This window comes from Anas platyrhynchos, chromosome 23 (assembly GCF_047663525.1).
Source record: "Anas platyrhynchos isolate ZD024472 breed Pekin duck chromosome 23, IASCAAS_PekinDuck_T2T, whole genome shotgun sequence".
Taxonomy (NCBI): Eukaryota; Metazoa; Chordata; class Aves; order Anseriformes; family Anatidae; genus Anas; species Anas platyrhynchos.
In genome coordinates, this window is record NC_092609.1 from 2981253 (window position 1) to 3266457 (window position 285205).

At 44.7% G+C, this 285205-nt stretch overlaps 4 protein-coding genes and 2 long non-coding RNA genes across 20 annotated transcripts; 5 read left to right on the plus strand and 1 right to left on the minus strand.

The window, feature by feature from the left end:
- The first annotated feature begins 4868 nt into the window (after positions 1–4868).
- PPP2R2A (protein phosphatase 2 regulatory subunit Balpha) lies at positions 4869–47647 on the plus strand. 9 transcript variants are annotated; one of them, XM_072027108.1, is made up of 12 exons: positions 4869–4933; positions 5525–5594; positions 8746–8809; positions 12031–12105; positions 37582–37679; positions 42043–42208; positions 42804–42916; positions 43269–43446; positions 44319–44483; positions 45128–45297; positions 46103–46194; positions 46571–47647. In XM_072027108.1, the coding sequence occupies exons 1-12, from the start codon at positions 4920–4922 to the stop codon at positions 46848–46850; spliced, it is 1485 nt and encodes a 494-aa protein (XP_071883209.1). In that variant the 5' UTR covers positions 4869–4919; the 3' UTR covers positions 46851–47647. The 9 variants fall into 9 exon arrangements, with proteins under 9 accessions (XP_071883209.1, XP_071883210.1, XP_038022854.1 ...); XM_072027109.1 differs by having other exon boundaries at positions 4895–4935; positions 5528–5594; XM_038166926.2 differs by lacking the exon at positions 4869–4933 and adding an exon at positions 5193–5305 and having other exon boundaries at positions 5528–5594.
- Positions 47648–54317: 6670 nt separating this feature from the next.
- Positions 54318–69897, plus strand: BNIP3L (BCL2 interacting protein 3 like). The gene is made up of 6 exons (XM_038166830.2): positions 54318–54525; positions 61379–61565; positions 63243–63315; positions 65155–65258; positions 66037–66186; positions 67117–69897. Exons 1-6 carry the CDS (start codon positions 54450–54452, stop codon positions 67163–67165), a joined length of 639 nt encoding a protein of 212 aa, XP_038022758.1. The 5' UTR covers positions 54318–54449; the 3' UTR covers positions 67166–69897.
- A 25433-nt stretch (positions 69898–95330) lies between these two features.
- On the plus strand, positions 95331–148002 carry DPYSL2 (dihydropyrimidinase like 2). 2 transcript variants are annotated; one of them, XM_038166828.2, is made up of 15 exons: positions 95331–95458; positions 96119–96489; positions 109076–109164; positions 110486–110670; positions 127645–127809; positions 128847–128908; positions 130033–130113; positions 130988–131056; positions 135506–135626; positions 138612–138768; positions 138932–139073; positions 139748–139918; positions 142809–142988; positions 144433–144598; positions 145181–148002. In XM_038166828.2, the coding sequence occupies exons 2-15, from the start codon at positions 96139–96141 to the stop codon at positions 145270–145272; spliced, it is 2031 nt and encodes a 676-aa protein (XP_038022756.1). In that variant the 5' UTR covers positions 95331–95458; positions 96119–96138; the 3' UTR covers positions 145273–148002. The 2 variants fall into 2 exon arrangements, with proteins under 2 accessions (XP_038022756.1, XP_038022757.1); XM_038166829.2 differs by lacking the exons at positions 95331–95458; positions 96119–96489 and adding an exon at positions 105898–106307.
- A 17692-nt stretch (positions 148003–165694) lies between these two features.
- On the plus strand, positions 165695–210056 carry LOC139999303 (uncharacterized). 5 transcript variants are annotated; one of them, XR_011804701.1, is made up of 11 exons: positions 165695–165820; positions 171504–171622; positions 180406–180447; positions 181197–181288; positions 182015–182131; positions 182660–182749; positions 185592–185779; positions 185872–185930; positions 187768–188281; positions 203288–203437; positions 205891–210056. It is a non-coding gene; the product is annotated as an uncharacterized lncRNA (long non-coding RNA). The 5 variants fall into 5 exon arrangements; XR_011804702.1 differs by having other exon boundaries at positions 209140–210056; XR_011804704.1 differs by having other exon boundaries at positions 187768–187878.
- ADRA1A (adrenoceptor alpha 1A) lies at positions 169326–193840 on the minus strand. Of its 2 annotated transcripts, XR_011804700.1 has the most exons (4): positions 193353–193840; positions 190388–192016; positions 174922–175499; positions 169326–174372 (listed from the first exon to the last, which is right to left on the minus strand). XR_011804700.1 is itself a non-coding variant. In XM_038167045.2 (3 exons), exons 2-3 carry the CDS (start codon positions 191295–191297, stop codon positions 174979–174981), a joined length of 1431 nt encoding a protein of 476 aa, XP_038022973.2. In that variant the 5' UTR covers positions 191298–192016; positions 193353–193839; the 3' UTR covers positions 169326–174978. The 2 variants fall into 2 exon arrangements, 1 of the variants encoding a protein (XP_038022973.2); XM_038167045.2 differs by having other exon boundaries at positions 169326–175499; positions 193353–193839.
- A 121-nt stretch (positions 210057–210177) lies between the features above and the next one.
- LOC139999304 (uncharacterized) lies at positions 210178–214056 on the plus strand. Its single transcript, XR_011804706.1, has 3 exons — positions 210178–210624; positions 210746–210953; positions 211082–214056. It is a non-coding gene; the product is annotated as an uncharacterized lncRNA (long non-coding RNA).
- The last annotated feature ends 71149 nt before the right edge of the window (positions 214057–285205 follow it).

Here is a 285205-nt window from a genome sequence, read left to right on the forward strand (position 1 = left end):
GATCATCAAGTCCAACTCTTGACACCGCACAGGTCTACCCAAGTTCAGACCATGTGACTAAGTGCACAGTCCAATCTCTTCTTAAATTCAGTCAGGCTCGGTGCAGTGACCACTTCCCTGGGGAGCCTGTTCCAGTGTGCAACCACTCTCTCTGTGAAGAACCCCTTCCTGATGTCCAGCCTAAACTTCCCCTGCCTCAGCTTAACTCCATTCCCGCGGGTCCTGTCGCTGGTGTTAATGGAGAAAAGGTCTCCTGCCTCTCGACACCCCCTTACGAGGAAGTTGTAGACTGCGATGAGGTCTCCCCTCAGCCTCCTCTTCTCCAGGCTGAACAGGCCCAGTGCCCTCAGCCGTTCCTCGTACGTCTTCCCCTCCAGGCCTTTCACCATCTTCGTAGCCCTCCTCTGGACACTCTCCAACAGTTTCATGTCCTTTTTATACTGTGGTGCCCAGAACTGCACACAGTACTCGAGGTGAGGCCGCACCAGCGCAGAGTAGAGCGGGACAATCACCTCCCTCGACCTACTAGCGATGCCGTGCTTGATGCACCCCAGGACACGGTTGGCCCTCCTGGCTGCCAGGGCACACTGCCGGCTCATATTCAACTTGCTGTCTACCACGACCCCCAGATCCCTCTCTTCTAGGCTGCTCTCCAGCGTCTCATCGCCCAGTCTGTACGTGCAGCCAGGGTTTCCCCGTCCCAGGTGCAGGACCCGGCACTTGCTCTTATTGAACTTCATGCGGTTGGCGATCGCCCAGCTCTCCAACCTATCCAGATCCCTCTGCAAGGCCTTTCCACCCTCATTTGAGTCCACAACTCCTCCAAGTTTGGTGTCATCAGCAAACTTGCTCAAAATGCCTTCTATTCCTACATCCAGATCGTTTATTCTTCTGCATACTTGTGTTTGTCCAAAACCAAGATTCATGTAGCTTAAATTAATTGATACTCAAGTATCAGTAAAGGAGTTGTTTACTCTTCTTCTCCTTCATCCCTCATGGAATTTATCTCTTACGAGGTAAATTCTGATTGAAAGTAAATAAATATATATTTTTTTTCTTCTGGGATATAAATACAGAAATCTCTCTGTTTACAGGCAGAGAAAGCAAGAAAGAGGTTCATGTTAAAAACCACATACAAGGAACTTCAAAGGAAAAATTCGTCAATTCCAGATACTGAAAGAGGTGCAAAGAAGATAAAGGCACTGAAAGGGAAAGGGAGGAAGGTCAATAAGCAGATAAATTCAGGGCTTACTGTTGTCTAGGATTTTTAAATAGTCCCTAGAGTAGGCCAATTAAGTATCACTGTTTAAACAACTTGCCCTTTTCCTATATCTCAGGGGTTCTCTCTACTCAGCTACTTCAGGCTGTGTCTTCCACTGCAGACCTTGAATGCATTGCAGCCCTGGGGTCTTTGAAGAAAGCGATACGTTTTCCTGTTGGATGGCAGCAGTTGCCTGTGGCAGAAACTGAGATTTATTGGCAGGCTTAATTTCAAATTTCTGTCTCTTTCACTGGTATCTTGTAAACAGCTTCCCAATTGCCAAGCTGTGAATGACTAAATGTCTAAAGCACGAGACGGTAATTTAGTGATTTGAGTCCTGATATTGAAAGCCACAAAAGTTATTTGGCCATCTGCATGCCCTGGCACATGCACGTATAGGAACTTGCACAGCAGTGACAAAATGAAAAGAAAACAACTGGGCCTGCTGCACTTTCAATCTGCTTTTGCTTCACTGAGGATTAAAGAAGGGGGTTGGATTTTGAAGGGCAAGGGGAGAGATGAAGCAAGTAATGTAGGGCAATATGTGAGGGAAGACAGAATGGAGAAGCATGGAAAAAACAGACCCTGTGAACGATGGAAGATGTCTTGGACCAAGTAGGGAGATTCCCACCAGGCAGGTGAGTTCTTACAATGAAACATGATAAGAGAATTGAGTTCTACATGTGTAAAACTTCATGGCTAAATTCAGGATATCAAGCTTGGGGCAAAATTTATGCAAAGCATGACCCAGTTACTATAGGTTCTCAAAATCAGATGTCTTTCAAACTGAGCCTAGTTCACAAAGGTTTTCAGAGCAAGAATTAAATGAATTTTGAAATAAAAATATTTACAAATAAGAACACTGAGAAATTTCTTCTCTAAATTTCAGCAGTGTTTCTCAGCAGTTTTGACAACTGAAAATGTTTGCAGCTAAGTGAAAAGCTGAAGAAGTTTGGTAAGTAACAGTCAACTGTTTAATGAGCTTTCCTTCTCTAATTATGTGATAGAAGAAAATAGTCTCTCTGTTCTAGAAACATTTCCAGGGACTAGCATGAATTGTCCAGACTTGGTACCTCTGAAATTGTAGCTGTAAGCACAAGTTACAGAAAATCCAAGAAACCCGAGATGAAGGCGTACTTTTCAGGAGTCTGGGCTTTTGCCTTTCCATGCCCCCATTAATAGGCTGGGTAACCACAGGTTCTCCCCAATTAAACTAGGTTGATAAGGATGTGAGTCTGATTCATCACTTAAACAGTCATTTTCATCAACAAAAACAACAATAAAAAATCAGAACCATTACTCTGCCTTCACACAGGGCTGTCACCCACCAGTCTCTGTGCTCCTTCAGTATTCCCAGCCCAGTATCGCCACCTCCCGCTCCTGGACCCTTCACGTCAGACACAGTTGGATAACTTCCCAGACAGCTGCATCTGCTACACAGGGTCTCAGGGCACAAAAGGCTGCCACACAGCTCAACAACCAGGGCGTGTGGCTTCTAATGAGGGCCTGACACAGAAGAGTCCTCCTAAAAATACACTCTCCCCAGCCATCGCTCCTTCTCACACATCTTCACTCGCAGGCGTGCTCCCTGCAACCCAAAGGCAAAAGGTTAAGATTTTTTTTTTACAGCAGGGCCAAATGCAGCCACAGTGGGTACTAAGGATGGCAGAGCAGTGCCTGGCTGCATGTCATAAATAGACAATGGCTGTTGGTGGGGCTACATTTTCTGGTATCCCTGGTAAAGCATCTGCTTTGCATTGTTACAAGTGAGAAAAACAAAGCCTATGATGACTTGGGCCCCCAAAGGTCCCTGGTCCTGAGAGCAATATAAGGAAATAACTTCAAGCAAGTAGCCAAGTTGATTTGAAGCCCACGTACCATGAGCTGTTTTTAAAGTATGTTATAAATGTTTTAACTGAAAGACTGCTCCTATGAGCGAGTTAAGTGCCATCATCCCTAGTTCATTTCCAATGAAAAAATAGGAACAGAAAGCATTTGCTCAAGGTCTCCAAGGGAATCAACAACACAGCAAGGATTAGAACTAAGGATTTCCTGTCCAATCTGCAAACCACACCTCTCTCCTGTTTACAGTGTTAACTTATTCCCTAGCAGAAAAGCCATGTGAATGGAACAATTCAGTCTGCTATTTTGGCCTCCCTTCCTTCCCTTCTCAGTTCATTCCTGGCATTACCTTCAGACTCTTACAAACCTGTTACCAGAAGAACTGTGGGACAAAGTGAAGCAAGCAGAAACTGTTTCAGAACAGCTTCAGCTCAAATAATATTTGCTAAATTTAAGAAAATGTTAAAACTTAAAAAACTGCCCTGGAAATATTGCGCGATTGTGCTGTTATTAATGAAAAAGAAAACAAAACTAAAAGGTAAATTAACTCATACATCAATGGATAAGTTAATGAATGACTAAAACCAATCACGCTAGTTACCTGCACACGTTATTTTTTGCACACATGACCCATAAATACTAAAGCAATAGTGTCACTGCTCAGAGTCGTAGTTAGTGTATGGCTTAAGAACCAAAAGAGTTTTAAAGATATATATTGAGGCTCTTTGCATTTGGTTCCGCCCCTCCTTTCTTTTTTTATGTCACATTTTCACATTTCCCTCTAGAATCACAGAAGCTAGAATCTCCTTGAAAGATACCAAAATATCAGCTGAATTTCTGATGTGCAAATCTTCTTCTTTCTATGATACCAGGGCTTAGGACATCAGTCTGTTCACACCCCCTAAATACCATGCAGTGTTAGCAACATCAAGCTGATTGAAAGTACAAGACTTGACTAGAGGCTAGGATCAGGAGTAAGAATGCTTGACTTCAAAGACTGCAAGGGCATTTTATTCCAAATTATACATTTAATCAGCCCTTCCCATAGTCCATGCTTTTTAAGGAACATTTCTCCTGGCAAAGTCAGATCACTGATGTGGGAAGTTCATACACCCTGCTAGCACCACACAGAGCTAGCAATTAACTTCCTTACTGCAATATCCTCCTAAAGTCACACGCTTCTTCAAAGCACAAAAACATGATTCCAAAGAGCCAATTGAGCTCTTTTTAGATCCGCTGGCTTTTACATATGTTTTATTAACAATGGCTTCAGTGATACATACAAGATAACTATAGCACTTGAGCTGAGACTTATATTTACTTATGCCTTTTGAAATAAACCTGTGCAGGCGTAATTCTTCCAGCTCGTGGTGAAGGATAATAGCTTGTTAATTAATGCATAAAAGTACATTGCTTTAGTAAGAATTGAAAATAGAAGATACTAAACCCCACTATTAAACAGGGAAATCCTATAGACAGCAATGTTTTTAGCACACTTGCTTTCAGCTTCCTGCTTTTGTTAAGCCAACTCATTTCATAGAGGTCGCTGAAGCCATTCTTTTACCTATTTAGGTTTATTAGTAAGGAACGAGCAATTCTGCTCCCTCAGTACCGCTGCAGCCCTTCCTCAAAAAGAACCATTTCTGTGTATACGCCATGAGGTTTAGAAGTTAAAAACAAACAACTAAATAACAAGAACTGTTCAAGACCCTTTGCAGTTCTTTATCTTAGCTCCTCCCCTTCCTGCAAAGTGCCTCATAAAGGTGGTGGTGAGCAAGGCTCTTTTCACCTGTGAGTTACTCCCTGCTTCTTAGAGATGCAGCGTGTTATCAGTTAAGTCTGTGCATGAAGTGTTTTTGTTGTTTTTGTTTTTTTTTTTCTCTCCTAAGATAACTTTTTGTAAAAATTGTTGATGTTACTGTTGCGTTCATTCCATCAATCTCAGTGTATTCCAAGAGACTGAAGAATGTGAATTATTCCTGTCCTAGAGACCAACAGCACAAAGAGATATAATACTTTTTAAAGTATTCTCTCTGAATGCATTTATCACTTTTGGATTATTTTGATTTTGTAATTGGTACAAAGTAAACTTTCAAGATGAAGAATGTGGATTCTCTGCATCAGTAGTGAAAACTGGGACTGGGAAGGGCGAAGGCATCTCCTGCCCTTAGGCAGGGAGCAGCTCTACTTAGCCTATTCCCAGTAGGTGGTTATCTAATCTGCTCTTAAAAGTGCCTAGCAGTGGATGTGCTGCAGATTTGTTGGCAATGTGGTCTAGTCTTTAATCACTCTTATTAGAATATAAGCACTTTCTGAGCACCTTGCCTTGTGTTTCTGGTGCTTAGTTTAAAATCCCTGTTCTTTTTGTTTGGTTTTTGGTTGTTTTATTTTTCTCTCTTTTGTTTGTTTTTCTCCTGCTAACAGGTTTCAGAGCTCTGAGTTATGTCCAATTTATCCGGAGGTGGAAGATTCAAAGATGAAGAGATACCAGGTTATCCCATGTGCTCTGTTAATCTCAGCTGGTATATAATGGGAAGGAATAAACCTAGGTTTTGTGAATCTCCTATTTTGTCCTGTAGCTGCAGTTTTAGTTTCAATAGGATTAAATTAGTTTGCTATGACAGGTCTCTTATTTTGTGGTTTGATTTATCCTCCCATAGAGCTAACTATAACTCATCAAAACGTAGTGAGACCCTTAAAGGCAGTAATAATGTAACTTTTGTATGTGTCTCAAGTTATCTTTTTTTTTTTTTTCTTTTTAATCATAAAATAGTGGGATATCTCTTACCCTTCCAAATGAGCCCTCCTAGTTTAAAAAAAAAAAAAAAAAACATATAAATATATACATATACTTGTTTTCCTACCCCCAGACAGGTGCTTCCTGTCTACATCTAAGACCTTTTTCTTCTTTACCAGAAGCCTTGTTTTCCCTGTGTTCTTGCCTATAATTTTGTACTCGCTTTAAAATGAATCTTCTGCCAAAATACAGGTGGATGAAACCTGTACAAATTGTGTTTAAATAATCCATTAAACTAATATTTTGCAAATTGTGGTTTCAATCATTATAACTTAGACCTGCTCTAAACAGATCATCTTCAGAGCTGGTTTTAAACCAGTTTTGCAAACTCCTGCATTAATGAATACATAAAATTCTTTCCAAGCCTAATTAGTTTTTCTGTTTGCTTGCACCAGGCTGAAGTTAAGAAAAAGTCTTTGTAACTTCTAAAAGAAAATGCTGAGGCTACCCCTCGTAATAGCAGAGCTTTAATCCAATGAACTTTACACTTCTGAGGTGACACAAGCTGCTTGTTTACTGAAGTTAGGAAGTTCTATTGCATGGGTTTGTTCAATGATGAATAGTTTAGGGAGCTCAGTTGCATGGTTTCCTTTGGGAGATGGCACTCTAGTGGCACTTGCCATTGGTCTGAAAGTTATTTTCTAATCTACCATCCTCTTCTGCTTTTAATCAGTGCTAATACTTAAACTAAACTGTCTACTGAGTGGTCAGGTGAGATCGATGGTTTATGCCCCTTTTGAATATTTTCTCCACAGTGTAGATGCTCAGATCTGCTAGAAACTTTATTTTTTTCCCCTTTTCAAATATAAAAATCAGTGACTTCACTGGAACTGTTCTAGAGAATAGGGTCTGATATGTGGTTATGTCGTGCTCAAGCTTAGGACTGTAAGGAAAGCTTAGGACTGGAAATCCTTAAACCTTTGTTTAAACCTTGGTTATGGTTGAAAATCTCTGGCCACTGGCAATGGAGATTTTCAGGGCGTTACAAGTGGGACCTGCTGAAAGCAAACTCAGGTCAGGTAAAGCTTGACTGTCAGAAAAAGCGAATGTGTGCCCAGAGAAGACTTCCCTGCATGGCACTTGGCACAGCACAAATAACACTAAGGGCCTGCCTGCTTGAGGTTGGTGTTGATGTAACCTCAAAGAAGTTAGATGGGTTGGGACTTGCACCAAGTGCAGTTTACCCTGCAAGTCTGCCTGCAACTCATTACAAAACCAGGGTCTGCCTGACCTTTTCTTAAGCATGAACCTGGCAGTATTAAGACATGACTTAGCACTGTTTCGATAATGGTTGTTAATTAAGTGGCTACATGCATAGAGACAATTATGTGAAATTAAGAGTGGGGAAACACACGGTGAATATTAGCAAACGTTTTCTAGGAGCAAATCCTGTTAGGCTGTGAAATGCTCTCCCAAAAAGCAATGGAAACCTCTTTTGCTGAGATACTTCAAGCTAGACAGTACGAAGTACAGAAGAGTATGCTGTAGGGAATTAAATCGCCCTGATGTTAACTGTCGTGTGACCTTGGATGGCTCAGCTATTACTAAACTCCAGTGATAATTTTGGTGATAATTACTCCCTTTATTTCTAAACTGAATTATTGTAATTCATTATAGTCTTGTCTAATGGGTCAAATTACTAGGAAACTAAAGCAGATACAAAATGAGTTGGTGATAATTCTTTGGGCCTTAGTTGTTTGATCAGTGATTTGACATTAATTTATTATTTAAACTGGTTACCAGTCAGATTTCACATCTTGATTTTAAGTTGTAACTTCTGCAGCTCCTGATTTATGCTGCTGTGAACTGACCACTCCGTATGTAGATCACTGTCCTTAACAAATACAACCAGACTTCATTTCCTGGAGATGGTCTTTTACTCTGAGTTGAAGGGGTTGGTTTGCAAGCAAGAACGAGTGAGTAAAGCATAATTGGAATAAACATTCAGCAAAGCTTTGTGCTGTTGGTGGTTGTGTAGAAATTTAACATATTACAGTTACTATTTCCCCAGAGCACCTGAACAAACGCTTCTGACCCTTTGATTTCAGTGGAGTTTAAGCATGTGCTTACAAACTTTCAGTCAGAGCTGCAAAATACTCTTGCTAATTTGCACTAACCATTAATAGTAGAATGAATACTTGCGTTGTCTGAATTAGCAAGTGAACACCCAAGCAAAGACTGTGATTCCCAAGTTGTCTTGCTAATTACCATGGCTGTGATTTAATGTTAATTATTTATTATGCTTCATTATGTTCTATAGCTCAGTTAGTTCAAAACAAAAACCTGAAATGTTGGAATTATGATCTTTCATTCTGGCACCATGATATTAAATCTTTTCTAAGAAGGACTTTGTTCTAATTATAAGGTATGTACTAAAGCTTCATTAATTTATATTACAGGGCTAATTGCAAGTCTTTGCTTTTTTTTTTTTTTTTTTTTTTTTTTTTTAGCAGCATAAGTTCTTGAAACAATGCTTATGCTATTGTGAGGGCCAAATTCTGTATTAATAGTACAGAAAGCAATGGATAAATTGGACTTTATTTGCGATCTTTCCTGCTAAGTGGTTGCAGAGTACTTCTGTTTAGTTCCGTTTAGGGTTGAGAAGGCTGGCTTTAAGGAATCCCAAAACAAGAGGGATGCCAGCTTCTGTTCCAGATCTGGAATTGCCTGAATATGGCCACAAATGTGTAGAACTGAGTGAATTTGTTCCTGAGCTCTGAGAATTGTGTACCTGGGTGATAAGAGAAGGCCCTTAACACTGTAGTGATCAAAAAAAAAAAAAAAAAAAAAAAAAAGCCTGTCTTGATTGTGAATGCTTTCAAACTTATGGTGTGTTTGTCTTTAGATTTTTGGATGGCTGTCAAGATGGACCAAGCAACATACATGTTTCCAGATTCTCCCAAACTTAAGTAAGTTGCAGTTCTTCAGAATGCCCTGTATGTGTTGAGTATTTTCCAAACATCGCTTTATCATTGCTTGCAATAATTATTTGATTTGCATGTGTGGTTTTTGAGGAACGTTGAGATAAAGCTGCATTTGTCCAAAGTAGCCTACAACGTGAGCTAGTTCAGGGTTTGTGGCGTTTACTCAAGCACTGGGAACCCAACTGCGTTGGTGTGTTTGTTTAGACGTGTTCAGTTCCCACAGTTCTCTTTTGCACTGTGCTTGACTAGGAATTGTATGGTCTTTCATGTAAGAAAAGCAGCTTCTTAGTGTTTTTTTGAGCTGGAAATGCAAAATTAGTGTACGTGATGACTTGAGAAACTTGTCTGAAGGCACACTGTGCTCGTGGCGCTGCTGGGCGTGCAGGATGAGCTCATGAATCTCAAAGTGAAATCTGGATTAGCAAGCCCTACCCTGCCTGAGAAGGGGCAAAAAAAAAAAAGCCTGCACAAACACCTGTGAAGGGAAACCAATGACTTTGACAAGATCTTAAAATGGGTTGTAGTGAACGAGTTGACTGTGAGGTAACTACAGCGGAGACCTTAATGGGGATGGAAGGGGCAGGCTTCTGAGCCAGCAGGGCTTAGCAGAGAATCATATATCATGTAGAATCATGTAGTGCTGGGGGGCATAAAGGTGTTTGGGGAGGCTGAAGGGTGAAGGAGGCTAAAAGGTGATGGTGGGCTGAGGGCTGGTGGAGGCTAAAACAGGCTGGGGCTACATGGGGATGAGCCATGAGGGCGGCGGGGCCGCGCTGGGACCTTGAATTGAAACGAGAGCCCCCAGCCCGCCGGGGACGAGCCCCACAGAAAGGTCCCGGCTCCGAGCCCCCCGTGAGAAAGCCGAGTCCGGGCGGCGAGGCCCAGCCCGGCGGCGAGGCCGCTCCGCCTTCCCCCCCGTCCCCTTCCCTCCTCCGGGTGACGTCACCCGGAGCTCGCCCGGCGCCATTTTGAAAGTGGAGCCGCTCGGCGGGGGGGGCCGGAGCGAGGCGCGGAGCGGGGGCAGCCCCGGGAGCCGAACCGGAGCCGAACCGGAGCCGGAGAAACCGGAGCCGGCCGCAGCCCCTCCGCCATCCGCCTCCATCCTTCCCTCGGCCCGCTCCCGGCCGCCAACAGCCCGGCCCGCCCGCCTCGCCGCCCCAACATGGCAGGTAAGGGGCGGCCGCCCCCCTGCTCGGCCCGGGGGCGGCTCGCGGCCCCCTCAGCGCCACAGAAGGGGAACGAGGGGGGAGCTCTGAGGGGACGAGGCTCCGTGGTTGCCCCCCTGGGGTCAGGGCCCGGCCTTGGGGACAGGATCGGGCCCCCGGGGGGGCTGGGGAGCAGGCGTGCTCCGTGCTAGGGGCAAAGCCGGCCGGGTGCGGGATGCGGTGAGGTGTGTGTGTGTGGGCGGGTGGGGGCTTTCTGTGCTTTATTCCTCGTCCCTTCCTGGGCCTCAGCCCCATTTTGCATCCTGAGGTGCTCGTGGTGCTGGAGGTGTGTGTGTGTGTGCAGGGGGTGGCTCTTCCTCCTCACTTCTCCCTGCGGTTTTTCCCTTTGGGAACCAATTTACCCCCCCTCCCCCCATTCCACAACCTGAAGCCCCTTTCCAGTGCTCTGCCTTCCGAGGAGCAAGGCAGGGAGGCAGCGCTTGGGTTGTGCTTTGCCTTTTCCCCCCCCTTCCATGCTCCACCCTCCTCTTTTAGCCAGGGGAGGAAAAAAAAAAGTGCCCACTTGGTTGAAGCGAACTGTACGAAAAGCAGAATTGTGGCATTATGCGAAGGGAGCGGTGATTTTTCCCTTAACGCTGTCCCCTTTAAGTGCCTCCATGGTGCCAGCTGCTAAATGACAAATGAAGAGGGTGGCGAGAGGAAAGCAAATGGGTTGGACGGGTTTGGGGGGAATGAGAGAGGCGAGCACGGCGGATCCTTCCAGGGTATCTGCAGAAAAGCCTTCTGACATCTCTCGTGGAGCTGGGAGCTCCTGCTTGCCTTCACAGTGCTGGGTTATGTAGTTTGCTTGCCTGGAGCCCTTCAGAAAAGACATTAAGGCAAGCGAAAAATGCATGCTGGAGTCTGGTCGTGGTGTAGCACTTCGGTTAACATTGAGCCATTTGGTTGTCTTTGGAAAGACTGTTTTGGGGTTCCTGATTTCCCCATCTTGGACTTGTTTTTATCCCCTCAAATTAATGTAGGAGAGGGAAGAAGTCCCTCCTGCATTCTTTGTTATGCCCGAAGTGATAGCAGACCTCTGGATTAATGTGTAAATGCCATCTGTTGCTCAGCCTGTTTGAATTGTGTGGAGGAAAAGTTCCATTTTGACAGTGGCTTTAAAAAAAAAAAAAAAGGCAGGCCCATTTCAGTCCCTTCCTGTATGTACTCAGCTCAGCAGTGATTTGCTCAGAATGCAATGCAAAAGAAATGGGTGGTGATTTTTTTGTGTGTTTTGGTGGCAGGGTTCAAATGAATCACTGCCTTCCGCCGAGGCAGTAATGTTCCTGAAGTTTTCTCTTCGATCCGTTTTCTATGGTAGTAGAACTTGTTAACATCAGCTTGCTTGTTTGCTTTTCTGCTCGGATTTGTTGGTGGTTTCTCTTTTTTTTTTTTTTTTTTTTTTTTTAAGCTGATAACTGCTTTCGTTACTTCTGCGAAGAGACTCTAAATTTGTGGTAAAATTCTTTTCTTTAGCCTTCAGTGTGTAGGTTCGGTTCTTTGTTTTTGTGGGAGGAGGAAATGAATGACGTGCGTGGCTTTATGTTGATTGAAAGACTGAAATGTTCCAAAAATGCCGAGCTTTTCTGACAGTTGCTGATGAAGTTGTGTGCGTGTGCTAGGGGGGGTTCTGCCATATAAAGTAGGAAGAAGCTTTATGTGAAGTGGGATGTTCGTGCGCTCTCATTTTAAGTGTGTTTTAAGTTAGTGCCAGCCGTGTTACTGAGCCATGCGAGCTTTCGGTGAGAGGCTTTTATCGCTGTTGCTGCTTTATGCTGTTTTTGACAAACATTGCTTGGGACGCTGGCGAGCCCCTAATGACAAAAACAATATCTGCAAAGGAAAAAGGTGGGGAGGGGCGACTCGCAATTGTGCCGACATCATTGCTGAGGAAGTAGGCGGGTGTAATGCTGTCTGAAATTTTCGGTTAGTAACTGTTACGGGCTCTTTGTGTTGCTCTTGGGGGGGTCTGGGTCTCATTTTTTGCATTGTGTTTTTCAGGAGCTGGAGGAGGAAATGACATTCAGTGGTGTTTTTCTCAGGTGAAAGGCGCTGTGGATGATGATGTAGCAGAAGGTAAGAGCAGTCTTTTTTTACTGTGACTTTTTTCTGACTTTCTAGGTATATTTTAGGAAGACATGAATGCAATCTGTATTGTATGCAACTTGAGCAAAGCAGATGGATAGTTCATGTGCATTCAGATACTTAGGCTCAAACTGTGCTATGAGTCTTGCTCACATGTGTAAGAAAGGCTGAATTTAGGCTTCTGGACTATTTTGTGGGAGTTGTTTCCCAAAATTTAGATGTTTTCCTGTCATTCAGCTTTTGCTTTGTGTTTTTTCCTAATCTGCAAAATGGGGAATGTGATCATTGTGTTCCCGGGGAGGTGTTGTGACAATTAATTAATGTTTGTATTCTTTGAAGACCTGAGTATTGGATAAAAATCAAGTGTGTTTTTCCCAATTTTTCCAGCTTTATTAACCAGAAAAGGAAGAAATCAGGATATCTGTGTGTGCCTCCCTACTAAGTAGAGATGGGTTTTGTGTTTGAAATGATACTGGGAATGGCCTCAAACTTTTCTGAGCTAGGGCTCCTAGTGCTGGCAGTGACAAATGTCATCTTTTACTAAGATGGCTGCCTGCGATTGTGACTGCAAAAAGTGCTTGTTTTCCTCAGTTTTAGTTGGGGGTTGTTAGCGGAGTCGTGCTTACTGCATGCTGCTCAGCAGTGCCAGCGAGCAAAATTTCTTTTCTGATCTGCACTGGCCTCTGTATTTCTTTGGCCATAAGTTCCTGGTTGCGTAACACAACCTGTAAGATCAGGAGTTAATTCTTCTTTTGCTAGCAGTTGGCCTTGTCAATTATGGAATTTGTAACATTTCTTTTTTTTAAACATATCCCAAATGCTCTGACTTACAGACAAGTGAGATTAATGTTGTATTTAGAAAAGCGGTAACTACGGTTCCCATTACTTTCCCATTTGATGCGTGGTTCAGATTAACTTCCAAAGGCTGAAAAATGAGCATAAACATGAGACTTACTTTTTATTTATTAGCTACAGCTTGTGGCAAACAAGGCACTTTCAAAGACTTGTGTGATTTTTACAAGCTGAAAGATGGCTTTTGGAAGCAAGAAGGCTGTAATATTTTTTAAAGCCGGGTTTTGAATTTTTCAGGGAGTATATTTTAAAGCTCGAACTCCAAATTCTGTTTAATGTAATATAATCTTTTTTCCTCTGACAGACGTAAATTCTGTGACCTTTTTGTTTTAATTTCCTATCAAACTAAATACTCAAATCTTGCAAGAATTCTGGTTGTGTGGCTGCTGCTTGCAAATAATTCTTCATGACAACAGCCCCGTTGACACCACACAACAGTAACGAGCTTTCTGTACACACTAAAGTGGCTCTTGCAGGGAACTGGAAATGCAGAAGTCAGGAAATAGTCTGTCCTTTGCTTCCTTAGCTGCTCAGAGGTGCCGTACTTTGCTCTCCGCCAGATGACTTGCTGGCCTCCTGCTTCCTTCCGGGCAGGTGAGCAGCTGCGGGAGCGAGGAGCAGGGGGTGGAGTGCAGGGGAGCTGTCACCGTAGGAGAATTAACCAGCTTCAGTTCAGCCAGCCGCTCAGCACGCTCTCCAGAAAACTGTACGAGTGTTTCGGACCGTATGGGACGTGCAGGTTTCTGATTTTGTGACCCAAAGAACTATTTCGTGTCGTTGCCAGCTGTAATTGACTTCCGATGAGTAAGTGCAGACCCCTCAACGTGCTGCAAGACGGCCTGAAATTAAATGCCGGGATCCTGGAACGAGGCCCCAGCATTGGTGTTATACTTGATTGTTGTGAACTTGTTGAACTGAAATTCTAAGCTCTTCCTGGGTATTTGGCTCCCACGATACATGCTGGAAATTGTTAAAAGCCAGCTGTCTAATCGTAAGGCAGCTTTACCTTCCCTGCAGTCCTTGGAGCTCCTATTGTGCCTTATAACGCCTGTCTGTAATCCTGTTGGGTTGGTGATGTGACTGAAATTTATTTTTTTCTGTACTTCTGCCTTTAAGGTTTATCTTAATAAAATGAAGCCTTGTGTAGTTCTTGCAAAATCGGAGCAGCAATTCTGCATGCTTCTGGTCCCCCTTCAGAATACTGAGGGACAAGTCGGCAGTGGCTCTGAGTCTGCTCTGACCTTTCTTCCCTCCCTGCCTTTGTCTGCCTTTTTGTGGCAGCTCCATGGTGAAAGCTAAAGGGAATTTTGCTGTCTGAAACTTCAGTGCTTCTTTCACCGCCGTGGTCTGCAGCCTAACAAGCATGGGCTCCAGCCATGGCTTGGACTGAGGACAGTGCCAATTTGGCTGGGGCAGTACCTAGGGCGTGGGGTTTTGAAGTGGCTTTAGAGCTGGGATTTTAAGAACTGACTCTTGTGGAATATTGAAACTTCCCTAGAAATAGCAAAGTGAAGAAAACAAACCTAGAAGAAATGGAAGGAGTGTGTTTTAAGTTTTTCTTCCCGTTCTTAATAGAATATTGTGATATTTAGGTTGAGAAGTTAACAGTAACTTTGTGTCAGCCGAGGAACCTGCATCCATTCATTACATGAAGCAGCAGAACATGAACCAGCAGTCTCCCTAAAACGCTGCCCATAAAACAGGCCAGTGGAGAGTAACGCTTCTAATCAATGCAGTAATGATGGCAGCAACTTCAAAAAGTTTGCAAAGAGCTGGTGCAGAGCTTCCAGTAGGTTTGGGGTCAGGTCTGACCCCCCTCACTGTCATGTAATAGGAACAGCCTCCAGTTCTGTGGGTGCTGAGGCTAGAATGGCTGGCTGCTATAAAGTCAATATTTGAGGGTTTGTTGGCTGAAACATGAGCTCTCAAGTGACAGTTCTTAATTCTCTGGCTTCCTAAGCACCCTGTGGTAGGTGGATGTGACATTTCCTTTGGAGATGGTGAGGATGGAAGGAAAAGGGGGGAAGCTGTTATGAAAGCTAGGAAGTGAAGATGGCAGTGGCCAAGGCAGAGCTCTGGTAACTGCAGGAGCGTGGCTGTGTGAGGAGCAGCCAGCTACCCTCCAACCTCAGCACAAATGGAGCTTCTCTTTGGTTGTCAGCTTGATGGGGGCCCTTGCTTGCATTGAGTTAGGTACAGAACTTGGATTTGAAGTTGAAATTTGAGTGTCAGCATCATTATAGTTGGTGTCCTTAAAATTAACCGATGGCAGAAGGTTGCCCTTCTGTTCTGTGGCTTCTGCTGTATCTGCTTTTGAAACAGCCAATTCTTTGCTCAAAGTCTTGCTCCCTTCTCAACTTCCTATTTGTCTTCCTGGAGCCCAGTCCCACAACGTGTCAGTGCCTAACTTGTTATTCTGATTACTCTGGAGAATCTGGACCCAGAACAGTAGATAAGGCAAGACTTCCAGGGGTGAAAGCAGAGTTACTGTCCTTGATAAGTTCAGTTGTTCAGGGTATCAAAAGCATCTGTAACACATGGATTTTTTTTCTTTGTGGCATCGCTGTTTCAGTGCAGGAAAGACTTAACTGTCCAGAACTGCTCAAGAGCAGACACGACCACATCTTAGTAGAAGCTGAAGGAGTAAAGGGATTTTCTGCAGTTTCCTTGATTTTTGTTCTGCTCTCCAAGAGGTAGCATAGTGGCAACTCCACTTGGAAACAACTTGAGAACCGTGAGTTTAAACCATCCTTGAAAACCAGACGTTAGCTTAATGGAATGAGTTTGTACTTCAGAACAAATTAAGTCAAATTTGTTTAATTACTTGGCAGAAGGAAAAGAGTCAAGCTGCTGTATCTAAATGTTCTTTCAAGTGTAATCCAAAGATACGTAAAAGTCCGATGGTCTGCTTCCAAGGCTGGGAGCCAGGAACTGAAGTCCTAAGCTTTAGCCCTGAGTGATCAGCCCTCATCGTGGACGAGTTGTTTAACTGCTTGGGGCCTGAACGCCTCTGGAGGAGGCACTGGGGTATCTGCTGTGGGTGCGAAGTCTGCTACAGGACCATTCTCTGCTTTGTTAGTAACCTATGGCTTGATTTGTGTTTCCTCTTTGTAGCCGAAACACTGCTGTAGTCTGCTGCAGCTTGTGCAGATGATGAAGGGATGAAGTCACATTTCTGTCCCTAGCCAAACTGAGTGTGGTCAGAGATGTAAACAAGATCTGACTTTTCTCCTGTTCAGGAATGTCTTTCTCCATTTGATTCTAGGTATGTTTTATCTTAGAAGTGTAGTTTTCGTGCTCACTTTTGGCAGGCTTCAAAATTGCAGAGCAGCTGTGGGAACTGTTACTGCTTCAGTAGTAGTACTTCATCTTCAGTACCCCAAAAAAATCCCTCATTAACAGTGAGGAAACTGAGGCCAGCAAGGACCAGCTTAGCAGCATCTGCAGCTCACTGGCTTCTCTTGCCTTATCAGAAGACTTTCTCTTGGTTAAGTAACATCTGTGTGGAGTAAGGGTAAGAGCTGCTGAGCCTCCTGCCCCAAAGCTGGGTGGCTGTGCCTCACAGACTGCTCCTGGTGGCACCTCCTGTGCTTTTGGCTGAGCAGCTGAGTGGCTTCCACATGGGGTGGCGTTGGGGGGACCTCTTGGGGGAGCAGGGCTCCCACCCAGCTGCATCTGTGGGCAGGAGTCGCAGAGGAGGAACAATGGTGTCATTATGGAAGCGGTGGATGGGCTTCTTTAAATGCAAACTGATGCAGTAGGAGGGGAAGAAAAATCCTCGGAAGTAGCAAAGGCGTGAGGAGGGTTTGGGATACTAATGCTGATGAAAGATTGGGGTTACAGTTAAGGCAGGGAGCTGAACTTCTGTTTGAGAGCTGTGCTTAAGCTCTCTGCTCATGAAGCAATGTCAGTTAAGAGGAGCAAGGACTAGCAATAAGCTTTTTTAAAGGGGTAATGTGAAATACGCTGGTAAAAATTTAAAAAACAACAAGAAAAAAAACAACACAGGTTATAGCCCTTTCCTCCCTGTATTCTTAAGTCCACTTCTGCTCATGCCTTTGGCTGTTTATAGAATGGCTCACTCTATCTAGAGAGAAATGGGCTGCTGTGCTCTAGGAAGCGCTGGCCTGAATTGGCTGGAGTGTGTGCTCGTGAGGTCCCCCCAAACAAAGAGCGTTTAGCAGACAGCTCAACAGTGAGAGGCTGTTCAGTTCCCTGAAGCTGTTCTCCTCTCTTGGTGAGAGTTGGTAGCTCGGGCACTTCAGCCTGTCAGTCACGCTGACCAGTGGTTGCTCTGCTCTTCTGGGAAGCTTTTGCACTTAGATCAAAAATCAGATGGGAGAAGGAGTTGTTTGTGATTTCTGTATTGTAAATACAGCAGCTACAGTGCTAAAGCCATCAGACATCCACCCTACAAAGGAGCGTGGAAATCCTGGTGGGTGGCAGCTCTGTACAAATTCTTAATCCTTAATTTTAAAGGTGCTGCCTTTTTTGGGGTGCTTCCACCCTAAGAACAGGCTTCTGTAGCTTCACAGAACGTGCATGGGAGAGAGCTGAAATGAAGAAGGAAACGTCTGGTGGGTGCAGTGCTGAAGTAAGAGTTAAGGGCTGGGTGTTCCTAGCTGCACTGTTTGCCTTTTTTTTCCCCCTGCTGTCTTCTGACTTGCCTATTTAGGCCATGGCTACATGTTTGGCAGCATTTCTGCTTAAAGAGGCACTCCTTCCCACTCTGCTGGCACCAGCGTGCGTGGAACTGCACAATGATCTTGTCTGGGAAGCTGATCCAGCTGAAAAATACTTAAAATTGTGGTTTTGACCGGATTATTTCTCAGCTGAATTGAACCCTGATCTGGTTCTCAGTGCTGTGTGCGCTTGTGCCAGCACAGTGTGACGAGCGAGCGAGCTGCTGAAAGGAAGAGGAGGAACTGTGGAAGGGAGGCAGTCTCTTTATAGGATTTTATGTACGGCCAATGCGAGACCCTGATCTTTAAGTGCTGTGCTACTCCAAATGCTAGAATAGCTTAACAAAAAGGACTTTAGAGCTTTGCTGTTCGAGATTGGAGCACGTGCAGTCTGAAGGCCAGCAATAAATACATCTAACACCAGTTCTGTATGGTAATCGTAGGAGGCTGCACTAAAGCACTGCCCTAATAAAATGGGTCAAACTTCATGTGGTGCACCGCTGCTCAACTGAGATCCTGCATAGTTGGTGGTCGCCTTTGGAGATGTTTTGTAGACTGAAGCTGGTCCAAGTCTGCAACTGCTATAGGGGAAAAAAAGCTTATTTATACTGGGTTACTTTGCAGTCAAATCAGGTCCCTGAACTCAGGGCTGTGGGGATGTGCAAATCCTCACGGTATGAAGGGTGGTGGGAACGTGCCTGAGGGTAGGAAGAGAGCACAGAACCCCCCTGCGTGGTGGCAGCGGGGATTCAGGCAGGTAGGAGCCAACTGGCAAAATGCTTTGCTGTGTGTCAGGTTGGGATTCTCCCAAATTAGATCACACACACATCTGGTACACATGGACCATGTTGCTATTACCAGGCTGTGAATAATTCTGATGTTTTTCTGCAGCAGAACGAGTACAGGTGGAACAGGCTTTCATCCTCCAGTGTTCACACAAGCAGTCAGAAAGGAGAAATGAACCCTGCTCGTTCAGCATTTATTAATTGGTGTTGTCTTTCTTAAAAGCTGTGTTGCTGTTCATATGGCTTAGTTTCTTGGAAGTTCTTGCAGAAAAGCATCTCAGTTAATTGGGAGGTGGATTACGGGCTGATTGCTTTACAGTAAAGCGCTTTAGATCATGTAACAAACGATAATCTATTCTTACCATGTCTTACCACTCTTAATATGATTTGAAAAATTGATCCCTTGTTTGGGGATTTCACTTAAACTAATGTCTTGTCTCACATTTTAGGTGCTAGAGAACGAGGCCTGCCGTGCCTTAGGTGCTCCTGAAGTGTGTGCAGTGCGCCTGCTGTGTCCTGTGCCTCCTGTAGTAAAATGCCCCTTGCTGGTGGCACCAAAGTGAGGCTGCCCGTGCTCTCCTTTTAGGAAACGCTGTGCTCTTGAAGCTCTTTTATTCGTGTAACATGCTTTTCTTACTGCCTTAAGGGTATTTTCCAGACCTTTTTTCCTATTATTCATACCATGCGGTACCATAACCGTCTACGGTATTTTTAGTAGGGAGTGTGAAGTTTTGTGGAATAATTCAGCCTTCGGTAATTATGTGAAACTGTGAGCGTTACTGCTCTAAAAAAAGAGGAGTGAAAAGCTCTGACACAGGCAGCCGCGTTGTGAGTCGTGACAGCAGCTGCTGTGTTTCTATGACAATCGGGAGGAGAAGTGCAGGAAGTGTGTTCCTTCAACCAGCCTCGGCTGGGAATCATCCTTCACGAAGCTCTGGTAGGATTTAAGTCAGAACCTGGACAGTTTTCTCGATTTTGAGTGGAATATGTGTAATATAACTGTTTTAATATTTTATGGCTCAGTTAAAGCATGCATTAGCGAGGTGCTACCTGTATAGGGTTTGCAGGTAAGCTGGAAATAGGATATTGTTGTACGGTGTGAGGGTCCTAGGGGAAAAGGGGGAAAATGGGCACGCTGCAAGGTGAGGGGTTGATGCTCTGATGGTGTTGCAGATTGACCCAGCAGGGTTTCCTTTCAACAATGCAAGTCCTTTGCTTTCTGGCTACCTAGCAGGCCTGCTTTAGGGCATTGTTTGGGGCTGTTTGTGGTGTTACCTAGCAGTGGGTTTGCCTTCTGGTTTTCTGTTGCTGGCACTCTGGGGTTGTTACCCTTGGCTTCAAAATGCGGGTGCTGTCTACCAGCGCCAGGTAGGGTGTTTGCATCGAGTTGATGTTACTGCAGATCATCCTGTGAGGTTTCTGTGCATGACTGTAATTCTGTTACAGAAATAGAAGGGGCTGCAAGCTTCTCTCTTCTAACTTGCCATGCTTTTGTTAAGCACTGGAGGAGAAATTATTTACTTGGTCAGCCATTCTTTACAAGAATGTGTTTTCCTCCCAGCCATCCCCAAGTGGTAGCACCATTAAGAAACCCAGCCTATTTGGGCCACGTGGCAAACCCTCGGGCAGATAGACTTGCATCTAACTTGGGTTAAAAAAATATAATTAGGGTCAGGAGGAGAGGATTTAAGAGTTGTATTGTTGGAAAGATTGATTTCCCAGGTGTGCAGAATGTTTTGGATGGAAATGTTTTTCTTTGCATTTTCAATTGTAGTTTTTGTATTAATGCTCAGGGAGTAACAAGACTTCCAAATGTGCACAGATAATGCTTGATGGTTTTGATTACTTGAGGAAAATATAACTGCATGTATTCAGGAACCTTCAAGGTGTTTGAGAGTTCAGACTGTAGTTGCTCATTTAAACTTAGGAAGCATTTGTACTACGTCCCTGTCTATGTAATGCTCTTGACTATATTTTGCTTTTTCCCTAAGGAGCATAAAAAGTATTCAGGGGCTGTTCTTTGACTCTTCAAAGCGGTGGCTGCAGCTGGCCTTTCTTCTGTCAGGAGGCCAGAAGTTGATGCGCAGAGACTGTGACCTACATGTGCTTGGGTATAGTGCTCATAAAGAGTGTGAAGAGCTCTCTCTTTTGAGTAATTTGATACAGCAGGCAAAAGTTGTGCATCAAAATGTTTTTTTTATCTTGAACTCTCTAAATGATAATTCTGAAAGACGCTTTTGAGAGTTCCTGGACTTTTTTCTGATGTAGCTGCATAACGAAACTTCATTTCCCAGTGTTTGCAGCGCATCGTTTCTGTAAATGGGGTCATTTGTAGGGGTACTGACAGAGCTGAAAGGAAGTCCTGCCTCAGCTCTTAATTGCTGTTAAGTTTTGCTTTGGGGAACTGGCCTGAGTGGAAATTACATGTCTTGGGTTATTGGTTATCAGAGGAATTCTTTATCTTGAATTAGCTTCCCCAGACAGTTGTCAGTGTGACAGGTCTCTGTGGTGTAGGAGCAGTGAGGGGTGGCTGGCTGCATGTCCTGCACCCAGGGGAAGCAAATGATTAGAAGGAGCCATGGGAGCAACTGAGGCAATTCTCAGCCTTCTGATGCTTGTTCGTGGTCTCCTTCCATATGGAGAGCTCTAATATCAGTGAATTTAGGACGTGTTGGAGAACCTCTTCTGAAAGATCAATATGAACAAACCGCAATTGAAACTGCAGCACGCAGACCTTGTCGTGGTCTAGGCCAGCAGTGAGCAGATGGCTCTGCGATGCAGAGGCAGTACCGAGGCATTCATAAGCTGCGTTTAGGGATGCTGGAACTGGCAGCAGGGGCTTTTTGACCAAGCTTTCTGTAGAAGCGGCCTGCTTTTCTCTGTTCTCACAGCTTTGCGTTTGGGATTTTGTGGTTTAACCTTATTGATTTTGTATTTCTGTTCAAGAAACATGCAGGGTCTTCATTTTGTGTTCCCTTTTGGACCAGTAGCTTACTCTCGGTGAGCAGTGGAGGCCGGTAACATGACAATCCTGTTACTGGAGCCGGACGCCTGCTGTGCTTAACCCAGCAGTTCTCTCTCTGACACGATTTGGATGCCTCAGAGGAAAGTGCAGTGAGAAGACAGAATTTAAAAACAAACCAAACATCTAGGACTGTGCACGCCAGGTTGCTGGCTCCCTGGAGCTTGTGGATTCTCTTCCTTGATCTGACCTGAGGAAGCTCAGACCACACTTGGTTATAAGTCATCCACTGGCTTATGTAGCATTCTCACCCTTCTGCTGTTTCTGCAGATCTGTTGTGATCTAAATTGTCATCTACAGCTGTGCTGTGAGGTCACCTCTGTCCTGATCCTCATGTTCCTGTGCAAGGGCTGTGACGTGTGTACGTTGGGAGGAGAGATGACACGACGGAGTGATTGCATCCTGTGTAGGAGCACTTCTGGCTTAATCTTTCCTCCTTGCTGGCTGCTGTCATTTTGAAGAAGTCAGCAGGAGAAGATGTACACAGCCCTCTTTGGTCTTTGTAAGCTTGTTTGTGTGTGTGTTGAAACTCGTTTTCCAGAAGTTCTGCTCTTACGTAATGCTCAAGTGGAAGTTTGGCACCTTCCAGTTCATGTTCTTTTTAACTAGTATATTTTCAGTGAGGCTTACCTTTATTAAATAGCTGTGTTGTTTTTTAACTTTTTACCAAGTTTAAAATTTAGGTTTAAAGTTAATTATCCTGAGGAGATAAGGAAGAATAAAAATTAAGATAATTGAAAGTAATTGTGCTGAGTCGAGATTCATGATTTTGACCCCTACAGACTTTTTTTCCTTGTCTGTAAGAGTAGCGTGCGTGTTGCCCAAAATGGGGTTCCAGAACTTCTAAAAGCTATTGCAGGGAGCTTTGAGGCCTTTGCAGGATAGTAATATAACTAAATATTCTAGATCTTGTTTTAAAGCTGTTACATAACTTTTCCAAGATCAAAGAAAGGCCCCTAATTTATAGATAGAGAAGATGAGATGTAAAGTAACTCCTTTAAGAATAAAGGTCAGTCTTTTGCTCAGACTTGTAGACTGTAAGTTTTTAAGATGTGGTATAAGCATGAGGGTCAGCCTTATCGAGGTGTCAATGTGTAGATTCTGTTCTGCATCATTTAGAGGAGTGTGAAGAATCTCTGGAAGTCCAGGCTTCAAACTAGTATTGGTCTCTTTAACTACAACAAAAACGTAAGACACTGAGGCACGTATGTTTGGGCTGGAGGAAAAACTACAGGAAAATACTTGTTAAGTGTGTGTATGTGGGGAAAGGCAGTTGGTAAAGGGATGATTATTTTCCAAGTTCCACAGCAAAAAGTGCACTAAGTGTTAAAAATGAACTAATAAAGGAGTGGATGGCCATAGTGAGTGAAATAATTTGAAGGTTTTATTCCTTGGTCCCATAATAGTCGGAGCCGTGTATTCGTCTCTGCTGGAAACTTCAGTTGCACTTGTGACCTTCACAGGCGCTGTGCTGTCCAGCAGGCTGCCTGAAATTCATCTAGTGAGCGTGCCTCCCTCCCTCCTTCCCTTCTTTCCTTCTCCATTATGGTAGGTAAGAGTGATTGTTTTTTTTTTTTACTTTCATTTTCCTTCCTTAGAAGGAGGCACTTGACATGTGTCTGAGGTGCAGTGCTAGAGTCTGACACTTGGAGATTAAAAAGTTTTAGAAATTTTTGGCTTTAGCAATAAAAGCTTTGGTCGAAGAATGTATGAGAAGAGTCTGAAACAGCGTGATAGCTTCCAGGAATTGTTTTTTATATTGACAACAGAAGGGCGACCCAGACTACAGAATTCTAGTAGCTGATTTTGAAAGGCGTTGCCAAATCATGATGTTTTTCTGAAGTACTACTCCTAATTTTTAACTTGCGATGTACGTTTTGTAGTGGCTTCAGCAAAAAGAGCAAATCAAGATACTCCAAGTGCTCTGACGCTGTGGCATTCCCAGTGACAAATGAAGAAAGGCATCGCCTTCAGGCTTCTGTTCTGTACATGCAAAACAATAGCACAGTATGTTAGTTCCAAATATATTGTTATTTGCAAACAGAAAACTAACCACTGGCTTTTCTGTGCTGTGCAGCCTATTGAAATTCTGGCTGTGATTCCAACAGAGGCTTTGCCATAAATAGCTCTGCACCGCTTGGGAACACAAACAAGCCTCCTGAAAAGCTCTGAAGTAAGGTCTTCTGAGGGGACTAGTTAGTGGAGATACTTTGGTGGAGGTGAGGAATGTTTCTGTGGGTTGAAGTGGGGAGCTGTCAGCAGGAGTTGAGGAGTAAGCAGTTACTGATTCAAATTACGTTCAAGGATTCCTGAATCACCTGAGTCAAGTGAAGGAAAAAAAGGATGATAAAAATGCACGAGTACAAGCAGAAACAGGTATGTCTTCCTTGTTAGTACTGAAGAGCTTTAAAACAACAACAACAAAAACAAATGCCACGTGGTAAGTAAATACAACTTGAAATAGAAACTATTTGTTCTTTTAACGTGCAGTCATCCAAATGAAAGCAGCCTTTTAAAATATGTACTGAAGGGCTGTTTGGTTATGTGAATTAATACATAGCTAATTCTGTAGTGCTTATTTTTTCAGTGCTATCTGGGCGAATGTACCCTTGAATAAGTAATGCAGGGGTAGCTTTTGTGTAGACGTGTTCAGCTATATTTGGTGTAAGCTGTCTCGAGTAAGATACTTTCTTGTCTTGAGGAGAAGCTTGTAAACCTTCTGTGCATTAGGAGAGGTGAGTAAATTCTCCAGTGATTCACCTAGTTCACAGCGCTGATTCTTTCCCCTAGACCTGTTGCTACTAAATATTTTAACAAGCAGAATTTGGGAGTCAAAGAGCACGAACGTAACTTTGGCACTTGTGAAATCCGTGCTTTGAGTGGTTGACTTGAGTGCTCTGCTCAGCCCCTGGTTATCAAACAAATGTGTTTATCATCTGTCACAAGAAAATGAGGATGGTGTCGCAGAACAGGGCTGAGGAGACGTTGGGAGTTTGTTATTACGTTCTCTACGTGCAAAGCCTTTAACTTCCCTTATTACTCCTGATGGATGTTTATTAAAAAGCCTTAATCTATGGACACCTTGCAGCCTCAAGCATATATTTAAAGCTTAACTACTCATATTTTTGAATGACTTTTTTTATTATGTTAAAAACCACATTTGGTAACAACATGTGAAATTTATATGTGGGAATTGCACACTCATCTTGAATGGAAATTAGCCCTAATACCCATAGAAGGCAGGGGCTCTGTGCTATTAACTGCATATAACTTAGTGGGATCAACAGCTTAACCACTGGTACTTTTTTCTTTTTTAAGATCTCGATGGTATTTCTGAGCTTGTTGGCGTTTTTCAAGAACATTCTTCTTCGTTCTTCCCATGCCTATTAAGAGCAGTTCCCTAAGAAAATGAAAGTATAAATAAAACAGCTTGGTAATACAGGAAAGCACTCCTTCTGCAAGGGGCAATTAGCCTGTTCTTTGAAAACAGATGCATTGCTAGCATGTTATCTTTAACACAGTGAGAAGAAATAAAGCTTAAATAAATCTTTGTCTAATTCTTCCTATGTATTTTGGAAAATCCTGATGATAAATATAAATTGAATTCAATAGTGCTTGTCATTTTAGAATTATGGAACACTTCTTGAAGTACCACACATCCTGAAGGAGCCCAGCGAGTGTGTAGTTCTGCAATGGAGCTCTAAGACTACAGGTTTTCCAGAGAGCAGTGGGTTGAGCTGGAGTCCTGGTCTCCCAAATCTTAGCCTGCATATGGCACTAGGATGTCCTTTATCTGCAGGTCAGCAGGGATGCTCTCAGGAGAGCCAGAATCAGCAATGCTGCTCTCCTCTGAATAGAGGCTATTTGATTTTTCTGGTCCATCATAAAGTTAGTTCTGGAAAATGAGTAATCCTGAATTTTTGTCCTTAACGTCAGAATTGAGATAGTTTGTTCCTGGAAGTTAGGTATGCAGCAGTAGTTCTGCTGTAGCTTTATTTATGATGCTTTGTAAAGTAAAGCTCTGCAGGCAGAAAATGTGTTGGAACAAGTTATGTACCAGAGCACCGAGGCTAGACAAATGCAGTAGTAGAGCAGAAATAATCAAATCTGTTATTTATAAGCCTTTTTGTCTGTTCTCCTGGTATTGCTCAGTAAATCCCTCAATGTTGTGAGCAATAGTGACAGAACGTTCAGGCACCCAAGGGGATCTTACTTGAAACAAATTTTGGGCATGAAGGTAGTCGCTGCTTGAGTTAATTTTGTTCCCCTATAACCAGATAATGTATGCAGTTGTATAAAGGACAAAAATGACAAGAAACTCCCTAAATTCTTCACAATACGAATATAATTTAACCCTTCTGTCATCTTTCTCCAGCAAAGTATCTCCTAAATCAGTGTTGGTTTTGTTAGCTGAGCAGGGTTTCTGCATTGAAATGTAACTAGTGTGGACTGCATATCAAATTGCTTAGTACAGTTACTTTTTAAAGTATGTTGAAAGGCATAATGCGTGGAACTAGGAAACTCAAGGTGGAGGAAACCCTTTCCTTTCCTGCATTATTTAGTCAGGTTATCACTACATCCGCAGGAATATTTAAAACACTTGCTCTGTATGCACTGGAGAGGCATAAAACGCCGTCAGGTTGTCTATTTAAGCAAACCATGAGCTTCATGTTCTTCGGGGCTTGTATTTTTGCTGAGATTTCATCTAGGGTTTTAAACAAAAAGTTGTTTTTGAAGCGTTGCTGCCACAGCACCAAGGAGCACGTGTTTATTTCAGTTATTTTTGGGGTATGTAAACCAGTCAAGGCTCGGTTATGTGAGTGTTCTGGGCTGCTGTAAACTGTTTTGTATGTGGGATATGCCGTTGCCATAATGACAGCCATTATCACTTATTCTATCAGTAATGGTTGCCAGAGTCGTGTGGCATTTGAAACCTAAGGTTTTGGATTTCTTTATCTACATCTAAACAGGGACACGTAATTTTTCTAGGTTAAGTGTGACTGCTGTATGCTCTGACAGCAGGGGAGCACATACATACTCAAGCCAGACATTTAAAATGTTAGATGTTTTTTATGTAGTAGATGCTTTCAAAAGGAATACATTGCAAACTGTAACGTGTTTAGATATTTTTTTAAAGTCTGTCTTCTATACTTAAAGCCTTTTGTTCTTTATATTTCACATCAAAGCCATCCTTTCTGATGGAGTATTAGATAGCAGCTTAATTTAGGGGTGCGTAGCCTCTTGAGGTGATGTTATTCAGAGGTTAACCACTGCTGCTCGCTGTCTTTCTGATGGTCCTGACCTTGACAGGAGAGGAGTTCTCAGCGTGATGGAAGAGAGATTGATGCAAAGCTGCGATGCACATCCTCCGTGGGGGGACAGGTGGCTTTCTGCATTTCCCTGCATTAAAGCAGATTCAAACTTCTCAGGCTGGATGCTCTCAGCAGCTGAATTTGGTGATGATTAGAAAACTGAAGCCTGCAATAGCTTCTGTATTGAAAAGTGTTGGGTTTGCTGTTGGCTACTTCTTTATTTAAAGTCAGAACCATTTACTGGTTGGAGATAGGAAGGGTTATGGGCAGACCTGAGCTGTTTTTTGGGATCGTGCACTCTTGCAGAGTCTGTAAAAGGGCAGGCTCAAGGAGAAGCTGTGACCTTTAACAGCTTGTCCCTAATTGTGACCAGACGTTGCAGCTCCACGACCTGTGAGGTTGCTCGCCCGCCTTTCTAAGGTTATTTAAGACGGGCACCAGGAGTGGGGCTGGATTTCTGCCACTTGTGCCTCTTATGTTTATGATATTAATAAACTGGTGTCAAATGTCCTGGGAACGGGTGATGTAGGCTGAAAGACCTTTGTTTCAGCCAACAATAGACCTGAATTAGTGTGAATAGGAAAAGCAAATAGGCGCTTCCTGTCATATTTTAAGGAATACTGGGGTTTGGGGAAGCGTGTGCATTACGGGACTTAACCTGAATGCTCATCATTTGCCAGTGCTTTTTCCCCAGTAAAGTTTTCCCTGCATGTGTGGGTATCTGTTAGTCTTTCTAAATATGTTTGCTGTGCTAATGAAGTAGAATCCCATTTGTTTGAATAGTTTTTTTAGGGTATTCTTCAGGGGAAAAACTGTAAGCTGAACTGCATGAAGACCTGATGAAGGGACACGTCGTAGTTATTTTCCTGACCTGCCTTGTTCCTTGAGTTTGGACCTGGAGGCCTCTTGCTAAGGCTCGAAAGTATGTGAACCGAAAACACTTGGGTGGTGCTTCAGACCACCTTGAGGTTCACTTGGCTCTCACAGAGTATTGTAAGAGTCCAGAACAATGGTATTTGTGGTTTCAGGACAGCGGATGCCTTTGGAGACCCGAGGGAATTCTTGTCAGGTATTAAACAATCCCTTTTTATTGAGTCTGTGGTATTCACAGGTTGACCTGGCGTGTGTTGTGCTGGAAAACAGCTCTGGTTTGACCTGGTAACTTCTCAGTTGTGCAGTAACTTGCAGACTGAATTATTTGGGTGGTGGTGATCTTTCAGAACTGCTTTCCTCTTCATGCAGCAGATGCAAGGAAGCTCTTTTCTCCCCCAGTTTCAGGGTGGGAAGATCGTAGGGTCGGTCAGCTTAGTTGTGTGCAGACAGCATACCCCCAGAGGTCCTAGTAGCAGGAAGGCAAAGGCAGCTCCCAGGTGATGTGGGAAGGGCACTAATTGTGCCACGATTAATTACATTTCGGTTTCTACATCCACTGATGCTGGAGCTAAGCTAACCCTGCTGGTTAAATACAGAGTGCCTAAGTCTAGGCAGCCAAGTCGGTGGCAATTTTTGTTGTTCTGCATCAGGCCTGGCTTGTTGTAAGTTCATATTCCTGTCTCCCTGCTTGCAGCTCAACTCCTGGCGTGTTCCCGTGCTTTCCTTGTAGCTGAGGGTGCAGGGAGCTGCCTTGGTTTCCAGCATCTTGTGAGCTACAGATACTGCTGCGGTCAATTTATTCTCTGTTTCACCTGGGGGAAGAAGGGGTTTGCCTATTGGCTTCCTATGCATGTGTTCCGAAAGGAACTGCAGTAATGTCCTTTCTCAAGGTTTAAAAATAGAAAGTAATTAATCAGGGTGATGAGGGTTAATGGTTTCTATCCAGAAACCAAACAGCTTTGCATTTGTTTATGTGGAGAGAACATTCTTCTATCTGCTCTTGTTAGTTGAAGAAAAGAAGAATTTTTTCACTGTAATTTTTGAGGCACTTTATTAATAAACTAATTTAGGGTTAAAAACAACCCCAAAACTCTATTTAATGCTTTCATCGGATGAAGTGCTTTCAAGGCACCAGTTCAAGATTCTTTTCAGCTAGCAGCCTACCAGCCCTTTATTTTTTCTTCTGTAAATTTTCAGTGAACTTTGTATGCATAAAAGGAATTCCAGAAGCACTTCCAGACTTGGTGAGCTGGAATAAAAACCTCTACAGTCAGAGCCCGGTGGTTACAGTAATTGTGGTACAGCTAATGCTTCACCAGTTCCACAGTGGATCAATCAAGGTTAAATCAATGTAACATTTAAAAGTTCTGTCCTCAAATTGACACTGATTTTAATGTAAATGCTTAAACTCCTTTCACAAAGATGAAACTGGAAAAAAAATAAAGTAATTTTAAGTGAGCAGTCAGCGTATGTTGCTGTGTATCACATCTGTTTTCAAGAGTGCTTTGGCTGCTGCTGTTTGCCACCTCTGTTTTCTCTGTGCCACCACAGGTGTCTTGGAGTCCTGGATACGGGAGGCTTTGAATTTCCTACTATAGATGGAGGCAGGAAGCCACTGGTCGGAGGTTTAAATCCATTTCCTTTCTCTTTGGACTATGCAATTCTTACCTTTAGGTATCTGTTGCAAGCGTGAGCTTGTGAAGACTGTACAAGTAGACAGAAATGCTTTTAATTGGTCATGAGCTTCATAGCCTGCTGCAAAGCCAGAAGGTTTGAGGTGCTGGGAACATCTGTCAGAGGTGGCATGTGTTGTGTTCCTCGGGATTTCTGCAACTTCTGAAAGTTGCTGCTGGTTTTGCACACTTGTTTGTTGGCCCCTTGCCTTTGACTGAAATGGGACGTGAGGAAACTGGTGATAACTTTGGGAAGTGGAGATGTTGAAGCCTACCAGTGTTTGCCCACAAACAACACTGTCCTGGTGAGGCACAGCAATTGTTTACCAAACACAAGCAGTAAAATGTTCATTGTGCCACTCCCTGCACAACTTAAATTGTACAAGCACTGAGTGTGCCTTCTGTGAACTGTTCTTAAATGGGGAAGTGGCTTTGATATCTCAGTTAACTTAAGATCATGCAAAGATTTCTGAAGGTGCAAGGAGCTGGCTTTCCAGGTGGGAGGCACTGTATTTTGGTGAAGTGGTTCTGCTCCCTGCTTGTTCCTTGGTAAAACACCTCAATTCACCTGGGTGTTTGCTGCTACTCCAGCTTTACAAGAAGTGCCTTTTTGTAAAGGGATTAGAGTTTTACTTCTGTTTCAGTTCTGTTTTCTGCATTTCTAACATCGTCATCTCACTATGGCTGTGCAGACAGGAGCAGCTGCTTTCATGTGGGGCAAAAGGACTCAGGTTGGTTTCTTCTGTGGGTGTTACCGGGAAAAATTACGTCTTACATGAAAACCAACACTAACGAGGTTAAGATTGGCATCACTTTATCATGTCAGTAGGAGGGAATCTGGAGGGGTCCAACACTTGATTTAGGGAGTTTAGGATGTTTCGGACTGTTCGACAAGGATTGTTTGGTTATTTTACTTAGGGCAAGCAGTACATGCAGTGAACTTGAGCTAGGAAGCACTTCGAGTATTCACTGGAGCTGGGTGTATGTGTGCACGGCACTTGCACGTATGTAGGACTGGGACAGTCTCGGTGCTCAAATACCTCTCTGCAAACAGGACTACAACACTTCCCAAATCACTGGGGAGATGACAAGCTTTCCCCTGATGTCTTTTTATTTTCAGTGTCACAGGGCTTGGAGGGCTGGAAATGAATGTGGGTGCTAGAGAATACGTGATGGGGTTCTGCAGGACGCCTCTTCCCTGCGTGGAGCTTTCCGAGCCTCACACAAACCAAGGAGAGCAGCTCAATTGTTGCTCGAGCTGCAGCTCTGGCTGCTGCCTGCTTGGGCTTTCACTCCAGCAGGGCCAGCTCCAGGGTGAAGCTGGTGTCCTACAAATTCCCCTCCCCTCTGCGTTAAGGGGCTTTTTGCATTCCTTGCATGCAGCAGCGTGGCAGACTGGTACTTGGGAGACAAGGAGCAACCAGCTGGCTCTTGCCAGCCTTCATGGCACAGGAGTGAAAAGTTCTGCCACAGACATCCCCTTTCTTCCCCTCTGCCTTGCATATATTTTACCCTGTCCTCATTATTTCCGAAGAAATAATATATTTTTAATTCCCTCTGCTAGCAAAGAGACCCTTTTAAAGGGCTTTGGAATGACTCTTGAGAAGTAAATTGAACTGCAGGAATGCCTGATCCTCGCTGCTCTGCCTTTGTTGCCTGGTCACTTCTGCGAGACGGAATGAATGCGGAGAATCACTCCTGAAAGTGAATGAAGAGAAGGGAAATGAAGTCAATAGCAAAACGGGTCACGGCGGCTTTATAGAATGGGGTTCCCTGCCCCCTCTCTGCACACATAAATTAGGGATGGGGCTGGAATGCAGAGGGCATTTCCTTTCATGCTGTCATTTTGCTCTGCTCTTTCCCTGGTGCCTGTAGCTGTAGTAGCCTGAATCGGGAGCCCTCTTCTCTGCAAACACACATGTATTGTTGCTCTTCCCTAATCTTATTTAAACAGCTTTCCTGTTCACTTTAACACTTCGCTATCTAGCTGCAGAGATTTAATGTACATTGTATTAGGATTCTGGATACGTGTGATACATTGAAATCATGCGAACAATGGGGTGGTGTTGGGATGACTCGGACGTGCAGAGTGCATGGCGCAGCTTCTTCAAATATTTGAAGCCTTGGAGGAGCTGACTCCAGACCTATTCTGCTGTTGTTTACATCCAGTAATGACTAGTTAGGAATTATGTACTTAATCAGTGCAAAAAAACACCAGAGAAAGTCCAATACTAAGTCACAAACTTCTGTCACTATCTGCAACGTAAGCGAGGGTGTTTAGAAGGCACTTTTACCTAGTGGGTCTGAATGAAGCAGGAGAGTTTTCCTTCACTCTGGGTTTTTCTAACCAAGCAATTTGTAAGTTATTTCATGCCTGAGGTCTGCAAGTTCTGGAGAAATACCCTTGCTCAGTTCTGAGTGTGCTGACTTTTGCCTTTAGAAATGATCCAGGAAGAAAAGCTCGTGGTGGTTTTCCATTTCTGTGCTGCTTCCTCAGTTTGAGATGTTTTGAGCTTGTTTGAGCTTCCTTGGATTTTAATGGTCCTAGCCATTAGTTTCTTGAAGTTTCCCATTCCAGATGGGTTCTGAAGTATCCTTGGGATGATCAGTTGATGTTCGATTCGATCAAAGCAGCTCCTCCTGTACACAAGGCTGGCAAACTGGGGTCACGGCCTCCACATTTGGTCAGTGAATTGTCTTTTTACTCCTCAGGACAGAATTACAACCTGTAAGTAATCTGCTCTGCATTGCAGCTGAGCTTTGTTTCAGTTGCTCCTTTGGAAATTTCCAGAAATGGTCTTTTTGAGCCACCGGGAAGGTGAATAAACAATGAAGGAGCAGCAAAATGCTTTTTAATACTACAATTCTTTGTTCAGTCCTTGGAAACATCAGGAGATCGCTCCACTTGTGTAAACATACTGATTTACTTGCTCTCTGCTTAGGCAGCAGATCAACGTGATTCCAAAAACTTGTACAGAAACCTTTTAGGTCTGGAGAAATAAAGACACTCTTTGTTCGCTGCCGTGATTGACTTGCTGCTGGAGAGTAGGTGACATGTTTTGCCTACCAAGCATGTTTTATAAGCAGAGTTTAGAAAAAGTTCATGGTACATTAAAATAGATAGCCTCTTCTGTACTAATAAAATACCTTTTATTCTATTATTGGAAACAAATTTAATACAGAACTGCTTCTCAGGCTCACAATGGGCCTTCTGGAACCTAAGTCATTGGATTAAAGTATTTTTTGCTTGTTTGGATTGATTAAGTTGTTTTTTTGCCTTATTCTGTAGACTTGTCAGCAGTAGGAAGACTTCAGGGAAAAAACCAACAACCTTCTGATGGTTCAGAAAGCTTGCTGGTCATTTGGTGTGATTTTTGTTCAGAATTCCTGTCGATCCTCACTGAAAACCATGGGAAGCCCCCAAAGTACATGACTGGTTTTCGGGATCTGTCATTGAGTTTCTGCTTTCAAACACTGCTTTTCTTAAAGTGGGGGGTGCAAAAAGCATTTCAGATGTCAGATGGGTTTATTCAACAATCTTTGAGCATTGTAATTTACCTATCTTCACTTAAACTGGTCATTTTTCATAAGCCCTTTGGTCTGGGGCCTCAGTGTTTCAAGTCATCTGAATCCCGCTGGACAGGCTACCTTCCTACACAGGGTCCTGCAGTCACATTAGTTCAGCATTCAAGTGCCTTTTACTTCTCAGGAAGCAGATGTTGTGTTATTAAGCCCAGACTGTGAGCAGTTTCTCTTTTGGGATTAAGACTTGGGTGCTTTAGAGGTGTTTCAGCTTTGCAAGGTGCACGTTAGGGGGCTGGAAGCAGAACAAAACGCAAGATTCACATGCTAGATTCAGGATTCAAGTGTCACATTATATACACGTAGCAGCAAAATGAAATACGTTAATAAAACAATTGTAAAAGAAAGCACTTCCTAAGCAAGAAATGGAGCTTTTTCTGCATTAGTGATGATAACCTTGGTCTTGGTCCCCTTTGAGAACATTTTCAAACAAACGGACTTTCTGGTTTGGTATGAAGGTGAGCTTGGGGTCCTGCCTCATGGCCATTGTGCAGGATTTTAGGTGTGCTACTGTTTGATGTTGTTATTGTTTCAGTCCATCTTATGTTTGGTATTTATTATGTATTTGGTATTTACCTACTGGAACTGTGAATTAGTGTGGTACAACACCAGGCTGTTCAGCCCTGTCATGTTGGAAGGTGAGTCACCCAAAATAATAAAATTTGATGCTATGAGTATTGACTAAAAATTCAAAACTCATGGTTGCCATCTTTAGAAGCCCCTAGGAAACAAATAGTGCTTGTGTTGGGGTGATTCTCCTGCTAGGGTATTACTGGAAGGAACGTCTGCCACCAGTCGGAACCACTTAGGAGCTTGGCTCCCTTTTACATGAGCTGTGGGCATGTGGCTTTAGCCATCAGCAAGGCTTGGAGATGTCTTCCCTGCTCCCCAGCCACTGCCACCAAGCCAACCTGCTGCACGTTTTCCCTTTGTGGTGTGCAGGCACAACAGCAAATGGACTTTAGGTTGTGCATATTTCTCTCTGCTTTTAGGTCGATGAGAGCTGTTATTTAGGTCTCAGAAGTGTGGGGACGGTGGTAACAAAAGTGTCTATGAAGGGATATTTAGTGGAACGGAAGGACAGCTCTATTTAAATGTTCAAGGACAGATTAGGGTAACCCAGAGGTGTCTGCCCCAAGCTGATACACAAGTGATAGACATGATACAGGTACTGCAAGAACACCTTGGGACCACAGATGCCCATTTGCATTGGGTTTTGGTTTTGTCAGGACAATGTCTGTGTCGTGTGTGCCTGATGTTGCACTGTAGTGAACATCTGAAAGCTCAGCAGCCAAAGGGTCACTCTTTGTCTCGGTGTCCAAGATGTCCCAAGGTGCTGGGGGGAGAAGATCTGCGCATCTGACCTCTCGAGGCACGGCTGCTGTGTGTTGGCAACTCGGTTCAGGTCTCTTCACAGATGCTGCTGCTCTAACTGTATCCTGTGGGGGCATGGTTATCAGATGAGGTTCGGGTGGTTGCTTATCTCTGCTCGAAGAGGAAGGCACTGGAATGCTTGGGCGGTAAGCAATGGATGCGTCCCATTCTCAAAGCCATGGTGGTAGTGACAGCAGAGCACCGTACCGCTCTGCTGCCTGCCGTGTTCCTCCCCAGCGCTGTTTGCACACAGAAATGATCGTGTGCAGGCTCCTGGGCAGGGAGAGCAGCCCTCTGTGTTTGCAAGACTCCCACCTAGAGACCGGAGCAAAAAATAGCACGCCCAAAAGGGAGGAGGCAGAGAAGGCAGCACGATCTATACATGCTCTCGGGCTCGTTGCAGCACTGAAGGACTAAAATAACCCTACACGTAACTATCCTGGGAATTACAGTTAGCGTTTGAAAAGCAAAGGATAACATTGATTTTTATCTGGCAACAAGGGTGTTAATACAGATGAAAACACACGGGCGAATCAGTGCACTGCGGAAGATGAAATGCTTCCCCTGTCAATTCACAAACACTATTAAATCCGCCCAGTTCACCACCAGTGCCTTGATGTCTGTCTCTTTCTTTGACCAAGGTATGGGAATACAATATCCTGAACGGTGAGTTATTGGATTTAAAATGCATGATTGGTTGCTTTGTTCTCCTGTACTGATTTTGTGTAAAATATGCATCTCGGTGCTGTTGTGGGACTAGTTAAAAAGAAAGCATTTTTCTGGCTACTTTTCCAGCACGTTTGGTTTTGTCCTTGGAAGGAGAATAGTCTGAGCTCTCAGGGTAGAAGGCACATAAGATTCCATAGGTATAGCTTGAATTTAAAAAATAATTACTTATTTTTCTGTTGCGATTGCTGCTAAATAATGTTTTTTTCTAATTAAAAATTAAATTGGTCCAAGGACTTGAAAATATCTCTAGCATGGAGCTGGTCAGCAGTGAGTTCTGTCAGCACTGTTGGGGCTTGCTGGGTTTTTTGGGGGCGTGGGGGCGTTGGTACCAAAAGTTTGGTCGTGGATGGAGTTGAGCCTAACAGCAAAGCAGGAGTTTTATTAACTTCTGCACGTCAGTGATCTCCAAGTTCAGATGAACTTGAAAATTAAAATAAATGCAAAAGGTGAGGGTGTCTAGAACTGTTAGAGAGAAGCAGTTAGCTTTCTGTGATGTGTGAGAGTTGTATACCAGACAGTAACAAATCCTTAAAATTAGGATTTCTGGCTGCTGTTGCTACTGATTGTAAGGCTTCAATCTGAAGGCCTTTGACTTGCAAAACTTCTTAGAGGCTTTCATCAAAGCTTTCGTCAAAAAGTGCTGTGATGAATATAGATTTAGATATCTATATTAGATTTCTAAGGCAAACTTTTCCTCTCGTGCATACCCACACTTAGGTCTGCTGAGACAGTGCTGTGTTTTCTTCTGTTCTCACACTGGCTCAGCTTGCAGCGTTTCTGAATGCTTCACAAAATGTGTGTCCTTCTCACTGGTAAGAAGTGAGGTATTTTGTTTTTCCTCAGTTAATTCTTAACTTTCTTAAGGTCTTTTCCTATTAGAGGATTACGGCCGTGGGGCTTGCATTCTATGGAGTAATCAGAATCAGTTTGGTTTGCACTTCACCTTCTGCATGCTAGATGTGATGAATTTTATGTGAAGGTTATGTATGGTTATGTCCACCTGTGAAAGTCTTATGGATGGGAGAGGAATCACCTGATCTTGGTCAGGGTTATGTGAACGCATGGACCAAGTAGCAGCTAGCTTCCAGAAGAAAAGCATCCCTCTGTGCATGCAAATCCAGGTTTTTACCATCAGTGATCTGGATCCTGGTTTCTCTACGTAAAAGCTTGTATCATATTCATGTTCCTAACGCAGTGTTCTTGAGGAATTTCAGCCCGTGTCTTTCAGTACTGCCATATAACCGTGGTGAGTCTGTGCAGCGTGTCAGAAAACCTGCCTGAGCTCCGTGCCAGGATTCTGACTCTGCATCTTTCACATCTCAGGGTGTTGCAGCTGGGGTTGGCCTGCTTGGTGAGGCTGCCTTTGCATTGGGCAGTTTTCAGAGGGCTGTGCTGTGTGTGTGCTGCGTGCTCGGAGCTGCTGCGTAATGCAGTAACCAACAGCTTGCTCATGTCCTCAGAGGCCACCACCCCTGTGTTTAGGACAACCACGAATGATGTAAGTTTCATTTTGCTATTGGAACATGCAGGACTTGTATTCATTCTACTTCAAGATGCAATAAGACTGTTGTTATCTCTAAGATGCTGCTGTTGATAGGATGGCTAGCAGTGGCTTTCAGTTTGTACAGCGTGTACTGGGCTTTGCTAAGCTACAAAACACAAAATGAAAAGCCATCCAAGAGAGAAGTTGGACGTTGCTTGTCTACTTCAGGCTAACATGGAGGTGCAATAGCCTGAATTGTGGATGTACAAACCATAGGTACCTGCTTCTGCAGAAACCCAGATTTATGTAGCTCCAATACACTGCAACTTGACATTGGTGTTCCCAGCACAGTCTGCCTTCCAACACTTGAAAGTATTGTGGGGCGTGTTTCAAAACACATTTTGCTGGAGCTGCAATGTCCTTTATCCTTTTATCTATCTTTTTGCTTCGTAAACAGATCAATTCAGTATTATGTGGATTTTGCCTGTATATATTCACTATTTAATTTTAGCACCTCCTGTAGAAATACCTGGTAATGTAAAACTTGCTCATCCCAAAAAGTTACTCGGGTTTTTGAGTCAGCCTGCTGAACTTGGAGCCAGCTGCAGCTGTTTGTTCCACATCCTTGCGTTCCTTAGGTGCTGATGTCTGAACAGCTCCTCCCTTGGAGTTTTTCCTTTAAGTTCTCAAATGTGTGTAGTCCTTAAAAATAAAAACTCAGATGGGAAGTGCTTGTGTCCAGTTCTTTTACAGGAATGCAGAAAATGCAGTAATACCTGCACATAGACGTTCACTGACGTTACAGCTTGAACATCCCTTTCTATCCCTACCCTAGAGCAGTAGTCCTAACAAAAGTTGTAAGAAGTGACCAGGTAGGGCCTTTAAAATAACTTGGCAGATGACTGAACCTAGTAATGGGTTTTCAAGTATATAACTTTTACAAGCTGTGCCTTTATCTTTAAAGGAGCTCCTGCTTGTGTTCTATAACTTGAGTGTATGGGAAATGAAGTGTATGGTTTTGTCTATAATGGCAGCTTTCTTGACCATTGAGTATTTACAAGAATAATTGATTTCTGGGCTTTGTTTTTGTTCCTTTGCAGCGGATATAATTTCTACAGTAGAATTTAACCATTCTGGAGAGTTGTTAGCAACAGGAGACAAAGGAGGTAGAGTCGTCATCTTTCAACAGGAGCAGGAGGTGAGTGATAACTACTTCAAGTGCGTTTAATATTTTCTTTTGCCATTTATTTTGTTTTTAAAGGAAAGGTGTATGTTTTTATAACAAACTTCACAGAAAGCATATGCTTGCATAATAAGTGATTAAAATAATGAAATGTAAAAGTAAAAGAATTACTAATGACTTGGTGATGCTGTTAGAAATGACTTCAATTTTAATGCTGTGGTCCAGGCACTGCTTAAAGTGAGGTGGGGGAAGAAGGGGGAGGGGAGGGCAGGGAGCCTGAAGACCTTGGGGAAGCTAAAATTCATCTTACAGTGCTCGAATTGGCTGGGTTTGTTACTTCAGATCTCACTGTAAGTTGGGGAAATAAGAATCGCTCTTAAATGCAAACGTAGCTGTGACCTTTTCCATTCTGATATCAATCAGGTAAAATAGTTCAAGGTTCTGTCAACATCGATTCCTTACAAGGGTCTAGGATTTTCTGCTGGTTAAAATGCTTCACATGAAAGTCTTAGTGCTAGAGGGAATTCTTTTAAAACTGTAGGGCTACATCTCATGTTGCTTTTGAACTGAAGCTAGAGTTTTTCTTCATGTCCGCAGTAATTTTGCTCACATTTGAAGTTAGCTTTTAAACTGCCTAGCTGCTTTCTCTCTTATATGGAACAGTGTTTGTTGGTAGCACTTAGTGTCTAATTTAAAGTACAGCACTGGAAAACATGGAAGGAAAGTAAAAGGAACCAATCAAACCAGAACTTAGTGGAGTCAAAGCTTGTAGCCATCAGTACCTTGACAGATTGTTATCCCCACCGAAGGTATGTTTGTGGGTGGGTCTGCATTACTGTTTCTGAATATAAACCAAGTTTGAATGACTGCATTCAATGTACATACTTTTAATTTATGCTGTAAATATACTGATTACAGCTTTTTATTCCCCCGTGAGATCTGCTCTCTCTGATGCATCCCATCCCCGCATCAGATACAGAATTCCTCTCTCTCTTCCACAACGTAAACGTGTTTCTTACACGTGTACTTAGCGGGCTTTCAGATGTTTACCCTTACACCCGAGCAGTGAGGTTACCAAAGACCTGGGTTAGAAAAGAACATCCAGTACAATAGTCCTAGGTCCCTTTGCTGAGAAAGGGACCTAAAATCCATTGCTTTGTTTTCTTTTGGCCTTTAGAGGATAACAGGTCACCGTCAAGGCGTGTCTCTGGATGGTTTGAATACTGGAAGTTAGTGTATCCTATTATTAAAATCAGCAATCAGTGTTAGTGTTTGCATATGAGTAATAGCTGAGGCTTATTATTAACCCACCTGGCAACCAAAGCAGTCTGTTTTTATCAATAGAGATTACTGAATATTTTTCCGCTACTTTTATTTTCGTGTGAACTTTTATAGTGCAAGCTTGAAGCTAGATTTCCTAGCTCTAAGCCTTTTATGCAGCGAGTAGCCTAACTAATACTGAAATCAGAGATAAAAGGACTGCTGAAAACTTAATCCACTTCATCATCTCCTGGATGTGAAGATGAAATATTAAGAATCGAGGGTTTGATCTTGTTGAAGTCTCTATTAGTCTTAGAACATTACAAGATCCTGCAATGTACAAGTGATTTAGGAGCACAGTTTCCAGTTCTGAAAGTAATATAAATGAAGTCACCTAAAGGTTTTACTAAAACTAAACAAATCAAACCTCTCCCAGTACTGGGAGCTGTAACCTAGCTCCTTTAGGTTATAGCTGTATGGGTATTTTTTCACATTATGCTTGTTCTTTTGGTCTTTGTAGAGTTCTACAGACGGCTCTTCTGATGCTGAAAGGGTTTCTTCTCCCACGGTAAAAGTGGGAAAGCTGAGATGGAGTGTTTGGTTTTTAAACTTACAGGTCGACTTGATTAGAATTTATTTACTTTAGGGGGAGCATGAAAAGGCACTTCTGCCATCTCACTGCCTGGAGAAGTCGTGCTGTTACTTCTTCCCTTGGCGTTTGATGCAATTCCAGATGTACAAACGCCAAGCATTAGAATTCCACAGTTCCCCAGCACAAGTTGCTTTCTGCTGCTGATGTGCAGCAACCATGCACGCAGATCGCTTTGGTCAGCTGGTGCCACCTAGCGGGGTGTTCCTGGCTCTTAGCCTCGCTGAGCTTCTTTGGCCACAGCCTGTGATGAACACAGCATGTAGGGGGGTATCTGTACTGTAATCCCCTGTAGCTCGTAATCAGCCACAAACTGTTGGAGCGTTAGCTTGCTCGCATCCCTTATGGAGCCTTTAATGTAGCTGAAGGCTTAAAGAGCTTCCTGCATGTTCTCAAGTAAGGTTGTTTTTTTTTTGTTTCTTTTTTTCAATGTATAAGCTGTGGTTTGTGCCCTTCTGATCTCTGAGGCTGGGTGTAGTAAGAAGGTCACCACACTGAGCTGCACAGGATTTGGACAGTCTCATTCCTTGGTGTTTGGGCAGGGAGCAGCAGGGCCTGGTTTCCCTGCCGCAGCAGGTGGCTATGCCAAGGGCCTGACCGGCTAGGGCAAGTTCTATATAAAAGATGCTCCACGAGACCATTGTTTTTAAGTCTTCTGGGTTGGATTTATGTCCCACCTTCTGTCACGCTGCATTCCAGAGCCATTTGCAGACCAGAAAAACAGAAACACTTTGTGGAGATACACAGGGCTGTGCAGCACCCCCCACCAAAGTGCTGCCGCCTCTGGGCTGGAATGTGGCAGCCCTTCGAAGCAAGTGGCATGCTGTAGGTGTCAGGCAGGAAATGAATACTGCCTCTAATTGAAACTGAAGGCGGGATTTGCGTAGGCAGCCTGCAATTACCTAAATTGGAATTTAACATAAGGCACTTGGGCCAGCACGTCGTCTTGTTTGGAGTTTTAAGCGTGCCGTGTGATGAGCTGATGGCTGAAAGTTTGCTTTCCATCCCAAGGATGGGCTTCATGTATACTAATTATAAATATTCGAGGCCTGTAGAGCTTTAACAGAATACACAAGAAATGTGTTTAAGCCTGAATCATTATGGTAAGCATGGAACCGAAGGAAAGGTCACTGAATCATGACCAGCACTTCCTAAAGCTCAAGAGATTTTCTTTAGAAGCTGCCTATTGAATGCAGCAACCCTGCTGAACTTGTTAGGTCTAACAGAAACTTGGAACAAAGTTCCTTCCGTTCTCTGAGGTGGGAAAGCCAGCATAATTGGATAGGTGTGGTACGATATTCTAGTGCCAAATTATTTCTAAGGCGTTTTTTCCACTTTTCCCTTCCCCTGAAGCTTATTGTAAAATGTGAGGGTTCCTGCCAGCCATTAATGGCAGGGTATGAAGCAAGAGACAGTGATGCAGGGAATGTGACAAATGTGGGCTAGCAAGGATCGTATCGAGAAGCTCGTCCTAGTGAGGCATGAAAGGATGAAACGAATGGATGGACACGAGGCGCACCAGGGAAGGAGCGAAGTCCCTAGTCGAGAACATATCACAGGAAAGGAATCTCATGGTGCAACCTCCTGAAACGGGTAGAACGGGAGTCTAGCACAAAATAAAGCCTGAACTCATCTCAGGTACACCTGAAAAGTCCCTTTTGAAGCATTGCTTCAGAGGGGCTGCAGTATTGTCACCCTACCCATGGGAGGGAACGCAAGGTTCCACCCCTGCAGTGGTGTTAGTGCTCAGAAGCTGCTGCCTGAAACAGAACCTTTAGAAAGAAGAGGAATTGTGCAAGTTTGGAGGTTTTCAGTGTGTCAAACAGGCTAGCTGCTGTTGTGACTTCTCGTGTCAAAGATGTATTCATCAGATGTTAAGGTTTTTTTCCATCAGAGTGAGGGAGAAGCAGAAGTTTAAGAACTTCTTAAACAGTTCAGAAGAACAATTCAGGGAGTGTTCAGGAGAACAGTTCAGGGAGTGAGGAGGTTATCAAGCAGACTAGACTGGCAGAGCTGTTTGTAGAGGTGACAGGTAGGAATCTTGTGATGAGCTGAACTTACGACAGAGTAGACTTGTGTTACCTGTGACTGCTCCTTTTTTGGGTAATATCTTCCTTACAGGTGGAAAGCTTTACTTCTTTTAAGCACATAAACATTTAACAAACTTATCATTTGTGTTGAGGTAAACTTTAATTCTGAGCAGCTGACCTTATGAGCTAACATGAAAGGGGAAAGTGAACTTGTAATTCATGTGGTGAAGGGAGATTCTGAAAACTGTAATAATCAGGAGCTGCTGCAATAAGTAGCTTTACACTGATGTACAGTGTAGAAGTCTTAACCTACTCTTATGCTAGCTAGCAGTGTGCCTGCGTATCTCACTGTAAATATCTAGTTCTGGCTTCTGCCTGCAGCCTTGTAAAGTGTTCTGTACGTTGCATCCATATCTTGATCATTTAATTCTCTTTTTAGAACAAAACCCAGTCTCACAGTAGGGGAGAATACAATGTTTACAGTACCTTTCAAAGCCATGAACCAGAGTTTGACTACTTGAAAAGTTTAGAAATTGAAGAGAAGATCAACAAAATTAGGTGGTTACCCCAGAAAAATGCTGCTCAGTTTTTATTGTCTACAAATGGTAAGTTTTGACTTATTACTGTGTAAAATTCAGTTGTGTTGTTACATAGCTTGGCTGTTGGGATTTTGTCTAATCCGCCTCACTTTCAAAAGGCTGGAAGCAAGTTTGTTTTCAATGCGGGTATCTAGGGATATGGCTGCAGAAGAACTATGCTGCTTAACTGTCTGGCTGTTCCATCTTACCTGGGAACAGCAGCCCCATGACATGGAGGGGTGTATTAGAGATTTCCTCCTTGCTGTACAGCAGAGGAGCTTAGCTAATCTGTCATTCAGTACCTTTACGTGTATAACTGAGAGAGCTTGCATTAGTCATTCATAACAAGCCAAACTGAAACTTGCTCTAACTTTTTCTTAAAAGAACAAACTGTGGAGGAGGTCTTTTTAATGCTTTTCATGATGTCTTGTTTTCCTTTGTGTAATTTGGAGATGAAGCAAAATTTCTATCCAAATGAGGTCCCGATCTTCAAGCAGTATTTTTGTCTTTTTTGGTACACGTAGGTGGTCTGCTATTGTTAGTGTTCGTGTTAAAGTGCATCAGGTGAAGACTAGTGCCTTTGCTAGAGCTTTGATTTGCAGCTGTGGCTCCTTCTTTGCAGATAAAACAATAAAGCTATGGAAAATCAGTGAAAGGGACAAAAGACCAGAAGGCTATAATTTAAAGGAAGAAGATGGACGGTATAGGGATCCTACTACAGTTACAACACTACGGGTGAGTGAATGAGCCATCGCTGGTCTCACGGGAGGCCAGGTGAACGTGCATTTCAGTAAGCTGTGTGTATGCATCTGAGTGTTCCCTTCTTCTGAAGGTATGCAGGCTGGCATGTGGCTCAGTGGTTGCCCCATTGTGTGGTGAACTCCACTTTCTGTGGTTCCCCAGGTTTCGTCCAGTGAAACCCTAATTTTGTGCCTGCCCTTTTGCAGGCACGTTTACTTCTGAGATGGTTTTGAGATATTTTAATGGATGTGGTGTATTGAAGGACCATGAGCGCTGATGTTTGTGCACGGCCCTTGCATGCACTCAGTACACTTAACTCAAACTTATGTTGCTTTGTACCTTGCAGGTGCCAGTATTCAGGCCCATGGACCTCATGGTTGAAGCTAGTCCACGAAGAATATTTGCCAATGCTCACACGTATCACATCAATTCCATCTCCATTAATAGTGACTATGAAACGTACTTATCTGCAGATGACTTGCGTATTAATCTGTGGCACCTAGAAATTACAGACAGAAGTTTTAGTATCTTTTTGGCATTGATTCGTGTGATGGGAATGACTTGGTTACAGCAAAGCTATTGTGTGTTTTTTCCCTTTCATGAAAAGTTTCTGTACAGCGTGTTTCTCCACTTCCTGGTTTTGGAGCAGTATGAGCAGAATTTGTTACATGCATGGTGAAAAACAGGCACTCCTAAAGGAAGCAAAAATGCTTAAGGCTTCAAATTAAACAAGCAGTTTGGGAATTTTGGAAGGCAGCGGTATAATAAAATGTCCTGTGAAAATTTTTCCTGACTTGTAGTTTAAAATGAAGAGTCAGACAAGGATCATTCTCTATCTCAATTCTATTTATCCTGCATACCATCTGTTTCCACATGTGTACCTGTGAACATTGAAGGCAGTAGGATCGTAGAAATACGTATTCAGCCCCTTTACTGGGGTTACTGGGAGCAGAGGCTTGATCAGTAAGATCCTAAGCAGAAGCGGCACATGCCTGCTTTATAACGTAGCAGCGTAAGTGGAATTTAAGCAAAACTCTAGCTGACAAAACTTAAGTGACATCTGTACTATAAAATTACTGCTGGAGTGGAGCAAAACATTAAACAGACTTTTTTTGTTTTAAGAAAAAACTTCAAGCTATGTTACAGCCTTGGTTTCTAGACAAGTTGTGGGACTTGGTCTTATTTTTTATCCAGTTTGTGACTGGCTCCCGCAGCCTTTGGCGTCAAATTCCTGTCCTGCTTCCAGATTTCAAGTATTGTGTTCCTTTTTGTTTTTGTTGGCTTGTTTTAATTCTATTTGGCTATTTCAGATGTATTTTGATGAATTGTTGAATATCTTTTAAACTGAAAAATATGTTGTGAAAACTGGAGAAAATTCCTTAACAAAATGGTGTAGATATTGTAGATATTAAGCCTGCCAACATGGAAGAGCTGACAGAGGTGATAACGGCTGCAGAGTTCCACCCAAACAGCTGTAACACATTTGTATACAGCAGCAGTAAAGGAACGATTCGTCTCTGCGATATGAGAGCATCAGCACTCTGTGACAGACATTCAAAATGTAAGTTCTGTTGCTTGTTTTCTGTGGAGGACGATGTCTTGCTGCTAGGTGAAACTGGGCTCTCAGTATGGATACGTTAAAATGCTTAACAGTAAGTTGTGTTAAGTCATTGAACAGTGAGGTGTTTGTGTGCATGCATATATATAAATATACTACAGCAATCCTATGTAAATACATAAAGTAAATCCAAAACCTAAAATCTAAATGAGTCTTAAAATCAGATTCATATTTTTTCAGAATGAAAGTAGTGAATAAAACTACTAGTAACTTAAGCTGGAGTGTCTGCCTAGACAGCAGGACTGGGAATAGCTTTCTGCAGACTTTCTCAGCTCAAATACTGACTGAGAATGGTCTGTGCTTGAAACTGGAAATCTTAAATGTGTGAATGAAGTGTCCAAATGCTACCAAGCAGTTCACTTATTTAGAAGCCAACCTTGATTTGCAATGACAATAGGTGTCATGCCATTTTATGGCAGTCATAAAACAACTTTCAATGGGAGAGTTTTATAATACATAATTTAGGCAGACTAGCCCAACATGGTAAATGTGTTGTAAAAAATTAACCTAATTAACCTAGTTTTGGTGTCTTGTACTGGGACAGACGTAAACTTACCTGTTGAAATGCCTGTTTTATTTTTGTACAGTGTTCGAAGAACCAGAAGATCCTAGCAACAGATCATTTTTCTCTGAAATCATCTCTTCCATATCTGATGTCAAATTTAGCCATAGTGGTCGTTACATGATGACTAGAGACTATCTGTCAGTGAAGATCTGGGATTTAAATATGGAAAACAGACCTGTGGAAACATACCAGGTATTTGGTGAAAAAAATCATATGCTAGAAGTTAAAAGCTTGAAGGACACTTGAGTCCTATTCATAGTCTTGATACAGCAGTTAAAATTTTGTCTGTAAATCTCTACATCCAGACAAAGCATCTGTGAGATGGGCAGGTTTCACACACGTGCTAAAGGCTCTTGCTATTTGCAGGTTGATTGCAGAACCCAAAACTTTGTTTGGGTATTAAAGTCTCTCTTAGATAGCAGAAATGGGGGAAAGGTAATGTTCAGCTGTGAGACAGCACATCTGTTTTACAGCCTGCAGTTGACCTGTTCTTTCCTGGAAGAAAGTGGAGGTAAAACATTTCCTTTGCAGAAAAGGCTTCAAGCTGACACTGAGAACTGCTGCGGTGTTCAAGCTGGTTTTGTGAGAGTTTCTGAAGGGGGATCCTCTTCATCATCCATAGGAAGAAGATAGTCCCCAAACAGGGTTTTCAGAAAGAAGCAAAGTTCCACACACGCTTTCAGATTTCTGAAACAGTAGTAAGGGTATGGCAACTGCTCAGACAGGGAAAGTATTTTGAAGAGTTGTAGACCTCTTTTTCCCTGCCCTGAGTCCCTTGCTCCTATTTATGTGCATTTTTGAAACCTCTGTAGAGCAGACTACGTGAATTCACATGTTGCTTTGTTTTGCTCTTTGTACGGTCAAAGGAGGGAGCTGTGTATGCTCCTGTGAGTAGGGTGTAAGCACTATGTCAGATATAGGGTTGGTTTTGGAACATAGCAAGGCTATCTTACAGGTGTGTCGTGTTCAGAAATCATTCAGTTTATCTCTTTTCCAGGTGCATGAATACCTCAGAAGTAAACTTTGTTCACTGTATGAAAACGATTGCATTTTTGACAAATTTGAATGCTGCTGGAATGGATCAGACAGGTAAGTTTAATCCTCTCTATATGTCCTTAAGACATTTCCATGTTTTTCTCAAAGCAGGCATCTGAAGCATGGCCTCAAATACATTTTTGTTCATGAACTGGCTTGGATAGTATTTTTGTACTTCAGTAGATGTTAACACGTTAGCTTTAACCTCCCCATGTTGTAGCAAAAAGGGCAAATCAAAGAAAGACACCTATCTTTAAAACGTTTTAAACATTCAGAGGCTGCCTTACCTTCAGTTGATATTGTAGAAGGTATGCGGAAGGATGTTGGCTGCTGTTATGTATAATAAGGCAGGACTTTAGGTGGGACCCTGCAGTTTAACAGAAGTTCTCTTCAACTAAACTTTTGCTTTGTTCCTTCCCCTTCTCTGCAGCATTGTCATGACAGGATCTTACAACAACTTCTTCAGAATGTTTGACAGAAACACGAAGCGAGACATCACCTTAGAGGCATCACGGGAAAACAATAAGCCCCGTACGGTTTTGAAGCCCCGTAAAGTATGCGCGAGCGGTAAGCGAAAGAAGGATGAAATTAGCGTTGACAGCCTAGACTTCAACAAGAAGATTCTACACACAGCCTGGCATCCCAAGGAAAACATCATTGCTGTAGCTACTACAAACAACTTGTATATATTTCAAGACAAAATGAATTAGGGTTGGCATTCCTAACTGAAGAGTCCACTTCCTGCATAGTTGAAATAGTTGAATCTAGCATTTGTACCTGTAAACAAAGCGAATGAGGTCCATTATGGCACCCCTTTCCAGTGTTTAAAAATGTGCCATATGACAACACACTTTTATAGCTACATGGAGAAAGCTCTGTCGATCTGTCACCGAGTTCTCCATGTCTGCTAGCCATTTAGGTGAGGATAGGGCACTTTTTAATTTAAATGACTACTTGCACCATCTTGCCTAATGGACTAGATTGGACTGTATCAACATCGGTTTACTCCACTTTTTATGCCTTCCATTGTGATGACGTCAAACACAGGGAAAGCCTTCAATCATGCTATGGGATTTAATTGTGTAACCTCATTACTGTATCATTTGTGGCCCCCTTTTTTTATTAAATACAGCTCATTCTTGCTGTGGCTTGTAGCATTCCTCCTTCTGGCCTCCTGGACTCCCCCTTTCCCTTCCATCCCCCTCCACCTAGCCCTGGTGGTGGTGTATAGAGAAAAAACAAAATAAAGCACATGAAATGGGTCCGTTTGGGGTCAGTGGTAAAGGGGGTCTGTGTTGCAACAAATGTTTTAATAAACAGTTGACTGTAATCACTCCTTGCCATGTCTGGCACCAAAAAAGAGAAAATAAGGAAAAAAAACTACTGAATAAAAGTGACAAAGAATGGAGAATCTGTTTTCTTTTTTTAATCTACCTCTTTATACAAATACTCTGTGTTTTACCTTAGATGCATGAAAATAAAATGATGTTTTTTGTAATGATTTTAACCAGTATTAATTATTTTTCATGGGAACGAAGAGAGGGAGGGATTTCACGAGTATCCGCATTCATTTGTGAATGACAACGATACCAGCCTTAGCGTGTGTGACCACCTGCATTTTGCAATCATGAACTGCTGTCAGATTTTCTGTAATCTGAACAGGTCAGGTACTGCTCCGGTATCCTTAAAGGCTCGCTCTTAAAGCTATTGCTTAAGTTGGAACGGGAATAAAAGTTGCAGGTTTAAAACCTATGTTATGGGACTTGCTTTTTAATGCTCAGTTTCATCTGGTTTCTTTCATGCCTTTTTTTGGGATGCAATACCTTTAATGCCTTGTTTAGAGTACAAAGTCCCCTGTGGCTTTTTAACGAGTTGTTTGAATTCTTGTCTAGCAGTATGATGTTACGTAGTTCAAGATACCAAGTGATTACGTAGATTACTACGCTGCATTCTGAGATGCTCTATTTTCCTGTATTTTATTGTATCGGTAACTGAGTGGAAATGTAGTTTTACCATGCAAGTGTTTCTGGCTTTTGGCTTTGCTAAGTTACTGCACTTACAGAAATGTTAAGTGGTGCAACGATCAGAAAATACGTGGAGTACAGAAGCTGCATGAAATATATGTTCATAGCTTTTTGAGAGATTTAAACTCTTCAGCAAATAAGGCTTATCCAAAGATGAACTGATGCTTTATAAGGCTCATGAGTTTTTACCTCCAGATATTTTTGCTAATTGTGTTTTTAGGTTTACTCTTCCTTCAAGGAAATGTTCAGAATGAAGCTTAAACTCGTGGTGGACTTACCTTGACTGGGAGGACTTCACTTTTCAGTTCCCTAGATTTAAATGATTTCTGTGGCGTAGTTATAGATAGCTAGCATAATGCCTCTCTGATTTGATCAAATAAGATACTGTTACTGCTGTAAAATTATGGCTGGGTTAGACATTGTTAACAAGACTACTCTTGCAACCATGCTTTAATTTCTTTAAGTCCTTGTGCAGTGGTTTGAAACTGTAAAGATGATAATATTAGATCTGGTTCTCTTCAATACAGTATGTGTCTTGTAACATGCATGCCTGCCCATGAGCCTTTGGAAGGATTTTACCATTTTCACCTGTTAGCCTTGTGTATTTAAAAAAAAAAAAAAAAAAGAAAACCCCTCCCCCAGGGACAGCAGCTGTTATCCAATGGGTGAATAAACCCGCAGGCCCTACCCCCACTTACCCAGCATGTGACTAATTTTACTCAAATCCTTGCTAACAGGGAGGGAAACAACTTGTTGAGTAACATTTGCCATGCAGAGAGGTGTTTGACAGGGTCAGGGCCAAGGTTCATCCGTTACCTTATCACAAGGGCAAAGGGGTAACCAGACACTACTTCAGCATCAGAGCTGGTAAAAATTCATCTCCATTTCTGCCAAAACAGGCGTAGGTTTAATTGCTATTTTGGGAAGATTGAGGTTTGTGGTAGCAAGCCTGCTGCTCTGATATGTGTCTCTATCCTGAACGATGCACTGAACACACGACAAGCTGCTTAGCACAGACAGAAGGGAGGATACGAAGAAGATGCAGGAGTGAGCAGGCAGAGGTGGCTTAGATCAAAGTGCAGCCTTCTAGCAATACTACACTCAAGTACAACTGCCTCTTGGACCTCAGCTGTGCGTGTTGGGTTTCAGGATTTCTAAAGCTATCTTGGGAAAGATTTTTGTTTTTATCAGTAGCGGTGATCCCTGGCATGTCACCTGAGGCATAGTACTACCCTCAACAAAACCAGCTACTGACTCTGGTGTCATACTATCCAACTAGGTAATTCTTTAAACACTGTCCATTGACATATGCTGTAAATCTTATATTTTATTAATAAAAGTATGCATAGAACACATTTTGTCAGGTTGCTTTTTATCTTCCACTCCATCCCTTTTATTCCACCCCTTTCCTCTATTTACAGGCGGTTTTGAAATTACTCATCCCTTCCCTACTGCACCCTGACTAGTGCCCCATTTTGCTGGCTTCCCTCTGTTATTTCTGGGCCTGAGCCCAGAGCGCTCGCCAGACGGGGTGGGTGGGTGCTAAGGTAACTGCCCTCCTCCAGTGTGCGCTGCGACAGAAAGGCAGCTGCTCCCTTCTAGTGCTTTCTCCCCATTCCCAGTGAAAGCAGCGTACGTTTTTCAGCGCTCAGCACTTCAATGCTGGGCCAAATGCAGAAGAGGAGTCATGTTCCCATCCCCAGCATCCCTCCTGAAGCTAGTGGTGCTACCTAGGCGCAGACAGCTGCCAGTGAGGTGGTGAGCACCTGCAAAGTGACAGCCCTGCTTCAGCCCACAGCGATGCTGTCAAGGATTAACACGCAGCCAAAGCTGGCTGGTGTGGGTTAGCTGTGGCTGAAGTCCCTTTGTTTCCATACTGAGAAGTGGCCACTGCCTTTAAAACATGTTGAATGTGGTTTTCATTTCAATACATGTATTTATTCTGTTATTCTCAGCCTGACTTGGAATAGCAAAGGGTTAGTGCTGATGAGCAGACACTGGTACTTCCCTCTCAGAGAGGGGCTGCTGGAACACCAACGATTTTCTTCTTGTTGGCTGCTCTGGAAGTGAGTGGTCTGAGGTGTGACATAGCTAGGAAGAATTATTTCCTGCACACTGGATTTCATCTCCTCATTTCATCTCTGGCATTGCCACCATGCACCTCTGACCTTGAGCTCTGGATGTTTCCTTTTTGCCCTTGCCCACATAATGAGCTGCTGTAAGCTGGGGCACCAGTGGGTTGGATTGGGGTAGGGAGAGGTGTGCTGGAAATGAGGTTGGTGTCTAATGACTATCGGCGTGTCGAATAATTTGTATTGTTTGCTCATTGCAAATGCTTGTTTAACCTGGTACAGAAAGGTTTGGGCTTGTAGAGAAAGGAGTGGTAGAAGAAAGTTGCAGCAGCGTGGTTAGAACAGAAACAGCAAGCATTTCTTGTGGGGTAAGGCTCAGAACCAGGAAACTGTGAATTTTCTACACAAGCTACCTCTGAACTCTAAGACTCGACCTTTTGCAAACAATTCAGCTATTTCTCCATCGCAAGAGAAAGCACTTCTATCTTAATGCAGGTTTTTCTGTATTGGTGCCCTCCACTAGGAGGCAAAATGTTACCAGAGAGAGGTGGATGCTTGAAAAGTGCAAGGGAGCAAGGTTAGAAGATGGGACTATCTGTAGCAATCTTTTTTGGAGGCCATCTCCAAGGTCTGTACATTTGATTTTGCTAAATACAAAATATCAAGAAAGCATTTCCAGTACTTACTGCTACCTCCAGCGGAAAGAAAGCTGCCTTGGTTGTCCCACAGGACGAAGCCTCCCATTGTGTTTGCCTGCTGTCCGCCGGTGTGATGCCTGGCAGCTGGGTGCCCCCCTTGCTGTTACAAACTTGCTGCTTAACTCTAAGCCTTAGGATCAAAAACCAAAAGTAAAGAAGAATTTAGGTTTTCTATACCCAGGATATTCATACGGAGGGGTAGCATTCACTTTACCAACAAGTTAACATTTTTTCAGGCTTTGGGCACAGAAGGAACTAAAACCAGCTGCTGGTTAGATTTTAGATCATCCTTTCCTTAAATTGCTTCCAAGAGGTAGAACACTGAAGCCACAAGCATAAAATTGTGCAATTAGCTTAGCTCAGCTCATGGAGATAAATCAGGTGGCTTGTGACATGTTTGACTTGAACCAACTTTCTGTAAGAAAAAACTTTTTATTGCTCTTTGGTACGAGAGGCCTTTCGCAGGAATTTACAGCCATTGTTTCTCTTCCATTATCATGTGGCTTTCTGTCTCTCCAACCTAGCTATTGTCATAGCATTTTCCATCCAAGGATTCAAATTACTTTACAAACATTAATTACATCATTCAACTGCCTTAAGGAACCTGTGTAGTGGTTAGAGAACAGGGCTGAAAGTCAGGACTTCTGAATGCTATTTCTGGCTCCGCATTGACTCACGCTATAATCTTGATTAATTTATTTCTGACTCAGAAACTTTAATAGTCCCACTTTGCTGATAAATATTCATGCCACAGGTATTACGGCAGATGCTTCCTGAATGATGGAGACGACAAGTACGCGTGATGCTAGTCCGTGACCGGTAGGATTGCAAAGCAGGATGGGGCTCCCTCGACAGGTTTCCTATTCAGAATTGTGAGTAGCTCAGGGTTCTGTCTCAATCTAGAATGCCTCTGTGGCCTTCTACCTGTAAACAGAGGTTTTCTCAAGCTATCTGAATTATCGTCACCTTCTCACTACATAGAACTAATTCTGTTCCAATGATATCCAAGTAACATCCAGATTTTCCATGAGATCAGATGTTTGCTACAGTCAAGAAGTGTACACAGTCAATTTTGTGAGGAGGGTCAGCGTTACCTGAGGGGAATTTCAAATCTCCACATGTCAACGTTTGGATGCTTGTTAGCATAGTTCGTCTTCTGATGAACAAAAGATTAAAAAATAATCTAATAATCTAGTCTGACGTAACTGTGGCAATTGCAAATACGTGGTTGAAAAAGTTCAGACAAGTGATTTGTTTTTGCATGTGTAATAGGGAGATAAAAATACATGAACAGAAATGGGTTTGTGTGACTTAATTTCAGTCTGAAGGCAGTACTGATACCAAACTCCTAGCATGAGTAAAGTTACAAAAAACAAAAACAAACACAAAAACAGTGACACCTCCCCTTCCTTTTATTTTCATGCTGCCAGTGGGATGGGTTTGTGATGTTGGGAAGGGAAATGCTGGCGTGTTTTTGTGTGGGATGGGGCTGTTACTGAGCTCCACCAAGATTCTAGGCCTCAGAACATACCCTGAAGTGTAAACAATGTCCAATGGAATGAAGTTTGTAAAACTGATTTCTTGAGAAGAAAAGGCAAATTAAATCATCGTCCGTGCTGAAGTTAGTCTCTGGATCTTTTTGCAGGAGGATGACAATAAAAAAGATTAGAAACTGAAGAATCCTAGGAAAGGTTCTGTTACCTTCAGTACAGAATATCTATGGAAGCTCACTCTGCCTTGACGAATTGATGTGCCTGATTTTCAAGATAACATTGATTTATCTTGAAAACTAAGTGATGTACAACCTTTCTATGTCTGATCATTTCACAGAAGCTTAGAATACATAATCGGTACAGAAGCTACTCTTGTGTGACTGAAGAAACCTCAGCAGGGTGAGGTAGAGGTTTGCATCTGTATTTCATTGCATTTTCAAATCTTTTCCTTAGAAATTCACTTCTTCCCATTCTCAGTACAGCAGCAGGTGCATCAATAGCCTGAGGTTGTCTCTCATTTTCATACTGAAAGGAGGCTGTGGCACGCAAAGCAGTATTTTCACTTTTTATAGCTGTATTTCTGCGAGTCCTGGCTGAGAACAGCTCCAGTTTTGTTCTACAGGTGCCATCTCTGCCTTAACGCCTGCCAATATTTAAAAAAAATAAAAATGCTGTGCACTTTGCTGACTTGTGCTAGATCTCAGAAAAGTTTATTTGGCTGCTGAGCGCTGTCGCTTCAGAGAGGTTTTACTTTTAAAGACGGTTATTTCATTCAGGGAGCCTTGCCTGTATTTCCTGGACCTCCTGGTTTAGCTGGCTTTAACTGATTTGAGGCCAAAGGAAGCTGGACGGGAGGGGAAGGAAGTTTTTGGGGACTCACACACCTGCACCGTGCAGGTTTGACAGGTTACCTCACAGCTGGGTTACCTCACAACTGCCGCAGCCTCTCCTGAGGAGACTTTTTGGGAGCCTGGGTGGGCACCCAGCTGTGGAGCTGTGGAGGCTGCTGCTGCACTCTGCAAGCATAACTTGAGCCAGGGCAGCCCTCAGGGGGTCTCTGTGACCCCCTCAGGCAGATGGGGCTCCCTTGCAGCCTCCCCTTCACAGACCTCTTCTTCCTTCTCTCCCCTCACAGCCTCCTCTCACAGCCCTCCATCCACACGTTGCCCCCCTTCCCCTCACAGCTCTCCATTCCCTCACACCCTTCATTCCCCTTCCTTCCCCTCACAGTGCCTTTTCCCTTCACAGCCTCCTCTCCCCTCACAGCCCTCAACAGGCTCCCCTCCCCAGTCCTCCCTTCCCCTCACAGCCTTCCATCCTCTCCTCTTCCTTCACAGTTTTCCCTTCCCCTCACAGCCCTCCTTCCCTCCCCACAGCGTCCCTTCTCCTCACAACCTCTCCTCCCATCTGCCCTCCCCTCATGGCTTCTCCTCCCTTCACAGTCCTCCCCCTCCCCTCACAGTCCTCCATCTCCTCTTCTTCCCTCACAGTTCTCTCTTCCCTCACACTCCTCCTCTCCCCTCACAGTCCTCCCTTCCCCTCACAGCTCTCCATCCCTCCCCACAGCGCCCCTTCCCCTCACAACCTCCCCCCCCCCCCTCCCTCCCCTCATGGCTTCTCGTCCCCTCACAGCCCTCCCCCTCCTCACAGGGTCCCCTCCCCTCCCAGCCCTCCATCTCCTCCTCTTCCCTTACAGCTCTCTCTTCCCTCACACTCCTCCATCTCCTCCCTTTCCCTCACATCCCTCCTCTCCCCTCACACCCTCCCCCATCTTCCCTCCCCTCCCTCCCTCCCCTCCCCGCCCCCAGCCCCGCCCCCAGCCCCATGCCGCCCCGCACGCTCCCCTCCGCCAGCTGCGCATGCGCGGGGTGAGGCGGGAGGGGGGGAGCGGGACGCGGGGCGCGTCGGGCGCATGCGCAGCGGCTCTCAGGGGGCGGGCGGCGGGGCCGGGCCGGGCCGGGCCGTGCTCGCTGTGGTGTCGTCGCGCCAGCCCCAACGGCCCCGCGTCCCTCCGCCGCCGCCATGTCCTGCCCTCAGGAGCCGCGGCCCGGCAGCAACAACAACAACAACAGCCCAGGAAGCGAGCCGGGCCTCAACAGTGAGTGAGGGGTGTTGGGGGAGGGGGCGCTGAGGGGATGCGGGGCCTCAGGGAGCCCGGGTTCTGTGGGGTTGGGGGGTGTGGGGGGGGCTGAGGGGAGAGCTCGGGGTGCTGGGGGCTGAGGGGGGAGGGAGCTGAGGGGGAGCGGCCCCAGAGAGCTGAGGGGCTTTGGAGGAGATTTGGGGTGGGAGGGGGGGTTGGGGAAATAGGGGAAGGGTTTGGGGTCGGAGGAGGGGGTTTGGGGTGGTAGGAGGGGATTTGGGGTCGTATGGGGGGGGTTGGGGTGGCAGCAGGGGGGTTGGGGTCGGAGGACAGGGTTTGGGGTTGTAGGGGCGGGTTTGGGGGCACAGGAGGAGATTTGGGGTCGTAGGAGTCGGTTTGGGGTCGCATGGGGGGTTTTGGGGTCGCATGGAAGGTTTTGGAGACTCAGGAGGGGATTTGGGGTGTAGAGACAGGTTTGGGGGCGCAGGGGTGGGTTTGGGGGCACAGAATCCCAGAGTGGCCAAGGTGGGAAGGGACACTTGAGATCACCTAGTCCGACCCCCTGCCGAGCAGGATCACCTCGAGCAGGATGACACCCAGGTGGGTTTCAGATATCTCCAGAGGAGGAGACCCCACAGCCTCTCTGGGCAGCCTGTCCCAGTGCTCTGCCCCCCTCACAGTAAAGAAGCGATCGCAGGGAGCAGCTTTGGGGTGGCAGGGGCAGGTTTTGGGGCGGCAGGGGCAGCTCTGGGGTCGCACCGAGTTTACCCAGCGGCTGGCAGTGGAGCTGGGGCTGCAGCAGGGCAGGGGGAGGAGCGTGCCTGTGGGAATGAGTTTATTCAGGGGCTGAGTCAATAGCACTGACGTGAGCTCCTTTCCTCTATATCCGGCATCGCTGTCAGCTGCTCTGCTGCATCCTTTTGTTCCCAGGGTGACACCGGCAGGGCACATCTATGGGGTTTCTGTGGGCTCTGGTGCTTCGGGCAGCTCCCTTTCACGCATGTGAAACAGCCTCTTCAGTGGGGCTGTTCGTTTGCTCCCAGTTATTAAGGATGCCTCGGTTGGAGGGGTGGATAGATGGCGTGAATGGTTAGCTGTTGGCTTCATGGTTTACAGTGAAGTCAAACCGACAACAAAATGCCTTGATTAATCTCCTGTGACTTGATGGGAATTGGGCTAGAGAAGAATAAACCCTGCCTGTGTGTTAAGGCTGTTATTGTGCCACGGTAACGTTGCACCTTGTGATAACGAGCACACTTCACAACAAAACACTCACCTGAGTAAAACAGGAATTAACAGCGAGTTATTCAGGCCGATTGGCACACTGAAACATCAATTTTCTGTCCTAAATTTACATCATGCCTAGTGCCTAGCTCCGTGCTTTATTCTCAGTTCATAAATTGCCGTCTTTGATCCTGTATTTTGATCTTTCCATCTTGTTTTCTGTCGGTGCGGGAGCTCGCTGTGTGGGACACGTAACCTGCGGGAAGGTAGGAGCAGCGAGCGGAGCTGCGCGCCTGGGCTGGGTCTGCCCACGGGGATCTTGCTGCTGGGTCAGCGCGTACGGGCTTAGCTAAATCAATGTGATTACTGGAGGTGGTGAGCACAAGGTATGAGAGGAAATATTTGGTCGGCTGCGCTCGGCGAACAAAACAAACGCCACCCATGGGCTCCGTGGGGGCTTAGCGCTGCTTTCAGGCGGGCAGCAGCTCCACAATGCGCGGCGTTCCAGGGGCTTTTTCTGCCATTATATAAGCGCTGCAGTGACCCTGCTCAGGCTAATGAGTTCGGACACTTATTCATTTTGTTCTGCGTGCCGTCCGTGCGTGTTTGAGGCCTTCCATTCAGAGATCTCCCAGCGCTTGAACTGAAGGGCAGGAGACCTTCGGGTTCACGAGAAAATAAAAATAAAAACCCCAAACCCAACCTCGCGTGCTTTGGGTGCTTCCTACGTTTTAATTATTATAAGGCTCTGTTACATATTGACAAAAAAGCAATCCCACCTTAGCCAGGAACTCATCCACCTCTGTCATGGAGAACTTGTTAATAATTACGGTTTTGGGAATCTGAGCAGCTTTCTTTTTCTGTTAAAGGCACACTTTGTTGTAGAAGTGCTAGTTCTGAGTTTATTCAGACTGATCGTGGCTCAGGCTTCTTGTGAGCTACTAGTTTGGAATATCTTTATTTCTACAATTTTATATGCAGAAAGGATTTTTAAACCATGTTTTTATAAATAAATGCATAAAACTATATAAATATATGCAACATTTATCTATTTTGTATCATATCTTTATTTAAAAAGTCTTTCTACCCCCAAGTAAAATCTCAGACTGCATGGACAATCTGACAGCCCCTCCCCTGCACTTTCAGCTACTTTTGCTTAGAATTTCCACCACTTAGGTAGAAGTGAACGTTGTAAGGTCACACTTCTGATTTATTTTCTTCCCAAAGCAGTTGGATTTCTCTGTTTAGGAGAAACCTGTGTGTGCAGGATGGCTGCATGCCAGATGACAGCCTATTGATGCTGCAGTTTTGCAACAGGATTTAGGAGGACTTGCCTATTAACTGACTTAATGCTGCTGCATAAGACCTACTTAAATCCTGCTCCAGGACTTGTTTGTACGTGAGGAGTCCTGCGCCCGCATGGAGACCCGCTGACTTCATTAGGGTCTTGCCCAATTGCCTACACAAATGGGACTTTTTTTTTTTTTTTTTTTTTTTTTTTTTAAGACAAATGTGTAGCTGATACCCGACTTTATTTATGTTTTAGTAAGAAAATCTGCCTGAATATCTCAGAAAAGCAATTGTGGAAGTGGCGTTAGTGTTCAAAAATCTAAATTTTTGTTAATGTTTTTCTTACTTAGACAACAAAAAAATTTCATTGTTTTTAGAGATGTCTGCCAGGAAAAAAAGAGGAGACATTTGGGGTGTGAATGGCAACTCCTTATGGAATTGCATACTTTTTGTTAACTAAAGACTTTGTGTTAAAAGGCTAATGGAAATATATATTTTTAAGAATTTTCTAGCAAAAACTAGTATTTAGTTGTTTTTTCTATTATATAGATGATCTGAATGCTGTCTCACTAAATTTAGGAGAAATATTTCACCTTTTCACAGGTACCTTTTAAGCTTCTTCAAAATCCTTAAAATAAGAAAAACAGTAAGCATGTAAAAAGGTTAATTTCTTTAATTTATAGCTAACTACAAAAAAATCAGTCAGTATACATCCATTCCTGATGGAATAGTGAGCATTAGACATTGGGCAAATAATTTTGGAGTGAAATACTGTTCCTGTAACCAGGTTTGGGATTTTTTTTTCTTTCCCAGAGTGTGCGGTACGTGATTTGGGAAGGGAGGAAAAAGCAAACTGGGGAAGTTGAGTTAAACACCCACCTGAGAACGCCCCGTGCTGCCGTATTTCCAGCTCGGCAGTAAAATGGGAGAGGTGGTGGAGCTGAGCGTTCTCCTGTGGGTGATTACCATAACGAACTTGGAGCCAGAGAAGAGCTGGGGCAGCTTCTCTCTTCTCTCCCTGCTTTGCTGCAGGTGCTGATCCCTCCAACCGGGGGCTGCCAACCCCTGGGGCTCGCCGGCTCCCGCTCACAAACCGGTTGTGATTCCCCTGGGAGGACGTAGCGTGTTTTCGCTCGGTGCCAGATGAGGCTTCCCCGTGTGTGTTAGGACTCATTAAAAGTGAGGTCAGATGGGGAACGTGCTGCTCGTCATGTAAACTACTGCCTGCCTCGTTGGGGCTCTTTGCTCACGGATAATTCGCCTGTTCTTCCTAGCGTGGCCGTCACATGTGTTAGATAAAGGGCAGATTCTCTCAGTCCAGGGTAATCTTCGTGCACAAATAAAATCCCCACTGATGTTAAGGACCGTGGAGGGTTGGTAGCTGCAGCCAGTTCTGATCGCCTTCCCCTGGGCTTTCATCTGCCTGTGACTGCTGTTACAAGAAGTGCTCTCCTCACACGTTTGCCCTGTGTTCTTCTCACGTTTTATCACTCTGCTCTGTTTCAATATCAGGCATCTTTGCAGTTCCTGAGCGTTAGGATTCCCAACAGATGCTCCCTGCTCCGGCGTGGCTCTAGGAGAGCCTTCACCTTTCTGGCCTGCCTTCGACCAGCAGCTGCCAGCTGCCTTTCTGCAGGTGCTGCCCCTCGCTGCACAGCTACAAGACAAACCTACTTTCCTCGCCAGGTTCTTGAAATGGTTGGAATTTGAAATGTAGACAGCAGCAATCAGCAGAAATCTGCAATAATACAGTTTCGTGCTGATTAGTCAAAGCAAAGGCTGCCTTTCCCAGCTGACGAGGATCTGGAAAGCCCAGTATGTGGTGCGGAGCTGGTGTGCTTGGTGTGATTGTAGGCAGGCTCTGTGCACGCCCTAAATTCCTTGTTTGTGAATGCAGCTTGGGGAAACCAGGCTCTAAACCACCGGGACTCCGAAGGGGATGATGCTTCCATGGCCATCAGCATAATGGCTTTGTTAGCAATCGATACTAAGGAGGAGCTCTGGTTGGGCTTCACAAAATCAAGCTGGAAATAGGTGAACACATCAGGGTGCACGCTCCTTCCCCTGTCACTGGGACAGTTCCCAGAGCCAAAATGTTGCTGTACGAACAAGTGGAGGCACAATACCAGATTCCACAGTCAGGAACTTGGTATTGAAATTCAGAACCTTTGCAAGTATTTAAAAAAAAATAGTTTCACCTCTTGTTTTTATATCTCTAGGCTTTCTTGTTCTTAAATATTGTTACTTCTTTAGGAAAGGCATCAAAACTAAAAGGAGCTGGAAGCGTTCACTGTCAGACAGCCTCAGTTGAAGTCCCCAGGAGTCGTGACACGTGTGAGGCCATTATCTGACCGATGATGAGAATTGTTGCGCTGAAAACAGTGTGCTTTTGAGAAATGGGAGATCTTTCCCCTCCCTAATGATGGTTGTCCACCGTGAAGGCATTATTTCTGCTCCACATGCTGTGCCGTGTGGAACAGAACCGGCGTTTGTGCTGGGGAAGATGCTGTGACCTCCCTGAGAGGGTACAGGAACTTCTGAGATGGTGGAATTACGAGGCCATGTTTCGTAACGTGCTGATGGTGTTTCAAGTCATTTGTTGTGTTCGTGGCTCTTTTCTGATGATATATTTGAGGTGGTGGGGGCATCAAATGCAGAGTTACGTAGAAGGGTTATTAACACTCTGATTGATGAGCAGAAACAGCATTTAAAGCCCTCCTAGCTTCCCTAACGATATTGCATGGCAAAATGAAATGTCCGAAGGTCCTAACTGCAAATATTTTCCAACACAGAACCTTAAAATGTTGCTAAATGTCAGAATTTTGTAACACGGGTAAAGGCAGTGTGCAAGTCAGTAAGTGAAGCAGTAACTGCAGAAAGAAGTCTGTCGGCTGTTTGAGGCGCTCGGCGTGCTCCGATAAATGAAGGTTGGACGGTCAAATGGTGCTTGTTGTGCTCCTTAGAGAGAAGGCTGGAATTGCAGTCGGGTAGGGAACACATCTAAATATTTGGAGCAGAGAGAAGGGTGGGGATCTCTTTTATCTTTAGCCCTCAGGGCATTGAATAATAAGAATATTTCCAAAACATGTGAATTAAAACATGTCCCTTCCCAACGTGCTGGCAAATACCGTTTCTCCTGTAGTTTATCAGCACGTTAAATGGCAAACTGGAGCATGAGAGGCTTCGTCTAAATGCCAGGGAGCAATCTGGGGCTGCCTGGGGAGGCCGTGGGGTCTCCGTGGGGGTCTGCAGAGGCCGCCTGGGCAAGGCACCTCGCTCTGGGTGGCCCTGCTGCAGCCAGGGGTGCCTCCAGCCTCAGCCAGCCCGTGAAATTAATGTGAGGTCATGGAAAAAAAGAAAAATAAAAATACTCAACCTTAAGTACAGAGAATGTGAATTGTGTTAGCATCTCCTAAGTGACCAAAACATCTGCTCTCTTTTGTCCGATCTCAGCGCACACCTGGGTATTCCATAGTTATTAAAAATAAATCCAAATCTCAGCTTGTTGAACAGGTAGGCTGCGTGGTCTTTGCTGGCTGAGAAAAGGAGGGGAAAAGAAGGGCCGAAAAGAGATGAACCGATGGCATGGAAATCAACTCAGTACCTGTGAAGGTTCTGGTTTTCCCACAGTTCTTCACTTTGTCTTATTTGTAGTGAAGTCTTTTCATCTAACAGCTGCAAGGTGGATGTTAGCGTGGTACTTGGGCTGTGCTGACCTTGAGCTTGTGCTGGTTGGAGTTGTGTGACCCAGCTCCGAAGGCTATAGCCGGGTAGGGTGGATGGCAGGTGGCACTGGAGAGGAGGCTGCTTTCCTATCAGATCAGGGCAAGAAAGTAGAACAGGGACTGATTTTCTTATTTTTAAAATATTTTTGTGTTACATGATTTTTATACAACTAAATCAGGGGCTGGTTTGGAGATGAGAGCTATTGGAAGTGCAGGAGAATATGAAACCGCAGGTGGGGGACTTGTATAGAAGGAGGGCTGGGGGGTGAAAACTTCATTGGAAAAGGAACGTAGAACAGGGAGGTGGAGTGATTGACGTAATGAAGTGATACTGGGAGGAGGGAAGCCTCAAACTAGGGAGAGAAAGAGAAATTTGGCCTGTCAAAGTATTAATGGTGGCACCAGGAGTAGCTGCAGTGCTAAGCAGCAGCCTCAGGTTTGGGGGCGTTCCTTCAGAGCCAGGAAGAAGCACGTCGCCTCGCCCTCGGCGTGTTTGTGAGCTCCTTCCCAGCACTCTATGTTATCTGAATTCGCCACGGTCCTGGGCCTTTTTGCTGCGTGTCATTGATAAACTTTAAGATGGGTTTTAGTTTCCCTGCTTTTAATGAAATGATGTTTGGCTGGCCTGACAGGTTCCTGGGTGGAGTTGCAGATGAACGGCAACGGCAATAGCAACGATAATGGCAACGGGAAGAACGGAGGCCTGGAACACGTCCCCTCGTCATCCTCCATCCACAATGGAGACATGGAAAAAATCCTTCTGGACGCCCAGCACGAATCAGGACAGAGCAGCTCCAGAGGTAGTTCCCACTGTGACAGGTAAAGAAACGCTTGCTATCCTGCACACAACTCATTGCAGGTTTTCTCCTGTAGCTGTTAAATGAGGGGTAAAGTTTGTTCTCAGGTCAGGAGTGTCATGCTTCAGCATGCTTGCTTTCTCTTGCCTATCAAACAAGTCATTTCCCTTGAAAAATAAGTTGTGTTTCAGAAAGGTAAGGGCTCTAGGAGCAGGGAGCTCACATCTGCACCGCAGTTAAATTTCTCGTTGTCATAAATCATACAGGGTATGAAATGCATTAATTTTTCTGGCACGTTAGTAATAATGTAATGTATGCATGCTTTATATTTAGCCAAGCGTAATAAAATGTATCACTGGACTTGGCAGAAGGATTTCTGGAATTTGTACGCCTTGCTTTCAATATCCTGCAGTTTTTTCATGTGTAGGCAAAATAATTTCGCCTAACAATATAACCCATGAGACTCATGTGAGCATTAAGATGCTCTTATTTGTTCATTATACCTTTCCCTCAAAGGTTTTGGGCCAGCTTTGGAGATCCGTGAGCGGTTTCTATATATAATTTTAGGTGTCCATCTGCTTATGCCTCCTTTGGATTTGCTAAATGACTGCTAACTGTCATGTCTACTGTGCAGCTTATATAAGTGGGTGATCAGAAATAAAAGCTATTTAAAATTTGTTAGGCCTGATTTAATTACTGACTGTAGTAGACAGTGCTTGAAAAGGATCCATACAAGTATTTCAAACAGAACTGTTTATTTTCTATTAAAATAACCATTTCTATGTTGATACGAAACTAACTGCCAGTAGTTTAGTAGTATTCAGTCCAACCAGGAGTGTTTGCTAGATATTTTTTTCTACTTTTTTTTCTCTTACTAGCATAGAGGCTTTTTCCCCATTTTAAGTGAGTAAAGATAGATTGTATTCCTTTACTTAATTTTCCAGTTGTTAACTTTTAGGTAATTCTTTTCCCCTTTTTGCTTTTTTTTTTTTTTTTTTTTTTCTCTAAACAAAAAGTTACATTTAAGTGTGGGGTTCTGGGTTCTTTTTGGTTACTTCTAACGTAGCTGCTTCTAATGAAAACTTAAATTACTTAAATTACAAAGATGCCCTTAGGAGTTGTAACGGGAGACCCATGTTGCTGCATCATACAGTATTTCACATTGATCCTGACTTAAATTCTGCACTGTTTCCTTGGTTGACATAATTAGGTAATTAATTTCTTTTGAATAGATGACCAAATTTTTAATATTCACAATGAGGCTAACAAGCAGAATGCCTTCTTGCCAAGCATTAAGAGGTATTTTGATACGTAATGTTGCAGCTTGTATAGATATAAAGCTAATTTGCAATACTAGTAGCATTACCTAAAGCAAGGAAGGGATCTGCATCTTTTGTGTAGCTGTTGAAGTTTTGGGCAATGCTTATTTTTGCTTCTGTGGGATGGCAGTCAACCCTGTTGAGACAGAGAGGATAATTAAAAAAAATAAATAATGGAGAAGATAAGGGCTTTAAGGGCTCTTGGAAAACTTTGTTATTCTGGTGATTGTGACATGCAGAGTTGTGTAGTCTGTTAGTCATCTGAGTAGTGTGCAGAAGTGCATGTGGAAATGATTCAACTGAGATGCTATTTATGCTAATTGTTCTTTAGCTGACTGTGGTGTGACAAAAGTGACATAATGAAATCAATTTTTCTTTAGCCCTTCACCTCAAGATGATGGACAGATAACGTTTGATGTGGAAATGCACACAAGTAAAGACAGTAGTTCTCAGGTATTTTCTTCATTAACTCTTAAAATAAATTAAATTATTCATATTAAAGTTGTAAGTATTGTGTATAGATCATGTTTGTATATAGGTCAATATTAGGAGTTCCTGAGGGGCAGAGCAACCTCTGTCACTTTAGCAGGTCTTAAATCTTTTGTGTTTTACATGGCAGAATAAAAAATATGTTAAACTGCTGCTCTCTAGTAATTATTTTTTTTTTCATTCTCACTCTAAACTTGGCTGTTATGTGCTGTACAGCAAAACAAATGAAATCTTATGTATTCAGAATTTGGAGGTGTTCTTTAGTCACTTGGGTAAGGCTGTTTACTAGTCTCGTGCTTTGTTCTTGCATATTTTTACCCCGTCTTTTCCTTAATAAGAACTTCATGGAGTACTTCCCTGTAAATATGTGTAGTAAACTGCTTTTGTACATTCAAGCTTAGGTCAGTTTAACTAAATTACATTTTCTTCTAAGAAATTGTTTTCAGAATAAAACTTTATAAATAAAAACACCTTCAGAATAAAACTTTATTAAATAAAAACACCTTCCAGAACAATTATTTTTAACTGATTTATGAATTATTTTTAACAACCAGGCAGAGATGGTAAACTGTAGGCTGTATTAATTGCAATTTTGACTTGTAGAGATGAATAGCTTTGGAGGGAGGGAAAAACGAGGCTCCATCTCTAAAGCTGGGAGATGCCCTGGTTAGTAGCACCAATGTTATTGTTTACCACTCTGCTCCTGCTCTGTGTGTCAAACCTGTTTTGGCTTTGGAATTGTTTATATTCCTGCACAAGATTTTAGGGTGTTTGGTGTATTGATGTATGGATCAATCAGCTCACATGACAGTGAGTAATCCTCATCGGGCAAACTGAGAGACTAATGCTGAACTCTTAGCTTGGCAATTTACTGGAATTTGCTGCCTTCAGCACTATAAATAAAAAGCAATCCTGGACGAGTGAAACCTTGCATTTAATTTTGTCTAAGAGCAGTGGGCCTGTTGCACTTGTGCCCTACAGAGGGCTAGCCACATGAAGGTGTTGGTTAGATCTGCCATCGCTGTTTTTTTGGATTGGATTGCTTCTGTTTTTGGTCTGATTCCCGCTTCAGTGTAAATGGTGCATCTTAATTTACTAAAGGTCACTCAGGAAATTGTTTTAACTCTGAAGAAGAGTTTGTACCAAAGTCATCTTGTGCTAGCCAAGGAAATGGCATTCTCTGGCCTTCTTAGCAGATTTTTTTTTTCTAATTCTGGTATCTAATGATGTAATGTTGACTCCTTGGGTCAAGAGAATTGCACTGAGTGCTTGGCTTTCCCTGCTGCTTCTGGGACGCACCCAGTAGAAGCCACTAGTTGCATGTAATCCAAATTTCAAATAACACCTTCAAAGAACTTTCTAATATTGTTTTGGAAACGTTTTTATTTGGCTTTGTGCTTTACCTACATGTTGTATGCTTTCGATTAAATGCCATCAAATCAAAGTTTTTCACGTTCCTAAAAACTTTATTTAATGCATCAAGCTGGTTTGCTACGATTAGGATTAATATCACCACCACCCCTCCCCACAAAAAAAGCCAACAACACAACCACAAACCAACTTCCTACTACGTTGAGGTCCTGGCTATAATAACCAAATTAGTGATATCCTGACCGCTGCAGATACTCCTTTTAGCATAAAATCTCTTCTAAATCATTGGTAGTCCAAGAATGCTTGCTTGTTTATCAGGTGCCGCCATTTGGTGCTTATCATTTTACTGCTGCTGTTGTTGTTGTTCTCAATTTAACACCATGAGGAGGAGCCAACTGACTGTTACAAGGCTTGTCCAATGTGTATTTTCAGTCTGAAGAAGAAGCAGTAGAAGGAGAGAAAGAGTTGGAAGTCTTGAAGAAAAGTGCTAACTGGGTGTCAGACTGGTCGAGTAGGCCTGAAAACATTCCTCCCAAGTGAGTTATTTTTTTAATGAATATTCCTTTATGTGAAAGAAGAATCACGAGTCTCACTTACATGCAATTACTCTGGCTGTCCAAATAATATCATCTAGGAAAAAAGACATAATTTCTTTGGGGAGTCTACAAAAAGTCAAAATGAAGTTTGAGAACCATAATAGCATCAAAATTACCTTTTACCTGAAAGTAATAGAAATCCACAGCAAGCTGATTACAAGGTTTCTTTACAAAATTGCAATTACTGGGAGAGTTGGGCACTTGGAGCTGGGATTCATGGGATTTAGTTTGGGCTTATGAATGGAATAGTGTTGAGCAAGTGTCATAAATTCTCTGTACCTTTTTTTCTTTCTATGTAAAATATGTAATGTTCATCCACGGAAGGGGAAACGTTGAGCTCCTTGAATGCAAAGCATTTTTGTTAAAATAGAGGATGCTGTCTATATCTGGCAGACTTCTGTATCTCTGTTTGGAACAAAAAATGAGGCTCTTGCTAACAAATCACATCCTGAAATTCCCTCTCTCGGACCTACCTCTCTCTTCAGCTACTGCTCCCTTTGTCTCTATACTGTCTGTGTAAGTGGTCTCTCCACAATACCTCCTATTATTCTCTTTGATCCCTTACTCTGTGTAAAGGATCTCTTGCTTTGATCTCTAGCTCTTTGTACTTTAAAAAAAAATAAAGTTCCTACAGAGATCATTTGTGTGCAAAAAAAAAAAAAGAAAAAACACCAAAAAAAATTGTGTTAATTTTTCTCTCCTCCCCCTCTTCTTTCAGGGAATTTCATTTCAGACATCCTAAACGTTCAGTGTCTTTAAGTATGAGAAAAAGTGGAGCAATGAAAAAAGGTGGCATTTTCTCTGCAGAATTTCTTAAGGTTTTCATTCCATCTCTGTTCATATCTCACGTTTTGGCTTTGGGACTAGGGTAAGTATTAACATAATTCTCACTTCAACTTTTGCATCTGGCTTTGCTTTTCTGCTTTACTTGAATGTCAGGTGCTTGCTGAAAAGGGCTTTGTCTAGAATAACTAGAGTATTGTTGCACCTTGCTCAAGAAACTATGGTGCTTTCTTTTCCTTGAAATGCAGGAAAACTTTGCAGCACTTTGAATACTTAAATATCTGAAATACTGGATGTATCTTGGGAGATCGGCTGCTGTTCTGCTCAGCAATGTTTTCAGTGCCTGTGTAATCTGATGTAATCTCTGAGCTTGCTTAAGTTCTAACTTTATGTTTATCTGTCATATTCTGCAAAGGGGGCAGAGGCGTGTACTCAAAATATGTTTTTACTTCGCTTCATGTTTGTTTCTGGGGTGGGATTCATGCGTCTCTAAGCTTCTGTAAACTATCGAGAGAATTAGGAGGATAGAATATATGAAAGTGTATTGTACAACATTTGTACTATTGCAAAATTGTACCTTTCTGCAGTGTGTTAGATGTTGCCTGGATGTATTTGGTAGAGGTCAGTGTTTGTGTAGATCCTCAGCAGCGTGTTAAAGCTCACCTCTTCCTTCTATTGGCAATACTTTGTTTTGCAATAATAATCTGAGTGTTGCTCAGCAGTTCAAGAGCCTCCTGTGTCAGGTACTCTATGGACAACACAGCTTTCAGGCTGGGGTTTTCAGATGAGCTTGGGACTGGAAGGAACCTGTTTTCACCGAGTGTAGGTAACATCAGTCCTTTTAGGCTTGTCTGAAAATCTCAGAATGAGCAATTTTACAAGACGAGAAGTGAAGTCTGTGGAAGAATCTGATCAAGCTTGAAAGACAGATCCCAGTAGCTAGGTGCATGAGGACTGTGTCAAAGCCAGGGAGTATTTCTGTGAAATACGCTATGCCTTATACTTTCTATTTCAGCATCTACATTGGGAAACGACTGACCACACCTTCAGCCAGCACTTATTGAAAGATGGAGTGCAAAACCTGGAAATCCACGTGACCTGTGAAGGTGTTTCTGTCTCATTTAGTACATTTGACTTGAGACCATTTTAAGCATGACCCTGACTTCACCCTTTCTTTACATATCCAGGTTTTTGCTAACTCTGGAATTGAGTATTGTGTTGGAACTCTGTTGAGGTGTTTCGCTATCCACATTCTTTTCCTCTCTCTTCCCATTCCCTTGCCTCTTGGCCTGCAAGACACGTCAGAGTTGCTGAACGGAGTTTACAACTGTCTATATGTTGCAAGGGCTTCTCTCAATGCAAAATGCCACCAGCAAGTTTTAATTTTCTCGGTGATGCTGTTGCCTCCTTAGTGCAACCTGACTTAAATTGCAGTTGTGCATGGTATGTTGACTGTATTCTAGTGATAAAACTAAGTATCTTTGAGGAAAATTACTGATTGGAGTGAAATTGACTTTTGTTTTGGAAAAACAAACTGGTTGTGAAACAAACTAAGAAATTACTGGCAATAAAAAATAGTTAAATGAGCTTCTGGGGGAATTTATTTGACCCCCCCTTACATTGGCTAACATGATTCAATTTGCAGGAGGCAAAGACTGCGTAAATTTTGAACTAGGATAACTTATTCCATCAGCGTATTTTAATATTAGATAATTGTTGTAATCTTGTCTTTTCTATGAAGTCAGCTCCTTATTCCTTGTAGGAAACCTGTCTGATGCCTAGAAGATATTAGAAAAAATTGCATTGTTTGCATGTGAAGAAGCTTTTCTTTTCCTTACCTGTTTTCTTAAGGGAAAATTTTAAATGTGAATTTTTCCTTTTAAACGTAGTTTAAAATTAAGGAAAAACCCAACAGCTGTAGGTGTATTTAGACTCTTGTATAAAAGGATATGATTCTGTTTGTTGTGGAACCATTTACAATTATGATCATAGGGCAGTTTCGGAAGGTAAAGCGTTTGACCTATCTCTAAGGGGGACAATCTTGCAGGTGTGTAAAGATTCAGAAGTTGTAAAGCTCTGAAATGTCTTCTGCAAATGAGTTTTCAATATTCCTCTCATTGTTTACTGTACAATCTCCTCTGGGGATACATGGAATCTGAAAGTCACTCGTGATGTCTCATGTTAGCTAGACTTCTCACTAACGTCGTTGAACTTTTATCTTAGGGAACATTAAGCCTTGTCCTCCTTCAGTGACACTTCTTTTCAAAATGTGAAGCTTTAGTACCAAATTGTTACAAAGCATTGGGACGTTCATGTCCTTAAATAGATTTTATTGGATTTCAGAACATGTAGCATGACTCTGAAGGATAGAATACTCCTTTTTTATATATATATGAATATATAAAAAAAACCTATGGTATAGACTTTAATACTAAGTATTTAGGGAACCAATGCTAATTTTAAGACTAGCAAAATCTCATTTAAATAAAAACTTTAGGAGGCTGACTTGTAGAAAACGTTAAGCAAATGCAGTCAGCTAGTTGGAAGAGAACAGCTACCTGTGATTGTTTGCTTGCAGCAGATTTTAGAAAGTTGAATATTTGATATAGCAGTGATCGCTTGAAACAGTTGATACGTAGAAGCTAAATCCCAACCGAGATTTGGTTTAAAAGAGCTTAGGTAGCTCCCAGGAAGTAAAAAAGCTAAGCATAAATCCACTGCTAAACCGTATTTATTTTGATTCTCTACTTCTGAATGCTGTTAGAGAACGCTTCCAGGGTAAAAGAGCAGTCTAACAATTCTGGTGAAGACATCTGCTTTTTTCTTGTAGCTGTCAATGCTCGTGGCACTCGAGTGGCCTACCACTGGGTATTCGTTTCAAGGGTGGATGCTGGGTTTCGCCCAAAGGTGGGGAAGAGAGGGGGGACGTGGTGAGGGTGTTTTAGATCAAGTACATCACTTTACAGTCCTGAAAAACTGAGCGGACAGGGGAAAGGCTGAAACACTTTCAGTTCTAATTACAGCACCTTGTTTTGTACGGAAATTGGAATAGTGGGAAAATAGATTTTTACCGAGTAGGGAGAACTTATTCATCAACAAAAAATACCCCTTTGTAAAATAAAAGAGGATAATTCTTCAGAATATCTAATAGCTAATCTTGCAAGCTTGTGGCTAGAGTATCAACATAGTTTGTAATATTTGAAGGAGCCATGAAGAAAAATTGTAAAGACTGCAGCCGAGGAACGGATACGTGATCACGGTAACTTGCTGTGATACGATGCAGTATTTATTGATACCTGCTATAAGCTTTGGAGGAAAGTCTACAACTTTGAGTTTTACAATGAACAGAAACAGATTGTATAATTTGAAAAGGGGTTTCAACTATTGATAGTTGAGGTTTTGTTAAGATAAATGTTGTTTAAAAAGCTTTATACCTGTTTACAGTTTTGGAAAAAAAATGCAGGCTTCATTTTTCTTACATACAGTGAAAACTGGCCTACGATATTTGTAAATAGGATCAAGAAAAAAATGCATAAACTCGCACATTAAAAATGCAGCAGGCTAACTTAACTGCAGTAAATACATATTTACTTACAGTTTTAAAAAGTGAAAGCTGAAGATTATTAGAAACTCAAATTTTTTAATTGACATTTATTGAAATATTGGAGTTAACTGAGCCAAAGTGATTATGCATTCTTCATAAATTAGTTAGCACTTTGTAACATTATATACAGTTTACAGTACATGTATAAGTTGTAGCTTATAAACATTTTGTGCCATTAAAGCTCTCACAAAACTGGTTGTCTCAAATTACTTCATCCTGCGCCTTTCTTTCTCTTCTTTTAACAGGACTGCTTTGTAAAATGCTTAATGAAACTTGTATTCTGGGTTACACAAACATTGAAGCTGCTGCTTATAGACTGGAATCATTTTTTTAATGATTGTTTTTTCTTTTTTGAACGACTCAAGGTTATCAGCTTCGTTTTCTAAAGCACTTAATAAAAACTGTTTTGTTGTCACACCATACACCTGCGCCCCTCCCTCCAGCACCTTGTCAAGGAAAACTTCTAAAGCAAAGTAAGGTGGTGGCATATGAAATGTGAAGTTGAGTTGATAAGATTTTCTATAATTAGTCATCTCTACTGTACTCCTTGCATTTCTCTTGTTTCCTAATTCTGTTAAATTTGCAGGTTAAAGAAAAGGGGACGTAAGCCCCAGTTGGTAATTTGCCTCCATGTTGTCAGTTCAAGCAGTGTTTGCTTTGAGGAGTATCAAGTTGGAGGAGTGAAAAAAAATGTGAAATGTCATCATTCTGATGCTCTTACTGCTGGTTTTATTTAGCTATTATTTTTTCCTTTGTTTTCAATGTAAAAATCGAGAATTCTTGTAAAATGAGCTTTTTTTTTTTTTTTTTGAGAGGAACGTGATTTATAAAGTTATAAATCCTACCTTAAGAAAACTTAGATTTTGTGAACTTGCGTTGAAATTTGGGCTTGAGGTTTTGAATTGCCAGTACTTTGTAACTGCTCTGTGGAGCAGGTTTGTGGTGTGTTTTTTTTTTTTTTAAGCAGATTGTTCCTCTGCAGCTGAATGAGATAAAGACTCATTTAGGAAGTATTGGAGGGAAAAAAAAAACTATCACACCCTTCAAAACTTGATTTGTTGTAACGGTGTTTTGCAAAAGATTAAATCCAGGATAATCCTGCATAAAGCAGCAGTCTCTGCATGAAGATTTTTTTCTGTTACAAATCACATTTAGATGAAGTTTCAGAGGACTCTCTTAGTTTTACTATTTCCTTCAAGTTTCTTTTCATTTTGGTGCAAGAATATTCAAGCAAGGACTGAAGAGAAGGGGCTTGTGTATTTAGTTATGAGTGGCATAGTGATATTATCTGTTGAACTAAAAGAAATACAGCTGGACAAGTTAGCCCTGTAGCCTCTTGGTTCTCTGTAATCAGCCCCAAGAAGCGTGTTTTATGTTACGTTCTGGGAAAGTTACCTTCTATGCTAACTTTCTACAAAGAGCCTAGGGATTTAGCCAAGTTAGCTACTCACATGAGAGCAACATGGGATGCTGAGTCCTACTTCCACTCCGTTTTCATGATTAGCTGTATGCATATAAAAGACTAGGAGTAACTTTGAATTCTGTGCTTTATGAAAAAGTTATATATTAAAATGTTCTTTATACATTTCCACGTGTGAATATACAGAGAAAACTTCTGTCTTGTAAGGAAATCCTGGCTCTGTGCAAGTGTTTGTAGGAGCTTTGCCTTGTATTTTAGTTGGGTATGAGTTCTCCTTTTTGGTTTGGATCTTGAAAAGTATATAAAATGCTAGGGCTCTTAACCCTATATTTCCTTCATCACTTTTAAAACAAAACTAATGCTTTAGATACTCCTGGATAAATCTCTCTGCATGCACCAAGTGTCCACATGAAAAAGAAAAAGCTAAATTAATTTCCGTTTATTAAATGACTCCATGTCCTGCGCTGCATGGCAGCGTGGCGAAGTGCAGCTGCCTCAGCCCGACGTGGTGCAGTGCTCACAGCGAGATTGGTCCTGACATTAGGGGGAGAGCGAGTGGTGCTTTTCCATTAAGGAAAGTAAACAGGACTTAACTTTTTGAGCTGCTGCCAGAGGACTGAGGAATATGGAAACACGTTTCTATTGTCCCTAACACTTTCAGATAAGATTGTAGGGTTTTACAGGGACTTTTTTTTTTTTTTTTTGCATTGATACCGTTTGTTTAACTCGCAGTTTGGTGTCTAGAGAGAAATTAATGAATCTTAAGGGCAGAAAATCCCAAGAGTGCTTATTCTGGTACATACAATGAAGGGAAAAGATGGTTTAAGTTCTGTTATAAGGAGGATATATAATTTAGGCTACAGAAGGATGCATATACTGCAAAATTGCAGTGTACGGAGTGCTGGACTTCCTAGTCGGTTCAGTTGTTACAGCCTTTGCCTTGAACCTTACTTTGGACTGAGGTTTCAGTTCCAGCCATCAAATCCTTGTCTACTTTTCCCTGGTAGGCTCCCAGGTGTGTACTCTGTATAGACTGTGTCTGATCTCCTGAGTAAGTTTTAATGCAAATCTCTGTGTTTCAAGACAACTTTTGTATGGGAAATTTCACAGGCATCTACTACTGAGGTGTAACATGCATCTAAATACATGGTGAGAGCCGGTCATTTATCTGTGACTGAGATAAAAGCGGTATGTAATATCCTCAGTAAAATTTGAGCTGAGTCCTACCAAGGTGCTAGCGTGACGACGTGCCCGAACAGTGCAGCGAGGATTCCTTCACGAAGATGTGATGGCATCAGCGCAGCGATTGTGGCAGACTGCTCCTGCTGAAGATGGATTTTCACAAAGCCTGCAAGAGGAATACAGAAACACCCCAGGTAACTTCATCTGGGAGTTGGCAGCTGTTCATCCTGTTCCCTTTTTGGAACTTGCATCCTTCGTTTAATGTCTTCCATCTTTCTGTGAAAACGTGCAGGATTTTAATGGTTAAATATTAACATTTGTAAGCTTGTAGAAATCTTGTTTCTTACCCCTCCTCGCTGAGAAGAGACCTTCCTTCTTTGCTGAAGTGCTTATTTCTCCCCCCCTCTTTACCAAAAAGTACCGTTTTTACTTCAAAAATGCTACGTGTGCTTCTGACCAAGCAAAATCTAAAAGCTGTGTTGTTCTTGCTTGCTTCTGTTCACAAAATATCTGCAATGTGATTGTTCTTCAGGCTGTGTGAAGTGTTTTTTTTGGGAACTGTTCTGTGTTCTGACACCAGCTAGCACAATATTTCTCCTCCTGCAGCTTACCTTTTATTGAAAACCTTTATGCTCTTCCATTATTTGCTTGTAAAACCACTTGTTTGTTCCTTGGGTGCTTCTGGTGTCACCTTGCCTCGCTGTGCTCCTTTCCTACGGTGTGCCCAGCCTTGTTGGCTGCTCCTTCTGCTTCCTTCCTTCATTTTGTGTCCTCGTGCTGCTGATCCTTTCCCCTCGAGCACTGTGAGCAAACACAGAGCACACACCTAGTCCATGAAGAGCTTCAGTTAGTGCAACAAAGCAGTGCCTTGGTTGTGGTTTTGGGTTCCACAAGACACCCGTTTTTTTCAGGTGGGTATCTGTAAGTACTGCATGGCTTCACCTCTTGCACTGTTAATTTTTGATTGATGTGGTAGAGCCCAGGAGGTTGTTGAAGAGACGCTGTGCTGCTGCTACCCCAAAGGGAGCAGGTTGTAAAGAGTCTGTCTCTGTCACATCTGTAAGAAAGGGTGATAAGAGCTTAATAAGTAAGATTAATTGGGTTTCAGCTCTGAACTTAAGATGATCTTGTGGACTTTTCTGCCCAAGAAGTCCTCCTGAGGGCCTGAAAAATGCTCTGTGATGGTCATTCACTTCCAGACGTGCTGGATAAAAAGAAATTGCTTGCACCTCTGGAGTTCACACAGAACGGGACTGTCAGGATTAAGTCATTATTTCTGACCATTGTGGCAGATGAGATGGGGAGAAGGAAAGCTGGCAGCGTGTCAGTTTTAAAGACTGGTGTAGCTGTTGGTGAATCGAGCAGGCACTTACAGAAGTACCAGTTGTCTGCTCTGTGGCCTGGTTTGGGTTTGGAGAGGTCCGTGATCCAAAATCCCTGTCTGACTGGGGTCGTAGTGCTCAAATATTTTTGTGGTAAGCATGACAAAAATCTGTCGGTGCTGCTGAGTGACTTGGGCTAAAATCCATGTGTTTAGGGGTACAGCAGTGAAGCATCTCAGTGCTGGGCACGCTGCAAGCCTCACTTTGCAGCACTGCAGCTCGTCCTGAGCTGGTGCTGGGCTTGGCTTCTGTGCACTATGAGATTGCTCTTGACTGCTTGAATCAACTGATTATAGCCAGGAACACTCATAATGTAGCCCTGACTTTAAATCCCCTGCTGTCACTTCATAAGCTTGCAGCCATGGCTGGAGATGAGTTGCTTTTGGTATATTTGGGACAAAAATACTCGAGACTGCCAGCTGAGCGGTGTCACAGCAAGGAGTTAAACATTTGGTTACTTAGAGAAGGAAGTGTCTTCCACTCAAACTGCTAACCACGGCCATAAATTTCCAGAAGTAAGCTCTTATCTGAGCCGTTGCCAAAAGCCTAATGCTCAGAAATGGGTTTTCAGTGTGCAAGTGAACATGCGTGTGTGTGCTGGAGTGGGGAACGGGGAGGAGGAGGTGTGGCCAGCTGAGCATCAGCAACGAGCGAGCCCTCCGCCAGCACTGCAGCTTTTTCCTATAGGCTTCCCGGCTAGGTGAGAGCTCGGGACTGAGGGAGAAGGCTCCCCAATTGGCTGCGAACGTGGTGGCACGATATGTGATGTCACCCTGATGTCACCCTGCATCCTCTCCTGGTGCTCCGCGGCTTTGGGCAGGAGCGCGGTGGCTGCGCCGTGCTGCAAGGTGCTGAGTCCTTCCCTTCTGCTAAAGCAGGAGTCGTTCATAAATCATCCCCGTTCCACTTAGGGCTGGGCAGGGCAGAGCTAATGTGAAATTAGTATGGGGGGGATTAGGTTTTAGTGGTCTGCACAAGAGTTATGGTTTTCTGAGGAGTAAGCAAAGAGCTGCAGGAAGTACTTACCGTGATGGATGCTGGAGGAGGGCGCAGACAAATGCGCTGCTGCTGACAGCGTGGTGGTAATCGTGAGCTTTTACAAGGGATAATCAGATGAGTGAAACAGACAGACGAGAAAAAGCACGATGGAAGAGACTTCCCTCCCAGCCTGTCTCTCTCAGCCTTCTGACTCGGGTCTTGTGATGCTGAACTCCTAAAACATAAGAAGTCTTTTTTGCCCCAAAGCTCTTGTTTGTTGTTCCTGCAGCACACACCTCGCTGAGCACGAAGATGTGTGTGCAGAACTGACACACCCCCTGAAAGCCAGAGCAGCACAAGCCAGCCAGTTTCCCCATTTACACCTCTTCCTTACCAGTTTATTTACCCCTGGTGGTGAATTTGACCAGATTTTTTTTAATGTTGTATATTTAGGCTTTGCCCTCCCAGTGCTGAGGATTTTGTTTTGTTTGGGATTGGGCTAGGAATGTGTCTTGTAGGTTTGTTTCTCAGGGTGGGAACTTAAAGGAACAGCCTTTATGCCACTGACTTAATAATGGCTCTAGCAAAGTCTTTGTGACTCTCTCCTCGTCTGTGAAGTGGAAATATTAACCTGCTGTAGAAAAAGTATTAATGGCTTCATTTGAAAGCAAAGGATTTCTATAATCCTTTTGTGGAAAGATCTCATATACCAGTGATGATTTTCCCACATTCTTAACCAGTGTAAATGAGTTTAGTGTCAATAAATTGTATTCTGATCTGTGCTCTCTAACCTGTTCTCGTTTGATTAGTTTTGGAAATAGATTATTCAGTATTTCTGCCTTTGCCTATAAGGGCAGAACTGATGGCCCATGAAGTGAATACTAAATTTATATTCTAGTAGAAGAATATTCCCAGGAGAGTCGAATTTGTTTGGAATTGGGTGATTTTGGTGGGCTATTTTTATGGTCAGTGTTGTCATGGAGCAGTGAGATGATGCTGTTTAACCTTACTGGTTTGAACTGGTCTAGCATGTTTGCGTGCTGTCCATGAGGGTACTTTGGATCTCGATTTTTTTATAGCGTGATATGAGAACTTCACATGTGTGTATGGTGCTGTGTGATCGGAGTCATACAAACTTCACCATAGATTTTAGGATCTCAGAAGCTGAAAACGTACTGCTTGTTTTCTGCAATTGATAAATAGCGTTTGATAAATAGATGCAGAGCCTTGTTGGAGAGCAGTGGGCTCTGAGGGCGTATAGATATCCAAGTATTTGGGCGAGCTGAGCTGGGGGATCATGGCAAACTGTCCTCCGAGCTGTGCTGCACCTCCAGACGTGCTCGTACATCAAGTAGGTGACACGAAGCGGGGTGCCTGGTGCTGGCACGTTACGATTCTTTCTTTGGCAGTGCACACACAGCCTGTTGTGTTCCCTGTTCCCCGCCGTTATCAGCAAAGAAATCCACATTGTTCTGGAGGCAGAATCCAGCGGTCTTCCCAGACCTCCTACGGAGAGCGATGAAAACCTCATTGGTAAGCCCGAGATGCTTTTATCACATGTGCTGGGGCAGTGAGCCAGAAACTTAATGATGATCTCTAGAGGTTAGGCAGAGCAATTAGAATATTGGTCGGATAGAATAATTTAAACCACCTAAAGGCTCTTCTCCAACGCACCACTGAATCTCTTCTTCTTTTGACTTTGAGGCACAGGGCTTGAGTAAGGTTCAAATGCATTCCGCACCAGTAGTTTCTTCCGTGGAACTGATTTATGTTCCATCATCAGCCGCTTCTTCCTTTTGCTCGAGTTTTTATGTCTTTTGGTCAAGTTCCTTGAAGTTGTCTGAATCTATTGGATTTTATCACGTCTGCCAGTGTGCCAGCAGCCTGGAGCAGTGGCTTGCAGGTGTGTGAGCTGTCCCGTGTAGGGCGGTTTGCTGGGGCCTCTGGGCACTGTGTTAGGGTTGCAGCAACCCATATTCTGCCCTGCCTCATCCTTCCCTGTGAGTCGTAGATTTCAGCAGGGTGAAGCCAAGGCTTATTTTCTGCGTAATGACCGCATGAAATACAAGCAGGTTTAATGCATCAGCTGTACCGATACGAGCTGTGGGTCAAGTTCCCCACCTACAGACCATCTTTTGTGGGACACGAGAGCTGCCCAGCCCTTGCACCAGGGCTCTGTTCCAAAGCAAACCTCACTCAGAGCACTTGCAAGGCAAATGCAAAGCTCCTCTCTGGTGCTGTGACCTCCTGGGCGGCTCTGAGTTGCCATGGCCACGCGGCGTATTAGCGGCAGAGCCCGAGTCAAAGCTGGGCTCAGTCTTTCCGCTGGCCTCAGCAGGCTTCAGAGTGAGGGATGGAGCATCAGAGGTGCAGCTGATGGCTCCTCCTTCTGTCTTGTTACGGCAATCAGCATTCACCAAACCCAAGTGAAGATTTGGTGGCCTGGCACCTGGGAGGATGCTGCGCCGAGCTCGCTTCTGCCTCCAGATGCCCTGCATGCAGCGCTCCGACACGCTGTGCTGCAATTAGGCTGGCAGGTGCCCGGCACTACGGCTCATTATTAAGCAGCCCTAATACCGTGCTGCAGGCGCACGTGATGCCTTGCAAAGAGAAGGGATGGAGATTCCTTGCCCCGAGCACCCGTTTTGCCTTTTGTTCCTAAAACCTCTCCCCCTGAGCAGCTCGGTGCCTCACAATGATTTCTTCCCCACCCCACGTGCATTCGGGGAGATAATTAACCTTTCAGCAGCCTGATTAACCAAGAACTCCTGCATCCTTCCTGGGAAAGCAGTAACTTCCATAGAAAATGACACTTTCTCTCTTCCCAGCTTGATTTTGGTTTTCTTAAATCCAACCAAGGAACGCTGCTACTCCTCGTGACCTCAGGGTGTGTCAGTCCCGTGCAGCACATGAAAAAACCCAACGTCTGCCTCGTGGCTAGAGCAGGTTATAATTATTAGTTTTTAAATTGCCCATAACCTAGGCAAAGCTGCCACCATGTTTGCTCACTGTAGTAGAGAACTTCGCTGTTATTTTGAGGATGAAAAGGGAAGTGTGCAGTCTTTTGTTACTTTGGAGCATGAGGGATAGCACTCGGAGGTAAAAAGTTTCTGTGTGCAGATTAAATTTTGCTTTAAGAATAAGTACGTGGAGGTTTGGCCCAAGATGAAGGGGAATAAAATGAGTAAAATCTTTACCCGTTTGGCCAGCCCGAATGTGAGTGAAGGTGAATCAGACCTGAGCAGGTTCCCAACGCAGGCTGCTGAGGAGGGCTAGCAGCTGGGCTGGCGGTGGCTTGGTGCTGGGAAGGGCAGGCACAACCCCTGGACTGATGCAGTTGGGTTCCTGTCCTCATCAGTCCACTGGGGAGCCTTTGCTGTCCTCCCTTCAGCCAGTTTCTTGACCATTTCAGTACGGCGATGTATTGCCTCTGCTGTCCCTCTCCTCTTGCTTGGCCAGGTAGCAGTCAGAGGGGTTTGTGTTACAAAAAAACCTGCTGTTGTCTGCCGTGAGTTGCAGCTGAACTTATCCTCCGTGTCCCTGCATGGTTCTGTCCCTTCCCACAGGGACACAGCTCCCTCGGCTCGACAAACAGCAGCTTTTTGGGTGTGCTTGCACAGACACCTCCAAACAACTCCAGGCTGAATTGACTCTTCTGTTAATTGATGCCCAGATCTTGCTCTCGGCTGTTTTTTCCCTGTCTGGGTGAGTAATAAAAACACCTCTGATCCAGGAGAGGTAATTTCCCAAAAACTGTACAGGAAAATTCAGAGAGATTCCTATGAATTCGGGCCTCGGAAGCTGTAGGTGGTGATTCTAGGGCACCTTGGGCATCTCTCCGTTTCCTTTCTTGGGATGGGCGCCTGCCCAGTGGCTTTCTGTCCTGCAGCCTGCCGTACACATCAGGATCTTCGGAAGAACTTCCGTGGTGATCTTTGCCTAGATTAGGCCTTTCCTTCCTCCCCAGTGTAAGTCAGACATTTAAATCCCTTCTGTTTCTTTACAGGTCTCTACCCAAGGCTTATTCTGCCTCCCCCTCACGGGTTTTAAGGCTAGCTGGCTGCGCAGGTGCTGTCTTGTGCTCCCACAAAAGCCAAAACCTGCAAGTGTGCTGGTCTTACCGCTTCTAGACCTGCCTGCTTACACTCAGAGAGATACCAGGCAAATCAGGCGTACCCCGGAGCTGTTCACGTTGGCTGTCAGTAAAGGATGGCAGCCCAGCTTCCTGGAGTCTTTTGGAAATATGTTACGAGGAATGAAAGCCTGAGGTGCTTTCAGAGGGTTGCTTAGAGCTTTGTTTTTTTAATCTAGCAGTGAAACAACGTTGGTAGAAACATGGAAGAAATCATTTTCCCTTGCAGATGCCAACTCCTGCAGGAGCACCGCTCCTTTCTGTTAGCCCTAAGATAAAGGGAGCTGCTGTTCTCAGCTCTGGGAAGTGAATAGCAAAGTGTGGCCATTTATAGCTGTTCCTCTTTCAGGATGATTTCCAAGTGATTTACTGATGTGATGCCACCGGCGAGAGAAGGGAAGCTGAGTTAAAGGAGGAACGTTCAAGAAGGTTGGAAGCTGCAGGGGCCTGAAGTAGGAGAGGTTTGGCATCCGGCAGGGTCAGCGTTGCGGAAGGAGCTGGTCTGATGAAAAACCCAGGCAGAAACAGCAAAAAGACACCTGGAGGGCAGCCAGCAGTGGCAGTTCTGTGTGTTAAACAAATGGAGGTTTGTCGTTGGTCTGAGACGCTCGATTGCGAGATGCACAAAGGGATCATTACGGGACAAAAAGCACGAGCTGATAGTTAAAACCGTGGATCGAGATTGTGATTCCACCACTGATTTGGTGTGTGACTTGAGCTGAGTCATTTACTTCTTGCACCATCTCTCTTCTCCTTCCCCTCCTGTTTAGGTGGCCAGGAGATTGGAGCAGGCTCACTCCGACAGCAGGAGGGTGCTGGTAGCCCTGTGACAACACCCATCCCGCTGCTGCCCTGGAGAAGAAATGTCCTTCTTTGGACCTCCTTTGGGCTAAATCTAAAGGTCCTTCTCTGTGTCTAGGGGCCCGTCATCAAAACGGGGTGCCCTGTGGTCCTGGGGAGCTGGGGAAGGGCTCTGGCTAATGTGATAAGTATGTAAGAACGATCAGAAGCTGGGCTCTCTTGGATAATTGATTAATTACTCTCATTTTATTAAGCAATGCATTACGTAGGGTTCAGTGCACTAAAAACTCATTAACCAGGGCAATCAGGGACAAGCACAACAAGCACATGCACTGTGATTTTCCCAAGGGTTGCAAAACACCCGCCTGTATACACAAAACCCCTTTGAAGTCCCAAGTCATCACATCCTGCAACCTGGAAGAGCAGCAGAGCCAAACTGCTCCGCCTGCTTTTGTTGGCTTCGAAGCCTTGAAGCCTTTGCTATCAGGACCCTGTTGGTCTGAACAGGTAGGACGAGGAAGAAACTTGTGTTTTAGAGCAGTGAGACGTGTAAAAGGGAAAGAAAGAAAGAAAAATCTTCCTTTGTATGAGGCTAGTTGGGTGAAATCAGCATATGGACATGAGCCACAGCCCCTGGCTGGCTTGGAATAAAGTGCTGCTGAACTCAACTCGGGCTGGAAGTTCCCACATGGTTTTGGTAACACCCGAATCAAAACAATTCCCTAAGAAAGCCCTACAGCTCTGCATCCTCCCATCCTAATGCACAGCATAACTGCCTGATGCACCTGCAAGCCCAAATGGGAGCTGGATCTTGAGTCCTCCTAGCAAATATTTGCCTGTATTGTCACTGGGCTGGCGGTCTGTTGTCGTCTTCAATATTTCGTGGAGTTTGGGCCCATCATAATGGAACTTACCATGCGAATGGTGTTTGTTTTACTGCTCAGGATGGCTCGGTGGACCGTTCACCACGGCTTCATGGCCATTAGCTCTTCGTGGTCGGAGAACCGATGACTTCATGTGGTGCTGAGAGGTAATTTTGCTGTTACCGTGATGGATGCAGCACAGTAACGTGGGTAGAAAACAGTGTCTATTTATGGGCCTCTCATCAAGATATATGATCTGTAGAATGAAATGTTTTCTTGGTACCAATCTGAAGAATCGTGTATGAACTGCTGACAGCTTGGCCCGTGCCTTTGGTGGTGAGGTAGTGAGAAGCAAGGGAGATGGATGCAGTAATTATGATGGAGGCAAAGTCAGCCGACAAATTGGCCATTTCCTTTTTTCCATTCAGTTAGGAGTGACAAATGGTTTAATTTACATTACTTCCTTACATTAAACTACAGTGTGTTCAACTGCCTGGAGATTAATTCAGTCTATGGATCTGGCAGATCACATTTATTTGAATGTGTTTTCTTTTTAAAGGTTCATATTGAATTTTGCTTGGTTCTAGTCTGTTAGGCTCCTGAAATGCAATGTTTGCAAGAGACCTAGATGAAAGGATTACAGAGCAATTAAAATTCCTTTTCCTTTTTCCTTTCTGGCACCCCTGTTTGTAGGGTGGATTGTTTCTGTCTGGAAGATCTAATTAAGCTTGCAACACTGAAAGATGGTAAAGAGTTTGATGTGGCCTTTGCCATTCAGCTTAGGTAGGGCACGAGAGCTGCGTGATATCTTACTTATGTCATGTTCTCGTGTCGTTTGCACTTGACGTGACAATTCAAAATGCCATAAACAGAGATGAGAAGGATTGTTTAGCGGAGTCACATTGATTTACAGGACTGAAAATGTGGCTTATCCTTTCCAGAAATGGGATTAACTAACTCAAACTTCTCTACTAAGAGGAATGTAGAGGCCTTTCTCACTATGGACTAACATTTTAGTGGAATCAGCCTGAATCAATCCTGCCAGCCAGTGCTCAGAAATAAAATCTGGTGTTATTTTTGACTGTGTAATAATGGATACAGAAGACAGCTAATTTCTAGGAACGGGAGAGCAGTTAACAGAAACAGTGAGTGCTATTTTCATCGGGTTTGGCTCTGTTTTCTTCTTGAGATTTGTCCACTGACACATCAAGGTGTGGGGTTTATTTTGCAACATATCTGCTTATCAGAAGCAGCCACTGAGTAATCTCTGTGAGTAAATTTTGGTCTGTGATTTGTTGGTGAGTGTTCAGCACTCAAATCCAAGCTGCTTTGAGTACATACGCCAAATAAACACACCTTGCCTAGGGCCAGCACATATCCTGACTTCCTTGCAGTTTTGAGTAGGCTGAATTAATGCACGGGCCAGAAGTCTGCTCCTCTTGCCAGAACAGAGATTGATGTCAGCAGTTACCTGGTGAGGAGGAAGATGCTTCTTACAGAGGTGATCGTGAGGCAGATGTCATTTCAGAGTGGGTCTCAGGTAAGGGGGACAGGCTGGATGAAGTGACCGAGTGCCCCTAGGACGGATCTCTAAGTGTCTGCTGCATCCTTGTGGTTTCCTTTGTCCTTCACTCACCCCAAACTTTGCAGATCCCCATCTGCACTCTTTAGAAACCCTGCCTCTGCACTTCCACCCTGCATCTGTAAAATGGCTGCAGTGGGATTGCTTTCCTCCCTCGCTGGACTGCAAAGGCTCAGTCTGTGAGCAGCAGGGACTGCCTGGGACTTCAGGCATCCCAGCACCAGCAGTGCCCCACATTCAGCTGTGTCTTGCCGCTGCTAATTGACAGCAGAGCGGGTGCCAGCTCCTCGGGACGTGGGCTGGGTGTATTTTCCTGCGAAGCCTACTTGCGTCGTTTTGTGGCTAAACTAATAACGGGGCTGTCTTCTGCTGCTCCTTCTTCTCACTGATCTTATGATTTCTGCAAGGCCTCATCCCAGGGCACTCTCTGTCTATTCACGTATTTAGGTCCATTTTTTTGCTGTGCTGCCTGAGAGCAGAAAGCCCAGCGTTAGGCAGAACGGGAGCAAAGCGAGGAGGAGGCAGATCCTGACAGAGCTCGCAAGGCCTGGGCTTGGTGAGCGGTAACCAAGGCAACGAGGCCTCTTTGGAAATAAGTGCTCGCTGCAGCCCCCCATTTTGTGCAGAGAACTGGGCAGCGGTAAAGATTAGAGAAGGCAAGGTAAGATCTGTTAGGCAAACAAAGCTGTCAGGCAGGCAAGAAGTGCCTGCCACCACGCCGACTAAATTAAAGCAGGCCCCAAGTGATGCTGATGGTTTGGCTGGTGCCCTGCGAGTGGTTGAAGGGGCTGTTAGAGCTAAAAAAGAAATAAAAAATACAGATTTCAAGAAAAGGTTTTGTGTGAAACTAAAAGTGGCCACAGTCTGCTCTAGTTTACATTGTGACTCTGGCAGATCTCAAGCTGCCACTGTCATAGCAGAACGTGCAAACTTAGCCCAAAGCCTTCACTGGAGGGAAAAATTCCTACAGGTCTGATTTGAATTGCTTGATTTGACATGGAGATAGACAGGAGAGAGACATAAGTGACCATTTTAAGCTACTTTTGTGCTCCTATCATCTGTAAAAGGCCTTGGGGGTAAGCAAGCATTATGGCTGCTTTAATTTACATTCATAATGTAATGCTCTTTGGCTGAGCCTTTTCCCTTAATATCCCTGAAACACGCCCTGCGTCTCCTGGTCTATACTTAGGCCGGGGTTTTAGTCTTCTAGGGAATGAAGTGTAGGGAGAGGATGTTGTATGGGGACTTGTGAACCTCCCCACTTGCAGGGGGCTGATCTCCGTCCCACTCGGTCCTTCTGGCCCAGGGCTTCTGGACAATTGGATCTGCTAGGAGATGAGCCTAGTTTTGTCCAAGCACGTTTAGAAACCAATCCCTGGAGCTGAACCACCAATATTGTGTTGTTTCAGGTGAGCCACACTCAGGCCTCCTGTGCTGCTTATGCTTTAGTTGTGCGAAGGGTGAAGTCAGTCGCTGCATGGGCTCTGCAGGTAACCTCGTGGCAAGGTTTGACTCTGCCCCTTAGCATCTGTCCTGCAGAATCCTTGCCGTGCACTTGTCCCACTGCTGGCCGGTGTGATCACAGCCACCTGTGAGCAAACCTTCAGCTGCTGGAAGGGGCAAACCTGCCTGAACAAAGGCAGCAGTGGAGGGCTCAGTAGCCCCAGCTTTTCTTACCACCCAGCGCTTTTGGTCACAGTCAGCCCAGCCTTTTTACTGTGCAGCGACTTTCTGCTTTGGTACCTGGAGAGTAAGTGGGTGATAGCCAGCTTTTGTCTTCAGCAGGGCCTCGTCTCAGCCGTGTTTAAGTTGCTGAAGCTAAAACTCTGTGATCTGCAATGAGCATTGTATCGAGGGGAGTGTAGGGGCGAACTGGAGCTGATCTGTGCTTGGCAGCCTGCAGGATGAAGAGAAGCAGACCCTGCGCTTCTCCAAGAGCTCCTCCTGCCCTCGGAAGAGCACCCAGTCTGCATTCTGCTGCTATTGCTATAGTAACTTTCTGCCTCCTGATTTTGTTATGAATGGCAATGGGAAAAGCCTCCATGCAGGCTCCAGCTGATACCCTGCTGTTTGAAACATCCTCAAGGCTGGCTTTCTTTTTTAACCCGTGAATGGATGGTGCTTTTTAGCTGGGGGGTTCCTTTGTGAGTCTGTTTTCTTCCTTTTGTCTCTCTGCATTCAACAACACGCCATATGTCCACTGTACACAGAGAGAGAACATTTGGAGCAAGCAGCTTTATACAGGCAAAGATCTGGATCTTTTTGGGGAAGAGAGGGCCGGGCGTTTCTGGGAAGCGGTAGTTCACAGTGGTGTTTTTGTGAGATGTACGAGTGGGGTTCGGCAGCTACCAGCACTGGGCTCTGAAGGCTGACTTTGTCTGCCTTTATCACGATCCAGGCATCCCCTCTGCAGACACAATGCAGCCCTTTTCCTTCTGCCAGCACACCCTCCCTCTGGGACTTGCTGCTACCATGGAAAACAGCGTAAAGCACGGGTGGATCTGTTCTTTAACCAGTTGTGAGCAGCAGGTCAATCTTGGCACTGTGATGTACCAAATGGATGGATGGATCCCACCGAACACATGTGGCTTGTTCAAAAGAATGAACGTTAAAACTGGGCAAAAAGCTCAGGAACTGGGGTTGCTGGCACACCAACAAACTTGATTTAGAACAGCACCTGAATGAATCAACCTTGAAAATGACCTTGTGCTCGAGGCTGTACGTACGCAGGTAGCAGACAAGAAAAGTATGATGGAGGAGATGTTGACACACGAGAGAGAGACTGAATTATTGTCTCCAGCTAGGAGACAGGTCCAGAGACAGAGCTCCTGGTGTTCTATACAGGAATTGAACCCAGGTTCCTCCCTTTTCTAACCTAATTATTCTTCCCAGAGCTAGTGGGAACCATTTCTTCCCAGCATGCTGCAATTTATCCTCAGAGCATCTTTTCTGCATGACTAAAATGTTTAGCTCCCCCGTGCAGCCCAAAGTGCTGCTGAAACGTTTTTCAAGATTTGCCTCAACTTGAATTTTGCTGCTTCTCATTAAAGTTCGAAGGTGTGAATATATTCTGGGCCCACAGAATCTGTTCTGCCTTAAATTAAAAAGAGATATCCCTTGGAGAGAAACAAAAAAAAAAAAAAAGAAAAAGTAAAGCACATCATTTTCACTTTATATTCTTGGTCCTCCAAACCAACTGGACTGTAATGCATTTTTCAGATAATAGGTATACAGCTGGATTTAAGTCAGGCACGTTTTTATTAGAAAATAACAGCTCACCTTAGCACTGCTTCTCAAACCTGCCTTTTGAGATGCTGATTATTTAATTGGTGTATAATTCAATAAACCTCTTAAGTAATTTTATTTCATTATTATGTTTTTTGTGTTTCTTACTCCCCACATCTGAAAGCATTTTCTAATCACTAAAGAATGAACAAATCCATCCTCTTTGGAGAGGATTATATTGCCACTTCGTAGGCACAGGTGAATGCAGTGACCTGCTGAAGGTCCCAAAATGAGTCAGTTGTGGAGAGATGGAGTTTTCATTCCCCCTCCTGTAGAGCAGGCGGCTGACAATACTGCTTTGCTTGAAAGGTGACATTGAAGTATGGGTGCTAAAATAATCCAATAAATAATTTTAAAATAATCTTTGCTTGTGAAGACTCACTCAAGTACATGTATTTATTTCAGCCCAATACCTAGCTTACGAAGCCTTGCAGATTCGAGCCCTCTGCCTGACTCTTCCATTTGCATGCATTAGCAAAGCAAACAGGAAACTGTGGAGCAGCCGGTGCATGTTTCCAACTATAATGCTAATTTGTTGGCTTCTGTTTGGGAAAGAAAATAGGGAATAATTTGAGGGGGTTCCTTTGTTTATTTTTTTCCCTTTGTACGGCTGGAAAAACTGATTCTCGTTAAAAACTAGTTGGGTATTGTTGGACCTGGGGAGCTCTGGTGTTTTCTGGGGCTTAGACTTCAAAATGTGGAGCACTGAATCTGGTGAAACATCTGACTGCCAGCTTAAATCTTGGTTGGAGAAATTACTGATTCTGCTGAGACTCTAACACATTTCTACATCTAGGCTGCTGCTTTGCAAGGAGATGCACAGATCAGTCAGATGTAGGTGCTTTGTAGGTTCATTTAGTTTCATATCCCAGTTTCAGCGGTGAAGCTGATGAAGAGTACAATTTCTTGCTTTGAGCATATTTATCGGAGTTAGATGCTGAATTCATGCTTTTTTGTTTTGTTTTGTTTTTGTTTTTTGGAAATGTTCTTACACTTGTAGTGGGGCAGTGTTAGCAGTCCCTGGGGCATTCCCTGTGTTCCTTCCAAATCCCAGCTCCGCAAACAGGCCTGGGGCTGTGCTGCCCATGCTGCAGATGTGTAGCAGTTGCAGTGTAAAGCCCTTGTGAGTATTCTTTATCCAAACATTAGCAGTCAATATCAAACCTATTTAGCCATGCTTAAAACGTATTTGAACACTTTGCCAAATTATTTGAGGATTTCTTCCCTTTCCCTTTTTTAAAGGGTTAAAATATTCGTGCCAGTACTTGGGAAAAAATGCAGTTTTTCATTTGGAAATCCATGTTTTTCTATGCAAACATTTCCTTTGATCCTACAAACAGTACAGTTTAACCTCAAAAAAACTGCTCAGCCCCCAGATGGGACATTTCATATCAGATGGAAGGTAGGGCAGTCTGAAATGTTGTATTTTGATTCACTGAAGTTTGTTTAACAAATTGTTTCATGTTGACCTCAGATCATAACAACAAAATCTCAGAGTAAAAGGGGGAGGAAAGGCTGTTTTGCACAGAAAGCAGCACAGAGCCTGACCTCCTCGCACTGCTGCTCTGTGAGTTACTAACACGCTGCGTTCTCACTGAGCTACAAGAAGCTCTTTGGGTGATTTTAAACAAATCTTGTTCAAGTATACAGCCCATATCTGAGTGTATACATCTTGTGCTCTTCTTAAAGCACCACTGTGTGCTGGTGACACGTTGCTGCTCCTTTCAAAAGCAGCAGCTGGCAGCCCTCTGATTAGCACACTACAGATGGCAGCAGGATGCAAGGGCCCTCCACCGGAGCACCCCTCGTGTTGTCACCTCCCTCCCTTAATTCAGGGAGCCCATTGCTGCTTGCTGGGGTGCCCAGATCTCAAGATCTCACAGTCACAGCTGCAAAGCAATGAGCTGCAGCCAGGGCACTGGCCTGCGATGCCTGCAAAGTGCCCTGAGCCTGTTCCGCTGCTTGGGAGCGATGTAATCAGCAGGGGTGGTGGTTTTGTGCTTGCTGCGAGGCTAAGGCATAGCCCATGCAGGAGTTAATTCCCTGGGCGGTCAGAGAGAGACACAGATTTATGAAATAAAAGCTTGTAATGCAGTTTAATAAGATTAAATTTATTTAATAAGTGCAACATGAGGATGTTGGTTCGTGCTAGCAGTGACTGCAAAGCCCCCAGACCTAATGGGTTCTGCAGAGCAGCACAAAGAGCTGGTTTTTCCATTGCTGTTACTGTTTTTAGTCTTCCTTTATACTAATACTGTTATTCCTGAGTTTCACTTTTTTTTTTTTTTCTGCCCCTGCCTAGAAAGAAGGGCTGAAAACTACAGAGGCAGAGTGAACAGAGCAGTGGTTGTGGCAAGGAGGATCCCCAAGCAGGGCTGACTACAGGCAAGGGAGAGCCTGGACCAGCGTCTTGCTGTTGCTCCGTGTGACAGATTTCTTCTGCGGTTTTAGGTGGGCCATTTGAATTTCTATGCCTCATTTCCCATGTGTACAGTGAGGCTAATAATGCTGCCTTTGTCTGTCCCATCTATTTAAAATGTAATGAGATGAGATTTTCAAAAATGACAAATGGTTTCCAGTGCCTCGTATGAGCGCTGGGCTGAAGGCGTCGTCAGAAGTGACCGAACTCTCTCCTGCTGAGCAGTGTGGCCTGGCGAGGTTTTCAAGCTGTGTCAGCAAAATGAAGAAACCGAGCAGTGCAAGCACAGACCAGTGCAGGTTCCTGCTTCAAGCTTTTTCCTCTCAGCTTAAAAATCAAGTTCAGCAACACCAATGTGTCTTACCAGCTAGCGTTGGTCCTCCCAGAGAAGCACACTGGGACAGAACCTTTGTAAAAGCAAGGAAGAGCAGTGAAGCTTTGCTTTGTCTTGCTTTTCAAAGTGTGGGTTTTGATGACACGATTTGATTTTGGCTTTTCAATTTCCAACATGATTTTTTTTTAAAACCACTTGGGCTTCACATTCTTCTTCCTGCTATTGAACCAAATTCAAGCTCATGTCCCTTGAAACACTGATCATGACAAAAACCTTGGCTTGAGGCTTTTGGAACAGATTGCTTCTTTTCTGTATGTTTATAATATCCTATAGCACATGACGCGCACATGGAACATACTGGGAAACTTTTGCTTTAGCTGTGTTTCACTTTCAAGTGTAGCACTACTAGAAAATCAGTTTGCTTTGGTAGGGTTATTCCCAGCTTTTGCCATTTAAAGTGGGATCAACCTGAGACAATGGCCCAGCTTATCTGTGATGGTCATTAGCTTTCCAGTGTAGTGGCTCTTTCTCTGGTATTACTGTCTCTGGCATTTTTATTGCAGAATAAAGCATGACAGTCTATTTGTCATCATCAGGGGGCTCAAGGTACTTTCCCTTTCCCTCTCCTTGTGCTCAGCAAGTAAGCCACTGCATGAAGCTGTTTTCTAAATGCCTACCCGTGCAGGGTGTTTGAAATATTCTCCAAAGCCATCACCAAACACAGACTCCATCAAGTGAAGCTGCTTAATGAAGCTTTAGAATAAGGTGCTTCTGTGTTATGAGCTGGTAGAGCTTTCATCCAGTGAACAAAGTTGATGAACAGAACCATAAGCATAAATAATTTTTTTTGAATTCACTTGGATGTTTTCATCCAGCATCCCTTCTTTACCTGGGTTAGGGTTGTGCCTTCAGTCTCTCTTCTTTTAGCATGTTCTGCTTGGTCTCTACAGTGAAAGGTCTGATAAGAGACAGGGGAGGCACTTCTGTGGTTGTACATGTGTGCGTGCATGTGTGGTGAGTATTGTAAGCACAGTTCTGGTCCAGATGTCAATTACCTCACTGCCTGTGAGTGCAGAAAATGGGTTTCAGTGCCAGAGGAAGTCTTTTATGAGCCCATCATCCTATATTATGAGTGCAACGTTACAGACAATGTCCCAAGATGTTTTGTGGCGTTAAGTATTTCCATCCCAATAAATAGGGAGGCATTTCAGTTTACTGGGAAGCGCTACATGAATTGCCATGAAATAGTAGGGACAGGAGGGAGCAATTCTTGAGCTGTTAATAGGGCAAGGGTGGAACAGAAAGGGAAGGTGAGGCTGGGCTGCATCTTTGAAACAGCAGCAGCACGTTAAGCCCAGTGGTATTTGTTTATCGTGAGTCTGGGGTATTTCTAGTGTCGAGTTTACTGATGACTCTTATTTGTAGTGATATTGTGCCCTGTCTTAGAGGAAACCAGTGAGCTGTAATGCTCAAAGTCAAACAAATGAATCATTCATAGAGCATGAAATGCTTTAGGACCTTCACTATTATTGTTGTCATCATAATTTATTAACACGGCGCTTAGTAGAAGGTGCGGGTAGCCATGTGGATCATGGCTCTGGCATGCTTACAGTGGAAAGATCTTCTCTGGAGAGACAGAGAGAGCAGTCAGGGTGTCCCAGTGACAATACAAACGGTAACATTCACCCATTCTTCTTCCCATTTTGATGGGAGCTTCCTGATTTGGAAGGTCTCTATTTTATGTTGCAATACTAAAGATTGTCGTGGTCCATTTTGGGACCTTCTGGGAAAATGCTGGCAAAATTTTAAATAAATTCCAGTGCACAAATCAATAGCTATTTCCTGGTGAGTCCCAGTTCCATACAGATTTTAATGATGGTAAGGCTGTAGCTGTCATTCTTAGAGAGGTGTTCAGAGGAAATGTTAATATTTAATGATGCCTTTTTGTGGTCAGATGGGTGAGTTCTCTTAATGACTGTGTCTGGAAGAAACATGCCTCAATATTCAGCTGTAATCAATCCGCGCAAGCTATTGCTAAGGCTTCAAAATGTCTCGGGACGTGTATGGACCTTAATGAAATCAGCAGTTTTGGTGGAGCTTCTGTCTTCAGCACTGAGTCCTTCAGAGTGATTCCTATTGCTGCTGTCCGTGATTATTGAGAACAGCTCATTTCGGAGCAGCCTGGTCCCCTTCACATGCTTTTCTTTTACGAAGACTGAATTAGTAAGGAGGGATTTTGAAGGTAGTAAGGCTCTCCGCTCCGGCTGGAAGTCAATGGGAATTGTGTGCCTAATTTCCATTTGTGCCTTTGGAAAATCCCTTTCTAATTGGCTAAATATTTGTACTATTGGCTGTGGGCACGGTGGCACAATGTGGCTTTCAAACCATCTGTTTCCAGGGACTAAAACCCACTGGCAACAAACCTTGATTGGCAGAAGTTCACCAAGGCTGGTTTACATTAGTTGAGGTTGCCGAGGACAAAGCCATGAAGGAAAGCAGAGGCATAGGATAAGCAGAAAATAAAATGGTGCGTGGAAATAAATGAGCTTTGTTGCAGCATCTGAATGGACTTTACTCATTTATCACAAGACTTTCTTCTGCTCTTTACTGTTTTTGAAATAATGTGTCTCGTCTTTGAGGGCTCAACGCCAAGAAAAGCTGTCAACCACTCCCGCAATTATCAGATCCTAAAGGGAAGATGGTTAATGATTTTTCTGCAGACAACTTGCTCTTTCAGTTCTTGTGCTCTGCCAGAACGTTTTCAGCCCAATCAATTATTAGAAGGTTTGGTTTAATTCTTAATGTTCCAGGAATATTCTGGAAAAACAGTTAATCACTGCCACCTCCTGATACCGAGCCTGAACCTTAGAAAATGGGAATTAGAGCATCAGATGCAGGGGTTGGCAATAGGTAAGGCAGCAGCCAGAGGGAGAAGTGGTGGCCTGCCCAGCTTGTGGTCAGGCAGTGAAATTCACAGGCTGTTGTGTGGCACATGCAACAAGTTGGTATTTTTTAGGGCTGCGTGGTTTTGTGAGCCACGTTGGTTGCAGACATCAGCACCTGGTCCTCAGTGAGCATCCCTGAAATCTGCTTGTGGATTTACACTCAAGCCTTGTTCAGCTTTTCTTTGAAAATTACTTGCTGGTGTATATAAGGTGGTCATTGAGGCTCTGCTTTTAGCCCCGTGCTCCCAGGCATTGTGAAGATTTTCCTCTACTTTCAGTAAAAGCAATGAGATAACTTCACCGTGGAGCCTCCTCTCAGTGGACCCAGCTGAAAACATGCATCAACTTGATGTAATTCTGAGGTCGGAGCTGTATTCTTAAGTTATGGCCCAATTAAACTTAATTGAAGGATTGGCATTGAGTTAAAAATGTCTAGTTTTTCACTTGAATTTGCTCCTGAGTGTGTCACCTGCGCTTCACTTAGCGTAAGCACGTGGCTTGGCACATAGACCTGCTGCATTTGTATGGGTGGCTGCAGCTTTCTCGGGTAAAGCTTCCACCTGAGGGCTGGTGTTGGATGTGGGAGGCATTGAGCACAGCACCGCTGCAGCCTGGGGCAGGTAAACTGCCCTTGTGCAGAGGGGTTCTGTTGTTGTGATTATTTGCTGGATATCTGGGCATGGTTGTCATGAAAACCCCAACCCTGGTTAGATCCTAGGCACCCTGTAGCTTTCAGGCTAGAGGTCTATAAGCCATGCCTTCATATTGCCTGGTGGCTCACACCAGCCTCTTTCTTTGCTCGTTTTCACTGAGGAATGGAGATTTTGTGGAATTTTGCCTCTGCAAGTATCTGTATTTCCATGGGATCCTGCCTTGCCTGATAAATTTTGCACCCCCTGGAAGTATTAATAATTAACTCCTTGCAATAGGAAGAGCTCGAGATTTGGAAGTAGTTGCTGTCATTTAATTTAATAATGGCAATTTAATGGCAGAATATAGTACTGTAATTTCTGGCTGGCTTCTTAACCTTTAAATAACGAAGAAAATGCTGTATTTGCAGCAGTTGTGTCTCACCTAAGGGCGGGAGGCAACTAAAGCAACATCAAGCTTATGCTGCATTGTTTCTGATTCAAATCAAGTTTGATTGTTCAGCCTTACCCTGCACACGTAAGTAACTATGGCAATGAAATGTGATAAAGCATCCTTCATCATTTTATGCACAAGAAGGAAGCGGGCACGTCTCGGCCAGACAGAGGAGGAGATCAGAAACCTCCGGAGCTGCTGCGGGGCTGGGGAAGGAGCCCGGTGCCCCCACGTTCCTCGGGGCAGCCCACAGATACCCCAGTATGGTAGCACAGAGGGAGCTGAATGTAAGTGAAGAGATCTGGCTTTCCACTTCTTTAACAAAGAGCTTGCCTATTCATGTCTTTGTGCTCACGTTTCCCCCTCTATATCAATATCATCTTTTTATTTCTTTTTATTTTTTCCCAAAGGATCCCTGTGAAATCCTCCTGCTCTTCATGGGGACGACTTCTTGTCTTTGTAAACTCAGCCGTAAGCTCTCCAGGCAGGGATTCTCTTTTGTCACGTGCTGCTGCAGCACTTAAGGTAGCGAGTACTTGTGTCGCTTCAGACCTTTGTGCACTGGCATGAAAGAATCTGAATTGAAGCCAGTTCTGCCACTGCTTCCCGCTGCAGCTTCGGGCAGGCTGCGCAAGCCCTCTATTCATCGCTTCCCTTATTTACGGTGTGGAGATAATAGGGCTAGGAGGCACTCGCCCAGAAGTGTCCAGAGGGTTTGATACTACGAAAAGCCGATGCAGTGATGCCATTCAATTCCCCTCTTTCCTTTCTTAAATGGTGGTGAAGATCATTATTTTTTTCCGTATATTTCTAAATAGTTTATCTGCAAATAATTGTTCGAGTTCTTTGTTCCACTCTGCTCTCAGATTCCAAGGACCAGTTGATGCTCATTGCATGCTTGGAAGACGAGATGTCACCAAGGTGTCCACACCTTTGCTATTAACGGGGCTGAGGATGAGCTGTTAGCTCCGGGCTTGTTCCTGTTGATGCTGGATTTATGAAATTCAGGTGAGGACCTGTGCCACTTCCCAAGTGTCAGACCCTACAGAAGCTCGGCTGGACTCATGCAGATAAGAAGTTTCTATGGCTGGTCCCAAAATCAGAGTGATTTGGGGGGACTAATTTCCCAGTGCACTGGCTGCTTGATTGTGGATTTACTCACGATAGCAGCCCTTCTGTAGGAAAAGGAATATAGGAGGAGTAAAGCTAGGGAGCCACGTAGATGTGTGGGAATGTTTCAGTTCAAGTCTAACAATAAAAATGGAATAAGTTTGCTACAACTGAGCATTCCTCAAGATTTGATACCTGACTTTCACAGGTGGGAGAAGAAACTTTATAAAAGTTTCCCCATAATTTTTCAGTGGCCATAAAGGTGCAATGTGTATATTATCCTTCTGTGAAACATCCAGTAAAATAATATAATCACAGGGGATGTTTTATAGACCTGTGATTCTTTGGGAGTGCCTGACTTTCCACGTGAGTGATAGAAGTCAGCGTTGGTTTGGTCTGTGAGCCTGGTCAGGGGCTCAGTGGGTCAGCCTGGGGTGAGGATCCTGCCAGATTTCCCTCGAGGACACCTGGAGCCAAAAACCAAAGAGTTGGAGACATCGCTGAGCGTGTCCTCAAGGCGCTGTGGAAAAGGGAATTGCTTGGAGCTGGCTGTTGGGTGTGCGATTGCCCGTGTTTAGAGGGTTTACTGGGAAGAGAGATCTGTATGGTGAGAAACTTCAGCTTTGGGGAGTGACTTTTACCGGCTCTGAAAGGTTTGGAAGCTGCAGGATCTGATTCTTGTCTCTGCCACTTCAGAGCCTGTAGACTCACATTCCTGGTGGATTGGTTTCTTTCCATCCCTTCGCAGGTGCCTTTGTCTGTGGCCATCTGAGCGTCTTCCAGGGACGTGCCAAGCGATGAACGAGCGTGATTTAAGGCTACTCCTGAAAGCTGCGTGCGTTTCAGCAGGCTGCAGAACGTGTCAACACAATCGCTTCAAGGCTTTCAGCTTGCTGGAGCCCCTGTCAGCACTCTGCAGCTTCTGTGGACTGCCTGATCAGCAGCGCTCTGACCATTAATATTTATAAACCTTAAATAATAAAGGACTTCAGGGTACCTGAGAGACCATATGTTGGCTTCCCGTTCCCTACAAAGCACCTGAGATCAGTGTGGCTACAACCCGGGCTGCTCTGGCCCCAGAAGGGGAAGGGGGGAGTGTTGCCCCTGGAGGGCCTCCGTCTCCAGATTGCTCCCCCCTTCATTAGTTACCAGAGCACATCCCCTCCATCCTTCAGGGCCAAGCTGCAGGCTTCTGTCTTTCCTTTTCGGCTGGAGTCTTCATGCATTTATTACCGGCCTTCGTTTGGTTGTGACCTTGGCTGCTTGGTTGTCCTTTTTCCTCCCCACCTTTCAGCAAAAACGCGTTGATGCGCGAGGAGAGACGGCCCTGAGGTTTTCATTAATTTAGTAATTTATCGCTTGGGGTGATTTTTTTATTTCTTTTTTTGTCCTGAATCTTGCCAAGGTGCTTGGTAACCATTTGGCCACAGCTGCCTGTGAATTAGCATTTCGCGTATGCATGTGCGAAGACGCAGCCCCATGAATAATGCATGGTCATAAACAGCCTGCTCATTGGGCTCGGGGCAGGGCGCCACCACGTATGGATTAGCCTCGAGGACCCCGACGAGCGGTATTAATAACGTGTGTATCAGGTGGAGCCGAGCCCATTGTGTGCCACCCCCCTTACCTTGCTGATAAAAACCTCCCTCGGCCTCGCCGAGCCCTCCCCTTGTACCCCGAGAGCCCAAACCCTTGGGGAGCGACCCCCTCAGCCTGGCCACCTGTGGGCTCAATGTCTTTGATTCATCCCCAGCGGGATGAGTGGTAAAAGGGAGAAAAGGAGCAAAATCCCCATCGGGAGGCCCGGAGGGAGGCTGGGAGGCTGCTGGAGGTGCTGAAGGGACAGCTCTTGGCACTGCTCAGCACGGTTCAGCACAGCTCAGCACAGCTCAGCCCCTCCTCCAGGGCTGCCTGCTGCCTGCCCTGAGCCCCCCCAGCAGCTCCTGGGGGGCTCCCGGCCTCGTAGAGGCTCCAGTGATTTGGGAGGCCATCGCTCCGGGCTCCCGGAGGTAAGTCCTAGGGAACGGCTCGCTCGCCTCCCTCACCCTCCCACTGCCCCTCTCGCTCTTTTCTCTCCCTAGTGCCATCCATCGAAACCTCCGTGTTCCCCCCCTTCAAGAAGAGGCCCTGCTGGAGTCACGGCAGCAGCGATGCCCCCAAATCCCAGCCGGATGGCAAATCTCGCCTCCCGCCAGCCCCGCTGAACCCCGCGGCTCCTCCGGCTCCGCTGCTTCGAGGCAAGTGGGGAACAATAGGACGGATTCCCGCAGCACGCCACCATTGCGGGCTGGGGGAGGAAGAGGAGAAGAGGGGCTGGGGGGAGGAAGGCAGCCCTCCTTTCTCCCCTGCCTGGGGGAGCAGCTGGAGGCGAGGGGCGCTGAGGCTCCGGCAGCTTCTCGGTGACTCGCGGCAGCGGAGAAGGAGAAGGGGAAGGGGAAGGAGAAGGGTGTGTGCGTGGCCGGGGGCTGCTGCTCCAACCTGCTCGAGTCCATTTGCCAATTCACCAGTCGCATCACTTCCGGATCAGTCCCCAGTTTCTGCTGCAGAGTGAGGATTTTTTTTTTTTTTTTCTTCTCTCTCTCTCTCTCCTTCTCCCTCCCTCCCCGTCTGGATGCTGGGAACTTGAACCCTCCTCCCTTGATTGCAGCAGGATCTGCCCCAACCTTCCCTCAACTTTGCACCGCATCAAAGAAAACAGAGCGAGCTACAGACTGTGTGATACCAATGGGGGCAGGGGAGCTGCCAGGCACAGCCCTTTGCAATTGATGTTGCTGTATCTCTAGGACCCTGAGCGATCTCTCTTCTTTTTTTTTTTTTTCCTCCTCTTTTCGCTTGTGTGTGTGTGCGTGTGTGTGCGAAGGATCCTCCTGGTTACCGCTGTTGTTATTTTCCCTTAGCAGGGAGACCACACCGAGCCATGGCTGAGAGGAAGCAGTCTGGCCGGCAGGGCGAGGAGGAAGAAGTGCCAGCCTTCTTCAAAAACCTGGGCTCGGGCAGTCCCAAGCCCCGGCAGAAATTCTGTGGCATGTTCTGCCCGGTGGAAGGCTCCCTGGAGAACAAGACCATCGACTTCGACTCCCTGTCGGTGGGCCGCGGATCGAACAAAGTCGTGGCGAAGCAGAAGGACGTTGCCCACCTGGGGCCGGATGCTCCGTCCGTCTACTCGAGGCAGAGCGGGAAGGGAGGGGAGCCATCTGTTGATTTCGGGAGAAAGGTGGAGATCAGGAGTGCCACAGGGAAGGAGGCGCTGCAGAACCTCAACGACAAGGTGGGTGCACATGTGTGTGTGTGTGTGTGAGGGGCAACTTGCCCACGGATGGGCTGCAGGGGGGCCAGATCCTTCCCACCCTGCGGTTCCCTGCTTTTGTCACTTGCATGTACGTGCCGGCAGTGCCTTCCTCAGAGAAGTAGCATCCCTGCTAGAGCCTCCTCGCCAGCCCTCTAATGTTATCCGTGTGCTCTCTGCAGGTGTGTGTGTGTGCTCGGGGAGGAGGGCAGAAGAAGAAAGGAGCCCCTGCACACACAGACACCCTCCCTTTCCCCGCCCTGCCCTCCGATTTGGTGCTAGAGAGCGACTTTTTTGTTTCTTAGGCGATTTTCCCGGCACAACGGTAGCAAAATGCCCCACCCAGCTGGTGAATGCAGCTCACGGGAGCAGAGACGCGATTGTTAGCAAAAGAGCATCACTGAGCCTCCACCTCCAGGGACCCCTTCCCTGCGGGTTTTTCCCAGGGGGAGCTCGGGGAACCCTCCCAGCCCTGCTCCCAGGGGAGGAGAGGCTCCAGGGTGACCCAGGGGAGCTGGATTTCGGTACCTGAAGGCCTGTGGCTGCAGGGGGAATTTTTGCCTCAGGAAGATGTGCTGGGACTTTCACAGGAATGTGGTGTTCTCTTAAAAAAAACCTGAGCTCCTCCCAGCCTTTTAAGACTCCTGAAGCTATTTTCTGTCTCTGTGTGTGTGTCATGGTGTAGCAGAGCCTGTCCTTTTCCTGAGGCCAAACCCATTCAAGCCAAAGGTCTAGCTGACCATGCACGTTTTCTTTCCTCCATGAATAGATTTAAGCAAGCTTTATTCAGCTCCAAGCCCTGAAATACTCGGTGTATCCCCCTGACAATGCTGGCTCCTATGCACAGCGTGGAAGAGCTGAAATGAATGAAGCACCGACCAGCAGTGATCAATTTCTAGCAGCATACTGGGAAAGAGTTTCTGTGAGTAGTCCCCCAGCGGCTTTAAAGAGCAGGCCTTCCTTCTGGCAGCTGCTTCTAGGCTGGGCCTCCTGGTTTTTTACTAGTGGACTGCATGTACAGGGCAGAAGTCTGCCCAGAGCCTGTAGCGTGGCCTCATTCCCCATTTTCTCCTGCTGTCAGAAATGTGAAACGTTACCGGAGTAACGCACAGGAGTGATGCTGGGGGCTCATCCTCCCCAGGTCGGACCCTTCTCTGCTGCCTCCTAGGGCAGTAACCAGCCATGTTCACACGTGCCAACACCTGCAGTTACTGTGAGACCACAAAGCAGGCCCTGATCTTCAGCAGAGCTTCACATCAACCTCGAATTAGAAGGGAGCTGTGCTCCGTGCCTCTCCATAGCAGGTCAAACTAAAGTTTCCCACTACAAATGCCCGTGGCTTGATTTGGGTATGTTACGTGCCTACTGACTTTCCACAATTAATAAGTCTAACAAAAGAGCACTTCAGGAGTAAGGGGCGTGCACCTTTTCAGTTTGGGGAGTCAAAGGGTTTGCAGTTTGGGATATTTTCAGGAGTAATTTGATGTCCTGCAAGACACAAATGTACACAGGTGATTTATTCATTCTGAAAAGATGAATTATTGAAGGGTGCAAGCATATTAAAAAGTAAGTATAATATGGTGAAAAATCACACGTCCACGCAGAATATTAATCACATTTTTGTAAAAGTGATTTTTTTTGGTTCTACTTTTAAAGGTTGTCATGTAATATCAACCATGAAGGTATGGAGTAATGGGATAGTGCTAAACATTTGAGTTTTCTTATTAGCTTGGCGTTACGCTGATGCCAGTGGATTGTGCTGTGAGGGGTTGTGTGCGTTCGGGTAAGTGCAGTCTTTTATTATAAATGTCTTGCTATGGATTGGCACTTTATAGCAGGAGTGTTTTAGCTTTGATGGTTTTCCAGCTGACTGCATCTACAGCTTGAATCATTGGTTAGATCCTCAGCAGGTAAAGCTGCCTTTGCTTCAGAGCAGTTATTAGGAATGTGTTTATGGTGATCAACGCACTGAAAAAAAGAAAATATTGCAGAAAGTGGCATTAAAGGAAACGTGTTAAAATAAATGCAGGTAGAAGTTGAGATGCTAAAGGCCTTCTGAAGTTTTGCAGCTGAATTTGGCCTATTATTTTTGAACCTGAGTAGTCTGTACGCTATTTCCATGTGACACAAATCTAAATTACAGTGGAAAGAAACAGCCTGCTAATTGATAGGATCTTGAAATTATATAAATTATTTCGCAATAGGCTAGAAATCTTACAGCTTCTTTTTCTTTAGCTTGAGGCTGCAAACAGCTCCAGCTGTTAAGTGCACGTAACAGTGAGCACACAGGACAGTCCATCCTCTGTTTGAGCAAAACGACCACATCACGAGCTGATGGGAATGGGTGCCGACCAACTGGAGCCAGCGGAGTTGCTCAGAAGTATTTTAGCCAGTGATTGGATCCAAAGTGGGTCTGCAAGACAGTCATCCTTTCTGTCACTGTATAGAAAGATCTCGTATTCATCTCCACGGAAATAATTAACAAAGCAAGACTGACAAGCTATTTTTTATTTTTCTGAGGTCTTAACTGTCCAGAGGATAAAGAAAGGAATGCAATTATTCCACATTAAAATGCAATATATTGTTCTGCAGGCAAAGATAAGGGTAATCAAATCTGTTTGTGTCTATCCTGTCTAGGGTATTCTATAGGCATCTATCATAGCCTCGCTTTATTGCCTCTGGGCCGTGGTGCCTCATAATTCAGGGTTAAGATCATCTCCAGAGGCACCAGGAAGGCTTTCGATCTCAGTTTAAGCAGCTCTTTACAGCGAGGCCTCTGGAGGCAGCGTGACCCATTCAACAGGTCGGAGGCAAGCTGTGCTACCGGGCAGCTGGCAGCCTTGGAGAACTGGCTGTGTCTCCATTTCTTCTCCTAAACTTTGTCGCCTTCCCTGGGTAGGCTGCTACTGTAATGTCACTCCTTGGTGTGTCTTGGTTTCCTCTGCACATCATTGGTGCTCCTGCAGTCGTTCCCTTCTGTTGAGGTTCTTCAGGACAGAGGCTGGCCTTTAGGAGACATCTGTAGAAAGAAGTAAGGTTTGATTGCAAGAGGGAACAGCAAGTTTATGGCTTGCTTTAATCTAGTTTGCACGGGGAGCCTTAATAGATGCTAAGACACTTGAACCCAAGTACAAGCCCTTGGGACCACAGGTCTCTTCTTACATTGCTGGGTAAAGTTCCCATGGCCATGCTCTTGTTACTCTGCTGATTCAGGTGGTGTCCCTGTGTAAGAAGCAGTTGCCTTTCCATTTTTTGGGTCCCTTAAAAACAGTTCATGGACCTTTAGGAAGTTCATAGCATTAGTGTAAACTACCGGTCTACTACAACAAAGCTATGTATGATAAGTGAATAAAGAGACACTGGGAAAATGTTTTTATTTTAGCATTGACAGGAGAGGAGAGTTTTTATTTTAGCATTGACAGGAGAGGAGAGTTCAAAAACAGTTTCATGAAGCTATTGACACAACTGGACTTCCTGCTAAAACCTCAAAGCTTTCAGGATCGTGCTCGTTCCTGGAGAGGAAGGATGAGTAACAAGATGTTGTTCAGCACTCAAAAAATCATAGACTCCGGAACATTAATGGAACTGTTGTTTGAAACAAAGTTGTTCCAGGCAGCTGGAAATGTGGTTCTGATTTTAATTTGTTACAATGCCTGTAATTTCTTTAGCCAGCCTTGTTTTGACAATCACTGCTTGCAAAATAATTATACAGGAGGATGACTTGCATGATTTTTCCAATGGGTCATAACAATTTGTCTGGCTGCTGAAAAAAAAATAGAGAAACTAACAATAATGAACACAAATGTCAAATTCCTCTGACCTCTCAGATTCCTCTCAAAGCTATCAATCTGCATAGCTGGAACGTGCTGGAGCTCCAAGGAGCATATCGTGGTCTGGTAGAGTCACGTCAGGAATTCACCAACACCGCCCCCTCTCCTGCAGAAAGGAGCAAAGGGCTTTGATCCAGGGCCAATTCTTTTGGGTTCAAGACTGGAGGGAAAACACCACTTAGGGTCAGACCCTTCTCCACCCGCTTTGGAGCTGAGCTAAATCAGAGGCCTGGGCTTTAGCAGCACCTTGCAGAGCAGGCTTTATCTTGGGAGTAGAGACGGGGACTGGCAGCTGTGCGTGCCACCCTCATGCCAGCGCTCTGGCGTCATTTGATGTGAGCTTTTTGTTTTTGCCCGGTGCTGAGCCCTCATTTAGGTCTGCCCCAAAGCTCTTCACCTACAGCACCACGTCTGAGTCCCCGAATCCCTCGTCTGTCTTGTGGCACATAAAATCTGAGTCTGTCTCCTGTGGTGCTGTTACAAAGTTAGGAAAAGACTTCAGTAGCAAAGCTCAAGTGGAGTTTGTCTGCTCTGTGAAATGGGCAGGGTTTGGGAGCAAACTACCAAAAATCAAACCTCCTTACTGCAAAACTCGCAGACAAGTGCAAAATTGGGTTCTTCACCTTGCAGAGAGCTGGAATTTAACTTGGGATGGGTCAGCATTTTTTTCTCCTTGTCTGGAGTAATGATTGCCTGGTACGTTACAGGTAGGCAAAGCTGGCTGACAAGCAATGAAAACAATTTCTGAGAGCCTAAGGCTTTGGTCTGTAGGTTTGGGGGATGGAAAAGGGATTATAATATTAAGAAACAGTTTAAACTGCTTTGAAAATAGCTGTTTCTTGGATCCTACCCATGGTTCCTGGGGGCCTGGAGATACTCATCTCTTTGCTCGGGAGGTAAGGGAGGAGCAGTGACACGGATGCCCAAATGCCCCGTGCCTTTGCTCCAAAATGCTGTACTTACTGCAGTAAAGGTCAAAGCACAAGTGTAAACTGTTCAGATGAGAGCAAATTTCTGCTGTGTCATGTACTACCCATAACAGAGCAGCCCCTGCTTGGAGCCCAGAGGAGGGCTGACTTTTCTCAGTGCTAAGAATTGGTAGTGCACAACTCCAGGGCACTCCATGGGCTTCTTTGAGGACAATTAAGACTGTGGCACATCTGAAATGCTAAGGACATTGCCTCTAAGAAACACACAGTAATAGTCTTATTAGAAAGTTATTTCTCAACCTTATCAAGGCTTCTTGGGATTTTAAAAGAAACAAAATCAATTGGACAGTTAATTCTAATTTGTAGATCAATTGTGCCTTTTTTATTGACCTGTTTGTGTGGCCAGAAAATGAATTGCTCCCCTCGCAAACTCAGATGGTTTGTATTCAAAGTAAAGCCAGGCTACTTCTATGAGAACTTGTATGATTTTACCTCCTCGTATTACCATGTTTGACCTCTGGTCATTTCCATAGAATGACACTTTGGTTTATCTCATAAGAGAAAATTAAAACTGAGATGCTCATTGGCAAGGATAGTTTCCCTCTGTAATTTGATTTGTAATGAGTAATACGGGAGAGTTCTTTCATCACATTTTGGAAAGAACAGATATACTCCTGCCCTGGACAAGCCTGTATTTAACCTTCCCAACACCTAACATGCTGCAGGGGGTTGCTGTATCCATAGGAAACTCCTTCTAAGTCTCAGAGACTAGGAACTGATGGAGCAATTGGCATGGGCAGAACCAGGATGGAAAACTAGGTCCTGATCAGCGAGCTCTTGAAAGCTCTTTTGGCCCAGTCCTGCTGCCTCTGATTGCAGTAACAAGAGCCTTGCTGACTTTGGCACTGGGTGATTCCCCACTAGGGAGTGGGGATTATTGGCATCTAACAAGCCTAAGGGGAAATCTAGAGCTTGTTGATGCACTAGCACTAGAGTTTCAGATACTCCCAGCAATGCTTTAAATCCATCTCCGATCCCTATTTTAATCATGTATTTCCATTTATGGGTTTTAAAATTTCATAGCAAAATGTCCTGGTAGATAAACCTTTAAGAATTTAGTAGGAGTGAAAGCAATTGGTTGTTGCAGGAGTTCTGTGGGGTTGGTTGCAATTACACTGCAGTTCCACAGGGAAAGAGACCCTTCTGATATTTTCTTTCCAACCGTCCAGTAACTCCACTGTGGGAATAAAATTCCGTGCTAAGTGTGTAATGGTATTCCACAGGATTTGTAAAGTTAAGGTTCAGAGCTAATGCAGACCGATTTCCACTGATGCCCGTGATGATTTATTTTATTGCTGTACAGAGATTTTTATATTCTTGTGCAATTCTCTCTCTCGACCTTTCTAGAAGACAAATTTAGACACAGACACTCCTTTAACATGAAACATGTTTCTGCTGCAAAAAAAAATCCTGCACAAAATATCTTATACCAGATATTTGTGCAGAAATGGCTGGGAGCAACCTTGTGTATCCAGTGGCCAACATAGCCCCCAGTGACCCTCAGGCTGGCAGTGCAAGCGTGGGCGTGATGCTTTGGTTTCTGCATTTCCTCCCTTGCTCTGCCATTTGGTGATTGTTGCCAGGGCCTGCAGCTGTGCTGATAGAGCATCATTAAAGATGTTTATGTTCTTTTACTCTTCCTCTGCCTCCGAAGTGACTTGGCTGCAGTGACCTTGCTGCTCTTGTCGTAGTGGTGCAGTCAGGGAGCTGGGATGGGCTGGCCGGCCGGCCTTCGTCGCTTTGCTTTGGTAGCTTTTGGCAAGGAAGATCTGGGAGTGTTCTGTAGCACCTTCTAATTTTAGCCTGCTCAGCCTGCATTGATTGACCTATGGAAGATAAAGTGCATCAGTGTTATCTAGAAGTCCCATCACTTCCCGCAATACCTTGGCAGGTATCGGCACTGCTGTGTGACAGCTGGACTGGGCACCAGCCTGCAGGGATTTACTGAGCACATTCAACTCCCTTCCTTTACCCTAGGAGCTGACTCCTACCATTGACACTTCATAAGTGTCATTTTAACTTATGGGGAGGGGTTGACATAAACTATAGTTTCACTGGGAGAATGAATCAGCTTTTGTAAGGGGCTCTCTGTATTACCAGACTCTGTTCCCACCTGTTCTCATCTGAATGTTGCCCTTTAGCTTCACTAGCCCATCTTTATCACTAGTGGATATCTATGGCACATATGTTTATGCAGCAGATGTTATCCATTCCCTGATTTTGTTTAGCAAGGCTAAATAAGGCAGTTTATAACTGCATTAGTAGTAATTTTATTTACTTGTTTATTTTTGACAACCTTCTAGCTATGACAAGAGAGAAAATTGGGCTATGTTGCCAGTTGGTATAAAAGAGACAAGAAAATGTGCCTGGAAGCTCAGTTCTGGTCCTTTAGATACACACTAAATCATAGGGAAGTTTTTAAACCTTGGTGCTGTGTGCTTAATATTGATATTAATATTGAACAACCATGTTTTTCAGCCCTTTAATCTCTCTCTTTTTTTTTTTTTTTAATTTCTTCTGTACTACTTAGGTTGTTGCAACATGGTGATGGGAAGGAAAAGCTAAGTGTCATCTGAAGATTCATTATTTCTTTCTGAACCTAGTCAGTATTGGATTCAAGTTATGGAATGAATATATTCAAAGTTCAAGAACTCCTGTCCTGAATTAGAACTCCATGTCCTGCCCATGTGCAGTAAGGATTACCTTTTCAAAAAAGTATTTTAAATATGTGTCTTTGAGCAGGTGAGAATAGTTTCAGAAATATTAGTGTGCTGATGCCATCGTTCCTTTAGAGGTGCTTTTTTTCTTCTACCAGCACTGCGGTTTCCCAACTTAGAGCATAATGTGGAGAAACAACCTGGCCAGGGTCAGGGAGGAGAGGGAGCGCTGCAGATCAGAGGTTTCCTGTGCTCATGTTTGTGTGTGTTTGTCTGTAATCCCATTTCTACTCTCAGGACGAGGTCTTGAGATGGCAGCTGGACTTAGCACATCTCATATCAGCTGCCCAAGGGCCTTGATGCCCTCTGTCAAACCCTTTTTCTCAAACATAGGAAGCCTTTGCTTCCTCTTTGATAGCTGAAGGCGCTCTCTTACCTGGCAAGAAAGGCAAGAAGCCATTCAGATACACAGTCGAGGAGGAAAACTAGCAGGAAAGAGAGAAAAGGTGCAGCTGCACTGCCTAAATTCAGCAATTTGGTGGAGGTGCTTTTGTCCATGTTCTGAGCAGAAACATGCTGAGGTTTCAAAACTTCTGGTGCAGATCAGAAAGATGCAGGATATAACCCATTTGGTATTGCCAGTTCTAATCAAAATAAAACCCAGCAGGCTAGCAAATTAATCATTTTGCTACTGTCATAATGAGACACTTTATCACTTGCTACTAATTGGATATTAACTGATTGGCATATTGGCTATTTAAATGTTGCCTGATGCCCCACCTACACCCACGAAAAGCTCTTTTACTCTTTCCCGTATAGCCTTTTGGGAACTACTGTACATCAAAGGTCCTGCTAGTCATCTGTCTGAGCAGATGTTGCCTTTGTAATGATTTACTGCAGCGGTATTTCCGAAGGTTTCCATTTCTATGGGGTGTGCAGAGTGTGTTTCACTGAGCTGCCTGGGTGACCACAGCGCTGTGTGCCAGCAGCTCGGGCTTTGCTTTGTGCGATGTGGCACCCTCAGAGGCTGAGGGAAGAAGGTAAGTGATGGTTATTACTTAATCAGTCATAATGTTCAAAGAGGAGTGGATTTGGGCTAAATTCTGGGCTCTCTAAAGGATGCTTTGTGCCATTCCCTGGGGAAACTGCTATATGAGGAGCTGGTGTGCACAGACGTATGTTGGTGGGCACCCCCCTTTTGGCCTTGCACCCCGTTTCTTCACATTGCAGTGGGTCAAGCACACAAAATACTGAGGGAGCCTTCATCCCTTTTAATCCATTTTTGTTCCCTTTTAGCCCTGTCACAGCCCCCGTGTGCCTGAGGCACCCAGCGGTGCCATGAGGGCACCTGCACCCCCTCGGGCACAGCCCAGGCCCCTCCATCCCCTAAAAATCCTCAAAATTTGTCTCCGTGCCTCCAGGAGGGGACCTGGGCTGGGCGCGCTGCGCCTTCTAGACTAGGCGGGGCCGCCGCGAAGCGAAAAATTGAGGTTTTATTTTTATTTTTTATTTTTTTTCCCTTCCAGCCAGCGCCCAGCAGGGCGGGGCGGCACAAAGAAGATGGAGGGCAGCGCCCTCGTTGCCGCCGGGGCTCCTCGCAGCCCCTCAACCGGCACCGAGCCGCAGGTGCTCGGCCCCACCGGGACCCCCCCGGACCCCTCTAAGACCCTCACACGATCGCGCCCCCCCCTCAGCCCCCTGAGGGGCGCCGCAGCCCCCTCAGTGAGGGAGGGGGGGGGGGCGGCTCCCCCCCGCATCCCCTCCTCGCTCGGCCCCTCCCCTCCCGTAACCCCCCCCTCATTTGCATCCCCGCCGGGCTCGCAGCCAATCGCGCCCCGAGCTGCGCGGCCCCGACGGGGAGGGGAGGGGGGGGAGAGAGAGGAGGAGGCGGCGCATGCGCACTGCCGCCCGCCGCCGGCGCTCGCCCCCTCCCTGCGCGGCCGGGGCTGGGGCTGAGGGAAGAAAGGGCTGAGGCGAGCCCAGGGGCGGCCGCTGCTCGCCGTGCTGCCGCCTGCTCCCTTTTTCCTTAGGATTCCTTTGAATTCAGGGACCGTTCGTTCTCAAATTTTTTTTTAAATTTAGATTTATTTTTTATTTCTTAATCGCGTTTTTCTTTCTTTCTGAGGAGGGGAGGTCGGGGCAGCGTTCGCAGCGCGGCAGACAATAGCGCCGCAGCAGCCTCCCCCCCCCTCCTCCCTCCGGCTCCACCAACAGCGCCAAAAAAAAAAAAAAATATCTCTATAGATCCAGATATATATAAATAAAATAAAAATCAAGAGGCCGAGATGTCGTACCAGGGGAAGAAGAACATCCCGCGGATCACGGTGAGCGGGGGCCCCGGGTGGGAGGGGGGGGCAGGACCCGGGACCCCCCTCAGGCGGGGCTGGAGCCCCTCAGGGCGAGCCCAGGGGGGTCCCCCCCAAAGGGCCGGGCTCTCTTTTTCCACCCCCAGAAGCTTTTTGGAGGCTCACCCCACAGCCCCCATCCATGGGGAGAGGGGAAGGAGCCCTATTTATCCCCCCCCCTCCCCGATTTCCTTTGCCTGGCTGCAGATTTAGGGCAGGGAGCGCGGATCCCAGGGCGCTAACTTCGCCTTACGTAAGGCTCGATAATATTCCTTTCTAACGGGCTGCTCCAGCCTTTCGTGTTTTTTTTTTTCTGACAGAGTTTTCATCGCTGGCACCCCACGGACACACCCAGGCGAGTCCTCCTGCCTCCGGCACAGCAGCCAGCTCCCAGACGGGGCTCGCAGCCTGACACCCGTGTAGGGGGGCTCGGGGCTGCCCTAAACAGCCTGTGGGGAGCGCGGTGATGACCGCAGCATCCTCCTTTTTTAGGGGAAAAGCCAGTTTTCCTCTAAGAGTCTAATGGCAGAGGCTAGAAAGATGCCCGTGCTTAAACGGCGCTGGAGGTTGCTGCCGAAGCGCTGCTGGGGGCCAGCAGGCTGACGCATTTTGCTCGTGACCGAATGCTCTAATTTATGTTACGTGCACCCGCTGCAGCCATAAGGATAGGGGACGGGAAAAAAAAAATCAGATCCCAGCTTTATTTGCTGCGGTATAAACCCCAAATTTGTCCGCCGAGGCTGATGCTTGAAGGCGGCGGCTAATCTGCCTTGAGCCATCTTGTGCCTACATCGATGCGTACAAATTGACTGCATCGATGGAGCCGAATTCAGCAGCAGGCCCCTGCACGGTGCCGAGCTGCCTCTGCTTTTGTCTCAGAGGTGGTTGAAGCGAGCAGCAGGATCCGCACTCCTTGCAGAGCCTTCGTGCAGCTGCAGGAGACCTGTTTACTAGCCAAAGCGTTCAGAGCATCCTTAAAGCAGTCCAAAGGGCATTTGTGCTCATCATGATGTATAAATGTCTCTCTATATATAATTTTCTCTTTCCTAATGGGTGCTCAGTGCTTTAGGACTTGCTGTCAGTGGCAGTAACCAATTCCAATAGCAGCCACCCTTTTTAGTAGCACAAGGAGCCTGCACTAGAGGTGGGCATAAATACTGCAGTGTTTCTGGAAACGGTAAACATGTAGGGCAGTTCTGCTGTAGCGTCTGGCATTGAAAGACGAGCGGGTGTTTCACGCCCTGAGTTAATTCATTCAGGCTTATTGGCATTCACGGCAGATCCGAAATCGAAATCTTGCGTTTTTGCTTTGTTTTTGAAATCGGTGGCGTTATTCGTGGAAGCTCTCCATTGCAGCAGCAGTAGGAGGAAGGAGTAAAAAAAAAAAAAGGGAGGGGTGGAAGGAGAGGCATTTAATATCTCGTAGGTCTTTAGCGGTTATATAAAAGATGGATATAAAGGTATAAATCGGTAACTGATGCAATTTGTGTAGCCCTCTTGGTGTTCAGAGCCATGTCAGCTGAACATCTGCTGCTCCAGCTCCTCTGTTTTCCTATAAGCTCTTTGGGAAAACACTTGGTTCTTTTATTCTGTTTGACCACTGGAGTCCCGATTGAAAATGAGGGCTCTGAACACCCCTGTCACTGTCATTTGCTGTAGGTTCGAGGCACCCCCAAGTTCAGGTCCTTCCTTTTTTTCCCCATTATTGAAGTCAGCTTTTGGTTTCATCAGCCTTCCCCTGGGCTGTGCTGGTGTAGCTTTGTCTCGTTGCAAAGACGCTTTGGGAGGGGGAGAGACGATCGGAGTAGCAGTGCAGAAATCGGGGTCGAGGTGTGGATTAAATGGAGCGCTGCCTCTGCGTGGTTTGGTTTCAATATGTGCCTGTGTGATGTAGGGAGTGAAGGAACCAGAACACAGCAGTCGCTTCTGTCTTTCATCCCTGAGCAGAGCTCTGCGGAGGGTGTTTCGCTCTTGTTTATGGCTACTGCGAGGAAGAGAAATTTGGTTTTGACCTAAAATAGCCGCAAAGGCGTGATGCAACCTGGGCTGCGATACAAAGCGCGTTGTCTGATAGCTGCCTTGTTATAATTACCTTTCTGTTCCTGCCAAACTGCTTCCTAATTGGAGGGCATTTTCATAACACGGGCTTTAAAATCCTTCCCTTGAAGTGAATTTGCTAATGCGCGCTTAATTTTCATCTGATTGTGCAGCAGTGATCTGGAGGGGCAGTAAAAGTATCCGCTGAATTGAAACAGCGCGAAGTTGGACAAAATGAGTTTGTTTGTGTTGTGTAACCCCTGGCAACAGACTTTTGGTCCATTTCCCTGACAGCAGTTGACTCATAGCTGTCCAAGTCATGGCCCCAGTGTGTGGGTGCATGCAAGAAACTCTGCATACGACCAAGGCGGAGAAAACAGGCGCGTGGCTATTATGCATCCCTCGAATATCCTTTAATGCTTTTGCTGCAGGTGATGGCGTGTGCTGTCTTAGCAGGCTGCTGGAACCCACCGCCTTTTCCGTTCAGATATTTTTTTTTTTGGATCATCGGCGTGATGAAAGGACTTGCAGATGAAATAAAATATTTTATCTTTCCAGTTGAAAGTGCAGCAATTGACTGGTGTTTTGACGTGCGCTTCTGAATAATGCAGAGCTTGTTTCTGCCTCTACTTTTATCTCTGAAGTGACACTGCAGACTGTCAGCTTCCTCACAGAGTAATTATGTATTGTTGTGTGCTTCTTTGTTGCAGAGCGATCGTCTTCTGATCAAAGGTGGTAAAATAGTTAATGACGACCAGTCCTTCTATGCCGACATTTACATGGAAGATGGGTTGATAAAGTAAGTGAAGTGTGATACCACGGTGTGATCGGAAACGTACTGCACATTAGCAAGGAATAATTTACTCTGTGTGCCATATTAGGCTGCAAAGAAAAGTATTTCACACACGTGCTGGCATTTGATGGAGGATCTTGAGAAACAAGGTGTTGAATTAAAAAAACAAATGGCCCCAAACCCCGTTGCTGTTAAAGCCCAAGTGGAGGGAGGTTCTTAAATATGCTTAATTTTAGCTGTGCGACTAGCCCCCTGCTGGGATGACACACGTTTGAAGTTATCTGAGTGTTGTAACATTTTACCAAGTTATGACTTCAGATATTTTGAATCCAGAGGTCAGTACCCTGACACATATAATGCTGTTTTAGGGCGGGAGACTGGACTCAGGTGACCTCTTGAGGTCTCTTGCAGAGCTGTTTTCTGCAATTCCATGATACAGGGATCAATCCCCAATCCCTTAAAGTTAGTAAGGATCCTGTTGTTTTAAAGGAGAAGGTTCAGACCTCTTTCCAGTACGCTTCTGTGTTTTCAGTCCTGAAACATGCATTTCTGGCACATTAAATATATTACAGATATCTTTGGAAAATTACTCTTAGGAAAAAACGGACGAGCCAGAGGTTACAAACAAGGAATTTTCCTGCTCTGGCTAAGACTGAGCACATGTGCTTTGTTAATCAAGGTTAAAAGTTAGAGGAGCCAGCCAAAGACAGCTAATTAATTGCGATGTGTCATCCACTATTGCAGTTTTAAAAACAAATCTGTGCGAAGAGCTGGACTGGAGAGGGCTTTGGGGGTCCCATCAGGAATCTGGTAACTGGTGTCTGCATGGGTTCATATTTGTGCAGAGACCACAGAGTATTTATACATGGAAGGGAAGCAGATGATATAGAGGCAAAAATTCTTTGTGTGTTCTCAAAACAACGCTCTGCTGCTAGATAGCAGCACAGTGCTCAACATCAAGTGCTCAACTGCCACTTGGCAACCCCAGTCCAGCCCCAGCAAAGCTGCTTTTGTTGTGTTTGGTGCAGCGATGGGTTCTGCCCGGTCCCTTCTCCTCTCCATCTGCCAGCGTGGCTCCTTCCGTGCCTTCTTCTTAAGGCTAACATTCCCCCTAGGTCCCGAAGCATTTGCACACTTTGCTTGCAATTATGCAGCTGCTTCCAGGGGAAGAATAACATGTTTTCAGCTATGTATGCTGATCCTCTACATCACTTTATATGGAAAAAGAAAACACCCAAGGTTAAGCAGCACGAGGGGGTGTGTTTACAGACGGCGTGCCTCATCTCTCGTTTGTGTCTGACTTGCTGTTTGGAACCTGTTTACCCAGGCAAATAGGAGAGAATCTGATTGTGCCAGGAGGGGTGAAAACTATCGAAGCCCATGGCAGGATGGTGATTCCCGGAGGGATTGACGTTCACACCCGCTTCCAGATGCCAGAACAGGGGATGACATCTGCTGATGACTTCTTCCAAGGGACCAAGGCTGCACTGGCTGGGGGCACCACCATGATCAGTAAGCTGGCTGCTGCTCTCTTCCAAGAAAGCTTTCTTTTTCTCTAGTAGCAAGAGAGAAACTGTAGGCTGTACAAGTGGCAGCAGGTTCCAGCAGTGGGGATTTCTGATGTCTGCTCAGGTTGCTGAGAAAAGCTTCTGTAGGGGTGGGAAAAGGGATGGAAACCCTGGGGTTTCTGTGCCTTGCAGCTGTCAGTCATTTCACTCTCGTCCTCCCTGTTGGCAGGATTTATTTCGGTCCCTGTGTGACTTTGCCACTTTCTCCGTAGGTCTGCTCCTACTGAACCCAGTGTGACTTTGACCTCTGGCTCCAGTATGAGCAGCAGGTTCTCCACGCCCCTGTGCCTCAGTTCCCTTTCTCCGTGATGCCTGAGACTCCAGGAGGCTTGTGCTCTTTCACCTGTAAGTTGCTGCACATACAGAGAGAGGAAGGACAGCTACTCCACCTTGGGCTGTCTGAGGATGGATAGATGCCCACTGTGCAGTTCCGGCACAGCAGCTGGATGCCAGTGGCCTGTACGATGCATCTTTGAAAAGTGGGCCACTTATTCACACAGGCCCAATTGCGTGTATGCAGCTTTGGCACCAGGAGTTTTTAATAATAAATGAGCGTTGTTCCTTTTTGTGCTCATATCCTCTTTTGGAGGAAGAAAGAATTGGGAAGTGAAAATGTCTCAAAATAAAAACACAGACAAACTGGCTTTCCTGCTGATGGCAGGATCAGACACCCCTGGTGTTCCCCTCTGACTCCAAAATGTCTCATAAATGACTTCCCAGCTAGCTGGCACCACTCACCTTGGCTACAGGTGCTTGAATTGTCAGAGCCAGGACCTCAAAACTCTGTAAGTGAATCGCTGTTATCCTGCTTTGAGTTGGAGATTAAAAAATGAAATAATAATTGGGAACAAAAAACTCTCTGTTCCAGTGCTGCTGATCATGTCTAAGCTGCACCACGGCGCCCTGCAGTCTGTTGCTGCATGGGGCAGTCAAGGAGAAAGGTGTAGTGTGGTGCAGTATCTGAACATCTGGCGTTCCTTGGCATACTGTGAGGTGCTGCCATTTCACAGGAGGGGGGCTGAGGTACAGAGGAATGAAAGAACGTGGTTCTGAATAAGTCCTGGAGTCTATTGTCCAGGCCAGGTTTGTAAAGAGATCTTAGGCACAGCTGGGGATCAGCCTGACTCTGCTTGGTTCAAACCCAGCAGCTTATGAGCTCAAACATCCTCATCTAGAGAATGTCGGGAGCTCCCCTTGATCTCTGGCCTTGTGGCTGGACTCAGGTTAACATGGGGCTTGAGAGGCGGAGCCGGGGATCCAAGCACAGCCACCCTAGTTCAGAAACGGATCTTTTTCTGGGCCTGGACTTTACAAAGAGGTGTCTGGCCTGTGAACTTGGTCCTGAAATAACCTGGGGAATTATTTTTTGTAGTGCTATCAGTTTGGAGTATGAAGTTTGAGTGTGACGATAACCTCGCCCACACAGAACGTAAACTGGAAACGTAGCTGTGGATATTCTCAGTGTGCACACTGTTTGCCTCAGTTACTCAGATACCCAGTTTGCCTCTAAATCTTTGCTGTCAATTTAAGTTAATAACACCGAAACAACGTTTTCTTTTCAGCTTCAGTGCGTTGACTTTGTTTCATTGGTTGTTGGTACATTATCAGTGCACCTGGTTCATGTTGTCCACTTGCATCACCATTTTGTGCTTCTCTGTTAAGCTGAATTAGATCAAAATCACGTTCTCTGTCATCTGCATCTAGGCTTTTAACAGCATTATTTCCCCTGGGGCACTTTTAAAAACATTTTAAGCAGAAATGGCTTAGGCCAGGTTTTCTAAAGCAGTCCTTCCCTTTGGCTGCCCAGTTTCACTTGTGCAAAGCCCTCATACTTCAGAAGTGTTTAAACCTCTGTGTATATTGTCTTCATGACTGCAGGATCTGAATTATCTCACTAGTGGTATTCAGAACACATCTCGGAGTTAGGAAACCGGAGGAATCCTCCATCTTATAACTCCTCCTTATTTTACAGCCCCATGTAAACGGCCCCATGTAGGTTATGTGGTTTGTCCACGGATGTAGGGCCTGTGGCTAAACTGGAAAATGGTGCTCCTGTTGTCCCCACCACCCTTTCCACTCTGCCATTCTGCCTTTCTGTGTCACATTAGGACCCCAAACTGCAGTCACCTCTGAGCGTCAAATGGCTTCCTGGTGCCTAACGGTGTTCAGGGTGCCATTCCTGGTGGGCAGGTACCAGCGACTGGAACCGACCGTAGGAAAGTGGGTTAAATAATCCAGCTAGACTTCAAAGCTTTGCAGACTGCTCTGTGTCAGCTCAGCTGTGCTCTCCGTGGGGAAATTACACCGCTTGCAGAAATGGCTTTCCACAAGGGAGCGAGCAGAGCTGCCCACGTGAACGTCTTCTCGGTGGGTGGCCGTCGGTTGCTTCTGAAGCAGGTGGGAGTCGTGGTCGATTACAGCATTTAATCTGTTCTGGTAAATGGGGCAGCGTTTAGCGAACTGAATTCGTAGCATCACAAGCAAATTGCAGCCTGAAAATGGTGTGCTAGAGCTTGGTGTGCATTTTAATGCTGTGCTGGGACTTCTCCACGGAGACTGCTCCTCGTGGAAGTGTGTGGAGCTGCGTGCCTCCATCCGTCAGGCTTTTTTGGAAGAGCTAGCCCGTGGATGTGGGCTTTGTGGGAAAAACACCCACATTTCTTCTTTTGTGTTTCAAGCAAACTTCGTATTATCAATTCACAAACACCTTTGCTCCGTACATTTTTCTCTTTTATGTGTAGCCTTCACTTTGGGCAGGAGAACAGGTTAATCGGCCTCATGGTTCAATTTGTTTCATGTTTTCACACAGGAGGGCACTTTAAGGCTGTTCACAGCCTCCATCGTAGGGAAATACTTGTTTTCTGTGCATTTTTCCAGTGAAATTAAAACAAGAATCTTGGATAGGTTTCTGCTGGTTGTTGGTTTCATAAAAGCTGTGGGTGAAATCCTGGCTTCAGCAAAGTAAGGGAGAGTTTTGTCACCGACCTCAGCAGTGCCAGGAATTCGCCCTGCGTGTCTGCTTTGCTTTCACTGAACTCCTTGCAGCTCAGACCAAATTCCATGTTGTCCCTTTAATTCACAGGTCGAGCACATCCAGGGGAAGCGCACAGGAGCTCAAGGATGTAACCTATTGTTTCCAAGCCCTGTTCCCTTTTACTTCCGTTCCCCTTTAATGCAAATTCAGTGCTCCAACATCCGAGGTAGGAGAATCGGATTCTCGCTCAGTGTCAAATGGAGCAGCCTCGTTTTCTGTGCAGGACCAGTGGAGATTTATCCTGGTAGGAAGTAGATCTGGAATGAGGGTCAGTGGTTAGCAGTGGTGTGCCCTGAGCGAGCCCTTTTCTGCCCTACAGCACAGCAGTTCCGTAGGGCTCTCAGCCCTTTTTCTGTTGCTTCTCTCAGAAGTTAGGGCTGATTTTTTTTCTAGCTTCTCATTCCGTGGACGCCATCTGAGCAGGAATTCCAGCTATGATCCTTCTGTCTCTGCCCTCCTCAGTGCCAGAGGCATGTAGCAAGGCTCCAGCCGACTTAGCTAATGCATGAAAAATAAAGCTGGGGGTGCTGTGCAGAGCTGCGAGGTGAAATGTGGTGCTGCCATGCAGTTGTTCTTCCGAAAAGGTAATTGGCACGATCCTTTCCCCATCCCTGCCTTCAAATGCTGTTGTTGTGGGCATGTCAGCAGAGGGTGGACAGCACCCTGTGTGTCCTAGGAGAATACTTCTTTGGATTCTTGCCCTTTTGAAATGTCAGAATGCGGCGTTTGGGCGTTGAGCTGAGGATTCCAGGATGGTCTGCAGAAGGCTTTGCAAGAGGGGGATGCATTAGGTGGGCTGTGCCTCATTTGGGGTAGCTTCCCCAAGATCCCCTCTGTTCTGCGGAAAAACAGTCCTTCTGGAGTTTTGAGCCCGAGGTTGGCCTTTCAAGGAGGTTTCTCATCCATGGAGCCTCTGGAGCCACAGTTTTATTGGGCAAAAGGAGGCATTTTTGAGCCCCGTTTGTCCCAGCTTGAGACAGGTGGTGCCCTAGGACATCAAACGTTTCCTGGAGCTATTAGAGAAGAAAGATACCGCAGTTAAGAGCAGGGTGGTCTCAAAGCCCTCTGATTGTTCAGCTGCTTATTAGCTGTGATGGGTGAAATCCCCTTCAGCACCAGTGGTAAAACTCCCCCTGACTTCAGCAGAGGCAGGATTTCCCCTCTCTGCTTCTAGCCCTTCGCAGAGGACGCAGCTAAGCCGTGTGTATTTATTGGCGCGCTGATCCTTCAGCCTGGTTAATGTCCCAGCGAGGACGGTGTCTGCCTGGGCCAGCTCCCACCCACATTTCAGCCCCCCCCGTCCCACCGACTGTGCTTTTCCCCGGGTATCCGCCGTCCCTGAGTGAAGCTGCTTGCTGACATCGCCTGTGTTGACTCAGTCGACCGCTGTTATAATCACAGAGAGAAATTACAGTGCGAAGAAATTCCAGCTCGTTTTGGCTCGGTGACTTGGAAGCCAGCTGCCTTTTGAACTCGCCTCGCAGTTACCCTAATCACACAGGGAATGTGCACCGGGGATGGGAGCTTTGTGTCTCGGGAAGCTCTGACCATGAAGGGGAGCTTCATGTGGACAGCATTCTGCTTCCTAAGGCTTTTCCCTGCTCTTCAAGAGGGGGCTCACGTGCAGGGTGTGGGGGTTTCAGGGCTGTTGGGTGCTCAGCTCCACCCCATGCCTAAGCCAGCTGACTTGAGGGCTCCTAGGTTATCACCACCTCAGCTTTTAGCAGCTCTTCTTGCCAGTCTATCATGGTTCCTCACATCTCAGTTTTAGAACTGAATGCGACTTGAGAGAATGGAGCCACCCCAAACGAGATCCAAGCCTAAAACTGAATGGGTTAAGCTTGGAGGAGGGCTCAGGAAAGGGCCAGGCAGCTTGGCATGGGATATTTCCACCACTAGCAAGGAGCAGATCATCTCCTATACCCAGGCTGCTGCTCCTTTGCTACCAGGATCAGTCCCAACGTGGTAGAGAGCAGGAATCTGCCCGGTGGCCAGAGGGAGGACAGAAGCAGAGACCCGGAGGGAGGAGACGCAGCAGCGGCTGTGCAGTAATTGGTGGCCGAGCTGGAAGCACAAACCAAGTGTTTTGAGTCAAAGGGCAGCGACCACAGGGCTGCAGCGGCTCACCAAGTCTCTGCGGCTGTGTGAGCACGGCACCGCGTTGTTCTGCAGAGAGCTGCCTTGCTTTTGGTGCTTTTTGCACCCTGGCAGCAGAGAGAAAAGAGGAACTGTGTGGCAGGGGATCGGTGCTTGGGGCACGCAGAGCTGCGGCGTGCAGCTTGCCTCGCTTTCCAGCAGCTGGCAGTGGTTCTGCTGCAGCAAAGAAACGTCCAATTCTCTAGAAATCTCATGAAAACGTCCTCTAGCTTGTACCTCAGTGATTTATATGGGCAGAGGGCTCCTTGAAGGCTGTTATTAAGATAATGACATTACCACACAGGAGCACAAAGTCCCTCTGGCCCTTTCTCTCCTCTCCCCAACTCCCCTTGGTGCCTTTTATACCCATGCAGTGTTCAGCCTCTGCACCGATTCATGCTAAATCTCGTTTGCTTCACTGACTCCCAGCTTCCTGCTGTCCTGTTTGTTGCTTTCATGCGGAGCAGGCGTCAAATCACGGATGAGAAAGTCCACCAGAAGTGGGGGTGGGACTCCCCCATCGCCAGCTGCGCTTCTCAAGCTTTAAACCATCCCTGTTCTGTTCCCTTGCTGCTGGATGGGATCACATCTCTTGTGATGGGGCTTCCAAAGGGGTCTCGTTGGAAGCAAACAAAGGGAATCTGCCAAGCCCTTGATGTCTCCTGCCAGCTAGCATGGTAGGAAACAGCTGTGAAGTCCTCAGCATACTTGTGGGGATTTCTTTTCTATTTTTTTTTGTCTCCTTTGGGCTGCAGTGACAGTTTGTTGTGTCTTTGCCACTGAGGGAGTGGGCTCCTGTGAGGAGCAGCTGAGGACCTGAGGAGCTGTGGAGCTTTTCCTGAGGTTGTGCAGTGTCTGTGGTGTGGCAGTGGCGTTAACCACGCCTGTCACATCTTCAGCCTAAGGGCTCTGCGTGCTGCCTGGGCTGTCTTTCCATCCTAGAAAGCAGGTGAAATCAGCAATCTTGGGCCTGGAAAATGGTCCTGGGGAGCCACTGCCGTTCAGCACAGCTTGCCTGTAAGCAGATTTCCACAATTTTCCCATCCTCTGCCTTCCCCAGAGCTGCCCTGTGCCCTTGCCTCTTTGGAAACACCAATTTGGAGCCCAGGGCCCTGGCACCACTTCTCTTTTGCCCCGTTGTGCCCTGGACCCTGTCGCAGCAAGAGGAAGAAGTGGCTGCAGGCCGTCCTGCACGTGCTGGTGCCTGGATGCTCTGGTTTAGCCCCAAACGAGCAAACATTGAAATGGCAACGGCACTGCCAGTGCAGGCATCTTCCTGCAGATGGAACTGACCTCGATTTTTCCATCCATCCGAAGCGAGGGATTTGGCACTGGCTCAGGAGAAGTAACCAGTGGTGTCTGTTTATGCACTAGCACTTAATCCCTCTTATTCCATATCCTGCGTGGAGCAGGGTTTATGTTCTCTCCTTTGAAGAGCTGCTTTTCAACGCTTCCCTTCCCTTCGTGTGCCCGGTGCTGCGAGTCCCATGCCTTACGGAGGACACTCGGGGCGAAAACCTGACGGGAATCAGTTGATGGTGCATTGTCTGTGCTGCCAACCTTGAGCCAGATCCTCAGCTGGCCTAAACAGATCACTGCTGTCTGGCCAGAACGGCTGGGAGCTGTAAGCAGGATGCTGTCGAACCGTGTGCTGCATGCACACAGGACACAGAGGGGTTTTGCCCCCCGAATTCTGCAGGCTGGGTGAAGGCAGGGGGAACATGAGGAGCAGGAGGCCAGTGCTTGCTTGGAGCAGCTGAGACCGCAGCTGGTTGGCTTCACGAGGAGCTGCAGCGACTTCACAGGCATCTTTCCAGGGCCTTTGTGGGATGTGGGTCCTTTAACCGCAGTAGAGAAAGGGGAAAAAAAGTCTCCAGACCCAGGAGTCTTCCACCACCGCTGTCCCTTACCCAGGATCTTAATGGAAAAGGCAGAGGTGACACTTGGTGAGGTGCAGGTGTACGAGTTGGGTCCTCTGGCTGCTGCAGACTGAACGGCAGGCCGTTAATTCTGGCAGCTAATTTTCTTTTTTTAAGTAACTTCATTTGCTGTCTGAGATAGGTTTCCAGGGCATGTGTTAGATCTTGCTAGATAACCTGGCTTAATCACCTTCAAGTTGAGACAAGGTCTTGAAAGAAGCAGCAGGAAATGGTGCCTCCAGCTCTTTTCTTGGCAGGGTTCTCTCTGCCTGGATTTCTCCCCTCCTCCCAGCGTTCAGTCCCTTGGCTTTTACCTTTCTGTGAGCTTGACTCAGCAGAAACCCTTGTCAGACAGGAACTTTTCACTTTCCGCGGTGGGAATTAGCTTTGCCTGTCAAGAGGAGGCAGCAAGTGATGCCTGGAAGAAACGAGGGCTCCGACTAAATGTGCCATGGCTCACTTGGGGCGGATTCAGCCGAGCACTCTCAGTGCAGTGGAGTTGGATGCCTCGGGCCATCAGAGCCTTTTTCCATCTTTCCCTCTGCCACTCGCCTTCAGTTCATCGATGCCACCCGTTCCTTAGAAACTGGATCTTTTTAATCTTCCTGGTGAGAAGGAGAAATGTGGAAGGAATACATATGAGCTCCTCCCGTCTGGCCTACTTGAATCATGCTTTCACAACACCAGTTATTACCAGCTTGGGGCCGTGCCTGCTTCTTTGCACGACCCTAACTCCCATGGCAGCCCTGTGCATCTGTGAGGAATGTGGGACGGGCACATCGGAGTTACAGCTTCTGGTGAGACTTTTTCTTCCCTTGACACACCCCAGGGAGCGTTGGCACTCGCTCTGTGACAATATTTAATTTCTCTGTGCTAGTTGTCCATAACAGCAGATAGTTTTGTCACCGAGGGGTTATAAGCTTTAATTCAAGTTCACCTAGACACGTTAGAAGTCCACAGAGGTTATTTTTACCGTGAGCTCAGTGTGGGAGTGCTGGGTGCCCCCTAGCAGTGTCCCTGTCCTCCTGGCTGCCATCAGTGCAGCTCTTGGTGCTGGCAGGATGTGAATTAAAGGCAAAAACCTGCAGGAGGAGGAGATGAGCCAAGCCCTTTAGGCTTCCCGGATCCCCAAAGCCTGCTTAAGCAATAGGAAGGAGCACCAGACTTTACCATGCAAATGTGAATGGGGAAATCTCACGGTGAATTTGCAAAGCCCATCAAGCAGGGCCGTGCTTTTGGAAGTTCCCCTTCCTGGCCACTTCTGGGGCAGATTTTCACCAGCTTGCTTTGTTCCTGGAAGCACTCACATATGTGCAGCATGTGTATTTTTGGAAGCTGGGGGCTTGGGGGTGTTTTACATATGAATGAAATCCCTGGCACAGCCTGCAGGCACCGGGAGCTGGTGAAGGAGTTCCTTGAGACTGATCCCGTATTATTACCCAGCGCTGCTTTTGTGCAAAGGGGGAAAGTTCCCAAAGCACAGCACAGCAAGAGGTGGTGTAACCTGACAGAGCTTCAAAATCATAGCAGAGCATAGCAGCTGGGGATTCTTCCCAGCTCAGCGCACAGGAACTGATTTGTCTCTTCCCAACAGAGTTTTATTTCTTTCAGATCTGATTTTTCAGAATTGGTACCAGCGTCCAAAGAGAGTTCAGCTTCTGATGGGGTACGAACTGCTTTTCAGACTGATGTATGGAAACTCTATGCTCCATGAACTAGAACAGTTTTGTGAGCCGTTGTAGGACAGCCATAGCTGGAGAAAACCCCAGATGTGTGCGATGTTCTTACACGAAGCAGAATTTGGTCCTGGTACCAGCAAACACCCCGTGAAAGGGGAAAATAGCAGCTGTATGGAAATGAGGCACACTGAGCTGCCCTACAGCATGGATCCAGGGCAGCTCGGGCTCTAGCTCAGTCTGGCTGTCCCAATTGTGGCTGGAAGTTGAGATGTTGGCTGTAAGAGTTGCCTGCAAAGGCTTGGTGGGGCTGTTTCAGACCTGAGGGAAGGAAATGGATTTCTGGGGGTTATGTCCCACATTTCTCTCTTTAAGGCTGATCTAACCAGTGCCTCCTACAGATTAGTACTGCAGCAATCTCAGCAGCAATTTTACAGGCACTGGTAGCCTTATGGAGCCAGCAGAAAAGCAGATGGCCAGAGCAGGGGTGTTTGGAAAATGGGTGAGTGCAGTGTGACCGTGCTGCTCGATCTCTGTCCCACAAGAGGTTTGTTAGAGGGAGTTTGGTTGTACCTCTGCACAGGGACATTGGGGCCTCGCTCAGACCTCACTTTCTTGCCTGTAACAGTTTGACAGCTACCAAAGTGAGTGGTGTAACTGGGAGCAGATTGTTCGATTCTTACCAGAAGTGGAAGTGGTGGGATGGAGGTCGATGAAAACCTCTTCCTCCAAGCCTGATGTCACTTCTTCAGAGCCAGGGGCAGGGGAAGGCTCCTTTGGTCCCTGTCCAGCAAGGGGAGGTGTTTGTATGGCAAATGCACAGGGGAAGAGGACAGGTTCACTAAGCAGAACATATTTTTTTTCCCCCTCATTTCTCCCATAAACTGTTTAAAAAAAAAAAAAGCGTAGAATAAGAACTCCTTGCATGTTGTTCTATTTATTTATTTTTGAGGAAAATAAAAATCTGTGGTCCTGAACACATGAAACCCTCTCAAAACCATCACAGATTTCCACTGCAAGAGTTCTGGTTCTGCAGTTGTGTTCCTCTTCGTCTCCAGTGCCCCCCTGAGACAACCACGGGCAGCAAAACGCAGCCGAGAGGCCAAAATCTGCTCTTAGTGACAGTGATGCAAAGCCAGAGTTGTTCCAGCTCCCCAGCTGGTGGAAAAAGCCTGGCGGGCAGGGTAGCTCCGCTGACCTGAGAGGGACAGAACTGCCTTACAGCGCCTGATCTTTTGTCCTCTTCTTTCTGCTCGGACTTCTGCCCCTTGGCTGCTGCTGCAGTTGTGTTTTGCCTTGAAACCCATGGCTACAGGCAGCAGTTTGCTCAGTCCCATCCCATAAAGCTTCACGGGCCAAGTTCTAGGGAAGTCTTTGAAGTCCTGCACATCTTTTTCGCGAGCTTGAAGTGTGCAGTATGCCTGAAAGAAAGAGCAAGGCTTGTAATCACTCGAGTATCCCTGTGGAACTTGGCTCCCCTCCTCCTTTACCATGGTGACCCCCCGAGATACAAACCTAGCCTGGGTCTACAAGAAACCTGCACTGGAAAGAAATGAAGCCTTTTTTTTTTTTGATCTGATCTAACTACATGGTCATTCCAACTGCTGGAAAGGGTTATTAATTCTTGTTTGGACATGCAGCTTCCTATTCTTTCAATTTGGGTCCAAAAGCCATGAAATTATTAATCATATTTTGGATCTCATCGGACAGCTAAAAAGACGAGGGAAATGCCTGCATGACATCAGTGAGGGAATAACAGAGCATTGCAGTCTGCAAATGTAATCAGCGCGGCGCAGATCCATCCCATTCTTCTGAGGCTGCTCCAGGTTCTGATTTTCTCTGCATGGAGCCTAATAAACTGGATCCGAACTGACAGAAAACAACGTGTGATGTCATTCAGCCTGCCTTTTCCTCTAGTGCTTTGGCAGGCGCGTACAAGCAAACGGACTCCGTGCAGTTGTGTTAGCGTGGGGAATGCCACTCGGTGCAGAGTTCTCGCCCTTCAGGATGATCTGTTTTGTTCTTGGGCGAAAAGATGTGGGGATAAAACTCCCAGCTATGCAAAGTTAAGAGCTGATTGCTGTATCCACAGGATGTTAAGAAAATTCTTCATTTATATTCCCATTGCTTTCCTGTGGTCTCACACACCAGCTTGTCTGTGTCCAATACATGAAGCAGAAAGCTTAAAAGCTGTCTTGCAGCTATCCTGCCTCATCCCAGATCAAAAAACACAGCCCAGACTGTGGTTTAGAGGAAGAATTGGCTATGAAATGAGAACACAAGAGATGCATGCCTCTTTTAGGTCACTTGACTTCAAATTTCTTAGCTCAGAAGAAATGCCGAGGTCTCTTTCTAGCCTAAATCGATGCGGAGTTGATGAACTGGGAGCCGTGTTTTGATGCTTCAAGCCCCAGTCCTGTTGTGGAGAGGTTTGACTTTGGAATAGCCTTGTTACCAGACAAGGCAGCTCTCTGTAGCTCAATTTCTTGACCTCTAAAAGGGTCCCAAGGCCATTTGACTACAGCAGAAGGTATTGCGGCATCCTACAAGCCGCGAGTTCGAACTCTTTGGCTGAAGCGAGGTCTCTGATTATGGGATAATCTTCTGCGAAGCTTCCTTGGCTCGGGCGAGGGCCTGACTTGCAGTTCACGTGTGTGGGTTTTGCTCCACTCAACTTTCGTAGCATTTCTCCCAGTCCCCACCGGTGCCAGCAGAACGCCGCTGCCGCCACAGCCGAGCAGCAGCTCCTGACTGCTGAGCACGGAGCCGTGCAATCACCAGGGCTGAATTTAATTACAACCCTCTCAATAAAATGGCTCGTGACAGAATGTACAACTCAATAAATTCACCAGATTTCATCGCATGCAGTGGCTGTGAAGATTAAGTAGTATTAAAGAGGCAGATGTGTTTATAGCGATCAAGCTGCTATTTAAAGTTTGGGGTTGGGGAAATCTGCCTGCTAACAGAGAAACTTAAATGTCAAGGATTTACACCTTATAAACTCCTCTTAAACAATAGGCATGGTTAATGCTAGCAGGAGCCTGAAATAATGTGTAAAACTGCACTTTGTAATGGTGACTGGAGCCCTGCATCTATGGCCTTATTACATACACAGGTTTTGGGGCCAGTTGGCCCTAATTCCTTTTCATATTGACCGTATCACATAGTTTTTCTCTTTCCTGGTAGTGGCGTTCATTAGCTGAAGATGGAGGAAAAACTTCATGCGTGCTTTAGATGACACGTAATTAAACCAGTCGAAAAAAAACCAACAAACCTCTTTACAGGGGAGAGCTGGAAGCAAGGACTATTAATAGAAACTCCAGGAAGAGGCTGTTAGCAAGCCAAGGCCTGCTCAAATGAGGCAGGATGGAAAAAGGAAAAAAACCGAACATGCCACAATACCAGGAAGCTATAAAACCCATTAATCCCCACCCATGAGGACAGCCATCCAAAAAATAAAGGTTTGTTTGCAGCGCGAGGCTACGAGCTGAATTCAGCTGTCCCAGCGAGCTCTGGAAAAGCAGCAACTTCTCCTGAGCGCAGCGAGGGGTCACAGGTATCGAGGCAGGGCTCTTAAACCACGTTTTGGAGAGCTTCGAAGTGCCACAGAGATCTCAGAGGGGATGTTTGATGGCTTCAGTCTCACAGCATCCCGTAGGCTGTTGGTTAAATCCTGCAGGTGCTCCCTGGTGCCCGTGCAGCACAGCCGCCTCCATTCATGTACCAGGCAGGAGCTGCAGCCATCCCCCTGCTTTGGAGAAGCTCTTACGGACCAAAAAGCCACAGCACATCGGGGTTTGGGGGAAGAAGCCAAGAAATGATGCAATGTTTCATGAAGCCACTGTGCAGAGCCGAGATCGGCTCCATTTTAAGCGTGCTGAGCTGCGAGCTGGTGGCCTGATACGGCTCCAGGGTCAGCGGGAGGATGCAGCAGCTGAATTAAGAGCAAAGGGATTTTGAAAGGCAGCCCTTAAGACCTGCACTGACCAGTGGTATCGGTAGCAAATGCTCACGCCTTGTGAAAGTGATGCTGTCACCTCTACCCGACTTAGGTTTTCACGCCTATGTTAAACCAACGCTGCTCTGTTTTCCCCTCTGCTGGGAAAGCTCCCTCAAAATCAATTCCTCCAAGTTTCTGCCTTCCCCTTTCACTTAGCACCGAGTGCCTGACCAGAGGTTCTCTCTTCCCTGCAGAATCCAGCCTTTTGGGCTCATAGGATGCAGCATTTTGGCGTGGCTGAACGCCAGCAGAGAGTGTTAAAGCCCCGCATCACCTCGGTTTGTTGTCTGCTTCTAATCTGGAGCTCTTTAATCCACCCGAGGAGCAGCGAAGGGTCGTGAGAGACAGTAAAACAGCCACGGGTGACGGGCTGGTGGGAGCTGGAGTGTTTGGAAGCGAGTACAGAGGCACCTTGTGAGCAATGTGAAGCTGCATGTGCCGATGGGAGAGCAAAAGCAGGCACGGCAGCGAGGTGCTGAAGTCTTGCTGCCGGTGGCTGAAACAATCCTGGCACGTGGGCACCCAGGTGCTCAAATCCCCCTGCGCTCCAGAGGGTGGTGAGCTCTTGGTTTGGCTGGCAAAAAGACAAAATGCAGTAATTTGGGAACCTCATCAGCTTCTTACCAAGGGAAAAATTAGATTTGTAAAGCGCATCCTCCTCTTTTTTTCCCAGAAAGCGGTTATTTTCCTGATGGAAACCAGCTCGCTACCTTCTCAGCTGTAGGCTGTTGCATTTTGGATCCCGTACCTCAGAAGGTTGAAAGATAAATCTGCAGAAGGTTTGCTGTCCATAGCTGAGAAACCACCGTAATCCTAACCTCAGCTTTGCCTTTTAGCTTGCTGAGAGTGTTTTAAATAAGGAGAAGCATTAGGATTAAGCCCGAAATTCAGTGAGATTCAGGGAGCTGCTACAAGGACCGCAGCTATTTCATTCCTCCTTTGAAGCTTTCAACATTGATGAAGTGCTACTGAAGCGATCTTTTCCTTTTCTGCCTTTTTCTTCCTTTTGTTTCTTTTTTGGGAGCAAGCCTTGAGCTTAAAATGAGTCGGCAACTTCCTCTGCAGACCTCGGCGGCTGACATCATTTGCGCGAGGATAATCAACAACAGGAAGACGACATCTGGGCTTGGAAGCAGGACGAGATCAAGGCTGTGGTGGGCTGCAGAGCGGAGGGGTGACCACGGGCTGCTTTGTCTCGGCTGAGGCCGCTCCATCTGCTGCAGGAGCCGAGCTTTTTGCTTTGGGAGAGGAGAGGCTCTCCCAAACGTGGGGAGTAAGCCGGGGGCTTCCCGAGGGAGGAGGAGGATCAGCGAGGTCAGGCTAGCACGGCTGCTTTTCACGTGGGAAACCTCCAGGGTAATGTGCACGGCTGGGACCGCTGCGTGCTCCACAGGCTCTCCGAAGACCTCGTGGCCTTGTGGCAGATGATGCCCAGGGGTCATCTTGGGAGCCTGGGGCTGTGGGAACCTAGCGATGGAGCTCGCATCAGCTGCTTTGTAGCGCTTTGAAGCACGGGGACCTAAAGAAAAAGCTTTTTGTTTTACTCCCAGCTCTTGAGCTCTGCCTGAGGGCTGGAAGAGCTTCCTCTGAGCTGCATGGGGGCGCTTCCCACCCTAGCACCAAGCAGAAGGAGTTCCACCCCTCGGTTGTTTTAACAACTGACAGGCGGTGCTAACACGGGGGAGACATTTAGCCATGTCCGAGTTACCTCTGGGCTGATATTTTGGGCTCAGAGGATGTGAGAAATGGGGATGTGCTCAGCTTCTGCTGCCTCGCCTGCAGCAGCCCTCCGGCTCCGGGCACCCCTGCTTTGCTCTGCCCCAGTGCTGCTGCCCCGGTTCCCTCTGGAGCAGTGAAATCCCACATTTTTGAAGGCTGGGGGTGCACGTTCAGGCCTCCTTCTTGCCGAGTGGATGTGCTGAAGGGGTCAGTGAGTGACGTGTCCCATTTGGATGGGGCCAGTGGGCAATTTGGCTCTCAGGGAGCTCGAGGGAGCTGCGCTGAGCTGTGTCGGCAGCACAGCTTCCATATGAGATATTCCCAATCCCCGGAGCCGGCTGTAATGCACATATGCACCACTACCCCCGTCCTTATCCTTATTGTAACCAGCTGGGGGTTGACTTGGTCAGAGATCTGATAGAGCTCCCTCACCCCTCTCCTGCTCCCACAAACTCCCATTACTCATCCTTGGGCAGTACATGAAATGGGGGGTGATGGAGCTCTGATCCTAAACACCGGAGTCATTCCTGGGGCTCCTTAACCCCTCGGTGTCTCAGAATTCCCTAATGCCAACCAGCCACGCACTGCCTTGGGGTTTTCAGAGCTCTTTTGGCACCTTTTGTCTAAATGGAGACGGATTTAGGATAGAGATTAAAGGGGATTTTGGGGCTTTTTAAATAGTGAGGAAGACAGCTCTTGTGTTCAGGCCATTCCTGAAAACCTGGGTTTCACCACCTGAGGGTGGTGAAAACCACATCCTTCATCTGGTGCCAGCCACCAGGGAAATTTCAGAGCTTTCTCCCATGGCACAGAGGAGCAGGATGCTGCTCTGAGCGGGCAGACAAAGGCCTCCTATTCCTCAACCCTTCAGCCCCTGCTGATTAAAGCTGCGTGGATGATGCATGGCAAAGAACTGCACATCCCATCCTTCCCTTTGCAGGCTAGCGTGGTGCTCTGAGGAGCAAACACAAGCTTTTTGGAAGAAAAGCAAATATTTTAACTGCTGTTTGCTGTGTCTTGTAGCCGCCTTTGCAAGACAGAGGGGGTGGGCAGAGCTTTGCAGGATGGTTTGGGTCATCCTCTTCCCTTGGTGCGGGTTCTGCACGTCTCAGACACCAGAGATAGTGTTACTGCCCTGGGTGGCTGAAGCCCACGGGTATTTCAGGAGAGCAGGATTGCTTTTGGAGCAGGCTGAGAGCTCCCAGTGCAAATCCATTTCTTAGGGGGGTGCAAAACCAGGAAATCTCAGCCAACACATTGGCGTGGGGGAGACACAACGCTTGGAGAGTGAGCAGGGCTCGAGGACTCTGTCCTTTATCCTCAGGGAGGTGTGAAGCTAACTGCTGAGCTGGTGGCAGCCCAGATACTTACCAGTGAAGTTAAAAACAAATGGCTTCAATTTCTCTGTTGAAAATTTAAGCCTTTTTTTTGTTTGTTTGTTTTTGATTTTTGGGTTATATGATAGAGAATTTAAGCCAGGGCTCCAGGGCTCTCCTCCTCTTGTCTGCCCAGTGACCCATGAAGTCTTGCAGATGTTCCCTGCTCTCCCAGCAGACGGTCAGTGCCTCAGATGCTGGCTCAGTTCTTTTATTTCACCGTGGCTAGTGAAGATCCCAGAGATCCCATACATTCAAACCATTTGAATATTGCCCAGATTATTGGGATGAACAACAAACCTACAGGTACAAATCTCATCACCACTTGATGTTGTGCATCTGTAGTACTGGTGGCGACGTTCTGTAGCTGCTGATAAACCCTGCTGCTGTCAGAGTGATGAGTTCGGCTAAAATGAGGATAGGACTGGAAAGATGCCAGGGGCAAGCAGGACCCTTTTCTCCTCAGGCAGTGTTTGTTGGGCCTGCTCCTTGCAGTCCTTGCTGTATTATTTTTGGGATGTGTAGCACAAAATGACAGAGGCTTTGGTGGCCACTCTGTATGGCCAGCAGCAGTGTGTCCTGGCACTCGGGGTACCTTTTGTAGCATCTGCAGAGGCACAGACAAAGGCACTGCTTGGATCCGAGGTGCTGAGCACTGAAAGCTGCTGGCGGATCCTCACGGGGGGATCTTGCCCGTGTCATTGTGTATTTGTCACCCTGCTAGGTAGGAGGGGAGGGTGTTTATGGAGCAGCGGTTTGGGTTTGCTGCCTTAGGAATGTCATTTGCTTCATTTAGAAACAATGGCAGGCTGACAAGCTGTGGATGGAGCTGTGCCCTTCAGCTCCTGCTTTGTAGTCGGCTTCCTTGCTGCGGTCTCAGATGTGGGGCTTTGGAAACCAGGCCCTTCGAACTCAGATTTTAAGGGGAAGGGGAGAAGTGGACTCTTTTTTAATATTTTTTTTTTCAGCAGCAGGTCCTGCAAGGCATGCTTTCTGCCTTAAACACCCCTGAAAGATCCCGAGCCAGCCTGACCAATGCTTCTCTTGTCTTTTCCCAGTCGACCACGTGGTTCCGGAGCCGGGGACCAGTTTGCTGACTGCGTTTGACCAGTGGCGAGAATGGGCAGACAGCAAGTCCTGCTGCGACTACTCCCTGCACGTGGATATCACCGAGTGGCATAAAGGTGTCCAGGAGGAGATGGAAGCTCTGGTTAAAGATCATGGTAAGTTTGGTTAGGGAACACACAAGGAAGCCTTTCCCCTTCTCGTTTTTTAGGGTTGGCTCCCTTATTTTTCAAGACCAGATCTTTCAGAGGTGTTTTATTCTTACCTCCCAATAAATCTGTTTTGGGCCCTGTCGTTATCTTGTCCCACTCTGGCTTCTTGTCAAAGTTTGGACAGTCAATTTGAGAAGGCTTTGGGGGATGCAGTGTGTTAGATGGAGGAGCATGGATTTACAGAGGAGAATCTCATGCAGGGAAGCCCCTTTGTTCAGCTTCAGACATCAAACTGCTGTAAACAGGGGAAGAATCAGGCCCAGAAAGAACAAGCGAGCGCCGGTCACTAACGGTGGAGAAGAGCTTAATAAAATGACCTCATAGGATTTTCCCCTCTTTAATTTCCTTGACGTTTCATCCTTAGGCTAGAGTAATTTTCCATCCTGTTTGTAGCTTAAAAAAAAAACAACCAACCTTTTACATCCTAATGAGCGTTTTCCCATAAGTGCTGGGTAGGAACTTTTCTCTTGTGCTACAGAAGGCAGGAAAGGGAAAGCTGACTTCTGAGAACTCCCCGTGTCGTGGTCAGTACAGACGTGGTGCAGGAGGGAGTGGGAGATCAGGCAGACATGCCCCGTCTCTGCTGTTGTGTGCAAGGCATTTTGCTTATTATTTTTATGAACTCAGCCTCCCACGGTGCTGAATCCACAGAATTATTCTGCTTTCAGTGTTAAGTGGAAGCCCAGGGGTTTAGCTGTCCCCACGAGCTGCACCGTTCCCATCGGCTGTGTTAATAGATGCCAGCTGGCTGGGGAGGTCCTGGCTTTGCGCTGCGATTTGTCAGGAGTGTGTGCATCTCGCCGTGTGCACGTATGTGTATGCATTTCACAGCAGATTAAAGTAATTTATTTGTCTACCTATCATTACTGCTTGCCGGGGGGCTGATTGAGGGAATGGCTCCTTTCTGTGGGAAATGGTGTGTTCTTGTGTGTGTGCCTGCAGTGTGGATGTCAAAGATAATTCCTTTGCTCTCTTTCTACCAGGTGTGAATTCCTTCTTGGTTTACATGGCTTTCAAAGATCGCTTTCAGCTAACTGATTCTCAGGTAGGAAGGCTTAATGTTCACATCCTTCTGTCACCAAAAGCTGTGCATTAGTCACATCCAGGGGTTTACATTCAGTCTATTTGGATCTGACATTCTCTTCTGGTTTCAATCTTTGCATGTGTAACAGGACCGAAGGTTTGTAACAGTATCCAGAGCTCTGCCTCCCAGAACTCTTTTAAACAAGAAACAAAAAAACCCTGAAAGTCTTGGCTGGGGAGAGTAATGGTAAAACTCTCACTTGGAGGGAACTAAAGTTTTATTCCCACTCCTTTAGTGTGGAAGCAATGGCAGTTTGATAAATTGCTGCTTTCTGCCTTGACACAGGGCAAGCCAGAGATCTCTGGCATAAATTGTGCTTGTGTTTGTAAGCTGAAATGGAGCCTGGTCCTGAAAGAGGGGGTTCTGGCTTTAGCCTTAGAATCACTGGGACCTTAAAAAGGAATTGCCCTCCTGTTTGCTCCTCGAGTGGCTACATCTGAGCACCATTTAATTGTTTAGATGGGTAGTTTATGTTTCTAAATGTGGTGGGAGGAGAGGAATGCCTGGGAGCCATTTGGAGCGGTGTGGGAGGCAGTGGTGTATGGCAGTCATCTCTAATGACTGGTAGGCATTTTAATGAGCCACCATTGACTGAGCAGGTTATGGGTTTGTCAACCTGAGCCCTCTCAAGCTGGTTGGTGGAGTGGGAAACCACAGTGCCTGTCCCAGCAGTGAGCGGGGTGGGCACAGGGTCTTCATAAAAATCAGGCACAAGGGTTTTTTCTGTGCTGGGCACCAGTAAATGAAGGCATGGAACAAGTAAAACGCTGTGAGCTCCTTAAAATCACTCCTTGCAATTGCTGTTTCTTTCTCCAGTGTGTGTGCTAGAAAACCCAAACGCTGGTGTTTGAATATTGCTTCTTACAACAGCAATAGTATTCAACCGTAACGATGGGGAAATCTATTTGTAGGGGGAGAAAATGGATCAAAATGTATCCAGCAAACAACATCTTACCTTTCTTAATGCTTCCCTGTCTCTTTTCTGTTCTGCACAATTCTGTATGCTAAAGGAGATCTGATATATGGATACAGAGACCTGAGGGTGCACTTGGGGTGTATTGTGATGTGTGTTTTCTGTCTTCCAGATATACGAGGTCCTGAGCGTAATTCGGGATATTGGTGCGACAGCTCAAGTGCATGCTGAGAATGGTGACATCATTGCTGAGGTATCTCGTGTTTATTCTGTGGATTGTTAACTTCAAAATGCTGGGAGGGGTTTAAACACTGGATTCCTTTTTGCAAACAGAAAATCCTGGAGGCATTTAAAAGCACAGCAGTGTCAAGGATGCAAGCAGAGCAGTGCATCAAATGCCATCCCCTTCACTGTCAGTAATAATTCAGGTTTTTGTGGCAATTTTCAGCCTGTGGTGGGTGTCAGCCCTCTCTGTCTGTCTGTCCATAACAGAAAGTCTCACTGCGTGCTGAAAAATGCTCTGCAATAACTTCGAGCAGGGGAGTGGGAAGGAAAATAACTTCCTACAATATCTGGGATGCTGGCGTTTGGGATCCATTAAACAGCAAAGAAGAAGAGATGTTATTAATGCATTTGGATGTAATCTGATCTCCAGATCATTTTATACGTTATGCCTCAAGCATGCACAACTTGGTGGTGCAAAGGATTCCTTCATTGCCTGGCTGGTGAAAAGACCACCTGAGTCTTGGAGCCCACTGGCCTGCAGTTGCAGGATGATCTTTGCAGGAGATACTGTTTTTCCGCATCTCAAAGATTATTTTATAGACACAAATGAGGAGTGAAAGTTGAGGAGCTGTGAACCCAATGTGAAACAAATCAAAATAAAAGGCTTCCCTGACCTCCTGTGAACAAATCAGCAAGGGTTTTGTAGAGCTCTGGTTATTCTCAACAGTGGAAGTTGGACAGAACTCTGTTTTTAAGGCCCTTATGTAAAGCCCCATGTGACCGTCAGCGAGCGCAGATGCCTAGGATCTCACTTGTACCTCTTACAAACAGCTGTGTTTGCTGCAAGAAAAACACACGCTGCTTTAAATCTTTTCTTCTGCTCTTTTTTCTCTCTGCCTTAGGAGCAGCAAAGGATCCTGGAACTGGGAATCACAGGCCCTGAAGGGCATGTGTTGAGCAGACCTGAAGAGGTGAGAACGCCTTCCCATTTACTCCCCAGTTTGTATCATTCCTGCATTGCCACCAGGTAGTTCCTATTGGGATGAATTTGTTCACAAACAAGGTTTCATCCTGGCTATAAACAGCATTGCTGCATGGGGGGAGGGAAGAGGCTAAAAGGCTTCTAGGGACTGAGTAGGAACTACTCCATTCTACAGACTTGACCACTATGGGTAATTCTGAGTAATTGAGGAACCCCCTCAGCTTCTCTGCTGGAGAGAGGGACACATTCAGGAAGTAATGTTTCCACCCTAAGGTTTGATTTACCCTCTGGAGATGGACATCTCTTTCTGCTGGTTGTTGGAGAGGGTGTGTCTTTGCTTGCACAACAGATACTTAAAATAAAAAGAGATGAATTTGAGTCACAGAGCCCATGAGTGCTCAAAACACAGAGAGTTGTACTTAGCACATCTTCAGTTCAGCCCTTTGATAGCTCAAACTGGATTTGTACGTTAGGGGCTGTAGAAAATGTTGTGCTAGGTCCTCTGTGTGCAGACAGGGCAGCAGGAAGACCACGGTCTGCCTTGATTCAGCTGCTAATCTGAACATGCTCAGATGGGGTCCCTGAAGAATTTCTGATGGTTTGGTCTTTAAAGAGCTAGACCATAAAGTTTTTGTAGTTTCCATCACTTTTAGTAAGTGTTTTGCATGAGTAAAGACTTCAGAATTTGGGTTTATGTAGGCGGGATTCTGCCACTTTATTTCCTAGATCCCATGCCTTGGTTTTCTCTTAGTCCTTATCTTATCAAGGTTTACTTTGAATCAGTGGAAGATTTTTATATATGCCCGAATCCTGACATTCTGTTTTAGGTGCTTGTGTACTTTCCATTGTATTTGGTCATTTGATGAACATTTTACAGTTGGTGGATTTTCAACACTGAAGGACTAAATGAGTTGCTGAAGGCACAGAAGATGTGTACCAGAGAGGGGAGCTAATTCCCAGCTCCCAGGCTATTACTTCAGCATACCTAACCTCCATCCTTTCCGTTGATTTCTCTAGGGTCACGTGCCCCTATCCCATTTATCTCATTCCTTCTGTCCCCTTAAAAGGAGTCCTGTGAGTAAGGACAAGCTCAAAACTTTCAGATTGGTTCCCACCGCGTTCTTTGTGTCTTGTCTTTCAGTATCTTTGAGCTAGACATCTCACCGTGGCACCACGGCTTTGTGGAGTCCATCCATTATGCACAAGAAATTATTTTTGTTCCTCTAAGATACCGGGGCTGTGCTGACTGCCAGATGTGGTCCTGCTGGAAGCTGAGCGTGTGAGATCATTCGCACATGCCCTTCATGCTCCCTCTCCGTTTCCTCCCCTTGATTCAGACAAGCAGCGTCCAGAGACATTTCAGTAGGAGTATAAATCACTCCGTTGCTGCAGGCAGAAAGAAAAAAAACAAACGCTCGGCTTGGGCAGTGTGCGAATCCTCCCAGAAGTTGTGTTTGGCTGCAGGAGCTGGGAGTTTTTGCTTCCTGGAAGTTGCAAGCAAACGCTTGCACTGAGCCTCCCCCCCCCACCTACCCCCACGTTTTTATTGTCAGACATTTCAGCAAGCAGCAGGAGAGCAGGAACAGACGCCACTCAGACACTCGGGGCTCATCTGTGGAGCACCCCTAAACTTTTGTGGACTTCAAAGAAAAGCTGCTCCTTGTCTTGAAGGATCTGGCTGTCAAATTAGTCTGGCTACTTCAAAGATCGCCATTAGCGGAGGGGGAGCTTTTAAGAGCGAACTGTGCGGTTCCCTGGCTTTGTTTGTTTGTTCCATCTGTCTCCTGCACTGGGCAGAAATGTGCTCTTTCACCACGGACGCAGCAAGGCTGCCTGAGGACACGTGGCGAGGATCAGGGGAGCCTCTTCCAGTGTCACCAGGCAGCCTCGGTGCAGCTGAACTCAGCTGTGCCGTCAGTGGAAGCGCTTGGTCCAAATTCTCCTCCTTTAAAGTCCTAGGAAACAGAGCAGGAAACGATGTCATCTGCTTCCCTCCCCTCCTGTTCCCCGACGCAGTCGTGTTTTTAAAAACACGCAGTTCTCTTCAAGCTGGCCGATGACAAAGGCCAGATCCTGAGGGCGGCAGCAGCTTCGTAATTCCTCTTAACCTCAGGAGGAGCCGATGTTTCTTGCTGTTCCTCTGGAGGGCTGGTAAATGCTAAATTGGCTTCTCACACTGCCCCTTACGGCGTGTAAAGCCTGTCCTAAGGACTTCATGGTGCTTGTCATCTTGCTAAAGATCCACTTCATTCAGAGCTTCCCCTACAGCGCAGCAGCAGGAGTTGTTCCCACTGCCCCTTGCAGAGCTCTGGGTCAGGGCCATGTTGAACAAAACCAAAATGTTGGTTAAATCAAAAGCCCTGCAGAATTCAATGAGATGTGTGTCTGAGTGAAGCAAGCAGCGTCTGACCATGTGTGTTTGTGTCTCACTCAGAGCATGCACATCTTCTGAACTTCTGGGTTGAGCAGAAGGCCCGAATTAAGGCTTGCATTTCACTGCTGCCTCACCTCACCTCAGTAACCTGGGTTTAGCCAAGGTGACAGCATCCAGCACTTGGTCCCAGCCAGCAAAGGAAACCTGTCCTACACCACCACCCCAAGGCAGCATCACCCCATGGCTTGCTGTAAAACCCTCCCCCTCATAGCAGGGATCGTTCAGCGATGACTTTTCAGCGTGATCCGTCATTTTTTTGTTTTCATTTTAGCCACAAAAACGCTGAAAGCCCGAGCAGTCCAAGTGCTCCAGGAAACGTCTTTTTTTTTTCCAAGAGAACTGCTGTGCTAGGGCTTCTGATGCATGCTGGTAATTGCAAACATTCCCCTTTGGACTCGTCGTTGGGTTATTGTTATGTGCCTGTCACCATAGCATCTGGGCACAAGGCATGAATTCAGCAGCCTCCTTCTGCACAGAAAATATTCTTTTCCTGCTCTAGCAGTTGCTTAAAGGCATTTCGGTCAAAAGCCTGGAGATGCAGACTTCTATCCCTGCTTTGGAGGTGAGGAAACTAAGGCACGATGTGGAAATGGACAGAGCTGCGTGTGCCTGCTTTACGTGGGCAGCTGGCAACGTGATGCCATTGCCTGGAAACGTTTCCCCATCTGACTTCTCTCCTCGCTTCTCAGGAGGGACAATTTTGGTTTTCTTGGCTCTTCCCTTCAGCTTCCCTCTTTTCTGCAAGTGCTGCTGACTGTGGCTTGCTGCAGTGGAGTAACTCCCTTCCTTGCAGCCTTTTCCACTTGGGTGGGGCAGCTGGGCCAGAAAATGTCCCCATGGTGGCAGTGGCACATCCCCACTGCCTGGGGAGGGTTAGTCACAAGCCCCCGGGGTGGGGACAGGCTAGGGTTTTAACCCTTTTGGTGCTTGAAACCAACCTGCTGAGTTTGGGGGCTGGTTTTCTTCTAAAAACTCCCACCTGGCCTTGTGTTGTTTTCCTCGAGCAGCCCGGCTGCCAGCAGAGCAGTACCAGGTGGGAGCAGAGCTGTTCTGGGCACTTGGGCATCCGTGTGCCAAGTACAGTGCCCTAAGGTGACAGATCCTTAATTTCAGGTATTCCTGCAGCAGACCGAGCTAGGAGCCAGCAGCCAGCACGTCCTGATCCTGGGACTGGTGCTGGTTTGCTGCTCTTGGCCTGAGATAAGGCACTGCAGAGCAGATTTCAGACTGTGCCAGGCCCGTGGGAGGTGCTGGTAACCTCTTGCTTTTGGAAATCAAGTGGCTGGTGGCTTGGAGCTTCAGTTGCCTTTGCTGTTCTCTTGCAAGATGTCTGTGGTACTGCAGTTCTTCATAGCAGCAGGCACAGTGAGCATGACTCCCTTGTTAAATCCATCAGTTGGACTGCTTTGATTAGAAAATGTGATCTGTGAAAGTCCTGCTCACGTTCATTCGAAGACGAGATAGAAAGCGGTGTCTCAGTCTCGCTGGGGCTCGCTCTCTGCACGTGCAAGAAAAAAAGAGTTGCTTTATGGGGTGGCTCACACTCTGTCAGATCCCGAGCCAGATGCTGTGGTGGAGGGTACAATTTAGAAGGCTTGTTTGCAAACGTGGCTTACCAGAATATGTGGCTACAGCATCTCTCTTCCGTGCGGGCTGGAACATGAATAGTTCTGCTGAGTTAACATTTCGTTGGTTATTTTTGCCTAGGTTAAAGAAGGGGCTTAATCATACTGACCCCGAGCACCTGGAGTGTTATTTTAGGATTTAGGCTGCTTGGAGGGAATCTCTGAAGCAGCCTGGGAGAAAAGGTAGTAGAGAGACAGGACTGGAGCTCGGTGCCGTTTTAATTACCCTAATTGCACTGTACATTTTTCCAGCTCAGATTTGGAAAGGTGGAAACTCTCCTCTCACCCTGCACGCCCTGTGACCCTGTGGAGGAGGATGGGGGAGCCAGGGGAGTTAGGAGGATGCTCCCGCTGACTTGCTGCTGCCTTTGTTTTGCAGGTGGAGGCAGAAGCTGTGAACCGGGCAATAACCATCGCCAACCAAACCAACTGCCCCCTGTACATCACCAAGGTGATGAGCAAAAGTGCCGCTGATGTCATTGCTCAGGCCAGGAAAAAGGGTAAGCCAACTCCCCTGGATGGAAGCACCCTACCAGCTCATGCTGTTCAACTCCTTGCCAACACAAGCTTCATCCCTCCGGGAGAGGTTTCTTTTTCCAGTGTTACGTCCAGGCTCTTTTTCAAAAGGTCCCCAACAAGTGCTTCTGTCTGATCTCCCCCAGACAGGGGCTGTAGCAGTGCCAGGAGCTGTTTCTTTAGTTCAGCCTGGAGGCTCTCTCTTCACACCCATCCTACTACATCGAGCCATGTGCCTTCGTGTTATCGCAGAGCAATTCCCTGCTGTCTGCACTTAACAAATCTCCATGGAGACTGCAAGCAGTGTCCTCTGTCCAGCTGCTGTGCTCTTCCTTTGGTGCTTTCTGCTGAACTGCTCCCGGGGTCAGAAGTGATTCTAAGAGCCCTGACTGAGGTCTTTGGCTCGCGAGCCCTGCTGGAGTTAGTTGGAGGAGCTGAAGTGCTTCCAGCTGTCCACTGTGCTCCTTGCCTGTGAAATGGATGCTGTGCTGTAACAGCCCGGCATCCAGGCAGGAGTTGGGCTCATTAGTCTGGGTTTGGCTGGGAATTTTAATTGCCCCTGATAACGCTGCCTGAGGATGCTGCAGGAAGCAAGGCTCAGACCTGCCTTGGGTGCTGCTGCCTCGTGGCTCCTCTCTCTCAGTGAGGTATGAAAGAGCTTCATGACTCTAAACGATGCAGTGACTTCTGCCAGGTCCTGACTGTGCTGTCTTGCCCCCAAGAAACGAGGGTTACAAAGCACAGAGCGCGCCTGTCTCCCCGCTTCTGTGACTAAACCCTTCATTTCTATTTAAAGTGCTCTGGGTGGGTGAGTAAGCAGGAGGGATCATTTTCCCCCTCCTTTCCACAGAAGGGGTGCATTTAATTTGGTGCAGTCTAAATAAGCCCGAGTAGATACACAAATGACATCACTTTCCATCTGAGCGTTTGGTGCTAGAAGAGCTCATTTCCTACTGCAGCAAACGGATTTGGGTTTGTGTATGAGCTCAGAAGTGTTTGGATCCCATAATTCCTGCTAAGTGAGTTCAGAGCTGGTAAGAGAAACTGATCTCCGAGGCATCCCTTTCTGTTCATGGTGTGGAAGCAGCTCGAGCTGTTTGGGATGAACTGTCCTCTGCTAGCTCCGTTAGTGGAGGTCACTCTGAAACGAGATGTGATGACATGGCAGAGTGGCTGCATGGTGCACTGCCATACAGAACAACTTGATCCCATAAGCCAGGGAAGCATCCTTTGTTTTTTCTAGATAAAGGACTGGAGACACACAGACCACAGAGATGCAGCATCAACAACAGCACCTTCCTGCCCTCACTGTCCTCAGACCACTAGCTGAAGGGTAGTCGTAGGGGTTGGGATAACAGACCACACACTTTCTTCACAAAAACCATAAAACAACCTGCTGTGGCTGGGGGTTGGCCTGTCTGAGAGGTGCTGGGATGCTCCCAGGTGACTGACCCGCAGAGCTCACTTCACTCAGCATCCTGAGTGCACTAGAGTGTGCAGTTTTCCTTCAGTTTGCATTTTCTCCTTATAAGGAGAATTTGGGGTAAAAATGGCACGCCATTCTCTGCTCCTTTATGTAAGTAATTCAATTTAAATGCTGTGTGTTACCCAACTGGGTAGCCCAGGAGGGCCACACACACTACCCTTGCCCTCCCAAGCAACAGAAGAAACAGAGCTGAAGACTCTCCAAAGCAAAAACAAAACCGAATTGATTCGCTAAAATGGAAAAAAACGACTGTTATTTAAAGCCAGATGTTCCCAGTGGCATTTGTATGGAGGAGATTCCCTGCAGGCCCTGTCATTGGCGGATCTGGGAGCTCAAAACATTGCTCCCTGCAGAACAATCCTCCCAATGTATCGGCCCACAACAGGCCTCCCATTAATAGCCAGCGTGTGTTTCGCCTTGTTCTGATTTCATAACCCTATTTGTGGCAAGTGATGTCACGCGGCCTCTTCCTCTGCTGGTGGATCCCCTCCGATAAAGCTGCTCCGACATCTCCTGCTTCGGTGTGGTCCTGGAAGCAGTGTGCAGCCTGCTAATGGATCCAGTTCTGCCTCACCAAACACACAAGCTCTTTCCCAGCTTGTTTAAGAGCCTAGCAGTGGTTTGAACACGGTGGTGAAAGGTTGTGTTTCTGCACTCTGCATGGCGAGGTAAGGCCCTGCTGGCTGGCTCTTGCGTTGCCTTTGCCAGTCTTGTGCTTTTGAAGCCTTCAGCATTAACATTTTAGCCACCCACACTTTTTGCAGGCAGGTACATATACACAGAGCAGCCAGGCTCAGAAGGCAGCTGGGCAGGCCCCTAGCGGGGATTTGGGGAGCGTTTCATTTGGTGAGCAGATCTGCGGGGCTGCCAGCCTGCACCGCGTTTGAAGTTGCAGCATCTTGCAGCTGCTTGGTGTGCAGATGTTGCTGGTGCATTCCAGCATGCAAAAGCATCGTGGCCTTAAGGATCGGCTCTTCCTTCATGTGGTTCCAAAAATGCTAATAAAGAGGAAGGATGCACTGGTGGTTAGCGGACTGGACAGCGAGTCAGAAGATCTGAGTTCATTTCCTAATTCTGCCACAGATTTACCAGGAACCCTTGGGGAAATCACTCAGCTTCCCTGAGCTGTATTTGTGAGCCAGAAACGCTGCTGTTTGCTGTTTCTTCTCAGCAATGTGCTCTCCGCAGGCAGTAAACTTCCCACGGAGGAATTGTATCTGGTCTGTGCACAGAGCCTGCTCCAAAATCAGCCTTGTTAGATCCACCCAGCCTTGTTAGATCCTTTGTGGCTGTACATTTATAAAAATATTGCAGGTGCCTTTTTTGTTCCTTCCTTTTCTTCCTTTCCCTCTGGACCAGGCTGTGTCTCCTCACACTTACAGTTCCCCTCAGCCTCTTTCATGAGGTTCTTAGCCCAGAATCCAACACAGTGAATCTTTGGACATTTCTTGGTGCTCACCATGCCTGTGTTCCCCCCCTGTAGGCACTGTGGTGTATGGGGAGCCCATCACAGCCAGCCTGGGTACTGACGGATCTCATTACTGGAGCAAGAATTGGGCCAAGGCGGCAGCTTTTGTCACTTCCCCACCGCTGAGTCCTGACCCAACCACTCCTGATTTTCTCAACTCACTACTGTCCTGGTGAGTAGAGCTCTTTGTGTTCTTACAAGATATGTTTCATCCCGAGACAAAGGGATTATAAAAATAATAGCCATTGTTGGCAGCTTGCAAAAGGGTGTTTTATCTTTAGTGGTAAACCCGTGACGATAAAATACCTTAAAAAGCTGTCCTTGTCTGTTTCCAGTGGAGACCTTCAAGTTACTGGCAGTGCCCACTGCACCTTCAACACTGCTCAGAAAGCTGTTGGGAAGGACAACTTCACCCTGATCCCCGAAGGAACCAACGGGACTGAAGAGAGGATGTCCATCATCTGGGACAAGGCTGTGGTATGTCCTGGGCTGATTGCGTTGTGGCAAGAAGGAAACTTGTTTAGGTTAAGCCACCCTTCCACTTATGATTCTGCAGACTTGAAAATCCAGCCTGTAAAGCATCCAGGCATGTAGCAAACGTTCACTTAACTAGTGAATGGTTGAACCTGTCTGCCAGTAGCAGAATGGTAATTGAGAGGAGCGTGCTGTGTGCCAGGTCTGGATCTTCTCCTTTTTTTTGTGTGTGTGCATGTGTCATGTCTGACTTCTGACCTAAAATTACCAGTCTGGCAAGGAGGAGCTGGAAGTCTGTTCATTATGTTCTGTTACCTCTTTTTGCACCTGTAAAATGTTGCTGATAAACGGATCAAGCAGGAGTTGTCACTCTCTTGAGTTAAAGTGGTGTGGCCAAACAGACAGAGTAATGAAAGGGGGGTTTGGTTCTGGTCCCTGCTGCACCCCAGCTGGGTGGGTGAGTGAGACAAGTTCCTTCCTTCTTCTCTGCAAGCAGACATTCAGAGCTGAAGGAGCTGCAGCAGTGTGTCGTGACCTCCTTGCAAAAGCTCGGTCCCTTTACTTGAGCTTTTTGCCCCACAGAGCTCATTGGGAATCTGCTTTTGATGCTTCTGCCACCGGCTTTTTGGAGTGGTCCCCATCTGGCTAATGCAGTGCCTCCTTTTGTCTTTCCCCAGGTGACTGGCAAGATGGATGAGAACCAGTTTGTTGCTGTGACCAGCACAAACGCAGCTAAAATCTTCAACCTGTACCCACGGAAGGGCCGTATCGCAGTGGGCTCCGATGCTGATTTGGTTATCTGGGATCCTGACAGTGTCAAGACAATCTCTGCCAAGACTCATAACATAGTAAGGATGTTTTTTATGATACGAGCTCTGCTGCTCATTTCCTCCTGTCTCCCTTTAGACTATGCTGACAAGAACCAGAGCTCGTGACAACTGAGGGTTGTTTTTTTCCCCATGCCCCAAGCCCTGTCTGGTCTTACACCCAGCACAGCTCAGTTCTGTGCGCAGACGGAGAGGTGACTGAGCCCACAGCTGCAATCACATGAACACCCAGATATTTCCCTCGGAGCAAAGTGCTGGTTGGCTCTTTCTGAGCGTCAGACGTGCAGATCTGAGCACACAGAGAGCTCTTCAAATCTCTTAAAATGCCAAGAGGCCTCCTATCACGACGTGTCATTTATGACCTTTTGGCTGCCTAGCAGTGGGAATGGGACTGCGCCTTTTCTCCTTGCAGTTAGTGCAGCGTGCCAGCTCCTGGCCACCTTAGCTGCAGATTTGATCCAGGTCAGTGAGTCTGAGTAGATTTACACCACGTACTGACCTGGCTCTGATTGCTCCAGGCCTCTGGCAGTGTTCAGGCTTTGCTGCAGATGTCCTGCCCCCTGGCAGTGGTGAGGAGCAGGATTAGTTGTGTGATGGAGGCCCAGAAGTTGGTGAGTACCCACCAGGAGAAGGGAGGTGGAGAAATACCTACTGCAGGCACTGTGAGCTGGCTGAATCCACAGGGGTCTGTGCGTGGAGTCAGACAGGATGTTATTGATTGGCACAGGGCAGCTCCCACACTAACCAGCCCCTTTTTCTTTTATGGCTTTGTGGCAGCACCATTGGAGGCACTGTTTGCCTGTGGTTCCCAGCAGCGTCCCAGCCCTTACACCTCGCTCCTCCAGCAAAAAACCTTTCCCACCCTGTGCAAAATGGCAGAAAGGTCCCAGCACAAAGGGATGCTGGGAGCCTCCCTGTGCCATTCCGGCACTGTCTCAGAGAAAGCAACCTCTGTTTGCATTTGTTGACAACTTGTTTCATTGCTGGCGATGAACCTATGGAATGTTTCCCTGGAAAAAACTCCTTGTTCTGTTTTCCATGAATGCTCTCATTCACTCTGGAGCTGAAGGAGCAAAATTTTCTTCCACACTTTGGATCCCTGGGCACATTCACAAAGGAACTTTTTTTTTTTAAAGGTTTGGTTCTCTTCCCTGTGACTTAACTCTGTGTCAGAATTGGTCACAGATGGCCTGGATTCATCCTGCCCCTGCTTAGACTTTGAGCAGAGGCATCCAGACTCAGAAGTCTGGCTGCTTTAATCACCTTAGAGGTGCTTCCAGCTTCATCACCTCCAGTCTGGAAAGGAATGGCTTGCTCATTAGCAGAGGGAGCTGAATTGTTTGCTGTTAGGTGCTGAATTTAGTGTCCAAACCTGGGTTTGTGCTTATGGGAGCTGACCAGCTCGAAGAGCTGGAAGTAGCTTGCTGGATTGAATGTTTGACAGCCGTTGCCATTTAATGGCTGTTGATTTTAGCAAATGAATTGGACTGTTTAAAATCTCCTAACATAAATTTCAGAGACCTAATCTTTTGTGGAGATGCCTCAGTACAGTCAGGTTTGACTGCGTGCCACCTCCAGGTTTTGCCATAGGTCTCAGAGCTAGGCTGAAGGGCGGCTGGATCCACCCTGGAGTCACTGCTCAGAAAGGGTTTTAGGCTAAAGACTGCAATTCCGCTGGGACTCCTGCAAGTTCAGACGTGGTGCCAAGACTGGGGAGGATGAAGGGCTCTCTTTCAAGTGGTTTGTTAGAGCTCAAAGGGCTGTTGAACAAGCAGCAACTTTTTTTCTTACAGGTCCAGCTTTTCACCTCTTCACCTCTCATTGCATTGCCTGTCAGAGCTGGCATTGCACCTGTTGGGGTGTTTCTGTGTGTCTCACACTGCACACCAGCCCTGTATCAGAGAAGAAATCATTACATGGGATGCCCAGAGAGTCAAGGCATCCTCCTTTGATCAAGAATAAAACAAAAGGCCCTTTGAAAGGCAGGGCAAGCGGTTGCTGCGACACAGGGCTCCATGCTGATTATGTGGCAGCAGATGATTGTAACATTTTTAAATGCTAGAGCAACATGCAAACATTTTCCAAGAATTCACACCGCTGTTGCCACTGTCTGGCAAGGAAACATGAGGAGCTAGGGAGGGAGACGGTGTTGTTCTTGGAACAGCCTAATTCATAAGTTTCTAACCAAGCCTCCTCCTTTGCCACCACAACTTTTTTCTTGCTGGACCCGGTTTGCTGTCGGTTTAACCGCCATTCTAGCTAACTGTAAATCTGCAGTCAGGCCTACCCATACTTATAACACACTCCAAGATCAAACTCTGTCATTAACTCAGTAAAAAAGCCCTGGGTTTGTCTCAGAGCTGATCACCAGAGTACGAGTCCCCAAATAACATGGTTGGAGTGCATCTCGTTCCAGGATGTTCCTGGGTGGGACATTTACCCGCCATTCCTTTAAAACTTCCCTTTTTTTCCATGGTGTGATGTTTCAGATCCTATTAATCGAGGATGAGCAATCCCGTTAGAGTAAAACAAGGTTGGCCTGGTCCCTGACCCATCAGCAAAACGCTTTTTTGAAATACATTTTTAAAAAATTACCATAATTTTTCATATGAAACCCAGATAAAACTTTATTTGACTCTTCAATCCCATTCAGCTCAGGAAGGATAGGTGCCTAAATCCATTTTGATGGGTACACTTCAAAGTATTTGCATTTGAAACTGGATTTTCTCTGTAAGAATCTTCGCAAAGAACATTGTGCATGAGTAAATCCTCAATAACTTTAACTGCTATTGGGTTTGCTTCCATCTGTCCTCAAAACCTGGGGAAATAGCATGGCTGGGGATGGCTAGTTAAAGCATGGCAGGCTTTGCTGGCACGAATTTGCATCACGTTGTCTTTTTGTCTGTTCCAGTCTCTGGAGTACAATATCTTTGAAGGCATGGAGTGCCGTGGGTCGCCCCTGGTGGTTATCAGCCAGGGGAAGATCGTGCTGGAAGATGGGAATCTCCACGTAACCGAGGGCTCCGGGCGGTATATCCCCAGGAAACCTTTCCCTGACTTCGTTTACAAGCGCATCAAAGCAAGGAGCAGGGTGAGTAGAAGTGGCTGGATGCACATTTGTTGTGTCTCTGCAACCCCTGAGTTCAAGTGGGTGGAAAACAGATGCAATCCCCTGGCTCACTGAATATACAACACTTCGGCACCAGAAAATGCTCACTGGATAGGAGCCACGTTTATCTCATTCCTCTTTCATTTTTGCTATTTGCTTGAGTCATGACAGGAGTATGCTTTGTCTTCAGCTTGGATTTGCTGCAGATTTTATACTTCTGCTCCATAATTGTGCTCTGTCTTGGTGGCACCTGGACAGAGTGAGAACTGTCTGGTTTAGACATGAGTCAATCTGCAGATAACCCAGCAGGCTTCTCCTCCTACAGGAGAACCAAGAGAATTTACTGATAGCAGTTCTACATCAAACCTTTCAGCAACAGCTTAGAATTCTCATTTATTGTTAACGATACATTATGCTGCTTTCCCTTCTGTCAGATGCTCTTGTCTGGTGACTGGTGAGTCAGAGGCACAGCCCACTGCCTGGATAGAAGTGGGAATGTTTCTATTTTTAAGAGGCTAAAATTGTTGGAAGAGTGTTTTGGTAAAATACACCCAATCAAAACAGAAACCGCGTTTTGAAATGCCTTTAGTTGGTAAAAAGATGAGAGACAAGATGATGCCGAGCTCGGTTGCAATTTAGCTGCAGAGGATTTAAGAAGTTTATTTCCAGATGAAGTCAGATTTCTGAGGAGAAAGAGGTTTCCATGTCTGAGCTGTTGCCCTCTCCTGGACAAAACCAGAGCTGTTCCAGTTCTGCTGACCGTCGGTAGCCTGCACGTCCCTTGCAACTGATCTTTCCTTAATTGTTCTCCTGAGGAAATTACAAGTTATCAGTGTTACAAACACAAATAATTTAGCACTGCAGAGAACAGCTCTGTGATTTCTGCCGTGTTCTGGCCTCCTGCAGAACTGTGTCTCTGACCTATAAATCCAATTGGGCAGCATCTCAACTGGAATAATTGCATTTAACCCAATCTAAAGCTCTGAAGCCAGAGATGTGAGGCCAGCCTGATTTCTGTTTGCGCAGCCTTGGCTCTGGGTCAGCATCATTTCCCTTTTGGGGTGTGAGTAATAAGTTTCATTTGAGAGTTGTTGGGAGCCTTTAATACAGCAACAGGTAGGCTGAGATCATTAAAGGCAAGAGGTGGTGGTGCAGGGGAAGATCCAGGGCTGTCTGTGGGCTGCAAACACCCCTGAGCTGGGGCCACAACAGTCCCAAACATCTTTTATTTTAGCCACGCTGCTTAAGAGGCTGGCTACCACCCAGGGACCAGCCCAGAGGAGGTTTTGTGTGCTTTCAAATCCTCTTGCTAAAGATGAATATTGAAATTTGTGTGTCATTGGCTTAGCAGCAGCAGGCCAGCTGTCTAGGTCTGTTTTGAAGGCTGTTTTCACCCTGAAGGCTTCCCTGCTTCTGTGTGTTGCAGCTGGCTGAGCTGCGGGGTGTGCCTCGAGGCCTCTACGACGGGCCCGTCTGCGAAGTATCGGTGACGCCGAAGACCGTCACACCGGCGTCTTCAGCTAAGACATCTCCTGCCAAACAGCAGGCCCCACCCGTGAGGAACCTGCACCAGTCTGGGTTCAGCTTGTCTGGTACGTACTTGTGCGGGGCTGAAGTGTCGTGCCTCGAAACCGTGTCTTGTTTTTGCTCCCCTGCTCTGAATTCTGCTGGAGCTGGAAGGTGACGAGAGCTCGTGGGGTGTTCTTAGCTTGGAGGTTTTTCCTTTAGAAAGGAAGAACAGCGTAGGAGCTGTCACAGAGTCCTGCTTATTTTCAGGCCGTGTCATGAACCCTGAGTTCCCCCATTGCTCAGTCCTCAACCGGACATCTGAACAGGGCAGATTGCAGCAACACCAGTGGAACTTTGCCAGCTGAGCCCAGCTGCAGCCGTGGTATGCAGCAGATTCATTTCACAGCGTGCCATTTCCCTGCAGCGAGGGTGGAGCGGTGCGGATGGGCTCAGCAGCTACTGCTGGCACAAGGAGCAGAGCAGAGCCAGGCAACTGGAATCAGCAAACCAAGTGTGGCAGGGCGAGGCTCTGAGCAAAAAGCAGGGCTGGAAGTGTGTGAAGAAAACAGCAAAAGGCTCGCTGAGGGAAAACCATTGATGTGTAGAGGACGGGGTGCCTGTGTTCACTGCCCAGTGGCCCTGACATCGCTTTCTCTCTCCCGCAGGCGCACAGATCGACGACAACATCCCACGCCGCACGACTCAGCGCATCGTGGCACCGCCCGGCGGACGTGCCAACATCACCAGCTTGGGCTAAGGACCCCTTCTGCGCCCGCCTAGCGGACCAGGGGAGGGGACGGGGGCACCTGGAGACCCTTTTTGATTCTTTTAGAGCCTGTGACAGTTACTGCGGGCAACCAGTGAGGGGGGGCTGAAGTAAGGCGCCTCTTTCAGTCCCCTCAGATTCCCTCCTCATCTTCACCAACCCCTCTCACTTCCCCATCAGCCCCTACACATTTAAAGAAACAAACCCTGTTTTGACACCTCTGACATGCAAAAGTAAATGTAAAGAGGTTGTTTGAGATATGTGGCCTCAGTCCCATTCAGCATCTTTCTTTTAATGAAGGAAGGATAAAGTGAATTTCCCGGGAGCTGCCTTTAAGACACAGAAAAAAAAGGAATAAATAAATGTAAAAAAATAGCTTTTTTTTTTTTTTTCCAATGTCAAGCAGAAGAGTAGTTCAAGGGTTTTAAACTGGATATTCTTTAGGGTTCTGTATTCCAGCAGAATAGCTAGGCGAGCACGGAGGGGCACGAGTCTCAGCAAGTAACCTTTCCCCACCACCGCCTTCAGGTCCCTGAGTAGCTGTCTGCTGCCAAGAGAGAGAAACAGGACCCAGCACTAGGAACACGCATCGCACCCTGCCATCGGGTGAGCTAGAATTGTTGGGGACTTTTCGTTCTGTTTAGTTTTATTATTTTTTTCCTTTTTATTTTCCTTCTGGATTTTGCTGCAAGTTAGGTCCTTGAGGATTTTTTTGTTTTTAACATCTGTGTATGTTTTTAATATGTTTGTATCATTGTGTTTACGAAGCCTTATCTCCAAACTGGGCATCTCCCAGTTCTCCCCGGTCCTTCCCAAGTCTCATTCGAGTTACAGCCCCTGCCAATGTCACTGCCACCCTGGTACTTCAGGTGTCCCCAGGTTCCGTTCCAGCTAATGCTTGCCACTTAGCTGCAATAGGAGGTCGCGAAGCAGGTTCATAAGCTATGATCTTCACTTCAGTATACTGGGCCTTGAGCTGGTGCAAACAACAGGGCTAGATGCCGGCTGAGGAGCTGGGACAGTCTCTTGAGGAGCTTTGAGCAGTTATTAGCCTTTTGGTCCTGGAGGTGGCCATCAATGAGCAGGGGGCCACAGGCAAAGACCAAGACTTTGCCTGGGAGATTTCTGGAGCAGCCACGTCCCCTTTCTGGCCATCTAGGAGTGGTTATTTAAAACTTTACAAGAGCTTATCTTTAGCTCTCATCGAAAGGCCGGTCGGGTGAGCGCATGCCTGAGCATCCGTGGCAATTCCAATTAGAGTCCAGATGCCCAGCTGTTGTAACTGGGAGCCTCGGAGCAGCTCAGTGGGTCAACAGCAGCTGAGAATCTCTCATCCACGGTGCAAATTTCACAGTCCCTCATTCCTTCAGGAATCTGCATTTGTGTAAATATTCACACGAAGGCCTGGGCGTTCCTCGGACGCCTGCTGCCTCAGGTTTTTGAAACCACAGGGTGAGAGCTGTCCTGGAATGAATTCAGGTGCTGCAGCTTCTGCAGCAGTCAGCGGGATCTGGGCACTTAAATATTTTCCAGGTCTGAAGGTCTTTTAGTATTGGAGGCTCACGTTTTCAGGACACGGAGAATCAATCTGCACCATTAGAGTCCCACGTACACTTAGCTGCAGGGCTCGATGGCCCCGAGGCCTCGGGCTGTCTCTTAGCACAGAGAGAGCTTTTCCACCCACAGTTACCACAGCATTACCTCCATTGTCTGTACGCCCTGGCACTTGGCTGCATCTTCTGCTTTCTCTTCTGTTTGTACTTCACCACGTACATTGACCTTGTTTTGCCGTATTTGTGAGTATTTTCTTAAATGGTGTTTACAGGTTCTTTTAAGGAAAAACTATGTATATGAAGGCTTTTAAGAAGCAACTACCAAATTTGTGGTTATGAAGTATCAATGCTGGGATTTTCAAAGGATCTGGAAGCTCTGTAGGTACCCAAATGCTCCCAGCTTCAGCACCTGATACCTTTAGGCCCCTTTGAACATAAAAGTTAGGAAAAACATTTCCATCCTCATCCATGCATTTAGGTTTAACTCCTGGCTGTTTAGTTTTGCATAAAAGAGTTTGCACTTTGTTTGTGAAGTAATCCGTGAACGTAATATATATTGCAGCTATTTTCATTTAATTTTCACCTGTATGTTAAAATCAATTTGAACGCGTTGGGGAGAAAAAAAAAGAAATGCAGATCCGTTTCAATTCTACGAAACACTTGCGGCTCTTCAGTATTCACTTAAGTCTTCCTTTTTTTTCCTTCACTGACTCATGATGACTTTTTAGTTTTAATTTGTTCTTCAAAAGGAAAAAAAAAATCACAAAAAAAGATTTTTGCAGGCTATGTAAGCATGTTTTTTCCTGTGAGAGCTCGTCCGCTTTGTGTCTGTTTAATGAATGTCATATGTAAATGCTTAAAGAAAAAAGACGATGACTTAATTAATTAACCGCAGTGACTTGAAGCTCTAAAAATAAAAAAAAAAAAGAAGTAGGATTTAATACTAGCTGGATTTAACCCTTGGATTTGTGATTGTGAACCATGAGTGGAGGAGCTGTAAGTGCTAAAGCTGATCATGTGTGTAGACAAAAAGAAGTACTGATATTTGCCCATTGTCTCAATGGCAAAAAAAAAACACCCCAACCCCAAGTCTTGTGTTTTATTCCTTAAGAACTCTGTGTTATATTACCATGGGAACTCCTAATAAAGACAAAATGTTGTTGTTTCACTAGGTGCATCTGTGTCTCGAGGCGATACGTGTTGTGTGTAACCGCATACCTTGGCTGGTGCCTTCAACAGATAAAAGCAGCCTGGGCTCTCAGATCACTGCTAACGTAGGCTGATGATAGTCCTGTGTAGGAGTGAGCTATACAGTAGCAGAGCTGAAGGTAAGGCTCCACGGTTCCTTGGAAGGTGATGATAGTGAAGAGGAATTGATGGTCCGTGGTGTAGTTTCCTTTTGAGGAGAGAGAGACCAAGCCTCTTCTCAGGGAAGCTTTTTCCTTACAGCAGCGTTTGGCAAAGCAGACACATTTGCCTGAAAGCTCCCGGCTCTACCTTGTGTGGTTAAGCAGAGATCACTGATGAAAGGCACGCAAAAGAAGCTAAAACTATTGGCACAGTCCTCAGCCCTCCAATGTGTTTCTACTCGAACCCTCGTAACAGCGATGGAGGCGGGGAGGGAAAGTAGGGCCTCAAATGGAAGCCACACACAGCTAACTGAATGAGGAGTGTGAGAGCTGGCTGGAAAAACGCCAGTGACACTTCCAGTGGTAGTGGTTGGGTTTTACAGTGTCGCAGAGCTGCTGGGATGGAGAGCTCCCTCGTGGGAAGGTCTCAGAACCAGCCAATGTCACGACCAGCTGCTCACGCCATCGGTTGCTGCATCCATGCATCCACAAGTACAACCCCCTCGGTGGCCTTCCCCTGAATCTGAGCACGGCTGGAGCCTACACCCAAATGTTTAAATGCTCTGTAAATGCAATTAGTTTTCTCCACACAGCTTTAAACCTGGTAGTTTAGTCCAGTGCAAAGTTTAAGAGGGTTTTAATTTGATCTGCTCGGAAGGGGATGGTAGCTTTTCAATTTTCCTCTGGGAAGAGGAACTCTGGGTTAAGTCCTCACTAGAAAACTGCATCGAGTGCAGCGATGGCCTCTGCAGCACCGTGGGACAGCTGAGGGAGGCTGATCTCCAGGGTTATGCTTCTGAGTTACAGATGTTGATGAACGTAGGATTTTACCAGGTTTTGCCAAATTTGAAGGACACCCATCAGCCGGCCAACAAGTGGAACAAACTTTTGGTTGGTATTTAATGAGAAACACTCGGCAGCGGTCATCCACTAATAAAATACTTGGATTAGCGTGGGGGTCCTGACTCTGTTACCAATGACAAGCAATTATTGAACTCCTTAGACGTTCGCAATAACACAAATGGGATAGAGCAGGGCTGGTGAGTAGCTGTGTGCAAGGTGTATTAACTTGTCCCAGTGATAATATCACAGCAGCAGGTACATTCAAGGCTAAAGCACTGAAGTTTAGTTAACACACATCTGTGGAGCTTCCATTTGTTTTTATTCTATCATTATTTCTTCCTCCAGACTCGAGTGGAAGAAAGAAACTTCTTCCCCAGGAAATCAGTTCCAGGGACCCAGTGAGCCCAGCCTATGATTGAGCAGGACTTAGTGCAAGAGCAGCAGCATCAGAATGAGAAAAAAATCGACTGAAATGTAGAGGTTTTGAGGTCAGGAAGAAGCAATCAACAGCCAGATCTTAACATGTTCTGAGGAGCAGAGCCAGTCAGACATCACAGAGAGAGATTCAGGTCAGTGGGGCCGTGCTGCCTTGCTGCTGCAGAAGAGCAGAGGAAGAGCTGTATTTTGTCAACTCATTAATCCAGGTAATTCCTTATGCTGGCAGCACTGAGATCCAGCTCATTAGGTATGCACTAATTTGGTTCCTTGCAGGCCTCCCATTGACTGGTCTGCAGCCATGTGTGTAGGACCAAATATAGGGCTAATCTGAGCTTAAAGTTGGTACAGAATTAGTGGCTAAAAGCAGAAGAAAGGAAGTGGAAGATGAATTTAACTTAGTGACCTGGAAAAGTAGCTGTCAGCTAGCGAGAAGAGATGGGTGATCAGAGCTGAGGACACTGGGCCTTGATTTATTGCTTAGTGGAAGGGTGGCTGGGAGCAGGAATTATCACCAGCCCTTGCACCTAAGCTGTCCTGCTTCAGCGTGTACCAGGACCTGCCACAGGATTTCCCAATCCAAAGCTTCTGTGACCTAGGGCTCTTTTATATCCACACACATATATAGAAGCACATCCGTGTGCTGCTCTCTGACTGAACCAGTTTTGCAGCAGACAAGGTTAATTTGCGCTATTTTGTATTTCCTGCAGGCTAAAAGCAGTGTTTCTGCAGCTTAATACCTTCCACCACAGTAATTGGAGGTGTCTGAGTGCATAAGCCCCGGGGCTCTTTGGCACTGGAGCTCCTGACAGCAGTCTCAGTCTCATGTCCCTAACTAAGGTACTATTTATGACTCTAGGTAGCTTTTCCAGGACAAAAATAATTAACACTAAGTTTAATTCACTTAAATTTCCCACGATTTTTATGACTTTTTAAACATTTTAAAAATTAAAGTAAACCTGCTTGTTCCCCACTGGTGCAGGCTGTAGGGTGGGAACTGGTTTTCTCTATTTTTTAACATGAAAGGTGACAGTTTAGCTCGCTACCATTAGGTGGCAGCAGGACATGTAAAAATGAAAATGTCAAACTCCCCAGAGGCACATGGATCATTTTAAGAATGATGGAGGATGTAATAAATGTAGAGCATGCACAGGGCTTGTGATTACTGTGACACAGAGATGACATATTCATATATCCTCCTATCCTCTCTATTATATTATCAGATAGCATTTCCATGTTAAAGGGATATGAATGTATTCTCAGGACATCCTCCTGTAATAAAATACAGAGTGAGCCATAAACATTATCTATTAATTTAGTTACAAAACAAACAAACAAAAACAACAGCCTATTTTTTTTAAACAGACACTGTCTTTTCTTTACAAAACTGTGGTATCCAAAACCAGAGATAAGGTAGATTTGAAGAGATGGCAGGATTTTCCTTCCTGTGGAATGGTTCTGTTTCTTCCTTGCCATTTCCTGCCCTTCTTCTATGGCTAACAGAGATTTTTATTTTTATTTTTATTTTGGTTTTGGCTTCATGCAGTTGTTCCCTGCAAAAAAACCTCCTGGTTTGGAAGGAGTAAGAGGGAAAGTATGAGCAATTGTTTGGTTTATCATGTTGTCCCACTCATTTCTCATTGAGAAAAAAAGCCCTACTGATTCCTCTTTCTGACCTGAAAAAATATGCAGAATTTTGCTCTGTGTTGTTTTTACCAGTAGCAGAAAAAACACTCCCTTTCCCCAAGAAAACAGAACAAAAACACCAGCCAGAGAAAAACAAACACTTTCTTGAAAATAAGCAAAACTAATTCTGTTCCAGGCTAAGCTGTGCCACTGCCTCTTTCCAAGAGCTAGCTGCTGACTTATATCTGTGAGGGAATCATTTCCCTCTTTCCTATTGCTTCTCCAGTTCCTCTTTCTTCTTGTGAAAGTGCAAGCTTTGCCAGTTGACTGCTCTGCAGTCAGAGGAAAGAATCTGCTTTTCTCCCACAAAGCAGGTCAGAGAAATCACCTTTTGCTCACTGCTAGCTTGTGACAGACTTGTAGCCTTGGCACTCACACTGTGGATTTACCACTGGGTTCCTGAGTGTGGGGTTCTTTCCACAAGCTTTTTTTTCAGCTATTAACCAGTCAGACTTGGCAAATACCTTAGCATGAGTCTGTCAGTGCTGGCTTGCAAAGCCTCAAATGGCAGAAAATCCTTTGCTCCTTTACTCCATGGACTAACCAGAAGATGACGTGAAATTCATGCTTCTGTGGGCAGCTCAGGACATTAATGGCTGTTATGCAAAACATTGCTAAGATGCAAAATAGTGCAAATGCAAGAATAAATGCAGTAGGTCAGAGAGCTCTGTTAACTGGACAGCTTTGTCAGGTGGTAGCTTGTTCTGCCTTCTGAATTTCAGTTCCAAAACATAACCATCCTATTTTCTGCTTTTATTTCATTTATTTCAGAGACAAGCATTGATAAACCTTCCTGAGCTCACATGCTTAGATTCCACTTTCATTCCTGCTTGTGCGACAGCCGTGGCTTTCTCCATCGGCCCCTAAAATACCCAGCAGCAAGCAGAGCACGCAGCTGCAGTGCAGTCTCGTTTATTAAAGGTTAGGTGATGTGGCAATGAGGTGTGACTACCACAACTATTCAAATAATAGAGAGAACTAGCCCACTTGCTACCTTACAAAATTACATGGTAGTTTTATGGAAAATGATTAGTTAGATTGCTAACCAAGCTCTTATTTTCTATAATTATGAGTCCTATTGCAAGTCAAAAAAGAAAATCCCTATTCCAGAGGCTTTTAAAGCTACTGAGCATTTGTGCCTTTCTTTTGAAGAGGAGCAGTTCCACAAGAGGGCATCAGATACACGCTTTTAGACTGCATTTCTCTCCCTTAATGACATCAACTGAGCAGAAAAATGCACTGCTTTATTTATGTGTGTACCTGTGGCTTTCTCTTCCTATAAGACAGAGGCAGAGAGCGAGGGAGATGTTTGGAGGTGGATGTCACCATGGTGCAGTGTTGCACGTCTGGGACAGGGAGAAGAAGTCTGCTGCCAACACAAGCAGGAATTGGGGACTGGGCTGGGACTAGATGGCATCCAAACAGCACAGCTCATCAGCTACACGCAGGTTGTTGGCTCCAAAAGCTTGCCATTCCCAGGAATTTTGTGCAGTATTTTTAAGAGCAGGATCCTCGTGAGGTTAGATGTGGCCTTCCCTTCTGAGCCTCTTGGTCAAAGAGAAAAGTGAAACCTCAGAGGACTCTGAGCTGAGCATGTCAGGGCTGGGACCCAAATCATCTGTGGGTTGACCAGAGCTGTACAGGAGCCCCTGTGGTTTACTCCTCTTTTCTCTCCTCCCCTCCCTAATGCTTGTCTGTTGACAGAGACCAAGCTTTCCCAGGCTCTGGGCCAGCTCTGTAACGACCTGCCATCCCTTCGCTTTCAGTTGGGTGCATTCTGTCCTTTCCTCTACTAAACTTGCAGCAGCCACACTGCTGAATGCAAAAGACCCTACAGAAACTTAAGGGGCTCCACTGTGAGCAGTTGGGTCTAAGTCTCATGAGAGTTTATATTTTAAGAAACCCAGTGAAATGACTGTCCCCACTGTGGGACACCAGGGTAGGCAAGGAAATGAGCTCTTCCTGCCTGCTAGCATGGAGACTGGGAGAAATCAGCCTGAATTTTCCATCCTCCTGTGAACCTTGCTCCTATAATTAGATCCACAGATTGGGCCCACGTAGCGTCCTGACTGGGAGTGGAAGGTTTCTTCTGCTCAGCTCCAGATGTGGCCCCGGCCTCGGCCAAGGCAAACGCTGGGATTAACAGCTCCTACCAGGCAAGGTCACTCCAGACACCACCCCGAGCAGCCACAGCAGTGGTGCAACTGCTTCGCCTGCTTTGTGGGGACCCTTGAGGTCGTGCTCATGCAGATGACATTCTTTCTCCTTCCAGTATGCAAAGGAGGAATCGGTTTGTTTGCAGTAGCCTATTTTTACTGCACCTGAATTCATTAATCTCTCCAAAAATAACGTTGAAGGCATCAGAAAGCACGCTTGCAGCTTGCCACGGGCAGCACCAGGCACCCCCAGCGAGCGCTTTACTGCTGGCACTGACTGAGGGTTTTTTTTTTGCATGCATGCAAAATCAAATGCCAGAAAAGCACAAGTGAGTAAACTTTGGCTGAAAAGGGGGAGGGAAGGGACCTCGTTTTCCCTGAGCTACCATTGATTTACTGTGATGAGAGTTTTAATCAAGCCCTTGTACCTTTAAACCATAAGTTAGTAGAGGGGAGCGGGGACAGTCTTTCGGAGGACTTCCTGACGTGCTGAGCTTTCAAGCTTATTAATCAAAAATGTGGGATGGGAGGAGGGCTTTTTGGGGCGGGGGGTGAGGGGGGTGAGTTGCAGGCACCACTAAACTGCCAAATAATGTCAGATGGCAGAGAACAATGTGAATTCCCATAGAGCTCTATAAATAACAGCTATAAACGTGCCTCATAAATTACTCAAGGGGTTATTTTCTCCCACCCGCATTCCCTCCCTCACGTTCAAATTCAATTTTATTCATCCGGTTCCTCACCCTGCGCTGCTGCGTGGGAAGCTTGGACCGAAATCTTCAAGTGGCCAGGGCAGGGCCACTGCTGGGTCTCTGCAATGAACATTTCCACTGCCACGGGCACAACCAGCGCTGCGGAGGCTTCCCACCTAACGCCAGACCCCGTCCCCATGGGATGCATGTCCCAAAGGATGCCACACACCCTACAGCCTCTCATTTTGGCTGCTGCTGAGGGTTTGTACCTGAAGTGAAACCCAAACCGTCAGGGACTTGAGGCACACTGTGTCAGGACAGGGGTTGCTTTCTCCCAAACAACGTTTTGGTTCTGTGAAGATCTTGGAGGGAGGGAATATTTCTGGCTTAGTCTGTGCTTTTGAGCAGGAAAGACGGAAAACACAAGCCACACACAAACAGAAACAATGGAGGGGAAAGGTTGGAAGCAGCATCCCAAAATAACTCGGTGGTTCAGCCAGAAACACAGCGAGCCTGACTGTGCTAAGAAGTGTTGCTTCAAGAGGCACAAGGCAGCCGAATGGGAGGAGCGTGGTAAGGATGGTAGGTGCTGCGTGTGCCTGTGTGTGTGCACAAAACCTCAGAAAAGGCAATTCCTGGCCACGCGTGCCTGAGCCAAGGTGACCACAGCCGTAGCCCTACGCGGTTTGAAGAGGTTTCTGCGTGCACGTAAACATCGCCACGGATAAAAGTGATTAATTGGCAGATTAAAAATCTGACCCCAAAAGGTATTGTTCTCTGTGATGAAAGATGAGCCCGAGCAAGGATTTACAGCCCTGGCGTCTCATTGCCATAGTAGGGCTGTGCTTGCAGGCGAGGTTATTATGGTGAATGTTAATGACAACTGCATCTGGGTAAAAGCCTCTCCATCACCTCTTGCTGTCGATGCCTCTTCCGTAGCTATGGAAATGGCACCTTCTGCTCAGCTGCTGCTTCTGATTAAAATTCAAGTGGAGAGGGACAGGGAGAGAAGAAAAGCCAGGGGACAAACACAACTGATGAGCCAGGCGGCGTGGAGGAGAGGAAGGGTGCAGTGTTACCTGCTCAGCTTCAGAGGGAGAAGGGGTGCTGGGCTTCGTTGCTCTGATGGCTGCAATTTAGAATGAGAGCCACTGTATTTGCCCGGCACAAAATCTGTTTTAAGAAAGAGTCCCTGAAAGGAGTAACTTACACTGTGAGTGACCCTAGGAATGGAAAAGACCAAGGCAGAGCTCGTTGCCCTGGACATCAGCAGCCTTCTCCCTCGAAGAGCCAGGTAGAGGCTGGGTTTTCTGCCTGCACTGCTCCTCGTGGGTTTGGCTGCTGATTAGGACACTTCAGTAGTTTGGGTCTCTTTTAGCCTGTAAACACATTTGCAAGAACAATAGCAGCTTAATGGCAGATTTCAAAGGTCTGTCATCCATCATCTTCTAACGCAGCTGGTGTGGAGCTGTCTCTGCCTTCAACAACTGGAATACGGAAAGGGGCTCCTGCAGGAAGCGCAGGAAAGGAAGCACAACTGGGCTACCATCAATTTATCTTATTATGGCTGTGACACAGTGGCAGCACGGGAGCATCCAGCCAAAACTGGGGCTCTATTGTCTGAGGCAAACGCTACTGTGTGGAGCATTAATAACAGAGATAGCCAGAGGAGGTGTGTGACTGCACGCGATGCTCTCCGTGTTAAAGCTGGAGAAGAGGGGCCCAGAGGGATGAAATCATCTCAGGTTATGCAGGAATCCCGTGGCAAAATGAGTGGAGGAACCAATCTCTGGGCCTGGGCCAGCGCTGGACTGCTGTGCCATCTTGGAGCTCATCCTCCGAAAGCTTTTAAGGCACAGCGGCTTTCTTTTACGGTTGAAATTCCCCGTAAATATTGAATGATCTGCCTGGTGCCAGCACCGGTCGGTTCCCTGGGTCTGCAAGCAGCACGTGCTACCAGATCTGGGCTATCACTGCCATCCTCCAGCAGTGCACAGCCCCCTGGGGACAGGAGTGCTGTCCCTACAGGACTGCCTGCCTTCCTTCCCTCTCATCTCGGGCAGAGTTTCAGCTCGCAGACACCTGGTTCAAAACATGAATTGAAGGTCTGACCTTATTAATTTGCACATAATAGGATCTGCTGTGCCCTAGCTGCTACGGGGCAACCAGGACTCTCCGTGGGCTAATTCGGGTTAGGATGGATGATGCTGCAGTGCTGAGGCTCTTTACCTCTCAGTGAGGGTAGAAGGTAGAGATGAGAGAGCATCAGGGTTTTCTAGGAGACCCTGCTGAGAGTCCTGGGACCATAAAAGCGTCAGTGCAGGATATTGTCCTTTAAAACTGGTTAGAAGCACAAACTCTATTCTGACCTGCCATTTTCCAGTGCAGGGCTGACTGATCCTTAATGGCCAACCCATACCCGTCAGGTGTCTCCAGGGAAAGCCCAGGTTTGGCTCTACCTTGTCCTTATGTTTGCAGGGCAAGACGTACCACTTTGCTGTTCCCCCAGGTGCTAGAATCAGTATTTCAGGAAGCACCCTTCATGCTCAAAGCAGGCTTATTTTCCTTTTTAATGTGAACGCAGTGCTGGTAACAACACTAGGAGCTGGGCATATCACAGGATGTCTTCTGACCCCACAGCCTTACAACTGATGTGCTCCTCCTATCACGAGCTGAGTGATTCTCCAGTCCTTGAAGTGTCTTTAAGGCATTTGCTTGCCATCAGTAGGTTACACCGACACAGATTGTGTGGCCTGTGGGTTCTACCAACTGCTTAGATGTGAAAGGTTTTGTATTGTAACAAGCCTTGGCCCAAAAGACGCATGTTCTGATCAATTTAATCTGTATAAATCCTCTTATTTTATTTTAGCAGAGCTGCTCTGGAGTCATATCAACTTCTGATGCCAGTTTTGCTGTGGTTCTTACTGTTTTCACAATGTTCCTGTGTATCCACACTGGGTTTGGAGCTGGGGTTATGAGGTACAAGTCATCCTTGGCAAGAGTCAGAATGAGCTTCATAGGCTGGTAATTGAGATCAGATTCTGGCTTTTAGCATTTCCCCCCTCTGGCTCTGGCTAACCAATTGTGCTGGGAACTTCAGCTAGAACAAGTCAGCTCAAAATAATTCTGAACAGTTTGTTTTTTCAGTTAGTGCAGAGAGAGAGAGACATCCCCATGAATAATTATGGATCTTTTCCCTACTAAAATTGTCACTTTCCCTCCTCCAGATTTCCCTGGTCTCCCACATGAGCGCCCAGAACATTACCTGCTGCAGTGGACAGTAACAACTCAGCCAGGCAACATTATCCCTTCCAGAGGACTGGATCCAAACGGGAGGTGAGCTGGTATCAGCGCCAGTGTAAGAGCTTTTAGCAACAGGACAGGCTGGGGCTACAAAATCAGGACAGGAGCCACGTGCCATGGCAGAGGTGCTGGTGGTAGCTCTTGCAGGAGATGCCTTTTGGGGCATCCCACACGTCTGGCTTTGGACCATCTCTTTGTTGTGCATTTTTTTGCAGGCACTGATTTTAAAGTGCCCGTAGGACCACTTCAATTTCCATTTGCAGGAGTGGAAAGAATGTATTTTGGCATTCACTTTATTGTACAAACAACTTAGCCAGCATCTTTTTACCTCAATGGAAAGAGTAAGGAAAACAGCCCATATGGTGCTACCTAGAGCTTTAATACAACCTTAGTGCTGATTTGTGATTCTGCTTGCTCAATCATCATTTAAAACCTTTTCTCCTACAAGACTGGGCAAGGGAGAAAGATTTCTGTCCTATGACAAGCTGCAAAAATTAGTGCAAGGATGCTTCTTTCCCTGCTGGGAATGCCTACATTGAAGGTACTTGAAATAAGTGCCACACTCGTGCCAGTTTCTGTTTTGGGGGACAGTGAAGTCCTTTACTTCATGCCTCAGTTTACCCGTTATAAAAGAGAAATATGATTCTGACCACCTTTGTAAGGAGCTTGGAGTTCCCCTGATGAAAGCATCTCACCAGAACTATTTTATTATGGTAAAGAAGCTTAGGTTCGTTCTTATGCCAGAGCCCTAAGTCAGATTCTCTGGAGCAAAAACCCCTTGGGCTCAGAATTTTTCATATCCATTCTCCTTTCCTCCCTGTCCAATGTTAATTTCAACAACCGAGAGCATGTCCTGTGTGACCGAGCTGCTCTGCCTTTCCCCAGCATCAAGAAATCCCTGAGCAGAGCAGTTCCCTTAACCCTGGCAAGGGCTAGCAAACCCTCAGAGCATCCCTGACCAAATCCCGGTGCTGCAGAGGGAGGAACCCAGCTGCAACAAAGCCACTGTGGTCTTTTGGGGAACCAGCTTTGTGGTTTGTTGGCAGCCAGATTATTAAATTTTTATTAAATGTGTGTGTATGGATGGTGCTGAATTTTATTGAGCAGCCCCTTCAGATGTGATGAACTATGGAGATTTCGTTAGCATAGCTCTTAAAAATCCCACCCCAGCCCCACGTCATGAAGCTGAACAGAACAAAACCTGGAGAAAAATAAATAAATTACAAATTTTGCCCTTTTTTTCTTTTGTGGGGCTACTCTGGTGTTAGTAGTCAGGCCTTCATTATCTCTTACTGGAGACTTCACCCCTCCTAGCACAGAGAGGCTGACTGGTGGTTGTTTGTTTTTTTCTAATCCAACTCTAAGACAGTTTTTCCTGGTACTTTATTTCTAATGTGCACAATATCCACCAGAGGGCAAGATTCCCTCATCCCGGACTCAAAGAGTTCTCTCCCCATCCCACATTAAAAACAGCCTGGTCCCAACTCACTTAAATCAATGGGAGTATTTCCATCCACTTCAGTGGTCTTTGGATTGGGTCCTAGCGTTCTTTTAATATAAAAAAAATCCCGGCAAGATGTTTTATATGAACTTAGAAACAAGGTTTTATAAACTGAAAATAAATAAAAAAAAGGCATTTATACACTCTGGGTTTAGCTGTAACTTGTCAGATGGATGTTAAATGGTCCTTTTATTTATAATACGTTTATTTTTTAAATACTCATGTTATGAACAAGCCACAGCAACAGAGGGGATGTAATCCAAAACCCTACAATTTTTGTTTTAAATTGTCTTTGCGAAGCTGTGTCTGCACTGTGATGGGGTGAGCACTGCTCATTAATACTTGCATTGCAAGGTGAGCGCCTGTGAAGCAGTTTTCTGCCATAATTTAGCAGAGTCTGTTGGCATGTCCTTGCCTATAGGCACTGTACCAGCTCACTGACTGCAATGGGAATTGATGAAACCTGAGGTATGAAATCCTTCTTAGCCTCCTGGAGGAAAATTCCCAATCCTGGTTCTTGATCCCAGCCCAGAAGCTTCGTGCAGGACTCTCTTAGGGAGTCAGGAGGCACTGACAAAGGGGTGAGAGACATAACAGTGACAGACATAACCCCATCCGCACCGTGCCCAGCTGGGGAGGGACCTGCCTTCCCTCTGCATGCAACATGCAGCCCCGTGCCTGCCTCTGGGGCACGGCATCCAAGCCAGTGTGCCCTGCCAGAAAGTGAGGGCACAGAGGTTGTGGAAGCACAAAACCATCTAAAATAAAACCCTATTGATCAGCAGGTGAGTCCCGAGGAGAAGGGGGTTAAAGTTACTCTCTTCTGAACCTCTGTTTTCTCAAGTGTGAATATAAAGAGCTCCTGGGTTGAATGAACTAAATCCCTTGCTGACCCATTGCATGAGTCAGGGCAAAGCCACATTTTCTAATTCTACAGCAGAAGAAATGGACATTAGAAACCTTTAATAGGGCTTAGCATCTCAAAAGCACTGTGCCAGCCTCGCTCCTAGGAAGCTCCAGGAAAAGGTGAGCGGCAACCCTGTATTGCCTTCAGTGGGAGCAGAGCTTTGGGCAATGCAAAATGCTAAGAAAAAAACTCCCCAATAATGTTTATAAAGCTCTTTCACGTTTGCTGATGAAAGATGCTATTGAAGTACACAGTTTTTGCTGGAAGTTTTCCCTCCCACCTACTGCACTGTTTCTAGGCAAATATCTTGCCCTTTTGAATAATACGGCGTGGAGTGGAAAGATAAACTCATGTAATTATCCCTTTCCTCAGCGTGGCTGTGCTGAAAAGACAAACTGCCTCCTTCAGCATTACTGCTCGCAGAAAAATTGGACCTGACGCATCCGTGGGAAGATTAGACTGACTGAAACATTTTTTGCTTGCACCCTGGTTCTTGAGGATGCTACGGCAAGATGCAAAAGCAGCTCATAAAAGCCCTGGGGAATACAAAGCCCTCATTTCCACGGGGGAAATTATCATCTGCAACCTGTAACGGAGGTGAGGAGAGGTTATGGGGTGGAGGAGGAATCAGCAGTTCATCACAAAAGCAGAGACACTGTAATACAAAGATCTGAGCTGGAGCCACTGCTTGAACGAGGTTCTCCAGAGCCCCCCAGTGCCTGGCATTGCTTGCCCTGGCCCCCTGTTCTGTGCTGAGGTTATTTCAGTCTTCGGGCCTGCCAAAACTTACACTAGCTCTAAAAGCAGTTCATTTCAGTACCAGACCAGCTCAGGAGAAAGCTCAGGAACATCTGAGAAGATAATCTTAGCACGTCTCCCAGTTTGGAAGCGCAGTTTGCTACCCAATATCAGGGGAGTGGAAACTCCTATTTTGAGAAAAACCTCTTGACATCAGGCCTGCCCTAAGAGTTTGATTTAGAAATAAGGCAAACTGCAGATGCCATAGTCATACATCCGTGCTTGCTCTGGGCCAGGAATTATTCACCCCTGGGCTTTGTGTTGCATGACGGTGTCCCCAGTGACAAGCACTCAAGGAAGGCTACGAGAGTGACTTCAGCCTGACATCCAAAGGGAAGAGAAAATAATCTGAAGCCAAAAAAGAGGAAGCCAAGAGCATCCTTTGTGGCTTGAACATGAGAGGTAATGTGCCAGTGTGACACAGACCAAGGACATTTCACTGGGGAACTTTGAGCAGAGACAATGAGGATGGAAGTGTCAGCTGAGAGCATGAGATCCTACCAGGGAAGCGCCCTTCTGGTGCTGCTTTCCTTCTCCAAAGAGATTTAATTCATTAGGTAGAAGTAATGGATTGTCAGGTTATCTTCAGTCCTATTTCTGGCTGCTGCAGTTCTCTCTGTAACAAGCTGCGGTTTAAGTATATAGAGAAAAATAAAATGTGCCTCCTTCTTGTTAGAGCAGAAAGTCTGAAATAATGAAATATCTGCTGGAAAACCGATCGGTGCCTCTGTGCACTTAGGAGGATGACAAGCATTTGCAGCTTTGTAGCTGCCAAAGAGGCTTAGATTCCTAAATATTAAGTCTTTTTTTAAGGCAATGATTGTTGGTTAATTCCCTCATTGGTTCTAAGACCAGGCCCAAGAGTTTGAGGCTGCACAATCACTTTCTTTAGACACTCGTTTAGTCTTATTAAAAGGCTTTCAGAGCTGGAGAAATGGAGAATTTGTAGATTTGTAATGTTGCTTCATAACCTGTCTTGATGGTGATTTGCTCTCCCCAGTAATAATAAAACAAAGTGTCTCTTTTCTAATTTTTCTGCTGGACACCAACTTTTTCAAATGAAGCAGAAGGACGGACATGGCCTCAGTTTCTTCAGAGAGATCTTCGTGGTCCCAAGGAGGATGGAAGCCCCACTGCTGTGTCATGCTGCTTGTGCTGCACTGATCAGGAGCTGCAGGGTTGGAAGCTGCTGGCTGATATTACCAATACAAAGCTGGAACAGGCAGACTCCTTTTTCTTTAGCTGTCTTAGAAAATGACTTCTGTTTTTTTTTTTTTTAAGTGTTATTTTTTTTTCTGTGGCTTGCTTCTTTTGTATTTGAATAATTCCAGCCTTGCCATTTACTGAGAAGGTCTCTCTGCTAAATTTAGATGAGAATGTTACTCGCTTTTCTAAGACGTGTTAATATCCCTTAGGTTAAGAATAATTAGATGTTAATTTTCAGAACCTGAAAGGAAATTATACCCCTAATTCATCATTAAAAGTAAAATAGCTGCTTTAAAAGTCATACATAGCTACATTAAACAAAGGTCTAGCCATTTTTCTCCTAAACAAAAATTAACCTCAATACAAATTAAGATGATATGATTCTAGTTAGATTAACAACACCAATTAGGCTAATGCATTTCTAAAGCTCTCAGAGTTTGTGGAATTCAAGAAGGCAGAAGATCAACCACTGTAAAGCAGCAGACCTTCTCCAGCTACATTTTGCTTTGCTGGCTCTCACATCTCCAGCATTAACCTGCTTACAGCAGCTGAACCTGTACCCCTGCCACGGGGCTCACAGACTCCCCCAAAATTAGGAGCAGGGTTTCCTTTGTTGGCATGAGCAAAATACCTGCAGGGATGGAGGAACCCTGGCCATATAAAGGGAAGATAAGAATTAGCTCACTGCTGTGATCAACGTGAAGATCTAATTTTGCCACGTCAATGTTAACATTTCCATGGGCTTCTCAGGTACTTGCAGGCATCTGCTCTTGATGTTTCTGAGGCTGACCTTCCTTCCTGCCTCCCATCCCTGAGACTTGGCTGGCTCCAGCATCTCCCCAGCCCACCATGACACCTCTGCAGCAACGGAGTGAAGGGGAGTGAAGTCCCTCCTTTACCAAGACAGGCTCCTGGCGGTTGAACCACGAGGTGTGCTAATATTGACCTATACAAGCCTTGAGCAGTTGGAAGGCAGGTTTTCCTCCCTATATGTTGCCATTTCTGGTGGTGGGATCAGAAATCAAGCCTGGCAGTGAAGTTCATGGCTCTGAACTGCCAGTGTTAAACCAGCATAGCAGTGTTAAACCATATAGCGGTGTGAAATAGGACAGCAAACAGACCGAGGGCAATCTTTTTCCCTGTCTTCTTGAGTTACTGTAGCATCTCTTTCTCTTCCCACCTGTGCTGTCAGATCCTCTTCTTACCCCAATTTGCCTTTCAAACTCGCAGAGCTGAGCAGACCACAAGATGGCAAGGCTGTACCGAACATGCCCGGGACAAGTGCTGCGGATGCAACAGGTGTTTATTGGCCAATTTGATGTTTGCCACCTGCTTCAATAGATGCTGAATTGTATTTTTATACATAGCTGCCAGCAAAACAAATGTCCCCAGTATCCTGCCTGATGTGAACACTGGGTTCTGGAGCATTTAGGCATGATCCCTTTGCAGCACCAGGAAGGGGTATATGATTCTTACGAGTCCTCTGGAGCCTCTTAATATGCCCAGATCCATATGTAAATATAGCTTGAGATGAGATTTATATTCAGATATGTCCCGGTGAAGCCAGCAAACACTCCAGGCATGTTACAAATGAAACAACAACCCAACCAAGCCTTGTAATTTAATTTAACTGCCTCTTTTGGGGTATGTGTCATGCATTCAGAATTAGAGAACTGAATTCCCAATCAAATGTTCTTTGGATATAACAACATAGTGAAAAGCATGGAAGTGCCTTAAAATAGCGTACTAACAACCACATGGAACCTATTCTTTTGGCAAAAGGAGGAGGCAATTTATAGGTCTGGACTCACTGCTCATAAATAAGTACATGTTCCTTTTTCTTTGCATTGGCATGTTTTTGGCTTTTCAGATTTTCTGTGCACTTTATAAATTCTCATCTAACTGTTCAGACAGGAGATGGGAATGCACAGGCATTTGACGAGGGGGAGGGCATGAATTTATCCTATTCGAACTGTCTGAAACAAGTTCTCTATTAACATTGCAATGAAATTCCTCCTGGGCTGGTTATTCCAAGTTTTCCTGCCATGCCTATTCTGCTTGAAAACCCTGAGACCAAACCAGCTACTTGGTTTACTGAGCACGTTCTGAATATTATTTTCCTTAAGAGGAGTGGCAGCAAGTGAATTTAAGCAAGCAGCAATTGCAGTTTGTTGCCTCCACGTTTTGTGATGTTTGTTAGCATCAAAATGTCACATGCCTTTCTTGAGGTAGGTAAATAGGAGCTTGATTCTGGAGCAAGGCAAAGACAGGCAGAACACCAGAAACACAGAGTCTGGTGATTAAATACAGCTGCCTCACAGGCTACCACACAGCAGTGCTTGAGCTAAGTACTGATAAAAAGTGATTTAAGAGAGATTTTCGTATGCAGAAAGTGATTTTGCTGTGATGGTGTTCTGAATGAGGACTACTGAAACTGGAAGAGTTGTTTTTCCAAAAGTCAAGATAAATATGATTAACAGTACTGCTTGTAACCAGCAGATTTGCCTTGTCCTCCCTTTTACATATGCCCAAGGAAAGAAATACTTTTAAAAAATAAGGCTAACTGGTAATATTCTCCCTACCAGCCTCCTCCTCCACTACATCTCCGGATATAGCACCATTAGTTTGAGATTTTTATGACTCTCGGGGGAAACGCGGAACATTCCTGAAACTGAAGTAGCATTTTGGAATCCCTGAGCTGGAGTCCAGATAGCGTGGTCTCTCTCAAGGATAAATCATGGGAGCTGCCAACATATGGGATATTTGGTTTAAGAGGCATGGGGCCAATAAACTTTGATCCTGTTACTTGATTCACTAATAAATAGCAAATGTTTCATCTCAAGCTAGCTCAGTGTGATTTCCAGTAGCAACGTGATGATAAAGAAGTGTCACAACTAAGGGTAGGTAGTATTAATAAAAACCTAACATCACGAGCTAGCTTTTGCTGCCAGCTGCTTCCACCTCAGCAGCTGTATTGAGGGAAAAACTACCCATGAGGGAGCAGACAGCAGCTCTTCAGCTTCGTGTCAACACCAAACAACGCAGTGTGATCGTGAATTTTATCAAAATGACAATTTAATTGTAAAAAAAAAACAACCAACCAGTGAAACAAAAGAGCCTGGCTTAGCAAAACCTTAGCTGGCCTGAAATACTGCAGTGGATTTAATTTTGTCCAAGTGGAATTTCTCCAGCTTTCAGCTCTGTGGAGTTGGTCTGTTATGGTTAAAAACTCATGAGTATTTGAAATGCATTTGTCGGAAGGGAGACGCTGTGCTAGCTGGGGAATGTGTTGCTGTGTTCATTCATTCCTCTTATCATTACTGGTAGGTTAACATGAAAACTGGACAGAAGGTGGGTTCAGCATTCAGCAGCATGGGCTGGGTCGTTATTTCCTAGCTGTCAGCTATGCTTTCCACCATAAAGGTTGTCATCTATAACGTGGTGATGTCATGTCATCTATAACTAGGTGTTTCCCTGGCCAACCATGTTTTCATTGTGAGCTTAAGGCCGTGTAACTGATGAAAAGTTGGGATTTGGAGGTTTGAGATCCTACTATTGACATTCCATTCTGATATTCAGTAATGACATGGAGTCAGGTAGTTGCTCTGTGTTACTATTATTAAAATGTCTGTGCTAAGTGAGCCTCAAGCTTCCACAGATCCTTGAAGCAGGGTAGTATTAATGGGAATTTCAGCTCAGATTAATTAATTCTACCAAAAAGCAGAGCACATTAGTTTGGTGGAGGTGCCATGCGTCTGCACTCCACCACTGGAAAAAGCACCATGTAAAAATCCTGTCTCCTTGCTCAGAGGTGGACTCGTCAGTCGTTAAGAGGCAGCGTGCAGCTGCACAGCCCTGCTCTCCACACCCTTGGGCAGCTCAAGCAGTAGTGATCACCAGGATCAGCTGCTGAAAGGAGAATCAGGTGTGTGTTGGGGGGAAGGGGTGAAAAAAGCAGAGCCATGTGCACATGTGAGTGTGTGAATGTCCAAAGCGAGGAAACGAGCAACAACTGGGCTGTTCAACGAAGCCCTCTAACACTCTCTTCCCTTTGCTTTGTGACAGGTACATGAAGGTCTGAAGGAACAAGTTGAGGATCTACAAAATCAGGTATGTGCACTTTCTTTTAGTAAACAAGTTCAGGGCAGGTTTTTCTATTTGAGAAGGAAGGCATCTTCTGCAGAGCTTAAGTTTCTAAAATAAACCTTTAGATTAGCTGATAACTCTTGACTTCTTGCAAGCTATTTTGTCCTTCTTAGCCTTTAGCCAGCAGATCTATGGAGGGGAAACAGACTGGTATCCCAACATACTGTTATGCAAAGGGAACTTAAATGCTATCTTGTGCTTAAATGCTACCAATAATGTCACAGGGCTTTATTGTTGTGGTACATTATCAGCCAAGTGGGGAATAATACGTGTAGGTCTGGAGAGTTGTTCACTTGTGCTGATTTAACTATTTGCTGGGTTAAACCGTGATCAGTTCTACACCAAATGAAGTTAGTTGTGGCTCAGACCTCAAGGTTTTGTCCAGACAGTGCTGTTATACCCTGTATGAAGAAAAGGATGTGTATACTGATCAGGAGCAGAACACCCTCAATTCAGCATTATGACAAAAGGCCTTTGTTTGACTCTCTCACTGTTCTTGGATCTGTAAAAGTTCACCTGTTTTTCCTGCTAATTCTTCTAAAAAACAGTATTACTTCTCAGAGGGACTGCTTCTGAGAGGCTTGGTTTGCATCAATTGGGCATTACTCTGTTCTAGGCAAGTAGACAAAGGTGGTGGACTGCTGAGCTGTCCTACTGGGACTCCGTGGTGACTGACTCCTCAGTGCGGTAAGGAATGCTGGATCTGCTTCAATATGTATTTTTAATTGGGCTGAAGGGAAACAAGATCAGCCTTTCACTTTTTTCAAATATGGGAGGCATTCATTTTTTACTTCCCCTCCGCTTTTGTGCCAAACCATCAGGAAGAAAATGCAAAACAAAAAGAAAACATACCCAGAAAGCTTCTATCCATCACGAGCTGTGCTTTCTTGAAAACAGAACAGCACTTTAATTATAACAAACCATAAAATCTAAAAGATGTGCTCTGGTGTGGAAGTGTGTTTGGGTACAATCCTCAGCTGAAATTTAATCCCGCTCCTTATTTGTTATGTCTCTTCTGTTGTGTACAAGCTAAGGTCCCGATTTCAGTTAAACTCTTAGAAATGTTTATGCAGAATTTATTACCCTTCCCTCTGATGCATTTTCTGCATTTTCTCCTTGCTTTGGGACATAGCCTGTGAGATTAACAGGGCCACTTCTAATTGTGTCTGGGGATCTGTCCCTTACAGAGCTAATCATTACAGTGGTAAGCTAAGCCAGCAGTGACAGATCACTGCTAGCCTTGTCCATATAGGTGCTCCAAATGTATTTGCTTCGCACAAAAGATAATGTTGACTGCATGCCCTGGCCAAGTCTGGAGAACAGCATTATCTCAGGGAGAGAGCAGCCGTTCTCCAAAGCTGCTCAGTCAATTCTGCAGCTTTCTGATAACGATCAGCAGCTGGAAATTGCATTATGTGAGCTGGTGGATTAACGAATACCTGTTTGGCTCACTTACGCTTTAATGAACAGCAGAAGAAGGTTACTTTAAAACCTGATAGCATTAGGCCAAAACAATGTGTAAGAAAAAAACCTGGATGTTTTCTTGCTCTTGCTTCTCCTGAGGTTGCCAGCACGATGTGTCACTTATCATTGTAAAAGTGTTTGAACCCCAATGAAGCTGTTGACTGCTTTGACCTTTGCCTGCAGTTAGATAACAGGACAAAAGCTGCAGCGCAAAATTTTTTTTTCTCCTGCAGCAGGCGATGATTATAACTGTAGTAAAATTTCCCACTGGGTCTGCATCTTTATGAAAAAGACCCGGTTGTTCTGGAGAGCATTAGCGGAATTTCTCTGGAAGATGAAGCAGCCCCCTGGCCTCAAGGGTCCATGGGTTATTAAAGCATTCAGACTGAATATACATTAAGTATAGTTTAACTTAATCTATTTCATGCATTTTGCCTTAACATAATTTAAAACTTAAAGTCAGTAGTTGTTTCGGAAGGGGCCTTGAGCCGAATTTCCTGGCAGTGAAGTGGCTGTGCTGGCCCATGGTCAGGATTTGAGTGAAAGCTGTGCCTTTTCCCTTCACACTGAGGACAGGTGGAAGTAGCAGCCTCATGGCTCTTTCTCACCGTGCCATTAGCGCTGTCCTACCGAGGGATTTTGGCCTTTATGAAAAAGGATTCCATGAGGGCAGTTTATTGATGGAGCTGAGCGGACAGAAGCTGCTGAGAATCCGGATATCCGAGGAGCCGGAAAGGGGTAGGAAGTTTATCTCAGAAAAAGCACTGGCAGCATTTGAAATGGAAACAAGTGCACCAACAGGTTTTATTTTTTCCCTGACATATGTCAGCTTTTCAAAATCATTGATGGTATTTTATGAGGCTCAGCATTCCTGGGACAGTTGGGATATGTCACATCCATTGCACAGAGGGGAATTTAAACACAGTGCAAGTGCTCAGATGTGCTGAAGGTCAGAAAATCATGGCCAAGTTAGGAAAATAACTATCATCCAGTATGTCAGAAAAAGTAATTCCTTCCTGTCCTCACCTGGTAGGTTTGGGCACATGTTCTGTAACAGAGGAGGAGCTGCAACCACTTCACTAAGAAAGATTGACGTAGTCCTACATAGTCTTATCTGAATTTGTTTTATATGTATAAAAATATACTCATTTCCTACAAAATTTTCCTACCATTGACTAAAAATAACTTCTCTTATCCAGCAGTAAAGGTACCGATCACAAAAGCATTCTGACACTGTAAGTTGTTATTTATAGTTGCGATATTTTCATGTCCATCCTTAAATGTAAATGGGAATTCTGTAGAGCAATGTCTGCATCATTCAAGGGCTAAAATTTGGTCCTCAGTGAAGCTGAGGCTCTCCTACAATACAAAATAATACAGGGCAAATGCTTATTCTATGTCAGAGGAAGAACAGGTCTGTAAAAGAAGCAGGGGAGCAATGCTTGTTGTTTTTTCCTCTTGCAGTTTTTCTCCCTAGTTTCCCTGAGACCTAGGGTGAAATTTTCAAGGGTTTCACCAGTGACAACTGCAGGCAGGGCTCTCAAAGTTCCTAGTGTATCAGCTGTTTTGGAAATCTCTTTCCTTCTCTGTTTTCCCTTTATAAATCATGGAAAATAGTCATTCAGCACTGTCTTTCCCAAAGAGGATTTACATTCTTGGGTTGACAGAGATTGTTCTCTTAGTGTTTGTTTATAAGGGATACAGCAAAATGGACTGGATTTCATCTGGGACCTGATGTTTTACTATAAGCAAACTGAACGAGCATGGTAAGGACCAGTCTCCTTTCAAATTGTTTTGGGAACTCTAACTTCTTATAGAAGAAATGACAAGTGTGATTCCTTTATTTTCCCTGTACCTCACTCCCACTAAAACCACTGAGATCAACAGAATCAGGAGGACTCTACTTCACCCACCTGATCCTCTACTTGAGGGATGTGTGGTAAGGGAAAGGTCATGTACAAATATTTAAATATAAGAAACAAAACCAGGCAAACAAACCTGTGGCTCACATGTCACAAAGTGCACGTTCCCCCCCAATAATTTATTTGTTCACTGAGCAATATTTCATATACATTCAGTTTTGCTCAAGGAAATGACCAGTATGACTGTTCAAACATGTTGCATAATAAACAACGGGCCTATAAAAACAGCATATACAAAATTCAATGACATCGGAATACCAGAAAATGCAGTGCCCATTTCAAGAAATGTCTTTAGAAACCATTGGCAGCCAAATTTGTACAACATGCAGGCGAAATGCTGCTGCAGACAGAGGAGAAGTAAAACATTTCTTGCAGCCAAAGGCTGGCTAAGCAAAAACGAACAAACAAAATAAAACTACACCAGCTTGCAACGACTCCCACAGTCATAACATAAGTACAATCAAGTATTTAACGTTATTCAGCAAAGATATTGTACCACAAAACAATGATGCTGCAATTATTAGCTGAGTGGAATTGCTGTCTAAGTGGAAATCTGCTGAAATGCAGGCTGCTGTTTTTTCTTCAGAAAAATGACCAAGTTTTGACAGTAGAAATGCAGATCGATCCAAGAAGGTCTTGTCATTCAGTCTGGTATGTGGAGTGCTGGAAAATCAGTTTTGCTTTTTGATAGAAACACTTGGGCATTTTGACTCTGAAAAAGATCCGAAGGTATCGTGATGCTAAAGGAGAGGAATTTTTCCGGCTGGATTTAAGCCTAACAGATAGCAATCTACATTAACTGGCCCTTTGAGCATGTTGTGGAACCAAAAGACATGTTATTTCTTATATTTGCTCACAATACAGAGCTCTCCTCTTTAGCAATTCATTTCCCCTTAGCTCATGCTTGCTATTTTTCTCCTTCTCTGCCAGTATGAGAAATATGCAGCATGTTCTGCGTCGAAGGCCTGACATTTTACTTGAATCCCTAATACAAATGCTTAATCTCCTCCTGGGAAATAAGTGATTCAATTATGTTTATCAAGCTGCGTGGAAGATCTTGCTTTAATGCATCAGAAACTCTCTTGTAGTGCCTCGGATTTTCATAATGCTGCCGTACATGAAACAATCTGCTCGTGAGTGCCTTCAGGACGCAGGTGGTTGTGTTTCTGGATAGGGAAGGTTTAGTTTGGTGCAGCGATAGGAAAAGACAGGATTAGTCTGGTCACAGGGTCTACCCTTCATCCCTGTCTCGTTGTAATTAGGCAAGAAGTGGAGTAAACATTGGATGGGTTCATTCATAAAAGCGTTAGCTGGCTCCTGGGCTTCTTGGGAAACAACTTGAGGGCTGATAGGGTGGTGAGAATAATGAGCTCCGAGCAGAAGGATGACTGGAAGTAGGCATGAGGAATGCAGAGAGAGAGCAGGGAGCACAAAGCCGCCTCCTTCCAGCAGCTCTCCGGGAGCTCTGGGGGGCCTTTTCCTTCTAGCAAACATCGATGCTGCCTGGGGAGGTCCCAGATAGGCCTGGAGCTTCTTGCAACGTCTTACAGACTGGCTTTGCTTTTTGGCACTGGTGTTGGAAGCAATCATCCCGAAATAACTGGTGCCAACAGCCTCTCCTACCGAGTTGGTTTCCAGCATTGTCTTACTCATCCAGCAGGTATTAAGACAGGAAGGAGGGTAAAGGCACCTCTGAATTGGATACTGAGTTAATTACCAAGTGTGGAGTCACTATGGGACAGCTGAAATCTTCCTTTGGCAATCACCGAGTCACTCTGCTCACGCTGGAGTTCTTAAAAATCCATTCAAACATCAACATCATTTAACATGAGACTGACAGGCATGCCTAGGACAAGCAACTTCCACTTCAGTAAAGCAATAAGAGCTTTCTTAACCAACTTCAGTTGCTTTAAGGTACTACAGCCCCTGTTACCTTTCATTTTACCTATGATGATAGTGGCAAGGCAGGGGGCAATCTCTTGTGCTGCTAGTGCTTTTTGTACAGACCAACCTTCAGACTCTGGGGCTGTAACTTTTCCACCAGTGCCAAGATCACTTTAAGTAACAGAAAAATCTGGGCTGGTTAAATATGCACTTATTTCCCCCCCTATAACTCCTTCTACAGCTTTTGAAACTTGTCAGTCCAAATGTCCATCAAGATGACAAGTGCCTGTGACCCTACTTTGGGGAGGGAACCGGGCGGTTTTCATGCAGGAATTCTGAGTGACCCAGACAAATCGGGTGCTTGTTTTTGCTGGCAGATGAGACAGCAGTGGAGGTGCGGCCAGGACCAGGCATGCCTGATGCAGAGGTCCCAGTGCTTTTCAGCGACACTGGACAAAAAGAGCTTCTTTACATCATTTGATGATAGACAAAAAGGGTAAGGATTGAGACCAAGATTTCGTTATTCTAACCTCTGCCTCTCTGAGGCAGGAGCACTGCTCCTGTCCCCGATACCAGGCGGTGCCACCAGCACGCTGACTTCTTTGCACTCGCTTCAGATTCAAATTATCACTGCTAAAGATCTGCTCCACGAGCAAATGAGGAAGCCGTTTGTTCTAACACATGGGTAGCTCCACAACAACCCCTTGCCTGACACCACGAAACCTCAACAAATCTAAAATTACAAGAGCTGCTATGTAAAGTGCTGCAGAGGAGAGAGATGGCTTGCATGACCTTGTTGGTCCAAGCTATAAATAAGGTATACAGATGGGGTTAGGCAGCAAGTGCCTGCAGCAGGGATACCAAATCTTCCTCTCTTTGCTCACTTTAATGGGTGTTTTCAAATGTTTCAGAGTTCAGGTTTTCTTCAAATAAGTGTCCCACGTATTTGAACCCCGTGAGACTGAAAACCTTGGCTACGAGTCTCATGTGACTTTGTTATGAGATTTCCAGCTTTTCTGCTTCTGGTCTTGGCTTGAAATACCATGAGAATATTTTTTCGTGGTATTTCAACACTCCTGGTTTCAAATCCTAGGCGTTATTGAAAAACCTGAAGAAAAGCTTGAAGGGTGGGGTAGGTTTCTTATTTAAAATAAAAATGGGGTAACACCACAGTCTTGCTGTCTGTGAATACCTGCTTTTGGAAATAAATAAGGGTTTGAGTCTAGGGCTTGGACTTGAAGTCTTCTCTAATTTTAACCTGTTTGGGACATTCTGTAGCTTTCTTACCCAGCGTTCATATGAGAGAACAAACATATTTGCTTAAGTCAATCAGCTGAGCTAGATAGTTCGTTCGTCCAAGTAGAAGTGCTGGAAGGTGCCATTTACTGGCACACCAAACACAGCACAACCTTAATGGGCTGAAAAACACCGTGCTTCCAAACTCAAGTCTCTTCTCCATGTCTGCAGGACCGCTGCAGGCTGGGCTGGGGGATATTAGCTTTGTGTTCCCTACCACTGTGTGCTCACTTATTTGAAGGCTTGGAAGTCCTCTGCCTGATGTGACTTATTAGCACCTGAAAACACCTATGAGATGTATATCTGAGGCAGCGAGTGCTGCAAGGAAAATGGACAGGGAGGTATGGGACCTTTGTAGGTTTTCTGTTGTGTAATAGTATTACACAGTAATTTTAATGCATTGAGAACAGGGCCAAATGAAGGGGAAACTCGCTAGCTTGCCTGGCCTCCGTGAACTGGTTACATAAAACACAGCCTAAAGTTCATCTACGCTGTTCTTTCACCTTGAGCTCAACATTTATTTATGATGGGGGTGCCTTGTTAGCATCCTGGCCATGTAAAACAACGTTTGTATCAGTAAGAAGTGCATTTACGCTCTGAGGTTGCTTCCAGGATTGTGCAAAGCAAGAGTATTGCAAGAACTCTAAGCGTTGGATTTTACTTTTTGCAAGTTTTCTGGTAATGTTCTAGCTGCAAACATGTTTGCAGGAGGAAAGAAACCTCATTCATGCATAAATAAAATGCGGAAAACTGAAATTCTCTTGATGCTGGAGACTCACTACTGAGAGAGAGATGAATAAACAAAGATTCCTTATCAATATGACTGAGGTGTCCTTCCAAGGTCCTATCCTGTAAAAGTTAAATTATCTGAAGCCCCTTCCCTTCCCAAGCTAGTAGATATTCAGCACGGTGCAGGATCTGAGACATGAGTAAAAGCTTGTGTCTTGTTTCAAGGAAACTGCATTCTTACTTGGCAGGCTCAGGAGGAGTTATGTCAAGAGCTGCTTATTTCTAATGTTGTACAGAGAATTCCTCCCACTATTTCTTCCAGATGCTGAGCGGCTTATTTATTTATTTATTTGGATTAGTTATATTAAAATATAACATGCTTCCAAATAGCTTTTCCCCCAAATTCCCAAAGGAAGGCCCTTTCTCATGAGGATGTACATCCTTAAGTCAGTTAATGAGCTTAACTCCCACTGCTCTGAAGAGGGATCAAGTTCCTGACTTCGTGGTACCAGGGTCTCTTGGAAGGCTTAGGGCAGTTTGCACTGGAGGAGGCAGAAGAGGAATGTGGTGTGACAATGGGCAAGGAGACAGCAAAGCATCAGCTCTATCAGCTCTTTTCCAGCGATGGTGGCACTGCGGTACCCTGGGATCTGACTAGTGCAAGCACCTGGGCAGGGAGTTTTTAAGTTTCTAAGTGGTCCTCTGCTGGACTTGGATCAAGGAGAACAAATGGCTGAGTGGAAGTGACCTCTTCGAGCCTTATTTGATGATTCCTTACCTAGTTTTGAATTTTATCGGACCCACATCAAAGCGCAGACACCCTCCAAAGAAACCTAGCACGCATGCAAATTTTCGTTTGGATTTGGATGGGGATTTCAGGGGGTTGTACAAAAAAAAGAAAAGTTCCGGCTTGTCTCTGAAGCTAGATGGGGCGCAGCCACTTGGACTGAGTTTCTCTTGGCAGTGGAATTTACTGAAATCCACAGCACCAAAGGAAACTTTGAACGGCTCCAAGCAGGGCAAGAGCCGAGAGAGTTTTGCTGTGCCCTGTGATTTGAAGTTGCTGCCTTTCCGGACAGCTGGAGGCCCAGCAGCCTTGTGGCCACTGCAGAACACCAGATCCCCACCTGGCACAGCTCAGGGATGTCCCAGTTGAAGATGTAATCCAAAGAGCTGCCTGGCCTCTTCAGCAAGGGGTGTAGGACCTCGCCAAACCGGGACCTGGAGATGAACAGAAGAGGCAAGACATGGTAGGAACTCATTCTTGTCCACAGTCCCTTAACAAAAAGTAAGCAGAGATCTGTAAACACTGTCCCAAGACCTGAGCCTCCCGACCTCAGTTCTCCTGGCTGTTAAATCAATGTTTATCTTTTTATTATTAAAAAGTCACAGAAGTGGCTCTAGACTTGGAGCTGTCTGAAAGCATTCATGCTGAAATCAGTACGGGAACTTTGTAGTTTGCTCTTTCTCCATCCTTGCACCTAAATCAGAGCAGTTGGCCTTTACAACAAGGGAATAGAGTGAAAAATCAGGCCTTTAAACATCAGGCAAATCACTTGCAGGGGCCAGTCTTACGGAAGAGCATAGTGTGCTCACCATCCACTGAAACCATTCACTGTCTTTTAGGCCCTTTGGTCAGGTCACAGCACTCCTCAAAAAATTTGTCATTATTTAATGGTACTCTATTCATTTCACCCAACCCCATTCAGCTGTCATAGCCTCTACTTCTACTTCCCAGTAAAAAGAGCAACTTCCAATTAAAAGAGCAACCTCCTGTCTGCAGAGCCACAAGTTTGCCAGCCTGCCCTAGTAGGCACGTTGAGTCCTTTAGACATCCTCCCCGTTTTCGCTGAGGGAGATGGTATGGATTTTAATGGTTGGCACTTTACAATTTTCGTGGGCCACGTTCCCCGAAGTGCCTGCACAGCAGCATTCCTGGAGGAAACCTTTGCTTTTCACTTTGGCAGCGGTGCAGCTAGACTTGTCCTTAGAAACTGTGTTTTTTGTAGGCATGCTTTGCACGGCAGAGAATATCTTCCATTCGCAGACCCCATCGGACTTGGAGATCTTATAGAAGGTTTCGCCTGAGCCAACAGGGATACGGACCACACCTTTGCCACTTTCCATGCTTTGGCTAGCGGGATGGTTGAGGTTGAAACTTGGGGATTGCTTCTTTGCTGCGTGCTTCCTCGGGAGGCACTGCGCTCTCAGGACGTTTTGGAACGCTTTCTTAAACTCTTGACTTGAGCACGGATAGATGATGGGGTTGATGCAGCTGTTTAAATATCCAAGCCAAAATGTTATTTTAAAAAGCGTGTCCGGGGGTTTGATTGCAGGAAAGAAAGAACCTAAAATGGAAAATATACAGAGTGTTAAGGCAGAGGCAATGAGAAATTGCAGGTAACCAAAGAAACTTAAACACTGGAAAAAAATAAATAGGATTCTGTTCTGTCTTACAAAATTTATGACTCAAAGCCTAATTCCTGCAGGAATGAGTCTTTCAGAATGTATGATGTTGTGCAATTACATGGATGTTATATCAGAGATCAATTCAATATTCAAGACATCTACTTCATTAAACAGGCATTGTATTTACCCAGTTACAGCCAGAGAGCCAAGAGGACTGATATCAAGTGATAAAGGGAAATTGCTTCCTCCAGGACTCTTAATTCAAGGTTAGTTAGCCAAACAACAACCATGACATGGAAGTCATCAAAAGGGGTTTCAAAGGGCAATAAAACCACACCACTTCAGAATCTGAGAGAGTGGATTACTGGGTTGACTACATTACAACCAAAAGCCTTAGAAATGATAAAGTGGTGGGTACTCATTTTCCCTTAAGCCTTTTTGGGCAAAAAAAATCCACGTTTTTCTTTCTCATGGCATGCATCTAAAATTCGGAGAAGTTAAAGGAAAGGTTCCTTCTTATGTCAGTGAACACTGAAGAGGGTCTGAAACTGGAATATACGGGAAACTGGTATATACTTGCAAGCCCATCTCCCAGAGATCTTTCAAAGAGCAAGAACTTAGGTGGCTCCTTACTAAGGAAAGTCCTGTGGGCCTTCTCATTCTATGAAAGGCAGGACAACATCAAAAAATATTAGAAACTGTTTGACAAAGGTTGTTCAGCAAATCAGTGACAGTCATTGATGATGCACTTCTTAGTCCTCACTGGCACAACAGTCAGCTTCAAGTCACCATGCCAATTGAAATGGCATTGCTAACAGCCTTTTGTTAAAGCACATTACAGTACACGAGTGATAATGTAGGATTTCATCCTATAAGAAATCTGCTGATTTAAAACCTTGGGAACGTTTTCCCTAACGCAAATGTTTGATATTTTGTTTAAATACAATTTGAGTGCCTTGCTTCTTCTATAAGCAAGTTCTTCACTTTGAATTGTTTGAATAGGATGTCAGTAAACACTTAAGAGATTTCCTCCTGGAGAGATGTTACTATAAAACTGTATTTAGGATATCAAAGAGTCAACGCTGCTGCTGCTTACGGAGAATTGTTTAGAAATTTGTTGCTTTTCCTGAATGACACTGGAAAGCAGCCATTGTAACAAGATCCTTTAATTCTCTTGTTGGTACTTCTCTTTGCTTGGAAATAAAAACAGTATTGTCTGAATGTGAATGAGACAGAAAACAAAACTGCGTGTGATGCTGGGGGAGGAATAAGTGATAAAAGCGCTTCTAAGACACCAGTCCTGTCAAATGGATCTAGAACGAGAAAAAGAGAAAAATATTTCCCATGTGTTGTCAAGGGAAAGACTGTTACTTACTTTCCTATATTAAAAAAAAAAAATCCATCACTCCACTCTCAGTAATTAGCTTGGATAGCAGATCTTGGGCATGGGAAGCAAAGTCATTTCCCAGAAAACATAACTGGCCTGTTTTGGCCTTTATAATCAGGTGTGTCATAAATGGATCTTCTAGCACTGACCTACGCTTTTTTTCCTGCTTCCCCCCAAAAATCATAAGTTGTGCATGCTGGAAGAAATGCTGGGGAAGATTTTGTCTATACATTTGTCATTCTCTGCAGTTTACCTATTTTCTGCAGGCAGCTCCTAAGCTTTACACGGATCGATCTGTTTCTTGGACCTCCAGTGACTCTGGAAAAGCTAATAATGTAATCAGGGAGCCTCCTAATTAAATTCCGAGAGCTGCCGAACTTCGCTTTGAGTCTTTTGCTTCCCGTCTTTGCCAAGCAAAGCTACAGCAAGTGCAGCGAAAGCCAGAGAGGAATTCTCAGGGTGTTTTTTGCCTGTGTGAGAACGTAGCAAAATATTGCCTGCACCGGAGACGCAAATAGTGCAGGGTGATTAATGGAGCGCTCCTTCTGCTTCTGCTGAGCATGGTTTGTGCTGCGTGGAGCAATGCTGTCTGCCCGTGGCACCGGCTCGGAGAGGCACTGGTGGCCCCAAGGATGTGCTGCTGTCACCGAGGTCGTGCCGCTTATCCCTGGCTTTGGAGCAGTCCCCCAAGACGTGAGCTGTCAGGTGCACAGCGTTGGAGCGGCCGCTGCTTTGCAGGGAAGTGAGTCACAATACCCAAAGGCAACGCACAACGTACCAAAGAAGCTTGCTCTTTGTATTCCAGCAGCTCAACCTCGGTTTTCAGCTCCAGGTGCAAGCTGGGCAGCCAACGCGAGCTCGCTGCTGGCTAGGTACACCACTTTCACTATCAGTTTCAAAGCTGGCAAGTGTTTTAAGGCCAAAAAAATGTTGTGCTAAAGACAGCAATTGCTATTTTGCAGATTAGCACAAGCGAGCAGGCACGTCTCAGCAAATTACTGCCACTTTCCTGTAATGAAAAACAACTAAATAAGCTTCTCGGAGAACTTTCTGGCTGAAGCCGCTGGCAGATGAAAAATACAAAAGGTTTCGAAATGCCCAAATCCCGCTCAATCGTCGCTTTATTTCTTCAGTTAGGTGCAGTGTATATCCACTGCTTCCCCATCTCGTATTAAGGCAAAAGGTGAAACAAATCTAGGTTTAGGGAATCAGCAACGTGAGGCTGAGTGTAAAAATGGGTAAACAATAACAATTCCTGTTTGCTGCAACTTCTGGCTCCCTTTAACTGGAATGCAAGTGCCTTGCCAAAGCCTGCTAAAAATAGTAAAGAGCCAGTGTCAGACTCTGTCTCTCTTTTTTTTTTTTTTTTTTTTTTGGGGGGGGGGTAAGAGAGAGATCTGCATGCTAATTTATTAATGTAACCATTTTTGGTTCATCAGTGTAGGGATTTGTTGCCTTGGAACAACGCGCTGTCAGAGAAAGGAAAAGAAAACGAAGGAGCTTTAAGAGCATACGAACTTTGCTAGGGTAGGTCCCATCACACGCTGTCATTAACTCGTTCCTTCCAGAACGGATACGACTCACGTTTGGGGACAGTAGCTTTTCTCTGCCCTGCATTTGGTCGTGCTAGTCCGTGATGTTTCACAAGTTTAGACCAGCTAAAGCTCTGCCTACAGGCTTCGTTATAACTGTGTGGTGTCCTGTAAATGGTCCTAGTGCCAATAGGAAGAAACATGGTCAGTGGAATCCTGGTGGAACTGGGGCTGGAACTGATAGTAAAATTAGAGTAGAGATACTGTGCACCTTCTTCTTGCTAATGCCAACAACTTATTCATCTCCCAGAGCCGTATAAATCAAGGTCTGTTTGTCTAAACCTTGAGCCGCTGAACTGTTGTGTAGGGCAGAGAAATTATTTCACCTCCTGTACAGTGAGCCAAATCCTTCTGTACATTGCAGGACTGTAGCAAGGAGCTATGGGTACGTTAGTATTTGTGTAGTGCCTCGACTGAAGTCTGGTGTCCTCTTCAAATGGCCCCAGAAAGCAGTGCAGACACCTGGTGAGCTCTGTAGTTCAGAGCTAACCTAGCTTATTTTGTTCCCTGGCAGAATATCTGGCAAAAGGGGGAAAATATTGTATTCCCCAGGTCCTCGAGGGACCACTGTGCCTCCCACAGGATATTAGTAACGTGTTCTTTTCTTCCAGGAGTTTAAAATTCAGTAATGTTGCTGTCATGATTGATACCAGTGGTGGATGTATCTGGTAGCAAGTAGGAGTGATTTCCAAACAGCGCTGCTGAGCCTGGTGATAAAGGATTTTGTTCAGTGAGCAGAGACATCTAACCAGGCTGTGGCTGGCACTTCAAGTCAGACAAGGTCAAAGTGGAAATGAAGCATGGGTGGGTTTTTGTTTGTTTGTTTTAACAGTGGCTGTGATTAACCATGAAAGAAAATAACAAAGCAGAGTGGTGAATTCTCTTTTTTTTTTTCTTAAGGTATTCAGTATAAGGTTGTCTGTTTCCTACGTAGCAGTGAGGCACTACAGAGAAAGCAGGTGAAAACCTTTGGTCTGTGACATACAGGACAGTGAAGTAGAAGACCTCATTTGCCTTTGGGCCTTTACAATTTGTAAGTATGGAGGTATTGTATTGTAAAATTAATAAAACCAATTGAAGTCTGCTTATAGAAGCAATCACAGAGGCTGTGCCCCTCTTCTAGGGGGCAGCTAGCTCCTCACAAACTCGTTTCCAGCAAAGCTTTGTTGGCACAACTCATCCACCCTTGGGGCAAGCAGTTCAGAGACCTCGGCCATCCAAACCTTGGCCACTGAGTGGCTGCCAATTAGTGTCAGCTTGGATTTGGACACTTGCCTACTAATAGCCAGGGCAGAGAAAAAAGAATTATAACAGCATCTGAAGAGCAAGCTTTCCAAATCGTCTCACTCTAAACTGGATGTAACCTTAGATTAATCCAGTGCTGCCACCCAGGTATCCTCCAGTAGAGGCTGGATGGCGAGCAGTGGCTGAGAAGTGGAAAGATTTTTTACTTAGAACTAATTCTTCACCCTATTTGCAGGCCTTAATGTCTTGCCTGGTTACACTGTCAGGGATGAACTAGTGAATAGTGGCAAAACCGAATACAGTTCAGAGTTTTCCTCATCCATTGTCCCTCTACAGTTTGTGCTGGAAGAGAAGTAAAGAAAACTTCAACAGAACCCTTAATGCCTTTGACTGTATATTGACTAAATGATGCTTGAATCCCTGCTTTGTTTTCAAAAGGTTGAGAATTTTCAAGTGTCACTAGCACAATGGAATTGTTTGTTAGATGAAAATTAAATAACCCAGAATGTATTATTAGCCTCCTGAGATCCTTTGCCATTAAGTATTTCATCACTCTCCCCTGAAAATGTCAGGATTGCGTTCCCGTCCCTCATCATTTATTTTCCTGTTTGTGAACTTCAGGTTTCTTCAGATCTGCCAGAGAAGTTTTCCCTGCACCTCCCGGTGAGTAAGTGCCAATTCAGTCACAACGATGTAATTTGACTTTGTCGTTAGTCACAAGTTACAGAGCTGCTTGATTACAGGTTGTTTAAAAGCCAGTGCTGATGTCGGGCGTCACTTCACTGACGGACAGCACAGAGGGATTTAGAAGCTCCCAGGCTTCAGAAATTTGTAGTGTTTACTCTGTATTGTCTCCTTTGCACCACAGGAAGAAGATCCTAGAGTTTTTATGATCTGTGGACCTCACTGTGTTGTTAAAGTCCAGCTCCATGGCTAAATCTTGCAGCTCTGATTCGGTTCACTACTTTCTTTCCCTTTTTTGTTGCGTGTCACTAATGTTGTGGTTGAGTCAGAGCACAGGAAAAGGCAGACAGGGTGGGATGGCTCCAGTAGTGCTTGCAGGAGATCAGGGCTGTACCCAGGTGTGCTGAGGAACCAGCACCAACCTGCAAAATGGTCACGGCCTCGTATTCAGAGCCTGCAGGGAGCAGCCACGTGTGGTACCGGTGCTCATTGTGAGCAGAGAACCACCCAGTGCTGCTAGGGCTGTGTTCTTAGGACTTTAGGAGTCCAAAAGGATCAGGGAAAGTGCATGTTTTATACCTTGCTCAAAAGTCTGAAATCTTAACATGTCTTGACTGGCACCTGGGAAATATTCCTCTATAATCACAGCAAATTGAAAATAAGGAGAGTGGTGTGGTTTGCAGAGAGGCGAAGCTAAAATTCAGGTCCTGTAATCTGTCCTATTCCAGAGCAATTGCCCTAAAGACCCCGAGGATGAAGCGCAGAAGAGCCCTGATTTTCTCCCACGGACTGACTCTACCAGGGACTCTCTGGATCTCTCGTGAGTCTGCCCTACTAATGTAGATAAATGTGCTTCATCGGGGGTTCCCAAGCTCAGTGTTAGCGTTGAACTTTATTCCGTGAGACTGGCACTCTATCCTGCGTCTCAGGTCAAACACAGACCACCCCATAGGAAGTATATTTATATATACATACGTATAAATATATATGTGTATTGCTGCAGACACGTAGCAGCTGCACTCTGTACATATATTCTGACCCAGCACGTCTCGCCCCACAGCTCCCTTATGGAAAGTATCTTCTGTGGGAACAGAAATGGGATCAAAAAGCCCTTCAATAGTAGGAAACGCTTCTGGGTTTTGTATAATCAAATTAGGGGAAGAAATGCAGAACAGTGGTTAAGTATCAAGTAAGAAGAGACACGAGGAAGGGTAAGAGCCTGCATCTGGTAAGGCTTAGACGTTTACAGCCAGCATATCCCAGGACCTGGAATTTGGGGCTGATTCAGGGGGGAAAAGAGAATGACACTGTGCTTAGACATCCCTAAAATGCAATAAACAGCCATAGAAAGAGGAATGAGAGGTTGTTCCTCTTCGCAGGACCTGAATTCAGATCTCTGGGGCATTCAGTGGGGTGTGGATGTTTCTCCAAAGGAGACAGATGGAACAGACAGAGAACTGGAATGGGTCAGTCTGGGAATGGTGCTCTGATTATTTGGATTTTTTCAGCCCTAATTTATGCTCTGTTTCATGTCGTACCCACTTAGGATGGATGATATTTCTGGCAAAGAGCAAACATCTCATCAAGCAACTATTTCCAGATTCACTGTGCGCAGATGCAGATTTAAAAAGCAGATAAAAAAAAAAAGAAAAAACATGGGAAGGTAAACCGAGATTTTCTTACCTGTGTCAACTTAAATAATAACATTGCTTAACAAATCAATCTAATTGCCAGTGAAATTCTGGCTCCCGCGCTGTCACTGCAGTGGAATGGTTCTGGCTCTCATTGCTAACATTTTTACGACATTTGATATTCCTCCCAAAGTCCTAGCTCCCGGCGTCATGCATTTACAAGAAAACTTCAGCTTTCATTTAAAAGTTTAAAAAAAAATCTGATGGTTCAGGGGATAGTTTGAACAGATTAGTCTATCTCAGCCTGTCTCATGATTTTGTCACTGTGTGACTGGTGGTCGTGATTTTTGGAGTCTTTGGGTATAGCAACACTGGAATTACACTCCTTAGCAAGAGCTGAGTGTTTAGCCCTCGTGCATCCAGATTGGAGACAAAGCCTGAAATCTGCTGGGTGGGGTGGCAGAATTACTCATCACCTTTCAATCACCAAATTCTAAATGGCACCATGATGTTTGAGAGGAGAGCGAGTGAAAAGTACATTCGTGGTTCATTTATTCCAGGAGTCTGATGGTGGTGACTACAGCAAGCAAGAACATTTTGAAGACAAGGACGAGTCTCCCTGACGGGTAGTTCATGCTGGAAAGCCATAGGTATGAATCACGAAATGTAGCACAACTCACTCCACATTCTCTCTCTTGTTTTCAGCTTCAATGGCTATTAATATTAGCATTTTTTTCTGCTCCTTTGCTGGATTATGAGTCAGTGGGACATAACAGTTCAGGATGTGATAACAGCAGAGAACTGTTGGCCATGGGGATGTCAGTGGTATTTTTGCCATTGGCTTCAGGGTGGCTGTTATCAACCTAGGGCAACAAGGCCTTTGCAGTCTGTGTTTACAAAAAACACCCCTTGTGATTAGGCAAAAAACTTGCCTCTTGACTCTTCATGGCTTATTTTCTCCCTGTTCAATGACTTAACACACACGCTCACACACAGCCATGTTCCATGACTCAAAGAGTGTTAAATACCCTTTTTTTCTCTAACCTGTGGCTGTCACTCCATAGAATAAGCTGGGGCTTTATTCTATTTTTTCTTTGTTCTTTTTCCCCTTTATTTCTGTTTTCCTTTTTGTCACCGAGGGAACACACTGAAATGCTAATGAAGGGAATCTAGCTCGGAATATTCCCACCGTGGCTGGAATTCAGCGTTTTCTAATATAAAAACTATTGTTGTCCCAGCTTTTATTCATTTTACTTTATTATGTTATTATCAGCTGAACAATGAAAAGAAAAAAGCCTTTAGATCCTAGCTTCTCAGAGTACTGGATGACCGAGCCATGATGATATCAAGGGAGGGCTCGGGCTGCTTGCCTTACTCTGCCTTCCAAGTAAAAGGGTGGGAGGGACAGGAGCATCCTGTGCCTCTCTTTACTACTACAAGACCATATGGCCGATTCTACAGAAGAAAAGGGGTGATTCGTGAAAAGTTTTATTTACCTTCTGTGCAGAGAAATGCCAGGATAACGTATTGCAGTCCCATTGTGCTTCCCTGGAATGCTGGTACAATTGCACACAATTCTCCCCCCCAGGAAAACTTTTGCTTGCTCTTTCTTACTTTCCCCATCAGCAAATTTATTTCCTCTCCTGCCATGTAAACACCTTCACTTTGACACTGCCTTCGCAGGATAAGACAGCACCAGCCACTGTGTCAGTATCATCAATCAAAGTGATCTCGATTCTATGGGACATTGCTGACTTGCTGTTCAGCTCCTGCAGTTAACCTGGTACTGAGAGATCCCAGCTCATTTCTGAATCTCCCAGCATCCTAATTCCCATTATACCATTGGTTAAATGATGGGGAATGGATGAATGCCTCTAAAACACCTTAAAAACCATGTTTAAACTGCTCCCGGTTTCTCACTCAAGTTGGATCCTGTCTGTTACTCTGAAATGATGTTCCCAGTTTTTGCTCATTAAAACACTGCTGTCTGCAGGAGTCAGCAGGTAGGGAGCAGGGAGCTGCACAGTGTGAATGTCAAGACAGCAGCAGGCAGTTGAATCCCTGCTATGATGAGATACAGGCGAAAGCAGAGATCCCCACTGTACTTCTCTGGCCCAACTCTGTCATATTCTGGCTGCTGGTGACAAAGGAACATGGCCCAGAGCCCAATTACTTTGCCAGCAAGTGGGCAGGGTGGAGGATGGCTCATCCCCAACCAGTGGGAGCTGATCAGACCGTGTTCTGACAGGAGAACTTCTGAATCGAGACTCGGATGATCCTGAAAAGAACAAGAGGCCAGCAAGCTGTATCTGATGGTTTTTTTACTGGTAACAAAAATCAGGTGGGTCCTTGAGGAAAATTTGGGATATTCAACACCCTAATAGACAAGTGGGAAGCTTTGTATTGTCCCAGCCTTGCAACGTAGAGGAGGACAGGTCAATTGTGCCTTTGCCAGCATGATTAAGGTAGATGAATTTCCGTATCTGATAGCTTGTAAACAGCTGCAACTTTTTTTTTTTGGCATGTCTGGTCACCTTTGGCTTCCAAAAGGAAGTTCCCTATTTCCAGCTGAGCTGCCTGGGTATGAACTCATACCTCTGGAGCCCAAGAAAGGTGTTAAAACGAAATCAGCCACCTTATTAGAGCATATTAAAGTTATGATACCTATAACAAGTGCAACCCTCACAGGGAAACAGATGGATAAATCCACCAACCTCCAGCTTTTGGTGCATGTTCCCACCCCCTACCTGAGACATTGCATCAGTGGCAGAGAGAAAATTGTGTTTTATGCTTCTGGTTTACCTCTAGTAAAAGTAGGCAGTTATCCTCCTGGACTCCAGTTCAAAAAACAACCACAAAACAGTAATTAGAAACCAGCCGCAGACGGGCACGTAGGCAGGATTAGAGGATTCCCTTGACAGGGCTTGTGTCAGTTCACAAGACTAATTTACTACTCTAAATATCCTCCAGCGTATCCTCTTTTCTGCTCTTCTTCATCTTGAGAATGATTGACAAACACTAAAAGCCTCGCTTGCCCATTTCAGTAGCCTGCATTGTAATTTCCCCCATGGCACCCTGGATCACACTTTCTCTTTTGTCTTCTCTCTGTGTCTGAAAGCAGCAGCCACAACCAGAGAGATTTAAGCAAGCTTGCCATAGGAAATGGACAGCAAACCAGGCTCACAGGTCATTAGGATGAAGCATCAATCCTAACACAGGCCTGTTTGTGTCGCACCCGAACCCTTTTTCATTATTCCATCAGTTCTGTGTTTGTTTCATCTCAAAATGACCTCTAGCTACTGTTATCTCTGATGCTGAGAAGTAACCTGAAAAGTTCCCAGAGCAGCTCTGGGAGCCCCGCTGTCAGGTGTAACCTCGTCCTCAGCATCACCTTGCAAACTAGTCCCATCGCTCGGGGAATGCGCTCAACTTCCAGACTCGCCTAGTTCTGAGCAGTTCTTTTCACGTCTGTCTGTCTATTTCCCTTTCTAGGGACTGCAAGAAGAAAACAAACCAACCAACCGAAAAAAAAAAAACACAGAGATGGAGGAAGCAGGCTGTTATTGTAGCACTGCGGCGTGCCCCAGCCCTAGGTGCCCCAACCAGCCTTAACTGCCCTGAGGAGCCTCATCTGGGACCTCTACCAGGACCTGCCCAGTGGCCCAGGATCTGCACAGAAGGTCAGGCTCCTCTCCTTGCTCCAACCTGAGTGCTGTAGGGAGGCTCAGGCTTGTCCTTTGCTCGCTCTGCTTTGTTGCTTTCCATTTTTGAGGTGGTTTCAGGACATCAGCTGAACCTGCCGGTGATGCCACCTCTGCTTGCTTTGCTCAGGTACAGTGAGGACATGTTTTTGGTGGGGATGTGGCTGCTGCCTGCACTGTTGTCACCCTGGATCACCCTCCCTCAGGGAGCAGCCCTGCCTTTGCTGCTCCTTGACATTCAAATTCCTCCAGAAACCTGTTCTCAGCTTTCTATTTCGGCTTCAAGCAATCCATAGATTTGTTGGAGCCTCAGAGATCGTGGTTGCTCTACGATAATTATCACTAATTTAAAAAGCAATATTGATTCATTTAAGGCATCTTTTTTTTTTTTCTTGCTCTTAAAGAGCTTTGGTAAAATGTCAAACATTTGTGTAGAGCAGCAGGATTTTGTTTTTTGGCTGCATCGAAAACAGAAGTTTTGCGATGAGAAGGTTTTGACTAATTTAGGAAAACTAAAATGCAGTTCTGTTGCTCAACAGCCTTCCTTGCTAGGTCACAGAGCTTTGTTTCCTCCAGTGAAGCAGCGCCTCGTGGCTCGAATACACGAGTGCGTGCAGTAAAATCCCCTGCTCGTGCTGGATGAGTGGGGTGCTGTAGCACAGCTATGTCTTGAGCAAGAAGCCAAACCCAGGCTGACTGCAGCGCGGCCAGCACTGAAGCTTTTAGAGCTGCTCTGGCTACATGGATCACGCAAGGGGTTGTTAGCCAGGGAAGCTCATATGGGCTGGCAGTAAGTGGCTCATAAGTGGCTAGCACTTGGGAACGTGGTCGTGAAGTCTTGCTGAAGAGAAATAATGGTCAAAGTCAGAAAAGGAGGCAATGGATGTGGTAGATAATTGGGAGTAAAAGCCACAGAGTGGACAGGGAAGTGTCCTTTCCAGCCACCTTATCTGGAGGGCCGAACAGGCTACCTGCACGGAGTAGGGTGCTCTCACAGTCTGTCTGGAGCAAGCAGCAGTCGTGCTGAGTAAGTGTTACACAGAGAAAGTATTTTGAGTTCCTAAATAGGCCAGTAATCTATTCAGCTGATTAACTTATTCTTCTGCTGAGTATGTCCCTTCTACGCTTATCCTTATAGAAAAGGTTGATGCCTAGTATAGAATAAAGAAAGTTGGGTGGATACACCTGAAAATCTGCTTGGGAAGCAATTGCAGAGAGCTGTAGATGCCTGCAAACTTCAGCCTTTCTGTGCAACCTAATACAAGCACTGAAGTGTTAGGCATGGTTCCTCTTAGGCAATGACATTTATAGGAAGAATCTGTGCAGAATTTCACAGCTTTTTCTGTTTTTTTGGAGGAGGATGTAATAGCAATTCAAAGGAAGATTAGCAGAATAAAGAGCACTTCACCCTATCTGACTTCGACTGCTGCAGGGCAGACAGAACCTGGACTTACTGAGAACAGATATCTTTTATAGATGCCACTGCATGTGAACAAAGGACCTCACAGTTCATGCTGTATCTCAGATGAAACCCCTATTTAGGTGTTGTTACATCCTAACCCATTTCAGTCAGTCTAAGCCTGCCCTAAACTATCAAGGAAAAAGCATCTCTTGTTGCACTATGAAAGTAGTGTGTCTAGAGAGGAACTGAGATTTAACTAAGGGAATACAAAGATTGATTGCAGATTTAATTAGAACTTTCCTAAATCCAGGTAAGTTTTGTTAAATAATTCGTGAGGGTATGTTGAATTCAAAGAAGCTCTTAAGGGAAAGCTTTGAGTCTAAGAGCAAGTCCACTGGCCAGAGCTGAAGCAGCAGATGGAGTGCATGCAGCAGTGAAAACCTGACTTCTACCAGGGGAGGTCATCTGTTTGGACACTCATTTTACACAAGTTTTGTGAAGGCTGAGTTTGCACTCCGGCATGCAGTGAAAACAAATCTTAACCTCATTTATTTTCATGCGACAGGATTATCATTCCCTGGCTTGCTCCACAAGCACTGAAGCCAAGTGAGAAGGTGTGTTGGACTTAAAGCCTTTGCACAGCCCCTTTGCCTGGAATGAAACTCCATCCAAGAAGGTACGAAAGACATTACTCACACAGATTGCCACTGGCAGTCTTACACACTGATTTCAATTAAGGTATTATCTCGTGGCAGGGAAACTCAAGTTGTTTCTGCAGTTATTTCAGTAAAACCTGCTGATCTGGGTGTTGTACCTTTATTCCACTCCTGATATCCTTCTGTTACTCTTGTACTCCCCATAAATACACCCCAAAATTTCCACCCCTGTTTATAACGCACCTGAGCAAGCCAGGTGTTTCTTGTTTTACCTCAGTTCTTAGTTGGTGGAGCTGATGCTAATAGATGTGGGGATCGTGAGCATGCTGTAAATAAACCAGTAGTGGTTCCTGATCTGGGAACAGCTGCTGCATAGAGTGGCAAGCACCTGCCAGTCACCTGAAGGGGATTGTGTAGCAAAGGGTAAGAATTTCTGTCTCATGGGGCATCCTTCACTCATTTGCTTCTGGAAGTCTACAAATAGCTGAAATGACCTAGAGCAGCTGATGGGACTATTTATGCATCTGTCTCATTACAAAAAAAACGCTGCAGGGCTGGGCTTTTGCACAACAAAGTTCTTGTTCTCCAACTGGCTGTATCACGAGCTCCTTGACTGCTACTGGCTTCAGCAGCAGAGAGGGGAGTGCTCTGTGCAGCAGAAAGTCAGCCCTCTGGAGCTAATCTGCTGTGTGATCCTCGCTGGACCACTTCCATTACCTGTGCCTGCCTTTGCCTGTCTGCAGGGTAGATCTGAAAATGCTTATCTTTTTGGGAAGTGTTCTGCCTTGTAGAGATGTAGAGTGCCATATAAAATCAGCTGTGGATGAGTTTCTGGTTTGGGGTGAAACTGTCTGCTTCAGGATGTTTTCTTGCTTGTTTTTGAAGACTTCTCTTGCGCCACTTGTCTGTTTATTTTTTATTTTTGGTCTCTAACAACAGTAACAAGTAGGTCTTGAAAGACTTGTTAAAGGCTTTAAAACTAACAAGACAAGAAAAACTAATAATACAGAGAAACTAACCTCAAGTAAGTTGCCTTATAAGGGATCAAAGAAAGATGCAAAGCCAGTCTCGAATCAAGAAAATTTCTTAAATCCAAAGCAAATTAGCAACAGCTCTGTGTGGGCAACCACATTAGCAAACGAAAAGTGTGTTTGATGCGTTCTCGCAAACCCTTTTTGGGTATGTTTCAGACATCTTGGCAACCAGCATTCCAACGTGCTGACATCCTGGGCAGCATGAGCCAGGCTTTTCAGGGCTCCCCCTTATGTAACATCGACATCTCAAACTCCAGCACTTCCCAGCATTGACCAGCACAAAAGATTCTCTAGTGTTTGGTTTTTCAAGTGGCAACATTAGTGGCAGGTTTTTGTGAAACAACCTGGTGTTCTTGGTAAATCCACTAGAGGTTAATTGAAAGAGAGCAGATTTTTATAGGGTTAAAAAAAATAATAATCCCTCAAATCTTTCTTTTAGTGCTTAGGTAATGCTGATTTTTTTTTTTTAGTTGTGCACATTGTTCCACTACTAGCTAAAACTTCTATTACTTGATTTTTCCTCTACAGCGTAAGCCTTTCCATAAGAAAAGCTACCGAAATTGAGCAACTCAGATTTAAGGTTCTGTGTTTCAAAAGCTCGTATTTAGTAGAGTTCTGCACAGCAAACTTTAGGGCAATATGCCACATACACTCAGATATAGGTATAACATTAGTATTCTGCTTTTAAATCCCGAAGTCTCATCAAAGGTGACTGAGCAAGGTTTAATTAAAATTCTAATTACTTTATATTTCAGTGATAGCAAAGCAGAACAAATTTCTCCCCTTTAGAATTGTAACTGGTGAATAAATATTCATAGTCAGTGTGATGGCTGAAGTGGCAGCCAGCGTTTGGCCAGTGGGCGCCGTGGGTTTCTGCATAGGATGCGAGCCAGAGAAGTGTAAAATTAGTTTGAAGGATCCTCGCTGCTGTGTTGTGACTGGCCAGATGATAAATTAAAGAACATATTCGTTTGGAATATGGTGTTTCGTGGTGTGAAACCTTCTGGCAGGAGGCTGATTATTCTGCATAGTGGGGAAGCAGGTGCGAGCGCTTTGGGAAATTTGGTCCCAAGGCTGTAAACTGCTGCTTTGACCCTGAATACTTTTATGTCTTGACCTTTTACAAATTTTTATCACCTGGAAAACTGGCCGCAAACTTAAACACACACATAAAGGTACCATTCCTATAGCAGAGTCGGTCAGAAATTAGTCTTAGTTCTGAGAGAATATTTTCTATATGGAAAAAGGCTGTTAAGATCTGTTCCATTATTTCAGAACTTTGTGCTTCCCTTTCAAACCCAACAAAGCATCTCTGGCTCAGACTTTAATTTTTCACGTTCACCGTTTCGTGCTGGGGGATGTTTTGATTTTTTGACAGCTTTCCAATGGAAAATGATTCCCTCAGAGCTTTTCTGATCAGCTCTATTGTACGCAGGCCAAAACACGGCCCTCCCTTCAGGGAAGGTGCCCTACAAGCGGATTTCGCGTTACTTACCAAGAGGCATGACTACAAAAAATGGGAGCCAGCACAGAACGAAGCATCCCACAACTATTCCCAGGGTCTTGGCAGCTTTCTTTTCCCTGGAGAACTTGAGGAGGCGCACCGAGAAGTGGTGCTTGCTCTTGGGGTTGGACGCGGACCCGCTCGTTTCGCGAGTGTTTTTCCGGTGGATCCGTAGGGTCACTTCTTCCGACCGAGATCTCTCTGTCTTCAGACCGGAGCTGAGCCCTTTGTTTTCCCTTTTGGCCACCACGTACACGCGGCAGTACATCACCAAGATGATGGTGAGGGGGAGGTAGAAGGAGCCTAGGGCAGAGAACAGCACGTAGCCAGGCTCTTCGGTGATCTGACAGATGGTTTCGTCTTCCGGGGCTGGCTCCTTCCAGCCAAAGAGAGGTCCGATGGATATCACCAGAGACAGTGCCCAAACGCACAGCAAAGCCAGGAGGCCTCTCTTCTCTGTCACTATGCTGGGGTACCTCAGCGGGTAGCTCACCCCGATGTACCTGTCTATGGAGATGATACAGAGGCTCATAATGGAAGCAGTGCAGCAAAGGACGTCGACGGCTGCCCAGATGTTGCAGAAGATTCTCCCAAAGGCCCAGTAGCCCAAAATCTCCATAGTGGCTGAGAAGGGCAGGACAGTGGAAGTCAAGAGGAGGTCGGCTACAGCCAGGTTAATTATGTAATAGTGGGTAACGCTCTGAAGATGCCTGTGGCAGGCTACAGAGAGGATAACCAGGATATTGCCCAAAACCCCAAAAACGATTAATCCCCCTAGAATAACACCGAGCAAAATGGCCTTGGAAATGTTTACGGGCCCCACGGAGTGGGTGCAGTTGGAGCAGTCAGATGAGTTTCCAGGGAGGAAGACCATGGTGAGTGGCTGACAGTGTTCATGCATGCACTTCACTCCCTTTTCGGGTAAAAAGAGTGATGAGATCAGTTCTCAGAAAGTCCTACAGGCGACATTTGCCTGGCTTCGCTGGGGAAAAGAGTTTCTAAGAAAGTCTTGGAAGTGCAGCACCAGGATTAACAAGAAGGATCCAGAAACAGAATAGAAAACCTGCTTTTATCGCTAAGTTCTCGCCATCCTAGCACAGTTAATAGCCACCATTTCAGTCAAATTTAACCCCTTTGGCATTGTTCTTGGGGTGCAGAAGTGAGGCTGAGGCTCTTTCTCCTACATCCCAGGGTAGTGGGATGAGAAGGATTGCAGGAGGAATTACAGCTTAAAGTCATTTCTGCCTTCTTGGCAAGATTCAATGTTTAAGTACCATAAATATTCCAAAGGGCCTCAGATTTAGGTTTCTCCTAAGAGGAAGTCACTGATGCTTTAATTGCGTTGCCTTAGTCCTGAGCCCATTTTACAAGTGCCTTAGCAGAAACCTGGCAGGGTGAAGGCTGCTGCTGTCTGCTCGGCGGTGTCATTTGAGATACCTGCCACCACTGGTCCTCAGGGGCTGAAGGGTCACTCAAAGCCTCTGCATGCCGTGGAACAGTTGGCACCTGGGCCACGAATAGAAGTTGGTTTACATCAGCTTCTGGCTTGCTCTGAAGGGGAGAGTGTGGTTTGCCATGTGAGTGACGCAGGCTGTTGTGCTCCTTTCACATTATCACCCCCTGCAAGAGACAAAGACACAAACAATGTGTTTCCCAGAAGCAGTGCTCGCTTACTGCTATGGTTCCCATATAAGAATAGAGCGGGAAGCTATTTTAGGGAGCCTTCCTCAGGCTGGCTCCAGCCAGTGGAACCAACCTTTTTCAGCCCAGCATTGTTTAACAACTGAGGGACCAACGTGCAGTTTGTTGCCTGAATTTTCTCCCCAGGCTCTCAGCAGAAGCCTGTTGTCCTGTAGGGACAGCAATCAATCCTAATTATCAGTTCACCTGCAGAGAGCGGCTCGGGAAGGGAGAAACCCGCAGGACGCAATTCAGGACGACAAACTGTGCAGCAGGTTTGTAAGTCCAGAGTTTAACCTGAGATGTATTTAAGTAACCCCATTACCCGTTGAGCTCCTCGTTAGTCCAGCTGAACAGCCCATTTTAGGAATCTATAGGGAAAAGCGGTTTCTGCAAAGCTGAAGATGTTGCAAGGAACAAGTTTCCTACTGAGTGGCACAACATTTCAGAGGATCTGGAAGCCAAGCTCAGCCTCAGCTGACTAAATATGGAGAAAGGGTACATCAGATGGCAAAGTGAGAGTAAGCCTGGGAACTGAGACACGGGGGGTACGGCGGAAAGCCACAAGTGTCAGCTGAAAGCCCTTCACAGCAATAAGATGTGGATATAGTGCTCCCATCCCAAATATTGATCAGATGTCTGGAAAAACCACCACTAAGTGTTCTGGTTAAGTCTAAGCTAAGGTAAGGCTCTGGGAGTAGTAGGAGGAGGTCTTTCAGATGAAGCCCTCCTGTTGCTCCTTACGCAAACACCGAGCAGCAACAACTGCCATGCAGCTGAGTCCCCAAACTGCATTTTCCTCCAGGCAAAGAGGGGCTGAAGCAAGTCTGACTGCAAGCCCCGAAATGCCCAGTTTGCAAGCAGGGGGCATGGGGGAGGGGAGATAAAAGGTATTCCACTGTGGGAATTTGCCTTCCTTGCAGTGAAACAAAATTGGACTTTTGTATTTTCTTTTCCACAAGAGGGAATGAGTTGAAGAATAATTCCCAGAAAGGCAACAACAGATTTCAGTCTGCACATCAATGAAAAGTGGCTAGCACTGAGCAGCTGTAACCACTCTAACCGTGGTCGGTACAGGTGGACAAGAAAATTAAGAAATGATCCAACTTGCTTTTTAAGCACAAGAAACAAAACTTCCCAGCAAGCCAAGGAGACAGAGCAAAAGAATGACAGATCCATGCCCCAACCCCAGCAGATAACATCCCACCTGCGGAGAGAGAAGGCTCAGAGCAAGAGCACGTCCCACGCCCTGCTGCCTGCCCCGCTCCACACTCACCTCTTAGTCTCTAGAAGGCAGCACAGCTCCTCTCAGCATCTGGAAGGGAGATTCACAGCACAGCACAGCACAGCAGGCTCCTCTCTTCACGCAGAGATGGGACTCTGTGCCTGCAGATCCACTGCCTCTCTCCCTCTCTCTCTCCCCCCTGGCGTTTTGGTGACTCAGCCTTGCTCTGCTCCCCTGGCCCCCGGTGCCTGTGCGGGGTCTGGCTCCAGCATCCCTCAAAGCAGCCTCCCCAGTTGCGGTGCTCAGCTCCACGCTGTCAAGGAGCAGCAGTAACTTTACAGCCCTGCTGATGTAGCAGGCAGTATCCTTGCCATTACCGTAATCCCCTGCCGTCCCCGTATTGCTCCGAAAGGAAGAGCACGGATCTGCTGCCAAGTGGTGCGTGCGGGGTGGTTTTTTCCATGCAAGCTCCCAGTTCCAGCAGAGATCCCACCGTGGAAGCCAGCTAGGAAGCTCCTGCTTGCGGGCTAACAAGTAAATCTTGTTGTGATACAGAAAGAGAGTTGTTTGCCAGATAAATGGAGGATGAAATAAAAAAAAAACAAGGGGTGCAGCCGGGCTGAGCACGCAGTCTGCACGCTGGGACAAAGTTCTGGGGCATCCAGCACAGCTAACCTGGAAGTGGGGGACAGGGAAAGCATGGAGAGGTGGGCACTGACGATTCCTCCTGTTTTTCCTGCTTTGTTTTAAGGAGAGTGAGAGCCACTGGCATGATTTAAAATAGGAAGATTATAACTATTAAAGCGTACGGTTAGGGAAGCTGAGTGTGAAGCATCTTGGACACAGTGTGCTTTGGAGGGGAGGTTCGTTTCTGCGTGGTTCTTTCAGATGCGTTTTTTAAAAAGTGCCCTGAGTCACTGGTGATGAACAGATGAATATTAAGCAGGTGGCCTGAAGTGAAAGGAGGGGAGCAGAAGACAGATAAGGATTTGACAGCTGGGAGAAAGCCATCCTGCAGCCTCAGGGGTGAGCCACGTGCCAGTTTCCCCACACCACCCCATCCACCTCCTCATCCTGGGCAACAGCCCTGAGAGGAAAGGCAGGGTTCATGTTCCCTGAACTGAGACAACTTCAAATGTGATGCTCAAATCCCCCAGGAGAGCACCAGGTGAGGGCTGGCACCACGAGTAACCCTTTTCCCTCCAGCCACCTGGGCTCAGCTTTCTCCTTGGATAGCTGTTGCTGCTGGGAGGGGATGTAAAAACAGGTAACGTGAATGTGTGATTTGTGTGCATGAGGCAGAGTTTGGGAAAGTGCAGTCATCCTTATCCTCTGACAGTTCCAGCTCCTGTGTCATCTGCAGGTTTGATTTTAGAACAAAAGATCCCACGAGAGGAAATTAGAAGGGGGGTGAGGGGAGGGGAGAATTCACACTGACTTTTAGAAGCTTGCGAGCTGTGAGAAGGAGAGATTTGTAAATGCTCAACCCCCATCCCTCCTCTGCCCTCCTGGCACCTGTGCTGTTTGTCCCATAGATGCAAGGCTTGGCTTTGGAGGCTGTTCAGAAGCCTTGAGCTGACAGCAAGCCCCTCGACAGCCCGGACTGACACCCTGTGCCACGATTTCCCTGAGTAACAAAGGATGGCAGGAGAGGGAGAAGCCTAAATAAATAAAGGAAAGGTAGAGTTAGTAAAGATCCTAAAAGGCCATGATTTGTCAAACCTATTTTAGATGCTTGCCTCTGGATGAGGCAACTTGTGCTCTGTTATCACACTGTACAATTACCTTAAAGGAGGCTACAGCGAGGTAGGGATCAGGCTCTTCTCCCAAGCACCAAGTGATAAGACAAGAAAAAAGCCTTAATTTGCATCAGGGGAGGTTTAGGTTGGATATTAGGAAAATATTCGTAACCAGAAGGGTTGTGAAGCGTTGGAACAGGCTGCCCAGGGCAGTGGTTGAGGCACCATCCCTGGGGGGCTTCAGAAAACATGTACTTGTAGAGCTCAATGATGGGATTTCGTGGTGGCCTTGGCAGCACTGGGTTAAAGGCTGGAGCAGATGATCCTGGAGATCTCCAGCCTGGGTGATTTGATGATTTCACTTGATCAGTCAGAAACTGAGCCCAAATGACTCAGGAGGAGGGACGAGGGGTGAACCCTGCCCAGGGGTTTGATCTTCTGGGTCTGTGTGACCTCTTCATCCTGATGGCTGCTTCCAAGCTCTTAAGTGCCCGATGGACATAAATTTATGTTCGTAGCTTCAGCTATTAGCGCTGTGCTCAGAAACCATCAGCTCCCGATGAGTAATATCCTTGTTGGAGGACATCTTCCTGGAATGGAGGGAAGCAGAAGAAAGTGCCAGACAGCCCTAAAATGCTCCGAGAAAAATGAATGCATCGTGGTGAAGGATTCCTACAGCCCAGGGTCAGAAGAGGCACCAAACGAAGGGCAGTTGATGTGTGTCATCAGGTGAGGAGGACAGGGTAGGATTACCGACCCAGCCGAGTTTTAAGAAGCAATCTTTGTGCTCAGCTCTGCCAAGATCTGTGCCAGAGTTGCACGTGTCCGGTATAAAAGTTCTGTGCTAATCAGAACGGATTCAGGATAAAGCAGTGGGAATGACAAAAATCTAGAAAACGTGACCTGTGGGGCTGGAAGAGGTGGAACTGTTTAATCTGAAGCTTTGCAGCTCTGAAGACAGGGCAAAGGCTGCCTGGAGAGGCTGTGAAATACCCAACACTGGGAGTTTTTAAGGGCAATTAGGCAAAGATCTGTCAGCAGTATTTACTGAGCTATGATCCTCTCTAGAGAGGGGACTAAACATCCTGTAGGATCCCACCCAACATCTTTTTCTGCAGGTAAGATCTGCAGAGAAAGGCCTGGCTGTGCCTTCGGTGTGCTGGGATTGTCTGAGACCAGCAGTGGAGTAACTCCAAGAGGTGCTGCAGGCTTTGATGAGATGGGAGCCGTTCACCCGTTCAGAAAGCAACGGAGAGCACTGCATTGAGATAGCAGCCCTCGGGGTTTAGTGGGGGTTTAGCTTATGCTTGGGTGAGAAAGAAAATCCACTCGAAGGCAAGCGATGTTAAATGTTGCCTATTAAACTTCAGCTCGAAGAAGGAGTAGTCCCATCCCTCTGTCTTTTAAGATTAGGAGAGCCCGAAGCTCATAGCACGGCCGAGTGGAAGATAAATGGGGCTGAACATTTTCCAAGCAGATCGGTTTGCTTGTTTATATTAAACACGTTTTAATAGCGAGGTGTTACAGGTGTCTGAAATTTTCCATCCTGGGATTCACGAGGACTTTTCTCACCATGCTGCTGAATCACTAAGCAGAGGCTGATTACCAGGAGAGGCAGAGCCATGCTTTGCATGTGGCTTCGTTAAAGCTAACGATAATTTCTCAGCTCGCAGCAGATGAAGATTTGGGCCACTGGATTTTGTGTCTGGTTGCGGGTCTGAAGACCTCCTAATTAGGGCTGTTGTTAAAAGTTTATTTCCATGCAACTCATGGAGAATTTCCCGGTCTGACTTATTACTTGGGTGCTCTGATGAAGTCTAACCACGTATGGAGAGCAGTGCTATTTCGTAGCCTCGGGAAGATTGATTTTCACCTACTGCTGAAACAAATCTACCCAGAGCTGAGTGCCTCCTTCAGTTTTCATTCCTTCTGCTTCTTTCTTGTTTACCTCCTGTGTCTTGCTGGGCCCTTTCCCATAACATTACTGCTGCTTTCCTGCAGTGAGACTTCATGCCACTTCTCCCTGCTTTAGCTTCGCCTGAATCTGCAATATGTAAAGTGGTTTAGGGGAGCAGAAGGTGAGTTTAAACAAGACAGACCGAGCTAAGTAGGATTTAAGTGCTTCATTCAGGTTTATATATGCTGCCTGCCCACCTGTGAGAAGCTCTGCAGCACCTGCCTTCATGCTGCTGCCTCGATTTTTCTCCCTGAATCTCCCTTCCTCCTTCCAACTTCTGGCAGGTGAGGCAGGATCTTTGTAGGGCCAGGGCTTGTGCTTCCAGTGTGGCACACGCAGCTCTGTGTACAGCAGCCCTTACAACATCCCTGTGACGGGAACAATACCAGGGGGCTGCTTTATCTCGCCCAGATCTGAGCTAGATTTAGGTCTGGTCTTGTGCCTCAGCACTCACTGCAGGCCTGCAAGTTTTCTTTCCCATCCAAAGCACACAGCGCAGCTCTGAAAAAGCCTTTGGGAGAAGTCGTGTCTTTATTCAGAAACATTCCCTTAGTCCAGCAGCAGGGCTGGAAGGCACCACGGGCTTTGTTTGTCCCCTCGTGTTGCTGTGAGTGTTGGCTGGTTGGCCAGGAGCAAGGCATCCTCTTGCCATATGGCCACATGCAAGTGAGACCTCTGCTCAGCCTCCACCTCCCCAGTGGCCTGGAACAGCAGCTTTTGCCCAAATAATCTTCCAACAAAGCATAACAAGAAGTTCCAGCTGATATATAGAGCCTCTCGTCTCCGAGGAGCCCGTGGTACTTGTGTCGGGAAGGAGGGGCGATGCTCGTGATCCTGCAGCCTTTTCCACGGGCTCCCAAAACTTGTCTTCTGAGCTTACTGGGCTTACTGTTAGGACAGAAACTGCCATGGCAAAATAAATCAGTGCTCCATCTAATCGGAGAGCCTGTCAAATAGGGGCCAGCACAAGATGTTCCAGAGAAAGAGATGGAAGCAGTGAGCGTGCCATGACTCCGCAGCGGGTCCGACAGGCAGCAGCATGCATGGACAAGAGCACTGTAGGGTAACCAGATGAAAGGGAGATGACTTCACCTTCAAAATCCAATAGATTTGTTCAGTAGCTGTAGTACTCAGCACTGATGCAGCCTAAGGTGGCCACAGGTCACTTTTTTTCTGAATTAACAGATGCTCATCAGATAAGTGCCTTATTAGTAAGTGGAATCTAGCCAGGAGGACAATGTAGCAGGCATCTCCCTTCTGGCATCAAAACCCAGATCGTATCTAACAGATCTGCTTGCCAAATCTCTTCAGGCTCTTTGCTGTAGACTTGATGACAGAATTTGGCTGCATCTTTAAGCCTTGGTTGTTCGAAGCTGGACTAGGAGCAAGGGGACTTTGTGCATCACCAGACAAAACTTCTGAGGAACAGCAACGCCGGTGCCTGTTTCTCCCATTCCCATTTTCAAGATGAAGCCACGCAGATGCTCAGCCTTTTCAAGGGCTTTCTTGTCCTTTTGTGTGTTTTTTTTTTTTTTTTTTTTTTCTTTTCTCCTTCTTGCAATTCAGGAGTAATTGCATGAGCTGAACCAGCACAATGCGGCTCCCAGGTCCTGTCTGGAATCCCTGCACGCTCTGCCCTGGGTTCTCGCCCTTCGGTTCAGCAAAAATGACTCATCAGCAATTTTGGAGAGGATTTTACCTGAATTTCCAAAAGCTGATGAAAAAAAAAAAAGTGAATCTATAAAAAGCCACAGCTTTCACCTTCCCCAAGGCAGCCTGCTGCCCTGCCAGCCTAGCCCTGCAGCTGATGCTTTGGGGCAGACGGGTCGGGAGCCATCCCATGTTTTTTTTTTGCCTAGGCTGAACTCTCCTGCTCCTCCTGACACATCTGCTCACTTCCTCACCCATCTGCTCCATCATGTCTTGAGCACCACGGGGTCGGAGCTGCCGTTTTACTTTGGGTCTGAGCAGAGCAGAGCATGCTGTGCTCCTAATTAAGATATTGAGGTATTGCTGCACCACCACCACCAAGCAACTGCATTTTAGGTTGTTTGTTTTCCTCTCCTGGTGGCTCCTTCCTCTTAAGGGCTTCCAATTGCAAAAGGAGCTCGCCGCTTCTATGTGCCTTGTACTGTGACAAAAATCACTGCTCATTTCTTCTGCTGTTCCCATTAATTGCCTTAAATTATTTTGGCCTATAAAATAATCTACAACTTGTGTCTTGATGGCAAACCAGTAGACATAGGTGTTTGAGAGATGCTGGGCAGAGTTTTTCCCCTTAAAGCAACAAGCTGTAGCTTTCTTCCGCAGTACGTGAGCATTTTAGTAATAAGTTCTTTCTTCTGCCTCAGTTTTTGTCTCTCTAATCATTATTACTAAAATACACACACCAATAATTCCCTTCCTCTGAGCCAGCCTCTTAAGACTGCATAATACAATTACTGCAAATTAGCATCTTATGAAAAACAAAGAAACAGCACAAAGCCCAAAAACCCAAACAAACCCTCCCAACTGCCTGACATTTATAAACTCTCCTTAAAACACTAACAGGCGAGAGTGGTAATTAGATTTGCAGAGCAAAATGTTTTTACATGTGAAGGACTTTAATTCAATAGCTCTGCACATTTTATTTACGCTCGATCTGTGTCCCTGGAAGATTTGCAGTGGAAATATCTTTTCTATAAGGTTTTTAGGTGAAGGAGTGATGCCCTGTGTGATTTATTGTCCTCCAGAGCCCTGGGGATGAGGCAGGTGAAGAAAAAATCCTCACGGTTCAGCAATGGGGGAAAAAAAATGAAAAAAAAATCCCATAAATGAAAATATTTATATTCTTAATTTTTTTTTTTACTACTCATTGCCCATTCTTACTAATGTAGGAGGATAATAGTAAAATTGCCCTAGGCTCGGTTAGCAAACATGAGCTTTTTGTGAGGATTTCTAGATGGTACATGATGGGCAATCGTGAAACAAAATACAAGCCCAAATACACAATTTGTCCATTTTTAACATCACATGGATTAGGAAGTGAGTTAAAAATAGGTCAAATTATTGAATTAGTCTCAGAAGCTCTTCAGTGTTCATGCAAGGAATAGTCTTACATGAAGAAGGTGCTGGAGCAAGTTCTTTCATTCCTGATCCTATTTTGGTATTTTTGAGCCTCCAGAGTACCTGTTTGTAAAGCTGCCCATAACAAAAGTTCCCCAATTTATTTATTTTTTCATGCTGATGAATCAAAGGTCAAAAAAGGAGCAATTTTTTCTGACATCTTTCACTGTCACAGGAATTACTAAATAACTTGAATGTAAAATGGCAAAGTATTTGGGGTGAAAGCACAAAAAAAAAAAAAAGTAGAAATTGTTTTATTGTAAATCCAATTTACAGGGAAGAAATGATGTACTGTGCTGTCTGCTGTTCTTCAGACCCAAGCATAACTGCAAGCAGATTTCCAAGAAACTGAGTGCAATTACAAGAAAATGTGTCCTTCTCACTGATTCTTTCTAGGGACTAATTGGGCTCCATACTGCATAACATCTATAAATGTGAAAGGAACCGGATTATTCCACTCATACAGACAGGTTGTCATCTAGAGGTATGGAGTGCTTGTTGCTGGGGCAGTAGAGCAGGATTCTGGGTTGTTTTGTGCCCTTGTGCCTGCTGGTATCATGTGAAGGAAGCCAAAAAAAAAAAAGCAATGTTGCTCCTGCAGTGATGCTCAGGATTCGTGTTCAGGTCCTGGCACTGGTGAGTCAGCATTTGGAGTTGTCTTCTGGTTGCTGTCTTAGTTCTCTGACACTTGCATTGCCTGTGTGTTGAGATAGGCAGAATTTATTGTCACTGAAATCACTTTCTTAGTGCTACGTGGCTGTTCCCACCTCATAAATGCCATCTTATTTCAGAGGCATGGTGCTGGTGGTTCCCTTGATAACTTTTACCATCTCCCCACGGCACATTCTGCTTGTCAAGGTTTTTAACCTTTTTTTAAAGTGTTTTCTGAGTTTCCTGCAGGGTGTGCAACTGGTTTGGGCCTGTGGGAAGCAGTTCTTGATCTTGGAAAGAGGTTCAAGCAATGAGGCATCCTTGTAGCTGCTCAGCTTGGAGCAGCCTCCCTCCTTTACACTGCTCACTAGCAAGGACTGGTACAAAGGCAGACGTGTTCCTAATCACCCTTGTGTTAATAAATCCCCATCCCCAAGGGCTTGCAGAACAGGAGCTGGTGATGGTGTACGTGTATCGGACTGCTTGCTCATCTTTTAGTGGGCCCCCATGAACGTGCACAGATTTTCCCAGGCTGGCTGGTGTCAGAGTGCCAGTGCACGCTGCTTTTTGGCAGGAACCTGGGGCACGATGTTCTCTATAGCCTGAAGGATGGACCCAAACCAAAGCGATTTTCCCCTCCAACATTTTCCGTGCACAAACAATACACAGAATTCCTCTGACCGAACGTCACAGAAGCCAGGCTCGAGTGCTGGATTTCACTCTGCAGCTTCGTCCTAAACTTAACGTGGTGTGGGGAGGTGGAGGAAGCAGCCCCATCACTTATTTTTAGGTGCCTCACTCTGTTCCTAGGCAATGGGAACAAGTACATCACTGGCTGAAGCAGCTAGAGCAGGAGACTGAGTGCTGGCTGACACAAGTTCTTGTCCCACAGACTGGAAAATCCCATGCAAAGGATGCTGATCCAGGAGCAAATTGAATTTAGAAAGTGTCTTTGAGAGTGGGTTAGGGAATGCTGCTGCTGCTGCCTATTTGAGCGTTGGTTTAGCAGATGCCGAGGGGGGGAAGAAGTCCCTCTTGCTTAGGACTTCAGCATGATTTGCTCAGAATAATAATAATAATAATAACAATAAATAATAATAACAATAATGATAGAGTTCCTGGTGTCTTGGAGCACGCTGCTGCTGGATCTTACACTCACAGTGCTCCAACACGCTTGGGCTCAAACAGGGATTCATCTTAGCAAAGAGGTGAAGGTGATCAAGGAGGAGCAGCTAAATGAAAAACGTTGGGCGTTTAGATGCTTAATTGGGTAAAGAATGAGTAGGATCTCACAATATATATATATATATATTTTTTTTTGCAAGTGAATTTTCTTACAAAAACAATACTCAGGATAATAAAAAATGACCGTGCTGATTTCCCAGGGGTAACACTAACCAAGCAGCATTACTAAGGAATAAATTAAAAAAAACAATTTGTGTTAAACACTGTAGCTCTCAGGGGCTGGCAAAGTATTCATTTACTCACATCACCTGAAATTAATTGCTTCTTGCAGGGGGGGGTTACCTACTAGACTAAAAATACACCTCAAAAATCAGTTGTGAAAGCTACGTTTTCTTTTAAATGAAAAGAACTATTGTAACTGCATTTTCCTGCTTTCATTCTGCCTGATGTGGGAGACTATTAGTGAGCTGAACTATAAATGTTTCGCTGATAGAAAACTAGAAATGAATTGTTGTTCCTTGCAATTTTTGCCTCCCACTCTTTACAGCATAGCAGAACACAAAACTCTCAAATCATCAGAATTGGATAGGAACTGCAGGGCTTTTTTTATTTTATTTTAGAAATTGAGTGTCTGGAGTGATGCACGGTCTTTTCAAAAAAAATAAAACAAGTAAAAAATTGAACTCTAGGCAGAAAACGAAGGCGGTTTTTTTGCATGATGCCAGTGCCAAGCCTATAGGAAGGGTATTCTGAGACGTTTCACAGACAAGCAGGAAGCCCATAAGAAAAGAAGCAGTCGATGAACTGGAAAGGTATGCAGCATCCATAGCCACCGAGGGAAATTCAGATGGAAAAGCTCTCGCTAGGGCGAGTTAACGCTTCAGTCAGTCAATATCAGCAAAACTTCACAGCTATTTGTGCAGTGAACTATCTAGCAGGAGGAAAGCTATCAACTATCTGTGCTGACTTCCAGTGGTTTTTGTCCAAAAAGTGCAGATTATTGAAGGCTTGGCGTTGACCTGGCAGTCGCTAATGGGTAGCAGACAAAGCAGGAATTCTCTTTAAAGCCGTCGCGTGGACCTGTGTGTGTACGTAATCCCCTTCCTGACCTCTGTCCAAAAATATTCTTATTAGAGCCCAGTAGGGGAGGATAAACCCATTTTGTGGTAACTGCTGAAGTTTCATGTTTCAGTTTCATCCCGGGTTAGAAAAGCAGCGAAGGCTTTCTCCAAACCAGAGTGGCATCAGTTCTCCTTTTGTGCATCGCTGCTGCATGGTGGATCGCGCGAACTCAGGAGCTAATTCTAAGCAGATGGACCTGATTTTAGTCACTCTTTTTTTTTTGCCAGCTCCTCCATTTCTGTGTCAGCAAGAAATCCAGCCACATTGGGAAGCGTCCTCCTTTTACTTCTATACAAGGCAAACCCAAGCGCTTCTGCTGTCGCATTTACTTCTTGGCCCCCGTGAGTTTCAACCAACAGCCACGGCTTTCGCTTTAGGTCAGTGTTCAAGCAGTTCCCAAGCTTTTCTGCCTGCTCTCATTGAGCAAACAGTGGCTTCATATTTTCATGCTGTAAAACTTTTCCTGTTTCCTGGCACTCGGTGTGTGGGCACGACGGAGCTCTTAAGGGGAGAGACTGGTCTGTGCTGGGCATTGGGAATGCACCGAGCTGGGAGGTTAAAACATGCATGACACAGAATCAGGGGGTGGTTTGGGTTGGAAGGGACACTTAAGGATCTCCCAGTTCCATCCCCCTGCCGTGGGGGTGTCGCTGCGGCTGGACCAGGCTGCCCAAAGCCCATCCAGCCTGGCCTTGGGCACCGCCAGGGATGGGGCAGCCCCAGCTTCCCTGGGCAGCCTTCCATCAGCGTGCACCCAAATGTTTGTGCTGGAAAGTGGTTTTCTAAGGATTTTTATTTATTTTTACCATGTTAAAGTAATAGCAACACTAGCAAAATCAATCATGCCTTAAATTCAGACTGAATTTATGCCTGCACAATAAGCCACAAAGCTATCTAACATTATATGTTTCTGTAAGAACCCCTGCCATCCACTGACAGCACCCTAATGTAGTAGTCCCACCTCGTATGACATCCCTTTCTGGATGGATCTTCCCTTTTAAATAACATCCTGGTTTCTGGGATACCCAGCCACAGGTAACTTGTTGCCGAAGCAATGCGTCTGTGACATTATCCCCTTCCCTCTTTGCTCCCTGAGATTCCTGTAACACAATATTGTGTGGGGAACGTTTGCTGTATCATTCTTTTAATTATTTTAATTTTCTAGGTGTGTAATGAACGTAGAAATCTGCTGGTTCAGCCCAGCAAAATGTCCTGTCCTTTGAGCAGGGCCCTGCCGTTTGTGCTCTGAATAGCAAAGCACCAGGACAGGAGCTGGCTCCATCTCACACTCCCTGGCCATTCACTGCATTTACACCCTGTTCTCTGCAGGAACATCAGAGCATCTGGAATAAATCAGGTCTTGGAAGCCACTGATTTATGCGCAGGCTCCAGTTTGGGGGTTTAAATGATGCAGGATGGTGTGATGAAAGCCACCCAGAGCTGCCTTGTTTCTAGCTCACGATTTAAAGACTAAAAGTCTCACCCATCCTTCAGCTGTCCCGTGCCTTACAGGAAAGGGAGGCATGTCATGATAACAGGGGAGGCAGCTCCAGCACTGCAATTCTTGAGAACCCAATGAATATTAAGCGAGTGTTATTAAAGTTATTTAAGTGTTCTTAAATTATTCTGGGCCTATAAAAACCCGAGGCAGATTAAATAATGGCTTCTGGGAGGAGAGCATTGATCCCAGGCATCCCAAGTAACCTTCTGCTCGGTCCCTGTGGCTTTTTCTTTCTTGCTGGTGCCCTGCATCTGCAGCCAGCTGTAAAGCTGCTGCTGTGGGTGCTCAGCAAGATGTACAGCAGCTGCTCCGTGCAGACCGATGCCCTTGTCACACTCAAATGCGATGTCTTTAAATCACGTTTAAAGCTGAGGAATACTAACAAGGGATAGGGGACAGTTGTTACTGGGCTTATTCTCTGGCTATGCACTTGTATTTATTTTTCCCTGTGCACTATAACATCTTTCACAGACGTGGCGTTTATGAGAGATCACTATAAAAAATGGCAGAGCAGTATAGGAAGAGCAAGATTTATGGTTTAGGTGCAGGACCGGGGACAGGCAGAGCAAAGCCCTCTAGTTTGAGTGGATTGTAAAATGGAGATAAAATGATCTTTCTGTAGGGCTACTCCTGAGCTAAACTAAATATGAACTGTGAGCATGATGAGACAGCCGACAATATAATACTCGGGACCACTTGGTTATTATTTTTATATCATCCAGCTTGTCACTGGCTTCTGCATCCCATATCCCAGCTTCTGTAGGTGCGTGCAGAGCGGTTCCTGGGTGTTCCCAAAGCTGGGACTGGGAATTCAAAATCTCTTGTTATGCAGACAGCCAGGATGAGGAATGAAGCAACCATAATTCCGAAATGTCTGTATTTTTAGGGAGCTGATTTGTTATGTGCTAAGCGGTACCTTGGGAATCTCTTTGCTTGAAACAAACCGAGGCTCTCTGGCGTTCGGCTGGCAGGCTGCTGCAGGGCTTTAACATCTCAGAAACTGCTCATTTGTGGCTGGCTAAAATTTCATTGCGACTCCATCAAGAAAACAACGAGATGGAGAAACAATTAAAAAATATTCTAATGTGTGCGAAGGGGGTGGCGGGGAGCAGCGTGAGCTCTTCCAGGCTTGCAGATTTGAAACTGATTCCAGGCTTACAGATTTGACTTACATTTGAAAGTCTTTCCTGAAAAAAAAACCAACTTGTTAGGGCTCCTGGTGGTTCCCGAATTCTCCTGTGCAGCGTTGTTGTGGCCGGGTGATTGCCGTGCCTGCAGAAATCGCGGTGCAGTTCCCTCCAGCTCAGCCCCAATTTCTCTGTTTTTCAGACCAATCTGTTTGTGAAGCACCACAAGAGGCAGGCATTCGATCACTTGCGGTGGGAGCTGAGCTCAGCATCTAAAACAGCCGCTTCCTGGGACATTTCTCTTTATTCTTGACTAGGACATTGGCCATCCTGGGCACTCCGCCTTGCCCCAAGGCAGCACGTCTGACTACAAATCTCCTTCTGCTGCACCTCTGCTTTCTGTGCTGAGCACCTAGACGATTGTGTTTCATCCAGAGGAACGTCCCTTGCCTGCTTAGAAGCAATGTTTGGATATTACAGTAAATATCTCTTTAGGTGAAAACCAATTTAAGCAGGGAGCTGAGCAAAGTTATGAACAGTCAAGCGGGGCTGGATCCAGTCATTTACTCCCGATGGCTCAGGTTGGGTAAGGCAGGTTTAGCTGTAGGAAACGGATTAAATGATGGCCATGAGGCATATCAGAGAGGAAAGTAATGCGTCCATTTTCCATTTTCGTGAATTTATTGCTCCTTTAGAGATGTTCCCAGGGCACCAGTGTATTTGGGAATGACGGCGGTGCTGGTTAGCAGCCAGGCGCAGCAGCAAGCCCCGATCAGCTTGGCTTGCCAGAAAGGCAGCGTTTTGTGGTCGGCCCAGATTTTTCTTCTGCCTTCAGAGATATTTCCTGCCGTTGACTCATCTGCGTCTCTGCCCATGACTGAAGACTCAAAACATCAAGGTCAGGAAAGCACGTGATCGAGATGCTTATCAAGACCTGCCCGGGCAGAATTTGGCCAGAAAACCCGTCGAGAAAACAGTGAGACTGCACGTGAAACTGCACCAACTGCTAGCTCAGGGCTGGCTCGGACATCTCTTGGTTGGTACCTTGAATTCAGAATGCTTTCTCCTGACAGACACGGGGAGAGCGGATAGCCAAAGCAAAATGTAGTCAACTCTAGTTGTCTATTTTTAGAGCTAAGGGAAAATAACTGGTTCCAGAGCTGAGCGGAGACGTACGTTACAGGCCTGACATGCATTTACTCTGAGGACTTGCTCTTGGGATGGAGCAGGGAGTGGTTTGATTTTATTAATGTGAGACAGTCAGAAAAGATGGTAGGGCACGGGGTCAACAAGGGCTGTCTGGCTGGCAACTGGAAGGGTTTTGAAAAGCCTGTGGTTTAACCCTGGATGAATTTGATTTATTTATTATTTTTTTTTGGAGTGTTCTTCAAAAGCAAACCTCATTGCCATGCAGCAGGGATGCTCACAAGTCCCACGCTTGCACGAGCAGACCCGTATCCGTGACTGCTGACCAGCCTCTGCCTCCAGCCAGGGGCTCTGAGACCCTTCCAGCCTCCCTGGAGGCCAGGAGAGCCTTTGCTTTGTGTGCAAATTAAACCTCAGACAGTCCTGAAAATGCCAGTGTGTGGCGGGTACACAAACGCAGCTTCAGCACTTCAGGACTTTTTTTTTTCTGTAAAATAACTTGGCTAGCATAGCAATCTGCCACTCACCAGATAGCGTTCCTGCCATCCCCAAAAACATTAGAAATAGAAAGATATTGGATTGTGCTGCTAGAGTGGGCTCCAACAAAAAACTGCAGACCGGAGAAATATCTGTCTGAGCTCTCCAGGGAAGGTCTGGCTGGGTTGCAGCTCACTTCTGATCATTAAATCTTCCTGGGATGGACTCGAGTTTTTCCTTCCAATGTGCTACTTGTGCACGGTGCTGTAGTAGGGGTTCTAGATCTATCTAGGGAACCCTACAGCAAGGCCAACAAAACCCTTCTGTGCAGTTTTCCCAGGAGAAACAAAACCTTTCAGGCTTGCAGAGGGGCCATCCCACACCACAGACAAGGCTTTGGCTCTCGTAGTAAAGAAATGGTGTTGAGTTCGCAGGGATTGTCGATGTTTTTTAAAGAGAAGGTAGCAAAGACGTACAGAATTGTGTGATGGTGGAGAATGGATAAAAATAGTTGAGGACGGGGCAAGTGTCTCATTGTATGTGTGGGGTAAATGAGAATCTAAGGAAAATGAGAATCTGTATGCATGAGGTAAATGAGGTAAATGAGAAATGTGATGAAGGAGAAATATGTGTATGGGAAATGAGTCTTGCTACTGTACCTTCCCCAATCCACTTCAAAATTGCCTGGACAGAGTACTTGATGCACAGAAGTGAACAAAAGCCTCTACAGCACCCTACAGCACCCCGTTACCAATTACCTACATCCTCTGAAACCTGCTGACTGACCGACTAGCCCTCGTTTCAGAAAGACCTGATCTTGGTGAAAAACAAAAGCCATCATTTTTATATCCTCCTCAATAGCAAGACTTGTGGAATGGGAATCCTTCGAGGGACAGGAACCTGCTCCACCTACGTTGAAGGACATCCCTTTCCCCTCACAGAAGGGAAAACACATTTCCACAGCGCTTTTAGCCTGCTCTCCCTTCGTCTCTTGCCAATGGCACAGCCAAGTGAAAGCGTGGCTTGGAGATGGAGAAAAGTCCTGTAGTACCCGTAATGATAATTGTGGTAGATTTTCCTTTCTTGGATATCAGCCATCAGGAGGATGCTCTGATTCAGGTCCTAATTAACAACCCAGATTTGGCGAGGTCTTAAAACATGCACGTGGTGGTTTCAGCCCATCTCTGGTTAGATCCAGGCTCCTAGGAGGTGCGGGAGGAGCAAATTGTTCCACGTTTGTAATAACTCCTGATAACTTCTTCCTTTGCAAAGGCAAACTAGAACTATTTTTCTTCTAGGCTCCTTTCCATCAATAGATATCGATCACTTAACAAAGCTAGTCTTTCAGCTACGGAAGGCCTTTGATTAAAATTTTACTTGGCAGCCTCTTGGACGAGATATTTTATCATCATCATGAACACTAGGGCCCCATAATGTGAAAAAGGAAATGAAATGAGGAGGCAGTAACCTGAAGTAAGAACTGAAAAATTATGTATTAAATGCCAGACACATACTCTTAGATAATACTGTGCCACTTTACATATTGTACAGTCAATTAGATTTTATAGGGATGGCTGTAATTACTGCAGAAAAATATCAGGGGCTAAAAAAAAATAGAAAAAAAATCTATTTAATCTAAGCATTTTGAATAGCATCTATGAATCTCAGTGTTTTGGTGAAGAGGCTGTAGATTTTCTGCTGTGTGGCACATCAAATTCTCTCCACCTCAGAAAACTGAGGTGCATTTTCAACAGCAAACAAACTGTCCCCTACAAAATCTGTTCTGATATAGCCGAATTTTCAATCTTTCTCTGTTTTTTTTTGCCAGAAAACTCTGTACCTCATGGGGAGATGGCTGATATTAGGGATAAATGCAACTGGAGATGAGTCAGCTGCAGAGGGAGGAGAGGACCGCTCAAGTAACTTGCTGGAGAAAGAGAAAATATCATTTGAGATTCAAGGAAAAGGAGGCAAGCATGGCTTTATTTAGCTGTAAGGCAGCAATGGTGATCAGGGATGACAAAAGAAGAGCCAGGAAAGCATTGATTCTGTTGCAAATGATCCATTGTGGGCTATGATAGCATCTGGGTGGGCAGGTTAACTCTTTCTTAGGTGCTACCCTAAACTCTTTGAGCAAGGAGCTCTTTAGGGCTTGTGCAGTGCTACTGAAGAACTAATGCCATATTGAGCTGAAGAACAAATTTGGTTAAGCATGTTCCTCTGAAAAGACATCTGTTTTTAAATTCACGGTGAATAGTTGCAACCACAGTCATTCCGGGAGGATGAAGGAGGCATCCAGAGCTTTTGTCATTTCCCTGGGTAATGGGACTGATGTGGGAACCTCCAATATCAAAGCCCCACAGGCTTGACAATTGCTCTGGAGGAATGTCACCTCTCACAGCAGAACCAAGCTGCTGTTGAGGAGGACATGAAAGCGAGCAGACACATGGCAGAACGCACATGAAGTTATTAATGATCTGTTAATTATTTGGCTTCCTGTGCTGCTTCCAAGTGCTAACATGACAAGTCAGCAAATTCAAAGGAAATGGAGGTTTGGTTGAACAAAATGTAGGAAGTGGCAGTCTGGTTGTTCTTTTCCAGGCAGGTAAGTGCTAATTAGTGTATTCATCTAATTACACCCAGCTCTGCAATGAATGTGCTTGTATCTGACCTAGCTACTTTGGTTGCCTTTATAATATATAGATAGAGATGTAAACACAGACAAAAAGTGGATTTTTTGTCAACAAATTGAAGGTCCTACAGCTTGTATTATCTCTCCCACTCCGTGAGAAGATAATTAAGCAAGGACAACAGTTTCCTGACTGAGGGGGGATCTCTTATGACCTCAATTAGAGCATGGGAAAGATTGAAATGTTTTTCTTTGTTTTTTAACCTAATTCTCTCACCAGGCCTTTTCTTCAAAGGCCATGGATCAAAAACTTTTTGAATGGTTATTAGATCTTTATCTGAGAGTAAGAAAAATAGCACAACATCTGGAAAGGTTAATGCTGATTGACAAATCCTTCTTTTAAAAGGCAAAGCTGTATCTCTGTGACCTACAGCTGCCAGCAGTAAAGGAATAGTGCAGTCTGAGGAAGGATGGCACAGGACATGAAAACAACACCCTGGAAGTGGGGTCCTGGGAGAGATCCCCAGGAAAGGAGAGCAGTGGTACTAAGGGGAGGAGAAGCTCTCAAGTCCCAGTTCTCACAACCCCCGTAATGAGAGGATTTGAGGTTTTGTTGAAACTGAATTTCTTCTTCAAAGCCCATATGTGTGCCCTTCCACTGCACCCGCTACACAACAGAAATAGGTAAATGGAGACACATTTCCTGATCCCTCTAAATGTAGAAATAGTAGTGTTCTCATTAGACAGGCAAGAAAGTGCCTTGTGGTTTATCTTCTTCTTCTCCTTTGTCTTGAAATGTTACAAGGTCCAGATTTCACTATGGCTGGAAAAACACAGCTTCAAAGGCCACCATTACAGAAAGTGCTGCAGTGAAGGTTTTCTATCGCAATGAAAGGCTTTTGTGGCACAATATTGAAGGGCTGAACTCAGATTTTCTGCTTGTTTGGTTGTGGCTGGCTGGAATATTTTCTCCGTGACTTTTCTCATCTGGTCACCATTTGCAATCAGTTACGGTAAATGACAATTTTGCTTGCTTGGCAGTACTAAGGGCTAATAAATTTACGGAAAGCTATTTGATACAAACAAATCAACGCTCATTGATTTTAGTTTTTCACCTCGAGTCTTTTGTCTGTCATTTCAGGATATTAATGAGCTCATTAATAGTTCTAGAGAAGACTGGAAGGTATGGCCACTCAACTTCATCCATCAGTCATACACCTGCTGCTGTCAACACGAAATGGTGCTACACCACCAGAATGGGATATGAAACTATTACTATAATGGAGACAGCAGTGTAGGTCAGTCTTCTATTATTCATAGTAAACTATATTTAGAGCTTAATAGCTCCACTCTGCATTGACTCATGGGTACATGGCATACATATTAATAAGTTACATTCCACTAACAACAAAAGCGTGACGTTGGTTTTCAGGCATCTGCGTCTTTGTAGTATTTCTGGTTGATGTGTCACCGTTAGGTGTCATCAATGTATACCAGCCTATCGAGTCATGACTCATCAGTCTTATCTTGGAAGACTGTATCATACACACTTACCCAACCCCAAGATATTTACTGTTGTGTTCTAAAGCAAGCACGGTCACATAGCCTTGATGTTGTTTGTGATAACAGAAACCCTCCTTTATTATTTTGGCTGAGTAGACTTTATATTTATGCATAACTTTGTGCTTTAGCACACTAAGCCACCACATCTTCGTTGCTACTCCCAAATACCAGTAGACCTCAGTGAAGAACCTCAATCTGCCAAGCAAGAAGGAAGATGGTAGATAACAAGAACAATAGGCAGACAAGTAATAAAAATTCAGCTTCTTATAGCTAGATCCCAAAGATGATCATTTGTATTCAGCCTTAAGATGTAGCAGATTGAAATACATTTAGCTGGTGATACTTCTCCCTTTGTTGCCTTATCAGTTTGGATACAAAGATATTACTATTGGACAGTTACTCAAAACCTGATCTGTTCTCTCTCTGAGCTTTAATAATTAAACCTGTTCAATGAATTGAATTCATTGCGGTGCTAAGACAATGTGGTTTCAAAACCACCAGCTTTTATGTTGATTAAAATATTTCCCTAGGCTGCGATAAGCAGCCAACAGCTGGCTTAGAGTTTCTTGGTAAGTAGGATTGCTGTGTCTAATTCTCATATCTTCTGGAAAAGAACACAACCTTGTTATAAAGGAAGAGGTCAAAGGATGCACAAGCTGAAACTCACAATTTAATTCTACCTTTAGGTGAGTTTTAAGTATAGTCATGTCGGCCAAATGGCTGCAGTTAAGGGGTGGATATTTCTGAAGCCCAAAGTACCCGCTCGTGGCAAAATCACTCTCATTGAGTTTCAAAGACAGGTGGATGAAGAGAGGCTGACAGAATTATATCCCCAAAAGGTTAAGCCTGTCAGAAACCAGCCTGAAATGCACTGCATTAACTTTGCCCTTTATCGAAGTAAATATTTATTGGCCACATGAACTAAACCAGAGCAGAAGCCGTCGCGTTGGTTGCATGGAGCTCCCAGATTCATGCAGAAGGCTGTGGGAGAAGCAACAAATCCAGCAGCAGAAACTGCCCAAACTTTCATTTGTTTCTCTCCCCATTTCGATTCAAAGCTTACAATGTCTTTATGATAGCACAGCTACAAATAAGTTGGCTGTTCATCCACCGTGAAATGATTTTTTAAATTTGTATCCATTATCTGAATAGGAAGAGGCACTGCTTCTCTTGTTTATTGTGCTAGCAAAAGAGCTTCCAGTAACAGAGATTATTTTCGGGATAGCTTTTCAGGATAGCTGACTGTCTTCTTGTTTTGTTAGCTCTGTTGAACTAGTTTGCGACACCAGTGCCAGCTTCTTAGGAAAGTTTGTTGGCCTCATCTTCTTTGAACTAATTAGTTGGATGTAACGTCCTTGCCTGAAGCATCAGATGAAAGGGTATAGATTTTGTTAATGGCTGTCATTCAATTTGATTCTCTCTCTGGCAAGAAAAACTGAAATACTATACTATACCAACTACTATTTCCTTTTGCACTTTCCAAACTTTGCTTCACTGTTTCATGAGACAGCAGGTGACATGGTTCCCTCCAGGCACATCCACGCTGAAGTCAAAACTGGCAGATCCTTGATGTTTTACCGTGCGGAGGTGTGTCTGCTGTGGGATGGAGCCTGCACCTTGATGCCACGCTGAAGCTGTTTGCCTAGCAAAAATGAGCTCTTGCTTAGTTTATCCAGGTAGTTCCAATCTATACCTGTAGTGGAGACAGCTCTTTTACAGACTACTGCTTGTGGAAAGTATTTGGAAAGCTTTTAGCTCCTGCCATAGCCTCTTTGCAAAATACCTGTGTGTGAATTTGCAGTCCTTGCTATAAATCTGGCATTTTAATACTTGAATATGTTACAAGCTTAGTTTTTGGGAGAAAAATGCTTTGCCAAATAATATTGTTAGTTAAATAAAATGTTTTGAAATGCCAACAATACCATTCTCTATTATGCAGCGCTGCATTATTTCTTTGTAACTGAGTAAGAATAGCTGAAAGCAGATGTAAATTGTTCAGCCTAATGCAATTATTTGCGTTCAGTGAAAGGTTGAAAGTAAAGATCATAAAGTGAACATTTAAATCCTTTCAAATTTAATCATATAAGAAGTCTTTAGCAAATGATTTGACCTTTAACAAAAGTTTTTCAATATTTATGAAAACCTGTAATGATATTCTTTCCCACTTAATTGCTGCCTGCACAGAGATAAGCTTTTGTTCTGTTCACGGTCCTTAGGATTCCATTTGAATAACCATCCTCCATTGGGGGGTGTTTGTGGATTTCTTTGAAGTCAAAGCAAATCAGGGAGGCAACAGTAGCTAATTCTGCACTAGTGGTCTTGTTGAATTGTAAACAGAAAAACCCTCTTTTATTGGTTATTTACTTAATGGCAAGTTATACATGCATTCCCTCATACGCAATGTAAATAAAAAGAACAAAATTTGATCTGATTTACTGAAGAACGTTGATCTAAAATGTACATTTTCATCTTATTTAAAAATAGCAGTAATGTAGGCCTCGATTATGCAATGAATTCCACTTACAGCCATGAGAACGAGTACACACATCGGTGTTGATTTTCACAGACCAGCAAACACTGCCAGAAGCTGCAAGCAGAAGAGGGGATATTTAGCCATTAAAAACCAAAATGATAGAGGCTGATGGAAGAGCTGTGAATCTGCCTGAAGGTGGGAAAATCACTTAGGAGCTCGTGTACAGTCCCAGGCCTTCTGCAGCAAGGAAGCAACGCATTCAACTTCACCCCCGGTGCCACGTTTTAATTTCTGCAGCACATTGTTCCTCAGGATCCTCTGGAGTACTTTGGGACCTCCCGGCTCCTGTGATTATATGAGAAGATGCTAAAGCCCAGATGGAGCTGCTCATTTATTTTGCTGCTGCTGACAATGAGAGGTAACAATGCTTGCCGATTTTATTTATAGAACGAGCTGTCGTGATGATTCGCCTGGGACCAGCAGACGCCTCCAACCACCGTGTGAAGCACTGAATGCCCACGGCTCTCCAGGGTCACTCGATATTGATCAGCTAACGCCGTGCTGTGAACAGCTGGTTGGGCTAGATTAGAAGTGTGACCTGGGAGGGCTGGAGTCTAATAAACTAGCGGAGCCACAAGCTGCAGAGACCAAATGATTCGTGTCCTCTGAGCATTCACTGAACAAATACTGTCACCCTAAGAGCACGCAGAACCAACAAAGAGGTTTTCTTTGGAGGCAAAGAGACAGCTGCTGTAATTAGGGTGGGACACAGATGGGACATATTGTATCCAGGTTAACTGTCCCTTATTGCAATATGTCGCTTGCTTTAAATCTAGGTAAGCTGTCTTGTGGTGATAAATATTCAAAGCCTAACAGGAGCAGGGGCTGAAGGCTTGTACAAAGCTTGCTGCCTTATTTTGCTGTCTTCATAGGAGATGCATGGTCCCTCAAGCGTGCAGTCCTAAAATAAGCAATGCTCACCCTTGTGGCGTGTGGCCAGAGGAGCTTTGTTGAAGTACACTGAAGTACGGAAAGACATCTCATGGACAGAGAGCCAGTCAGTCTTTACAGAAGAACTGTGACCAGTGGAGATTCTTAATATAGCAATATACCATTATTCTGAGTTTGATGTTTTAAACGCAAATGATAAGGACTCCTTGCTCAGAAGAGACTGCAGCCTCAAAGAGACAAGACAGAAGAAGAGAGACATTAACCCAGGTTCCCATTACATCGCCCAGTCCTTTGGGCAATTCACAGGTGTAGAAATTGCATCCTCTTTTTTTTTTCCCCCATACATTGTTAGCAGTATCTGTACACATAAGGAAATCATTGATCTGATTCACTTCATCTCCATCTGCATCTCTATACAGCTCTTTAAGTACCACGCAGGTTAATTATTCCACCCCATGGCATATGCAATATTTCCTCCCTTCTACAAATTATTTGGCAAGCGTGAAAGTAAATATATGAAGATGTTCTCTGAGACATCCTACAGCTCATCCTGTTCTAGAGAGATATAGGAAACCCATTTCAAGAACATTAACAGATCCGAATAATTCAGTTTATTCCTGTTGATCTCTGTGAGCTAGAGTGTCTAGAAAAATGCACTGCCTCATACATTAAGCTAATAGGGAAATTTTTCTTGTTATTTAGAAGAAATTGTCAACTAAATGAATATGAAGGCTTGAGAAACTTATCAGAAGCCTCAAAAATAGTTGGTTTCCTCAGTTCATTCTTCTACCTCTGTATTTTGGCATGACTCTATTAGATCTGTCACCGTTTAAGAGTCATGGTTAAATGGAGGAGGACTTTGGAAGGAGGAGTTTGGAAATTGAATCATATATCTCCAGAATTAAGCTAAACAACGCTGAGAAATTCTTCAAGTTGCAGAGGGAAAAAAGATGGAAGCTCTTTTCTCTACAAGAAATGCAAACTTTACAGACAGTAAGAGACAGCTGGCAGTAATCTATTCCAACAGTGTTTTGAGGAGGCATATGTTTATGGCAAAGTAATTTCAAGGCATCACAGAGGATAATCATAGGAGCTATTTTAGTCTCTAATACTTCACAATCTCCATCACCCCAGGAGCCATTAATATATCTGAGTTGTAAACTGTTCTCCAAGTTCCTCTCACTGTTTCTCTCAAACCCGTGAGCGGAATGACTTTGAATGGAGTCGAGTTAAAAGTTTAGTGTTGGGGATTGTACAAGGCAAAAGAAGTGAACATGTCTTAACTTGGAAGAGCAGAAGAAAGAGATATTGAAGAGACATTTGTGTTACACCAAAGCCTTTTTAGTACGAAGAGATTTAAATAAACATAAATGCACTTTAGGGTTCTTTAATGCTGCCAGCATGAGAACCGGGCCCTCTTATTGTACGATGGCTTAAAAGGTTTTAATATAAGTGGAGAAGCTGCACTGAGAGGCAGAGTACACTCGACCAGATAGAAAAGGAAGTTATTTTTCTCCCCTCCTACTTCAAACAAAGGTCAGTCATCCAGTCCTCTCCAATTTTCCATTTTGCTCTGCTTTAGACTTTTCTAGCCACCTCCACCCCCTCGCCAGGCAGGCCTGATTTGCTTTTTTTGCGTCTGACCTGAAACATGCCAAAGCTAACAAACATCCTTTCCCATTGACTTCAGCAACTGCTGTGTGACGTCCTTCAAATACGGTTCTGATCTCCGTCCTGCTGCCTTCGCATCGATACGAGTTCATTCACTGCAGAGGGGTTCTGGTAATGATGCTGTTGGAGAACAAGAACTAAATCAAGGCATCGGTGACAAATGATGAAAATGAAAAAATAAACTTTGGTGTCAAAGATCACTGCAGCGGGGTGTTGCGCAAATATTCTCACAAAAATCAAAGCATAAAGGGAACAAGGAAAATAAACTATCCAGCAGTTGTCCCAGCACTTTCAGGCCCTGGTTACTGCGATCCCATGAACAACAGTGAACTGAAAATATTCGCTAGCATCTCTTTGAACGGTTTAACCAGGTTCAACTATGATGTCCCACTGGCGTGTGATTTCTAGTGTGAAGGAAATCTACTCTATCACCAACAGGTATTTTATTTTACTTTGCTGACCTCGGTGCAGCAGCGTGAAGGCATTTCTTATCTGCAGAAATTCCCAGGAGAAGTTAGGGACACAAACAGCGGGAGGCTGAGCAGCAGCAGGGGCAGGGGAGCAGCATGCTCTTCCCATGTCCCGTTGGTGGTTTTGATGACAAGTCTTTGGCATCGTAGGATGGTTGCTGAAGCCAAGAGACCATGGGCAAACTTCAGTCATTTCTATTTTTGTGGTTTGTAGGGTTTTTTAACAATTTCTTGCTCCCTTTTCTGATAGTGCAAAGCCGCGGCACCTTTGTAGTTGGATCTTTCCTTGTTGGCTTTCCAGAAGAATTCGTTGCTCAGACCTAAGTTCTTATAAGGCTATGGGCTGCCGTTATTTACCATAAAGTGAGCAGAAGTATACCTAATACCCCCACTCCCCTGGCTGTTTTGGCATCAAGGGAGCTGTAGATTAACTTTGAGTCCCGTTGGCTGCTTGACAGTAAAATCCTCAAGAATTAACTTCTTCAATAAATGGGAAAATAATTCAGTACGATCTAGGAATGCCTTGGCATTGCAATATAAGATTTAATAGTAATTCCTTGCACTTTCTGTTCTCCGGATGAGAGATGCTTTATAAATATAAGGGGACATTTATTTCAGAGGAGCTCAGCTTGCTGGGTGCAAAGCATGTCTAAGACTGGAGGACTCTGGCTGAATGTTTCTGTTCCTCCTGGGGCAAGTACAGTCTCAGAGATTCCCCTGTTCTCAGCTCCACATTATTTCCATTTTGCTAACACTCGTTTTGTTAGGTTGATTCACCTGATTGTAGAGCCATGCTTTAAAACTGAGTCAGCTCTGTTTTGTTGTTTCAAAGGTGGAGGCTATGCTGGGCTAGAGGCAGAGTGGAAACCAGATCTTCTTCCAGAGGAAGAGCAGCACATAAAAGCAGCCAAGGGGGTAAGAGGTTGCATGATATGCCAGAAATCTATATGACATTTAGATACTTAACTGGTAAAGCGAGGTGGAGGCTTTCAAAGACACAGCTTAGCTTTGAAGGGATTTTGCAGAGCACCTTGGCATATGAGGTGCCTAAATTCCCATTGAACCTCATCTTGGGGCATTAAGCATCTGACAACCCCTTTCTTTTGTAAATACACCCTCCAAAGGTTCCAAATGTATCCCCTATTTTATTTTCTCTAGGTTTATGTGATTTTTTCCTGCATGCACCTACCACATTTATCTCGGTCTGAGGCAGCTAGGTGTGCCTTGCCTGTTGCAAGGCCAGTGGTGTGAGCAACACGAACGCTAAAGAAAATGAATTCATTACCAGCAACTGACAGAGAAAAATGCCAGTCTGCTGGATGGCACTGGTGGTAGCTTTTATTTGCTTTCCAAACATATTTGCACAAAAGCGCTTTGCCAAGAAAGACAGTAAAAAGGCAAAAGAGAGAGAGAGTGTTAAATATAGAATGTATTTCTGCATTGTGCTAATAGCATCATGAGGACGTGGGCCATCCAGGCAACAGCACCAGTCCGTGACGATCTCTGAGCTGAAGCATGTGATACGGACAGCACGGTCTTAAAGCAGTGGCTACAGCAAAAGGTTTGTGACCAGCCAGTTGACAGGGTTGATGTGTTCAAGGAGTGGGTTATGAATATATGATTTCACAACAGCTACGTTCCTAAAAATCAAAGCCTGTACATGCTCATTTGAAAGGGGACGTCAGCTGCATAAACTCCCTTGTTCCTCCAGAACCCTGCTGACTGCTCAGGGTGTGTAGCTTTTCCTTGTTATGCAGCTGGACAAAAAGCAGAGCAGGGCAATGAAATGGTTTGTCACTGTTATGGATGCAGAGGACTGAGAAGGGTGCCCCAAAGACATGCTAAAGCTACGCGTCCGTCTGCCTATGCAGAATTTCTTCTCTGTGATAGATTTCCTTGTTCAATTCCAGCTGGTTTGAGCATCGGGGACCTTGAATCCTTTGGGAATTGTGAACAGAAGGCACCTGACAACTGCATTAATACTTATGCTGGAAGAGGTCTGCTGGTCTTTTAATACATGTAGTGTTTCTTATATCTGCATGCGGCAGGTTATTTGTAGCAGGGATTTAACCCTGGATCTTTTTATGTAAAGAACAAGGCTTTATGTCTGCGGTAAAAGGTTGAGCTGTTGGTTTATACCCCCTCAGAGATGTCGGTCACTAGAGGGAGACAGAATCATGCTCTGCAAGTACAGACTGCCACTTCCAGCACTGCCAGCCCTCACCACGAGCTGTTGTTAGCAGTAGGTTGTGAAAAATGTTCACATTATTACATTAACAAAACAGTTTCGTTGACAGTGATTGAGCCAATCTGTTCAGCCCTGACAGTGAGAAATCTCTTCTCTGCCTGCAAGAGCAATTTGTGTAATTATACATGTGTCAACGAAATGAGGTAAGGAATAAATCAGTGTCAGGGCACTAAACCACAGCCCATTTCTTCCATGAACCTAGCTGAAGTCTCTTCTTGTATCAACATCCTTTACATTTATTCAGCTTGGTATCTTTTAGCCCTCAAATCTCCTGCTTTTTCCACAGAGGGTTAACATCGTTTTTTTTTTTTTTTCGCTCCAAAAAGCAATTTTCCCTCAGTTACTGAAAACTAATCACCTCCCCCTGCTCCAGTCAGAATATTGTTGCCTGATGCAGCATTGCCAGGCTCCAGGACAGCAGCAGGATGGAGAGCTGAGAACTGTTGCACCCTTAACCCCCTTTGACCAAGGCAGGTTAACAGCAGCAGGGGCAGCTGTCATTATGCTCAGACATCCTGCAAGTCCTTATTTCTGCAGGCAAAGAGCCAGTGGGCTCCAGACAGTTATTATTCTTATATTTAAGTAGTGTTCAAGGTTTAATGTTCTTGGAACAAGCAACTACTGGAAGATGCAGGCTTATGGAGACCGCAGCTTGGCAACACCTCTGTAAATAGCCCTTTTCTCCTCCTCACCTTCCTTTAGGTGTCTGTGTCATGCCGATAGTGAGTATTGCCAGGGCTGAAAAGCCCTTTTAATTACAAACTCTTAGCCAGGACTGGCGTGTCTTTCTTATAAGATCTAGCAATGGACCCTGATTTAATTTGGTGTCTCTGGTTTCTCCTGTATGGAGAATAACTGTAAAACTGCCATAACAATTGCAGTAGTAATGCTCCAATTATTGTGCAGCTCCAAACAATCATCACCGCGGGGTTTTAGAGGCAGCTCTGGTACAGACCATAATCATTTTTAAGAAATAGCGTTTGATTCTGTGATATGATAGTCAATGGAAGGCTTCCCGGCTATTTTCATGAGGTCTGATCAAGTCTTTTTCCAAGACCATTTGAGCGCCACTTAAAAATATATTGAACAAATGCTGCAATTTCCACCTTGTGCTTAATTCCCACTGAATGCAGGGTTTCACGCCTAACTTGCCTGCGATAAAAACCACCAGTGGGATCCTCTCATACAACACCAAAATTCAGGTGTTTCTTTCCGAATGATTTTGCAGAGCAGAATGTTTTATTTTTAAAGTTTTTTTTTTTTTCGCTTAGGTAAATGGGTATCTTGCGAATGACAGCGCTTGCTTTCTGCAAACCAAGAGCTGGTGTGTTAAATCGAGATGCTCTCCTCCCCTTCGGACCCAAACAGTAAAACTGCGGGCTGCTTCCCATGCTTGCTTCAGTGAGGATGCAGAATCTCCCCCTGCTGGCTAGGAGAGATGTTGGCTGCTCAGCTCAGGGGGAATTTCTGCTGGCAGCCAGGAGGTTCTGCACCTGCCTGGTGGCGGCTTCCACCCTCCTGCAAACAGGCAGAGAGCCTCGTGTGAGGATTTCTTATAGGCAAAAAACCAGGCTGCATGGCTGAAACCATTTATATGGGTGATTTAGCAGCAGGTATGGAACAGGACAGCAAACTTCAGCCTGTACAAACCTCCGAAGCGTGTCAGCCAAGCACGGCTGAGAATTTCCAACCTGTCCCTTTCCTGCATGCTCACAGAGGAGGAAAGCACACCAAAGGTAGAGGCTCGCTTCTCCCAGTGCTATAGCTATAAGAAAAGAATAATCAAGTAATCCAGCTAAGAACCGATCTGTAAGAGAATTGTAAGAATGCAAAGGCTATTTCTAGTCGAGGAAGGGGCAAAAATACTCGTGACCCATTGGGGGACTTCAGAAGGAAATTCTGTGCCTCATCACAAAAGATCAGCAAGGCCATTTAGGAGGATGGAGGGGAAAAAAAAGGGAGGCATTTAGAGAAATAAACATTCTGCATTATAATCATGAGTTTGGTTCTTTTAAAATAAACAAAACAAATAAACAACTGAAGTTCAAAATCCAAGCGTTTAGGAAAGGACTTCTTTTCCCCAGGCTCTGGATTTCCACAACCGAACACTGCTGCTCCTTTCACCTTCCCCTGGGGCATGTGCTCCAGCAGCTGCAGGTTTGGGCAGGGTGCTGAGTTGCTCTCCTGGCAATATTTGCCATCCTGCTCACTTGCTGTAGGTAAAACCCTCCTTGGTACTAAAGACCAGCAGAAGTGCTCTGCTCCTTCCTCTTCCAAGTAAGTCCGTGGTGGACTCACTCGTCTGCATGTAGGCTGAGGTCTGCCCCGAGACAGCACACAAAGGGTGGGAAACACGTTCCTCTGGGTGTCACTTTTAACCCAAAACGTGTTTGAACCTGAAAACAGGACCTGTGTGGCTGCTCAGGGTCTGTCTGAGCAGCTGCTGTGCCAGCCTGTGCTTGGCCTGAGCAGACGTGGCCTGAGGCCAGCAGCACAAAGCACGGTGTCCTGCTCAAGTTTTGGAGGTCCCCTTAACAACCATATCCTAAACTAGGGGGCTTAATGTTTGTAATGAAAAAAAAAAAAAAAAAAACAACAAAAACTTCAAACAAATCTATAATTTCTTTATCTCTTTTATCTCTTTTTGTTTGTACTGTGCTGAGATGGATGAAGAGGAGCTGTGTGGGCAAGACTTTTGAGACTGCAACTGCTCTGGTTGTCTGCAGACAAAGTACAGCGTGGCACTCACAAGACTTGAATAAAATTTTTTAGTAGTGACACTGAGGGCTTTTGACCAAAATAGTAAAAGCTCAAAGGCCTCCATGGAGCAGGCAGTGATATTTCCACCTCAAGGGCTATCCAAACTCAAGAACAGGCCTAATATACTGAGCAGTGTCTGAGTGGGTAGCGCATTCAACTCTTTTTTTATGTCTGCTTCTTTCCTTAGCAAGCTGGAAATGGGTGAAACAAACTCTATTTGGGCTGGTACGTTATGGAAATGCTGGAGCTGTGATACACAGAAGTAACCCCATGCTCCTGCACTGACCTCAGCCTCAGACTTTTGCAGTTGATTTGCAGAAACTTGCCAAAATAAAGCAGAAATCTTAGGAATTGCTGGACAGGCAGACTTGCTTAATGAAACCAAAAGAAATAGAGAGTCTAGGAGTAAAGAAGGCCAAATTACAAAGAACCTGAATCCACTGAAATGTATGCAATTCATTTCAGTGGGAGCAGAAGTTGGCTCAAAATAGACTTGATTAATTAACAATAATGATATTTTGGCACACTCCTCCCAGGCCACAGAGGAGCAGTCTATGCAATTACCGCTGCAAAATCATCATAAATATTTGGCTGCATTGGCTCTATTAAATAAAAAGTCTATAGGAAGCTAATGGCTGGGGTGAAGCCTTTATGCAGAGGACGGCTCGTGATTAAGCACCGGAGCGGCACGGAGAAAACCGTGACTTCACAGAAGTCCATGGCAAAGTTCCCACGGACCTCAGTAGGGTGAGATTTCACTTTGGATGACTGTCTGCGAAGACAGGAACATTTGCCTAATGCTAGCGTTGTGCCAACATGCTACCAGCTCCGTGAACAAACTGGCATCTGTTCCAGCTAGCCCAGACCTTTAGCTGAGAGCATCTGCTACCTTATGAACTGAATTCCTAAATCCCTCCGGGCCTGGGCCTGATTGAAATGCTGCCAGTGCGTGACACGGCTTTAATGTGAAGCCTGCAGATAGTTTGGGGAAACGGCAAAATGAAAGGGAAAAGGATAAGGAGTACTGGACTGGAAGTGATGGAAGAGGGCAGAACTTCTGGCTGCTTTACGGATGGGTTTGGTTTCCCTTGTGAAACGACTTGCTAAAGGTTAGGAAAGAAAGCTATTAATAGGTTTCTCAATAATATAGACCATTTCTGGGCTTAGGATCAAACCAATGTCTAGGATTAGAACTGACAAATTACGTATATCTTGCTGATACTCTGTTCCTTAGAATGAACATACACGTTATGGTTTCATTGAACAGGACAAGACTGGTACTTTAGACCGAGAGAAAGCAGAACTTCCACCTTACTGCCCTTGACCCAGCTTGCTTTGAGAGAATGAAACCCAGAGCACCTCAGACACATTTACAGAGGACCTCGAGACACATTTACCTCGCCCTGCTGTTTCCCCAAACCCAGGTTAGTTCCCCTGCCAGCGTCTCCTCCAGCAGGCTTTGCACTGCTCAGTGCCTGGCTCAGCTTCTACAGCAGTAATTTCAGTGGGATGGATGATGCTGTTACTCTGCATCGCTAAGATAAAGTCTCATTTATTTCCTCTCTCATTGGCACTGAGGGATAATTGAAACACAGTCTTACAGTTTGGCTCTTTATAAATAACAGCCAGAGTGGAGGATTTTGTCTTTTGAATTATAATTATGCTCATCTCTGAACTATATTTTATTAACCACGTTTTATTATCCTCCCATTGCATTGTAAGTGCAGTAGCAGGGAACTGCCAGCTACATTGTTTGCTGATTGACACGCGATTTTCTGCCGTGTGCTTAAACCAGGGAAAATGAGAAAGTGTCCAAAATTCCCAACACTAGCAGCTTTGAAATGCTGCTGGAATTCCTCACCGTAACCTGCTGACTGTGGTGTTGCTCTCTGATATGTTAACTGACTTTTGGGGAAATGCAGTATTAATTAATGTTTTGTCTACAGCGTTTGCACATTTGATAGTGGGACTTGTTTACTGTCAGACTGTGGCAAAAAATAAGGCAGAGAATCATGTCATAGGGCAAAATTCTGCATCATACCACTCGAGGGAAAGCAAAAGCAAAGGGGTTGAGACATTTAGGAAATTCAGAGGGTGCTAGCAAAGAAAACCACACGGCCCTTTGGAGGCTGTGAGGGTGGCAGGGAAGGAGGGTATTGGTGTGCTGGCCATTGGTATTGTTTTCAGTCTGAATGTGGAGTCAGCAGTGTCTTGACCACAGTTATTGCTGTACTGATTGATGAAAGAGCTCTCCACGTTATCCTTCAGCATAGGTTTACTGTCCGTTACAAACTATAACTAAACTTGCTGAGACAGTCAGCAGAAGAGGAGGAAAAGAAGGAAAAGCAGACCGACACGATGATAAAGCTGTTTGTTACAAGTTGTATTGATCCTTTCCACCTGAATTCCTACTTGTAACTTGCTCAAGCTCCCACCAAAGATGTTTATCCCATTAATGCATTTTTCTGTAATGCATACTACCCACTTATGGCAGCTGAGGACAATGAAAAGCTATGAACAGTGATGCATGGACCTGGACATTACAGCAAACTGATCACTAGTGACCACACTGCAAGCAGTGGCATTAAGTAGCCCCAGCAATACTTTTTGACCTGTGTTGTCCAAGAGGTTGCAATAAGCCCTGTGTTGACCTTGGTGTCCTCGATTGAAGAGGAAAGGCTTTTTGAGCCTGCTGCTTAGGCTGCAGACAAAAGCACACTGTTTGGGTGGGAATATCCTTGTTGGTCTGCACTGAACTAAAGGACATTTCACCCTACGTCCAACTGGCCTCTGGCTGTTAGTAGTGAGACGTGGGGCAGCCCATGCTTTTCAGTGCTGTCAGATGTGCATTTGGGGGAATTTCCAGGATCACACAAGGAAGTTCAGGTCCAAATGCTGCACGCTGAAGCCTTGTAGCAGGATTCTCCAACAGAAACACATTGGAGATGCATGGAGCCAAGCTGCTCTGAAGTGGAAGACAACTGTGAGGCTTCACTGCCATTAATGGATGTTCTCCCTCACTGCCAGATCCTGCAAGGGGTCGTGAAAGCCAGAGCAGACCTCAGTGAGGTTACAGAGCCAGAAGGCAAGTCAGGCTGTGGTTTAGAAATCCCTCACGTACTACTCCAATGGGATTTGGGAAAGGAAGCCAATATTTTAGAAGAAATAATTGATTAGATCTTGCTAACAGCGCTGTGAGATTTCACATAAAAATGCATTTTGAGGAGGATAACATCATCGAGACAGTCTTGGGTATTTCACTTATTGTTGTATTTACCCAAGAAGGGTGAAGACTTCCTAGCAAATTCTGCTGGGACTGTGAGGATTTGATATCTGGCATTTATATGCCTAAGCTATTCTCTCAGCGTTTAGACCTATGTATAAGCTCTCGTCAGGCTGATATGTCTTGCTCTGGATTCTAAAATGAGCAGGATCCTATTAGCAGTGGGAACTGGCTGTGATTGGCTACAGAATTGGAGATGTTCCAGTTGTGCTAATAATACTTTTTGCTTGGAGACGATAACAATCCAGTTATGTTAATTTTTCGCCTGGCGCATACAGTGTGTGATGTACAATAATGTCCATAAGTGTTTTTATGAGTGCTTAATGCACACACTTAAATTTCGCAAAGCAGCTGTCAGAATTAAATGCCTAACAAATCAGATGGTTAATCAGCATGTGAATGCGTGAGGGCTATGTCTGCGAACGAGTCATGCTATTTTTAAAACCCTAGGGAGCTCTGCCACCAGATGGCCTTTTTTTGAGCTCTAAGTATTCCTCAAAACAGTTTGTTTTTTGGCATTATACAATATCTGGTAACTTTTAACTACCTTTCTGAAATTGCTCGCTCCATCTCCCAGATACGCAGCTGACACCGGTGTCCTCACCCCAAAGGGAGCCCTCGTTTCATGCGATTTAAGCCTGGCTGTCCGATGACATTAGTGGCTTCAGGTGGCCACATATGGTGCTTTCACACATCTCTCAGAAGCCTGGGCTCTTCTCCTTCCTATGCCACCTCGCATGGGTTGTAACCAAGTCACCTGATATTTTAGGTGGGGATTAATCAAGACGGAGGAAGTTAAACCCAAGCCTGTGACTATTTAAAGATGCACACTCTACCATTTTTACGAGTTGGTTGCCTAGACAGAGTGAAGGTCTTGCATACCTTTGTGGGCCTGGGCATTAGTCAGCCAGTTCGTGAAAGCCAGCGTAAATTAACCACTTCACATCCTTGGGCTATTTGGAAAATCCTAAGTGGGCTTTTGCCATATGCAGTTCAAACATGATCTAGACCTGGTGCTCTGCTACATTAATCTGGAAATATATGTCATGTGAAGACCTATATTCATTTTCACCTGATCCAGAAGAAGACAGTGGGGACCTTTTTTGTTTTCAGTAGGCTTGATCCACTTACAGCATAAGCCTATGCTCTCTAATTTTAAGGGCATGTTTGATGATAGATGGTTGCCATCTTCTTAAAGCATTTTAAGCATTAATAAGAATACCCAAATAGGTTCTGATAGTTTTGCTAGTTAAATACCAACCAAGCAGAAGACATTGAGACATATTTTCAGGAGTAGCAAGGTGTGGGCACCTAATTGCCATTAAATCAACTAAATCAAATTCTTGAGGAAAAAAATGCCTAGACTGATCTTTTTGGAAGTTGCAGTAGATGTTTAAAAGGTTTTCTACTTTAAAATAAGTTCCTTAGTCTCAGAAATCACTGCCCAAGAGCTCAGTTGCATCATGCACCACCTTCATGATGTCTACTAAAACGTCTGCAGTGACTTTTCTATTGATGGGCAATGACTTGATAAGCCTCTAGCAAATTTCTTCAGGATTTCAGGAGCTATTCTGAAAAGGACAATAACATTTAATTGCACTAAAAAACTCTTGTCAAGAATTTTGAAATTTCTTAGGACCATTAATTAAGGTTGAAAGATAACATACCAGCACTACTATTACCACTTCATCCATGGCTAAACGTATGCAGAAAGAGGTGAAGAGCGCAGTTTGAGATGCTGGTGAACAAAATGTGCACTGAGGAGAAGACAATTCAGGAACATCAATATTATCAACAGAAAACTTGTTTTCCTAGCTTGATCAAAGTCTAGCGTCTCATCTCTCATCTGTTCAACACTCAAAAAACTTAATCCTATCAGCTATTTCTCTTTGCATTTAAATAATCAATGGGACAGGACTGCACATCTCATGTAAATATGATTAGCTCACATACTTTTAATTCTGGGATAGCAAAGAATTTTCCCCCTCCTTCCTTTATTTTTCTTCATTTCCCCTTTCGCCCACTGTGACTAGGAATACCATTTTTGTTGCTTGTGGTACATGGGTTCCCACGAAAAGTTTGGGTTTTGTGAGGCTGACATTTTCCAAGAGAAACCCATTCCATGAGAAAATCTCCAACCAGCCCTTTCTCTGACTACATCCAGGATGCCTTCTGTGGGCTCCGATCCAGCAGCAATCACACAAGTATCAACAAAACTCATGCCATGGACCTCACAAGGGAGATCCTGGCAGCAGAATCTGGCCCACTAAAGATGTTATTGGGTTTAGCAATTACTTTGCTCCTAGCTGTTTACAACTGGGTATCAGCAGTGTATACCACTCACATCACTGAATTAAGTTCTGATTCAGGACTATAGGGAATATTTATTATATCAATTTCTACCTTACTTGGGGGTGCTACAATCCTCACCCTGCATGGCCAGGGAAGATCGCCTGTTTTATTGTAAATCTCCCCTCTTCATGTGGATGCAGCCATTAAGAAGCCAATCCAGAAGCATAAAATGGAAAAGGTGTTATTATTATCATCATCATCATCATTATCATTATTATTATTATCATTATTATTTTACTGACAGCTCCTGCTAGCTTTTTTTCCCCTTGGGAACGTGTGGTCCGAGCTTTGATGCTCAGCTCCAATCGAAGAGCAGTGGGCTCCTTCGAAATGCTCCCGTAGATGACCCGGTTTCTTACAGAATGAAATCAATTAGTAATGAATTAGTAAGGTTGGTAGGACTTGGATCCGGCAGTGTTACTGCTGAATGCAGCCCTGTACACAAGTCACACTTAGGCAGCTCTTGCTTCCTGCATTTTGTAGCTAATTTGATGACTTTGTGAAAAGATAAAGGAATCAGGGCCTGTAGACATCTTTGGCTCATTCTTAACAATTTCAAATGGCTGAAATAACAGAGGAGAGGGAAGAATGCATAGTGATAAAAATGTTGCAGGGCTTTAGGAAGGCAATATTTCATCTCAATTGAATTAAGTGGGATGAATTTCAATTTGATATTTGTGGCACAACGTCTGACTTTATTGAAGGCAGCCTGCTCTATAAATTACATCGATTCTTTAGTTTCCCGGAACATGCTTTACTTTCTAATTGTGAGGGTGCGCTGTGGCAAAAGCAGATTTCAGTTTTCTCTTCATCAGCAGACACACAGATTACAGGAATAAAATAGGAGAAGAGCCAGAAATTCCCATCAGTGCATAGCAGATGCTTACCTGTGTATTTGCACAAAAATTCTCAGCACAAACTTCTGAAAAAGAAAAATTATGTATATGTAAAGTCTGTGTGAATGGTAGGAACTGTTGTTAAATTTCTCGTTTCTAAATTTTGTCTGAAAATATTCTACACTGCCTCACTATTGCATCAGAAAATGAAAAGCTGATATCAAAGCAGTATTCCTTTTCAGAGGTAACGTAAGGTAACGTATAGTTAACTACTTTTAACAGGCAAACATGCTTGGATTGATCTGTATTGTTTTTCCCTAAAGTCATTCACATTTTGGTTTCTTCTTCTGATTTTGGTGAGGATTCTTCTCCTGATGTGCAATATTCTTAGAGGGAGAGGAAGCTCTCATTCACATCTAGCAAGCTGCTCTCTGCAAATCAAAAAGGAACTTCCAATGAACTCAGATGATCAACTCAGACCTATTCACTTGGGCCACATTTTTGGCAAAGATACAGATATGAAGTAGACTTGAAGTATTTGGAAGTCGAAGTCAAGCACAAGCATAAGTGCTTTGCTGGACAGAGGCAGTTTAGGTATATGCAAAGAGCAAAGTTTAACAAAGACTGGAGTGACGCCACGCTACTGCATTAAAAATAGGAATCCTCTGCTTTCAAACATTTGCTTAGTTTTTCTTAGCACAGAATTGGAACAGGAAAAGAACAGTATTATCTATCAGTCATATGGCCCTCAACCTTCTGGAACAGCACATGTTGTGCACTATGTATATTTACCCATTAAAAAAGTCTGTAGATTCATTTTTTTTCTCTGACATGAAAAATGTTGATGGAAGCACTGAAGGATTAGACTGTCTCTGAGATTTGCTTGCTAAAGTAAACACGAGCCAATACTGTAACCAGATCACATACTTGTGGTGGAGCAAAGTGACTAATTTAATTTTCAGCCACACTGAGAAGAAGCAGAAAGTGCACCAGGAAATAGCCCGAGCTTTCTTTAGTGTGGGAATGAAAACACATGTGGGACAAAAGGGCCTGATGGGGTTTTTTGGCCTCGTTTTACCTGTCTTGGCCCTTGGGATACATCATCCAGAAAAATAGTTCAGAATGAGATTATAAGGGTTTGGCAGACAAATAATAAAATGGATTTCTATTTCTTTCTCAGAGGTTCACCAAGTAACTGCAGGAATATTACACTGTGCAGTGTTTGGTTTGTTTTCCAAGCTTTTCCTCTAGTCACTGCAGTTGATTTGGTTCTCTGCTCTCAGACACTGGTTGGAAAAAAAGAAAAGGAAGCAGTAACTGAACTGCAGTGCTACTGAGAGGCTGGCTCCAGCCTCTCCCAACTAGTCCAAGCAGGGAATCAATTATTTATCAGCTGTGATTGTAAGTACAGGACTTCGTGGGGTTGCTGTTATCACCAGTTCAGTTGTCACACCTAGCCTGGAGTCAGCTGCTAGGGGTGGGAGCGAGGTGGGGCCAGCAATACACACAGTGCTTTGCAGATCCTGCTGACTGAAGGTGACAAGTGGGCTCTGAAGACATCACTTACTCCACATGATTAGAAGTCAGCAGTAAACAGCAGTGCTGTGCATCAAGCGCTGCTTTACAAAGCAAACGCCTGCTTCACGGACCTGTGAGCAGCAAATTAGATTTGAGAGGTGGTTGACTTTTTTTTTTTTTTTGGCAAGATTGTGATCAGATTTTACAAATTAATCTCTCATAATTTCCACTTAATGTCATTCTTACTTTATTTTTGCTGCAGTAGTGTCTGGACAACCGAAATAGCCCACCACCCTGCCGTTGTACAAAGTGCTGAGCAAAAACCACTAAAACAAAGCACTATCCCACTTTTGTTTAAGAAGGGATGTTTTAAAACCAAAGCACCACGCTGTGGTCACACCCCCACCAAAATCTTTTCTATCCTTGGATGCAGTTGTGTCATATAGCAAGAATTTTTTGGAGTGCTAACATTTATCTGAGAAGACTCCTCAGAGGATGTTGTGTAAGAATTCGAGAGGCTTTTACCGACCTCAAACTTTCGTGCTGCTCGCAGAGTTCGTTGCAGCCCGGGGTTAGGCTGGGGGAAATGCACTCCATCTGTTTCTGAATCTTGACATTTTTTTCAGGTACTCAACATAAAGGCATTTGTCAAAGAAGACCTCAGTTTTCATCTCCCTGCTAGAAGCAGGAAGAGAGATCCAGGTGCCTGAAAATAAACCAGATTTTCCTGGTGTGGTTAGATGCAATGTTAGGTAAGGAGGAGAGAAAGAGCCGTGCTAGCCTGCAGCACCAACCTGTCTTTGCAACTCTCCTTCGTTAAACACGTGTGCTGTGGCACTTCCAGTCACGACCGGGGCTCCACTTTTGTGCCAACACACGGTAAGAGGCCCTTCCACCCGGATAACCTCAGCAGTTCAAGTGCAGGAAGGGAGAAGAAGAGCACTGTCGGTCCCATTGCACTGACTGAAGTGTGAAGAGCAGAAATGTCACATTTCTTGGCTGCGGCCGTCCAGGCAGCTTTCAGCAGAATCAAGAACACACGTCCCTTGAGCCCAAGCGTTTTTACTGTGAAGTCACAGGAGGTCAAGTTATAAAACATGCTCTTTTCCTCACCAGCAGGCCGTTCCCTCTTTCAGGCACATTTCTGCGTATACACTAAAGAGGATTTAACTGCACAAGGCAGAAAAGAAGTTTGATAATCATGAGAAATGGATGCTGAAAAGGCACTTACCAGCTTACTGTGCGTAAAGACAAGCATAACCACAAGTAAATGGGCTTAAAAATACAGACTGAGAGCACACAATGGATTTAAGGCAGATGGAAGATAATGTATTCTTTTTATAAAAATCTCTTTATACCTGTATACAATAACAAACACTTCTTCTCCCATAGCCCTCCCACTTGGACCAGGATCGCTGCCTACTTTTCTTTGTTCTCCCTGCATCACAGAGATGGCACGGAGAGGTCAGTTCTCTTTCCTAAAGCTGCCCAACCGTAGAATCAACGAGAGAATCCAAACCCAGTATGGCAGCCTTTATTACAAGACTCAGACCAGCAAAACAAAGCAGCCAGAGACCATGGAGCATGAAAATATACACCCAGTTCGTGTTTAATTCTCTAACAGGTGAGCCAGGACCGTCCACAGCAGGAAAGTTCTGACTTTCTCTTGTCTTTGAAAGATCTGTGGGAATAATCAAAATATTGCATTGCAATTTCTTAAGATTGCCATATGTTAACTGCTGACCAAAACAATCAAAACTTCCAAAATATTTCAGATCAAAGATACAAAAGCGGGATGCTGCTGCTTCATCAGAGCTCTCCCAACCACCAGGCAGCATTTCACCAAAAGAAGTTCAATGCTCTGCTGTGTTATTAGGAAGAAAATACACAGTACGGTGGAAGATGGTTCCATTTATATTTCTCCAGAAGCCATACCAGTCATTTTTGAACATCCTACTGTTTTTACAACGCAAAATTCTACTTACAGTAAGTGGGAACAAAATGAGTCACCCAGTTTTTGCTGTAATTTTAATACCCTGTTATTTTAATGTCCAAGCATAAGTACAAATTAGAATAGTCTTCAAATTGCAGATGCTCTTCTAGAGCTTACAATGCTTACAAAAATACTTAGCTGAACATACAGAAAGTTACTTTGATTGCCAGTGCAAAGCCAGCATTTCACTGTATCCAGACAAAGACAGAGAAGGAACAAAATTCATCTGGCTTGTATGGATCTTTGGATTTCTTTTTATGTGAATTTCTTTTGTAAAGTATTGCTTAGCTGCAGTGTACTGGGGTGGGTGGGCTGGGGGCTTGAGGAGGAGGAGAGATTTTCTGCTTTTCAAATAAATGTGCTTTAACATAAACAATAATATAATAAATGTATGTAGTTTGCATTGATGTCTTATCATTTTCTCGCAGGGCTTCCAAAGAAGCTGAACAGAGGATATTCTCTTGCAGAAAAACAGCTTCTGCCCAGCACAACAGATCTCTCCTGCTGCAAAAGGTGAAACTCCCCTGACTTCAGCATCACTCTGTGACTCGGTGAAAGTGGTCAGAACTGATCCTAAGGGAAAGGCATGGTACTCCCATGTGCCCCACCTGAGCTGAATTTACTCTGGATAATTTCTTTGGGAGCTTCAGTAATGCCCTGTGCTGCATGCTAAAAATGTTACGCTACAAATTCAATGCTTTGGTTTTATTTTTGACAGTTCTTAAAGCATGACAAGAATGATGAGGCAGGACGTCTCCGGCAGACATCTGTTTTAGCACAGAGCTCCTGTGCATGATGCAGTGACACACCTCTGCTTCAGACCAGTTGCCTCCCCTCTGGTGAAAGTATGTGAATTTGCAGTTTCTTCCTCTCTGTTTGTAACTTCTACTGAACAGGCATCATTTTCCACTTCTGCACCATATTTTGAACAACTTTTATTACTATTTTTCTTTTTCTTTGCTACTAACTGTCTTAGGTACTTATACTCAATTATGTAAGCTGTATTTTGCACTATAACAAAGTGTAGTATGGTATAAAGTAATTATTGATTTTAGATACATCTCATAATCTTCTCTCACATTATTAGAGCAAGTTTGTTGCACTGAGTTACCTCAATAATTCAGACTACTGGTAAGTTACATTTATGCTTAAGAAACTGAAATTTACAGTCAGTCTGAAGTAGAACCAGAGTGGGATCTGACACAAAGCAGGGCTGAATGGAGATGTCTGGATAAATCAAACCAAGGGCTTGTCCACCGAGTCCTAGAGCTTGACGTGCCAACCCCGTGAGGGTTTGTGTTCAGCCAGTTGGGTAAAGAGAAGTTTGAGCTTAAACTGCATTTAAATGCAGGAGAGACAGTCTGTGTAGTCACTTGCTGGCTACAGTCCCCATCACTTTCAATTAAGTGGAAGTGGCTGGCTCCCATTCTCAAAATGCATCTGGACATCTAATTTCTGTTGATTTTCAGTGTCTGTGTGTTAGCCCCTTTCTGAACCATCATAAATTCTGGTTCCATCTTGCATTAATACCTAATGAAGCCCTTTATTGTACAGTACTCAAGTGGCAAACTATGAGCCACACAGCAAACTGGACAGTCTGCTCTAAATGCTGGGTGTAAAAATTCCTGTCAGTGATGGCATTCAGACCTTGTTTATGTCATTCTGGGCTCTGTACTGTATTCCTTGTTTATTTTACAATTACAAAACAATACAGAATTGCTGATGCCTATTCTCACACAGGGAGACTGCTCTCTCTGCCCCTCTAATGACTTCCCAGGGGTGGTGTCAGCCGTTCCATTCTGCTATTCTAAAGGCTTCCCCCTGAAAGGATTATCTACTTTAATTGGCTGTAAATTAATGGAAGGAAAACTTGCTCTTTGCAGTCACATCAACTTAGGACTTACCAGAAATTAACCAGATAGCTGGGAAACAAAACAAACAAAAAAAACTAATATTCTTCATGTGAAAACATCAGTTTGTATTTCCATACAAATAGCAGTTTGGATTTTCCAACATTTAGGTTGGAAAAGACCTCTGAGATCAACTGGTCTGACCTTTACCCTACAACCTTTAACCAAAATCAACATTTCCATCATGGGTGGCAGGCTGTGCTACCTCAAGGAAGGGCAAGGTTTCCAGTCTCACGAACTTTATTTATAGTCATTATCTTTAGGTGTGAGATTTTGAGTTTTCTTCAAACCAAACCAAAACAGTGCAAGTGCAGATTACCTAAGTGGGTCTGGACTGAATTGTCTTTGTTTCATTACTGCTGGCCTCTAAAATAAAAAGGAGAAAATAGGAGAATATTTTAGCAGAGAAAAGGAGTGATGTGTAAAAAAACGAAGTGCAGGCCATGCGACAGATCCCATGCAGGCCCTCCAAGACTGATACGAGTTGTGAATGTTTGGCATTTCTGTGACTCAAACCACTTTTATTTAGCTTTCTAACCAGTGTAAACAAAAGACATTCACAGATTTCAGTTGAATCCTGCTAAATCTATGCCCCCATACACAGGGCAGAGCTGTCTAAAACTTTACAGGATACAAGGAAATCCACAAGCATCCCACATATAAAAATTTCTTTACTAATGCTTTTTATAGAGTCCTCCCCTTGGTAGCTTATAGAGATTTCTTTGCTGATGGATTTTATGGAGACCTCTCCTTGGTAGCTGATTACCCATCACAGCACATTTGTCATTGCTGTGAGGCAGCACAGCATTAATGTCTTCATTACAGAGAGTTGTGCCCAGACAGGGGAAATGGCACGCTCAAATTCCCTTCATCACAAAACTGGACGTTTTGGGATGTGTTAGAAAACTGAATCAACTCCCAGATTCACTGAGAAGTACCAAATTATAGAGCAAGTCATCCAGACTACATATTCAAGATGCTACAAAATTATTTTAGAGGCACACGGGTGCAAATCACTTCAGTAAGAAGTTATGGCTTGTTGAGCTCTAAAGAGAAGGATGGCTTTTGGCAGGACACACAGATTTGGAAACACAACATCCAGATTTGCCTTCCTACCTGGGAGATTAAACTATTTTCACAGCTTGCCTTTTGAATGCAGTCTGGACAACAATCAGAAACTTCCACGAAACAGGGTGTGAATTTTTTAAAAAGCAGTGCTTGAGCTGAAGTTCTCTCTAATCAGCTCTAATATTTTTTAATAAGGGTAGTGAATTACACAGAGGTCATGGCTATCAACTAGAAGCTTTTGTGACAAAACAGAGAAGTGACTCACGAGCCTATGAGTCAAAAGGGCAAGAAGTGCTATGTTCTGTGGCTGCTCTCCCCCAGCATCTCCAAGTTGTTTTCCCAGGTGGTTTGCCTGAGACAATTCTGATTTTCCCCTCCCAGAGCCCTGGTTGCTAAATTATCACCAGCTTTTTGTGATTTACAACAAATGACAGGAAGTGCTCTGTCATGTCCCAGTAAAAGCACTGCATGAGTGAAACGACATTGCAGAGACCAGATGTTTTAGAGGAGAGAGCCCAAAATTCTGTGTGTGGGTAATCAAAAAGTGCTGAGGATGAGGGTTTTCCTCCCCCTTTATTTCCTACACTAATAAGGTAATAATAGCTGGTAAGATTTAATCACATATATGGGTATAAAATTCCCTGCAGGTTAAAGCTTTTGAGCTGCTGAGTGTTCAGGTCATCCTAGGTGCCACCCTCATTCCTCTGTGGGAATACTGGTGTAGCAGTAATGAGGATTCTACCTTTCAGAGGAGAGTCAGTCCTCTGATATTGCTGAAAAGCTCCCTCATGGACTGGAATCCAACAGTGGTAAGGGTCTGCAAACGCTTTAGAAACAAACAAACAAGAAATCTGGACTGAAACTCTGAGATTTGAAGATAAAAGCATTCTTCAGAGTGCAAGGAGAAAGCATAAAAAAAAATAATATATTTTTAGCTGCATAGTTAGCAGGGTATCACAGGGAGCTAGACTTTGTATTTTATTGAAAGTTAATTTGTCTAGATCTAGTGCCAAGTTAATGGATCTATACAGCTGAGGATGGGAATGCTTTCATGTCTGGCCAGGTCAGAGCTTGGGTTTCTCCTTAGCAGACTATGATCCAAGTTCCCTCTCTCTCTGCACACCTGTCTCACGCACATCCTATTCATAAGACAGTAAGAAGGGTTTCTAAACAGATCTCATTGCAAAATTTAGAAATCATTAGGTTCATAAACTTGCTTTTTCTTCCTAAATCTGCAGTGATGCCAGCTGTGAAGCATTAATGGAGTACAAATTTGCCCAGTCATCAGACGAGGAATTTCTGTTTCTACTCTTAGCTGCACAAACTGCTATTTGTCTCAAGTTTGAAGCAATGCTGAGAAGCTTTGCACCTGATTTGACTTGAAAGTGCTAATAGCTATTCTAAAAGCAAAATCAACCACTCTCCTGAGAGCTGTATGAGTATAAATCAAAGCCTGTGCCTGCTGTTGCTGCAACAGTGACAAAAACAAAATAGACATCTGGTGTGTTTCACTATAGTAACTTCTACATTCAGGGGAACTTTGAAGTGCTTCATGAATTTCTTTCTATAGTTATCTCACAACAGGTAAGAATTGTTTTTTGTTTCTCTCTCTCTCTCTTTTTATTTTTTTTAGAAATTATGTTTTCCACATGCCATAAATTTGAAAAGCACTGTTGAGCTCATTTTTTTTCCCCAACCTGGCTGTCTCTGCTGTTACATTGCAGCAAGTTGCAGAAAACTGGATTAAATTAAAAGGGAAACCACATCAACGTAATCAGAAAATTAGCAGCAGTTGGATTCTTATTTGAACCGCAAATGCATGAGTCAGGACCAACACTATTGAAATTAATGACACTTCAGAGGTAATCGATTTTTTTTTAATCAAAACCTTTTAAAAGTATTAACTAAAAGGAAATCCTAATGATAAAAATATTCAGATTGTCCTAGGATGACTGAAATTCTAGAGAGTGGACAAAGGAAAAATAGTTTTAAAATGAAAAAATAAGGAATCCTATTTCTTACCACCCCACGTATGCACCCACAAAACCAAAATCCTGATAAAAATCATCGGTAATGATGATTTTTTCATTAATTCAAACAACGAGCACAACAAACGGGGGAGGTCAATCAGTTGTATAGCATCAGGTGTATTATTATTTAGACCTGATATTTCTTTTTTGTCTATTTTTTGTGACAGTGCATACATCTGTATGAAGCTAAATAACGCTGAAGTTTGAAGCAGGGGATGTTGCTTTGCCTTCAGCAGGCAGCAGCTCCCTGCCAGCTCCCTGCCTGCGGTGCTTCGTGGGCTCCCTCTGGCGGTGCCTTCATTCCTCGCCCTTCAGCTCTCCTGCCTTCTTCCTTCGAGGCTTCTTCCTTGCTGAGCTCCTGCATCTGTCCCTGTGTGGTTTAATTCCCCGCCAGTGTTTTAGAGGTAAATTTAAGGCTTGCAAAGTGGGCAGCTGCTCAGGGCAGTGGCTGCCTGCTTCTCTCTTGGCTGGTGGGCAGCACACGCACCCCAAACCCACCTGCCCATCTATTCTTTACCCATCTGGTGTTTGAAGATCTCTGTGCTCTATAAAGATGCAGTAACCAGCAGCCAGAAACTTTTTGCTTCTAAAGTATCTGTCAGAAATCTCTTGGTTTCTGTGCATTATGGCATGAAAGAAATGTGGAGATGCAGAGCCAGCTTCAATTACTGCTGACCTGAAGTGACCAATTCACCCTCCTGCTATGTTCTTTTAATCTTACAGCACCCAAGAGGACTGGGTCACTCCCTGTAACTAACTGGGATACCTCCTGCTATTGTCTTAGCCAAGCAGCATGTGGCCACTGCCTCCTATTTTATGGCATCTTTACAAATATTCCCTATGTACAAATGCAGAAGCATGAAAAATGTCAGGTGATGTAAATACTCAGTTTTCCATGGTTGTTTTTTAGCTTAGAAATCTTACCAAAAAGACAAATGACAATGCCTGAAATGTTCCCTGATTTTCTCTTGGCATTTGAATTGAAAAGGTCTCTATAAAAATCGTGTGTTTGGGTCTAAGACCTAGGAATCACTCTTATTTGCAAGCAGTATGTGTTGTTCCCTGCTGCACCCTGAACTAATTGGCGTATGTTTTACTGTCCTGAGGTTTTATTAATGAACAATATTTCATTCAAAGCTAATTAAAATCTCTAGGCAGACCATGCTTAGCAATAAAGATGCCAAATATGAAATTGGAGAACAGGTGAGCAGACAGCCTAATAACTATAATTATTTTGTTGGGAAGTAGGAAGGAAGAAGGTGGATAAAGCCCACACATTAGAGACTCGTAAATACAAAACATTTAAAGTTGTTGGGCGTGTTGAGCCACTGTCAGTAATTCACTTGTTTTAAAGGTACCATTCTGCAAAAGGTATTTAGATCTTGTTCTCAAAACACTGCTACTCTGCTGAGGCAGAGGAATCAGAAGGCTCCTGCTGGATGAAGGGCCCTTTAGTTAGAGTGAACATGGAGAATGAGGGGCATAGCACACACTTCTCAATCTTTCAGATAGAAGAAGTTGCTTGGGAACAGAAGGCATGGACCAAAATCTGCAGCCTAGATGTTCCCACATGTTCCTGGAGCCTACAAGAGCTCGTAGCAGTTTATAGTAGCCCTGAAACTTTTCAGCTTTTTTGTTAGATTTCATATGGAAAAGGGAAATATAAAATTTGTCTTAACTTCCAGCCTGGGTCACTTGAGCACCATCTGTGGCCTGCCTTGTACAGAAGGCACCAGCCTACTTTGTGGCCCCCCACGGCTCCCCAGCCTCATCTCTGAAACCACGTTTTACTTGCTTTATGGATTTATTTCTTGGCTCTCTCTCAGGCAGCTCTCTCCTGAGAGATTCCTCCTCTTTTAGTTCCTGTTAGGCCTTTTTGTTATGCAGAACTTGATTTTATTCTAGCTGCTCCTTACCTGCTGCTGGAGTTAACCCCTGCCTTACTGCCTGGAGTTTGTAAAGCCCACCAAATTTAGAACAAAACAAATCCTGAACTGTATCTATTCCTTCAGCTTGCTGCATTTCACGTACCTAATGACATCCCTCAGACACATGTTAAGAGTTCACAAGGAAGGAATTTTCTTGTTTCACAACAAGAAAAAACCTGGAGCAGTGTGAGTTTAGAGGAGTCCATTCTGTGGAAGAAGTTTCCTGTAGCTTGATGCGTGCTGGGCAAATGAGAAGGCCAAAGTCTGCTGCTGCTGGAGTTTGACACGTTCTTTTCTGAACTTTGGATAAAAAAGCAAAGAAATAGAAAAGGGAAACGTGCTGAGACTCAAGCAAAGATTTCTTCATTTTGCTTTTGCCATTGTATAATCTTTCATTAGCAGCTGTAATTAGTCAGTACCAGACCATCAGTGGTTATTGAAGTGTCTGCAACTAATTAGACATGATGTTTTTATGGGAGTAAGCCTGTTAGCCTAAGAATTTACACTAACTATTCTTCTGAAATGATGAGCAGAAGGCTTATCACGGTGGCATTTCTCATCTCAGAAATGGTTTTAACATCAGCTGTGGCTATGTTAGAAAGAACAATTTCTCTTGCCTTCTTTTGCCAAGGAGAACCAGAAATTCACACTAGCAAGTCAGTGATGAAGGTCTGAGTTGATCATTCTGATTGCTGTACACTGGAATTCTTAGAAAACAGAATTTGCCCATAAAACCTATCCTTGTTACGTTTATCTTTAGCTACTTCAAGTCCCTCATCATAAACAGAATATATGGCCTGAGTTTTCTCTATAGATACACTGGCATTACGTAAAGGCAGTGGAAAACTAGAGGTGAGATTTGCTTTGATAGATGCAGCTCCCCTTTTTAGGGCTGTTTCCAGAAACGATACTGCTCTTTCATTGCTAAATGAAACTTCAGGGCCTGTTATGTCAAGCAATTGGCAGGAGAAATTTAGTATCAGACAGGACTGAATTGCACTGTACACGGGCTAGAATTGCCCGTGCTCTGCCTTCATACATTTTCATCATTTAACATGTGTAAGGACTAAAACTTGCAATGTTAGGCAGTAGTTACAGTCTCAAACTAAGTGGGAGCATTATAATAGATAAATCTATTTAAAAAGAGATTCCAGTCCTGGTCAAAATCTTGGTTGTTTGCAAAACTGATCCTTTTCGGGAAGCACTAGAATTTTCACTCATGCCATATTTTATTGTTGAAGTGTCCATCAATGAGTGTCAAAACATGGTGAAGTCTCCAGAACTGTACTTGGCACCCACTAGAATACTAAATTATTTCACTAATGAGCAGTCACTCTGTCATGACAGCCCCAAAATTCACGACGATGGGCTATTTAGGTGTAATTCATTAAATATGAATGGGCTGTACAGTCTAATTTTATTCCCTGGAAGACAAGAGGAAAAAAAAAAAGAAATGGTGAGTAACGGGAATATAATTTGTAAGGCCCAGAACTCTCACACAGTAAAATCCAAGGGCAGAGAGTGCAGCTCACAGCCATTTCTCCCCTCTTTTCAGTGGGAATTGGGTGCTGCCCCAGCACTTTTCCTGTGACCCTAACAAAACACCACAAATATCAACAGTGTGGTGGCTCTCTTGTCATTCTGGGGGGCTCCCTAGAGGAGAGGTGAGCTGTGAGGAGGAGCCTAGGTTGTGATGTGAGAGAGAAATGCGACGTGAAGTGGTCTGGGCTGGAAATATGGTGGAAAATACTGGGTTGGGGTTGGAGGGGGGGAATCCGCCCCCAGGTGGTTGTGAGGAAATGGCGGAGCTAACAGCAAATGGCGGGTTTAGGGTGGGGAGTGGAAAGGGGAGGGGACCTGAAAGGGCAGGATTGACAGAAAGTGCTGAGGTACAGCAGCTCTGGTGTTTATGGGGGAAGCACTGGTATTGTCCTTGTCTCTGTGTAAGTGTGTGTGTGTGTCCGTCCTTGTTCTTAGACCAGTTTTAAAGTGTACTTAGTTAAACTTCCCAGGACTGAAAGGAAGCTCTGTGCGTAACTGTAGGGCCATCCTGGTGGTGCCTGAACAAAAGGAGAATTTGGGCCTTGTCCCCTTGCTTTAGGGCAGAGCTCAGCCACTGTGTAAATCTTTAGGCCAGAGGTGGTCTCTGTGATCAGGTGGCCTTGAATGGGAAGAAGGGATCCTTGTGTCCCCTGGGCTACCCTATGGCCCTGAGCCTGGCCACCCCATCACTGGGGGGCTGGCTGGTGTCCTGGCATCCCCTGCCTTAAGCTACCAAGCCCAGAGTACCCACCTCACGGCCTGATGATCGGCTTGCCGTCAGCTTAGAAAGTTTTCTTCGAAGGCTGGGGGTTTGTGGTGCTTGGGTTGTGTTGCTCCTGTATGTAACTTATGGGATCTTAAAGTAAATTCACAGGGTTTGAATTAGCTGCCTTGGCAATTGCGTTTTTTGGCGTCATTAAAACGATCTTAATTTTTTCTTTTTCTTCTCCAGCACTTGAGCTGAAAAGGATTCAAGAGGAACAGAATGTTTTTCACACTATTATGGGTACTGCTGCTTAATCTCTTCTTCAGTGTCACATTTCATTTCTGTCATTACGGGAACAGAACAGAACCAGATTATTGTGCTCAGTGATTTCTCAATAAAATTCAGCTTCAATGTCTAGGTTTTTTACTTAGGAACTTTCAGTGCCCTATCTGCTCTAATTCCCACCAACAGCACGTGTAATTTTACCCATGCTTTGCTTCCTGTTCCTGAAATCTGTATTTAATATTCATTCTTTGAGGGGTTTCTTCTCATAGTCTTGTTTGTGTTTGTATCTTGGTTGAGACAAAAAGAAAACTCCCTTATATGTTGTTCTCTGTAATCATTAGGGTTTGATAAGGAGATGCTTCCTACTGCCAGCATGGGGCCTGCATTAACACGTAACCACTCACAGGAAAACATTCTGCAAAATTATGGGAGCCCAGATTCTTGAAGCACCAGGTACCTCCATATGTCCATACAGTAAGTACCTCCATATGCAGGAAAATCCAAAGTACAAGTCAGATTCTTTTCAGTTTTGCTCCTTCAGGAGCATCAGCAAATGCAAAGCCTGGGACTGTTGCCCATTTGCTGAACGTTGCCTGCTTAAATATTTAGCCCCCGTCTGTAGTAAGGATTCCTGTACATGTTTAAAGTGCTGTTAGGCTGCTATGGGTTATACGCTATAAATACTTAATGCTTAAACAGGGAAATTGGAGAAAGCACGCTACCACATGTTTGAAGTGTGAAAGGGGATGCTCAATTCCTAGAAAGCAGGCTTGAGACCACAGTCCAGATGACAGAACAGGTAATAAAAATACATTAACATAAACAGGCAGGGATGCACAAGCCTTGTTTAGTGGTAATCTTATCTACAAACAGGTATAGAATAAATAGATTAAAATCAATTTGGGTCTCCAGACCTTTGCAGTAATCTCTTTAACTGGGGCTCATTAATTCTCAGGGAGATTAAACTCCATGACTTTAAATGCCCAAGTTAAAAGTAAAATAGCTAATTTAGCTATAGGATCTCATTGGGAACAAAGTAGAGTATTAGTATTCATATGAAAATTTCCCAAATTAATGACCCAGGGAGAATATTACATAGGTTTAAGATGTCTAACAAAAGGTATTTCTGTAAAGAATGTCTGATTATTGTCTTTTTATTGTTCAAGGCCATGTATATTTGTGTTTTAAACACCTCTGAGGATGGAGATTCCACAGCCTCTCTGGGCAGCCTGTTCCTGTGTGTCACTGTCCTCACAGTGAAAAGCTTTTTCTTATTTTTAAATGGAATTTCCTCTATTTCAGTTTGTGCCTATTGTCTCTTGACGTGCATCTGGGCACTGCTAAGAAGGGTCTGACTGTTTTCTTTGCTCTCTCCCTCAGGTATTTATACACATCGATAAGGCAACCATCACACCTTCCTCCAGCCCCAGCCCTTCACTTCTTGTCTGACAGCTGCTCCAGTCCCTAATTCTCTGAGTGGCCCTTTCCTGGACTTGTTTTGGTATGTCCATGTTTTTTTAATTTTTATTTTTCTTCTTTTTCTGGGGAGCCCAGAGCTGGACACACTCCAGCTGTGGTCTCAGCAGTGCTGAGTCGAGGGGAAGAAATGCCTCCCTCTGTCCCATGTCAACGCAGCCCTCAGGGCTGTCTGTCTTTGTTGCAGGAGTTCATGCTCAATCCCATGTGAACTATTTTTTCTAAACGGCTTATTGTGAAGCAGCACAGCTCTCTTGGAGCTGATGGAGGAGCTCAGGGCTGCTTAGGAAACTGTAAAAGTATAACTTGTACAGGAATATACTGACTTACAGTGGTAGCAGTGTTTTCTATTGCTGGACCTAAGAACAACTTGTTTTAGCAGCTGCAATACACAATTACTTGGAAAAGGGCTGGAAACTATATGCGTGACTTGTTATTACAGAATAATAGCAAACCAGCTTTCTGAGTTTTGAGACATGAATTACAGTGAAAAGCGAAATTAAAATGAAAACATCCACTTCTGATTTCTCTCTGCAACAACTTGACTCGCAGCTGAGTCTCTGGTGTGCTTTTATGTATAGTGATCGATGTCTGCCTTAGGCTATAGAAAAAAGCACACAATACTTGTGTTATTAAAATAATGGTTAAGCTCCCATTGTCTTCAGTGCTGTTAAGAGCTGTTGAACTTCCAGAGGTATGGTGTGCTCCCAGGACTTCTTTGGATGATGAGTGCTCGCTGCCTCTTGACTTCTGGTTGTTTCTGGTTTGTTTTCTTCTGTCTGTCTCTTGTCTGAAGTCAAACAAAATGCAGAATTTTGAAAACAGTTCCTCCCCAGAGCAGGTGCCATTGCGTTTAGCACGTGAAGTGTTCAGAAATGTTACCAGTCTTTCAGCACGGTGCAGATCCTAGAGACAAGGGCTCTTGCAGCAGGAGGGTTACCAGTGTGCACCAAGAAGCAGCCCCCCAGGGCAGGGCAGAGCAGCTTTGTGTTATTCATGGTGCTGTGATTTCTGTGCTGCCTGCTCCAGCTGCTTTGAGTCCCTTGAGCTAGAAGCGAGCAACCCAAGTCAACTCTGACTTGCACAGAGGTCATAGCTAATCATTTTAGGAGAAGCTATTGTAAAGATAGGAGGAGGACTGAGGGGAATGACGCATTTAATGGGCTTGATGATCTTAAAGCTTTTTTCCAACCTAAATGATTCAATGATTTTTTTTCCTGCATCTACATGACATGACAGACAAAAGTTTTTCATTCCCAGCTGAAGACTCCTGTTACCACTTCCTTTAACCCCAGCTTTGAAGGCTCAGCTGGTTTAGATTGAACCTTCACATGAGGGAGCTGTAGGATCAGATACCAGGGTGATGGACAGACATCTGAACACCCAGGTGGATAGAGGGAGGTGGGGAATGCTAGTTACCCCAGGTTTTCTTCCAAATCTATTTAAAGAACAAACACTTGCTGACATTCGTGCCCATACATCATGGGCATTTTTTTCTTGAACTGTTTGTGAGGGGTTGTCTAAATGAAATTGAATTTTACTGGAAAAAAACAAGATGGTTTTGGCAATTAACTTTCTCCATGTTAACTGACTTGCAATTAACCTGCTGGAAATGTCTTTAATGTCAGTGTCATGTTTAAATATACCTTGTTGCTTTAATCGATTGTGTAATCACAGTCTTCATAATCTGCTTTGGCTTTGTGCTTATTACACTGGGACCTGGATTGTCACTCAGAATTATTAAGTCTAAAAAGTTCTCCCTTTAATGGCAATTAACACTGAACCAATTCATTTTAAATATGTAGACGGAGATGTGATTAAAATGTGGGTTTGTAATGCAACGTAACACTAATCTGAAGCCTGTTTTTTCACAGGGACTGCATTGCCACCTGCAAGCAGGCTGCCTTACAGCTGTGTTTGGTGTGCTCCTGGTAAATGGGGACATCTGTGAGTGCCACCACCTCGCAGACAGGTTGTGCACAGGACCCCGAGGCTCAATAGCTGTCAAAATAGGGCTGTGGATACCATTCTGACACGTGGTGGTGGCTGCCTGCCCCTGTCCTTCAGGAAAGCAGCTTATTCAGGCAGTGGAAAAGCTGGGCTTTGCTGATTTGCCTCCACGGTATATGTAGGCATCCCAGTCTTTGGTGACAAATGTAATTTTTGGTGACAGATCACTGAAAAGTGTCTCTGGATGAAGGCTTTTGGAGTGTGTTATTAGCTTGTTTGTTTGTGCTTGCTAGTGTTCAGTGGGGGTCTGATTAAATACCATGCTAGCTGGCTATTTATGTATGGAGATTTCTCTTTATAATGCATTAGAGGCAGAAGTATTAAAATTATCCAGTGGACCATATTGGAAAGATTTAAATGCCTAAATGTGATGGTGTAACATGCTAAATTGTAGCCTTTCTAGATCTTCAAATGCCTAAATATGAAGTCTTTGCTGACCTGCAGCTGGTCAGCTCATCCCTGACTGCAGTCTAATCCCCATGTTACAGATAAGGTTAAGCCTGCCTCCTTTGAAGGGCATTTCACCTTTTCATAACTAGCTATGAAAAATACAAATATGAGTGATAGGAGTGAGCGGCCGTGGGTACATGCGACCTGGAGGATGACTTTGTGAGGTGCTGATGTCCATCTTCCCGTGGCAACTTCACTCTGAGTCTCTGGAGGAGACCTTCCTCCTGCAGCTTACAGATAACTGTCTGCTTGCATGTTTCAGTGTGTTTTCCTATTGTGGTAAATATTTACCTAGCTTATAGTATGGCTTTAAAGTTTATCACCTTGGGTTTTTACCCTCACATTTTGGAAGGTAGTTTCAGAGCAACTCTAGCAGTGTTGAATCTCAGCTGATACAAAATGTGCAAGAATTCTGTTTGCTGCCTTAAACTGAGGTCAATAGCCAGATTTTCATGAAAATGTGTGTCTATATGTATATAAATATGTATGTGGGTGGAGTTTGTATGTATGGGTATCTAGCTTTATGTTTAAAGTCCAGATGTAAGCAAGCTTGTTCAAAGACAACCATGAGAAATCCCAGACCATTTTATATCAAGGAAAGACTTCAGCCAAACTGTTCCCCTCATCACAGAGGGATTTTTTGCTACCTGTAGTGGCAGACATCTGTGTGCTACGGGGAGGTAAGTACAGATAAGTGCAAGGCAGCCAGAGCAGACCGTGGCTGGTGTGTCCCAGAAATGTCCTGCATGGAGCCTGCAGCACGGTACATGTGCTACTATGAAGGAATATTTTTTGGAGAGGTAGGTTCCATCGCCAATCCCTGCACCTGCTGGGCAAGGGGCTTTCTGCCTGTTTGGGGTGTGAGGTCATCCCTGATCCCCAGAGCTGCCAGCTCTTATTTCCAAGAATGAAGCAGCCTACATGCAAAGGTGACCTTGGAAGTGCACTTTCTGGAATTAATTCCTGATTTTTTTTAGCATTCTTCAAGGAAGTAGTAAAACCAAGCAGCATTCCAGCTGTTCCTTTGTTTCTGCAGATTACAGATATTATTCTATTATGCGTATTTGAACATTGACTTAATTTTTAATTAGGCTCCTGTGCCTAATTGCTCGGGAAATACACCTCCTAGTAAAAAATGTTGCTCCTTACTACTTATAAAAAGTTAAATACCTCATCACAAAACACGTTGCATTCTATAAATGCCTATGTTATAGCTCATTACACTTATATTTTTAAGTCATTTTAAATAATGTGGCTTTCTTTTTAAAGCTGAACAAAATAAAGTATTTGCTTTAAAAGGAAAAATGAAATCATGGAAAATAATAATTTATTACTCCAGCTCTGACAGTCTGGATATCAATTTTATTCTGTTCTGCTAGTATTGCGATGGCGTTAAAAGTTGCCGTCTCCTCCCAAAACAACAAATGAGTTTTGATTTCTCTTCATTAAATGCATCATTAATTCCTCCTCCTAGTTTTTGTTTGTTTTCCCTTCCATACTCTCTTGTTCCTGTAAATTTAATTCAGGCGGTGCATCCATCACATTCTTGTAATTAGTACTTGGAAATACGAGGTCTTCCAAGCATTATCACTCCTGTTTGAGTGCTGGGAGACAGACAGGTCCATTTGCCTCAGGACTTTGCACTGATTTTTCGAATTTCAATCTGGAACTTGAATTTGGACAGAGCAGCATGGCCCTGGGTGCTCTTTCAAAGTTCAAGCCACAAACCAAGCAATTTCCCACTTTTATCAGTCCTTCAGTTTCCAGTTTGATTCTCTCTTCAGCAATGGAAATAAATACAGCATCGTGAGGACTCGTTTTAGAAGAGCTACTGCTTTGCTCTGATTTTTCAGGTTAAGTGGGACCCAGGACTGAAACGTGTTTAGCCCCTTGGATTTCCAGCCTTTAAAGAAACTAGGTGCTTGTCAATTTGCTGCATGGCAAACTGGAGCCTGGACTGAGGATGCAGGGGATTCTCCCTGGGGCTTTGCAATCTCTGAGAATTTTCATTGAAACTATTACAGAAATTATTATCCCCTACTTTTTGTTGGTGAGGGCATGCCCAGCTGTAAAACGGGTGGCAGTGGAAGTAGCCATGTGTTTGTGTCCCATACCTGAAAGCTAAAGGTCTTTGAGTCTTTTTCTTTTAATTTAATTTAATGTAATTTAATAAGAAACAACCCCATGCTTGGCTTTTTCTGGTCTTTTTTGAATTCCCCTGGCCCGTCACGTAGCTGGAAGAAGCCACACTTTCTTTTGGCCCATACACCCTGAATAGTATGTTGAGATTGAACTGGCCTTTTTTATGAGACATGATATTAATACACCATAGTTGGGAAATCCCTTACTGCTCTACATGGGAACATTCCTGGTGCAAGCCTGTGAGCTTGCAGAGCCTTTTTTTATTCTTTCACCAATTTTGGATGGCTTTCTGCCTTAGGGTATTGGCACTAAATACTCTCCCACATACAGTTATTTCTAAAAGTGAATCAATAGGTGGCAGCGTAGCGAGGAATACAGCTCTGCGTATTGAGGCCACCACATGGCCATTTATTCCTAGGAGCCTGGGTGAGTTTAGGTCCTTGATTTAAGAAGCTGCATCCTGTGACAACATCTGGGTACTGCGGGACAAATCACTGCTCGTCACCAACCCCGCTTTATCTGCCCAGCTGGGGTAATGATGCTTATCTCCTTTACAACATGCTTTGAGATACGCGTTTGTTAGGTTTTATACAAGGAGCAGGTTTGATAAATTATATCTCTCTTTTATCCGTGGGCCTGAGGTTCCGTCCCACTGCATCAAGCAAGGTCAAGCAGCGTGTTGGGAAGCTGCAGAGCGCAGCCCTTCGCTGTCACCTTCGCCGTGGGGGTTTTTCTTTATGTGCTCTCTGCACCGCTGTCTGTTCTGACCATGGAACAAGCCCTTTCTCTTCACTTCCCTCTCAGATTGCTTTAGCGGCTGCCCTCGCTCTCTTTAATGATTTTAAATCACTGCTTTTGATGTCCAGTTTATCTCCCCAAAATACAGCGCCCCCGACTGCATCCGATTCCCTCCCTAATCCCCTGATCACTCAAGGCTGGAGCTAGATGAACTGTCTCAGGTAGCTGTTGACGGCTTTCAAGAAGCAGCCGAATGCTGGAGAAGATCCATCATGCTTTCCTTGGTGTCAGAAAGGTTTTGCTATTAAAGATTAGGGAGGCTGGAGGTCACTCCAAATCACAATATCGTTCACTCCATAAGCCTGTTTTATCCTGTCATCTGCTATTACATTTTCAAGTTGTTTCTGACCGAGGAGTCGGTGGCATATATCAATTTCTTGCCCTTCAGGCCCTTTAAACACTAGGATTTAAAGCACTGATTGATTCATTAAATGTCTCCAAAGTCAAACAATTTATCTTTTGAAGTTTATTTTTTTTGGTCTCTATTTCCATGAGGCTGACTTCATTTCTGCAGTAATCTCTAGCACAAGGTTCTTATGGTCACTTAAAAAGCGCGTTTAAGTGTGGAATATTTTTATATACATGAAAACAGGCACCAGCAAGTGTTTTTACCCACTTCTTAAAATTGCAGTGTACGTTACGGGAATTCATTTTTTTTTCTTCAGTGCTTTTTACAGTATCATCTATTTGCAGGTGAGATTTTTTTCACCCCCTGCTCATTTTTTGCAGCCCTAGTTTCATCGTTTCACTTCCCGTTTCTCATCTGGTGTTTTGAAAGTGATCCACAAGGGATGTGCCTGTGTATATTAAGGTAGTTCATGTGCCAGATACTAGAATATAAGAATACACAGCTCTGTCTGCATGCTAATAAGATTCAAGAAAGTTGTTCAATGTTTGAAAACAGTGTATGGCCCCTGCCCCTGCCCACCCACCATCTGACCCTTTCTGTATTGACTCGGAGCAGCTCCAGGCTTGCAAACTGTATAAATACCAACTTGGAGAACAGCTGAACTCACGCAGGGTCTGAGCCCATCACGTGGGTTTGAATTCAGTCCTTGAGATTTCCTCTTCTGGAGGTTTTATGTGCTTGGAGTGGGGATTAAGATGTAACGAGACACAAAAGTGGTGCTGCTGTGTCGTCTGGCACCTTGCAAAAGCTTTGGTTGAAGGTTTCCTCTATTGTTCTTGATATTGGCTTCAACAATTGCTCAGAACAGCATTTTTATTACCCTTAGGAAGGTTGCTTACCTTGGTGTCTTTTTTCCTGACATACTCTGGCACTTCCTCATGCGTGCACTTGTCTCCTTTCCTGCTAACAGCTATTACAGTGTCTAAGCTTTGCTGGGGAAATGTTCTCTTTGTTGAAAAGGCTCTCGGAAAAACCTCACTGTCAGCTTTAACATATTAGCTCACGTTAGCGGAGCACGCAGAAGTTGATTTTGCATTAGATGTTATTAAATATTAACATGTTTACACTGCAGTGTTAGCCTACAGTCATACACAGCCCTGGAGGATTCCTTAGCTGTCATCTGATTTTTCTAAGCAGACTCCCAGCCGAGGCTCGACGGCTTCCTTGTGCCTTCTCCCAGCACGGATGCAGGTTCTGACTGCAAATACTCACAGTCCATTTCCATGCTCTGTCAAGTGACTTTCTTCAAGCAATGCTGCAGATGCTTTGAGCAAATTCCTGCAGAAACGAAGCAGGAGCCCTCCTAGGGCAGTAGGCATCTCTCAGAGGAGCAGTTTAGGTAAGGTACGGTTTTACTACCAGGATGAGCCTTGCAGGGAGCTTTTAGAAGAAGTCTGTGAGCAGGTAGCTCATCCCACCTTGGGTCTGCTCCAGGGAAGGTTTTGGCAAACAAAGCTACGCAGGAACTGGCTGGGTTCACATTAATCCCTCAGTCTGTCCTTGTGCAGGTGGCAGACCTCGAGTACAGGTTTGGAGTGAGCAGCGGGGCAGCAACAGCTTTTGTGGGCCACAGATATGGGCATATCAAACATGCTGTGGTTATGCCCCTAAATGTGTCAAACTGAAGCTGAAAAGGACATAAAAGCAAAACCTCAGCTTGCCCAGTAACCGTGGCTTTTTTACAGGGCAGATCTTGAAGTGAATCTCCCGATTTATTTTCTGTGAATAAAGTCACAAACACCAGCTCATCATCTAAACTACTGGAAAATTTTCTCTGTGGGCCTGTGTACAAAGAATCTCGTCATTCCCAAACTCATCTGGGGCAGAATCACCGAAACCAGCATGAAGAGCTATCAAGTTAATCTGGCGCTGCTTGGGGAAGGTTAGCAGCGATTGCACCAAGTTTTTCAGGGGAACGGGTGGTGGGGAATTGTTAAATACGTGTGTGGGGAGGAAACTGAGCTACTGACAGCTTGGCCTGGTGAGATCCAGAGGTTGTGCTGTGGTTCTGGTAGAAAGGTAGGGGATTTAGTGATGAGAAAATACTCTGTGCAACGAGGTTTGGTCTAATTGTAGCAGTGGGCAGCACGCTACCAAATACCCGTCCTTCCTTCTCACCTTTACCTGCCTGTGATCGATATGGAGGGACTCATTCATTCTTTCAGAAGAAAAAAGGACTATATTTGATAAAAGTCAATTTATTTTGCATGCATGTACTCCTTGGGCAGCATGGTCTTCTCCCTGACATTAAGTAGGGTAACGCACAATGTTGTAATGCTATCACGTTCCTAAATGAGCATGTGGAAAAATATCTGTTCTTAGGGGACGCTGCCTGCACTGGGTAAATACATAAGAGTTGTGATAAAAATCCATTTGTTTAATTAGTGCTTAAATTATACTGGGGATTTTCCAATCCACAGAGTGTTTGTTTCTACCTTGAGTAATGGGATGTGCAAAGTCTGCTGTAATGGGGACCCAAAGGGCTGCAGCTCGTTTAGGGTGTAGATGCCAGGTAAAGACCCCCCTGACTCTCCTAGATGAAAAGCCCCAATTCCTGTATGGGGAATATAAATCACAGGAGAGTTTTTTTTTTCCCTTACTTCCCTTGCCTGCTTTGCTGCGGTGGATATTTGCTGTAGAAGAGTAGAAAAATCATTAAAGCAGTAGAGATTGATGATCTAATTGAGATTGAATGATCTAATCTGGCATTCAGTGCAGGAAAATAAAAACTAGGGCTATTGCAAGGTCTGAAGTGTCACTGGAGTTGGTCTTTGCTCAGTAGCATTTTAGCAAATGTTGGAGAACAGATTCTGATCCCAGCGTAATACAATTCAGATGCAATGCATTTGTCCTCCCCATCTACTTACACTTAAGGAAAGGTAATAGGAAGGAAGAGCAAAAACTCTGACTTTTTTTTCTTTTTTAATAAAGTTTTTCAAAATTTCCAGTAATTTATTTATTTATTTATTTTGCCAAAAGCCACCTTTATAGTTCAGGATTTCCTCTGCAGTAATTAAGATGATGGAGCTGAAAAATCCGATACTTCAAGTAGTTTGTACCTAAGAGTTTCAAGAGAATATTTTATATGTCATGAGTTCTGGAGATGGCAGAGCTAGGACTCTGTTTATTGCAGCAATATTGCCTGGTTGTGCTTACTAAACTTTTGCCACTGGAAAATAGCTCCAGGAACTGTACAAAAAGCTATTCATCATTTATAAGGTGTGCCTTCAAACATTTGTTTAAAGATGATTTGTTTCAGGGAGGATCTCTGGGGACGTTTCGAAATGAAAATACATTTTAAAACGATGAAATCGCTGTCGGAAGGGAATCATGAATTGTGATGGTATCGAAGTGTAATAGCTGGAAGAGCACAAGGTAATGCCCTGCTCTTGCTGAAAGCAGGCCGAGGGAAAAGAAAGCAAGCTGCTAGAATCAGGCTTTTCCTCCGGGAAAAGTCTCGATATTGCAGTTTACCTGTCCATAATGTGGATTTTGTTTGAAGATGAGCTCTTCATCTTCCTGCTTGCACGCTGCTTTGGGAATCCCTGCCAGTTGTGTTTTGCCTGATGGGTTTTTCTGAGCACGGGCTGCGAGCCCTTTGTGGCTGGGGCGTTGGATCAGCAGAAATCCCTGTGCAGAGACGTGGAGTTACAGAACTTGGCACGAAGCAAAGTGGTTTTGCTTTGCCTTGGTCTTCGAGGACCAGGTTTATTTAGGTTGCTGAAAGAACAAGGCTTTTTGTTTCGTTTTGGCACTAGATGGAGCTAGGGGACTAAACAAAAGTGAAAAAGCGATGGACCATTAAGAGGAAACATTAATGTTGCTTTCAGATGTAAGAGAAAATTGACCCTTAAAGCACCCAGAAGCCTTCTGCTATTTAGATATTATTCACTGGACTTCCACCTAATGTCCTATCCAGGGAAGAGCCCTGTTGTTTATCAGATAAACCAGGGAAATACACTTTATTCTGAAAGACACTGTCCCTTGGCTGTCACAGTTAAGGATCTTAATTATCCTTATCAATCCCATTGTAAAGATCTGCTGTCCTCAGCTCCTGGCCATATTAACGGCTGACCACGAGTGCTGGGATCTGTGCACAAGCAAAGGTTTCAGTAAAAGTGAGCACCCAGCTGTTCTCTCCTTTGCTCTACGAGTATGGAAGCACTTAATGAAGTTGCTTAAGGTTTCATGATTTGTATGACACAAAGGTTATTTTTCCTGCTATCAGTCCCGGGCCAACTTCAAGTTGTTTGTGGGTGTAAGTGTGAGAAAACACAGCCAAACAAATTTAATTTGGGGTGCCTAATGTACCTGGTGAGAGGTTATCTGCTCTGGGTCTATCGTTCTGTGTGTTTTAAAACTATCAGCTTGAGGTCCTCTTTGAGCATCAGCAGGATTGAGATGTTTATGTGGGTCAGGAACCTCCTCTCTGTTGTACAATTGCTCCAGTCTTTGCCTCTTTATCCTTTTATTTGCAAACATTAAGGACTTGAAATTATTTCATAAAAGCATCGATTCTTCACAGCCAGAAGGGGGTGAGGGGAGAAAACCTCAGGCTGTGGTTGCAAAAGTTGGCAACCTTGGCGAATCCTGAAATTCCCCGCTTCCTTGCAAATGAAGCACACGGTCCGAGGGCCTGAAACCATTCCCTCTGGCTGTGCTAAGCAGGCTTGCCAGAGGCTTGTAGCATAAATAACATTTTTCTTATCACAGGGGTAGCAATCACATTTCTGCTTGGTACGTGCACCCTGGCAGAAGGTGGTTAATCGCCAATTAGCAGCCGCTCCTTCTTAAAAGGCACGGGTAGGACGGAGCAGGAGCATGCTGCTTGCATCGCACGTGGCCTTCTGCATTCGACAGGAGAATATATTAAAAACAGCAGCTGGAAGCCTGATGCCACCTACCTTCCTCCCATGCAAGCTTTAATTACAGCTCCGGACTTGGCTGAGACGTGTCAGTGGGCCTCGTGCTAGGACAGCTTCTTTATAACTGAAATTGGTGTCCAAGGAAGAAGCAAGATGTTGAAACACAAATGCATTTTATGGAAGTGCTTCTGGGCTGAGCTTCAGAATTAAGCTAGATCTCATAGTAAGACAAAGAAATTAAGGCACCTAGAAATCTCTCTTTACATATTTCTTTATTTTTTTTTATCTCTGTGCAGATTTTGCTGTACAGAGCGATGTCTTGGTCTTACGGGCAAGAAATGTGTAAATAATTTTTCTGTATTTCAGACGTGAACCATAGCGTGGCCCTGCGGTTCTTAAGTCACTGCTTGAGACCACTGGGTGGAGACAGAGCTGGAAATAGTCTGGGAGTCCCTATTATCTTACCTGCCTTCTTTCCTAAGCCCTGCTGAAAGCAAGCAGAGACACAGCTGGAATGGAAATGGAAAATGCAGCTGCGATTAAACCTCTGTTCCCAAAGCCTTTGCAGGCTGTATTTTTGGTGTCCAGGTGGACGTCTTGTAATCTGGTGAGGCCAAAACAGCGGAGATGTGGATTTCTTTTACCTGTAGAATATATGTGCAAATTCTTTTGGTATTTGCTTCATGAAATGGAGGGTTTATAACAGTGGAGGGAGTGCCTTCAAAATAGCATGCAAAAGGTTTTTTGCAGACTTAATGCTTTTTTTTTTTTTTTTTGCTTTTTTTTTTCTTGAAACATCCTTTGGGGGCATTTAAAATCATCTGTTGTCAAACTTGCGAAACTTTCTCTCTGCTGGGGCTAAATTCTGTCATCCCAAATCCCTTTTCATGTGCTCTCGTAAAATAAAGCAGCTTTGGTACGGGCAGAAATAGCCCCAAAGCTCTCGGAAAGCCGTACCCTGGCACAGTTCCCAGCAGAAGGTGTTTTAGAGGCGATGTCAGAGCGTGCTCTGCGGTGCTTATTTCTGGGGATCATGTAAGGAAGTGGGAAGCAGAGTGTAAAACAGAGCAGTCTGGAGGCTTAGGTCGTAGCCTGGATCAGTTCTTGGAACAGGATGAGAGGAAGCCAGAAATGATTACAAACCCTGCAGATAAGTCTTGTGTCTTTTTTTTCCAACCTCCTTTTCCACACTGGAAGGTTTTAGCTCTGTGCCCTTTTCTTCCTTTCCTGTGCTACCTCGGAAACGAAGTTTCTATTACCTTTTGATGGAAAAAATAAAGCTTGAGGGGCTCCTGGAAGGTTGTTTTGAGGCTGTACATCTAACCTGTCCTTTGAAGCTTCTGAGCGTCCCCAGGTCTCGAAGGCAGACCTTTAATGTTGCTTTTTCCTTATTCAACCCCAAACTTCTCTGTCTGTGTCCTACCTGAAGTCTGCCTTGGCTTAGTTTTCAGCTCAGGACAGTTGAAGAAGTGGGTTTAGAGCACAGAAGGCTTTGCTTCTGCTCTTGGTCCCGCAGATCCCACAGAGGCTACGTGGAACAGCCACTTATATGAAGCACAAGTCTGCGGTAGGGTAGAAATCCTATTAGTTCCTCATCTCTAGCAATGAGACCTGCAATCCAAGAGGAGTTGGGTTGATTTTTGAGCATTTATTTTTAAGATCCCCCATAAGGAGGTGGTGGTGTGTAATTTATCTGTTCCACAAGCAAAGGCTGAGCTTAGAGACCAGGCAGCTTGCCACAAACACCACCCCAAAGAGGGGAACCAAATACTGCTGATGAGGGGGCTTCAATTAATGCAGCATCTTTTTTTGTATAATTATTATTATTTTTCTGAAGGAAACCATTCCCAGGTCACTTCATTACAGCCACCTGGATACCAGGAAGCTTGCTGGATGCTGGGTGTCTGCTCACATTGGGCATGGAAGTAGACACATGTGGACAGCACAGCTGTCAAAATGCAGTAGGTGCTCGTGTCTTTAATGCAAGATGAGCTTTAAAAGACAGCCTTTTTAAAAGATATGAGTCTTGAAATCTAATAGTCTTGCGGAGTAACTAACTCAAATAACATGCTGCATTATTTAGGTTGTGTACAATAAAACTGTTCGTGCTCACAGTGAAAGAAGTTCTTCATATACACCTGTTTGTGCTGTAAAGGTGATGGATTTGTAACGTACTGCATAATTAAACGTTGCAGGGGTATTACTTTGGGAGCAAAGCATGTAATGAAGGGGATATAGTAAGTTTTGGTGATTACAGATAAGATTGTTTAGCCCAAGTATAGGACGGTCGGCTTTGCTGATTAAAAAATGTCTGAAAGAAACACAATTTTGATTAAGCCCTGCATTGCTCTGCCTGCAATGGATGAGGTTATTAAGCTCTATTTTTCCATTAATAAAACAAATGTTAATGTGTTATTTGATGCTAATAATGAACTCACTGTAAATAGCACAGCTACTTCCCTACCATTTATCACCTCATTCGCTGCCTTAAGGCTGGGAACGCATTCAGCACGTGGGTTTTTTTCTGGGAAAGGAGAACTGGGAAGGCTCAGCACCTCGGGACCAGCGCTGTCTGCTCAGCCTGCTCCGTGTTTGCCCTGCTCGTGTGGACAAAGCCAAACCAAAGCCCAGAGAGAGAGCTGAACTTCAAATACAACCCATTGAACCGTCGGCTGCAGCACAGCGCTAACTTCATTAAACGGTGTTAATTCATAGGAGAGTGACTTGAGGAAAAAACTGCTGACCTCTCCCTGTTCCTAGAACTTCTTTGGAGGTTGTAAAATGCTCCAGCAGCGATGGCGTTGCTGCACAGATAAAAGATCTGCTGGGCCGACGGTTTTTGTGCAGCGGCTCGCGTTCGACACCGCAGCAAATCTTGGTTGTGAATTTCCCCTGTCTGCTGTGCTTGGGTCGGGCTCTATCGCATGTGCTCCGAGGCATTGCCCAGGGGATGATGGAGTGATTGGAAGCATTTTCTTAGTAACTTGTCCAGGTATTCAGGAGGAAGGCCTCTGGTGTCCTTGGTGAGCTTCAGATCGGGCACTGCTCACTGCAAGCAGAGGGTCTGGGCCTTTTCCCCATCTCTTTATGTCACAGGTAATTGTGCATTAATCCTTTATCCTCAGCAGCATTGCCAGTTGAGGAGAGAGGAGGAAATAAAGCCCCAACGCGCTGTTTATTCCTATGGTTGTAAAGCTTTGTGTAGCTCCTTAAACCAGCGACATTACAATGCAAACAACTGGAGCTGCAGATAAAATCTGTAAATGCCACCTCGGGAGGGTGGCTGGAGCCTTCCCCGGGTGATTTCTGCAATGCTGCTCAAGGAATTTCCTTTAAACTCTGTTGCAGGGGCTGCTTGGTGAGTGGATGGTGCTGGTGCTGGGTAGGAGCAGCTTCCAAGAGCTTCCACTTCAGGTAGGGCTGCCACAAACGGGTGTCAGCAGCTGCAACCAGGAGGAAACGCAGTCGGAATATGTGACCAGTCTCCCCCAGCCTCCTTCTTTATCCCAGTAGAAATTAAATTAACTTTAAAGGACTATAAAGGAAGCACGGCGGATGAGTCAAAAGGATAAATACCCTTAAACAAGCAGGTTAATGAGATTCTGCTGCGATATTAGGAGAATATTTGAGCTCCCTAACAGCATGGGTGTATCAAGTCTGAAACGGAACAATTTACAACCCTGGCTCGAAGTAAATAGTCATTAAATGTGATGCTTCAGAAGACTGTATAGACCTTAATTCATCCTATCAAGGAATAATCTGTTGTGTCAAGACTTGGAAGAAAGCTTCATTAAAAAAGCAATTGAAAACTAAATGCTGGGATCTAAATAACCCAGAAGTATTTCTGTAAGTATGAGGGAATTTGGTAAGCTGGCATGTGTTTAGAGATGTGTCGATGAAGCTTCTTTCAGCAGGTGTAGACACACTTGAAGGCTGGTTATCTTCTTCTGCCACGATTATTTTTCTGTTTTATGGCAGTTTCTGGGCAGGTGTATGGTTCACTTGTTAGGTGCCAGACAAAAACAGTTTCAATTTTGCCATTGTTAAGTTTTTAAAACAAGTATGACAATTAAAATGACTTATTTTAAGGTTTTGCTTAAGTAACAAATGCAGCCTTCTCCAACTCAAGCGGAAACAAACCATTTTATTTCAGTTTGCGTAAAATTCTTCATTAGGCTGCAAATGATTATTCCTGATGGAAAAGAGGAAACCCTTTCTTGTCTGGAGCTCCGTTTTTGGTACCTTCCCTCCGTAGTTCAGCCCTTGTGGACTTGCGCTGGATGCAGACGTGCTGGGTACTCCCTCGTACCTGCAAATCTTCTTTATGATCACCCGTGGCCGCTATTCATGTAGCGTGATGGTAAAACACTGCTGTCGTTTGGGCTATTACTGTGGCAGGGGACTCCTAATCCGTTTTCTCACGATAAATGTTGTGTGTGCCGTGCCACATTAACGTTATATAGGATTAAGCGAAGCAAATAGAGTGGATTTGAATCCCCACCCTGTAATTATGTGCAACACAGCTCAGTGGCTGGAAATACACCGAGTTTTGACTAATATACAAGTTTCTGCTGAGAGTAACTGAAGCACTTGGGCTTATAATTTCCCCCTTGAGCAGCATCTTTATTTTTTAGGAACACTTAAGCAGTAGTGTTTGTTTTATTTGTCTTTGGGTTGCTTACGTTCTCTGAACAATTCAGTGTCCCCTGTTCGATTTACGTAATCTGGATGAAATTCTATGGGATGTTTCTCATTTCTCTATTAATAGATCTATATTGGTTCTTAAGACATGGTCCCAAATACCATGATTTTTGAAATTCAGCTTTTTCATGAAGAATCCAGCTGTTCGAGCAGCACGCTGCTAAACAGCTTAGTGCTCAAATTTGCCTCGCTCAGGTATGCAGCATATTACTCAGTGCCACAGACAAGTTTCTTTTGAACAATGCAACTGAACTTGAAAACAAATCAAATCAAAATGTTTACAAGCTTTTGTGTTTTTAGAAGTCCTCTACAGGAGAGCGCTGCGTGTTCCTGCAGGGCACAGAGATGAATTTAGCATTATCTGAGTTACGTGGCTGAGGGACGAGATAGTAAAGATTTGCTGAAGATCACACCAAGACCTTGAGCAGTGCTTGCTATATTCAAGATCCACGCTGGATGTGGCCTCCAAGAGCAGGTGGGAAAAGTGATGATGGATTTCTCACCCACACAGACATCTTGAGCTATAGACAAGCCTTGGGTTTTCTCTTCCCGTGCCAAGCTCTAAATGTGAATGAACACTTCACAATTTCGTAGTAGAAAGGAGGGGGAAAGCACCTGTTTCTGCAGGATGTGGTGTGAATGTCTAACTCCGCATGTTCCCCTTGGAAGGAGCCCAGCAAAACTGTGGATGTGCAAGCCCTGCATGTGTGGCGGTGCCCTGCTGAGATCTTCAAGTCCTGCACAGAGCCTGGGTTAGCTGGCTGTCACGTTGTTCTTCTTTTGGCCTCTCTGGGCTATCACAGGAATATTTTTGCTCTTAAATGGTCACAAACAAGCTCCATGGGCTGAACAAGCTGCCCTGCACTTGTGAGTGTTGGTAGAGTGCTCGGGCTGCAGGGGAAGAAGGAATGGATGGAGGATTGGTAATCAGCATCTTCAGCTGATGATTTATGCCAGCTTATTAGAACCGCCTTTCTGCTGTTGTAGCCAGAAAAGGGATGCCCTTTGTGCAAGGAAACACATTCTTGGTCTGTATTCTTCTGGTTTTGGTTGGCTTGGGCCTGAGCTCCCTGGAAATGCATTTCAGCCACTGCTTCCAGTGTGCTGCCTTGGCTTGGGTGACTCTTTTATAAAGCTTCTGGAAGGGCAGTCATCCAGAAGGCATCGTATCTTTGCAGAAAATGTTTATTAACAGCAGGAAAAAAACAATAATCAGTTATTTAAGGAGGGTTGGATCAAGTCCTTGTGAAGTACAATCCCTCTGATGCGCTGAAGGTCTGCAGATCAGGTTTCAGCCCTGGGCAGCCTCAGTTGCCTAGCCCAGATGATATTGTCACCAAAGGGCCTGCACTGGGCTGTCGGTGTGACTTGCAAACCTCCCTGCTCGCTGTTAATGCACTGCTGGGGGAGACTCGTGCATCACAGACCTGCAGGCGATCTCCTGAAGCGTGCCGCTGTAACCCAGGCTGACACCTCTCCCCCAGCACCCAGCTCCCACCTCTCCTTCAGCTCCTTTGTGGGTGCAGTGCCGCTGTGTTATCTGTCACGCTGTGATTGTTCCTCTGGGCTCGATGCTTCCTATGATGGCTCCAGCCCTTGGCACATCACGGATTAGATCTTTTTTTCCCCACCTTGACAGCCAGGGTGGTTTTTCACTCCCTTTTGCCTGGGCAGCACAGGCAATTTGATTTTGTTCTCCTGCTCAAACAGCTGTGAGGAGCAGCCTGGTGTGACAGGCAAGGAAACGATGCAACATCTGAGCTGGGTTTTAATCAGGCCCCAAAGATATGCTGATTTTGAAGACCTTTCTTTGTCCCTTGCTGGTTTTCCCTCTGCTCTGCAGTGGGGAGGGGATTGGGAGTGATAATCTGCCTGTTTTATGCAAGCAGCACGGTGCAGCCCCTTGAGCTTCCTCTTCATGGTAAGAGGTGTGTACCCTTGTCTGTTACGGGCTGACATAACAAATGGGTGCAAGGAGTGGATAACTAACATGTGAAGAAGCTGAGAGACCACAAAAACCTGTGGCTGCATTAGCTGAAGTCCTCGTTTCAGGAGCAGAGGCAGTGCCAGCACCTGTGAGCTCCAACAGCTGCTGCTGCAAACCCTGTGGCCACACTGGAGCAGTGTTAGCAGGGCAGGGCTTCCCTCTCCTGCAGCAGGCTTGGTCGTAATAGAAAAGGAGCCTCAAGATACAAGAAAAAAGAAAAGAAAGAAGGAAAGAAGAAAGGAAAGAAGAAGTAGCCAGTGATTACACCTACACTGGGCAATACCAAATACCCTATAAGGAGTAGTGAGAAGTAAAATCAAATCCTTTCAAGACCTCTGACTTCTTTTATTTACTCTTCTAAACTCTACTTTTTGGACACCTTAAATCCCGTAGACTTTTATTTCTATTACGTTTACCTTTAGATACATAAAACAAATTTGCCTGTGATCAAAATATGTGTCAGAAGGGCTTCGACACTGAACACTTAGCTTGCTTGTCACATGAGCATCTCTTACAGGAGCTCTGGGGACAGTGGTTAGGAGTTGCTTTGTGCTGCTAAATAATTGTGCAGGTCTGCTGAAGCTTTTTAGCCAGCTATATTGCCTAAGGGTATAATGGTCCTGATTCCTTACTTCAAATAGGGTTTGCTGCACCTGGAGCCTAGGTTAATGGAGTACTTTCCAGCTTTGTGCAGTGACAACAATGAGAAAACCCCTCTGATTACCCTATTTCCATGCAATTTTCATGCCTGCTCTCTGTAAACCTAGAGAGTACAGTTTACTTGATCTCTGCAGCTGTTCGTAAAATTGTCCAGGATAATTGATTTAAAAATATGCTCCGTGGCTTCATAGCATCCCTGGGACATTCTGGGCATCTCTGCTCTGTCATCTGTACCCAAGCCATGCTGATTCTTCGTGACCGAATACTTTTTGCGAGTTTAGTGGCCAAGTTTATGATTTTGTAGTGTTAAGTACAAGTAGGGGCTAAACCCTGGCATGGCTGGGCTGTGTAGTGGTCCCACAGGCTCTGAAATGAAGAGGAAAAAATGTTCACTTGCTTTAATGATGGATCCAGGTTTTGTGGAGCACGCGGGGAATACCTGGCAGAGCTAAATCCTGAAGCTGCCACAGCTCCTGACTTCCATTCCCTGCTTGTACAGCTGGATCATCCCTTCTCTTTGCTGGAGTATTTTTTTATTTTTTTATTTTTTGTCTAGCACTGCAGCAAAACCAGCTGGGTTGTGGCTGTGGAGTGGCCCTGTGAACTTAACAAGAACAAACAAGGCATTTGTGGTCCACCAGTTGTTTTTTGCTGTGCCCAGAAGGTGTGCTTAAACCTGCACACGTATTCCTCCAACTGTACGTGCCTTTTATTTTCTTTGTGCTACTTCCCTACACGTTCCTCCATCCTGTCCGGGAGGACAAACTCCTAATCCAGCACTGTTTTCATGCTGAAAAGAGAACTTTGTATTCTGCCTGTGTTCTTCTTTTCTATAGGAAACAAGATTCGGGCAGTTTCCATCCAAACCATCTGGGTGCTCTCCTGGACCGCTTGATCTGCTCTTGCAGAAGCTTCCAGATTTTAAGCAGAGCAGGATGAAATACAGAGATTTGTTTCTTGTTAGGATGACACATCTATGTATTAGTTGATGCTTATTTGCAGCTCAGCTGTTTCCATGTGGTTCCCTTCTGTTTATTCTTTAATAGTACACAGGGCCGGAGGATACGTCTCTCTTCTCCTTTAAATCTGTATTCTGCTGCTGTCTCATCTGTTTAATACATTTCCTTTACAAATCTAGACTTATGTTTCAGCTTAATGCCAGCAAGAGCTCTGGAAGGATTTATTCTTCTGGACCCTAATGTAAAATGAGTAATGCTAGAACTGGCTCCCTTGGTAGCAGCAACACATTTTACTACTGATTGTCAGAAACAATAAAAAAGGGAATATGTTGGTAGTTTCTGTGCTATTTGCTTCCTGGGATTTTTGTCCTGAATTAACCTCCAGAAATATATTGCTTGAGTAACTTTGGAGAAGTTCTCAGCATGCGTGGAGGAAAGAGAAGGAAAAGAAATCAAGCTGTTGCTACAGTTTTGGTAATAAATGCCAAGGAAATGAGACATTTATCCCAGGACTGTGTGACCTGCTGCTGCCAGACATCCCACTGTGTTCCTTAGGGACTGTGAGTCGTGTGCATTGCACCTACAGAGCTGCAATAACTTGCATTTCTGCCTTCCACCCTGCACCATTTTGGTGTGTTCTGCAGGTAAGCCTTGATTCAAAGCCTCTTGGAGCCCAATTCTTCTCCAAAAGCTGAGGTTTGTCCTGTTCTCTGGGTCCTAGGACAGCCCAAGGTCCTAGGAATAAAAGAGTTCATTCAAAGTGATGGTTAATCACTTGGCTCTTCACTTGAACTGATCAGAAGCAGGATTTGTTTTATTCGTTTGCTGGGAAATTTAAGCACTTTCTCCTCTATTTATAAAATAAGTGAAGGCGTCCTTATTTTATAGATACCAATGCTGTCAAAATTAATTTGTTAGCAGCCGTCCAGGGTTTGGTTCAGTGGACTGAGAAGCCTTAGGTGCCGGCTGTACTCTGCAGCTTTTAGAGTAAGAAGTTGTAAAAAGGAGGAATAACATTTGTATTTCAAGTGGAAAGAAAAACAAGCTTGAAATTTCAAAGTTGGTTTAAAGCCTGATGCTAAAGCACGTAATAAATGTCCTCAGTCTGCCCCACCCACAGCTTGGTAAGGCTCCTGAGATTTAAAGAGCTGTGTAGATATTATATTGCTGTCTCCAGACAACATTTTTAGGTTTAATTCACTTTTTTCTTTGTGAACATTTTCTTGATGTCAGAGATTCACTGCTCTGTTTGGAAAGAAATGCAATGAGTTGCTTCTGTTGATGTGACAAAGCACCCTGAGTGGCAGAAACTTCCTTTGCAAAGGCTAAAGATTCCTCCAAGTTTCCAACTTTTCTGAAGGCATTACCTGGTGGGGGAAATAATACAATAAATTTAAACCAAACACCTTTCTTCTCAAACTTATGTCTCTGCTTTTCCTGGAGTAATCTGTTCACAAACCTCTTCCAATTTTAACCCCTTTCAAGTGAATCCTGTACAGCTGACTGCTTTTTCTTGAAGATCTTGAGTGTATTTATTTTATTTTAATTTTTAATTGTACGTGTGTCTGTCTAAACAGAGTTGGGTGTAGTGACTTGGAACAAAAGCCAATGTGCTGTGGGACGCTTTTGGGTGAGCTGGCTCTTCCCATTCAAGATGTGAACCCACCAAATCCTTCTGAACTTCCCAGCTGATGCTAAAACCTCCACGTTCCTTCCCTTTCAAGAACAGTAAGCTGAATTTGCAGTGTATACAGGGCTGAAAACTGGCAAAAAGACTCTTCTTATGCTTTCTCTCTTCAGTCTTGAGGACTGTTCAAAAATCTGCCGAGCCTTAACAGCTCTTGTACATCATTTACCCCCCCCCCCCCCAGCACATTGTGCCTGGTATTTAGTGCTTCAGTAACGTAGCTGGAAGGGATGGTTGAGGGGGATTGATTCCAAGGACCACCACCTTTGGCCTGCCAGGTTATTTGGATAAATTACCTCAGCGCCCTGTATAACTCAGGCCAGACATGGGCACTGGGAGCCAGGATTCCTGTAAAAGCCCGAGGCGTGACCTGGAGCTCACTGAAGTCAACGGGAACCTTTCCATGAGGCTGCAAATCCTGCAAGGGGCAGCACATTTTATTGGGTTTAGCTCTGGAGCTTTCAGGTTTTACTGCTCACAGCTCTCCTTCCCAGCTCAGTGTGTCTGCTCCTTGCAGCTCACATCGTCTTGCATTCGTGTTGTGGTTTGGGATAACAGACCAAGCTGAATGAACTGCAACAGCTGAGGAATTGGGAGCTTTGCCTCTTGCTGCTAGAAGGGCAGGAACCTCTGATACATGAGCATCACGTGCTAAAGATTATGGAAAGCCATCCATATCTCTACAGGTACTTACAAAGTGTATTTTCTGCACTTGTGTATACTTAATTCCTCCTTAATTTTTCTCTGCAGACTTCCAGAGAGTTGCCACCCAGAATCATGTTGATTCAGTTGTGACGAATGCATCTCCTCCAAGCTCTGCTCATGTAGTTTACCAATATTGGGAACGCCTGATCCCCTAAAAACGAAACGTCACGCTTTGCTGCGGGTCCTAGCTGTTGTCAGTGAGCCCTCCCTGCACCAGTAAACTTCTTTAAACTGGAACCAGCTGGAGCCATCGCTGATCCTCACGGTAACAGCTAGCTTCAACTGTCATAAACATCAGGCAATGTAACAGAAAGCTTCGTGCATCTTTTCCATATATCTGAATACAATTTGCCACAAGGTATTTTAATAGACAGATCTCCCAGAGTTTTCTCTCCATGAGCCCATCCACTGCCAAATTCCTGAAGAGCGTTTTGCCAGGGGGATGCGCTCTGTGGTGGTCTGGGAGATCCTGGTGCTTTCTGCTGAGATATTTGCTTTCAGAGTTGAGTTTCTCTAACTTTATAGGGATTTATGCTAGGGTACTCATGGCTGATGGATGCCCTGACAACACGGGAGGAGCCACTGAACTGAAGTTGGAAACGCATCCTTTCCAAGTAAATACTGGAAAGGTTTAGTGCCACGAGGATGCGTGCAAATCTTATTGCTCTACAGCTATGCTGCAACACGGTTGTATGAGGAATTATGAGTGCAGATGCCCAAGGCAATCGACCAACACAAAGGATTTACAAAATGATGCCATCAAATCTAAACTCAATCTTGGGTTTTGTGAGGCTTAAAGAACACATCGCCTCGGAACAGAAGATGCCTTCCTGTTAGGAAATGTTTAAACTCTTTTTTAAGAGGTTTGAATACATTTGGAAACTTGATGGAAAATATTAAATTTATAGGTTGTGGGGGAAAAATGTAAAATCTGGTTATGAAAATTGCTAATTTCTGGTTTCTCCGTTGCCATTCCCTGGTTTACTCTGGCTTTTTGTGACAGATGTGGTAAGCAAAGCAAGCTTCACAGAGCAGTTTCTTTGCTTTATGTTCTCAAATAGTACAAATGCTCAAGGTTTTGGAAACAGAACATGGTCGTGTTGTAATTTTAAGGGGGTTTGGACAAAACTATCCCACTAGAAGTTCTCCTCCCAGCCCTGCCTTTGTGAAGTTGCTCTTTCACAGCCTCACTTGCTGCAAAGGACACGACAAGGATTTTACATTTGTTTTATGTTTGTTGGACTAAACTTCCAGGGACTTAAAATCTAATATTCCACCTGTCCTCTCTATTGCTCACTTGAGAAGGACAAAAGGCAATTAAAATCACCGGCAGTGTCAGTAACATGACAAGAGCTGACATTTTTAGGTTGTTGAGTGTTCCTTCCGATAGATGGTTCTGCAGTAATTGTCACATCTCATCTTTGTCTCCTGCAGGGAAGCTTACTTTCTGAAAACACCGTTGGGCTTTCCAAATTGCAGTTCTTCAGCAACACCAGCCAGTTTTCTTGCTTTCCTCTGGACAGAGATGCACCGCAGTGCTTGGAAAGGTAAACGTGTGTCCTGCAGCTCCCGGTCGCTGTTAGCAGTAATTGTGTGTTTACATGGTCATGGCACAATGAAAATCACACGTTTTCAGTTCGCTCTGATGGGAAAGCAAACTTTGTGCTGCTATTCATCCCTGGCAGTGCTTTGAGAAGCTGGCAGTAATGAGATGCAGTGAATGAAACCTTTTTTTTTAGTCATTTTATTTTGGTAGAATTCCAAAGTTTGTCCCATCTGGCCTGGCTGGATAAGTACTTATAAAATGCTTTTGCCTCAGTGTTTATTATCTAAATAAATAGTTGATGCCAGAAGGAGCTTTCAGTTGAGGCATGCATCTTGAGACCATGAAGGGAACAAAAATGTAGAGAAATCTGGGCAAGCTGGAAACCTAAATCAGCCCATTCACAGATGAGGGCTTATGGCATGGGTTCTGCTGTGGCTTCTTGCCCTTGCTGCAGTGAGCAGTGGGAGAAGGGAAATTCCTGGGAGGGTGGTGGTGGGATAGAAGTATTCAGAAAACTTTTTAAGGAAGTTAGGAAATAGTAAGTGTGACATGAATTAAATTAGGTGAAGTGTCTCTGTGATTTGTAAATGCCAAAGGAAATGGAGGAGGGAAAGGAAATCTGAGACTTTTTCAGATTCAGAAATGGGATGTTGGAGCTGGATGCCTGAGTTCAATTTGTATAAAGCTTTGGGTTATTTGAAAAACTGAGCTGCAAACTTTTTTTTTTTTAAAGTTTAAAAAAAGTTTTTAAAAAAAAAAGTTTTTAAAAAAAAAAGGAAGAAAAAAACTTTCCTAAATTGGAATAATTGTGTGCACAAAATCAGCTGAAGAATGGAGCCTGTAACAGTAAATGATGCCTCTGGGAAACCTGGTATTGCTCTTAGCAAAAGAGATTTATAGAGAGAACAATGAGTGGAGATGGATGCAGTGAACTCGATCTTTGTGAACCAAGACTGATGTGGAAGTTTTGTTTTTGCAGTTTGTACTACCATCTGTACCCCAAGATGGATTTATAGTTTCCCATTGTAAATTCATCATCATTTAGCCAAGAATTTCTTTCTTTTTGAGGAGGGTTCAATATGGGTGAAAAATCAAGTTAAAACCACAGATTTTATTTTATTTTTTTTCCCTTGAGTAATCAAAATGGATAAGAAACCCCCACTTACATGTGTTTGTCAAGTACCTTTGTACTGCAGGCCAGCAAGGTCAACCTGGAGCAAATGAGGTCCTGTTGTGGAGGAGAGGCTTTCTGCATGAGCTGTGCCACAGGTCACAGGTGATGCTCTCTGCACTGGAGGGGAAGACACTGTGAGCCTCAAGGTCCCAGCTCGACAGCCTCAGTGGTGTACCACTTAGCCTGAATTTCCAGCATACCCTTGGTGAGGCAGGAAGCTCAGGCTGTGCAGTAGAAAAAAACACAAAACTGAAAAAACCCACAAAGCTCAGTTCCTCTCAAATCTGATATTTTATGCTGCTCTTCAGCAGTCTTTGTAGTCATGATTATCACTTACTTGAATGCTTGCAAAGCATCTTCCAAATTTATTAGCAGGTTTAGACTCAAAGGTACTGAATAGCTGACTTGAAAAGTAAGAAGAGCAGTCGTAAAAGCTTGTCCATATGCATCCCTGTGACATACCTTGACACTTCTGTAAGAGCTCTAAATTTTTTGTCCCCAAAAATAGGGAGTTAGGGTCCTTAAAACAGAACAAACTTCAGCCATCTGAATCCCATGGTCATGGTACGGCCAGTCTGTATGTTTGGCTTCATGAGCTAAGGTCTAGGTTAAGGGCAACGCAACCTGGGGCAGACTTGAAGGGCTCTAACACTACAGACAAGCCTAGGAAATCCTGGAGGAAACTGTTATTTCTTCTAGTGATGAAAATTACATAAATACTGGCTTGTGAATTTTCACTCTTAGTGGCTTAATATAATTCTAAGTATCTAGGGGAGGGATTTTTGATGCAATACTGTACTGTAGGCAAGGTGAAAATATCTCGTAGTCATCTGTGGTTGGTGCAGACACCCATCTCAGGAGCATTTACAACTAGTGCTTGAAACCTCAGATTTTTTGTACATGTAGTCAATGGTGCTGTGTAATAGGAACCAACCCTAAGCAATTAAACGGGAGCTGGGATGGGAACTAGCAGGACAAGGATGCTCTCTAAATCGCCCAGTTTGCCACTGTCCTAGCCATGTGCAGGACATTGTTCCTCCCTTAACGCCCCACTTGTTGGGTGGATTCTTAGGTTACAATGACGGCAGCATGGTGATCTTCTGCCTGTGGAACTTGCTGTGTGCTGGGATGCTTAGTGCAAAATAATCAATTGTGGGGGGGTGTTACATAAAACCATTAATTTTGATTTTGTTAGCTCATTAATGGGCTCGCTTCGTCTTCTGCTTTTGCTGCACAAAGCAGCATTGTATTTAATTAGCATTGGCTGACCTTCTTTTTTTATTTAGCTGGTAAAAAGGTTATTCAAGTCCTTAAGAAGAATTACTGCATCTTCCGTTGACCTGATAATTGGTATATGGTTGCTGGGGGTAATTGTGCTGGCTGCCAGTCAGGCTCGTGAAGTCGGTGCCCCTGTGAACCTCCACGCCACGCAGGTATGTGCAGAGCAGAGAGGAGACAGCAAGTATGAGCTAGTATTGTTCTCTAGCAAGGGTCAAAGCACTAAATAAAAATATAATAATAGCAGCAGTGACAACCACTTAGTGACTGCTTGAGGGAGCACCTACGCAGGCGTATGCAGCATCAGGGCCTGGATTCCCAAAGAAAGAGGGAATCAGAAGCCCAGGCACACCCCTGGTAGCTTTAAGTGAGGACTGATTTATTTCAACCTTTCCAGCTACTCTGCCTCACATACGTGTGTCAAGGCTCCATTCAAGGCATGTCCTTTTGCAACTTCCTGAGCAAATAGTCATTTTTCTTCTAAATACAATTAAGGTTGTAGTGTAGAGAATAATTGGGGTATCTCCTGATGATTCCTAGCTAGGTAATCGCAGTGATTCGTGGAGAAAATACCAGCAAGCTTGACTTGAAAAATCAGTCTCACTTTGTGTACATTTTTTTCATACCAAACTAAAACCAGCAGTCTTTCCAGAAGCTAAGAGACTCTCAGGCAACTGTCTTTTCTGTACATGTGTCAGTATAAGCATGTGCATTTGTTCTTGCATGTCGAGTTCATTGTTTTATTACCTTCAGCTTGCATTTCTTAAAAACAAATGGTGATGCTGCACTCAGAATTGCCTGCTGTCCCCAACGCCTGCTCTGAAAAATGAGGATAATAGACCTTCATTAAAACTTGATTCAGAGGCAGGTTTGTATGCTGAACTTGGCTGTTGCAAGTTTCCTTGGTGAAAGCTGTGGGAAAACACACGCTTAAAAACCTTCTCAAATCAAGCTCAAGGTACCTTATGGCTTTGTCCTTTTCAAGACAGCTTTCTGACTTTGAAGGCACCCATCGACACGCTGTCCATGGCACACGTTCTCTAAAATTTCTGCAGGATGCTTACGTTATCCTTCTGCATCTGCAAATATTTAATTAATAAACTTACCAGAGACTCAAATTAGAATTATGTAAACCCTCCAATGATAATTATCCGAAGCATACCTTTTAAATTACTGTAATAAAGACTAAGTATTATCACTCTGCCCTTTAGGGTTAAGTGTGCTCAGACTATCAATCTGCTTTACTGATCACGGTCTTGATCAAGCAGCTGTATTTGTAGCAGCATAAATCTGCCAGTGGTTATGTTCAGGTCTACACCTACAACAGGAGCTAATAGTCTTTTATGTTAGACATCCTCAAGGATACGGTGATAATGGGGTTCTGGAGAGCTGTTGAGATTATGTGGAGCAAAATGGCTGTGAACCGGCTGACTTTATGTTGATAAATTTCTTTTTGTTATGTTACTTGCTGTTGATAGATTGGTGTGCAGAAGGAACATAGCCTCCTCCGCTTCCTGGAATTAGAAGTAGCTCTCCCAGCCCCGGCACGTTAATATTTGTTAACTAACTCCTTCATTGAGGCTTGTCACAGTGATGAAATTCAAGGTGGGGTGTTAAATCCTTCTCTTTCTTCCCTTCTCCTACATCTTCATTGACCCATTAATTCCCTTGCCATTCCAGAAAGCTACTGTCATGAGGCTCTGATGGCAGGAATACAGATGTCATCCTACGGATGAGATGGTAACAATAGCTGGTGGCAGCCCAGCTTCTAGACCAGGTTACTTTTATAGATTACTTCTTTAGAAATTCGAAGAATTTCTGGGAGTGTAAGCAACCAAGGGAACATAATTAATTATCCTTAATATAGGAAAAAAAATAATTGCTAAGAGTTTATTAAAAATAACCCAACACCTGTACAAAGAAGTTGTGAATTTGCTTTATTCTATCAGAATATTTGACTGTATGTTCTTGTCTGCCATCCACTGAAGTTTCTAATGATTATTGACAATACATGCGAGTGTTGAGCCTGCCTCTGACACTTCACATCAGGATTTTCTCATGCAATTAGTTCCGTGCAACTGAGACCTGATACAAAAATGTCGGGGTAATGACTGTTTAATGAACATAAAATGTGACAAGGTGTATTAAACCTCTGTCACAGCTAGCAGTGGGAAGACAGGGAGGGCATGGAAACTGTCCCTTGTCGTCTACCTTCAGTGGGGTAGACGAGGAATATCTTCACCTTCTGCAGTCTCTTTTAATATTTTTTTTATTGTATTGGCTGCAGGATGAACATGGTCTAAATGCAGAAGGGATGGGTGGATGCCTAGGTTGGGAATGGGGTATAGTAGGAGGATATTTTTCCAGAGTTCCCTGGTGAAGCTGAATTATAGTGAAGATCATACAGGTTTGGCTCATGCTAGTTTGAATTCCGGAGACACCTGTACAGATATCTACAGCTGTCTCTGTATGCCTGTGGTATGGGGTGGATGGTATACTTAACAAGGCTCCTCATGAGAAAGCAACTTGTCTTTAAAAATTTTAAGACAGAAGTCAAAATACTAGAGTGACTGGAGTGGAGGCAAGCCAGGAAAATTGATTTCTCTTAACAGATGCTTCCTATGCATGTTGCAGGTATCTGTGAATGTTGAACGTGCTGTTAATTCAGGGCAATGGCTTTTGTTATTTATTTTAGCTGTTTAAGGAGAAATGAAATCTATACACTGCAGCTACACCAGCTGAAGGTAACAAAAACCCAGACACTGAGTTCCTGTTGTTTGCAAAGGCACATGCATGTCTGACATCCCTGTTATCTGAAAGGTTTAATCCTAAGAAAGAAACTTGGTCCAATCAATTCTTAAAATCTCTACGAGGCAAAAAAAAAAAAAATCATGAAGGAAAATACATTTTCCTGTCCACAGTGTTTGGTTCAGCATAATTAACATGAATAATGCAACACAATTTTCTGATAGTTATTATATTAGAGAGCTTAGCTGACTCATAACTGCCCCCATGACATAGCCAGAATGCAAATTACTCTGATAGAAATAGCACAGAGCTGGTTTGATTAAAATGTGATACATATTTTGAATTAAAAATATTCAAGGTCTTGCAAAATGACCTTAATGTCATTCCCCCCCTCAAGCCACTGAGGAAATTTGCATAATCATTTCTAGACAGCTTTCTACTTTCCCCTCTTGGAATTGGCAGGGCCCTGCCATTCACAGAAGAGCAGGGTGTGCTTTATTCCTTTTCTGAGCTCAGCTGCAGTAGAATAAAGAGACAGCATTTTGTCGTTGCACTTTCTGAGATGCTTTATTGTAATTACAGTGATAACATATCTCGGGCACGAGTCTAACAAACTGTAAGACTGCAATCCTTGTTAGTTGGACCCACCTCCAAGTCTTTCTCCCTACAGCCTCTGAAATCTGTGTCGAGTCACTCCCGAGTTCCTGTAAGCGCGTTTATTTCTTCAAGGCTGTCCCTGGAGCTGGAAGATAGCAGGAATAGTCCTGGTACTCTTTGGGGAAGGAGTTGTGTGATTTGGGGTAGCTGAGGGGGTTATGCTCTCCAGCCAGCAGCAGCACAGCCTTGTGAACCAGTGCTTGCACAGCAGATGCCACAGCTGGCTTACAAGATAGATAGGGTTGTGCTGCAGGAATGGGTTAGACAGCTGCAAGTGGTGGTTTCCAAAATCAAACCAACCTAAGCAGTTCTTGCTTTGTGAAAATCTGATATTTTCTGGTTAGGCTTTGGTTTACTACCCACATATTTTTGCTAGGAGAAGCACCACAGAGCAGGAAGAGTGACTGGGGAGAAAGAGACTTCTTTTTTTTTTTTTTTTTTTTTTTTTTTGGTGGCTGTAGCAGGGTTGTGATGACTTTGTTCTTGCTGAATTTGTTTCAAAGACTTTGTGTGCTCTTAACTGTGGCTGAAAAGTCCGTAAGCCTTGGGCACTTGGATCTCTTGGGGATGTCTCTGGGAACTTCCTCCTAAGGCTATTTTAATTATGCAGCCATCAAACACTTTGTGTAACGGTTTGGGAAAGAGCAGTGCACTGGCTGGAAAAAATAGATGATAATTTAGAGAGGAGGAGCTATTCCACAGACACTTGCCCCAAAATATGTGATTTCAAAGTCGGCTTTCACTTGGCGTGTCTCTTGAAAAACAGAATGAAATGCTGTAATGAGATTCTGTGTTACTCGCTATAGCACATTTGATCTGGAAAATCAACGAGAAGTTTACATATAAAAGGATCATTTTGCTCCCTAACTGGCAGCCCTGCAGCTCCCCTTAAGGCCAGGAGTGAAGCAGCCACTTTGATTCTCAAGATTCAGGTACTGTGGCTGCTGTAGGCACAATGATGCTCCTCTTGGTCTCTGCAATCACTGCAGCCATTGCACTTCTGTTTGAGTATCCAGGTGAACACGTGCACCACGAGCCCAGTGATGGCAGCACACTTTAACAGAGCTCTATGATTTTTAAGCTTTTTTTTTTTTCTGGATGCTCATGTGCTTCCTCGCTCAGTTCATTCATGGATTTTCATTCACTGGCTCAAATCCATCTCCCTTTATCACGTAAAAGTTGCTGAATAGATGGCTATTTTGGGTGACATAGAAAAGAAGGTTTTGTTGTGCTGAAAATAGCCTATGTCTCCCTGTGGATCTAGTTAATAATGTGATCTAATTAATCAACTGTAATTACTTGTGTATTCTTCCAGGTAGAGTTAACACAGGGTAGCCTGCTTGCGGTTAGCACCTGAGGCTTTTGACTGCTTCTATGGCATAAGTAACAGTTTGTACAGATTTGGGGCACAAAGCTGTCCAAACATCGATTCCCTCTGTTTCCAACCAAGCTTGATCCAGGCTCTCTCAAATTTCAAAACCAGTTTGAAGGACTTGAGACCCAAGATTAGCGGACCTCCTGGCAAATCTCTCTGGGGGCTATTTTCTTGGAAGCACATCAGACCAGATAACTTGCTCCTTAAATCTTGTTTGTGCAGCCAAATCCCATGTCAAATATCCCGCCCAGTTTAGCTCCTGCTCCCACACTCTATTCGTCCTCTCTATGAGATTGTTTTGCTGTAGTGTGGGGAAAAAGACAGATGATAAAAGCTCTTTTACCAAAACATTTTCCATTTTACAGCCCAGAGACTTATCTCTTTTCTTCCAATTCCCCACCATTCATTAATTATACTTTTCTTTTGACCCTTTTCTTTGTTCCTCTGGTTTTTGATACCTGGAGGAATGTGTGATAAGGACTTATTGAAGTTATCACTAACCCACCTTTATCTGCAGGGATGCTGCCTCACTCATCTATTAATCTTTGCACCAAAGTCTGTTGGAGTCTGTCTATTGTTCTTCCGCCTACCACTGTTTAGTATTACTCTTCTATTGTATGGTTTTCAAGAAAACTAACTGAGAAGTAACAGCAATATTTCTTAGAATGTTTTTCTAGGGATTCAAGCAGGGGAGACTTAAAAACCTGGGCTGGATTTAAAACAAAATAAAAACCCAACCAAATAAGAGGGTGCAGGGAAGACCTTTGAAATAGGTGATGCAATGTGACCATTACTTAACACATGGGTGTTTTTTCCCCCATTTAAGCAGCTGACACCTCAATGGGGACTGGGGTAGCCCATGTTGCCCCAAAGCTGCCTCCCATTGGGGTGATGCCATGCAATGAGCCCCCGGTGCCTTCAGTGCAGTTACAATGTGAGAGCTGTAATTGAAGGTTAAGTCCTGTTGGTTGTCACTGCCACCGTGTTGCTTGCAGTGAGCTCTTTTAGTTTTCTTATGGTTATAATACATAACTTCATCTGATTTTCATTACCCATTGGAATCATTTCCTTCATTTACGTGCCGCAGTTGTTGTTCATTGTGCCTCTGGCACAGTTTTGTTTCCAGTAGCAGCAGATGCAGTAATTGAGCTGTTCCCTGACTTTACTACCATGATTTGTAAAGGCCTTGATTCTCTCTCCTACAGAATGAACAGCTTCTGAAGACTCATCTTCCCCCCTGCCCTGTAACCAAGTAAAGCTCAGTCACTAATATTCAGTGCCAGAACGCAGTAAGTATTGTGGAGGGAGTAGACCACCAATTTGCCTCAAGATGGCACGATCCAATTTATTCTGTGGTGCTTGGGAGTGGGTAGGATGGCTTTAACTCATGTCAAATTGTTGAAGAATTTGTTGATCTTGTTACTATTTTATTAATTAAATTAATTTAAGAGAGTTGAAGTAGGAAAGACACTTGGTTTCTGGCTTCAGTTTGGGTTACTCTAATCAAGAGTTTGTGTCCATATGCTCCTGCATCCTCTGAGTGAAATCACTTCTGTTGTGTCAGTTTCATTTCTCTACAGTGAAGATTAAAAACCTTGCTTAGCTTTATTCCTAAGTGTGTAATAGATATCTGCTGAAAACTGGAATGCCAAACACACACATTGAATGAGGCCTCAGACACTTGAGAAACAAGGAAGCAGATGTTGCCTTACTGGCGATTTGTGTGTGATTTCAGCCACACAGTACACTTTTCCCAAGCCAAGATTCCCCAAAGCAGGCTTCAGATTGCAGAAGTGACTTCACAGCTGTTGGAAATCACCACATCTAATTATTTATTCTGTTCAGGTTCTTTTTTCTCATCTGTCAGTTGATGCGTCGTTTCATCTACGAGGACCTGCCCTGTAATGACTGACCAGATCATTTTATCTGCTGGGTGAAATGAAGCTGCTCACAGATGCATCATAGACTCCATAGTTCAAGCAGGAGCATTCCTTAGTAAGCATGTAGTTATGCCCAGTGGCTTTGCTATTCCTTTTCTTTCCCAGTTTCTACTTGGGCTGCTTGTTTTCAGAATAAACAACGTCAACACATTATTTTTTAGCACTTTATACTTTCCTAAGGAGTAGCAGAGCTTGTTTCTGCATTAACATGAGGTGAAGTGGTTGCCTCACTCGCTGGCCATGTTCCTCACCCTATGAATATGCATTTTGGGGTTGTTTTGTTTCCTTGGTAAAAGATTTGCCCAGAAATTCACTGTGAAACCATCTGCTTTCAATGGTTTACTTCTACCAATTAATTTGTAAACTGTTTTTTTTATTATAATCTAATTTTTTGATAGGGTTTTAAACACTTGTTCCATCACTTGATCCAGCTTGCTTGTGCTTAGTGATGCAGTATTATTTTCACTTAAGGGGGATTGACTTCAGTATGTGTTTATTCAGCTTGCTTACAGATGAAAAGGTTATTTTTTTTATATTGCAAAGCCTGCCCTGGTCCTGCCTTTGTCCCCAACCCCACTCTGGTGTGATTTCCTAGTTTCTACCTCACCTTCTTAATGCAAGAGCAATTATTCTTAGCATAAATAATTTCTCAGCCATTGCTGCAGCTAATTAGAAGGACTCGGATCAAAATGATTCCCAGAGACCACAAATAAATATCCGGTCATTCCCAGCAGTTGGAAGAAAATCTGCTTGTGAGGTCTCATCCTCCTAACAGCAGCAGTGCCCGCTTATCTCCATCCCTGGTGGAGGCTGCCTGTGGGAGGTGCTGAAACATCCTGCAAACTTTGGCAGACAGCGTGCCTGAGAAATTATTCAAGGGAAACCTATGCTTTTAGGTTAGTTTCTGCTGAGATTATAGAACAGTGTGTGTTTTTTACCTAGATTTATTTCAGTGGGTCTTGGGCTTATGGGTGCACCAGAGTAAATTCTTTCCCTATGGCTCGCTTCGGCCACAAGTAGTGCCAGCTGAACGTGTTGTGACTCTTGCTAATGGTCTTTCTGATCTTACCACTGACCCATGTTGCCTCCTCCTGGTGTCTCAGGGATGAATTTTAGCTGCTGGCTTCTCTGTGGCAGCTGTGTGGCTGATGGGTCCATGGCTGCAGAGCTGATCCTGACCAGACGGCGTGCCAAGGGCTCTGTGAGCTCTGACTGAATGCTTTGGCTTGGGTATTGAAACCAAAACGTTAGTGCCACTGTTTGGTTTCCCAGTTACCAATTGATTGGATGGAGTCTAAAACATTGGCAGTTGATGTATGCGAGAGCTGCATCTTGGGCTAAATCTGCAAACCAAATTATCCTAGATAGACAGGGAAAGCCAGGATTTCATATGTCATAAAACTGCATTTTGCCACGGTTTTGTCTGAGGAGATATTTTCTTCCTATAATGAATGTTCATTAAAAAATGTTATCTCCAGGATTCAGAGTGGGTGATTTACTGTAATTGTAAAGATTTCTCGTGTAACATTAACACATACAAGAGTATAATTGGTACAGGAGGAAGCATTAGCAGAGCAGCATGCTGAGCTGGGGCTCGTACGTGTTGTAGGAGCCAATCGGTCCTGAAAGAGAGGATACTCCTGGTGTACTCATGCTGTGGAGCAATTCTGCTGAGACTTTGCTTTGACTGAATTTTTAGTGCTGCTGAAATGTAGTTGATCGATGGCTGCAAATAATAAGGATAATATCCGTAGCACTTCTCACTCCCAGAACTCGGGGCGCTTCAGGATCACAAGGTTTGTCTGTTGGCCTGTTGGGAGATTTGCATCCAGCTTGCTGCAAAGTCATGAAAATGCAGTGATGGTGGTGGAGCTGTGGTTACCTGGCTCATCTCTCCTGCTCCAGGAGGCGAACCCACGCAGGACATTTAATGTTTCTACCTCAGTTTGACTGCAGTCCAGAACATAGGAATAGATCTTCCCCCAGTCCTGATCAATTGGGTTGACCAGAGCCTCCACCACGTAGAAACACTTCGGTTAGAAAAGACCTTCAAGGTCATCAAGTCCAATGATCAACTTGATCTACCGAGTCCCATCACTAAACCATGTCTGTTAATGCCACATCCATGTGCCTCAAATACCTTTTAATTGCTGTCATGCTCAGTTTGGGGCTTCTCTCCACTTCTGTTTTAAGGCAGATCCATACGGCAGAGGAGAGCAGGCATCGTGGACACTTTTGCCATGCAGTGAAAGCAAAGATTGAGCCTCACGCAGCCGGAGGGCACGGGATGGTGTTGTGCAGGGAGGTTTTTCTTGTGTCTGAAAGCAGTGCAGCATCACAGGTTATTAGCCATGGGGCAGTGCTGTGCTGACAGAGCTGTGCAATTTGCTTCTGGACCTAGAGCGAGTGAGATGAGAGTAATCGGCCTCTTTGTTTCTGCATTGTGCCACATCTTCAAAGGTGTTTGATTCTTTTTTTCCTTAATTTTATTGTATTCTTTCCTCTAAGACAGCAAAATTGTTTTGGGAGCTGTGATTCACTCACGGAAGAGCAGATAAGTTTAAATGAGAATAAAAACTCTGCAGGAAGCAGTGCTGCGGGTTGACATAGGAGTGGATTTTCCTTCAGCATGTTTCAGTACCTGGCAAATCACTGTGTGCCTCCTTATGTCCTCCTCAGCAGGAGGGGGAAGCCTCCCTGCCTCTCTGGGATTTTGCAGATAAATGACATAGGAGCTGCAAGGCCCTTAAACAACACAGATCTGTGTTCAGTATAAATGCCTAACTTGGATTGTTAGCCTGGCAATGTCTGCAGACATCATGCTTGGTGCTTCTGGAAGGATCAACAAAGTATAATTTCAGGGTATGTGGCTAGTGTGATTTTTATTTATTTAATGCTGTAGGAAGATGTCTTTGACCTTGCCTCATTTCTTAGATTCTGCAGTGACTGATGTTTATGGATAGGATGTTGGTGGTCTTCATGAGAAGGAGCCCCATAGAAACATCTACTCTGGACTCCCTCTGGACTGCTGTATTCTTTCTCAAGTGATCCAAAGGAAATTCTTCATGTCAAGATGAAATAAAATGAGAGAAAATAGGAAAAAAAGAGATTACTGAAGAGGAATGGAAAATAAGGTGTCTGGAAAACTGAGCTGCCTCTGAAAGCAATGGAGTCAAGTGCTTCCAGATGCAGACACAATAGTTTATTGAAATTAGTCAAAATAAACAGGTCTGGATGCCCTTTACAACACTGTGCCAAACGGTCTCATTGAATATGCTCAGAAGCATGTAACTGTTTGTTTCTGTGCTGCATACATTTTTTCACGAGATGAGAAATGAGTTTGAAAATGATAGCTGAGTTAATTTGTAGCTTTGTCTAGACTCTTGGTGTCCCAGGGAAACAGAGCGTTGGTAAAGCAGAGCACATCATGCTGCTGTTCTGTTTTTAAACAGGCCCTCAGTGGTGAGTCTTTTCTGTTTGCTTTGTTATATGGAGTGTACATAGGCTTGGGATGGATCCTCAGCTTAATCTGTGTTTGGCTGATGATTTCTAGAGGTTGCCATTGAACCACGATGAAAAGACTGGTTGTAAAAAAAAACCAACAAAAAACAATAATAATAATAATAAAGCAAGAATCTGTCACTGGCAATCAAGGGTTGGATATCCAAAACTTGGTTAAGGAAGACAAACCCTTGAGCTACGCTGTTTTGACCTTTATTACATTTGCCATCACTTCATCATTTTTGTGATAACTTCGTCCTCACTTTGTATTCATGTTTCGTGGTCATGAATTTCTTGGTTAGAAAGGTTTGATGATACTTTCAACTTCTTGATTTGACATAGAAGGTAGAAATGGGAGAGAAAAACACCCTTTAGACTGAAAGTGAGCATGTTAAATGTATAAATTCTCCTCTGGCTCCTGCCTGGGTGCTGTAGTTCAGTTAATTTGGGGATATATTCTTCTCCGAGGGCCCAGTGCTCCGGCTAAGCACTGCACCTCATGATACATCACGCTGTCCTTTTTGCTGAGCTGCTGTGGTGCAATGCTGTTACATTTTGCTGTTGTAAATCAAGAGAGATTTAATTTGAAAATTTAATTTAGTCATGCCCAAGGGAATAGAGAAGTCCAGAGACACTGCAGTGACACTTCTGAATGTGTGTATATGCATATATATCTTTCCAATTGTCGATCTAAGCTTATTTTTTTGCACAGTGCAGAGAAAATAAATGTTCTGTGCATTTTAAGAACCACTTGGTGCCTTTTGATTCTACTCGTGTTAACTTAGGGGCCCAAACTTCCCTCGGAGAAGTGTGCTGGGGTATGGTGTGGTTTGCAAGATCAGCCCTTGCAGAGGTAGCACAGCATGCGCTGAACCTTGACTGGCAAATTACAGTCTGCTGGCAGAAAGCTGGATGGTTTTGACAGGGCTGGAAGTAATGCTGTGTGTTTTGAGTTAATTCAGATATGTTTTGTGTCTTCTGTGTTTTGTATTCGTGTGGCTTGTGTTACATCTAAGGGTTGCATCCAAAAGTTGGGCTGGGGCTGCCCGTCCTTTACTATGCTGCTGCATGATTTAGAGCACAGATGAAGGGGATGGCATTTATGTAGCTTTTGTGTGTACACAGACACACGTCACTGGCATTGCATCAAATCTGCAGCTAGAATTTCGTGATCACTAGATCATTCCTAATTCTTGATATGCTGCTTTAGAAGACCAGATGTTTGCTGTTCGAAGGAGTGTCGTCATCTGACGTACAGCCCGCTGCCTTTGAAGAATCCAGGAGTTCAGCAGGAGCAGAAAACAGCAGAAAAGCTGAATTGCTTTAATTGGGTTGAAAAAAATCCACAAAGGGTAAGTGCTATCAATGGTGTAAATCAGCCCATCTGTGGGTTTTAATGAAGTGCTTGAGACTTGTGTGAATTCTGTTCTTGTCCCCAGAATATTTAAGCTTTATTACTTGGTGTCTCATGCCAGTTAGCCGAGATAGCTGTATCTGCTTTTGTCAGGATTGTAGAAAAAGAAATATCTCGTTGTGGACACAATATGAGGTGAGTCTGTAGATCTGCTCCTTTAGAGTCATGCGACATTTTTTGGTCATATCAGTACGTGTTTTTTGCTAGATTTCCTTGGTTAATAGTAAAGTCACCGTTCAAGTAGGAGGAACACAGTATCTCCATGGTTCCTTTGAAAACACTAGAGGAAAGAAGTGATGAGTCTGTTTAATGAGAACACATTAATGTTTAAGAATTTGTTGATAACCTCAATTAATGACAGGCATGAAGATGTACAACACAACACATACACATGATTTTGGCTCTTGTGCAAATTACTAGATTGTTTCTTGGATTTTAGGCTTTACTTTTGGATAAAATATTTTAATGTATTGAAGTCTCCTTTTCAGAAGTGACCTAGCAATTTGAAGAGTTCCAGCACTGTTCCAAAGGCAATTGGAAAATGTGGGCTGTGGCGGTAATTTAGGAAGTATTTGCCCAGCTGTAAAAGACTGTTTGCCTCCTACAACACTGCATCACTTCAAGCTTTACACAAGGTAACTAAATTTCTTTGAAAGACCTTTAGGGTTATTTAAGTGCCAATGTAAACTTTGGTTTTCTCAACTAGTTTCTAACATCTGAAGAGCTGCAATCATTGTTTGGAAAACAAAGCAAACAAACAAAACAACCACAAAAAGCCACCATTTTTTCACCTGAGTTTTGATATGAAGAGTCTGACTTTGAGGTAATTTGTTCTTAGGTTTCATGATTTGAAGAACAAAACAAAATGTTTTGATTTGACATCAAGTAAGTGATAAGCATGTGAAGTGTGTTTTGACGGATGCTTTCTCTTGCTCCTCCAGTGGAACTTAAAATAATTTACTGTTCAGTTAAATTGCAGGCTAAAACCAAAATCCCTCAAAGAACTAGGTATTTTTTTTCTAGTTGCTGTGGTGCACAAAGTCTTCAGAAGAGCCGTGGAGCTGCAGCACACATTGTCACTGGTATCAAGCAGTAGTGAGAGGAGGCTTCCAATGCACAGGAAACTTTCTGCTTTGTATTCACCGTAGAAATACAACTATTTCCAACGGGGATATGATACATCTGTACTTTTTGGAATTGAACTGATTGTTCTGATATTGGCACGGGGGTATAAATGGTGTTATCACAAAATGGAGCCCAAGATGATAAGCCTCGCTGAGAAACGAGTTGTTTTACTGCGAAGGTTAATGTTTTCGGGACAGCTCGTTCCCCATCGTGTGTGGGAGCAGAGCCAGGTCAACGTGTCCGACTTCTGCTGAGCAAAGCCATACGTGTATATGGTAACAATCAGGTTTGTTATCACTGGAGGGGAAAAAAAAATAAAAATCTTGCATATCTTTGTTTAGGGGCTATATGAGCTTTATGCTTCTCTAGAGGAGTGCATTTCATTTATACTGGTAGGTGTTGCTAACGTGGTATGATGATATACATCACTGTAGCTGGTGAAAGACAGAGGAATCCAAGAACTTTTATACAAATTCACCTCTACCTGCAAGAAGTAGTTCAGAAGGAACTGAGTATAGTCTAAGGCTACAGTTTTTTTTTTTTTTTTTCGGGTAATGAAGCTTTGCTGTTCATAAAGCACAGAATTTCTTTTCTGGAATGAATCCTTTTTTCTTTTTAGTTTCATGTGCCTCTAGAGATAGGATTTTTCCTTTTGTGGTGTAGTTCCCTTCCTCAGCCCTGGTAGGGAGGTGTTTCTATAAGAAACACACATCTCACTGCCTGTGGCTTTTCTCTAAAAGCCCGTATTTCAGTTTCAGAAGCTGAACCTGGGAAACACTCTGAATTGCAGCCAGTGCTGAGCTACCAGCCACCTTTGGAGGGAGCTTGCAATGGGCAAGGAGGACAAGAACAGAACATCTGTGAAGACCAACCTCTCATTTTCCAGGTCCTATCCCATGTGAGAGTGCCCACCAGTTTTACAGATCTTGCATGGTTCTGGCAGAATAATGTCTTTGCTGTTGTGCAGCTGTGTAACTGGCAGGGTCCCAGCTACCAAGAGGTGTAAATTGCTGATGCAGCGTGAAACTGTGTTGCTTCAAGTGAGGATCAGCACATTTTTGCATCTCACCCAGCTGTACTATGGTCCTGTGAACCTGCCTCTTATTCTGTTGTAAACCATGGTAATTCTCAAAATTTTATTTTAAATCTAGTCTTAATCTGTGTTTGAATGGTTTAACAATTAGGCTCGCTCCCTTCATTTTTAAAACAAGGAGGCTGCTGAGTGGAGAACGCTTCCAAGAAATTTTACATATGCCATTTCTCATCATGGTGCTTGAAGGGTAGAGTAATTAGTTGGAACAGCTTAGTTATCTTTAAAACAGAGCAGCACAGCTATTGTGTGCAGCCACTTTTCAGCAGAAGCATGTGTGAGATGGAGAAAGCTTTACTGTGGTGCTGGCTGGCTCTTGCCAGTCAAAGTACGACCCAGAGCATGTCTTTGGTAGTGCTCTTTGTTAATCTGCTGGAAGTCTTAATGTGACACGATACTTTAAAATGAAATGTATGTCGCATATAGGAAGTGACTGACTTTTCGTCCTTGTCAGTCAGAGCTCTTGGGAGTAGCTTGATAGGAGGGTATGGACTTGCCTAATGAAGGTTTGTCAGCTTAGGAATAATATACACCTATGTGATTCTGTTTTCTAAGACTGAGTTTAGTACACAAAATTCATTTTTTTTTAATTGAAAAAAATTTAAAATATATTCTTTTAAAAAGAGATCCACATACGCAATTCTGAAAGTGCTCTTTACACAGTTCTTCAGCTTGCCTGGAGATGGCAATGTGGTAGCACAATTGTTACACCATGACCTACTCCCAGGAATATGTAGAAATTATATTAAATTAATAATAAAAAAAATAAAGCTCATTTTGAGCCAGCTCTGCAAAAATATAGGGAATAAATACATTAGAAACATACAGATAATGTAGCTGAAACACAGCTGATTTAACTAAATGAGAAGCTTTGTGAATGGTAAATTAATTTTTTATTGCACCCAGACACCCAACATACTTTTAACGTCGTGTAGCATCCATTTCGGTGAATGACTTACGATAAACACCAGCAGTGGCCCTGTGCTGCTGCTCGTTGGCTGTGTAACATGGGTGGCACCAGTGGCTGCTGCAGCAATAAAGACTGAGTTACCTGGGCTCTCAGGGTGGTCGTTGCCTTTATGCTGTGTGCCTGCAGCACAAATCTCTTGTTTATCAACTTACGCCTTAAATAAGAGTTGTTTTTTGGGGATTGGGGGAAGTGAGCCATTTTGCTTGCTTGTAGCTAGGAGAAATCTCTGACAAGGGAAATGACAAGGTCTTGTGCTTAATTACAACACGATGCACAACAGTGATGCCTGTCTGTGTGGAATATGTTTCACTTCAACTCATTTCCAAGAGTTTGGCAGGGAGTATCAGTGTTACCTTCAGTTCACAACTGGACAGACTGACGTGCAGAGAGCTGGACCTGCTCACCACCAAGTCAGCCTCCGGGCTAGCAGCAAAGCTGGGGAGATAACTCAGTTCTGCTGACCTCCAGGGTACTGGGCTGTGGTCCCAGCAATGTGAACATAGAGGAGACCTCCTACGCCTGTGTCTGGGCAGATTCAATTGCAGAAAATCCCCTTGGGTTCTTTGGGTCACTAAGAATACAAGGGAAGTGCTGTAGGATATAATATGGGAATTCCCTTTCATATGAAGCTCTAAGGATAATAAAAATATGATTGCTTTTTTTTTTTTTTCCCTCCACAAAAGACAATGTGAACTAAATGCAATGGATTTATTCACTAAATTGTTCTGGCTCCAAACACTTCCTTTAATCCCCCTTTGGCATCAGGGTGTTTTAAGTCTGGTAAGCTGTTTTCTTTGCTGTTGCAGGTTGGATATCTCTATTACTGTATCGCTTCTGCTGCTCAAGCACCCATCGCTCTGTTGTAATATCTTTGACTGGAGGTAAGTATAGTATAAATTGTCACTTTGACACGTTACGCTTTGCAGCGTGTTGAATAATGAATTTAACACGCTGTCATCATGCACCCGCACCTTGCCAAATGTTTAAAGTTGGAGCCGCTTGTTTTGTACTCCAAGATGTGGCTATTTGTTTACAAAGCACTTCTGCTCCAAGAAATGTCATCTTCTGCACTGTTGCCATCACTGTGGGTTTTCAGGAAAAGGATGGCGGAGCTAATGGTGTAAATGGCACCATAAAATTAAAGAGTGTATTTTCTTTATTTTCCATGCTCTATTCTGGACCTAGCTGTGTCATTTGAAGACCTTAATGTTCTGTGGAATAAAAATGATATCTGGCAGTATGTCACTGGTGATTTTGGGTATTTGATGGAAGAAACAGCATGTATTGCATAGAAATACCCCCAAAAGACTTGATGCCTCATCAAACGTGGCCCGTGAAGTCAGGTTCAGAAGCACTCTTTACCTTTTCTTTCCTAAATATAAGCTCAACTTTTGTTATTAGCGTTCCTAGGCAGGAAGGAAGAAAACCAAGTTTTGCCATGGATATGCAGGGATGTATGGGAGAAGGAAAACTGATATTCACTTACCAGCTGTCTCATTTTGAAGGATGTAGGAACAGTTAAGCTGCTGTTGGACCCAGACTGTGTATCATTGGAGGTGTTGGTAGCATTAACTGCAGTCAGTCATAAGAGAATAAAAGATGAATAGACTGTTGTTAATCTTTTTACACTTGGATTAATTGCAGCAGCTGTAATCTCCCTGTTGATTTCCAAACGCTCAGATCAGGATGCGAGGCAACTCTTAGCTTGGACAAGTGTTAAACTGCGTGGTGCTTGGGGAAGGTGCAAATGCTGGTGTAGGGAACTGCTCCTAGAGCACTAGTAACCGCTTCTTCTATGCTCTCCTTCATATTTTTCTTAGAAAGGTAGTAGAAATGGTCATGCCAAACTGTACTGCAGAGGGAAAGACAGTAGAAATCTCCATCCTTCCCCCTCCCTGAATTTACGCTCAAACTAGTTTTATTATTAAAGGTCAAATAAACATCTAGGAGTACAGTTAGGTTATCCTCATTCTGTTTTGCCATTGCATCCCAGGATGATTGGAGGCATGGC

Coding starts and splice junctions, on each gene's coding strand:
- BNIP3L (XM_038166830.2), top strand. CDS start 54,450: ATGTCCTGCCCTCAGGAGCCGCGGCCCGGCAGCAACAACAACAACAAC. Junction 54,526..61,378: donor AAGCGAGCCGGGCCTCAACA/GTGAGTGAGGGG, acceptor CTGGCCTGACAG/GTTCCTGGGTGGAGTTGCAG. Junction 61,566..63,242: donor GGTAGTTCCCACTGTGACAG/GTAAAGAAACGC, acceptor ATTTTTCTTTAG/CCCTTCACCTCAAGATGATG.
- DPYSL2 (XM_038166828.2), top strand. CDS start 96,139: ATGGCTGAGAGGAAGCAGTCTGGCCGGCAGGGCGAGGAGGAAGAAGTG. Junction 127,810..128,846: donor AGCTCTGGTTAAAGATCATG/GTAAGTTTGGTT, acceptor TCTTTCTACCAG/GTGTGAATTCCTTCTTGGTT. Junction 139,919..142,808: donor CTGCCAAGACTCATAACATA/GTAAGGATGTTT, acceptor TGTCTGTTCCAG/TCTCTGGAGTACAATATCTT.
- ADRA1A (XM_038167045.2), bottom strand. CDS start 191,297: ATGCATGAACACTGTCAGCCACTCACCATGGTCTTCCTCCCTGGAAAC. Junction 175,500..190,387: donor TTTTGTAGTCATGCCTCTTG/GTAAGTAACGCG, acceptor TTTCCATTTTAG/GTTCTTTCTTTCCTGCAATC.
- PPP2R2A (XM_038166926.2), top strand. CDS start 5,208: ATGTGGATTCTCTGCATCAGTAGTGAAAACTGGGACTGGGAAGGGCGA. Junction 45,298..46,102: donor GACCTGTGGAAACATACCAG/GTATTTGGTGAA, acceptor TCTCTTTTCCAG/GTGCATGAATACCTCAGAAG. Junction 46,195..46,570: donor TGCTGGAATGGATCAGACAG/GTAAGTTTAATC, acceptor CCTTCTCTGCAG/CATTGTCATGACAGGATCTT.